Here is a 288,358-nt window from a genome sequence, read left to right on the forward strand (position 1 = left end):
ATCATGAATCATCAGCTATAATTCTATCACAGTCACCGCTCCCTCCACACTCCAGGCGATATGTACATCAGGGGATAAAATCTCAGAGGCCATCTCCTAATCCTTCCTATTCCAGCAACCTGGAGCATTTTGTGACTTGATGGAACTGTTTCAGGGGCTACTCTGAATTCACAGTTCTGAACCGGGAGGTGATGCCCAGGATGTTACATAATTACCTAGAGATGCCATTGTCAGCCCTGCACTGTTACTGACGTGTGGGAATTATATATTCAGCACTTTAGCATAACTATTCCTTCAGAGTAGGACAAAAAGAAACTGTTGCCATCCCTTTCTTCTGTGTACGTGCCACAGGCTGCGTGCACTTGGACTTGCTCTCCTGGGGCTGGCACAAGGCATTTTCTCCTCATCTATGGTGCTGCATGGGCAGGAGCTGGCAGCAATAGTGACAACTGTCTCATTAGGCTTGTTTTTCAGTGCAGCTCTGGGCTTTATTTATGAAAACTTAGCAGTTTCCTCTCGCCTTCTCAATTAGTCCATGAGCTCCCTAAGACCCTATTAAATCAATTTCAGCTGAAAGTAGGCTGAGTGAACTCTGTTATTTGCAAACAAGAACCTTAACCAACGTGGTAATTAATTGTAAAAGTGGTGGTGAGGAGCAGATCTTTCAAGAAATGCCTACCTGACTCAGCCAGGTGAAAGGCAGCAAGGATACAAACTCTGGCAGGAGGGGAGAGAGAGTTGCTCATTTACCACTTGGTCATATGGAAGGAGGATCCGATTGAAGGCAAGGCTTTCAGAGACCAAGTCCCTACAGTTACACAAGAGTAATTGAGCATGTAGGAGAAACGAGTGCAGATCAAGGTACATGCTACAGGTTATGATGCGAATGAAAAGACACTGTGCTGGTTAATTTCATGTGTCAACTTGGCTAAAGTACTTCAAAGTACTCAGATAGTTCATGAAATTCTAGTCTGGATGTTAATGTGAAGGTTTTTTTTTTTTTTTAAGTGAGATTATGGTTTAAATTGGTTGCTTTTGAATAAAACAGATTAATGTGCAAAACGTGACTGAGCCCTATCCAAGCAGCTGAGAGCCTCCTGGGAGAAGAATGGCTCCCCAGAGGAAGAGGGCACTCTGCCAGCAGGCGGCCTTCAGAGCGGCATCCTCTCCCCTGTGCTTCCAGCCTGTTGGTCAACCACAGATTCCAGACTAGCCAGTCCCCCACAGTTATGAGAGTCACTTCCTTAAAATGAAATGTCTCTTGAGACGGGCATGTGGTCTAATGATTAGTATTTAAAATACCCTTGTCCCAAATCAGAGCACTGGGTCTGACTCCCAGCTCCAGTTGATGTGGCTTCACTTGGCAGTTCAAGTTTAGTTGTACTGGAACTCCTCCATCGCTGCAACAGAATGCTGTCTCTTGAACAGTCGATTTGCTACACCCACCTTCCCTGGATGCACCTGTCACAACCACCTACTCCATTTGCATAACCCGTTGGGGTGCATCCCTTCCTCATAAAAGAGGGGGATGACAAGGAAAGGCTTCATTTCCAGTGCTGGGTATCACTTAGAGGGGCTACTCCCAGTTTTTACTCTCTACCTCACAGGCCACTCTCAGAGCTCTCCTAGTCTCCCAATCTCAGACAGCCCTTCCCAATGACAGGTACAACTTTGGATTTTTCTCTCTTTTCTCATTTACAAGCAACTCTTTGACCCACTCATGCTAAATAAATTCTATTTCTATTTGCACAAGATACCAGCCCCTGCTTAATATTTCCATCTCGATAGGAGGCAAGAACCGGGATTAAAAATTAGTATGTTTATTGCCCACATCACAGCCACCAATTCCAGCGACCTGCTAATGCAGACCCTCTTGTCTCCCTGCTTGAGCCTGGCCCAGTTCTAGCCGTTTCAGGTATTTGATAAGTAAACCCAGGAGCATGTTCTTGCTCCCTCTCTCCCCCACACATAACTGAATAATATAGACAGGCCTAAAGCTTGCCTGTGACCTTCATCAAGTCATTCACATGAAACTATGAACCATGCTCTAAATAGAATGCCTTACCTTATGTGGCCACAGGGCTGTTAAAACTAAAACTGTAGGAGCCAGTGCAATAGTTCAACAGGCTGCGGTACCCAGATCCCATATGGGCACTGGTTCTAGTCCCAGCTGTTCCACTTTTGATCCAGCTCCCTGCTTATGGCCTGAGAAAGCAACACAGGATGGTTCAAGTTGCACTCCTGTGAGAGACCTGGAAGAAGCTCCTGGCTTTGGATCGGCTCAGCACCAGCCATTGCAGCCACCTAAGGAATGAACCAGTGGATAGAAGATCTCTGTCTCTCCTCTCTGTAAATATGCCTTTCAAAAAAAATATAGATATAGGCATATGTAACTGAGATTGTAGCCTAGTGTTATCCTATGGACTATAGAGTTGCAACAGCTGATTTCACAGCTTATCATTTCTCTACTACAAAAATGGAGGTATTGTTAGGGATGAGCAACACTCCATTCCCATCTTGAACAATTAGGATGAGCCAGTTGGGAGGGTCTGATGACTCACCACACTCCCCTTTCCCAGGTGCCGGGAGCCTTCCCAGGCCACCTGCAGCAGGCCCTTCCCTGTCGATTTGACGGGCTGGCCTTGCTCTCTGGCATCCCATGTCGGGCCTAGAGAGAGATAGTCACCATGTAAGGGAATTACACTTTTCCTCATGCCCAGGGGCCTTCAATAAAGCCATACCACATGAGGAGGGCTTGCACAAACACACGTATAAGCAAGAATCCACACGCCGATGACATTCAAAGGGACTTATACAAAGTAAGATTGTCCCCCTTCCATTCCATACACTCACGGTCTTTCCATCAAGGGCTCGGGTCACTTGTCCCTTTCTTGGGAATCCTAGTGGGCTTATGACTGGCAGAAGTAAGATTATGTGACTTTGAAGCTAGGTTATAAAAGGCAGTGGTTCCCTCTGACTCTCTGTGGGATACGACGTCTGACATCCAAGGCCGTGCTATAAAGTCCAAGCAACCAGATGAAGAGACCTTGCGCCGTACTCACGGACTAAGCCCTCGGCTCCACTCCCAGGAAACAGTGCCAGTCTCAATAGATGAGCAAGCAGATTTTGCCCCAGCTTCTCAGCTGCTAGTTGAGGCCTCGGACATCACAAAGCAAACCTAAGCCATCTGCATTGTAGCCTCGCTAAAGCCCTAACTCTAAGACATCATAAGCTTAACATCTTTGTTACATTTTCTTTTGATGCACCAAGAGAGCCTTGTCTCTTTTTTAAAGATACTTGAAAGATGTATTTATCGGGCCTGGCGGCGTGGCCTAGCGGCTAAAGTCCTCGCCTTGAAAGCCCCGGGATCCCATATGGGCGCCGGTTCTGATCCCGGCAGCTCCACTTCCCATCCAGCTCCCTGCTTGTGGCCTGGGAAAGCAGTCGAGGACGGCCCAATGCATTGGGACCCTGCACCCGCGTGGGAGACCTGGAAGAGGTTCCTGGTTCCGGGCTTGGGATCGGCGCACTGGCCGTTGCGGCTCACTTGGGGAGTGAATCAATTGATGGAAGATCTTCCTCTCTGTCTCTCCTCCTCTCTGTACATCTGCCTTTCCAATAATAAAATAAATAAATCTTTAAAAAAAAGATTTATTTATCATTATTTGAAAGGTAGATTTAGAAAGAGAAGGAGAGACAGAAAGATCTTCCATCAGCTGGTTCACTCCCTAAATTGCCACAATGGCCACAGCTGAGCCGATCCAAAGACAAGACAGAATACTTTTCTGGGTCTCACAGGTGGGTGCAGGGTCCCAAGGTTCTGGGCCGTCCTCCACTGCTTTCCCAGGCCACAAGCATGGCGCAGACGGTGCTCAAATCAGTGCCAATGAGGGATGCTGGCACCACAGGCGAAGGCTCAACTTACTACGCAATGGTGCTGGCCCCAACTTTAAAATTTCTAGCTGACATAAAGATAGTACTTATTAATAGAGTAATACGGCATGTTTCAATGCAAGTATACCTTATGTAATGTCCAAACGAGATAAGCATTTTTATGTTTTTAAAAATTTAACATTTTTAAATATTAAAATACTTTAGAAAGAAATATACAGTAGGTTATCGAGGGTTACTTGTTTAACAGAATATCTAACTCCTCTCTAACCATAACTTAGCACCAGCACGCACACACACAATTTCAGGGGCTGGTGAGGTAACATAGCAGGCCTACTCTCCCTGATGGTACAGGCATTCCATACGGGTGCCAGTTCATATCCCGGGTGCTCCACCGTTAATCCAGCTCCCTCCTTAGAGCATGGAAAAGAACAGAAGATGGCTCAAATCCTTGGACCCCTGCACCCATATGTAAGCCCCCAAGAAGCTCCCGGCTTCAGATCAGCTCAACTCAGGCTGTTGTGGCCATCTGGGGAGTGAAGCAGCTTATGGAAGAGCTCTCTCTCTCACACTTCTCTCTCTGTAAAGTCTGCATTTCAAATAAAAATAAATAAGTCTTTAAAAAGTCTTTTTCTCAGTTTGGGGTAGCTTCTTTTAAAAAAAAAAAAAGATTTATTTATTTTATTACGAAGTCAGATATACAGAGAGGAGGAGAGAAAGAAAGGGTGATCCTCCGTCCAATGATTCATCCCCCCAAGTGAGCCACAACGGCCAGTGCGCGCCGATCCGAAGCCGGGAACCTAGAACCTCCTCCAGGTCTCCCACGCGGGTGCAGGGTCCCAATGCATTGGGCCGTCCTCGACTGCTTTCCCAGGCCACAAGCAGGGAGCTGGATGGGAAGTGGAGCAGCCGGGATTAGAACCGGCACCCATATGGGATCCCGGGGCGTTGAAGGCGAGGACTTAAGCCGCTAGGCCACGCCACCGGGCCCTTGGGGTAGCTTCTTAAGCAACATTAGGAGCAGAAACAATGTTTAGGGCAGTGAAAGAGGAGCATAAATTTAGGTTGGCCTATTTTTTTTAAAAAAAGATGTAGTTAGTTGAAAGGCAAAGTTGCAGAGACGAAAGAGAGATTTGGACTGCTGGCTTACTCCCCATATGACTGTGATGCCCAGGCCCGAGCCAAGAGGCCTCCTCTGGGTCTCCCACATGAGGCAGGGGCCCAAGCACTCGGGATATCCTTTGTTGCTTTTTTTTTTTTTAAAGATTTATTCATTTTATTACAGCCAGATATACACAGAGGAGGAGAGACAGAGAGGAAGATCTTCCATCAATTGATTCACTCCCCAAGTGAGCCGCAACAGGCCAGTGCGCGCCGATCCGAAGCCGGGAACCTGGAACCTCTTCCAGGTCTCCCACGCGGGTGCAGGGTCCCAATGCATTGGGCCGTCCTCGACTGCTTTCCCAGGCCACAAGCAGGGAGCTGGATGGGAAGTGGAGCAGCCGGGATTAGAACCGGCGCCCATATGGGATCCCAGGGCTTTCAAGGCGAGGACGTTAGCCGCTAGGCCACGCCGCCAGGCCCCCTTTGTTGCTTTTAACTGGGAGTTGGATCAGAAGTAGAGTAGCCAGGGTTTAAACCACAGCATATGGGATGCTGGCACTGCAGGCTGTGATTTAACCCACTGACACACAACCCTGACCCCGGGCCGGTGCATTACTGACAGGAGTACATTTATTAGAGATTCTGATTCAATCTGTTAGGTTGTGTGGCTATAATCTAGTTTCTCTCAATTAGTTCACAGAAATCTGTTTTTAGTTGTCTTCCCTAAATAATGATTATTTTAAAGTTGTTAGGTAGCAACACACAGGTTTTGGATAAAATAAAATGTTAATGAATATTTACCATTTGTAAACCATTCAAACACATACATCTACACACATGGGTGAGTAAAGAACTAACATATTTGAAATATGCCCTTGTGTGTAGGTAAGAGACTTGTACCAAATCTTGCTCTCTGACGAGTAAGTAGGCTTTTGCTTGGCAAAGGTGGAAGAACAGTTGTTAACTTCATGAGCCGAGAGGGTGTAAGTATGGCAATAGGCAAACACGGATCACATGATTTGTAAGAAAGAAATCTCTAACAGTAACAACCTATCAGGGAATTAGGAGTACAAAAATTGACAATCTGCATGTGAACTATAATAAAATAGTTAAAATAGCCAGTTATGAAGAGAACAAAGTTATGAAATGATCCTCCATGAAAGATGGCCACAGTCTTATCTTAAATGCCAGACCTGAGTCAGTTCATGGAGCAAGAAACCTGCTCTTCATGAAGAAGCAAACCCAGAAAGCCCTGGAGACAGGCTCTATGGGGACTTGATCTAGAAGTTAGGCGAAACCTTTCTTGTGACCTTCTCCAAGAGCCATTCTACAATGCTGAGTACTCACTATCACAGAAGGGTAAATATTTGGGGGGATAAGTAAGCATTGGCTCAAAGGTACCATTAGTTCGTGGCAAACAAGATTTCTGGCCAGAACGAACGAAAGCTAATGGGGGTGGGGGACAGATCATAAGGGTCTTGAAGACCTAGTTAGTGTCGGGGTAGATTTGACAGCTCTATAAAACCATCTTGTTGAGGCCAGCATTGTGGCTTAGTGAGTAAAGCAGCCACCCGAGATGCCAGCTTCTTAGAGGGATGCTGGTTTGAGTCCTGGAAGCTCTCCTTCCATTCCAGAGCCCTAACAATAGCCTGTGACGTGTTCAGCGCCCCCCTGCCCATATGGGAGACCTGGCTTAAGTTCCTGGTAACTTGAGGAGTGAACCAGCTGATGCAAAAATTGCTCTCTTTCTATATAAATCTGCATTTCCAAGTACATATAAATAATTTTTGTAATAAAAAAAAACCATTGTTTGACATTTTCCCCATTTTCCAAACGATTCAAATGGATGTGGAAGGGAGAAACTCAGCAACTGGCAAAATCCCTGATTGATCTCTGGCCTTTATGTTAAATGATGTTATGGTTTGGTAGGTAAGCAAGTAAAGCTGCTTGCGAGGTCAGCATGCCATAACAGAGGACAGGTTCAAATCCCAGTGGCTCTGCTTCTAATCCAGCCTCCTGCTAATGCATAAGGCAGCAAATGACAGCTCAACTGCTTGGTTCTTGGCCACCCATGTGAGAGGCTCAGATGGAACCAGATTCCCAGTTTCAGCCTGTCCCAGCTCCTCATTGCAGCCACTTGAGAAGTGAAGTAGCAGATGGGAGATATCTCTCTCTCTCTCTCTCTCTCACACACACACACACACACACACACTCACACATGCACATAAATAACAAATGTTGTTATGGTAAAAATGACCAGATGTGACAGGTACAGCAGTGTAGCAGGACAAGGCTTTGCCTACAGTGCCAGCATCTCATGTGGGTAATGGTTTGAGTGCTAGCTACTACCCTTCTGACCCAGCTCCCTCCTTGCAGCCTTGGAAAGCAACAGAGGACAACCCAAGTCCGTGGGCCTCTACACCCATGTAAGACACTTGGAAGAAGTTCCTAGCTCTGGGTCAGCTCAGCTCCAACTGTTGGGACCATTTGGGGAGGGAAGCAGCAGATGGAAGATCTCTCTCTCTGTCTCTCCTTCTCCTTTTCCAATAAAAATAAATAAAACTTTTTAAAAGAAGAAAAAATGGCCAAATGTAAGCTCTGAAGCTACCATCTCTCTCATCTTTTGATTTGTTAAATCTAAATCATGCACACTCAGAGTAATCAGAGCCTGCTGTCACAATTAAAGGCTCGGAACATGAATGGCTGAAAACTGCTGTCATATTCCCCTTGAATTGACCTTTCTGGTCTTCACATAAGAAAGATGGGTTTTACAGAAAGACAATGGATTACTTCACGTTAATCAGGTTGTCACATGCGTGTGCGAAATGCCACATCAGGAGAATGTTGTCATTTCCGTAGGGGAGAGCAGTCTAGCCCTGAAACAAGGATGAAGGTGTAGATTCAAACGAAGTTTTTTCCCTGTCCTAATGGAGACAGCCATGCTTTTACTGGCTTTACTGCCTAACAACAATATGGATCTCTAGCTCTGTGCCATAATTTGGTCCACAAAACACCATAGTGGTTTATAAACTGATGCTATTGTGCTGATACACATGTATACAAAGAGAATGTTTGTATGTTAGATAATTTCATCAAACACATACATCCTAAAGGATGGAATATATGAAAAACACTGAAGAGCAGGTGTTTAGCTTAACAGTAAGATAAGCTGCTCCTTGCAATGATGCCAGAATCGCATAGCAGAGTGCTGGTGGGAGTCCCAGCTGCTCGACTCCCGACCCTGCTAGTGCACCTGAGAGGCAGTAGGAGACGGCCCAGGTACGTGGGATGCTGTCACCCACGTGGGAGAGATCAAGATGGAGATCTGGGCTCCTGGTTTCACCCAACTCAGCCACAACTGCTGTGGACATTTAGAAAGCAAACAAGCAAAGACATCTCTCCCTCTATTTCTGTCACTCTGCCTTTGAAATAAACATTTCAAAGAAGGAACAAAAGAAAGAAACAGAGGCCTATCACTTCAGTGAAATTTCTAGAAGACCAGCAGGTTCAGGCTTCTCAAAACATTTCCTGCAATGATAGAAAAATAATGCACTGTGCACTTCAGGACACCAAAAGAGGAACCAGCACTCTCCCAGCATGTGTGTGATTTGGAGAAAACATATGACATTTGCCTGTGCCCCTCCAACAAGTTAACAAGTTATTTGAAAACCTTCCAGCTTTGTGTGTGGCACGAGCAACAGATGACTCTCTAACAGAATACGGCTGCAGGGCAGGCCCTTGAACTTCAAAGTCTTTTTTCAGTAAGTAACTACAGCATTCTCTATAGAGCTGGACCCTGGTAAAGTTTAAACAGTGCACCATGTAACATGAAAATTAATCTGCCCACCCAGAACTCTGTATTACTTAATGTACTGAGCTATATTATTATTTCTTAGAGCATCCTGTCACTCACTGGAAACTGTTTCTTTTAGAACTGGCTCAAGTAGGTTCCAAAAACTTAAGTTGCCAGAGCAGCAAGCTCCTACTTCTAGTGCATCAATTCCTCCATTGTGACCGGAGCCAGCACAATGGCTCAAGTGGTTAATCCTCCATCTCCAAGCACTGCATCCCATATGGGCACTGGTTTGTGTTCTGACCTCTCCACTTTCCATTCAGCTCCCTGCTTCTGGCCTGGGAAAGCAGTGAAGGATGACCCAAAGCCTTGGGACCCTGCTTCCTTGTGGGAGAGCCAGAACAGCTCCCACCATTGTAGCAGTTTGAGGAGTGAGCCAGCGGATGTAAAATCTTTCTCTCTCTCTCTCTCTGTAAATCTGCCTTTCCAGTGCAAATACATAAATTTCAAACAGAAAAAGGAAACGAGATCCCCATGACCAGCATCTGGCTTCATTTAGTACTGTCTCCATTGGACACAATAACACTAAGGAGTGTCCTACAGGATCCCCTGTGTTATAGAAGTAGTCTTCCATGCTCCTATTACATAACAGTACTTATCTCGGTTCCTCTAAAGCAGCTTGCAGTCACCCTCATGCAGAAGTGGAGTAGCTGGGGGCCAATGTAGTGGTACAGTATGTTAAGCTACCACTTGTGACAACTCGCATCTCGCATCAATGGACAGGTTGAAGGCCTGTCTTCTCTGCTTCTACTCCAGCTCCCAGTAGAAGGTAAAGGAAGATGGTCGAGGTGCCCGAGTTCCTGCTGCCTCTGCAGGAGACCTTGATGGGGTGCCAGGTTCCTGGTTTGGGCCAGGTCCAGTTCTGGCCATTGTGGCCATTTGGGAAGTGAACCACATGATAGATTTTATCTCTTTATTCCTTTTCCACCTTTTCCCCTTCCTCCCTCCCACTTTCTGTAGTTCTGCCTTTCAAATAAACACACAATCTTTCTTAAAGATCATATATTTGAAAGGCAGAATGACAGAGAGAAAAGGAAAGACAGAGCCTTTGCATTTTCTGCTTCCCCCAGGAGAAATGAACAGGGAGGTCATTCAGGAGCAGAGCGACCAGGGCTTGAATTAGTGCTGCCCGTATGGGATGTCACACTGCAAGCAATGCCTGAATCCACTACACCACAACACTGGCCCCAAAATAAATCTTACTCAAGAAAAAAGGAAGTGGAACTGCAGCATGACAACCCCACTCCTAGTGACCTGATGGTCGGTATAAAAATAACACACACTGGCTGGAAGCCCAGGTAGCATGCTTCACGGCCCACTTACTGGGGAAGAGAGGTGACCCATAGATTCATATTCATTTATGGGCAATTAGCTTAAGATACCTTTAGCTTGGAAGATTGGTAACAAAGAGAACTGGAGCAAAAACCTCTCGGCCTAAGGTGGGAACATTCGTGTTCTGTGTAAATTATCAAAAAAGACTGACAATGGAAGGTTTTCACTAACGATCAGACAAAGTGACCTGTCTCATGGATTTCTTCACTTCTCTCCATAGTCAGCCCAGTCACTATTGAATGATTTCATGGAAAAAGTGGCCATGGTTTCAGAAAGTTGCTGCATGGGCTTTTTGCTCATGTTTGCCAATTGCCCAGTTTTAAAAGCAGCAATGGACAGACAGGAACCCTGTCATGCAGTACCGCACCCCAAAAGAATAGCAAGCCACCTGATGGCAGGTTAATGATATAGGGCCTGTTCCAGCACACACGGGCTGGAATCAGTGGTTTCTAAAATGGATCAATTCTAGACATGGATTTGTGTTCTGGTCACCAGGCTTTTGTCAGCAATACCATCTTTGGACTTACCAAATACTTTGCTTGCTATAATTCCTATGATAATGCTTCTGCCCAGAGATCTGATTTTATAGCAGAGTGATTTGGACATTGCTCTGATGCATTTAGGATGCACTAAGATTTCTAACCAGAAGCAGTTGGCTTTACATGACTTGTTGAAAAGTTGGTTATTTTTTTTTTTTTGAAAGACAAATTACCCATCTACTGTTTCATTTCCCCAAATGATCTCAATGGCCCTCAGTTGGGGTGGAAGTCAGGAGCCAGGAGCTTAGTCCAAGTCTCCCACATGTATGGCAGGAACCCAATTATTTGAGCCATTAGTACTGTTTCCAAAGTGTGCATTAACAGAAAGTTGGATTCAGGAGCCAGAACCACACATTAGACCCAGGTACAATGATGTAGGGCATGCATGTCTTAACCGGTATCCTACAATCCTGCCCGGAAGACACCTGCTTTAGTGCCTGCTGGGAGCTATCTTACAAAATTGAGATGCTATCCTACAAGAAACAAAATACGCTATAAAACAGCAATAAAGACACAGTGCTTTTTTGCTCCCATGACCAGAAAACAAAAGCTAGAATTCAAGAAGTGAAAATAGGAGTGGCATTTCTCACTGTTTCCTCAAGGGCCCACTAAAAAATTTGACTTCACATCCTTTCACCCACAGACAATTTTTTTCTCTGACAACAGGGTTCTCCCAGTGTGGTTTTGTTTTTTAATTTTGCAAGCTCACTTGTAAGTGCTTTTGAGCTCCCACATCCAAGCAGAATTTTCAGAAGGTCAAATCACAAAGCGTGGGCCTTTGACTTACTCCACATTAGATAGTGAATCCCAGTGAACTGAGTCCATGTTGATCTGAAGATGAAATTAAAACAAAATGGTTAGCTGATGAAGAATGTTATAAACATCCGGTAAAGACCATTTGTAGAAAATACAACTATTTTGTCCTTGCTTTATAAACTAGGTGCTTATACTGTTGATAATTAAAGCCGCTTATTACAGAATATCAAAGTAGAATTGAGGAAACATAATCACAAACCCTCAAATTAGAAGTAAGGAAGAAATTTCTAAAAGTCTCCTTACTTAGAGAGAGGGAGAGGTGTTCTGGCTTGTTCTGTGTGTATTTGTTTTGGCTTTTATGAGAGATTTTTGCCTTATTCATTGGAAACCAAGCTTATAATCCTATTTTATTCTGACTTAAAATAGATTATATTCTGTTTTGCTATAGTAAACTTCTTTCTTTTGTGATTATGCAAAATCTATTTTAAAACTCCTGCAACATTCCATTTCTCTTATTTTGTTTTACTTTCCCTAGGTAGAATGCCAAAAACAACACATTTAGAGAGTTTTTATAAATACTACAGGTATGAGCCTGGCGCAGTGGCTCAGTTGGCTAATCCTTTCCCTCACAAACTCCAGCATCCCATAAGGGCACCAGTTTGTGCCCCAACTGCTCCACTTCCCATCCAGCTCCCTGCGTGTGGCCTGGGAAAGCAGTGCAAAGCCTTGGGATCCTGCAGCTTTCGGAGACACCCAGAAGAAGCCCAAGGCTCCTGGATTTAGATCGGTTCAGCTCTGGCTGTTGCAGCCATTTTGGCAAATAAACCACCAAATGGAAGATCTTTCTTTCTGTCTCTCTTTTCTGTAAATCTGCTTTTCCGATAAAAATTAATGAACCTTAAAAAAAAAATTTCTAGATGCTGGTGACGGGTGCCTTGTGGGGAGGTGTGTGGAGTGGACTGTGCTCCTTCCCTGGCACCTGGCGGCATGAGGAGAGGAGGCCGCGGGTTACAGCAGGTGCCCACGGGCGTCCACAGCCCCAGGAGGCCAGCTGGGCAGGTACCTGTGTCAGCACCAGCTCAAGGCCCTGAGGAGTTGCGTGGTGGCTGCAGCCGCAGGATACAGCCTGGAGGCTACTAGCTGCTCCCAAGCGCAGCAGAGCAGATGGACTACAGGGTTCCCACCCAGACCCGTGCTGTGCGTGGCGTTTAGTTTTATAAATAAATGACTGGAAAGCTCAAAAAAAAAAAAAAAGGAATTGCCAGTAGTTACCCGCTTTCTGCTCTGGGAAAAATTAGGGTCTACAGAGGGAATTAATATTCTAATGGGAATGTACCAAATGCAGCACCAGCTTCCCATAAGGGTACCGATTCTAGTCCCAATGGCCCCACTTCCCTGTTAATGACCTGGGAAAGCAGTCCAGGACGGCCCAAGGCCTTGGGACCCTGCACCCGCATGGGAGACCCAGAAAAAGCTCCTGATTGCAAGGTACAGATTGGTCCAGCTCTGGCCATTGCAGCCATTTAGGGAGTGAACGATAATCAGCTGGGAGACAACTCTCTGTGTGTGCTTCTCCTCTCTCCTTAACTCTGATTTTCAAACAAAATAAATATTTGTTTTAAGTGGTGTCAAAGATAGAGGCAATGCCACAGGCTTCTTTCTTCTTTTTTATTTCTTTAACATTTCTTAGACTGAGATAGATAAAGAGACCTTCCATCAACTTCAAAACAAAAGATTAGCAAATTGGCCCATTGCACCGGCCCCATGGAATTACTTGTTTTTAAATAAGAAAACCAATCAAAGTACCCTACAATTTATAGAATTGTAAAATTATTTAAAAACACAAGTGAACCTATGGACTATATTGTGTCTTTAACAAAAGAAAATGTTCTATGTATTTATGTTTAAAATGAGACAAATTCAATCTCATAGCCTATGACCGTACATCAATATTAGCTGGCTTAACATAGCCATATGCTTGTTATTCAAAGAACAATACTTAACTGTATTTGTATATTGTTAATGAAGATGGGAGATAGAAACAAAACATCTCATTCCCACATTTTATCAACAGTGACTGATTCACTGATATGTAGTTGAGTCAGGGTTAGGAAATAAAATACTACTCGAAAATAGTATATACTTCAAAAAATCTATATGTGAGACTCTATTATAATTGCCACAATCTACTTTTATGCTATCAGTGCAACTTATTATTCTATGCTGTAGATCTATAGCTGTATGTATATTGTTCTAAGCTGTAAAGGTGAGTAATTAATATCAGAAAACCAAGAAGTCAAGTATTAGCCTAATTCATCAAACCAATGTCTTCCTTCATCCATTAGGGAACTCCTGCTAGCAGGTGCCTCACTCATTCAGCAACTCACAGCGGTAGTATGCTGGTAGCCAAGACAAATTTGAGGAAAAGAATAACCAATATCCTTAGAATAGGATGGAGAGTTTGGAATTCTCAGAAAAGAAATGTCTTCATCAAATGTGATGCTAATAGCCATAACCATAAACTGTAATGGATGCCCTGAGGAAAAGGCAGTGATCGGCTGGGACTCGGCTGAGCAGATTCAGGCAGCTCTTTTTTGAGGAAGTGTCATTGAAGCTGAAACCTAAAAATGTCTCAGCAATAGCAAAGTGTGCGAGTTTGTGGACCTGCTACTCCAGCAGAAAAGCATGTAAAAACCTGCAAAGCAAAACTGGACATGAATGGCCGTTCCAACCACTGAATGGAGACTGTGCCATGGGAGCTGGCAGCCAGGGACAGCTGCCACCGGCACAGGACACTGTGGCTAGCACAGGAAGATGCCTCACCACAGTTGGCACTCCAATTTTGGAGACTGAGCAGGTCTGCCTGATTGATATTAAACACAATACCAGGAACACAATCAGGTTCTGGAAGGAGAATTGGCTTTGGACAACCACCTGCAGCAGTAAAAAGCAGGCAAAGACCAAGCAAAACCCTTGTGAGAAAGACAAAAATTGGGAGTTCGGACAGCAAAAGCATGAAAGAAAAAAAAAAACCACAGGGGCGGGGGGGGGGGGAGGCAGTAACTTAGTGGTTAAAGTGCTTGCCTTGCAAGCAACGGAATCCCACATGGGCACCAGTTCTAATCCCAGCAGCCCTCTTCCCATCCAGCTCCCTGCCTGTGGCCTGGGAAAGCATTCGAGGGAGGCCCAAAGCCTTTGGACCCTGCACCCATATGGGAGACCGGAAAGAGGCTCCAGGCTCCTGGCTTCAGATTGGCTCATCTCCAGCCGTTGTGGCCACTTAGGGAGTGAATCATCGGATGGAAGATCTTCCTCTCTTCCTCTCTACATATCTGCCTTTCCAATAGAAATTAAACACACACACGAAGGTGGGGTTTACTTGAAGAGGTTAGACTGGACACAGGCCTTTGTCCACTCATCCATTCTCTCCCACTTCCTTTGAACCATACAGAAAAATATATTTTTTAAATGTTCCCTTAAGATAATTGTGCCAAAAACCAAAAACTGCACTGTCATCTGACCAGAAATTTGAGGAAGAAGCAATGTGATACAAAATTAAAGGGAAATGGTGGGTAAACAAAAAAGAAACCAAAACAGCTCACCCAGTCTAAACTACAGAGGATCATTTCAATGAATTCTTATTTTCTAAGCAAAAAATTCTAATGAAAAATTACGCTTAAAATGGGCTTTATTTTCACTGCGCTCCTGTCAATTTAAAAGGGGGTACCCAATGTGTGTGTTACATTGAGAACAGCCCCAGGAGGCCTGGAGCTGCTAGGGGGTTCATACACCTGGAAAAACAGCCCCGGGCAATGAGCTCCAGTTCACCTCCACTTACAGTAAGCACTCGGGAATGTGCTGGGTGGTCACGAGTTGCTCTGCATCTGGTGAACATTAGAAACATAACCAACATCTCCAGAAGAGTTTCAAATGATCAAGGAGGAAACTCTTCTGAGAGAATTGTGGGTAGGGGGAAGAGAGGGAGGAGAGCTCTGAAATACTAACAGCTCTCTCCTACAGTGTGCCGCCACCAGCTTCAAGCCGCCCTTCACAGGAAATGACAGCCCCGGAATTGTCTACTCCAGTAGGGAGTTTGCTGCTGTGCTTGGTGCCCCATGCAACTGGATGAAACAAATGTCAGGATTTCCACTTGCATTCAAGGTGTCTGTGTTATTGCTAGAAACTTTGTTGTCTTCCAACCGATACAGAAATAGCAAGAAGGGCAAATTTTCCATTTGCCCATTCATTCTCTGAAGGCCTATGACAGCCAGGCTGAAGCCAGGATCTCAGAACCCAGCTCAGATCTCCCACATGGGCAGTGGAGAGCCAAGTGCTTACCCATCTCCTGCTGCCCCCGCCCCCCCTCCCAGGGATCATTAGCAGGAAGCCAGATGCATAAAAACAGCCAAAATTCAAACCCAGGCACTGGAAAACAGAATGTAGAGGTCTTCAATGTCCTCTTTCATTTTTAGACTTTACTTATTTTTTTACTTTTTTTTTTTTATTGGAAAGACAGATTTACTGAGAAGGAAAGACAACAGAGGATGATCTTCCACTCACTTGTTCAGTCTCCAAGTGGCCACAAAGGCTGCCAGAGCTGGGCCAATCCGAAGCCAGGAGCCAGGAGCTTCCTCCAGGTCTCCCATGTGGGTGCCAGGTCCCCAGGCTTTGGATCGTCCTCTTCCGCTTTCCCAGGCCACAAGCAGGGAGCTGGATGGGAAGTGAATTGCCAGGGCACAAATTGGCACCCATATGGGATACTGGGGCAGCCAGGACACAAACTGGTGCCCATATTGGATGCTAGGCATGTGAGGGGAGGATTAGGCTGTTGAGCCATCATTCCAGTCCCCTCACCAAGCAACTTGTTGAACATTGAGCCTATATCCACCATAATATAGGTACCTTTATGAAAAAGCACATGATTGTTTATTTTAAAAATAAATGAAAAGTTAAAATACTATTGAGAAGCTCTTGGAGAAAGGCCACATCGTACACAACTGAATAGCTCAAATATAACATAACTGATTTTTACCTCAATGTTAATACTGAATCACATTTGGGGATTTAATTTTTTTGAAAAATTTTAGATATTTTTTTTCCTTGATTTGCAAAACCATACAGAGAGAGAGAGACAGAGAAAACTTCCATCCATTTGTTCTCTCCCTAAATACCTAAAATAGTCAAGGCTGGGCCAGCCTGAAGGCAGTAACTCAAAACCCCAGGCACGCCCCCTACACAGGTGACGGAGCCCCAGCAGTTGACCTCTTCCCTGGTCTTTCCCAGGAGGCATTCGCAGGAAGCTGGACCCATAGCAGAGAGGTTGTAACCCAAACCTACACTCCAGTGTGGAATGCCAGTGTCCCAAGCAACAGCTTCGCTGGCTGGATCACAATGTCCACCTGTAGTTAAACTCTCCAGGAAGTGCTTAGTCTACATCTTGAAGTCTTACAGCTTTCTGTTTGTAATCATCACTGTCATACTAAATGTGATGACCACTTTTACTACAAAAAGGCACATGGAAATCAACCATGATTGAGAGAGCAGCAGGTTTTTATCTCACAGAAAGATCTGCACATTTAGGGACAAATAACATTGAGTAGAATAACAGGCAAAAAAAATGTCATGTGTCATATTTCAGCTTTTGTTTTTCTTTATTTTGACCCTACAGCTTAACTGAATCTTAGAGAATTAAATATGAATATCACTGCACTGAAAAATGAAAGCTATTACAGGTCTACTGTAAGCTTCAAGTCAACAAAAAGAAGAGTGGCCTGACACAAACATCAGAGTAACTCATTACACTGTGCTCTTTGGATGAGTCACCGGAGCCAGGAGCAGTCCTCATTCCCTGCCAGGAAGGAGAAAAGGGTAGTTAACTGCTGGTTTGCTGAAGTGCAAAACTGCCACAGTCAACAAACTGCCTGCAGCACCAGACCGTGAGTGTTAGAGCTGGAAAAAGAGGAGCTGTGTGATAACAAGAACAAGAGCTGGCAGAAGCAGAACGGGTAAAAGAGGCACAGAGCTCTTGGATAAAATATTAAGACATTGTTCCTAAACTGAGATTTCTGATGCTGAAGGGTCTAATTGGGGCCAGAGGAGCAACAATAAATGCCCACTAATTTTTTTTATTCGAAAGTCAGATTTACAGAGAGAAGGAGAGACAGAGAAAAAGATCTTCTGCCTGCTGGTTCACTCTTCAAGTGGCCACAATGGCTGGAGCTGAGCCAACTCAAAGCCAGGAGCCAGGAGCTTCCTCAGGGCCTCCCACACGGTGCAGGGTCCCAAAGCCTTGGAGTCATCCTCAACTGCTTTCCCAGGCCACAAGCAGATGGGATGTGGAGCAGCCGGGATATGAACCAGCACCGCTATGGCATCCCAGTGGATGCAAGGCAAGAACCTAACCAGCCACTAGGCTATCATGCCAGGCCAAGTGCCCAATAATTTAAGATACCACAGAAACAACAGGATCTCTTTCCTCATATCAATAACCAAAAAATGCACAGATCCTACTTACTCCTGTGGCCTTTGCAAATCCTCAAAAAAATTTTTGAGAAAAAAAACATAAAAACTCAACCTAAGGAAGCATTATGCTAACAAATAAAAAGTTTTTTAGGTCAAAAAATATGTCTGAGCATGCTCCATGTGTGGCCAGCTATCTCCCTGGTGACTGAACACAACCGTTTTCACATGTCTCACCATTTTGTGTATCAGGACATTGGGCACGTCTCACCTGAGTGATTTCTCTATTCTCTATGTAATCTAATGAGGTCATTTGATCATGCACACCTGACAGATGAGCTAGTCTGGAGGGTCCAGGACAGAGCAGTTCACTGTGCTTTTATCTTGATGGGGACAGCAGAAAGTACACACTCAGCTGAAGCTGCCAAGGAGAATACTTCTTAGCGCGATAGTTCCCGGACAGTCAAACCTCTTGTGTGGTAGCTGGTTCTCCTGGATCAAGGGTTTCAAGAAGTTTAGCAAGACTCCAAGGGGAAAAGTTGGAATTCACTTCCAAATGTTAGGAGCAGAAAAGAAACAAATGAGATGATGCCAACACATCCTATCATTTTCCACCTGGAGGTTCTTCCCAAAAAAACAGTTTACAGAAGGGGAACCCCAAAGGAATATAAGGGTGTTGACGAGCCAAGAGAGAGACTGGTTTTGGGAAGGTAGAGGTGGTTGCAAAGTGCAAGACAAATGCAAAAGAAAGAGGGAGAGAGTGCCGAGGTAGAGTCCCCCGTATGTATGTAAGGGCCCCCAAAACACTGGTGAGGAGGCCTTGTGGCAATCTGGGGAGCAAACTGGCAGTTGCCAGAACAATCTCTCCTCTCGCTCTCTCCTTCTCTCCAGATTTCTGCTTTTGAAATAGCATAAATAAGTCTTCAAAAAAATCGGCTGAACACTAAGCTTTGCAGGGAAGGACTCTACCACCCCAAGTAAGCTAAAACTGTAGGGAAAGGCTAACCAGGGAATTGTAGGATGAACAACCCCTAGAGCAAGCAGCTGCCAGAAACATGGGGGCAATTTTGCCTGCCTAAAGACATTAGTAACATAGTGAGAACTTTTGACTATTACAGCCGGTGTGAAAGGGAAGCAGGCGTGCTCTGGGCAACTCACAGGTAAAGATGATGGCTGAAAAAATAAATAAATAAATAAATAAAATCTTCCACTGCATAGCAGAGCTGTGTGTGGCTCCAGATGCAGATAGTCAAGGGGATGATAAATCCCTGCTAGAGTAGTAAAGCATCTTTAGATCTGACCTACCAAGCTTCAAGGTGATAGGAAAATAAATACAACGAAAAAAATCAACATTTTTAAGGGAAGCAACAAAGGAAAAGAGAAACAACAAAATTCAAATAATTTTTAGTTTTTAAAAAAATATTTACTTGGGACTGTCACTGTGGTGTAGCAAGTAAAGCTACCTCCTGTAATGGCAACATCTCGTACAGGCTCTGGTTAGAGTCCTGGCTGTTCCACTTGGATCCAGTTCCCTGTTAATGTGCTTGGGAAAGCAGCAGAGATGACCCAAGTGCTGGGTCCCTGCACTTGGACCCAAAGAAGCTCTCGGCTCAAAAATAATTATGCATTTGAAAGATGGAGTGAGACAGAAGAGATTCTCTGCTGATTCTCTCCCAAAATGATCACAGTGATGGAAGCTGGGCCAGCATTCCTTCCGGCCTCCCCAGCACCCATACCAGACATGGCTGAGTTAGAGCTCCAGCCCTATTGTCAGGTCTAGTTGCCTGCTAATATGCACCCACAGAGGTAGCATATGGTGGGTGACCAACATACCCCTTCCTACCATGGGATGCCAGGTTGAGTTACAGGTTTCTGCTGCCACCTGCTTTAACCCCAGCTGTTGCAGGCATTTACGGAGTGAACCAGCAGATGGAAGATCTTCACCTGGATCTATGTTTTATCTTTTCAATCACATAGACAATAAATAATAAGTAAAGTTTAGATTCTGACTTGAAAGCAGACGGAGAACAAATATTACCTGACATCATAGTTCATTATCAACCTGCAGTAATACTGTTTTATCATGTATAAAGAGAGATCAATAGATGACTAAAACAGAAGAGAATGTTTGAAAATAGGTCTGCACTTACATAGACAACCAATTTTTTAAACCTGAGGTACAAAGACAGCTTAAGATAGACAATACAGTCTTTTTAATAAATGCTATGAAAGCAAATGGATATCTATATGTAAACCAAGAAATGTTAATCCTTCCACACATCATCTACAAAACTTAATTCAAAATTGATTATAAACATAACTATGAAACCTAGAGCTACAAAACCTCTACAAAAAATACAAGAAAATATTTGGAAGCTTTTATAGCACATATATAGGTATGACAGTAAGAGTATAATTATAAAATTTTAAATTGATGTATTTTATTTTTAAGACCTTATTAAACTTTGAAGATACTCTTAATGAAAAGATAAGCCATGGATACAGAGAAGTAATTGCAAGTCAGGTGTCTGAAAAAAAGGTTCGAATTGAGAATACAGATGTATTAAACTTCAATAAAAAGAAAAGAAATGCCTAAATTAAAAATTGGATCCAATATGAACAGACTTCCCTAAAGAATACTCATGGAGGGGCTGGCACCATGGTGTTGGAGTTAAGGCTCCAACTGGGTGCTCCCTTCCCATCTGGGCACCACTTCAGTTCTTGGCTGCTCCACTTCTAATGCAGTTCCTTGCCAATGTGCCTCTCAGGGAAAGCTGTGGAGGATGGTTCAAGTCACTGGGCCCCTGCCTGACATGGGAGATCCAGAAGAAACTCCAGGCTCCTGTCTTCGGACTGGCACTGCTCCAGCCACTTTGGCAATTTGGGGCATGAACCAGAGGACAGAAAATCTTTCTGTCTCCCTCTCTCTGTAAATCTGCCTAAGAAAAATGAGTCTTATAAAAAAATCTGTTTCTAATATTTCCCAATCATCCAAATTTGAAAATGACTTTTTATTCCAATCAATAGAGTAGTTTCCAGCAAGAAACAGGAGTGAATGATTGATACATGGCTATGTAAAAGCATGAATGGATGACAAAAAAATAAAAGTTACGTTAGGTAGAGGAAGTTGGAGAAAAAAAGCAAATTTGTATGATTCTATTTTTATAAAGTTCTATAAAATATAAATATAACTGCAGTTGGGAAATACAAATTGGTGATTGTAAACTGTGGGTAGTAGGTAGAAAGGATTTTGAAGATATATAAGTAGTATTTTTTTTGCATGGTGAATAATTTTTTAAATTGTAGCTATGGATATATTCACATTTTAGAACTAATGATTATATATACATTTCAAAACTCATGCAGATAATGCATTTAAATGCATATAGTTTATGAAATGTTAATTATGCTTTGATAAAAATGATTAAAATAACAGAAATACTAGCCAAAGTAATTTTTCAAATCTGTTGAAAATTTATAAACATACATTTTTAAAGAAAGCTCAATAAACTCCAAAAGAATGCTGTATCAAACTGCACCAAGTGTTTCACATACATAAACACACTATTCAGATCCCTCATGGAAGAAAGATTTGTTGTCCCATCAATAAACAGTCTTTAGTTTTGAGACCTTCACAGATGGCTTCAGCAATAGAGTTGCCTCACCCAAGGTGATGGGATTCAGCAAGGGTCTCTTAGGATTCACCTACTATCTAGAGCCCCTTAGAGGCTCAGCTTCCCATCACAGCCTAGGGACTTATTCTGTCCAATTGCTACTTAGTTGCCTCTTTCATGGTGATAAGCTCAAGGCCACTCTGCATTAAACAGTCTGAACACTAACCTTTGTTTCTTCAAGAAGAACCTGTTATGTCATGGTATATGATCATCACACTGCAGTAATCCAGAGATAATGAGGAAAACTTCCAAAAACAGAGATGAAAAATACAGTACATCCATGAGTTTATTTTTTTAAGGATTTATTTTAATTTCATTGGGAAGGCAGATAGATATGCAGAGAGAAGGAGAGCCAGAGAGGAAGATCTTCCATGCAATAATTCACTCCCCAAGTGGCGGCAACAGCCAGAACTCAGCTGATCTGAAGCCAGGAGCCTGGAGACTCTTCCAGGTCTTCCACAAGGGTGCAGGGTCCCAAGGCTTTGGGTCATCCTTGACTACTTTCCCAGGCCACAATCAGGGAGTTGGATGGGAAGGAGGGCCACCTGGATTCGAATCAGCACCCATATGGGATCCCAGTGCATGCAGGGCAAGGACTTTAGTCACTAGGTGACCATGCTGGGCCCCATCCGTGAGTTTCAATCACCTAACTGCTCAGCATGAACATGCAAGCAGCTAGACAATGGAACAACATTTTCAATGTTTAAAGGAAAAAAGTGTCAAATGACCATTCAACAAAAATACCTTTCAGAGATGAAGGCAAAGTGGCAGGTGTTGTGCTATAGTAGGCTGAACCACCACTTGCTCCACTTGTATTACAAGCTGGAGATCCCTGGTGAAGTTTTGTCTCCATTCCAATCCAGCTTCCTGCTAATGAGCCTAGGAGGCACCAGGTGATAGCCTAGAACTTTATGTTCCAGTTCTCTATGTAGGAGATCCCTGTGGAGTTCCTGAATCCTAAATTCAGCCATTCGGGCAGCAAACCAGTGAATGGAAGAACTTTCTTTGTCTCCTTTTACTTTTCAAGCAATATTGATATTTCAAAAAACAAAGGTGGTGGTAAAACTTCATAAGTCAGAAGAAAGTAACATTTTCTACAAGTAGACCTATATTATGAGAAATGACAAAGGAAATTCATTAAGTGAAAAAAATATATAAAATGAAAAGTTATTCAGAGAGAAAGAAAGGTTATTTATCAAAGTCAATATAAAAATGGGTTTTTAATTCCTAAAGATGGTTATTAAATATTTAAAGCACAAATAATAATGATGTATTCCAGAATGTAAAACATATGTAACACATATGACTACCACAGGAACAAAGGTCAAGGAAAAAGTACTGAAGGTATATAGCTGGGTGCTTACAGCAGGCAGCAGCTGGCTTCTGAAACACCATGCCATTGTGCCATTGTGCGACTACCCCTCCCCAGGGAACCAGCTGCCTGCTCGTGATCACAGGGAATACATTCCAGGACCCCAACCCCAGAGGCCACAGCTCGCCCCGAATCCAATAGACATGATTTTCCCTACGCATATTTATACTTACAATAAAGTTTAATTTATACTTGGGCACAGTAAGATATGAAGAACCAAAACTAATAACAAAATAGAAAAACCATAACAATATACATAAGAGCCAAATTAAGTGAATTTGGTATCTCTCTTTTTCTGGCTCCAAATATCATACCATACTTGTAGATCTTAGCCAAATTAGTATACAATTATTTCTTCTATATTAATCTGAGAACTTTCATCTTTTCACTTAAAGACCTTTAAAAAAATTTTTTTTTATTATTTCAAGTCTGAGTTCACAAAGCAAGGAAGCAGCCAACGGAATGGGAGAAAATGTTTGCACACTACACGATAGTTAAGGAACTAATATTCAAGATCTACAAAGAACTTCAGAAACTCAACAATAACAAAACAGCCCTGTTAAGAAGTGGATGAAGGGGCCTGGCAGCGTGGCCTAGTGGCTAAGGTCCTCGCCAGGATCCCATATGGTCGCCGGCTCTAATCCCGGCAGCTCCACTTCCTCTCTGTCTCTCCTCCTCTCTGTATATCTGACTTTGTAATAAAAATGAAAATTAAAAAAAAAAAGATTCAACTGTTTAAAAAAAAAAGAAGTGGATGAAGGACATGAACAGATACTTTTTAGAAGATGAAATTCAAATGGCTAATAGTCACATGAAAAAAAATGCTCAGGTTCTCTAGCAATCCAGGAAATGCAAATAAAAACCACACTGAGAGTCCTCCTAACTCCAGCAAGGCTGACCTACATCCAGAAATCAACTAACAACACCTTGTGGATGTGGGGGAAAGGGTACCCTACCTACTGTTGGTGGAGATGTAAACTGATGTAAACAACCACTATGGAAGTCAGCATGGAGAGAGAGTGCTTAGCCAGCTGAGAATTCATCTACCATATGACCCATTTCATTCAAAGGAAATGAAATGCATTTGAGAGAGCCACCTGCAACCGTATATTTATAGCAGCAAAATTCACAAAAGTAAAGACATGGAATCAATCCAGATGCCCATCAACAGAGGAATGAATAAAGAAACTGTGGTACATCTACTCTGTGGAATATTTAATCAGCCATATGAAAGAATGAAATCCTATGGTTTGCAACAAAATGATCCTAACTGGGAACCATTATATTTAGTGAAGTAAGCCAAAAGGATAAAAAAGTCCCAAAGGATAAACATTACATGCTCTAAGACAGCCCTTATGCCAAGTACAAAATAAATAGATAGAGCTAAAGAAATGCATACATATATTCTCATAGATGACTAGTACAATGGAGACTAGCATACCAGCAAGTAAAGATACTTTGTAGTATGTATCTCCACTTCTGAATAAAAGTAGGACACCCAGTGAAACATTTAAATATAGCTTTACAGTACAACACTAGATTTTCTGCCTTTGCCAACAAGCCATAATACATTTAAATAGCAGAAAGTTAAACTTGTAATTGCCACGAAGGGATTATACTTACTATGATAATGTGGGAGGGGGGAGTTGAGGGAGGGGAAACAGAGAGAGGAAGTAGGGAGGAGGGGTAAACTCTTCTAACTACAAAACTGTACCATGGAAAACCATTTTTTTCAAAAGAGGTATAGAGAGAAGGAGAGACCGAGCGAGATGTTCTGTGCACTGATTCATCCCCCACAATGACTAGGCTGAGACAGGCCAGAGCTAGGAGCCAGGAGCTTCATCCTAGTTCTCCCACATGGGCACAGGGGCCCAAACACTTGGGCCATCCTCACCTGGTTTTTCAGGCCATGAGCAGTGAGCAGCATCAGAAGAGGAACATGCAGAACTTGAACCAGCATCCATATGGCACGCCAACATCACAGGCGTGTCTCTACCCACTCAACCCTGATGCCAACCCCTACAGGGAGGGCTTCACGGCTTCACTTTTACTAAATTTCTAGCATCACTATAATCACTAATGTGCAGTTTGGGACTCTTACTAAGCTAAATGAGGACTATTTGAATAGAAGCACTGTGATACAGCACTAGTTAATCTAATACCCTAGAGTGAGCTACTAACAGACCAGTAGACAAGTGGCATATATAGCACTAATGTACAGCACTCAGAAATAACTGATGTACTGTCACAACAAGGTAGAATGGCTTGAGATTTTATCACATCATGAAGAACAGCTTGCAGTTTAAATTTTATTATTTATTTCTGGAATTTCCCATTTAGTATTGTTGGGCTGCAAGTTCACCACAGCTAACTGAAACCACAGAAAGCAAAATCACAAATAAGAGAAATAAGAGTGGACTACTATTCTATATAAAAGATTTTATGCCACTTTACAAAGTTATTTGAAAGGTAGCGGGAGGTCCCATTTGCTGACCCACTCTCCAATGACTGCAACAATCAGGAAGGAACTGGGCCAAAGTTGAGCACTGGGAGCTGGATTCAGGTCACCTACATCCCTTGAGCCATCGCCCACTGCCTCCTGGGAGCTGTGTAATGGGGAGCCGAACTGGGACCTAGGGCCAAGAATTGAACCTAGGCACTCCAATATTCATGTGGTCATCTGAATGGTCACTTTCTTAAAAAGATTTATTTATTTATTTTTATTGGAAAATCAGTTATACAGGGAGGAGGAGAGACAGAGAGGAAGGTGTTCCATCCAATGATTCGCTCCCCAAGTAGCGGCAACAGCTAGAGCTGAGCTGATCCAAAGCCAGGAACGAGGAACCAGGAACCTTATCCAGCTCTCCCACATGTGTGCAGGGTTCTAAGGCTTTGGGCCATCCTCAACTGCTTTCCCAGGCCACAAGCAGGGAGCTGGATGGGAAGTGGAGCTGCCGGGATTAGAACAGAAGCCCATATGGGATCCCGGCTCATGCAAGGCGAGGACTCTAGCCACTGGGCTACTGTGCTGAGCCCTGAATGGTCAGTTTTGAAGTGAAATAATAGAAACTGTACATTTCCAGTGGGCTCTCTCTCTCAGTAATTGCTCCAAGGAAAGGCTCTCCGCAGAGCATGAAGGCAGTAAACTGTGCGAGGTAAACCCTAGGTGGAGGAAGTAAGGGCGCACAACAATACTGGCTCTGTCTTGCCAGCCATGTGCGTGAGGCACCCCAGATGCATTTCCTGTAGCCCTCATAAAGCCTTCAGATGACTGCAGCCCCAGATTATCTCTTAACCGCAACCTCACAACAGACCCCAAGGTGGAAATGCTCACCTAAGCCATTTGCAATTTCCTGACCCACAGAAACTGTTAGAACTATTTTAAAGATGTCCTCTGTTATTCTAAACTACTAGGCTTTGGTGTAATTTCTTCCACAGAAGTAGAGAGCTCCTACAGATTTTTTGAACCTACAATGTATTATAATGATGTCTACCTTTAGCACTACGAGCAGCTCGCTGAAGAATCCCTATAAGGCTATTGTTTTTGCATCTGGAGCTGGAACTTTAACTGTGCAGGAAGGCAATTGGGGCGGGGGGTGACACTAGGAGGAAATACGGACTAATCTAGCTCGAGCTGGATGAACTGGAAGCTGTGCCAGTCTCTGTGCACCGCCACAGGTAATGAACAGTGCTTTGCAAGCAGGCTGTCACCTCCTGTTAGGAAGCTCAGCACACAGCTGACCCAGTGTGAGTCAGAGAAGCTGAGGAAGGCAGGAGGCAGGGAAAGCAGAGCAGCCGCCTGCCTGCCCATTGCCCCGGCCCGAGAGTGTGAGCCACCAGATACGTGCCAACACCTGGGAACTGTGACGACTCCTGGCTGTCTCCCTGACAGCTGGAAAGAAAAGCAACATGCTTCACTTCCCGTGTCCAGGCCTCAGAATGTCTACAGTCCACTACAACTGGAACTCAGAAGGAAGGGAAGCCGGCCTGTTCCCTGCAGCCCCGTTGACAGATACCAAAACATGACATATAAAGCAAGAGGAATGCAATAGTACATAAATGTACACCAGAAAAGAGGTGTGTAAACCAACTTTATAAAAATGCACAGAACATATAAAATTAAAAAATAAAACAATTCACAAGAAGATAGAGGAAAAAGAATTTAAAAGTAAAGTACAAATAGAAAGTAATAAGGAAGTTGGTATTTTTTTTTCTACACAACCAAGCTTATCAACAACTGTATTATGTAAATATTTCACTACATCAGGTGCACAGATCAAAAGTACAGGAAAAGAATCAAGATGACAGAGGAAGATCCTCCATCAATCATCTCCTGACAGAAACACCAGTTTGGACAATGACCCAGCAGCCTACGTTGACAAGAGTGGGAGAAGCCGGGGCAGGAGTTCCATGCCTGGTTTTAAAACAATGATAAAACATACATTGAAGAAGCAGGAAGGAGTCGCTTGTGTCTTACCCTCCCCAACTCCAAGCATCACAACGTGGAGACACCTCCTGCTTGGGGGAAGAAGAGAGAATTAAGGACAGGCCTTGGGCTTGAAATCCATTTCCAGGCTGTATTAAAGGCTAAAGCTTGACAGTTGGGAGATTAGCAGAAGACTAACTGATTCCAGGAGGCAAGAAACTTTGGCGGTGATGAAATTTCCTAGATGGGAATAGAGTGGTGATTATACAGCTGTGCGTGTTGATTCACCCTCAATGCCTCTACATGTGAAAGAGCACTGTGTCATTCTGTGGGTGGCCAGCCTCTACAAAGTTGTATGAAACAAAACTTGGAGACAGCATTGTGGCACAGCAAGGTAAGCTGCCACCTATCATGTTGGCATCCCACATGGACAGCAATTCATGTCCCAGCTGCTCCACTTCTGATCCAACTCTCTGCTAATCCCCCTGTGAAAGCATCAGTGGATGGCTCAAGTGCTTCAGCCCCAACACCCACACAGGAGACCCAGATGAAACTTCTGGCTCCTGGCTTTGGCCAGATGAAGCCCTGATTGTTGCAGTCATTGGGGAGTCAACTAAAGGACAGACTCTCTCTCTCTCTCTCTCTCCCCATGTGTGTGTATGTGTGTGTGTATATATGTATAACTGCCTTCCAAACAACTAAACCTTTGAAAATTAAAATGAATGAATAAACAAATTAAACTTGGGGTCAGTATTGTGACACAGCGGGTTAAGCAGCTGTAGGCGATGGCTGTACCCCATACTAGTACTGGTACTGGTACTAGTCCTGGCTACTCCATTTCCTATGCAGCTGCCTACTAATACACCTGGGGAAAGTGCAGGAGATGCCCTGCCACCAAAGTGGGAGACTGAATGGAGGTCCCATCCTCTTGTTCCAGCCTGGCCCACTCACAGCTGTTGTGGTCATTCGTGGAGTGAACCAGGAGATGGACAACCTCTGACTGTCTGTCTCTCTCTAACTCTGCCATTCACATAAATACATTTTTAATTAACTATAACAAATAGAGATGAAACTAACCTCTTAAAAATATTTCTTTATTTATATACTTATTTGAAATTCAGAGCTACAGAGAGACAGATATTCTATCTGCTGATCCACTTCCCCAATGGCCAAAATGCCTAAAGCTGAGCCAGGCCAAATCCAGGAGACAGGATCTCCGTCCAGGTTTCCCATATGTGTGGCAAGAGCCAAACACTTGGTTCATCTTTTGTTGGTTTTTCCAAGCCTTTAGTTGGGAGCTGGACTGGGAGTTTGGCATGCAGTGCATGAATTAATAACACCCATATGGCTTCCAGTGTCGCAGGCAGTAGCTTTTCCTGGTACATCACAATGCTAGCCCCAAACTCTTATAAATGAAAACAGATGTGTCTCTAAAGTCCAATAGATGGGATAAATATAGAATTAGATTCAGCCACAGATTAAATCAGTGAACTGAAAAATGAACGATTTCTTATCCCAGAAACACATAGCACTGTCAAGTTGTATGATATTGTTGGATGTCTCAGATACTTACACAGATTAATGTTTGTTAGTTTAAGAAAGAGGAAAAATGGGGAACTTTTAGAAGTAAAAATGTAATTTTCCAGCCTTGAAGAAATTCAAGTTGCTTCAAACGGTAAGTGTCACTGTTTGCAGACAGAAAGGGACCAAAAAGGGGCCAGTTCAAGGCGCCTTGCAAACGCCGGAGCCCATAGGGACATCAGTTCAAATCCCAGCTGTTCCACTTCCCATCCAGCTCCCTGCTGATGGCCTGGGAAAGCAGTCCTTGGGATCCTGCACCCGCGTGGGAGACCTGGAGGAAACTCCTGGCTTCAGATTGGCTCAGTTCTGACCTTTGTGGCCACTTGGGAACCAGCAGACAGAAGATCTTTCTCTCTGTCTCTCTCTGCCTTTGTAAAGTTACCTTTCCAATAAAAATAAATCTAAAAAAAAAAAAAAGGAAGGATCTTAAAAAAGGAAGGAAAGAGGGATGGCAGACAGACAAAAAAAGTGAAATCAACACAAATATGTTTGAAATTCTATAATCTGGAGAAAAATAAGAAAAATCTGACATAAAAAGCAACAGATGAATAAGGGGTGATTGAATTCAGCATTTTCATCAAGACTGATAGTTAGAAGGCAGTTAAACACAGTTTTCTGTGACAAAACATGATTTGGAGTCCAAAAATTTTGGACCAAGTAAAGCCAGTATTTACTTACGAGGGAGGAATAAAGTATTTTCAGATCTACAATCACACCTCCTATGACTTCTTGAAACTGCCTTAGACCATCCCACCTTCTCTGAGTCTCCAGTTGGGTGATTACTACCTGGTCTCCTCCTGCCTGCTCACGGCCCAGTCATGCCTTCTGCACTTTGCAACTGGACAATCTCTTTTCCTGCGTGAACTGCACCAAGCACTCCTGCTGTCCAGGGCTCTCTCTCTGCCCTCCCCTCGTCATCTCCTTTCCCACTAGCTGTCCTGTTCTCCCATTCTCAATGGGCCATGGCCTCTGAGTCTCCAGAAGGTGCCATAGTCCCTCCTGAAGAATTCCATCCCTGCCAGAATGCTCTGCCCCCGCTACATTCTTCAGCTTCCTTCACGTCCAAGTCTTAACGCTAGAGCCTCAGGAAAATGTTGGAGGACGCCTACTCCTATTCCCATCCCCTCCTTCTGGTTAGGCTGACTTGTGCTACTGACCTTGATAACAGCTGTTCTTTCACTTATTGCATGATAGGGTTATAATGAAGTACATATTAACATAATTCATTATTTAATGTCTTTTTTTTTCCCCAGTAGACAATAAGCCCCATAAACGTAGTCTGGTTTTACCTGCAGCTCTGTATCAGTCTGTCCACAATGTTTGTTTGCCATTTCTTTAGTAACCGACTAGACTTTCCAGTCCCTCTTGGCTATGTGGCTAGTTCTGGCTAATGAGGTGTAAACAGAAAGTAGCATGTGCAGCTTGCGGGCTGCGCGTTCTTGTAGTAAGCAGTGTTGATCTCCACTTCCTGCTGGGGAGTAAACCATCGCAAGCTTTACTGTGGTGAGCTCTTTTTCTCTTTTTTTGTAAATGTCAGATTCTATCTTTTAGAAAAATGACTTACGTGAAAGGCAGAGTGACAGAGGAGAGCCATACACACACACCCTGGGAGAGAGCGAGAATTTTCAACACACCAGCTCATTCCCCAGATGCCTAAAGCAGCTGCTCTCGGGCCAAGTGAAGCGCCAGGAACTCCCTCCAGGTTTCACGCAAGGGTGACAGGAACCCAAGGACATTAACAGGAAGCTAATTTGGATACGGGGGTGGTACTCAAACCAGGTGCTCTGGCCTACCACGCAAGTGTTCCCTGCTGTGGTTTATCTGGCTGCACTTGGACAGCTTTTTCAAGCTGAAGAATTTACAGAGGCACAAGTATGCCTGACTCTGAAGGGCCACCTCAAACTCACCCTAGAGTTCAGCCCTGGATTACCCTCTTGAACTGTTACAGGCATGGAAAAAAAACTTCAAATTAGATTCGGGGCCGGCCTCTCTCATGAAAAATGCTCCCCTAGCCTCCACCGCCCAAGGAAAGAGCTCTGTAATTGTCTCTCCTTTCACTTATGGTTCCTCTGACGACTTTTCCTTTCACTCATGGCTACCATAAATATTTATTAGAGTCAATGATCTATTTATACAACCTTTCAATTTTTTAGTATCCAGTTATCTGGGTGCCCTCTGTAATACTCACTGCTTCCAAGTTGTTGATCTCAAATTACAATGGGGAAAGAGGACACAACTGCAAAAAATCCCTTCTCACAAGCTGTATCTGGAGTCTTAAAACATGTTCTCCCCTCGAGGGGAGATAGTATATACGTGCTGAAACAAGGGAAATTCAAGTCAGTCTTGCTACACCTTTTGGCAAGGACAACCTCCCATACAGCTGTGGCAGTCAGTTGTATAGAGGGAGGGACCTTTACAGTAAACTCTTTGCTGGCTGGCCTAGCTCCACTGGGAACCCCTTGGATCTGTCACCCAGAAATGTTTCTAAAATGCAAACGTTATCTATCGTATCCCTTCCCCTGCTTAAGCGCTTTCATTGGATTTCCATGAAGGACATCAAAGTCCTTCCTAAGTCCTGCAAGCTTTTTTGGAATGTGAGTGCCAGCCACACTGACCTTTCTTCTGCTTCCTCCCCACTGTCCTCCTCCAGTCCTCCCCACTGAGGAGCTCTTTGCTGGGAACCTTCGTCCCTCCTGCTGCCTCCTTCAGCCCATCTCAGTCCTGCTACTCTGTAGTGTTGTTAGCGCGGTGAGCCTTGTCTGCATCTTGACGCTCCCACTCCCATTACAGGCGGAGGACCACCTGCCAGACATGCTTGCGGCCACAAGTGTTCACATTCAAGATTTTTTTTCCCAGATTTTGGATTTTTTTGCATATACATATGTTATCTTGAGCACAGGACCCAATCTAAATACAAGAGTCACTTACACTACCTGTGCACTGTAAAAAATGCACATAGGGAACCTGAAGGAAATTTTATATGAAACTTGCTCACCATCATGTTTTGTGGTTTATGGGACCTCCACAGCTGTTGGATGAATAAAATGAAAGCAGGAGAGATCATTTGTCACAGGAGAGTAGAAGATGCCCCTTTCACCTCTTCCACCAGCCTATTCTTAGGTCCTAGAATTCTCTTCATTGATTTATTCTGATGAAGCAATAAGGGTTGAGACATTTATTATGGGTTTCTGCAATTTGATTGTTACACCTGAATTACATGTTTATCAGGCTCTGTTTCTATCCGTAACTGCCAACTGGAAACAATGTGCAGCAGGAATGCCCCAGTGGAAATTTGGGGCCAACTCCCCTGCTGTGTCTGTAATGTCCTGGGATGCTACCTCCAGTGTGAGTAGAAAGGGAGGGAGAGGCTCCCAGGAGAGGTGGTGCGGTGCAGTGGTCAGGAGCTCAAGTGCTGAGTTCTGACTGTTGGATTTGGAATCTCCACCCCATCATGCAAGAGCCATGACTCAGAGGAAACATTCTATCCTCTCTGTGTCTAGTTTTCTTAGCTGTGGCACGGAGCAGAGTAGGATGGGCTTATGTGCATTGAATCAGCCAGCACTAGCCAAGTTCCTAGATGCTTGCTCAACAGCGCAAGTGCTACATTTGTGTTTGTAAATAGATGAAGCATGCTTCCCAAAGGGCATAGTCTGCAGAGAGAGAAAAGGGTATTACCAGTCATAGCAGCCAACTACGTACAGGTGCAACGTCAAGGATATAGGACAGGCATTCAGGCTGCTCACTATCCTCGACATGTCATTTTGAGTTAAGCAGCCTCTTGTTACATACAGATGCCTTCCAAGAGCTGTAAAAAGGGAGCTAATTTACCACAGCTTTAGCGAGCTCCTAGTGCTGGGTCCATGACAACCCTGAGAGAAGCAGTTCCTTTGATCTAGCCAACATTTACCGAGAACATCAGAGACCAACTAGCTGTTCCCCACTACCCTACTTCTTGCTGTCCTTGGTACACTGTATTGTATGGGCTCCTGGCAGCTCGGAAGGCCATGTAAAGCGCCCTCTCCCATGTCCAGGGAACAGAGCAACCAGAGACCTTAGCCTGCAGTGGCACCTGGCAGGTGTGCCTTCTGGATGCTGGCTGTCCTTTGTCCTTCACCCCAGGCTCTGCTGGAAACTCTGACATTCTGGGGACAGAGTTGTTGCACAGAACAGCTGCACAGGGCGGAGTTTACACCTCCCTGGATTCCAAGCCGAGGATTCCCCTTGTTTCATGAGTTTCAGTACGGCTTCATTGTTGATAAATGTTTGTACGTTTAAAGCTAGATTTGCTATTCAAGCTATAGCTTTGTATTAGAAAGTTACATGGCAAGAAATAAGCCTAATTGTGTTGGACCACTGAGATCCAGGAGCCATTTGTCATAACAATTTAGACTATCCTGACTAACATGCTAAGTACCTACTACCCAAAGCCTGGGCCCAGGAACTCTGAATAATTTATGCAACCCAGTTCCCACTGGGGTTTCCATGACCATTTCCATCCCGATACACTGGTCAAGTCAAAATCCTTCCCCCAGGATTGTTGAAATATTTGTAAAATTACATTCTTTTAAAACATGTTTTTCTTTTAATATTTAATGGCAAGAGAGGACAGACACCAGAGAGACAGAGACACCTTCCATATACTAGACACCCCCAAATGCCCCTGGGCATCCAGGAATGGGCCGGTGGAAGCCACAAGCCTGGAAGGCAAATCAGGTTTCTCTCCGAGAGATAGGCACCTAAGCACTTGCAGCAGCACCTGCTACCTCCCAGGATGCACACTTGAAGGAAGCTAGAATCTGGAGCAAAACCTGGACTGGAACTCAGGCCGTTTGATATAGCGTATAGGTATCCCATATGGTGTCTACCGCTGTACTAAACACCTGCTCCTAAAACGTTCTCACACTCATCTTTGGCACAGTGATCTCTTGATTCTGCAGAATTAGAAGTTTATTCAAATCCATACCATTCCTTTCTATCTTATTTAAAAGTCAGAGCGAGAGCAAGTGAATGAGAAAGAGAGACTGAGAAACCTTCCATCATCTGCTTCTCTCTCCAAGGGCACACAACAGCCAGGGTGGACAGGTGGAAGTTAGGAACCTAGACCTTCATCTGAGTCTCCCTCACAGGTGGCAGTAAGCAAGTACTTGGGCCACCACCTGCTGCCTCCCAGAATGTAAAACAGGAGGCTGTTTCAGAAGGGGAAAAGCTGGGATCCCAACCAGCCAGTCTGTGGGATGTGACTTGCAAGAGACAAAGCTACCTGCTGCACATAATGCCCACTGCTTGCTGTTTCCGGAGAGCTCTCTTCACTCCCAGTAGCCTCAACCAAAAATGAAGTACAACCTCCACTCAGTTTTCCTCTTCCTTGCCCTGTAAAATGTCACAAGATATTTTTATCTGGTCCACTTTACTGTGCGAGTGTGGTGAGATTGTAAAGGCCAACCCAAGGAACTTAGAAAGAAAACCAGACACTTTTTGTTTTTCTGAAGAAGTCCTTGAATACTAACCTCCTCCCCCAACCCCATCCCAATGACACCAACCAGAGTGATGAAACTACCGGAGAAAATCCTCAGGTCACTAAAGTCAGGTTGTCTTTGAAGCCCCTGCCTTACATATCCCTCATCTGAAAACATCAAACCCTCTTTCCTGCGGATCATACTTCAGCAGTTTTAATTTGATCAAAGTCACTCTAAACCTAGTCCCATTTTGGCAGTATCAGCCCCAGTTAAGGTGATCTTCAATGTAAGAGGCTATTCGGGTTTCAGCATTTTTTTTTTTTTGCAAAGTCACAAAAACTACAACTGGCAGCAGGAAATTTATAGTCTAGTATAAAAGAATCAGATAAATATACAAAGAATTATAAACCACAGAGTATTAACAACACCTCATCAGCCAGGACACTCCTTTCACACCACCCAGCCAGAACTGGTATGGTTCCTCTGTACTCCATTCAGCCAAAAAGATCTCTGAGCTTTGAGGGGAAGCTGAAAGTCACTTTCCAAAGGCAGGCACTTGGTTATTAATGTGCCTGTCATTCACATCAGACTACCCAAGTTCGACTCCTGATACCGAAGATCCTGACTCCAGCTTTTCGGCAGATGCAGACACTGGTGGACAGGTAGGGTTCCTCCCACGCTGGAGACCTGCCCTGCATTCTCAGCTCCTGCCCGCAGCCCAGCCGAGCCTCCGTGCCTCGGGCATCTGGAGAATGAACCAGTGAAAAGAAATGTTCTTTCTCTCCATCCCCCTCAAACGAATAAATAAAACTGCTTTAAAACTGAAAAATCATTCCCCCTCATGAAGAGAGAAGGATGTTTGGCCTAAAGTTAGCTTCACTTGACAGTCTTTCCCTCTCTCTCCATGGAGAAGGGATTAAATGCCAACTATCCACTCCAACCCTTCAACTCATAAATTGAGGCTGTAAAGACAATTCCAATGCAAGGTTTCTTTTAGTTACAAAAGCTTAAATTGGAGCCCCGGAGCATAGTTTCTTGGCTGGGCAATGTTATAAGTGGTTTTGTATTTAACACTAGCTTTGTTATTGAAATGGGAGACAAATGACTCTGAGCAATGGTTTCCTGTGGTGCCTCAGTTCTGGGCTAGTACGTTTTAGCTAGAGTACAATGGAGAAAACAACTTGGGCGCCTCCATCTCACGGTCTAAGTAATTCTGGGCCAAACAGTTGATCATATCAGATGATCTAAATTAGAGTTAGAGTGCAAAAGAGAATAGTGTATAATTGTAATCATCCATTACGGGGCTGAAACTTGATAAAAGGCATTAATTCATTTTCATGGTTAAGTATCCACTAAAAATGCAGATAACATCATGCTAGTATGACTGTGAATCAAAGGCTCAGGATTTTATTAGAATCTTATGGTTAAGCATGTCTTAATTGATAAATTGGAATGATAAAGCTGTTTTCACTTAAGATGAACATTTTTGGTCTCAGAATCTGTTTTTAACTCTTGCCCTGTAAGTAGTAACAGGTATAATCTTCATTTTACTAGAATCATAAAGAAAAGGCAAATTTCACTACTATTTACTCTTAAAATAAACATGTTCCGAGTTTCTATTATGAATCACTGACTTTATTTTACTTTTATGGGCAAAGGAAAGCTTATTAAGAAATTGAGGTGAGTTAGAAGTCCATCTGCACTAATTTAAGAACAGATCCTATGCTTTCAAAGCCTTCTATATTAGCTCCAAATAACTGCTATTCCACAACAGCCGAAAAGATTTTAGATAAACCCTTTATTGCTTGTCTGACTGTCCCTCTGAACTGCTATATTTTGATTCACTCTCCCTGAAAGAGCTGAGTTTCAATCAACCTTTGATGTCAGCCTGTTCCCCACAGAGATGGAGCTGGCCCCGCAGTCATGCGTGTGTGTTTCTAGCATCTACAATTACGACTATCTTAATAAGTCATTGATTTTAGGAACTGCAAGGGGCTAAAGACTCCTCAATTGTGTTCTAGGCAGCTGACTTGCCATTTGTCAGATAGTATCTTGCTCAAATACCAAGAAAAATTTCAATCAGGCTTTGGAAAAGATTAAACTGTAATTTCAAAAGACCGAAATTTTAATGAATTGAACGACAGGTAAGCCAATAAGAAGTAGGCAATGTAAGATTATTCTGTTACTTTGGTTTTAAGTTGCTTTTTAAAAGTGATCCAAGAGTTTTGTATTTTAATTAATACACCATTCCATCATCTCTCTGTTCTTTCTGTCCCATCACACACACACATTAGCTGTACTGTAGGAAGGGGACAGTGTCTGGGGGCTGTGAAGGGGAGCAACAGGGAAGAATGGGCCCAGCAGGAGTAGGGCCTTGAGAGGCAGCTTAGTGCAGGTGTCAGCCTGCTACACTGTGGAGCCACCTGGTCAGGTGCTAGGAAGCAGATTCTGAGCATCTACCCTGGAAACTTGGGTCTGGTACTTGTAAAGATCCGGGATTTGGATATGAAATGTCTTCGCTGCGAGGCAAGCATTGTAGTACAGTGGGTTAAGTCACCACTTCCTGGCTGCCCATAGGAGTACCAGCCCAACTCCCTGCATTTCTACCTCCAGTTGTCTGTTATCTGTAGGAGAGACTGGATCGGAGCCCCAGGCTCCTGCCTTCAGCCTCACCTAGCCTCGAGCCTTCAGGAGATTTGGTATGTGAACCAGTAGATAAAAGATATCTCCCTCCTTCTCTCTCTGTAACACTACCTTTTAAATAAATAAATAAAGCTTTAAAAAGTAAATAAAATACTTGTAAATTGCTTCTATGATCTGATGATCCACTGACCCAGCATACCTCCATTGCAGTCAAGTTCCTATCTTTCACAGGGTCACAAGTAGTAGCTTTCACAAAATTAATTAGTAACCAGAATTGAGATTGAAATCCAACTATCCATATCCCTGAGACAGTTAGTCATTTTTCTACCTGGTAACCAGAGTGGAGATCAGAACCCAAGGACTCCCCCAACCATGCATACCCTTAGCTACATCCCTCAATGTTACCATACTGAGGAAAACACAACTGAAGGTACCAGAGACTGGATGCCAAGGCAAACAGACATGCGTGCTTTAGCCAAGGCAGGGCTTGCTAGGAAGAATTTGATTCATCAATGCCACCAAGATATTTACCATAATGAAAAATGGAGATAATTACATTCACTAACAATGGACTACTCAATGTATATAACAGAGTTCTGGTAAAAGGGTTAAATACCTGCCCATTAGCAGCAGTCGTGCCAAGGCGTACTTTCGGCAAGGGACTGCAGGCACAATCCAAGAAAAATCCTTCCGCAGGGTCTACAACAAAACATTGACAGTCGCGTTGCTCTGGATGGTACAACCACAGGATTTTTCTTTTCAGAAATTCACTAATCATGCTTCATGTATTTTATGAACAATTTCATATTGTCTGTAACCAACATATACACACACCACACTCACAAATCCCAAGGTTTTATAGTCCTGGGGGGCAACTTGCCACAGTTTGGTGATTCTCTGTTGAAGCAAACTTTAGTTTAAACAAAATTAAGACAATGAGAGGGTTGTGGGTCTTTTCCTTTTTGTATCTTTATGCAGGCTTGTGCATATGTAAAACTAAAATAAAATGACACACAACATGTATCTTTGGCCAAGTTGTGTGTCTGTTGAAGGTCTGTGTTTGTGTGAATAATCTTCCAAGGATATAAACGCACCACAGAAGTGTCAGGTTTGATTCAGGGTTTCCGGAGGACAGGCAAGGGGAGCTTTAGTAACCAAAACACACTGCATTTTAATAGAAGGAAAGGAATCAGAATTTTGTCATTGATCCAATATTACAACTACAGTCCAACCAAGGACCTTGCCTTCCTCTGCGCTTATTAATAATTTAACTATGGTGGTTCGCAAAGGAAGTGGTTTGTGTTTACAGAGAAAATATTGAAACCTCCTTTAAAAGATAAGGTTATACTGTCTAACAATAAACCTGTGTATGTGTGTAATATATTACTATCTTTTCCATGAAACTGCAAATCTGGTAACTCAAAGGTGATTATCTTTTTTAAGATTTGTTTATTTTTATTGCAAAGTCAGATATACAGAGATGAGGAGGGACAGAGAGGAAGATCTTCCATCCGATGATTTTACTCCCCAAGTGAGTGCAACGGCTGGTGCTGAGCCAATCTGAAGCTAGGACCAAGGAAACTCCTCCCGGTCTCCCATGTGGGTGCTGGGTCCCAAAGCTTTGGGCCATCCTGGACTGCTTTCCCAGGCCATAAGCAGGGAGCTGGATGGGAAGTGGAGCTGCCGGGATCAGAACCAGCGCCCATATGGGAAGCCCGGTGTGTTCAAGGCGAGGACTTTAGCCACCAGGCCACCACGCTGGGCCCTAATGATGATTATTTCTTCTACAAGACACAGTTGTGATGCAAGGAGCACTTGCTGATTTCGTGAGGCTCATCTTGTCTCTGCTACTGACTAGTTCTGCGGTCAGTCCCGGGTAAGAAAGTAATGTGAAGTTCAGGGTTGTGAACAAATCTGGCACCCTGCACAGAAAATGCCTCGCTTAGAATGGGCATGCTTACATGATGTTAAGCACTGTGTGATTTTATGTATGTGTGTGTATAATATTTATCCACAGATAAGTACATAAAGCTCTCATATTCCTAAACTAACAAGTTTTGACTCCACGAATCAGACATCATTTTTGCAGGCCATCTAAAAATAAATTAGCCTTTATTAAGTCAGATTCCCTGTATTGTTAAGGAATCAGCATTAGAAATATAGGGGTGGGCCCGGCGGCGTGGCCTAGCAGCTAAAATCCTCGCCTTGAACGCCCCGGGATCCCATATGGGCGCTGGGTTCTAGTCCCGGCAGCTCTACTTCCCATTCAGCTCCCTGCTTGTGGCCTGGGAAAGCAGTCCAGGATGGCCCAAAGCTTTGGGACCCTGCATCCGTGTGTGAGACCTGGAAGAGGTTCCTGGTTCCCGGCTTGGGATCGGCGCAGCACCAGCTGTTGAGGCCACTTGGGAAGTGAATCATCAGATAGAAGATCTTCCTCTCTGTCCCTCCTCCTCTCTGTAAATGTGACTTTGTAATAAAATGAATAAATCTTTAAAAAAAAAAAGAAAGAAAGAAAGAAAAAGAAATATGGGGTAACAGCATACCGGCTTCCTGTCTGAGAACTGTTTTGCTCGTCTTCTGGTGGTGAATTCACCACACTAAGGCATGAGGCATGCTGGGGGCTGGGGTGTGAGCTTGTGTTGTGGGCTTTCTGTTTGAGGAATATAACTATATACTCCTAACACATGCAGGTGTGTTCCAGGTCCATCGTCCCCATAGCGATGAGAACCAATATTTGTTGAGTGCATATTGTTTATCCAACCCTACGCTGAGTGTCTCACATGCACTAGCTCATTTATTCTTAATTGTACTGATAAGGAAATGAGGCACTGAGAAGTTAATTAACTTCCATGAGTGCACTCTGCTAGAAAGAGACAAAGCCAAGATTCAGATGTAGGGAATCTGGCTCCAAAGTCAAACCTTGCAGCTTTTCCGGAGCAGCTCCTGTGCCGGCCTGCTTCCATGTCTCCTGCAGAGAGTGACCCATTCTCTTGGACACATGTTTTTCTTTCCAGAGCTTGAGTCTGGGTCTGTACTTAGTAAAAGTCCTTAAATCATAGCAGGATGTCTCAAGGAGGTTACAAGTCCTCTTGCAAAAGGTTTTGTTTCATGTGATAACATATATCAAAATTCACAAATTGTCTCGGGGTGGGAGGGGACAGAATTAAAGTTAACTAGGAAATGACGTCATACCCCCCTTGTCTGATTTGCAGAGTGGCAGTAAGCAAGCCCAATGTCTCAGTCTTTCGCCTTAGAGAGCATATTTCTCCCTTACAGCAAGTCTTCTGAAGGCTGAGTGAGTCAGCAGCATGGACCGTGCTTCATTTCACACACGACACACTGCACTTCCACCTAAACGGACACGCAAGCACATCACTGCTAGCGAAGAACTGTTGGCCAGAACAAATGCCCTGGACACAAGGAGCTCCTGCAGCCTCAGAAGAGCAGCCCAGGCCAACTGGACAAGGACAGCTCTGGACACTGCTTCTACGGACAGAAAGCGGTGCTCTGGGGGAGGTGCTGGCATTCCTCAGCATGTTGGGCAGGCCAGTTGAAGGGATTCACACGCTCCTACCTTGCAGGGTAGGAGAGAAAGAAGTAAGAGCCTAATTTGACACGTGCAGGAAGTTGTTATAGAGGATGCCTTCTGCTCCAGAGTTGGAAATTCTTCAGTTTGTCAGATGCACAATAGGAATAAAAACAATTGCCACATCATGTAAAAACAATTCATCAGATGATACGAAGAATTAAATGTGAGCAGATATCTACAGAAGCATGGCAAACACTCCAGGGAGTCTGAGCAGTAGCTTAGACTAAGGAAGCCTATGCAAGATACAGTGCAAAGCCTTCAGAAGAGGAAGACAGATTCCTAGCTACACAGAAAGTAAAGCTGCTTTTCAACATATGACTCTGCAAGCTTAACGAGAATTGAAATATCAGGAGAGGCTGGTATCATGGTTCAACAGGCTAATCATCCACTTGCAGGTGCCGGCATCCCATATTGGCACTGGTTCAGGTCCCGGCTGCTCCATTTCCCATCCAGTTCCCTGCTGTGGCCTAAGGAAAGCAATAAAGGATGGCTCAGGGCGTTGGGACCCCGCACCCGTGTGGGAGATCCAGAAGAAGCTGTTGATCTTGGCTTCATATCGGCTCAGTTCTGGCAACTGCAGCCATCTGGGGAGTGAGCCAGCAGATAGAATGGCTTTCTCTCTGTGTTTCTCCTTTCTATAAATCTGCCTTTACAATAAAAATAAATAAATCTTTTCAAATAAAAGAAACCAGAAAAAGTTAATGTATTGGAGAGGAAATAGCAAGTGTTAATAAATACAACTAAAGATGTTTTACCTCAATTATAATCAAGGAAAAACAAATCAAGGCATCAATGAAATAGACGGCAAAATTCTAGCTAGTTAATAAGAAATGCCACACAGAATCATGCCTTTGTTTCAAGCATTGGTGAGAATGTGGAAGGCAATGCTTTCTTTTAAAAGTTCATTGGTCGGGCCCTGTGCGATAGCGTAGTAAAAGTCCTCGCCTTGAGCACCCAGGATCCCATATGGGCGCTGGTTCTGATCCCGGCGGCCCCACTTCCCGTCCAGCTCCCTGCTTGTGGACTGGGAAGGCAGTCAAGGACGGCCCAAGGCCTGAGGACCCTGCACTCACATGGGAGACCGGGAGGAGTTCCTGGCTCCTGGCTTTGGATTGGCACAGCACCAGCCGTTGAGCCACTTGGAGAGTGAATCATCGGATGGAAGATCTTTCTCTCTGTCTCTCCTCCTCTCTGTATATCCGCCATTCCAATGAAAATAAATAAATCTTTAAAAAAAATTTCATTGGTCACAATTATTAAAGTTCACATGTTTCAGTCCAGTATTGTGTTGGAGGGAGTTAAGGTACCACCTGCAATGTGGGCATCCCATTATGGTTCCCAGTGTTCTACTTCCTGTCCTGCTCCCTGGGAAAGCAGCAAAAGACAGCGTGCTTGGGCCCCTGCTACACACCCAGGAGATCTAGCCTATGGCTTCTGCCTGGCCCAGCCCTGACCACTGAGGCCATTTAAGGAATGAACCAGTGGATAGAAGATTTCTGCTTCTTTCCATCTTCCTCTAAAACTCTGCCTTCCAAATAAATAAATACATTTAAAAAAGGAAAAGTCACAACATTCTCTCCACAAACCCATGGAGGCAGCCAGCCATGGCTCGAGTGCTTGAGTTCCTGCCATGTAAGGCAGGAGACTTGGAAGGAGTTTCTGCCTCCTGGCTTGAGCCTGGCCCATCCCTGGCTGCTGCAGGTATGTGGGGAGTGAAGCAGCTGAAGGAATGACTGTCTCTTCCATCCGAACACAATGAAAATAAATCAAACTTATTAAATACTCATTCTCAACGCAGCAATTCCTCACTACATTCTTGTGTCGCACAAATTTGTGTGTACACGGAAATGTACAGAAAACAAGCTCGTGGAAGCACTATTCATGCAGAGTAGGAGTAAGAAGGAAAATAATTTAAATATACAACAATATCAGAGGGTGAAATCAAATACAGTTGTGACTGTGACATAGATTCATACACAGAGCTATAAAAAGAAAAATGAGGGCTCGGCGTGGTAGCCTAGCAGCTGAAGTCCTCGCCTTAAACGCTCCGGGATTCCCAAATGGGTGCTGATTCTAATCCCGAAAGCCCCGCTTCCCATCCAGCTCCTTGCTTGTGGCCTGGGAAAGCAGTTGAGGATGGCCCAAAGCCTTGGGACCCTGCACCTGAGTGGGAGACCTAGAAGAGGCTCCGGGCTCCCGGCTTTGGATCAACTCAGCTCCAACTGTTGCGGTCACTTAGGGAGTGAATCAGCAGATGGAAGATCTTCCTCTCTATCTCTCCTCTTCTCTGTATGTCTGATTTTCCAATAAAAATAAATAAAACTTTAAAAAATAAATAAACACTTCTATAATACATTTGTTGGCCATGATGGGAGTTGGGGTGTACAAGAAGTTACTTATATATTCCACCCTCAACCCAGTGACCATTTTCTCTTCCTCACAGCTCATGAAATCTCCACCAATCCAGTTGTCCACCAATCAGGCATTTCACCTGAAAATCCCACCCCCAGTCTCTCAGATACCAATCCCCTGGGGCCTGCCCTCCATCCCTCCCAATCCCTCCCCACACACACACACACTTTGTGGGCTCACCTGAATGGCATAAAGCCCCCAGGGGAGGCTCCGTCTCCTCCTTCTGGCTCCCTCCCTTCCTCCCCTTCCTCCTCACCTTCCTACCACCTCCATCCTGTTCCTGCCCTGCTGGAATAAACCTTCTAAAGTACCTCATTCCATCTGGTGCTTTCAACTCACAGTAAAAGAACCAGGCTGCAGGAATTAGCTGCTCCTAATAATGCAAGAACTAGAACTTTAAGTGTTTTAAATAAAATGAACAGAGTGGGAGTTTGTTGGAAAGCAAGATGGCAGGAAGGGTTCATGGGCTAAGACCTTCATCTTTCAGAAAGGAGAGCAAATATTCTCAGGGGGCTGTCACTAGATCTTAACTGTTACAAACTTAGCAATGTGAAGGCAGTCATGTATTTCTTACTTATGGGCTTAATCATGCATTTTAAAATTTCTTTTTTAAAATTTGTTTTATTTTTGTTTGAATGAATTGCACAGAGAGAAGAATAGACAGAGAGAAAGATCGTTCATCTGCTGGTTCACTCCTCCAACAACTGCAATGCCCAGAGCAGAAACAAAGCCAGGAACCAGGAGTCTCCCACATAGATGTAGGGGCCCAAGGACTTGAACCCTCCTCTTTTATTTTCCCGGGCCATAAGCAGGGAATTGGAACGGAAGTAGAACAGCTAGGACTTGAACTGGTGCCCAAATAAGATGCCAGCATGGCAGACAGAGACTTAATCTAGTATGCCACAGAGCCAGCTCCTAAATTTGTGGTATTTTTTTTTTTACTAAAATTAAGGCAAGATGTAAAAATAATATTTGAAGTTCCTGAAAAATGTAGACAGTATCTTGATATAACTATGAATGTGTGGAAAGTTCTTTTTATTTTCTACCTGAGGTGAATGGTGTAGAATCATTCCTGAAATGTAATGCTTTTTTAAATTGTTTCAAATATATACATACAATTTTGTAGTCTTTAGTTTTAAATTGACAGAAAAACTTCCGTTGACTCCCCTTCACTCCACACAGGCCAGCAATGGCTGGGGGTGCGCTGGAACTGGGGCCAGGAGCTCTGAGGATAACACGGGTAGATTTACTTTCAGGTGGCAGGAGCTCAGCTGCTTAAGTCATGTTGTATGGATGGAAAGCTGGAATGAGGAGCCGACACCAAAATTGAACTCAGGGGTCCTAACATGGAATTCTGGCATCTTAACCACTAGGCTACAGTCTGCTTTAATTACTGCACTCAAATCAATGTGTAGCAATATATCTGCAATTCTTATATTCAGTATGAGGCTACTTCAGAAAGTATATAGAATTGCATATTATGAAGAAACTGCATGGTCTCAATTTTTTTTTTTTGCACAAAATGAACTTTTTCATTCAGTATCAACTAATTTTTCAAGTACCACCTATGATACTGAATGAGAAAAACAGAAAACTTCCCATTAATGAATTTAAATATCATTAATGAGCCAATACAATTGTCTTATAAGTCTCAGTTATATTATTATTCCTAAAAAACAACCACCTGCCTTTCCTCATAGGCAAAAGTGAGAGCATTTTAGAAAGAGCTCTGGGGCCTAGGCAACGGGGCAATGGCCTAGTAGCTCAAGTCCTCATCTTTTATCTTCTGGGATTCCATATAGGCACCAGTTCACGTCCCGGCTGCTCCACTTCCCATCCAGCTCCCTACTTGTGGCCTGGGAAAGCCACAATCTGCCTTTCCAATAAAAATAAAACCTTAAAGAAAGAAAGAGTTCTGTTCGTTAACTACGAAGATACACACTTTTGTCTCCTCCAAGTTCCTGTGCTATGTTCCTTCCCATCTCATATTTTTTTAAAAGCGGGGAAAGTTGAGGCATCAAAAAATGTGTTAATGAGAGCTTATTTCTGCTGGGCTTTGTATTTGTTTCCTTGCATCCTTCCCGCTGAGCAGGATGGTGCCTGTCATATCCTTACACAAAGCATCAAAGCGCTTCTGCCTGCCAGCGTCTGAAGGCTGCTGGAAACCCTGCTGACTTCAAGGGCTGCCCAGAGTCACCAACGGAGGGAGAGCCTGGTTACCTCCTTTCCTCTCCTCCCAAATCTCTCACCAATAACTGCTGATCAGCAACCTAGACATCTTCTGCCAAGGGAATACGAGCTATGTTGTCCCACGGTTTCTTTCTTTAAAACAGGGCAAGATGGGCATGTAAAAGGTGCCAGGTACCTATAAGCAGTCTCTAAGGCACCTGTGGATGAATAAATCAATACATCTGACCCTGCTCAACTAGAATGCTTGTATAGGGAAAGCTGATAATTGGCTGGGCAGGTCTGGAGAGAAAAGCAAGGAGAGGAAGGGAAAGCAAGACCTGAGGATGGAATGAACTAAACTGACATTTACTAGAGATCTATCAGGTTCCTTAAACATCATGAAAACAGTCCTTTAGAAAAGTGACTGGATGGAGCTAGAAATGTGAAGTATAGACATTTAGAAACTCACCAGTGAGATTTTGGAAGCTAGGGAGTGTTGTGAGTGATAAGAATACAGACAGAGGGGCATGGTGTGAGATCCGCAGCCCCCAGCTCCAGGAGAGAACCTTATCTCAGAATGTGCCAGCAGCCATGCCACCCGGTGGACTCCAGCACCTGCTGATGCACCAGCCAAGCACAGGGGCAAATCACCTTTTGCTAGGAAAGCATCCTGGTCTGCCTAGACATCGCTAACTGCTTTCCAAACTTCTTTGGAGTAGTTACACCAAACGAAGATAAGGTGAGCCAAGGAATTCCGATCCGCTCACTCTTCATCCCGTTACCTCACGCCACTGTCAGAGCCAATATTTCATTTTATTTTCTAAGATTTATATATTTTTATTGGAAAGGCAGATCACATTTTCAGAGAGAAGGAGAAAAAGAGAGAAAAATCTTACATCTGCTGGTTCACTCTCCAAATGGCCAAAATGGCCAGAGCCAAGCCAATCTGAAGCCAGGAATCAGGGGCCTCTTCTGGGTCTCCCACGTGGGTGCAAGGTTTCAAGGTTTTGAGCCCTCAGTAGGGAGATGGATGGGAATTAGAGCAGCTGGGACATGAACCAGTGCTGATATGGGATCTTGGCACTTGCCAGGTGAGGATTTAGTCACTAAGCCACCATCGTAGCCTTTAGATCCAATGTTCTTATAACAGACTCTGCTTTCTAGTCCTGGAACGCTAGGACACCACTTCAGCCAGGCTGGTCCCACCACCGCCTTCACACTTCGTGCTTCTCAGTACCAAGTAGTATTCTCGGCCATGCCCTGCTGATCATTTAGAAGCTAAACAATAATAACAACAATTCTTGCAAAATAAACCTCAAATTAAAAAGAGAAAATGAAGGGCACTTGGCACAGTGCTTATATTTCCACTCGGAATGCCTTCACTCTGGACCAAAGTACATAGGTTTGGGCTCCAGCTCCGTCCCAGCTTCCTGTTAACATGAACCCTGGGAAGCAGCAGTGATGGCTCAACCCACATGGATAGACCTGAGTTCAGTTCCCAGCACCTGGCCATGGAGAGTGAAACAGAGGAGGAAGAGATGTGTCTCTCTCACTTTCAAGTAAAATGAAACTAATCTAATTTTGTTTCAGTTTTTAAACTTTGAAAGGAAAATCCCTGCATTATCATGGTTATAGTCTAGTGAGGAAATGGAAATATGTAAAATATGAAGAATATTAGAAGATAAGTAAGAGGCCAGTGCTGTGGCTCAAAGGACTAATCCTCCACCTGCTAGCTCCTGCATCCTATATGGGCACGTCCTGGCTGCTCCACCTCTGATTAAGCTCCCTGCTTCCGGCATGGGGAGACAGGAGTGGATGACTCAAGTTCTGAGTCCTGTACCCTTGTGGGAGACCTGGAAGAAGCTCCCAACTCCTCAGCTACAGCCATTGCACCCATTTGGGGAGAGAACCAGTAGTTGGAAGAACTCTGTATGTCTCTCCTTCTCTCTGTAAACCTGCCTTTCACATAAAAATAAATCTTAAAAGGAGGAGGATGGGGGCTGGGACTGAGCTCTGCTTCCCATTCAACTTTCCACCAATGCACCTGGGAGCCAAAAGATGATGGCTCAAGTGCTTGGGTTTCTGTACCCACAGGGAACATGCTGGAGTTCCTGCATCATGGGCTCAGGAATTCCTGCAGCCATTTGGGAAATGAAGCAGTTGATGGAAGAACTCTCTTTCTAACTGCTAATCTGTCTTTGAAATAAATAAACAAATAGGTCTTCAAACAAAAAACAAACACAAAAGTACAAGGAAGGAAAACAATGTAGCAGCCATCATCAAAGTCCCTATTCTCCCTCTCATCTTCCGTTTTCCTTCTTTCTCTTAGTGTTCTCTTTCCTTCCCTTCTTTCTCCCTTCCTTCTTTCTCTTAGTATTGCTTTCCCAGAGCCAACCTATTTCAAGATTCAGAACAAATTTTCTTTCTGTTCCATGCTTTGCTTAACCCCTTCTGCCCACAGCAACCTACCTTCTTCATTGTGTCTTACTGTCTGCCTTGTGGCTTTGTATACTACTATGCACACCATAATCCTTTTCCAAAACGGACTGCACCTCAACACAGGGCCCTTGAGAATTTTATATGTTAAATGTCTGGTGAGATCATATGATCTCTATAGCAAATGGTAGCATTATATGAGCCTAATGGATGTACCTGACATCATGAAGTTACATCGGGAGGAAAAGATGTAACTGCTAAATCGGAAATTGGAGGTTAGGAGGGTTAAAGGAGGGGTGACTCAGAGCTAAGTTGTGACCAAGTTAAAGGGAGAAAAAGCATTTTCCAGAAATCAGGGGCACGGAAGAAGAAAGTAGATCGAGGACCTTATCTGGAGTGTAACTTCCTGAGAGGAGCACTGAGAGGGAAGGACTGAGGAAGGCATGAGGACTTCAACCAGGGAGAGGGAGATGGCACCTGAATGGAAGGAATGTGCCGAGACGATTCTGTTCATGATCACGTCCCAAGGAGCTGTGTATTTGTAACCACAGCAAGGCTTATCAGAGACATCTTTGAGGCCAATAATTCTCAAATTTGGACAGTTAAGAAAAATCGTGATGTGTTTTTTAAAAATGTAAATTCCTGACACTACTTCTAGACCAAGTGAACAAGACTGTCATGAGGAAAATTCGAGGAGTCTGCATTTCTTATTAACATGTATCGTAAATGACTTTTGATTTGGCACATTTGACAAACGTGGCTCGGCAAGGCCTCGGGCAGTGGGCTCGGACTGCCCTGTCCCTAATGCTTCGTAGTGGTTGTTAGTTTTGAGACGAGCCCTGGGATAATACTGGCCAAATTATGTGCCAAATCACTGGCAGTTTATCTTGGGAAGTTGTGGGGATCCCTGAGGGTCAACTGACCCAAGAGTCCTTGCAGACTCCCTGGCCACATTTCTCCAGAGAAACGGAGAAGAGGAAATGTTTATTTTCCCAGATCCTCTTGCTGCTAGAAATGTCCATGTCACACAAGCTGGTCAACAAGAGGTAAGCTGAGGTACCCTAGAGGCTTCTTGGAATGTTCTTGTTTTCTTGGCATGAAAGACAGAAGTGCCTGGGACCATGTGAACTTCCTCCCAGCTCGAGCGAGGATACCGAACCTCTCCAAGCACAGCGGCCACCCCCAGCCTGAGGCCATGAGTACCCAGGAGAGGGCAGGAGCATCAGAGCGCAACTGTTGGGGACAGAGATCACTTGCTGTCATTGACAAAGAACTACTGTCTCAATGTTTACAGTCGCTTCAAAGGTGGCTTTCTGTTAATCTTACTCACAACTGAAAACATTCCTAACCAAACCCAAGGTGAAGTGAAAGAAGCCTCGGTGAGAAACGAGAAAAGAGTCATCATCCTGAGAAAGACATATGTGCAAAGAATTGGCTGGTGTCCCCATTAGGATCAGCTCAAGGCAAGGATGTAAGGATGAGTGAGCCCTAGAATGTAAGGATGAGTGAGAATTTAGAAAGGGAATGGAACAGATCAAGTTAATGCCTGACGCCTGAGCTATTCTAATAACAAAATATTTGCCTAGAATAAGACCAAACAAATTTGCCTTAACTGAATATATTTTATAACTTAACATACCCTCAAAAAAAAAAAAACCCACAAAATTAGCACAAGCAAGTTATAGCAGTGAAGAGGCCTTCAGGGATGGAGTCATCTGTTGGAAATATCATGGTGGTAAAAGCAAGTATGTTCTTAATTAGACATTTCTGGGGGACTGGTGCAGTAGCTCAATAAGCTAATACCACCTGCAGGTGCCAGAACCCATGAAGGGGTGATGGTTCATGTCCTGGATACTCCACTTCGAATCCAACTCCACTTCGAATCCAACTCCACGCTTATCACTTGGGGGAAGCAACAGAGGATGGCTCCCTGAAGAAGCTCCTGGCTCCTGGCTTCAGATCGGCTTAGCTCCAGACGTTGAGGCCATTTGAAAAATAAACCAGCAAATAAAGCTTTCTTTCTGTCTCTGGTCTCTGTAAATCTGTCTTTCCAATGAAAATAAATAAATCTTAAAGAGAGAGAGAGTAAAGAGAGAGAGACAGAGAGTACTGTGCCAGGGGAGCCTGGCACAATAGCATAGCAGCTAAAATCCTTGCCTTGCATGCACCAGGATCCCATATGGGCACCAGTTTGTCCCAGCAGCCCTGTTTCCATCCAGCTCCCTACCTGTGGCCTGGGAAAGCCTTGGGACCCTGTTACCCGCGTGGGAGACCCAGAAGAAGTTCCTGGCATTGGATTGGCTCAGTTCCAGTTCTTGTGGCCACTTGGGAAGTGAATCAGCAGATGGGAGATCTTCCTCTCTGTCTCTCCTCCTCTCTTTATATCTAACTTTCCAATAAAAAAATAAATATTAAAAAAAAAGTGAAATCCCAGGACCGGTAGTACAGTATAACATAAAGTAGCTGTCTGCACTGCTGCCATCCTATGTGGGCCCTGGTTCAAGTCCCAGCTGCTCCACTTCCAACCCTGTACCTCATAGGAGATCCAGAGGAAGCTGCTGGCTCCTGGCTTTGGGCCAGTCCAGCTCTGACCAGTCCTCTCAGGCAGTGAACCAGTGGATGAAAGATCTCTGCCTCTCCCTCTTTGTGTGTGTGCGTACCTCTCTAACACTGTCCTCCAAATGCATAAATAACATTTAAAAGAAAAGAAGTTGTTCAAGGGAGTCCCTTGTACCCTATTGCAACAGTCAGCTGTCCTGTCCACCATGTTGTTGCCTTGCAACATATTCAATCAATTGAGTTCTGCATATGCAAAAAAAAAAAGTTCTAAGGAAATTGAAGGGAAAGAGAAGTCATATATGAAGACCTAAAACAATATAGGAAGATTACTTCAATTTTGTTTTGAAAAGTGAAATTTTAAATTCAGCAACACCAGCAAGCTAGAACAATTTGTATCAAGGGTTAGAATTCCTTTTCTTTTTATTTATTTGAAAAGCAGAGAGAATGAGATAAACTTAGAGAGAATGCATCCATCTGTGGCTCATTCCTTAAATGCTCCCAACAGCCAGGGCTGGGCTAGACTGAATATTGGAGCCAGGAACCCCACAGGGGTCTCCCAACTGGTGAAGTTATCATTAGCCACCCACCTAGAAGCACATTAGCAAGAAGGTTCTGAGTGGAAATGGGACTTGATACCAGGCACACAGATATGAAATATGGGTGTTCCAAAAGGTAAGTTAGGGCCCAGTGCAATAGCCTAGTGGCTAAAGTCCTCGCCTTGCATGATCCAGGATCCCATATGGGCACCAGTTCCTGTTCTGGCTGCTCCATTTCCCTTCCAACTCCCTGCTTGTGGTCTGGGAATGCAGTCAAGGACGGTCCCAAAGCCTTGAGATCCTGCACCCGTTTGGGAGACCCAGAGGAAGCTCCTGGCTCCTGGCTCCTGGCTCCTGGCTTTGGATTGGCTCATCTCCAGCCTTTGCTGCCACTTGGGGAGTGAACCAGCAGGTAGAAGATCTTTCTCTCTGTAAATCTGACTTTCCCATAAAAATAAATAACAAATCTTAAGAAGAAAAACAGATAAGTTAACCCATTGTGCCACAATACCTATCCTGAGAGGTTATAATTCACAGTTTCAAGAAATTTATATTCTGTGAAGATTGGAAAATAAGACAAACATTCAGGTATCCTGCTACCATTCACTGAACATCTACCACGAAAAACAATGTCATAAATAATGCATATAAAATTTATATTATTTACAAATACTCTGGAAGGTAAATACTGTTGTCAGTTAACAAACAACGAGATTAGATGTTTAGACCAGTGAAGTAAAGTGCACACAGTCTCACAGTTCGTGAAGACATTGGAGATCCACCTCCTGTTCTCTTGCCTCTGAGTCGGCCTTGTGCCAGGGCCTGGCACTGGGAGAGGGAAGCTTTGTTTTGTTCTGCGCTTCTCATGGGCACTCAGGAGCACCAGGCGTACATGCATCTGCCCTAATGCTGGCCACTAGTAACAGACAGCTACAAAGAAACAAAATCAGTTCCATCTTTAAAATCGGAAATATCTACTAAACGGCTGGTGGCATAATCAATTCACTAAATAAAAGACGTCATTTTAATCATTCTATACTGAGAAGCTCTTCAACTGTCATGATCTCTGACAAATCATTGTTTCAAATAGAGTTGTTGAATGACAAGATGTGTAAAATTATTACCTTATTCTAAGACAGAAGCTATGTGGTTTTTAAATATATGAACTCTTTAATGTCAACAATAACTTCATTGAACAGAATGTTCAGTTAGCACCATACCAGGAAGTAAAGATACCTTGTGGTACACATCTCTGCTCCTGAGGAGCAGGACTTCCAAAGAAACAGTTTAATATACCCTGGCAGTATGATATACCTGCAACACCATGAAACACTTAAATAGCAGAAAGTTAAACTTGCACCTGTTACCAGAGGACTCTGATAGTGTGGTAACGTGAGGGAAAGCAGGGAAGGGAAAACAGCTCAGGCAGAAGGGGTAGGAAAAACAACAGTTTCACTGCAAATGTTTAATGGTTGACTTAGCAAAACTGAGGGCTTGGACAATGATGTACCGATGAATTTAGGCAAATATCCTATACAGGCACCAAAATACATATTGTATTATAAATCAATATATAGGTATTTGAGTGAAACAAGTTAAATATATACTTTCTTCTTAATCCTTGACTAAATTAGGACAATCCTTGACTAAATTAGGTCTTAATCCTTGACTAAATTCCTAAAAAACCAAACGTTCCCCATTTATTCATCTGTGCAAATTCAGCCTACATGTTTTAGATACAGTCAAGCACTGAGCTCACCAGATGGGAATGGTCTTGGGATTCAGCCTTCAGAAGCACACTGCCTGAGGACAGGAGTTGAGCTCAGTAGGTCATGCACCATGGTGCACCATTGTCCATGTCAGAGTTCTTGGCTTAGATCCCCAGTTCTGCACCCAACTCCAGTTTCCTCCTAATGTGAACCCTGGAAGGCCGTGATGATGGCTCACTGAACTGGATTCCTGCCACTAGACTGAGTCTTGTTCCCCAGATTTCGACATACCCCCCTCAGCCATTGCTGGTGTTTAAGGAGAGAATCTGCGGGTGACAGTTTTCTCCTCTCTCTCTCCCTCCTCTGTCTCTATCTTCCTCTCTCAAACAAATAAATTCTTTCAAATGTAAACAAAAATAGAAGCTTGCTGCCTTCAGTGCTTGGGATAGCAACAGCAGGAGACAGTTTAAGAAAAAGTTCCATTGCCTTGAAGGAGCTACATGACCAATTACATATTATTTTTTCTGTATATTCTTGAATGCTAAAAATATCCAAACATAAAGAGTAAACCAAACCTAAAGAGCACATTATACTAACTTATCGTGTGTACAACCTTGCCTTTCCTGAATGTGAAGGGGAGAGGCTTCCATGTGCTTTTTCTTGTAGCAAAAAGGATCATGTTTAGGGGTAAAGATAAAATGTGGTCCATTCACTTTATTTCTTGGAGAAATTAGAGCAGTTCATAAAACACATTTGTCAATTCTTTGTTTTGAATAGACATATGCACATACACAGTATTCTTCAAGATTGATCAGTGTCTATTAGCTTTCTTATTGTTAGATCGGGTCTGGTGCAAATGCTGTGATGCACACAGACACAGGGCTAGGAGGAAGCAGAGAAAGGCGTGCCTGATCTGCTGGTTCACACAGCATGTGCATGAAGGACTTAGCTGTACTGACCAAGGCCCTCCACGGCCTGACTCTCAGGAGTGAGGACAAAGACGGTTGCCTGGAAACATCCTTCCTATACTAATAAAAACATACATGCGGGCCTGGTGCTAAAGTCCTTGCCTTCCACGCACCAAAATCCTATATAGGCACTGGTTCTAATCCCGGCTACTCTACTTCCCACTCAGCTTCCTGCTTGTGGCCTGGGAAGGCTGTTGAGGATACCTCCAAAGCCTTGGGACCCTGCATATATGTGGGAGACCCAGAGGAAGCTCCAGGCTCCTGGCTTTGGATTGGCTCATCTCTGGCCATTGCAGCCACTTGGGGAGTAAACCAGCAGACGGAAGTTCTTTGTATCTCCCTCTCTCTGTATATCTGCCTTTCCAATACAGATAAATAAATCTTTTTTTTTTTTAAGGGGGGCCTGGCACGATAGCGTAATGGTTAAGATCCTCACCTTGATTGTGCCAGGATCCCATATGGACACTGATTCTAATCCCGGCAGCTCCACTTCCCATCCAGGTCCCTGCTTGTGGCCTGGGAAAGCAGCTGAGGATGGCCCAAGGCCTTGGGACCCTGCACCCACGTGGGAGACCCAGACAGAGATTCCTGACACCTGGCATCGTATTGGCTCAGCACCGGCCGTTGCGGCCACTTGGGAGTAAATCATTGGATGGAAGATCTTCCTCTCTGTCTCTCCTCCTCTCTGTACATCTGCCTTAAAAAAAAAAAAAAAAAAAAAAAAAGGAAATGCATGTTTCTTCTGCACTTTACAACAGACAGCACAGCTCTAGAGCAGAGTTCAGAGCCACCACAGCCATGCTTGGCTAGAGCAGGTGCGAGGCGGTGTGGTCTGGTCCTAGCTAAAGTCACTCAGAACAGCACACTTCACAGCTGTGACTCTGCTGGCAAGCCAAAAGCATCATCTGATTTGCCTACTGAACATCTGACCTCAGGTAGGCTCCTAGCCAATACTGGTTTATGACTCTAGTGGGAAAAGTATCCAATAATTTGCTGTCTCCTTACCTTCTAATAATTATGTTTCCCCTTCCCCCTAATTACTCCAGGACCTAGAATCTCAGGCTGTCAGAAACTGAAGGATCCTTTGAGATCAAACCCATCAACCTCTTGCTTTCAGCATGATAGAACTGAGGTCCCTCTGTGCTTCTTGCCCCATTTAATTCTTCTGATGTCTGCTCACACTTTTTTTTTGCATCATTCACACACTCCTGGAAAATATGAAATAGAAAAATCTGCTCATTGAAATCCAGCTTCCAATCAAAACTAAAGAGTAAGAGAAAAGAAACAAAGTGAAGAACATACATGCTTTGAGAACTTCAGGCACTGTTAATGTTCATTATTCATATGTCTTACAAATCTTTTATGTCATTTGGCTAAAATCTTTGTGAGTAGGATTTAAAATCTTTAAAATTCTCTTTGATATAAGTGAACTCTAGCACAGTGTCACGGATATCCAGGAGGTTAACAAATAGTATTTGAGGATGATGAACTGGTCTACACCTGGCTCACCAGCAGTATCCACAGAATCATCCTGGACAGATGAGAATCCATTCTACTTTTAGAGATGTCTAGAGAGAGACATTCTAAATCTTCTTCCATAATTCATCTCCATGCCTAATAAGCCTGAGTACCAGCTGCAAGAGTGTTCCCAAGAAGGTAATATCAGGAATGCTGCATGGAAAATGCTGGGCTCCCCCAGAGGCATTGGTACCGCAGTTGCCTGCATTACTTAGGAATAACCCTGATGTGGGGATGATACAGGAAGAGGCCAGGCTGGGTGATGAAGGGGTAGGCAGTCACTAGGGGCAGGAAAAGACAGAGAAGAGATATCTTTTCTGCTCAGGGGAAGTAGCACTGTACACACTTGCTGGCAGCACTGTCCAGGGCTAGTTGAGAAGGGCAGCAGTGGGCAGAGAGCTCTGTGACAGTGGAAGGCAAGTGTGCTGTTGGCTAGCCAGCTCTTCACATCCTTCCCTGGAGCAGGTCCTCTGGGAGGAGAAAATCGCAGCTTACTGTTCCCCATTCCTAGCAAAGGAACATCAGTTTTATTACAGCTGAAAAGAAAGGAATCTGTGTCCTGACCTGCAGTGTGTGTGTGTGTGTGTGTGTGTGTGTGTGTGTACACATGTGTGATGAGGCTTGGTGGGTGGAAGGCGCACAGTCAGAATGATGGGAGGTGGAGAAAGAAAGGGTTAACATAAAGCTAGCCAAATGCTTGAAGGGTCGGAACACAGAGATCACCAACACGGGATCTAGATTAAGCCTGAAAGGTGAAGCAGATGCCTGGAGGAGATGCCAAAGCAGTGAAAGCCCAATAGAGGAAGGAGGCAGGCCGAATTGGGGGGCAGGATGGGGGGAGCATGAGCACTTTAGGGTTAAGCACAGGTCAGAGAGAGCAGGTTTGTTGAGATACTTGCACTGCAGGGAGTGGAACAGAGTTTGGCTTACAGGAAAATGAGTCCACAGGATCCGTGTTGGGAGTGAGCCTCGTCCTCTGACTGGGATGTCCCAGGGTCCTGCCCTGGGCTTCAGGACGGGCAGCAGGAAATCTGGACAGGGCAGTCTTAGCAAAGGAAAGCACAGCTAGATGGCATGGCCTCCCTACTGAGGGCTTAGGAAGAGATGTAATCCAGTAGAGTCGGTATTCTTGGATAGGTCTGAGGGCATGCTCAAATTGGAAATAGCCAAGGCAAGCTTCTGGAGCCCTTGGGGTTGTCTAGAGAGAAAATGGCCTGCGTGATCATGGATTTTGCTTTGGGGAAGCTGGGAGCAGGAAAGGATGGGACACTCATGCCAATAGAACAGGCCTAGAACCTCCCTCATGACACAGTAGTCAATGAGATGAATGTCAGTGGCTTGTAATGCCCTGGTCCTCCATGTCTTAGCATCTCTTTCTCAAGGTGCCAACAAACAGAAGAGGCACTTGATTCAGAAGAGGTAGATTTATAGAGCTAGGAAGCCACAAGAAACCCAACTGGCATTATTAGCTGGGAGAGGAAGAGTGGGGAAAAGCAAGTGAATCATAAAAAGCTATCTGGGAGCCTTCTGAGTGTGTCCACTTCCTGGAATAGAAATAAAAAGAAAAAAAGAATCCATGTTCTTGTCCCATCCCTTGCTTGTATAAACCTCCACAAGTCACTTTCTATACCTTTGCGGGAATTTCTTGTTATTTGCCTGAAATGACTTATTTCATGAATGCTGACTCACAGGACAGTGGCAGAAAGAAATAATTTCCACATTAAAGAAATCAATCCTTCAACACTGTGTGTGTACGCATGCTCACATTCATCCTGCTTTAAATGTCTCTTCAAGATATAAGGAAGTGAAACTTTTAAAAATTCTATTCATTTGAGGGCCCGGCGGCATGGCCTAGCCGCTAAAGTCCTCGCCTTGAACACCCCGAGATCCCATATGGGCACCAGTTCTAATCCCAGCAGCTCCACTTCCCATCCAGCTCCCTGCTTGTGGCCTGGGAAAGCAGTCGAGGACAGCCCCAAGATTTGGGACCCTGCACCCGCGTGGGAGACCTGGAAGAGGTTCCAGGTTCCCATTTTCGGATCAGCGCATTTTCGGATCAGCGCATTTTCGGCCATTGCGGTCACTCCCCAAGTGAGCCGCAACGGGCCGGTGCGCGTCAATCCGAAGCCGGGAACCAGGAACCTCTTCCAGGTCTCCCACGCGGGTGCAGGGTCCCAAGGCATTGGGCCGTCCTGGACTGCTTTCCCAGGCCACAAGCAGGGAGCTGGATGGGAAATGGAGCTGCCAGGATTAGAACCAGTGCCCATATGGGATCCTGGGGCATTTAAGGTGAGGACTTTAGCCGCTAGGCCACTCCGCTGGGCCCAATAAATCTTTAAAAAATTTTTTTTATTCATTTGAGAGGCAGAGTGAGAGTTTATATTTGCTGCTTCATTCCCCAAATGCCTGTGATGGGCTGGGTCAAGGCAGAGGCCAGCAGCCAAGAACACAATCCAAGCCTCGCAATGAGTGACAGCAACAGTATCTCTTGAGTTAACACCACAAACTACCAAGGTCTGTATTAATAGGAAGTTTCAGCCAAAGACAGTTTCAAAAGCTGTGTGTGTGCGTATGTGTTCATGTGAAGCTTACCTGTCTAGGTAAATGCCTCTTCCCTCAGTATTTTGTTTAAAGCACAAGTTTTGAGGAACGTTCAAGTCAACACCTTCAATTCAAGCCCAAAGCTGGCCAGATTCCTAAATACCATTCCTGCTTTTCCTGGCATTTTTTTTTAAACTCCCCTAGCACATTGCTGTTGAAAGAAAGGAAAAGAGTGAAGGAAGGAAGGAAGGGGAGCAGGGGAGGAGGGAAGGAGAAGGGAGGGAGGGAGGAAGAAAAGAAGGAAAGAAAGAGAAAAAGAAAAAAAAAAGAAATGCTGTTTATTAAACCTGTGGTTAAAGTGTGCCTTGCGTAAACTTTCGTCCCCGTGTTATTATGTACCAATTTCTTACTAGCTCAAGCTGGGGCAGTTCATTTAAGGTGTTTACAAAATGCAAACTGAACTGTCTGTGGCAGTTCCAGGATTTCCTTAAGACTCTACTAGGCCAAATATTTCTTCTATAAATCAAAGGTATGTACTTTTCCTCCTAAAAGTGGGGGTGGGGAGAATCTTGTCTATTAACTTTGGAAAACAGTAGTTTTATCATGTGTTGATTTAGGCTTACGGAATTCCTAGAGTGTGGGGGTGGATCTTATTTATTACTAATATTCGAATTACCTGTTTTCAAAGATGAGAGTAGGATGTGTTTTATAATCTTTTAAAAGCACCACTTCACAGCTCTATCATGCTACAGTGAATAATGAAACCCGTGTACCCAGGGGCTGGCTGGAGTGAGGGTTGGGGAAGGAGTCTGAGATGCGTTCCCTAAATGTTCGCTAAATACTCAGCCCACTGTAACTGAAACTTCTTCCAAATTTTGCTTTCATCTTAAAATTCCAGAATTTATATATATATATATATATCCTTGTCATGGCATAAAGTTAGCTCCTTATCTCCCCACCACTGTTCACTAAATAAACAGGCTCTTCAAAACAACAGACTATATATTTAACCAAGTCTTTATTTCCCCCGACTATACCAACTTATCAGACTGGTAATAACATTTTATTTCTGTTAATTTTGGAAGTAGTAAACTTACATCTAGCATCCTGAAAGATTCAAGACAAGAAGGTGATCTGTTGCAGATGGATATTGTAGCCACAATAGCTCACCTTGGATACCTACTTTCTACCTTGTGCAAGTGAATAAAATAGCCACAATCTTTGCCATCAAGAAGATCATGGTCTAGCGAGTGAGACAGATGTAAATCAAGCAGCCAAACAAATACATGCCAAATAGCTGCTGGGCAGGACAGTGCTCCATACACAGGGCCAGGGTGCACATGGCATGAAAGCAGTAGAGAGAACTGACCTGCCCAGTAGACTGGAAAGTCTTCCCAAGGAAGTAAAGCTTGCACTAAGACCTGGAGCAGAAACAAGAATGTGGGGTTAACTAGGGGAAGGCAGAGTGTGAGAACTGAGGGCAGGTGTCCCTGGGAGTGGCTGCTGAAAACTGAAAGATCAGCATGGTTGGCCCTATAGAAGTGAGGGGCAGAGGGGACACATGATGAGATTACAGGCTAGGCACTCGGCAGCACTCCAGGGGGCTTTGGAGGAATTAAGGCAGGTCCTTAGGCCACTTTGGGTGAGTGTTGAGAGAAGTCAGGAGGGGAGCAGGGGGAGTAGCCAGGCACCTGATGCTGAAACTCACCGGCAAATGGTATAGGCATTTCAGAAGATGTGTTCTTTTAAAAACAAAAACTGTCTTTTTATGTATTTATTTTCATTTTATTTGAAAAGCAGAGTCAGCGGAAGCTCTCGCATCTGTTGGTTAACTTCTTACCAGTCTGTAAGAACTGGGCTGGGTTAGACCGTGGTCTCCCACATGGGGAGTGGTACTTGAGCCAAATACTTGTGCCATCATCAGCTGCCCCCCAGGGTGCATTAGGGAGACACTGGCATGGAACCCAAGCCCTGTAACATGGAACACAAGATCCCACGCGTCTTCAATGCTGCGCCAACTGCTTGCCCTCATTTGTTAGAATATAAAAAGGTAAACACTATTTCAAGTATAAATTTACCTACGTTGCTTGAAATAATTATTTATGCTTTACCATCCCCTCAGGCTGTCTCTTCTCTCTTTCAAACAGTTTTTAAAACGGGAAAGAATGCGAACCAGTCTTTTAACCTAGCAGGTTAAGTTGCTGGCTGCAGCACCAGCACCCTATTTGAATTCAGATTCAGTTCCCAGCTGCTCCACTTCCAATTCAGCTCCCTTCTCATCACTGTCTTTCAAATAAATAAATCAATCTTGACAAGGCCCACAGAACATAATTCTGAAATATATTGTGGGGCAATTCTCTTAGAGTTTGGGTTTTTGCGGGCACGGCTTTGATTGCTACAGAAGCCCTACCTGGGATATCCCTAGGCCACCAGTCAAGGGGCAGTGCAGCCAGTTCAGCAGGTGCCTGCCCAGCATGCCTTTAAGGAGACTCTAGGCGAGGGTTAGGACATCAGTGAAATTGTTTCGGAGACCTTGCTGCCCCAGCCAGCGGCGCATTCCAGACCTCAAAGTCTCTAATCCAAAACTTTAGCAGAGTGTCTCAATCCTTCCCTTGTTTTCTTCCCAAATTTCAATCACATGGAAAACTCTGTCTTTTGCCTCCTGCCAGTAACTTACCCTTGTGGACTGTTACAAGTAATCTCTCTCTCTTTAAAGGTTTTATTTATTTGAAAGTCAAAATTAGAGAGGAGGAAGAAAGAGAAAGATTTCATCTGCTGGTTCATTCCCCCAAATGGCCACAATAACCACCCACGACTCCCTCATGCGTCTCAGGGGCTGAAATCCTTGGGCCATCTCTGTTGTTTTTTCCAGGTCATTAGCAGGGAACTGGACAAGAAGTGGGATCCAAATGGGATGCCACATCACAGGCAGCAGCTCTACCCATTATGCTACAATTCCGGCTCCTGTAAGCAGTCTCTCTGACACATTAAATGTATTGGAGGGTTCTAACTTCCTGTTAAGTCTCAGGTTTAAAAAAATTAAGTCGTTTATAGGCTCTCTCTTTCCCCTGTCTCCCTGGCTTAAAGCCATGCCTTTGTACTGCTCGGAAACAGCTCTGCTGGCTAGCAGTTCCCATTCCAGTTGGTAGAGAAGACTGATAAGCAGGCCATGGGGTGGACAGTTTGGGGCAGACAGTGTACTTCTAATGACAAGGTGTATGAAATTGCTTGTTTTCACAGCTGTGCTTCTTCCTTGCAAAGCTGGATTCTTTAAAGCTGACACTATTAGTGAGATTCAAGTTTACTAACAAGTACAATCGCTTCTTGCTAAGGGCAAAGACCTTGAGATCTTCCAGTTGTGGGCACTGAGAGGGAAGGGCTGTGCCTCCATTTTCGCTGGAATAGAATACTGCAGAATTTCATTGCTTGGCAATAATGTCTTGGGCATCAGTTCCCAGATGGAATGTGTCATGAAACCTGATTCTTGCAGACTTGCTCATGTGTGCAACTGTGCATGGCACGAAAATCCCCAGAGCAAACCATCACACTGCCAAACAGAGTTAGTCCTAAGGTAGCTGCGTAGAACATACCTCAAAATTCATGAAGCATCGCTTCACCCCTTCCTTCTCTGAGCGCCTCCCTCCCTGCTAGGGAGGCGGTCATTGGAGGTAAGCCGCCAACCCTGGAGGGGAAAACCTGCTCAGACTCAGGCAAAATGGGAGGTTCACAGATGATGTCTGTAGATGCGGATTCGGCGAACTATCACCCAGAGGCCCAGCCTAGCTGCAGCCTGGTGCTCTCACAGGCTCCTGCATGGCAAGTGTGGGGGAGCAGGGGACGCTACCGAGAGCGTGGCCAGCAGTCAGCGAACTCCCGTCCCGCCCTGGCCAGTGAAAGTTCATTGACCTTTCTTCGGAGCCTTCCCGGTCTTTCTCTGCTTTTCTCTTTAACCCCTCTTTATCCTCTCCAGAAAGAAGCCCCGCCCCCACAACAACAACAACAAAAAAAACCGCGCAGGTTTATTTACTCAACAATTCAAGCTAATCCTCCCATCTAAAGGCAAACATTCTGAGCCGAGTGCTTTTTCCTAGCCGGTAGGACAGGCTGCTGTTCCAATTCTTCCTCTCACACGTTCACCTCCCCCCACCATCTATCCCCTTGCCCGTTACCCTCCAAACCCTCTTTCACTGTGGGGACAAGGCTAGAGGCCACCTCGCCCCAGGCTCTGAGCCTAACCCTATAAGGAAGAGAAATTGGGCCCAGCGCGTCAGTCTAGCGGCTAAAATCCTTGCCTTGCACAAGCGAGGATCCCATATGGGCTCCAGTTCGTGTCCTGGGCCCCCACTTCCCATCCAGCTCCCTGCTTGTGGCCTGGAAAGGCGGTTGAAGATACCCCAAAGCCTTGGGACCCTGCATCCGTGTGGGAGACCCAGAAAGAAGCTTCAAGCTCCTGGCTTCGGATTGGCGCAGCTCCGGCCATTGTGGCTACTCGGGGAGTAAATCATCAGATGGACGATCTTTCTTTTTTCTTTTGTTTTTTTTTCTTCATTTCTTTTTTTTTTTAAATGACATAATTTCATAGGCTCTGGGATTCCCCTAAACCCTCCCTCCTCGTTGGATTCCTCCACATTGTTGCTGTAGTACAGTTCATATTCAGTCATGATTCCTACATTGCGAGCATGTACCATGCTTAGAGTCCAGCCTCGTATTGACCAGATAAATTCAACAGTTTCCTTCGGGAGACCAACTCTGGTCTGAAAGCAGAGCTGGCAGAATATTATCCCCAAACAATGATGTTGTGTTGCCACAACACAACATCAACAATTCACAACATCATGGAGTTAATTGACATGGTATTGAGTGACCAATATGTTAGAAAACGCATGTTCTTAAACACGTAGATGGACGATCTTTCTCTCCTTCTCTTTGTATATCTGACTCTCCAATAAAAATAAAATAAACCTAAAAAAAATAAGAATGTTGACAATGTCAAAAATATGTAATTGATAAAAGTAATTGAAAATATTTTTAGCGTATTGTTTTGGAAGCTAAAAGTTCAAAATTGCGGGGCGAGGCTCATCAGTTCACCCCAATGAAGGCCTGTGTTAGTCATTTTTTGGTCCTTATAAAAGCATCTGAAAAAAGCTACTACTGAAGGAAAGAGGTTTGCATGGGCTCTCTGGGAGCTTCGCAGGCGCTCTTGGATTGGATGGCTGCTGCAGCTGGAGGGAGGCCACGGGGCAGCCTGTGCAGAGGAGCGATCACGCCAGGACACCAGAGGGAGAGCAACCCAAACAGTGCTATATGCCTCGAATTCTGGCTGCCCCATTGCTGGTCCAGCTCCCGGCTGATGCGACTGGGAAATCAATAGAGGATGACCCCAGTGCTTGGGCCCTTGTACCCATGTGGGAGACCCAGTGACCTACATCTTCTCACTTGAGCTCATCTTTTCAGAATGCCACAGCCTTGGGGCCCAGCATGGTAACCCAGTGGCTGAGGTCCTCACATTGCATTAGCCAGGATCCCATGTGGGTGGCAGTTCGTATCCTAGCTTCTCCGCTTCCCTTCCAGCTCACTGCTATGGCCTGAGAAAGTAGTAGATGACCAGGAAGGAGCTCCTGGCTCCTGGCTTTGGATCAGCCAGCTTGGGCCCTGGCGTACTTGAGAAGTGAATTGGGGAGTGAACCAGCAGATGGAAGATCTTTCTGTCTATACTTCTCTTTGTAAATTTGACTTTCCAGTAAAAATAAATAAATCTTTAGGGGAAAAAATTCCATAGCCTTTACCAACATCACTATGTTTAGGATCTTGAAGGTTGTAGCGGGGGGGAGGGGAGGTACACCAGGTCCACCCCATACCATGCACTCCCTGGAAGCCCAAAGGAGAAGTCTGCTGTTTGTTCCTAGAAACCCTCAGGGTAGGACACCTCTTCTCCAAGAGAGACCACAGGATCTCAGGATTCAGCTTTGACACCCCACAGTGCTCTCTAGCTGTTGGCCCCACACCATCTCTCTCCCCTTTGTCAGGCATGCTGTGTTGAACAGCGGTTAAAGGCAAGCATTCATACCAGGACAAAAATGCAGTTCTTTTTTTTTTTTAAGATTTATTTATTTTTATTACAAAATCAGATATACAGAGAGGAGAGACAGAGAGGAAGATCTTCTGTCCGATGATTCACTCCCCAAGTGAGCGCAACAGCCAGTGCTGTGCTGATCCAAAGCTGGGAACCAGGAACCTCTTCTAGGTCTCCTACGCGGGTGCAGGGTCCCAATGCATTGGGCCGTCCTCGACTGCTTTCCCAGGCCACAAGCAGGGAGCTGGATGGGAAGTGGAGCTGCCGGGATTAGAACCGGCACCCATATGGGATCCCGGGGCGTTCGAGGCAAATACTTTAGCTGCTAGGCCACGCCGCAGGGCCCAAAACTGCAGTTCTGGTGATGAAAAGCGAGGGCACTTTGGTCACTTCATCAGCCAATGGTTCAATTTTCTCTTCTGTGGAGAGGGGATAATAATAGGCCAGCTTCACTAGGCTGTAGTGAGGATTAAATGAGTTAATCTGCATAAAATTGTTTTGAACAGGGTCTAACACATGGTAAATAATCAAGTGCTAGCTGTCACTACTCTTTGACATTGTGAGGTGAAGCCATGTCAAGACTGGCGCGGCCCAGGTCTCCATTGGCCAAGCTGTTACGGCTCCAGGGGAAACTGACACTCACACACAAGCCAGACCAGCTCCACAGGGTGTGCAACACTGGAAACAGGTGAACTGTGCAGAAGAGGTGCCCGACTGTCCAAATTCTTTAGGTCTTTTGCTACACAAAACCATGTGACCCAAAGCGTCATGCATTTGTACGGAAGTTATGTTCTGCTTTCCAGATATTTAATGAGATGCATACACCAGCGCTGTGACATAACTAGTGCACAGTAATTACCCAGACATGTTGCATGAAGGAGGGCTGTGACCTGTGAAGTTGCCAGTTAGCAGAAACACCTAGCTTGATTTGTCTTCCATTCTTTATCCTGATTGATTGGTAGCCCTATAGGACTGGTAGATAAGCAAGTTGAACATCCACTCTGAAGCAATGTAGCTAATAGTTTATCAACCTGCAAACTGAGTTCTGAGCCACTGCAATCCTGTTTATACATGCAAAACAGTGAGGGTAGACCTGGTATCTAAAACTCAGCTTTCTGGTTTCTAATCAAACCCTAGAGCTGGAATCCTTATCGCAACATGGGTATAAAATCCAACTTGTGGGGTCCAGTGCAGCAGCCTAGTGGCTAAAGTTCTTGTCTTGCACGCACCAGGTTCCCACATGTGCATCAGTTCTAATTCTAGTGGCCCTGCTTCCCATCCAGCTTCCTGATTATGGGCTGGAAAGGCAGTAGGGACAGCCCAAAGCCTTGGCACCCTGCATCCATGTGAGAAACCCAGAAAAGGCTCCTGGCTCCTGGCTTCAGGTCGGTGCAGCTCTAGCCATTGCAGCCGCTTGAGGAGTGAATCATCAGATGGAAGATCTTCCTCTCTGTCTCTCCTCCTCTCTGTATATCTGACCTGCCAATAAAAATAACAAAATAAACCCTAAAAAATTCAACTTCTGGGTCCCAGCATGATAGCTCAGTTGTTTAATCCTTTGCCTTAGAGTGCCAGGATCCCACGTGGGCACCAGTTCATATCCTGGCTGCCCCACTTTCCATCCAGCTCCCTGCTTGTGGCCTGGGAAAGCAGTAGAGGACGGCCCAAAGCCTTGCGACATTGCACCTGCATGGGAGACCCAGAAGAAGCTCCTGGCTCCTGCTTTAGATCACCGCTGCTCCAGCTGTGTGAATATTTGGGGGAGTGAACCAGTGGATGGAAGATCTTTCTCTTTTCTTTTTTCTTTTCTTTTCTTTGCTTTTCTTTCTCTCTCTCTCTCCCCCTCTCTGTAAATCTGTCTTTTCAAATGAAAATACATCTTTTTTAAAATCAGATTTGCTGCATTTGGTTACAGGAGCCAGTTGCTGCTGCAGGCAGTCCCCCCGCAACCCCCCAGTTCCCAGAGCTGCGTGTAAAGGGGAGGCTCTCTCCACCCCCAGCCAGAAACCTCAGCAGACTTTGCCATGCTTCCTTTTCCTCAAAGAACAGGCGCTTCACAAGGCTGGAGGAGAGAGTGAGAGAGCCCGAGGTGCCCACCCACTTTCCTTCCCTTCCTGCTGGGGCCTAGCCACGTGACCCAGTTTTTCTGGCCATTTTCTCCTGCAGGAAAAGGCTGCGACTGTTCCTTTCTGCCCGTGCTGGTGGCAATGGGAGAGGGGCGGGGATATATTTAAGGGAAGGGAAATGTTTGACAGTTAATTTGGATGCACATCTCAGCCTTGCTATACAAAAAATTAATCAAGAAATGAAACAGAAGCATTTTAACAAAACGTACCAAACTACTCCACAGCACGCTGATTTTGCAAGAATATGAAAGGTATGTCTTTAAGGAAAGGGTTTCTGCGGCTGGTTTTACAGCACTGTGGGATAAACCGCTGCCTGCTCACGCCAGCATCCCATATGAGCTTTGAGCCTCTGCCTGCTCCACTTCTGACCCAGACGCCTGGCAGGGCAGTGGAAAATGGCTCCTGCTGCTCACATGGCCGACTGAGATAGAGTTCCAAGCTTCTGGTTTTAACTAGGCCCAGCCTCGGCCATTATGGACATCTGAGGAGTGAACCAGGGGATGGAAGTTCTCCCTCTAACTTTCAAATACATCAATAAGACTTTCAGAAAATTAAAAAAAAAAATGCATCTTTATGAGCTTTAAGATTTTCACAGAGCAAAGTTTTTCTCTGGGTTCAATATGCTAACAATAAGCACACATTTCGGGCCCAGCACAGTAGCCTAGCAGCTAAAATCCTCATTTTTCATGCGCCAGGATCCCATATGGGAAGCAGCCCTGCTTCCCATCAAGCTCACTGGTTGTGGCCTGGGAAAGCAGTCAAGGACAGCCCAAAGCCTTGGAACCCTGTAACTGCGTGGGAGACCTGGAGGAAGCTCCTAACTCCTGGCTTTGGATCGGCTCTGCTCTGGCCAATGTGACCACTTGGAGAGTGGATCTGCCAGTAGATCTTTCTCTGTGTCTCTCCTCCTCTCTGTATATCTAATTTTCCAATAAAAATAAATCAATCTTAAAAAGAAAAGCAATCACACATTTCTAAAAGGTGAGGTTAACATGGTACATTTCCCAAACTTCTCTAATGTGAGTCCCCTTTCAAAAGCACAAACTGTGTACCTAGTATGAGAGCAATGCAGTGGGGAAATGCTGACATAAAGAAATGAGAATGGTTATAATGGCTGTTACCTGGTTCAAAAGTGACCCTTGGGCCCAGCGCGGTGGCCTAGTGGCTAAAGTTGTAGCCTTGAACGCACCAGGATCCCATATGGGCACCGGTCCTGATCCCGGGCAGCTCCACTTCCCATCCAACTCTCTGCTTGTGGCCTGGGAAAGCAGTCGAGGACGGCCCAAAGCCCTGGGACCCAGCACCTGCGTGGGAGACCTGGAGGAAGTTCCTGGTTCCTGACTTTGGATTGGGTCAGCACCAGCCATTGCACTGACTTGGGGAGTGAATCATTGGACGGAAGATCTTCCTCTCTGTCTCTCCTCGTCTCTGTAAATCTGACTTTATAATAAAAAAAAGAAAACAAATCAAGGGGCTGTGGATCCTGGAGCCACACAGCCAGCCACAGAGCATGTGTAGTTTATCCCAGTAGTTACTGGAGCTCCATTAGGTAGGAAGAAAATTAAAACCATCTGGATAAAATGAACCAGAACATGAATCAGCTGAATTCAGTCACGTGCGTCAGCTGTCTTGTAGGAGGGGCACAGCTCAAATCATCCGAAAGAATGACTGCACCCAGAATCTGTGAGCGTGAACCACAGATAGAACACAAGCCCCTTTGAAGGTGGGAATTCCGCATTCCTGTTGGTTGCTGTTCTGGAGGACTCAGCTGCTGGAAGAAACCCTGCAGTGATGTGTGGGCTTGCTGCAGAAACCCTTCAAGATGATATGCCCCTTAGCCACTGGAAAGCATATGTCATGAATATATGTGGCTCCCCAAGACCTGTAGGCTGAAGTTCAAATCCAACATGTGACAATGTTACAAGGTGGGGCTCCTCTGTGAGCCCTCAGGAGTGGGATTAGTGCCCTCATTAAAGACGCCCAGGGCAGCATGTTTAACCTTTCTACCACAGGAGAACAGAGCAGGAGCCAGGAACTGGACCCTCACCAGACTGGGAGTCCGAGCCTATTGAACCAGGAGAAAGAGATTTGTTGTTTCCAAGTCATGCAATTTCTATATTTGTATCAGCACCCAAACTAAGTACCTCAGCTTGCCTGGGTCAGTAGGATTATTTATTTATGCTTCTTTTACTTCAGGAAAGCATAAAGTCAAAAATGTAAAAACAGAAGCCAGGGTTGTGCAATAGGGAGTTAAGAAGTTGCCTGCTCCATTTCCAATCCAACTCCCTGCACCCAGGTGGGCGACCCAGATGAAGCTCCTGGCTTCGGCCTGGTTCAGCGTCAGGTGTTCGAACCATTCGAGGAGTCAATCAGATGGGGGGGATTCTCTCACTCTTTTTTCTCTGCAGCTCTGCCCTTCAAATAAATGAATAAATGTTTTAAAAAGATAAGCAATTAAATCATAGTACTGCTTTTTTCTTAGGGAATATTTGTGCATATTTTGATTTGGAATTTTAATCATTTGCAAGTTTTAGGAAAGCCTAACAGGTTATCCTTGGGATATCTAAAACATCCATAAGAGAACTATAATCTATTTAGGTTTGTGACTTTAAGTGAAAAGGTATGAGACTATTATTAAATTTATAAACATTTTTGTAATGTTCAAGACAATTGAAGAGTCATTATATTTTATAAGTTTATTGTATTTGTGAAGATTATTAACTACTTGAGGTTCTTTTGTTTGAGCAAATGAAGTATTTTTAAGAAGCTTGAATATATTAAATGTATAAATGCAGTTTAATAATTCAAGAGAATTTAATTAACCAAATTGTAAACATTCTTTTAAGGGGAGAATTAGATTTGTGACTTGCAACTCAAAACTTAAAAAAGAGTTTTGCAAATATGTAATAAAATGAAATTGAATCACTGCACATTGTCTTCTCTGCTCACAAATCATGTCTTCAAGAATACACCATACCCAAATTATCACACGTTGGCATAAGGGGCGCTAAGAGGAAGGGACAGGGTGTGGCAAAAATCTCCCTGTTATCAGCGCATACGTGATCAGTATCAAGACAGGACGAGGAAGAATATGATTCATTGATTACAGCTGTGTCCGCATCCAATAAACGTGTGGAGACTCCAGTCTGGTCAGTGTGGGCCATAGATAGGTGTGTAGGGTGCTGTGACTTGCCTCGCATATCTCCCATCTTCGTTCACTGCGAATGTCTCTTTTCTTCTCAGTGAAACCACCTGCCCCCGGCATTGATTTTTAGCAAATACTTACACTTTCCCGCCTTGACCTGCTCAGTTTCAATTTTTGTTTTGCCACTTACAATGACATTAAGTGATTCAGTCTCATTATTTCAGTTCTTTCATAAATGAAGCTTGGATTATATTATTTACCTGTCATCAATGGCATGCTTGTGTTACGCTAAAATTCCTATGTTAAAATCCCTCCCCACCTACTTCCCAGCCTAGGGGTTAGGGCTTTAGGTGGTAGAGTCTGAGGAGATTAATCCACTCCTGAGGGAATGAGTTTGCCCTGACCTGGTGAGGCTGGAGGGAGCGTCTTCCCTCTCTCCTGGCTCACTGCCATATCAAGACACACCCAGGATGGGTCTGGGATGATAGAGTAGCAGCTAAAGTCCTCCTCTTGAAAGCGCCAAGATCCCATATGGGCACCAGTTCTAATCCCGGGCAGCTCCACTTCCCATCCAACTCTCTGCTTGTGGCCTGGGAAGGCAGTCGAGGACGGACCAAAGACTTGGGACCCTGCACCTGTGTGGAAGACCTGGAGAAAGTTCCTAACTCCTGGCTTTGGATAGGTGCTGCACCAGCCATTGTCACTTTGGGAGTGAGTCATCAGAGGGAAGATCTTCCTCTGTCTCTCCTCCTCTCTGTATATCTGACTTTGCGATAAAAATAAATAAATCTTTTTAAAAAGCTTAATTTATTTTTATTAGAAAGGTTGATTTACAGAGAGGAAGATTTTCCATCCACTGGTTCACTTCCCAAGTGGCCACAATGGCCAGAGCTGAGCTGATCTGAAGCCTGGAGCCAGGAGCTTCTTCCGGATCTCCCAGGTTGGTGCTAAGTCCCAAGGCTTTGGGCCATCCTTGACTGCTCTCCCAGCCCACAGGCAGGAAGCTGGATGGGTAGTGGAGCAGCCAATACACAAACTGCCAACCACATGGGATCCTGGTGCTTGAAGGGGGAGGATTAGCCAATTGAGCCACTGTGTGGCACATGTGACTCTTGATTTTTCCCTTGCAAACTTGCTGCTCTCCTAGTGTTTCCTATCTCAGTGTATGGCAACTCCATTCTGCCACTTGTTTGGTCTAAAACCTTGGAATAATCTTTGAATTTTTTTGTTTTCCTAGCGTGCCAGAAGATATATTCCAATACTCTCCTTTAAAATGTGCAGAATCTTTTTTTAACCAGCTCCTACTACCATTACTGAAGCCACTGTCCTTGTATTGGGATTTCAGCAAGAGCCCCTTACAAGTGATGGCCTTTCCCATCACGGACCTACTGTAGCTGGTCCTCTGCACAAAAGAGGTGTTAAAGCGGTAGGTAAGGAAGTCTCTTCTCAGAATCTTACAGTGGCTTTCTGTGTCACACAAGAGAAAAGCCTTGCACATCACAGGTCCCTTTCCCAACACTCCACCACCCACTTCAAAAGAAGATACCTGACAGCATTTTTATTCCACAGGTACAAAAATCCTGCGTTTCCTCCTGTTCCTTCTTTGTACTTAGTATTCCCTCCATCTGGAATATTCCTTTTTTTTTTTTTTTACATTTGCATACTCAATCCCACTTCATGGAGATTTTGCTCACACTTCCTCTTCACTTATTTCTTTTTTCTAAATTCCCTGTCTAAAACAACATACAAGATTATTTCAAAAAGTTCATGCAAAGTGAAATCAAAAGACGTGTTTATTCGGTGGTAGGCATTTGGACTCAGGGTGAAGTCACGAACAGAGTTGGGCCCCTGTGTGCCTTGTTGAAATGCCTGGGTTCCAGTGTTGGGTCTGTGTGTGTCCTGGACAGCAGCAGTAGCGGGTCACATAGCTGGATTATTGTCACCCTTAGTGAGACGAGATCTTGGCTCCCACCTTTGGTGTGCTGCCCTGTAGCATGGGCACGTAGGGGGTGACATGCGAACCTCCCAGATAAATTTAAAAAATGTTTTTTCTATTAGAGAGAAACTTTTTAACAATCATGTAGTTTTTTTATAGTAGACATTTACCATGAGTTTTGTGAAGCTGCCTTATGTAACTTGATCCGTCTCCCTGTCTTGCTTTATTGAAGCTTGATTATCATTTATACACTTACTGGCAGCCAGGTGTGGTCATGTGACCAACCTCTGGCTAACTGCATGTGAATGGAAGCCACAAATGTAATCGTCAAGTCATGGCCTAAACAAGAAGGCCATGTTTGTTTATCTTTTTTTCTGTCTCAATGGCTGAAGTTTGGGTGTGATGGCAGGAGCCAGGAAAGCCATCTTAGGCCACCAGATGGAAGTGTGGGTTGAGAAGGCAGCTCAATCTACGACTTTGACCCCTCACTCCAGAACACTTACATTTGAATGCCAGTGACACAGCAGAATAAATTTTCTCTTGTTTAAGCCATTTATACAATGCTTTTGTGATGGAAGTTATGCAGTCATAAAGTATTTGAACATGCATCTGTCTGCACTCCCAACCCTCCCAGTAGATATGAGACTGAAATTCAAATTTTCTGGAGAGTCTGGGCTGTGTTTACTGGCTCACTGGTAACAGCTTCCTAATAGTGCACAGTGTACTAAGCATTCAGTAAGTATTTGTTGGATTAATTAATAGTAAAACCGTCGACAGAACGCTGGGCCTTGCACTAAGCAAGAACATGGCTGGTCAGTATCAGCTGGTGTCTGATAGGGAAATATCCTGAGTGACTGATTGAGTTTTCTGTCCTCACAGAATCACGAATATGGGTTACAACCTGCTACTGCCATTATTTCAGAAGCATAACTACTTGTAGGAGAGTTGTGTGTTTCCTTTGGATTTAAACAGAGACTCCCAAGGAAAGCTCATTGTTGTAATGGAATCCCAGGTCACTGAGGCAGGGAACACTGGGACAAGGTTTACCAGAATGGCAAAAGGTCGCCAGCAGCATGCTAAGCACAGATGGAGTCCTGCAAGATGAGATCTCAAGCTGTGTGGCCGACGTGTGTCAGTTGGCGATGGCAGAAGCCGCTAGCTGAAAGAACCACAAAGAACTGTGCAAGTTAAGTTGAAATGAAACAGAAACATATCACAGGGTATCAGCAAGATGCCTGGGGGTAAATGTTTTAGACATAATACCACTGAGTTCAAGGCTGCATAAAGAATATAAAAGAAGTTATAGCACCAGGATAGTATTTTTTTTTGTATCAAATGTCTTTTTCCTGCTATGAAGTTTGTTTTGAGTACTTTACTTATGTAGATTTGCTAATGTCTACAACCTAAAACTTCATTTCTTTTTTTTTTTTCTTAATTATTTTGCATTATGTTACTGTTTCATAGGCTCTGGGAATCCCCCCTTCATTTCTTTTTGAAATGTATATAAAGTAATGAAATTCCATGGGCCTGGGATGAAATCACTGTAACTTTAAAATGTTCTATTGTTCGAGTGATGCAAGTGGCTAAGGTTAAAACTAGTGCCATACCATACTCCCTGGGTGTGAAGTTACTCAAATGAAACAAGTCAGGATTTGTTAAGTTATTTTACAATATTCTCTTAAATGTAACTTCTGGTAACGGTTACTGGTAGGAGGTTTCTCTTTGTTGAGTAATTAGCTAGAAAGTTCAAGAGAACTTTCTTAACAATGCATCCCTTTGCTTTAGAGTTTCTTAGTAACAGAGTAATTTCTTCTTTCTAGAAACATATTAACATTTATACTCAAAACAGAATGTCAGTTTTTAGGTCAGGACAAAGCACTAAAAATTAGTAACAATAGTTATTTCTTCGTCCTCACTTAACCTAGTGAGTCTAATTGTTGCTTTGGTTTCATGGCAGTCTCTGCTCCCTGTCTGCTGAGCAGGGTGGAAGAGCTACAGGCGGAAGCAGCACCAATACCCTCCTGGTGGTGGTCCTTCATCTTGCAGGTTAGAGTCAGCTCCCTCCGGATGGTGGCCCTTCATCTTTCCGCTTAGAGTCACACTGTTTCAGACAGGTTCCAGAATGTAGAAACCAGAGTGAGCAAAATGGGACCTATTTTTGAAATCCTCTTCTCTGGGGAATGAAGGCTTTCCCACCTTGAGGTGCCCATAGTCTCCTGTGTAAGAGTGTTGGGTCTCCCTTCAGTGTGTGTGATTTAATGGTGATGTATGAAGTGCACTTCCTTGGAACTAGTTTATGGTACCAGTCCCCAAAGTGTCTTTTTTTTTTTTTAACACAATACTAAAACAAAGTAACTTTTTCTTTCTCATGGAAATACTTTATAAACTGCAGGTCTGTAAACAAACGCATGAGCAATCATCATGATGAGGGTCGCTAATATGGAGCAACTGCAGGAGGCATCTTGGTATAGTAGTGCTAGAGTTTCATTGACCCCATGAACCTGAAAGAGACTGGGTCCAGCCCTGGGGTCAATAAGGAGACGTTTGGAGCTGATTCTACTGAGTGAGCACTGCCTTGGCTGGGAAGTCCTTCTTCACTAGCTGAATGGTTTGATTTTACAGTAGCTGCTGCCTGGCAGCATGAGACCCACCCATGACCACATAATGTGAAATGTAAGAAAATAACCTGAGCCTACCAACTTGTTTCATGGAGTGAGCCAGATAATGAATCTTAATTGTGATGAACTTGTTTATTTATGGAAGTGAAGATTAGCAACATATAAGGATACCTCAAAAAATGAGTGGAATAGTCTTCAGTTTATGCTGGGGCTAATTTTTTTTGAAGATTTATTTATTTTTATTGGAAAGGCAGATATACAGAGAGGAGAGACAGAGAGGAAGCTCTTCCATCCGATGATTCACTCCCCAAGTGACCACAAGTGCTGAGCCGATCCAAAGCCAGGAGTCAGGAGCTCTTCCGGGTCTCCCACGTGGGTGTAAGGTCCCAATGCATTGGGCCGTCCTCGACTGCTTTCCGAGGGCACAAGCAGGGAGCTGAACGGGAAGCGGAGCAGCCGGGATTAGAACTGGTGCCTATATGGGATTCCAGCGTGTTCAAGGCGAGGACTTTATCAGCTACGTTAGGCCACTGCAACGGGCCCAAGGCCAAATTTTTGAATTCTATACCCACAAAAGATCTTCAGGAAAGTTCATACGGAGTGCCTGGGCTCAAGTTTTGACTCTGCTTCCAACTCCAGTTCTCCACTCACACGTATCCTTGCAGGTAGCTGGTTTTGGTTCAAGTACCTGGGCCCCACCTGGAAGAACCAGCTTCCACCTGGCTCAGCGCTAGGGAGTGAGTGAGCCAGTGCACGGACATCTGCTTGCCTCTGTCTCACTGCCTTTCAAACACATTTTTTTTTAAAGATTATTTTTATTGGAAAGGCAGATTTACAAAAAGACAGAAAACTCTTCCATTTGCTGGTTCATTTCCCAAGTGGCTGCAATGGCCAGAGCTGAGCTGATTTGAAGCCAGGAGCCAGGAGCTTCTTCTGGGTCTCCCATGTGGGTGTGGGGTTGCAAGGACCCAGATCATCCTCGACTGCTTTCCCAGGTCATAGGCAGGGAGCTGGATGGGAAGTGGAGCAGCTGGGCACCAACTGGTATCTATATGGGATGCTTGAGCTTGCGAGAGAAGGATTAGCCAATTGAGCCATCTCGCCCTCCCTAGAAATAAAATTTTTAAGTTTGTGGCTAACGCATTTATTAAAAGCAATGGATTTCAAAATGTTTTACACTATACTAAACATACATTTTAAAAAAAGATTTATTTGAAAGCCGGAGTAACAAGACAGAAATTTCATTTATTGGCTCACTCCCCAAATGGCCACAAGCGCAGGACCAGAATTCTCAACTCCAGATCTCCCACATAGGATGCTGGGGACAACAAGACTTGAGCCTTCCTCTGTTACATTTCCAGGTACCTTACCGCAGAGCTGGCTCACAGGCAGAGCAGCCAGACTTGAAATAGCACCTCTGATGTGGGATGCTGGTGTAGCAGCAGCAGCCTAACTTGCTATGCCACATTGCTAGGCCTGAGCTTACCTTTTAATTCTAAACTTCTACAAATAACAATCCAATAATTTAATTTTTTTATTTAAAAAATTTTTAATTTTACTTGAAAGCTAGAGAGCCAGACACACAGATCTTCTATTCACTTAAGTGCCTTGGTAGCCAGGGTTGGGCCAGGCCAAAGCAGGAGCCAAGAACTCCAGCTGGTTCCCCCACGTGGGTGGCAGGGCTCCAACTGCCTGCAGGTGTGCAGCAGTAGGAAACTAGGATGGAAGTCAAGGAGTCACAACTCCTACCAGGCCCTCGGATGATGGAGATAGTCATGCCAAGCGACCCTTAACCTTGGTGCCAAATGCCCACCCTCCTGGGAACTGTTTGAGTTATCTGTCATTAACCAACCCTCAAAGTCTTTTTTTAAATCAGAAGATCACTACACTTTCATTGCTTCAGAAACAACTGTTGCAAAGGCGATGCAGTTCCCAGGTAAACAAACCTGAGTCGTAGGTAGGACCCTCATGAAACACCACGCTCACTTTGCCTTGTTTCCTGTACACTTAGCATAGTGTTTGGACACCAGCAGTTATCTACATTCCCGCCGGGTGACACGGTTTAATCTCCTAAGATTGCTCCAAGGACACACCACCAATACACTCTTGAATTCTCCTCTGGGTGGTTGCAAAGCAGCTTCCAATTCCACTCCCGCCACTGGCTGGCTGCCTGTGTCAGAAGGGAAAGGCCTGGGCTGCTGCCCACCCCCAGCAAGGGCTCACCAGGAGAATGAGACCTTGACCTTGGCCAGAAAAGCACCTGACTAACTGAGCCCATTAGGCCACTCAAAGTCCACATTAGTGAAAGTGACTTGAAACAATACCGTGTGTATGTTACAGAGCAGGGAGAGAACACTGAGCTCTATAATACAGAGAGGAAAAAGGCTGTTGCTTTCAAATGACTACATCTATTTCCAAATACTGAGATGAAATTATGAAAACAGATTCCCTTCCCCCCACAACCCAAAGCGGTTGCAAAAATACTATTTTACTTTGAAGGCAGTAACGCTTGAACATAACAAAAATTCTAACTTTTTTTTTTCAAAGCAGTACAAGGGTGGTTGCTTTTTATGTCTTGGGTTTAGGGAGAGGTCTAAGTGCACCTCCCAGCCCTGTTTCCTGGAATCTGTGAAAGACCAACACCACCTTAGCTTTAACGACGGTTCGGTCAGGTGCCTCCCGGTTGAAAAAGAGCCGGCTGCACGCCCTCCCTCCATCCCATTATCGCTTTATCAGTCACCTAAGTTACACTTTGAGCGCGGCCTTGATGTGCTACACGCAGGCGCCAAGCGCATGCACTCGCACCGTGACTGCGGCGGCGGTCTATGTGTAAGCGTGTATATATGTGTGTATGGTGTAAACAATTAGTGGCATTACTTTATTCTCATGAAACGAGGAAACTGATCGACCGAGCCTCTCCAACAGGCCCACCAGATGATAAATACCACCATATGCTTGACTCACAGTACATTTGGGCATAAACACTTCAATTACAGCTTTGTGTTTAGTATCAAAACCCCTTCCCGGGTGAGTGTGTGTTTTCTCTGCAGATTCCGTGCTCTGGATTACATTTGGGGGGTTGCGGGGTGGTGGTGGTGGGAAATACAACCGTTTTCTTTACAGATAAAGCCCGTTTCCAAGGGACGCCTCCCAGAAACATATGTATTTACGCACACAAAGGTGTGTACAGAGCTTCCCACAAACAAATGTCCAGACGATGCCAGCGCCGCGCGCTCCCGCACATGCCCACCGCGTGTCCGCCGCGGGGAAGCCACACCGCCTGCCCGGGAAAACTTGCCGGGCTCCGCAGCCTCGACCCCCGGGGTCCGCGGGGCCTACACCCCGGAGCGCGCGGTGGGGGCGGGGCGCGGCCGGGAGGCGCCTCGGAGCGCCCGCGGGGCCCGCTGCATTTTTTTTTTTTAAGAGCAAAAAAAAAAAAAAAAAAAAAGTGCGGCGCACACCCAGCCCCCCAGCCCCGCCGCCGCCCGCGTCCGCCCGCCCCTCCCCCGCCGGCCCCTCCCCCGGCGCAGGCCGCTCGGGTTTGTTTTGCTGCGCGGCCGCCGCCGCCGCCGCCGCGGGCCTCGCGAGCTCATTTGTGCCTGGCTGGTCCCCATTCCTCTCTCCCCAGTGTTGAGTGTCTGAGCCGTTGGCTGCTCCGAACCGTTTGGCTCTTTCCCTTAGTAACAGCTTTTACCTTCTGCCTCAATTCCTCTCCCCGCTCGCGCCCTCCCCCCGCCGCCGGCCGCGTGCGCCCCCGCCCCTCCCCCCGCGGCGGGAGCACCTCCGCTCGCCACCTGGGGACCCGCGCCGCGCTCCCCGCCCCCGCCCGCCGGCGCCCATCCCCCGCGCCCCGCGCTCGCCGGGGTTATAATTGCCTCTCACCCCCCGGAGGGGTTATTTTGGGGGTGGTTGGAGGCCGTGGTGGCGGCGGCGGCGGCGGCGGCGCCGACGAGGGGAGTTTCCTTGTGCCTCCATTCCCGGGAGGGGGGGAGCGGCGTTTGGAGGCCACCGTTTCCAGGTAAGCGCTGGGGGGCCGGACCCCGGGAGTTTGGGGGGCAGCCGCGGGGCTGGGGCCGGGGCGGGGGCCGCGGGCCTGAGGCGGCCAGGGCCGGGGAGGAGGAGGAGGAGGAGGAGGGGGCGCAGGGCCGCGCGCGCGTGTGTGTGGTGTGGTGTGTGTGGGGGGATGGGCGCGAGGGGGAAACATGCATTTTTCAACTTGGCCCTTGGGGGAGCTGGGGCTTGGGTGGGGGAGGGGAGGGAGGGCATGTAGGGTGCCCCCTCCCCTCCCCCTTTCCTCTCTGGCGCCTTTGAAATGCTCACGTGCTTGCCCACCCCCCTACCCTCTCCCGGTCTCGGGGTGGGGGGGATCCTCACCCTAATTATGTTGTTGGCCCCGAAAATGGGCACCTGGGCTTTCTGCCCCCTTCCCTCTGCGTGCACGGACCCCCCCCCCCCTTTTTGTGCGTGTGTGTGTGTTGTGTGTGTGCGCGCGCGCGCGCGGAGTGGTGGTGGTGGTGGGGGGCAGGTTTTGAGGAAAGAATTTGCAGCAAATTGAATCAAGGAGCCATCATGAGGCCGACTTCTTTATAGCCTATTTTTAGCCGAGGAGAAGGCTCCTGTGGGTGCACGCGATCCCGTGGCGGACGCTCGGGCTGCCATGGGCAGCGGCGCCCCCGGCCGGCGTGCGGGGGGCTGCGGGCGGTCGTTGGGGCCGCGCGCCCGGGGCGGGGGCGCCGGCGGGGGAGGGGCGGCCGGCCGCAGGGCCTCGCTCCGGGACGCGGTGGTTGGGAACTACTCGGCGGGAGCGATTTGGTAGAGCCCCTTTGAAGTTGGGTTCAGAAGTGTAGAATTGGCAAAGTTATTGCCAGCTTCCTGGTAAGTTTTGGGTGGCACGGAGTCACCGTCTTTTTCTGACAGTGGAAAGGCCACGTTGTGAGGAGGGTGGTTTCTTGGGAACTTCCTCTTTGCAGGCGATGGCGTCGTCTTTTTTTTTTTTTTTTGAACAGAAACAGACTTTTATTTAAGCGAAATATTAATTTTCAGCGGTAGCCCGAGGGGTGGGGGAGGCCATGCGTGTGGGAACGTGTTCAGTATTTCTGTAAGTTCCTAGTTTGCTGAAGCCGGCGTGGCTTTGCAGTGGCCAGCCGGATTACATTTAGGTTGTGGACAGGGTGTGCTTCATGGAAAACTTGGGTCTTAGTGGCTTAAAAAAAAAAAAAAAAGAGTTCTCTTTGTTAGGCTGTCCGGCGATTTGTAAAATAATGTGGTGATTGTAAGTGAGGTGTGGGAGCCCAGTTAAAAACTGGGTGTTCTCCACGCCTGGAGTTGAGGTCTTAGCTGGTGCAGGACCCAGAGGTTAAGAGTTTTAGTACCTATGTGATTTACAGTCGAGTTAGGGAAGTTTACTCTTGCCTTTCTTGTTTCCCAAACAAGAACCTTATGCTCATCTAAACATCTTGTTAATAAAATATGGTGGGTGAAATGATGGGTTATTTTTAGTCTGAATTTTTACACTGAAAGCTTTTTCCCATCCCCCTACATAATTAAGTAATCATCTTCCTCCTGTGTTTTTTTTTTTTTTTTTTTCCCTTCCCCTGAAGAGTCCTTCAGCAGTTTGGATAATCTCAGGCCCTCGTGGTGTGTGTATCCTTCCAGCCTACAAGAACTTGCAGTAAATAGGCTGATTACCCTGGGAAGACAGTGGAGTGACTTTTGAGGTGGGGGGAGCTTTGCAGTGTGATTCCTTTTTTCACATTTGTTGAGTCAGTCTTGCGTTACCTTGGTGTATTTTAGTAATCCTGACTTTCTGGGACTGCATGTTCTCACCGTTTTTAATAAGTTTATAGTCTGGAGAAGTAGGGCAGCCTTGTCTCCATGAAAACATCGTGAATGTTGGATTGTATCATGGGAGCTGATGGCAGGCTTCCCAAATTGTCATTGAGAGTTCTAGAAATAGTTAGCACTTACCTGTGGGGGAGGGGCAGCAGAAGGCACACAGGCTGCGGAGCCATTAGGCCTGTGATGTGGATTTAGGCTGTTTTTCTCATAAGTGGAGTTTCTCCTGCTGGTTTGGAGTTGTGATTTCTTTTTGTTTTCAGTTTTGTTGTCCTGTCCTGTGAGGTACGCAATTGCAATCGTTAGAAGTAGTTAGAAGCAGTGCTGTAGAGAAGGCACTGAGCTGTATGGGAGATGAAAGTACATGTGCGTGGGACAAAGTTTTTTCATGCTGTGGAGGAACTGAAGTGGCTCGTGGATGTTACAAAAATGATGGCCATGCTCTCGGGCGGTTGGTAAGATATTTTCGCTGACGGATGCCAGCTTTGGTTATTAACGTGGGAGACTCTGATGTAAATGGAGTGGCCCCTTGTGGGGATTGTATTTTCCCATCAGTTACATCAAGAAGGTGTTTAAAACATTTTCATCATTCTCTTTTTTTCTACGAACGTTCAGGGATGTTTTTGATACCTGTGTTCTCCACACCTGATTGAGATTTTGGGTGATTACCATGATCTTCTGCCAGGAGTGTGCGGAGCTGCTTCCTGTGCCTTGGGAGCCTTTCAAGCTTTGCTGAACATAAACATGGTGGTTCCTGATAAAAGGAAATGTAATTAATGCCCCTTCTGAATGTCAACCTGTTGAAATAAATACAGCAGTTCACGTATAGCGATGCAGCCTTGTCAGGAGCAGCTGACAAAGGAATCCTTCCACAACTTCTAGGAGTGTTACTACAAAGAATTTCTGACTCAACACATTTAGACGAAGTTAAGATAATTTGTGCTTGTTCAGTTTCAGAGTTATTTATGTAAACAGGGCAGAGAAGAATGTGAACTGGAGGCAAGCGAGAGCGGCGTGGCAGGATGCTGCCCTGCCTAGGACTGGCTGTGCTTTTATTTCACTTACAGCATTTACAGTGTAAAGTCACTGTAATGCAAACAGGGAAACAGCTACCTTGAGACTTTTTTTTTTTTTTAAAGATTTACTTATTTTTATTGGGAAGGCAGATTTACACAGAGGAGAGACAGAAAGATCTTCCATCTGCTGGTTCACTCCCCAGATGATCAGAGCTGAGCAAGTCTGAAGCCAGGAGTGGGGAGCTTGTTTGAGGCCTCTAAAGCTTTGGGCCATTCTCTGCTATTCTCCCAGGTCATTAGCAAGGAGCTGGATGGGTAATGAAGTAGCCAGGGCACAAACCGGTGCCCGTATAGGATGCCAGCACTTGGAGGTGGAGGATTAGCCAATTGAGCCATTGTATCAGTCTCTAGACAATTGTTTTCTGTACTTCAACATGCCTTTGGTAGGGAAGAGTTTGGGTCCTGGGGCTGTGGAGGTAAGAGAAATAACGAAGAATACTGTTCAATTCAGAGGCCACCCAAAAGGGCCATCTCCTGCCACGACATCAACAGAAACTGGAAATTAAAAAAAGAGGCACTGAGAGGTGCTGCTGGAGATGTGCTGTGCCCACTGCCGTTGGTCTGGGCTCTGCAAGGACCCCGCTGTTGGCCCTCCTGTCCCAGACGCCTAGGCAGGTCCTCTGGGAGCTGGCAGGTGCTTTCTGTCTTACATACTCCAGGCTGACCCTGTCAGGTAGGCAGTGGGGGCTGTCTTTGTGGGAGGTGTGCAAGGCAGTATAATTCACCACAAAATGTTCAGATGGTGTGGTTGGATTTAATCCTAGGGGTGGTTGACCCCCCAGTCCATGTTCTTGCAAGTTGGCTGTGTCTGCCAACTTTTTTCTACTGTTTCAATTTGTAGATCCCTTAGTGAAAACTTGTGCTTCTCATCAAATTAGGCATTTCTGCTAACTGGATCGAGTGATTACATGGGCAGATGAATTCATAGCTTGCGTATCGTTGTGCTCAACTTCCTAGCATTGTTGAGTAAGAGACAGTCTTGTCAATTGCTGTTAACTTCCTACTTTAAGATAGGCAGCATCCATTTGTGAAGAAGTCTCTCAAATTACTGCCAGCAGAAATTAGAAAATATTCACTGATTACAGTTAAGAAGGGAAAATAAATAAGAGTATACCCAGCTGACGTCAGTCTGTAACCTGGAAGCTTTCCTAAGAAATGTCACTGAATGTTGTTGTGGCTTCATGCCTTTCCTCGTTTGGGATGGATGGAAACTCCTGTGTTCAGTTTTTTTACTGTTCATTTCAGAGTTGACTTTAAGAGTGTAAAGTGTAAATGTTTGGACCCTGATGTGGTGAACATCATCATAGAAGTGCCTGCCTCTGTTTGCTGGCTTTGGTTTTGAAGCTCTCTCCCCCCCCCACCCCCATTAATGTGTTATTTGCTTGTTTATTTTAGTGGGAGCATAATGTCTTAGGGAAGCATTTGGCAGCTGTTTTTCCTGTTTTCCTGGGCAATGTAGTTGAAATAAACTTGGCTAAACAACGTATTTACTCTCAGAAGTTGTGACTTCAGGCTTACTTAGAGCAGGAAGAATTAGATTGAATTTTAACACTTAATGGGAGTGATATCAGATTTCGTGTTTGTTGTGGGCTCCGTGGTGGATCTTTGCTGTTCCTTTGCTGTGGTTCTCTGTCCCTTGGGCCTGGACCTTTAAAGTCTCCCGTGCCCTTTGCAGCGCTTCCCGACTCTGTAAATGAAAGGGGAAAGGGAGCTGGGGGAGGGGGCTGGCTGATTGCACCAAGTAGGTTACCTTTCTTTTTTTTTTTTTTTCCTCTGCCTTGCTGATTCACCTGAGATTTCCTTCTATTTTCAATTGCTGCCAAGATGGTTCTCCTTGGAAATTATGTTGCTCTGAAAATAATCTGTGAACCTTGTCCTAGTTTCATTTTCCATGTTTTAACCTCCTTTCATTCAGTAGTAATATTTGCTGTCAGTATAGTTGTGTGCGTGGGGGCCTTACTGGGGCCTTACTGGTGCCCACCTGGTGCTGAGTAGCCGAGAGCCTGGCTTTCAAAGTTGAGGTGGTGAAGGGGCAGAGCTCGTAGCATGTGGTCTGTTGTCTTCTCAGTGGTGAATGAGTGGTTTTTAGGTCAGGATTGTTAATTTTCTGGTTGGTTGCCGTGAGCACCCTTTGTCCTTACTATCTTCTGTAAGGACTGACTGTAATTTATTTAAAATACCGGTGTCGTCATGTCGGCCCCCCTGCTGGAGAGCCCATAATGGATTCCCTTTGCCAACTGGATTGAGTTCATACGTTTCGGCCTGGCTTTGAAGACTCCATTTTACACACTCAGCTTTCTTTCCCATTCTTCTCCAACTGGGATTCTTGTCTGTTCCCCAAATAAGTGCAGTTTTGCCCTACTCATTACCTGCATGCCTTTGCTCTTTCTTCCTTTTTTTTTTTTTTTTTTTTTGTGGCCTAGTTTCAGCTGCATCTCTGGACTGCCTTTTCTGGCCACCCTGAGTCAGGATTAATCCATATCACAACCCCCCATGGCTGTTCATCCTTTTGTGGGTATTGGCTGTATTTGTACCAATTTCTTGATAACATTTTGTAAAGGAAACAACTTCTTTCTTGTTAGGTTTGAAAAAGCTGGTGGTTTTGTATTAAGAGCTTGGATAATGACCATTCTTGTTGAAGTGGCCTGGGCTCATGTTATAATCAGATCAGTAACAGTCCTGTGCTGCTGTTGGGGGGGCCCTCAAGGCTTGGGTAGACTGTAGTTATATCTGATCGTTTAAATGCTGCCATTGAGGGTAAGGGAGTCATTTCTTAGAATTAAATGAAAATGGTTGATTTTGTCCTTTGAATTCTGGAGTAGTGACCACAGTATTGGGAGGAAACCCAGACTAGTTAAGAATCTTGTCTCAGTAATTTGACTTCTCTGGTTATAGAGATTGATTATTATATTATAGAGGTTGGATTGGAAGTTGTTTCCTAGTTTGGATTTTCTTTGCGTTAGCATTATTTGCGTTGTGTGCGTGATGATTCTATTTAGTATTATTTTAAGGATTTTTATTTACGAGTAGGGCACAGTGACAAATAAATGGAGAGACACAGGGCTTCCGTCTTGCAGTTCACCCTCCAGATGGCCGCAGTGACCAGGGTTGGCGGTAGAAGCCCGTGCTCATGAGCCTTATGGGTTGTGGCAGGAGTCCTCTGCTGTCCCCGATGCACTCCAGCAGGAAGCTGGATCAGAAATGGATTAGTTCTAACTTGGCACTAGTGGTCCTTGATATATAGGGGTGGCTTAACCTGATGTGCCACAATGCTGGGTTCTTTCACAGTGTTTTAAATGCATTTATGTTTGGCTGCAACTTGTCCTTGAATTCAGGTGTGGAATTTTCCATTTGTGGCCTTCTGTTGACGTCCAAAACATTTTGGATTTTGGAGAATGTCCGACTTGGGATCTTGGAGGTTGAAGATGTTCAACCTCCGTGTATGTGCCGGGTGTGATTGCTGAAGATTTTGGACTCAAAAGAAAAATCTCTGAAGGTTTTTTTTGTTGTTGTTGTTCATTATTTCCTTTAATAATATTTCAAAATAAGATTTTGCTTTTAGTTTTTATTGTGTTTAAATATTCTGACTTCATTGGAGTCACATTTGAGCTGTTGCTGTTATGTATTAGTGTAGAATATATATCTATCATTGATGTATTTGCACTTACTGTAGGAAATATATCTATTGTATAGTGTGAATAGATTTTTTAAAGGTCCTGCTCAGGCAGTTTTTTTTTTTAAGATGTATTTATTTTATTGGAAAGGCAGATGTACAGAGAGGAGGAGAGACAGAGGAAGATCTTCAGTCCAGTGGTTCACTCCCCAGGTGGCTGCAGCAGCCGGTGCTGTGCCAATCTGAAGCCAGGAGCCAGGAACTTCTTTCCGGGTCTCCCACACAGGTGCAGGGTCTCAAGGCTTTAGGCTGTCCTCGACTGCTTTCCCAGGCCACAAGTGGGGAGCTGGATGGGAAGTGGAGCAGCCAGGACCAGAACTGGTGCCCATATGGGATCCTGGCACATTCAAGCGGAGGACCTTAACTATTACGCTATCGTGCCGGGCCCATGTGAACGGATTTAATCTATTCTAAAAATGTCATTTCCCTTCACCAGTTTTTATAGTAAGGCTATGACATTTTTAATTCAGTCAAGCATGGCAACTGTTGAGGCAAATAGTTTTGTGTTACATTCTTTTGAAATTTTTAGTGTTTGGAAGATATAAACTTTTTAAAAAAAGATTTATTTATTTTTATTGGAAAGGTGTATATACAGAGGAGGAGAGACAGAGAGGAAGTTTTTCCGTCTGATGGTTCACTCCCCAAACGGCCGTAATGACTGGAGCTGAGCCAGTCTGAAGCCAGGAGCCAGGAGCTCTTCTGGGCCTCCCATGTGGGTGCAGGGTCCCAAGGCTTTGGGCTGTCCTCGACTGCTTCCCAGGCCACAAGCAGGGAGCTGGATGGGAAGCGGGGCCACCGGGATTAGAACCGGCGCCCATATGGGATCCCTGCGCATGCAAGGCGAGGACTTTAACTACTATGCCATCACACCGGCCTGGAAGATATAAACTTTTTTTTAGCATGGTTTTGAGTCAAACAAAATGAGTTGAATTGTTACCTTATTTCTAGGGGCTTGAGTTTGTCACAGTGTAATCAAGCTTGTAAGGGTCATGCTGAAAGGTCAGTAATTAAGCTTTAGGAGATGTGCAGAAAACACCCAGATGAATGGGGAAATTTCTGTGGAGTTGCACAGGTTTGATACATGGTTGAGGGAGAGTGCTTCCTCCAGGGCCTTTGCCTCCTGCCTCTTCCTTTATCCACTGAGGGTTTCTTTCAGGAAATGTAACAACAGAAGAGACCTTGGAGAGCAAGGGTGAGAGTTGCTCATTTCAGTATATGTATTTTTTTGTTTTGGTGAGTTCTAAAATTTATTGGGCAGAGACACAGAGAGGGAGAGAGGAAGGTAGAATGAGAGGGAGAAAGAGAGCGAGCTTCCTCTCACTGGTTTACTTTTTCAGATGGTTGCAGCAGCCAGGGCCAGGCCTGGCCAAAGCAGAGTGCCTGAATCTCCATCTGGGTGTCAAAGGCCCAGAAGCATCTTCCGTCTTCTAGAGGACTCTTTGGGTTCTGGGACCATCAGCTGGACCCTTCCCGAGTTCCATCCCGAAGATGGTGGTGTAGGGCATCCTCTGTCATCTACTGCATTCCCAGCACATTAGCACAGAGCTGGATCAGAAGCCATGTTGCTGGGCGCAGCGTGATAGTGTAGCGGTTAAGGTCCTCGCATTGAACGTGCCAAGATCCCATATGGTCGCTGGTTCTGATCCCAGCGTCCCTGCTTCCCATCCAGCTCCCTGCTTGTGGCCTGGGAAAGCAGTCGAGGACGGCCCCAAAGCCTTGGGACCCTGAACCCGTGTGGGAGATCTGGAAGAAGCTCCTGGCTCCTGGCTTCGGATTGGCTCAGCTCTGGCCGTTGGGAGTGAACTGGCAGACAGATCTTCCTCTCTGTCTCTACCTCTCTATATATCTGCCTTTCCAATAAAAATAAATACATCTTTAAAAAAAAGAAGCCATGTTGGCTGCTTTATGTGCTGTGACACAGTGTGGGCTCTTATTCCAGTAGCTTAACAAAATCCTCTTTTTAAAAAAAGGTTTATTAAAGATAGATTTATTTATGGAAAGGTAGATTTGCAGAGAAGAGACAAAGGATCTTCCATCCACTCACTGGTTTCTCTCGCCAAATGGCCACAAAGGCCGCAGCTGAGCCAATCTGAAATCAGAAGCCCTTTCCGGGTCTCCTATGGAGTTCTAGGGTCCCAAGGCTTTGGGCTGTCCTTTGCTGCCTTCCAGGCCACAAGCAGGGAGCTAGATGGGAAGAGTAGCACCCGGGACTTGAACCGGTGCCCCCATATGGGATCCCGGCGCTTAACGGTGGATTAGCCAGTTGAGCTGGCCCATTAACAAAATCCTCATAGGTGAAACTATGCTGGATTTGAATTTTTTTTCCAGATGTTTAGAATTCTAAACCCTGAGAAGATGAAATATTTAGAGATTTTTTTTAGGAACTATATGCCAATCTGTCTGCTTTTCCTGAGGTTAAATGTTTTAATTGGTTCTTTTTTCCCTTGTGTTCATTTCGGCACACTGGAAGGCAGTACATTGTAAAACAGTTTTCAAGTGATATTTATGTTTTCTTTACTGTGTACTTGTCTGCTTAAGAAACCTCGGCAGCGTTTTGGCATAGTCTTAACCTGCCGTAGGTTTGTTGTGAGCCATGGTCATATGGTGTAAGTTAGCATCCATAAGTGTGCACCGAGAGATGAAGTAAGCTGTTGTGTAAAGTTCATTCAGCCAGTACTTGAATGAGTGCACTCAGTACTTGAGTTCCTCTGCCAGAGTTCTAAGACTGTTGTCTAATTATATAACTTTTGATGGGATCTGCGTTAAAGATTTGATTAAGTTAAATAGTGACTTAAAAAAAATCTATAGCCTTAGCTAGAATAATGGTCTAGGAAGCAATTGAAATTAACATAAACAAACACCTTACCAGATACCTTATGATAATAGCATATTTTGATGATTTAACTGCAAATAGAACACATTTCAGGGTTAGAGGAGAGCTGTTTGTGCCTTTCCTTTGATTTTAACAGGCTAATTGGGTACAGTGTATACTAATCTTGTTCCATTTTAATTTAGTGGCTATCATGTGTCATCTCACAGCATAAGGCAATTGGGTCATCTGCTTTGGGTTTCTGAAATATGGTACTGGGAATAGATAATGAATTTCCTGTATCATTTTTTCCTTTTTTTTTCTGTATACTTATCCTTTTATGGAATAGAATTTGTTTAAATGTGAGGTTTAATACATTATTTGTGGCTGTTACTTTATTCTATAAAAAATGACATGTTGTAATTTTTTCCCCTTTCTTAAACTGATGGGTTTTCTTTAAGTCACACTTCCCTTTCATTCTAAGAAAATGGTGCACATTTTTAAGATCATAGACTTTGAGTGAGTCTGTTGCTGTATTGGAAGTAGAGTTTTCCTGTAATCCTACAGATAAATAAATAAATAAATAAACAAACAAACCTCTCCAAACACCAAGAAACAAACACAACAAAATCAGGCCTTTATTAGGATTACAACTTTGAAGCTTGGTTTTTCTGCCAGCAGAGGTCACCAGTTTTGACTGCTGGTGGGGTCGTTTCTGTGTGATTAGAGATTTGTTCAGTATTTGGTGTTTATGATTTTATTAATGTTTGAAAGCTGTTAGCAGTCTGTCTAAATGAGGAAACAAAATGGCAGAAAATCTTAAATGGTTTGTTGCCATTTTAACATTAGAAGTGAGAGAGGGATGAGGAGCCAAGATAGGATGTGCTTATGGTATGAGTGTATGTAACATGCTTGTTGGCATGGTTAGAAAGGTGCCCCAGAGAACTGCAACACTGCTGTTGGGCATGGGATTAGGGTGAACAGATTGTACCAGTACGTGTGGGGTAGCTTATTTGAAAACCCTTTGAATTTTGTCTGTTTATTATCATTTGAAAAGCGTGCCATCAATGCATATAGGTAGGAGTTATCAGTCTTTGTATTTCAGTTAAGAAATGTTAGGGAGAAAACCATGTTAATGCTTTTGAGTTAGCTCTTAAAGATCTGGAACTGTGTGTATTTTTGTTAATGCCTATTCACAAATTTATTTTTTTATTTGGAAAGAATAGTCCTATGATTAAGGAGTACCAAATATTTCATGATTGGATCATCAAATGATGAGCTGGTATTTTGCCTCTTGTCTAAGCATGCTGGTTAGAAATTCATTCATTACTGGGACCTGTGCAATGACTTAAGTAGGTAGGTCTCTGCCTGCAAGTGCCAACATCCCATATGGGCACAGTTCGTGTCCTGTCCTAGCTGCTCCACTTCCCATCCAGCTCCCTGCTTATGCCCTGGAAAAGCCTTTGGGACTCCTGGGAGGCTGGGAAGTGGCTCCTGCTGCCAGGTGCAGATAACTCAGTTCTGGCTGTTGTGGTTATTTGGGGAGTGAATTGTGGATGGGAAGATCTTTCTGTAAATCTTAAGTCAAAATCAACAAATCTTAAAAAATATTCCATTACTAACTTTAAAAGAAGGGTTTGGATTTCCATAAATATTGGAGTGTTGTGTTATTTCGAAAGTATAGTTTTTCCAGGTGTTTGGATAAAATGAGAAAATTGAAGTCTTCATAGTTTGACAGTTGATTGTAATAGTTGTGTAGTCTTTATTTGGGTAGGATATGTCAACTCTTGTAGTCTGCTATTGCAGATACTACCTTGACTTGTGAAGGTAGATGTTTGTATTACGACTACAAGGAGACAGATACATTTGTGTCTCTTATAATTCTTCTTTGGCTGTTCAGTTTTCTGCTAGAGAAACTTTTAGTTGTGGCCACTATTTTCAACATCTGCTGGAGCAGCCTCAGAGAAATGCAACACCTGTTTTTGTGCATTTAATTCTGCTGCAGAGCCACTTGATACTAAGCCTTTCCTGAGGGCAGTGGCCCTGCTCTGAGTGTAACAGGAGTGGGCTAGGGTTTCATCTGTCATTGAGCTCTGTGGGTGTTATTGTGGTGAGAAACCGGTACGCAGACATGCCTGGTATGACTCTGGCTTTATTACTGTATGTCTTTGGGAAATTGGATGACCGTTCCAGTTGACTTACATACCTGAAAAATGGGGATAAAGAATAATTGATGCTTTCTTCAGAGAGTAGCTGTAATCCATGTGAATCTGTTAGCCAACGGCCTGCAGGTAGTAAGTACTCAATGAATTCTGGCTTCTACCTGGCAAGAGTGAGAGAATATTAAAGTGACACTCCTGGACATCTTTTCTGTTCACTTGGTTCAGCTGCTGTGGCACGAGGAGAGGTAGAAGGGCTGCAGTCTCCTGATCAGAGGGGTGGGACTGCAGTGGGATGCAGGTTGATCGCTCACAGAAGAGGGTGGAGACCTCTGACCTGTGTGTTGTATGAGACCCTGCTGAGGCAGCTGGGGCCAGAAAGTCGGCAAGTCCACAGCAGGCTCATTTTTTAGGTTGATAATTTTCTTTCTTTCTTTCTTTTTTTTTTTTTTTAAGGATTTATTTATTTTTATTGCAAAATCAGATATACAGAGAGGAGGAGAGGCAGAGAGGAAAGCCCTTCTGTCCGATGATTCACTCCCCAAGTGAGCGCAACAGCCGGTGCTGTGCCAATCCGAAGCCAGGAACTAGGAGCCAGGAACTTCCTCCAGGTCTCCCACACGGGTGCAGGGTCCCAAGGCCTTGGGCCGTCCTCAACTGCTTTCCCAGGCCACAAGCAGGGAGCTGGATGGGAAAGTGGAGCAGCCGGGATTAGAACCGACGCGTTCAAGGCGAGGACTTTAGCCGCTAGGCCATGCCGCCGGGCCCCAGGTTGATAATATCCTGAGGCCTGTGAATGGTACTTTTAAATAACCAAATGACCCTTGGCCAAAAAAAAAGTTCCCCAGCCCTGCTCTAGACAGTGTGTGTGAGGAGCTTCGCTGTGTGTCTGGTCTAAATGCTCTAATACTTTATGTTGATCACATTACGATAAGATGTCTGTCTCAACAAAAACAAAGATTGCTGCCTTTCCTAGACATCTTTTTGTTCTGTGGAATGGAGTCTTCTTTTTTCCAGTCCATCGAAGGTGGAAGACTGCTGGTTGGAGCAGTCATTTCAGCTATACACAGGCAACTGGATACACATGCTCAGTTCTGCAGCCGGTCGGTGTGACCTCTCACTGGTGCACAGCACAAAACAGTATGTGTAATAGCAAAATAACCAACATTGGAGATCCAGGAACCAGCCCTTGCTGTGATATACACTCATTTTGTGTGTTTTCTTATATTAAAATTAAAAAACATGTTTTTATAAGTCTCTGAATTGATTTTGTTATTTAATGTAATGATTTCTTAGAAGATTTATTTATTTGAAGAACAGAGCACAAAGAGAAAATGAATTTCCCATTTGCTTGCTCACTCCCCAGGTGGCCACAACAGTTGGAGCTGAGCTGGTCCGAAGCCAAGATCTTCTTCCAGGTCTCCCCCATGGGTTCAGGGGCCCAAGGATTTGGGCCATTTTCCAGTGCTTACAAATGTGCGTTAGTTAGCAGGGAGCTAGATCAGTGGAACAGTTTGCTTTAGCTGCCGTGCCACAGTGTTTTCCCCATATGGTTTTATTTTTCAATAAGCTTAGAAAATAATGGATCAGAGAAATACAGAATTAATTTTCTACCTTATGGCTTTAGCATCAACTCAAACAAATGGACGTCCTGAATGACGACGCATTGGTAAGTCACATTTATTGGTGCTGTATGTCTTTAGGTAGTTTTCTGGTCTCATAATCCAGTTTTATAAAGTACATTTAAGTCAGACTTACAAATTGGCATGATAGTTCACCTAGCTCATCCTCAGCCTGCAAGTGCCAGTATCCTCTGTGGGCTCCAGTTTTTGTTCCGGCTGCCAATCCAGCTTCCTGCTTGTGACCTGGGAAAGCAGTGGAGAACAGCTTTCGGACTCTGCGTCCATGTTTGAGACCCGGAAGAAGCTCCTGGCTCTGGACTGTGCAGCTCCAGCTACTGTGGCCACTGGAGGAGTGAGCCAGTGGATGGAAAAGCTTTCTTCTATCCTTCTCTTTGTAAATCTGATGCCTTTCCAATAAAAATAAAATTTTTTAAAGACACAGATCATAATGAGTTTTGATTGTCAGTAATGTAAATTGGAGAGTTTTTGGTGGTATGGGCTGCAAACACTTCTCTCTCAACAACCTTCAGTGCTTCTCAGAAAGGGCAATAACAGTAAACGAGTGAGCATTAAAGTTATTTTACATAGAAACTAACATGTGGGCTGCATGGATTTGCCCTGTTGAAGATTAAACCTCTTTCCTATAGTGTTAGTCTTGAAATCCCTGACATTCTGGCCTAATTGATGGAATTATTTGTTGGCTCACATCTCCCTAGGTAGGGTTGTCTTAAGATGTATTTATTTTTATTACAAAGTCAGATATACAGAGAGGAGGAGAGACAGAGCAGAAGATATTCCGTCTGATGATTCACTCCCAAGTGATCGCAGTGGCCAGTTCTGTGCTGATCTGAAGCCAGGAGCCAGGAACTTTCTCCAGGTCTCACACATGGGTGCAGGGTCCCAAGGCTTTGGGCCGTCCTCTACTGCTTTCCCAAGCCACAGACAGTGAGGTGGATGGGAAGTGGAGCTGGTGAGATTAGAACCGGCGCCCATATGGGATCTTGGAGCTTTCAAGGCAAGGACTTTAACTGCTAGGCCACGCCGCTGGGCCTTAGTCAGGGTTGTCTTAATGCTTGTCTCTCACTGTCTGGTACAGTGCCTTGGCCTGTTGGATTGGATCCACAAGGCTCATTAATTGAGATGCAAGTAGACCCTGCTACTTCAGCGTGGTTCAGGTATCTAAACCTAGAAGAGAGGTGCATACAGCTTGCTTCTTGTATTCACTCTGCTCTTGCTTAAGAATTGTGAGAGTCTGAAAGATAACCTAATATTCTGTGCTGCAGCTTTTGGTATCTGTGGAATCTTTGTTTGGCCTGGAAACAGCACAGACTTGCTCGGAGACACAGGAATACACTCAAAACCTGGGCAAAAGAAACAAAGACCTTGGCGGACATGATCAGTTAGACCTGAGTTGGGGCTTGTGCATATGTGGACTTGTCCACTTGTCCCTGGTAACCTATGTAGTCTCTCTTAGTCTCCGTGCACTCTAAATCCTTCTCCAATATGATCCTGGCATGTCATTCTTGCTCAGCCTCGGCCTTTTTTTGTTGTTTCTTGGTGTTGCTATGCCTTCTGAGTCCCATACAATTGCTGAAAGCCTTTGCCCTGTGACTTTGCCTCGAGGCTCCATATCCTTGAGTCTCAGAAGAGCAGACATTGCTGTACAAGTGTTTCTGTGGCTCAGATTGGATCTCAGTTCTGACTTCCTCGTCTCCTGGTCTGCAATTCACAGTCTAGCCTGGGAACATCTTGTACTTTCTTCCTGTTTTTCTACTGTTGAGTGTAGGCTGGCAGTGGCATTAGTTTTCATTTAATGATGATAAGTGGGGACAGGGCAGGGTTGGAAGAGAGGAAGTAAGAATGAATGATGATGGTAACATTGAGGTTGCCTAGGTGAGCTGGTGCAGCATTCTCTACTTCCAGCTATTGGTGGAATACTCAGGATCTTCTGAGACAGTAGATGTTTGGAGTAGAGACGGGGGATAGCAGGTCTTGAGAGAGCGGGTTTTATTATTGTTTGGAGCCTTCTATAGACTTAACAACACCTCCACCTTAAAAACATTTTTGCTTACCTATCTACGAGGAGTGCTGTTGTTCAGGTAGATGACTTGATGTGTGGTTCTGGGCTCTCTGTGTATTGGTATGTTTTCTAATTTGTTGTCCTCCACTTGGTTTGTGTGCTTTTCTGGCGTGAGGTGCTGTTGGTGATCAGGTTGCCTTAACTCATCAGTGTCATTGCCTTTCTGATCATTTTCCTCGAGGTGACGGCTGTATGTTTTGCTAATACATATGTTGGTTGATTCAGTTGCCCATCTGACAAATCGATGTAGAAGTGATGTGAGACCTGCTAGTGGCAGGAGTGGCTTGGGAGAGGCGCCTGGGGTGTTTCTTGGTTTGTTTTTGGTGGGGGAGGATGCGTGACAGCGTATGAATGATTTTTTTTGATAAAGATTAAGTTGAATGCACATGGCATACAGTTAAGATCATAACTTGAAGCACTACCTTTAAAAAATAATTTTTGGAGCACTTTCAAGAGTATATTATCCATTTAGATAGTGGAGGTGTTGTTCTGGTTAGGTTTGGGAGTAAATTCTGCATCCTTCTCTGTATTTTCTGCATTTTACTTCTCAAAATGGCAGATAGGAAGATTTAGTTGGAATAAAATAACACATTAATTAGGAAAAAAAACCATATAAGTTGGAGTCCTGGCTGGTCTGTTGCTGTCATTTTCCTGCCAATGTTCCTGGAAAAGCAACCAAGGATGAAGTGTTTGAGAACCTGCCGCCCACATGTGCGAGTCCACAGGCAGCACTGCAGCCGTGGCCTGTCCTGACCCCTGCAGCTGTGGCCACTGGAGAATGAACCAGTGCGTGAAAGTCTCCCTCTCCCCCATCACCTTGCCTTTCAAATAAATAAATATAGAAATAAATAGTTGAATAAATGTTGTTAAAAAAAGCCTCGGCATGTTAAAAAATATACTACTTTATGTGCCAGGATGTGTGTGCAGACTGGGCTCTTATTTGATTAGTAAATGGCAGTGATGTCAATATGATAAAGGACATTGCTCTAGTTCATCCGCCATTTCCCCAGTAGAGTCATGTTTTGTAGTGTGTAAAGCAACGGAAAACAGCACGCCACTAACTTCCTCTCTTTGGCTTGGTATGGCTGGTAAAGAGGTAGGGATTCAGCAGAAGATTTTTTTTTTTTTTTTAAGACACTTATTTACCTATTTATTTGAAATGTGGAGTTAGAGTGCAGGAGAGAGAGATTTTCCATTTGCTGGTTCGTTCCCCAGATGGCTGGAGTGACTACTGGGGCAGTCTGAAGCCAGCAGCCAGGAACATTGGGTATCACACAGGGGCCCGAGCGCTGTGACCTGCTGCTTTCTCAGTGGCCTTCTCAGGGAGCTGGATTGGAAGTACAGCAGGCAGTCCTTAACCCGTATAACAGTATTTGCACAGTTAATTATTTCTGTTAATGTTTTGATTATTCAGTTTCATAGGTTTTGAATATCTACATCAACCCTGTTTTGTTTGTGTTCTTTTCCTGAGGAAGCTTTGATTTTTTTTTTTTTAAAGATTTACTTCTTTTTTATTACAAAGTCAGATATACAGAGAGGAGGAGAGACAGAGAGGAAGATCTTCCATCCGATGATTCACTCCCCAAGTGAGCGCAACGGCCGGTGCTGTGCCGAGCTGAGGCTGGGAACCAGAAACCTCTTCTGGGTCTCCCATGTGGGTGCAGGGTCCCAAGGCTTGGGGCCATCCTCGACTGCTCTCCCAGGCCACAAGCAGGGAGCTGGATGGGAAGTGGAGCTGCTGGGACTGGAACCGGCGCCCATATGGGATCCCGGTGTGTTCAAGGCGAGGACTTAAGCCACTAGGCCATGCCGCCAGGCCCAAGCTTTGATGTTTTAAACATGTTGCTTTGCTGAAAATTTTTCCACCAATGCATTTATTTTATAGAATGTATAGCAGAATGATTTAGGCTTGTTGTTTTGTCTGAAGCTACGTAAGATGCATTATGGATACCACTTTCCTGTTCTTTTCCTTTCTCAAAAGGATTTTCCATCACTTTGAGCATGAAATTGACAAGGTCCTTCCTTGGCCTGTGCAGCTGCCCTTGATCTGGTCCCCAGCCCCTCCCAGCCTTATCTGGTCTCCTCTCTTCACTGTGCCTAGTCGTACCAGCTCCACACCCGCTCGGCAAGCTTGTTCCTGTCTCACTTGCTTAATTGCTTCTTTCTTTGCCTAATGCTTTGCTCTGAGATTGTCCTGTATTTGCTGCTTTCATGTCATTCAGCTTTCATTTCCACCACCTCAGGTTACGCAAAACTAGCTCCCCACTTGAAGCCATTCTCAGGCCCCAAACCTGTTAGACTCTGTACTTACCAGCCTCGGAAATAGCCTTGTTTATTGATGAGGGCACCTCAGGAAAGGTTATGGAAAACATTTGTAGTATCTTGAGGATGTGGCAAGTGCGTGGCAATATTTTTTATTGTGTCAGGAATGTTTTCATGATTAGTTGGTAGTCTGCAGCTGGTTCATCCTTGTAACGTAGAATACCGATGGGAACGTAGTGGAGGATGGCTCCTGCCGCTCACATGGGAGGTTTGGAAGAAGCTGCTGGATTTGGTGAAGCCCAGCTCTGGCCTTTGAGGCCATTTGATGAATGAACCCAAAATTAAAGATCCCTCTTTCTGTCTGTCTCTCTGTCTCTTACTGTACCTCTTGGAAACCTTGGAATAAAGTAAACCTTGGAAAAAGAAAGTTTGCAGTAAGTGAGGTTTTGTTCAACTAGTAATTTATGTTTCGAAGGCCATGGATATATTATGTGAGTGTTTTTTGATTTTTATTTTTTCCTGAGGATTGTACCTAAGGATGGTATTTGAATTAATCTAGAAAAAGCAGGTAAATGAATCATTCATGCATCAAGCTGAAAAATTGCTGTATTTATACTAGTCATAAATGTCAGTCTTTAAGAAGTTAACATTTTTGGAGCGGCGTCTTGCTTGAACAAGTTGGGCTACCGCCTACACCGCCGGCAGCATCCCATGTAGTCATTCGGGGCTGCTCGCCTTCCAGTCCAGCTCCCTGCTAGTGTGCGCGGAAAAGCAGGCGCCCCTGGCCCGGGTGCCTTGGCCGTGGCCACCTCGCGGAGTCTTGGATGGAGTTCTAGGCTCCTGGCTCGCTTCCAGCTGCTTCGTCCATTTTGAGAATGAACCAGTGGGTTAACTAACTCTGCTTTTCAAATACATGAAATAGATCTTAAAGTTAGTGTTTTCCCTTTTTTTAGTTTTTATTTTTTAAAGAATTGTATTTCCTAATCAGATAATGTGGCTGGGCGTCGGCTAGAAGCTTTGTCTAAGTACCACTTCTGGAGATTTGTAGTTTGCTCTTAATTTTATATGTGTGTGTGTTTTATGTATGTGTGTATATATGTGTATATTTTAAAACTTTATTTTTATTGGAAGGGCAGATTTTACAGAGAGAAGGAGAATCAGAGAGGAAGTCTTCCATCTGCTGGTTCACTTTCCAAATAGCTGCAAGGGTCGGAACTGAATGGCTCTGAAGCCAGGAGCTTTCTGGGTTTCCCAGGCTGGTGCAGGGTCCCACGGCTTTGGACCATCCTCTCCTGCTTTGAAGGCCACAAGCAAGGAGCTGGATGGGAAATGGGGAGCCCCGACGTGACCTGGCGCCCGTGAGGGATCCTGCACATTCAAGGGGAGGATTTGCTGACTGAGCCATTGTGCTGGGCCTTTTTATATTTGTTGGTGATATGGTGTGGGTCACAGCACTATCATGGGAACCTAGTTCAAATTGCTGATAAGGAATGTTGACATGGAGTGAAACATGGAGTTTAATTCCTTAGCTATAGAAAGAGCATTAAGTCAGGTAAATTTAGGGAAAACAAGTGCCAGCAGATGCATTTAACTGCTTTTAGGAATCTGTCCATGGCTGCTGTGGATAGAGCATCAAGTGTAGGGAGAAGCTGTAGGTTGGTTTCATTGTCTTGTAGATTGGCATTCGTTAATGATGGAAACACGTCTTGACAGCTGATGATTTTTATGTTGTGTTAATTGAGACTACCTCTTTATTTCATTGGCAGTTTTTTTTTTTTTTTTTTAAATTTGGGGCCATGCATGTTGGCGTAGCGGCTAAAGTCCTTGCCTTACATGCACCAGGATCCCATATGGGTGCCGGTTCTAATCCCGGGCAGCTCCGCTTCCCATCCAGCTCCCTGCTTGTGGCCTGGGAAAGCAGTCGAGGATGGCCCAAGGCCTTGGGACCCTGCACCCACGTGGGAGACCTGGAAGAAGCTTCTGGCTTCAGATCAGGTCTGGCAGTTGCAACTACATGGGGAGTGAATCAGCGGGTAGAAGATCTTCCTCTGTTTCTTCTCTCTGTATATCTGATTTTCCAATGAAATAAATAAATAAATCTTTTAAAAAAGGTTGTTCGCAAAGGCAGAGTTAGGAAAGGAGATGGCTCGTCCATCTGCTGGCCACTTCCCCACGCCCAGCTGAGGCTGGGCTGGCTCAACCTGGGAGCCTGCAGCTGCACCTGCTTCTCCTGTGTGGGGAGGTGTCTCCTCGCTCCAGAGACGAGTGTCCACTTCGAGTTGGGAAGGTGAGGTGGCTGGCAGTGTCCCTTCAAGGGCTGTGTTAGCGAAAGTGATACTTTTTTCTTTTCTTTTTTTCTTAATATTTATTCATTTATTATTATTTTTTAACTGTAAAGCAGATTTACAGAGAGAGAGATATCTTCTGCCTGCTGATTCACTTCCCATTTAGCTACAGCAGCTGGAGCTGAGCCCGTCCAGAGCCAGGAGCTTCTTTCTGGGTCTTCCACATAGCCGCAGGTGCCATGTTCCTGTCCCTTCCCAGGTCATAAACATGGAGCTGGACAGGCAGTGCAGAACCCAGAAATAAACTGATGCACAGACGGAATGATGGAGCCGGAGGCAGAGGATTGGCGTGCTGTGCCACCACTCCCCTGCGGTGGGGCATCCGAACTGGAAATTTAAATGATTTTAGCTTGTAACACAATTCAGTTAAATATTAGAAACAGTTTATTACTTTAAACAAAACAACAAAAGCTGGCCAAAATGAAAAAAAAAAGCCGTGTGGAAGAAGTCCACGTGCCCTAAGAGTCTTGAGTCTGACATCTTGGACGAGGTGTGTGAGTGTCCTCTGGAGCTGCTGCTCTTGAACACTGGGACTCCATGCATAATTGAAAAGTCCAGTGTGACCAGTCCCTTCCACGGAAGACGTACAGTGCGCAGCTCTGCCCAGACTAGTTTTTCTTAAAAGTTTAAACTTGAACAAATTAGCTACAGAGAAAATATTCTTAAAACTTCCATTTTAGTAATCAATCTTGTGAGTTCAGTGGCTTACTGTTACCTTCCATTTCTCTGTAGAAAAAAATAAGGATTCATTTTGAGAATGATTTTTTTGTTTTTAGTTTCCTGGAATAATTTCTAAAAGAGCCAGTTTCTCAGTATTTAAGGTGTTTTTTGGTTGTATATAATGCATGTTGTAGGGATTGTAATCACCGGTTTATTAAGTACAAAGAGGACATGCTATTCACGTTTGTACTTTTTGCTAGTGGATGATTCTGCATGTGTAGTGACGTCAGTCATATCTCTGTGTTGACAGAGGGAGGATTTGGGTGTGAGCATCCGAGCCACTTGGCCTCTCCTGGCAAGCACTCTGATTTCTGTCTGCTGTGAGGATTGCAGATTGACAAGTGGCAAGAAAGAAGAAACATTGAGTGACTTTTTTTTTTTTTTTTTTACATTTGTTTTGTTTTGATTGGAAAATCAGATATACAGAGAGGAGAGACAGAAAGAAAGATCCATCCGTTGAATCACTCCCGAAGTGGCTGCAGTGGCTGAAGCTGCACTGATTCGAAGGCAGGAGCCCAGAGCCTCCTTTGGGTCTCCCATGTGGGTGCAGGGTCCCAAAGCCTTGGGCCATGTTTGACTGCTTTCCCAGGTCACAAACAGGGAGCTGGATAGGAAGCAGGGCCGCCAGGATTAGAACCAGTGCCCATATGGGATTCTGGCGTGTTCAAGGTGAGGACTTTAGCTGCTAGACTACTGCGCCAAAACCCTCAGTGACTTCTTTGGTGTGCTGGCGAATTTGCACATTTTCTGTGACAGGGCGCTACTGAAGGATTCTTAAGCAGAACTACAGGATTAGGTCAGCCCTGAGTGGCAGGGCCTGTAGGGTGACAGGAGAGTCTGGGAGCGGAAGTTATTATCTCTGGACAGAGGAAAATTGGAGCTCCAAGTGTAAAAGGTATGAATGATGTCAAATAATATTGTTAGTATTGCATACGTTTCCACATTTTGGATTTTGCATAAGAGCAATTGGAACTTCAGGAGGGAACGGTAACGGTGTTGAGAGAGCTCTGAGCGTCTGCATTCTCTGGGGAGTTTCCTTTCCCACTTCTGAAGAAGCAGCATTGGGAGCTGGTGGGGATGGAGTGGTAATCTCCCTGAATAGCGGGGGATTAGGAATGAGGAATTACTGCTTAGTCAGAATGAATGCTGCTCACTGCCTTGATACCTCACCCAGGAACATAACCGGAGTGGTTGCTCACTTGAGCATGATCACAAGAAGGTTAGATTTGGTGTGGTGTAACTAGTTCCTGAAGCTGGTAGTGTGTGAATTCTAGGTTAGTCACTTTACCAATCAAGTATTTTCAAGACTTTTCTAATGTAAAGATTTTTACATCAATACAAAAGGTTTTAGAATATCAGTTTGATAACAGTCTGAACTAAGTTTGATATAATTGAAGTATCTACATATTAGTTTTATAATTTGTTAGCTGTTAATAATTTTAGGCATACAGAAGGGTTGCAGAGGTAGACCAAGTTCTCATGTCTCCTCAACACAACTTCCTCATTGTTAAAATCTTACGCAACAATGGTGTCTTTGTCAGACCTGAGAAGCTGGCATTCATAACAGTAATGAGCTCTAGGACAGCGGCCCGTCTCTCTGTGTAAGGGTCCATCCAGGATCCCAGGTTGCGTTTAGTTCTCCAGTCTTACCGAGCCTTTTTCCGTTTTTTGTGACCATCACCGTTTGGAAGCATACCGCTTCTACTGGTATCTGGTGATGGGTCTGAGGTTGGCGTCGGGCAGAACGCTGCAGAGGGCTGTGGCTGTCTCCCAGCAATGCCAGTAGGAGGCATCACGGCAGGGCTCACCTGCTTGAGGACCGGTGGGCCACGTTTCTTCCCTGTGAAGTTCTGTGTCCCCCGTCCCATACTCAGTATATTACAAGTGAGTCCCCTGAGTCCAGTGTCATTCAGAGACTTTGTGGATTTCTGTTAAGATCATTTTCATTGTCTGAGGTATTTTGGGGATTTGTTCTGCAGCTCTGTGGGTAGCTTCTTGTTTCTTCACAGGTTTGCCCAGCAGGTTTTGTGCGGTCATGAGTGCCTTATCGACACTGGGAATCTCTTTCTAATGGAGATTTTTCTGGTTCTCTCATTAGTTTGACTCCATCATTGCCTTTCTGAGTACCAGCTGGATGTTAACTTTCCTGTGCTTTTCACCCATCCAGTCATTTATTTCTGTGTGGACTTGTGGATATTTACTTGTTCTTCGGTTTCATATTTTCTTTGCTTTGTTGCTCCTGTTGTCTCAGCGTTGGCCCCTGGGAGCTTTGTCAGGCTGGCTTTCAGTGCCTTTGCAGCCTGCTGTGCCCTTGGCTTTTCGTAAACACATTCTTGCTTTCGAACACAGCAGTATGTTCCAGACGAAAGCTGTATTTTCTTTTCCATTGCTCTAGAATCTGCCATTTCTACAAAATACCTTGTGCTCCTTTATTGGACTTAGAAGAAGAAACTTTCTGGGTTTTTCGAGCAGTGAAAGTGCTCTTTGTGGTAGTGCAGTGCTGGATGTGTCAGTATAAATGTGTTGTAAAGCGTAGACTGAGCTGCACCCTGGGCTTCCAGGCATCATGGCGTGTCAGGGCAGGTGCGCGTGTAGCAGTGTCTGCTCCAGTGGTGGGGTAAATAATGGGGAGTGCTGTGGGTGTGCAAGGCAGGAAGTGCATGGGAAATTTCAGTTATCTTCCTCTCAATTTTACTGTGAACTGAAAACTTATATGAAAAAAATAAAGCCTTCAATTTTTTTTCATTAAAACTATTGCAAGTTGTGTTGTTACTGAACAACTATGTTTTCAGTTAAGAATCTTGTATTTGATTTTAGTAACTGAAAAATGATATTAGCCCAGCTGACTCTTAAGGCATATAAAAAAAAGTGGGAAAATGCTTTTTCTGCAGTCAGGGTCTTGAGGGGGGCGGGAATTTACAGAAAACACGAACTAGTAAAACACATCTAGGAGCTGGTGTTAACAGAGCAGTGGTTTAAACCACCACCTGCAAGCTGGCATTCCGTATTTGAGCTAGTTCTGGTGGCTGCTTCAAGGCTGAAGCCAGGAGAGTCTCAACAGTCTTTCACATGTGTGACAGGGCCCAGGCACTTGGGTCATCTTCTACCATTTCCCAAAGGCATTGTAACAGGAAGCTGGATCCAGAGTAGAGCATCTGGAGTTTGCACATGAGCCCATATGGAAAGGCTGCATTGCAGGAGGCAGCTTAACCCATTTTATCACAATGCTAGCTCCTCAGATATGGCTAAAAAGGCTTCAGTTGGGCCCAGCAGCGTGGCCTAGCCACTAAAGTCCTCGCTTTGAACGCCCTGGGATCCCATATGGGCGCCGGTTCTAATCCCGGCAGCTCCACTTCCCATCCAGCTCCCTGCTTGTGGCCTGGGAAAGCAGTCGAGGACGGCCCAAAGCTTTGGGACCCTGCACCCGTGTGTGAGACCTGGAAGAGGTTCCTGGTTCCGGGCTTTGGATCAGCGCAGCACCGGCCGTTGCGGCTCACTTGGGGAGTGAATCATTGGATGGAAGATCTTGCTCTCTGTCTCTCCTCCTCTCTGTATATCCGGCTTTCCAATAATAATAATAAAAAAAATTCATTAAAAAAAAAAAGGCTTCAATTCTGGTGGTTGGTGCTGTGGTAGAGCACTGGCTTAGCTGCTCTCTGCTGCTCCACTTCCTGTGCGGCTGGCTCCCTGCTGTTGTGTGCGGGAGAGCAGTGAAGGATGGCTCAGGGACACCACTCCTGTGTCAGGCTCCTGGCTTCTGAATGAGCCAGTCGGGGAAGTTCTTTATATCTTTTGCTCTGTCTTGGTAACTCTGCCTTTCAAATCTTAAAAAAAGAAAAAAAGTAACAGGTCTTTAAATATCTAACAATTTTCTAAAGCTTACTTTGCTGTGTTTGAGTAAGAGAGAGGATCTCTCATCTGGTTCGTTGCCCAGATGTCTACAACAGTTGAGCTGAACCAGGCCAAAGCCTGCAGCCTGGGACTCTCGGTCTGTCTTCCGCACAGTGGCAGGGCTCCAGGTAGTGATGTGTCACCTGTTGCTTTCAGGAAGTGGAGCTGGGACTGTGCCCAGGGACTCTGCAGGGGATGACAGCGTCTCAGTGGTGTCTCTTGCTGTTAAGATTTATTTATTTATTTAGAAGGAGATAGATAGATAGATATATGGGTATCTTCCATATTCTGGTTCTTTCCCCAGATGGCTGCAGCGGCCAGTTGCTGAGCCAGGCCAAAGCCAGGGGTGAGAAGCTGGTCTCCTCTGTGGATGCTAGGTACTCAAACACTGGGGCATCTTCCACTAATTTTCCCATACCAATATCAGTGAGCCAGGTTGGATGTGGAACAGCAGGGACATGAACCAGCACCTGTGGGGGATGCATTACGTGCTGTGCCACAACACCACTCCCTTCAACTGGCATCTTAATTGCTATGCTAGAGCCCTTCAAATATGGTTTAGCATTTAGAAGTCTTGAGTATTAAATGACAAAATTGAAAGCGAGAGGAAAAGGAGCTTAATGTAAAATGTCTTCTGAACTATGGTGTAGGGATATATGCTGAAGTTGTGAACAGAATGGAGACCAGGGACTCGGGAAATGGTTTTTCTTTCACTCTGCAGGTTGAATACTGTGCTTACTTGTTTCACAAGGTAGCAGTGCATGTCTCACAGAAACTCTTCATTTTGCTTGCTATTTATCTAAGGTCCTAAAGAAATGTATCACTTATCTTAACTCATGTTTTTCCTTGTTGTATACTCCATGTCACGTGCAACTCTTACTCTCACATTGCTCCTAACCACTACTTCATGTGAATTTTAATTCAGTTTAAACCATGAGAGTAGACATATTAACATGCGAGTAGAGCTAGCTTAGATATATTAATAATGCTTTTAAAAATTGTAGTCAGATAAGCATGCTAACCTCTACTGAAATGAAGAAAGCGTAAACTGTACGAGAACGCGGGAGTAGTGTCTTGGAAGCAGTGGTTTCTTCCAGATGTGAATGGTCTCCGTTCATGAGTGGCAGCAGTCGCCTTCCTTTGGAGCTGCTGCTCGTCAACACTTAAGGTCACCTTACTTTCCTCCCTTTTCATTCACTTTTGAGTATAAAGGACTGATTTTAAGGGCAGGAAAGCAGGAGAGTGGATGTACGAACTTAGCAACTGAGAAGTTTTACATCTTTTTTTTCAAGTGGTTGTTCAGACTTACATTTATGTTTGTAAATCATATATTGACTCGATGTCATATACTTTTTTTTTTTTCAGTACATCATGTCCGTCTCATAAAACAGGTTTGAAATGTGCTCATTTATAAACAGTACTCTTGGGACCCGGCCCAGTAGCCTAGTGACTAAATCCTTGTCTTGCATTCACCAGGATCCCATATGGGCACAGGTTGATGTCCCAGTTGCTCCACTTCCCATCCAGCTCCCTGCTTGTGGCCTGGGAAAGCAGAAGAGGACAGCCCATAGCCTTGGGACCCTGCATCTGCATTGGAGAACCAAAGAATCTCCTGGCTTCGGATTGGCTCAGTCTGTGCTGTTGCAGTCACTTGGGGAGTAAACCAGCAGATAGAAGATCTTTCCCTTTGTCTCTCCTCTTTGTAAATCTGACTTTCCTATAAAAATAAATAAATGTTTAAAAAAAAAAAAAAACCAACGAACTCATGGGCCCTGTGTGGCTCGATTGCTTAGTAGCCTAAATCCTTGCCTTGAATCCGCCGGGACCCCATATGGGCACCTATTGGTATCCCAGGTGTTCCACTTCCCATCCAGCTCCCTGCTTATGGCATTGGAAGGCAGTAGAGGATGGCCCAAAGCCTTGGGATTCTGCAGCTGCATGGGAGACTGGAAAGAAGCTCTTGCTTTGGATCGGCTTAGCTCAGGCCATTGCAGCCACTTGGAGTGAACCAACAGATGGAAGATCTTTCTTTGTCTCCTCGTCTTTGTATATCTGCCTTACCAATAAGAAAATAAACAGATAGAAACAGCAATAACAAAAAGTTTCTTAAACAAACAAACAAACAAACAAAAAACCCAGTACTCATGTTGAAAATGTAGATTCCAAGTAGTCTTGTAAGTGGTTCTTTACTAAACATTTTTAAAGAAGATCGCTTTTAAAGATGTATTTATTATTGAAAGGGCAGATCTACAGAGAGAAAGAGATCAGAATAATCTTACATCCACTGGTTCACTTCCCAGATGGCCACAGCTGTCGGAGCTGACCCGAACTGAAGCCAGGAGCCAGGAGCTTCTTCCAGGTCTCTCACCACGGGTACAGGGTCCCAGGGCTTTGGGCTGTCCTCGACTGGGACAGGGAGCTGGATGGGAAGTGGAGCAGCTGGAACATGAACCAGTGCCCATATGGGATCCCGGTGCTTGCAAGAGGAGGATTAGCTAGCCGTTTGAACTATTGTATCAGGCTATGCTGTAGCACTGACCCCTACATACCATTTTTGAGGCAGTTTTTTTTTTAGCATTAGAGAACTAATAGCATTTCAAGAAACTTTTTTTGGAAGTCAGTATCAGGAATCAGGCTCAACTTTTTAAACTTTTAAAAAGATTTGTTTGTTTGAAAGCAGAGGGGCAGGCAAAGAGATGGGTCAGTCTTCTGTCTACTGATAGACTTTTTTTTTTAAGTTTTTTTTTTTATTATTATTTTTTCTCCATTAATTACAATGTATTACGTGACACAATTCATAGGTACTGGGATTCTCTTTAAGTGGCTGTAGCAGCCAAGGCTGGGCTACGAGGAAACCAGGAGACTGGAGCTCCATCCAGACCTTCCATATGTGTGTCGGGGGGCCAAGTACCTGCGGCATCGGCTCCCCTCCTCACCCCCCACATTTTGCAGACAGCTGGATTCCTTAAAAAGTTTTTTCTGCATTTTTTTTAATTCTTCCTCTTTTTATGTTTTAGAACAGGTGTAAACATCTTAACAGGTTCTCCCTATGTAGGGACTTTTTGGTGTTAGTTTTGGAGGTGGGGAGAGAATGTTTCTTCACATAAAGGACTCTGTCTGAGTGTGACTCATGGGACTGAGACTGAGTGGTTTGTGGAAGAGTGATATTTATTTCATGTTGCTTCAGATTGTTTCCTGGCTTTCTGTGACCTTGGGGTTGTTAGTGGTTGTCCAGTTTTCTTTCAGCTAGTTGTGTTCGCACAGGGCTCTAAGAGGACCACTGATGAGTTCTGTCCACATCCATCCAGAGGTCTGTGGCGTCCTGGCTGGTGGTTGCCCCGTCGCAACATTTGAGGAAGGTACATGATAATGAGTGATGACTTTGCTAGAGGTGTGGCCTTATTCTAAATTCACATGCATTTTCATAAAAATTTGTGTTATTTATTCATTCAACACTAAGAGAGATTGAGGTCTTTCATTCACTGGTTGACTCCCAAAAAGGGTTGGAGCAGTCTGGGGGCCAGCTTGGTCCAGGTATGAGTATGGATGGATGCTGCCTCTGAGTATGTGTGCTGGCAGGAAGCCTGAACTGAGGGTGGACCCGGCACTTGAACTCTGGCATTTTGACCTGCGGGGTGGAATATCAGTGACTTGACTGCTGTGCCCAATACTTAAACTTGCCTTTTAACATCATATTTTCCATGAACATTTTCAGGAGTTGTCATAAATGAAATTCTACATTTTCTTTTGTGTCTGGCCTATTTCACTTAGCGTATTTTCAGGGTTTCCTATAAATGTTGTATCATGTATCATGTTTCATGTTTTATTGGCTGAATAATCTGTTGTTTTTTATCTGCTGGTGCACAGTTTTGCCTGTTGTGACTAATGCTTCTGTGACCTAGGGTGTCCCTGCTTTCAGTCGCCCATGAGTACATGCGCAGAATCACTGGGAACCAGTGATAATTGTGTCTGATGTTTCGAGAATCGGCCGTGTTATTCTTCATGATCCCTGCACCTTATTTATGTCCCTCACACAAAAGAGTTCTGATTTATCTACATCTCGTCAGTTCTTTCATTGCTTTAAAATGTTTTGTGGTAAAATACACATACCAAAAATCATTGTCTTAAGCATTTCAGTAGTGTTTGGTCATGTAGTCGCGTAAACAACCTCCATAAATTTTTCCTATTGCAAAACCATCTTTGTACAATTACACACTTTCATTTCCCCCTTCTGCCAATCCCTGGAAATAATCCTTTTGGTTTTTTATTTTGTGTATTCAACTAATTGAGATACTTGATAACAGGTGACATCATCATGTCATCATCTGCTGTCGTGTTTTTTGATGACTGGCTTTTTTTTTAAACGCTTGATCTTAGCCAAAAAGCCGAGAAGTGATTTTCTTTCTTTCTTTCTTTCTTTCTTTCTTTCTTTCTTTCTTTCTTTCTTTCTTTCTTTCTTTCTTTCTTTCTTTCTTTCTTTTTCTTTCTTTTTCTTTCTTTTTCTTTCTTTCTTTCTTTCTTTCTTTCTTTCTTTCTTCCTTTCTTTCTCTCTCTCTCTCTCTCTCTCTCTCTCTCTTTCTTTCTCTCTTTCTTTCTCTTTCTTTCTTAAGATTTTTTTTTTCATCTCAAATGTGGGTTTACAGGAGAGAGGGGTGTAGAGAGAGCGAAGTTGATATTCTGCCTGCTGGCTCACACCCCAAATGGCCACAGTGGCTGGAGTTGAACCTGTCCGAAGCCAGGGTTCAGATGAGCCATCCTCTGCTGCTTTCCCAGGCTGTAAGCAGGGAGCTGGATTAGCAGTGGTGGTGTTGTTTTTCACTTAGCGTAGTATCCTCACAGCACACCCATATTGTGGTATGGCAGAATTTCCGTCCTGTGTGAGGTTGGATAATATTCCATTGTATTTATAGAGCAGATTTTGTCTGAATAGACACTTGCATTGCATCCATGTTTTGATTAATACTAATGCTGCAATAAACATGATGTGTGAATGGCCTCTTTGAGTTTCTGGTTGCAGTTCTTTTGGGTAGTTACTGGATCATGTGGTAATTTTATTTTTAAGTTAATTTAAAAATACTCATTTATTTGAACGAGAGGCACACACACACACAGAGACGGAGAGATTGACCTTTCATCTCTGGTTCACTTCCCAGATGGCTGCAGTGGCTGTCCTGGGCCAAGCTGGAAGCAGAAACTGGGAGCCAGGAACTTCTTCCAGCTCTCTCCTGTGCTGTCAGAGGCCAAATGCTTGAGCCATTTGCTGCCTCGCCCAAGCCTTTAGCAGGGAGCTGGATGGGAAGTAGAGCAGCCGGGACTTGAACCAGTGCCCATAGTGGATGGCTGCATTGCAGGCGATGGCTTTTCATGCTCTGCCACAGTGCTAGCCCAGTACCTTTATTTTCAAAATTTTGAGAAACGGATCCTGTGTGACATAGCGACTATACCATGTTACGTTTTCCCTGTAGAGCACAAAGGCTCCAGTTTTCTGTGCTTGCCAACACTTTTGTGTCTCTGTACTAGGTAGCCATCTTCATGAGTGTAAGTTGATATAACTTGTGGTTTTTAGTTGCATTTTCCTAATGATTGTGATATTGAGCATCTTTTCATGTGCATGTTGGTCACATGTACAGCTTCAGAGGAGTGCCAGGTTTTTTTTTTTTTGCCAGTTATATGGACTGTAAAAACTTTTCTTTGTCTAGTCTGGATATTAGTCCCTTAGATATCTGATTTACTAATACCTTTGTGTGCTTTGTTGGGCAGATTACAAAAAACACTAATAATAGCCACTGTGATGACGAGGGATGAAGTGCTGTTTTACACTGGTTTTGGTTGGTATTTCAACAGTCACATTTCTTCGTGGATTTCTTGGCCATCTGTACAGCTGCTCTGGGAATACAAGATTGCAGTGAGGATGTTCGTGTACTCGCTTGCTGTCCGCCTCTTGCTTGTGTTGTGCATTGGTTTCTATTCTCCCTTAAACACTTCTCCAAATTATTTCTGGAACAAGGGCTGACATAATTCTATTGAGGTGAATTCATGGTGAAGAACTGTTCTATAGTCTGGGGTCTGGGGTAGCGAGCCGTTTAGCTTGCTATTTATTTATTTATGTATTGTAAAAGGCAGCAGCGACACATCTCTTCAAGCAGTGTAGTTCTGTTGGATGGCATGAGTTAGACAGAAATATGCCAGGAGACCCAGAAGAAAAGTTGTGTGGAAACAGACCAGTGCAGAGGGAGGTGGAAGCAGTCAGGGCTGATGAAGGGCCAGCCGAGTGTAAGTCAGGGCGACCGGAAAATCCACAAAGGTGATGGGGAAGATGGGGAAGCCGGGCTCCAGGAAGCTGAAGGAAGCAGCTTTCTCAAAAACTTACAGTGGAATACTGCTGCAGGCAGTCAAGTGGGCGTCGTCAGGGAGACTGTCGGTGGCCTGGGAGTGTGGGGTGACATATGAAAACGCAGTTGAACACAGGAGGTTAAAGGAAGGGTCCTGTGCACGGAGGACGACAGCTGTGCCATCTTTGAAAGAAAAGGTTTTTAATACAGGTCAAATGAGTAGCTTTTGTTTGCCATAATTATATTCAATTTATTCTTGAAATGTCCTCACTACTGTTGAGCATTTGAATCAGTTTGAAATAAGTTGTTTAGCAGTATTTTTTTGTTTGTTTGTTTTTGAAGAAAACATACAGTCTCTTACGGAAAAGTTCCTTTTACCCCTCGGTAGTGAAAAATTACTGTGAGATGTCCCTCTGCTGAGATGGGATGTAACAGGTGTTCTGGAGTGCTGTTGAGTTCTCCTTCTGTTTGCTGCTTGAAACAGTCACCAACTAGTGAGTGAAAAGCTTAATGATCCTCTGAAGGCGGGCCTGGCATGGTAGCCTAGTGGCTAAAGTCCTCGCCTTGAACGCCCTGGGATCCCATATGGGTGCCGGTTCTAATCCCGGCAGCTCCATTTCCCATCCAGCTCCCTGCCTGTGGCCTGGGAAAGCAGTCGAGGACGGCCCAAAGCCTTGGGACCCTGCACACATGTGGGAGATCCGGAAGAGGTTCCAGGTTCCTGGCTCCGGATCGGCGCGCACCGGCCGTTGCACTCACTTGAGGAGTGAATCATCGGATGGAAGATCTCCCTCTCTGTCTCTCCTCCTCTCTGTATATCTGACTTTGTAATAAAAATAAATAAGCCTTTGGGAAAAATTTAAAAAGTCCTCGGACGGGAAGATCTTCCTCTGTCCTCCTCTTTCTATATCTGACTTTGCAACAAGCGTAAATAAATCTTTAAAAAAAAAAATGCTCTTGATGGCACTCGGTGAGGTCCAAGGCTTAAAAAATGCTTGTTCAGAAATGGAGGAATCAAAACATTAACCAAGAAAAGGTAGAAGATGGAGTAGATCAATCAACCACCTCAGCTATATGCTTGCAGCGAAAAAGTGGACAAGGGGAAACTCTAAGATGGACTATGTCAATCAGTGGACTCTGCACCGGTCTCATTGTACCTGGATTGTTGCTGATCTAATTGATCGAGGCGACGCTCTGCTGGCTCTGCCTTCAAACCTGAGAGGGCCTCCCTAAGAGGCCGTTGAACTTGACTGGACAGTGGGATGCTGGACTCTGTATGGTGTGAGCTTGTAATTAGGGAATCCCAACGGAACTTGAGCTGTGGTTATGCATCAAGGTGAAGGAACTCACCATGGTGGAAGGGTTTAGGGTAAAGGGGGGAGAATCCCAGTACCTATGAAAGTGTGTCATGTAATACAGTGTAATTAATGAATAAATGAATAGAAAAAAAACTGCTTGTTCAGTACAGATGGCTGGCTCTCTTTGACCCTCTTCCTGCCCTGGATATTCCATACTGTTGTGATTCTGGGTAAATGACCCAACTTTGTGCCATAGCCCTGTTATCTGCTGCTGCTTGTTACCCTCTCTGAGCTACCTGTTTTAGAAGCAGTTGTGTTGTATGTAACCTTATTTCGGGGAGAGAATGTATTTTGAATTCTGAGTGACCAATTCGTATTCTGATATAATAAGGTCAGAGCTTGTAGATTCTCACAAGTTGTTCCAATTTGTGCCTTAAATGAAGGTAAAGGAAAACACTTTTTTCGAGGGCTCTGTGTGGTGGCCTAGTGGCTAAAGTCTCTCTGTCTCTCCTCCTCTTTGTGTATCTGACTTTGCAATAAAAAGAAAACAAATCTTAAAAATTTTTTTGAGATCCTTCCTCGTTGTTACTAATTCCCTCCTGTTTGTAGCTTGCCTTGGCTGGGATTCAATCAGTGGCCTTAAATGATTCTTCCCCTTGCTGTCTTAGCTCCTTAGCTTAGTCCTTGAATAAAGGCTTATATGTGGCCTTTGTTTTCCCACATAGAAATTCCTTGGGGTTGGCTGTAGACAGGAAATGTTAGGGATGCTGCCAGGAAACGAGGAGCAAGGTTTATAAAGCAAGCAGTATGACAGCACGCCACAGAGGCTGATGCTCTGAGGACGTCAGAGAGCTGCGCGGTGCTTCTAAGTTTTGTTTGACTTTCTGCTGGGTGATTTACTGAATGAGGTGAAAAGGACCAGCATCGGACCACCTTTCAGTTTTGGTGACCTGGTAGCTCTTGGTCTCTTGAGTTTTGACATCTGTCAAAATGCTTTGATAGTCCTGAGTTCCTGCTTTGGCTCATTTTGGCTGTCTTTAGGAAATTGGGAGCTCCTTGTTCCTGTGCTAAAATGTCAGCCTCTTTGACACTGTACTGTTAGGCCCTCTTTGCTATGCTTGACCATTGTCCTCACATGCAGCTATTTAAAAAAAAAGCCCTGTGGCTGTTAGCCTTTTCCATTTCTGGTGAAGGTGCATAGGGGTACATTGGGTTTTGATTATCAGTATCTTGATTGTTCTGAAAATGACATTTTTTGAGATTAATGTGTCTGCCCTTGCTGTGGAAGCAGATAGATGAGAAAGAAAAATGGGACCTTCCAATGTAGTCTGTGAAATGAATAAATTTTGGAATGATACGAATATAGAGAAGAGGCTTTCACAAAGTTTGTGTGAAATGTGCATCTAATGACAAAAACTATGCATGTATTTAAAAATTTTGAACCCAAACATTTAATTTCTAATATTTTTTGGTACATCTTTATAATTGCTTATTTTATTTGGAAAGCAATGGTAAGCAGGAAGACAGCTGTTTCATCTGCTGGGCCCCTCACATGCTTGCAGCAGCTTGGTCTGGGTCCAGGCTGGCACTGGGAGCCGGGAGCTCCGTCATGCTCGGGTGTGGGATCACTGACTGACTGACTGACTGACTGAGTTCGCAGGAAGCTGGGCTGGGAAGCAGCTGCTCTCAAGGGATATTGGTTTCCCCATTACTGACCAAATATCTGCCCCAGTCAAGTTTTAATTTCATTTTTGCGTGAACTTTTTGAAGTATCTTTGTATGTATATCTTTTAAGATTTGCTTACATTGTAAGTTCCTCAGAATAATTTTAGGCAAGGTGTCAAGATGCTGTCTGTGTAAGTGGTAAGATAGTATAAATCACACCGAGGGCAGCTGAAGTTTGTTCTTGTAGTAGGGCACTAATATTCACATAGGTGAATGGATTTGGCTATATTTTGACGTTTTACTTATGGTGCGAACTGCAGTTGAAAGTTCATAGGATTTGTCACCATTTAAAAATGTTGTTACCTTTTTAGCTTGGTGGATATACAAATAGATTGGATTTTGTACGTGGGTGCTAATTGGTCAGTATATTTTGGGGCATTGTTGGTCAAGTTGTTTCATTTACTTTTCTAACCACTTTAAAATTTTTCTGGCTATTCGATTTATTAGAGAAGGACAGGTGGAGAGATGTCCTGTCTGTTATTAATCCTCCAAATGCCGGCAGTATTTGTGACCACGGAGCCAGGCCTGGGATAGCTGAGACCACGGTATCTCAGCCATTACCTGCCATCTCCTAGACGCTGGGAGCAGGAGCAGTGCTGGGACTGGAATCCAGACACAGAGAGATCTCCCATTCAATGGTTCACACCTCCTAACAGCCTCAGTGGCCAGAGCTGTGCTGATCTGAAGACAGGAGCTTCTTCCAGGTCTCCCACAGAGTTGCAGGGGCCCAAGGACTTGGGCCACCCTCTGCTGTTTCACCAAGGCCATAGGTAGGGAACTGGATTGGAATTGGAGCAGCTGGGAGTAGAACCAACATCCATATGGGATGCCAGAGATGCAGGTGGAAGATTACTTTGCTAAGCCACTCGACGGCCCCCAGAATGCAAGGATCTTATTTGTTAACAAATCCCCACTCCAACCTATTCATTCTAAGCCTCAGGTTTATAATTTATTATCTATGCAACTCACTCTACCTGTTGTAGTAAGACTAGCAAATTATTGAAGAATATCAGGTGGGTCAGAGCCGTTGGGTGGTAAAGATACTGGAGTCCAGCCTTCCAGGAACATGATTGAAATAATTGCAGAATGAAGGTTGAGAAAGGCAGTGATAGTACTGAAAACCAGGTTTTTGATTTGATGGCATAGCGTGTTGCTGTCACCTGTGCTGTGGGTTTAGTGACAAGTACTCTATATTGCTAGTTCTGGGAGATGGTTAGGATTGCTCTTACCAACATCACATGACAAGCATGAGCAAGGATGGAGGGTCTGCAGAGTGTTTATTTCAGATCAAGGTCTCCTGGAGCTTACTTTGGAGATGGAGTGATAATACTATGTCCCTAGCTGTTGCGAGACTGGGGTTTTAAGTTGTTGTTCACATGCTTGATGCTAGATCTCACAATGTGGAAATACAATTTAAGAACCTATTTGAGCTTTTAGTGGTGATGAATATGGTGCATGTTGACAAGATACCCAAGGGTCTCCCATTAACATGTGTATCTTAGCTCTTAAATTGCTAGATACTGCCCCTGAAAGACCTTTACAACTCAGGGATGGTCTGCTGTATGTTGGTATGTGATTTATTTGTGTAGAACTTAAAAACTCATTCTTCACTTAAAAAGGTGTTAAATAATGGACTTGTTTGTAAGATGACCTGCATAAGGTTGTTCACAAGAGAAATACCTTACAGATAAGAAGATTCAGGCTGTTTCCACTTTGTACCACGTGGCTGTTGGTCCTCTGAAAATGCTCCTGTTGGGGGGTTCTGACATACCACAGTGGATGCTCATCCCTACACTTCCATTAGTAGTACAAAGACCTCGTTTTTTTTTTTTTTTGATACTTATTTTTATATTTTCTTGTGTTGTGTGTCTTATCAAGGAGTCTAGATTACTGTTGCCCATCCTAAACACATAATGAAAAAAATGACCCAAAAGGTGATTTTGGCATGATGTCATCAGTGTTGTGGAACCATGTCATGTTTGACGTGTCGTGGAAGAATTTAAGATTCAGTAAAAGCTAGAAGGTTGATCTAACCTGAGGCAGTGTACTGAATATGAACACTGTCCAACCTAGGTGAAAAGCACAGTTGCTTCTGTTTGTGCACTAAACCACGTATCGGAACTGTAGCTGCATAACAGGTATGGCACTAAACATCAGATTTGAGCACCAGTTGCATGTGCGATGATACAGTACACCATTGTTCTTTAGGAACATTCATGTTCTGTGTTTATCAGATTAAGCCAGATACTGCTTGCAGCCCATGCAGTGTTGAGTTGTTTGGTAATCCCAACAGCACAGTGCACTCTGGAGGGAGAGCTGTTAGTGTGCCCTGACGTGGCACTGTGCTGTTCCACAGTCGTGGCTTCAGTGTGGGACTACCCTTCACAGAGACACAGTCAGTGCCTTGGGAAATGACGATAGGTTTGAGCCACTCTGTTCAGTGGACCCTGACCAACACTTTGTATGTTATGTGCCCACCTTGATTCTTTGTTCTGACGAAGGTATCACAGTTGTACTCTAGGCCTTCGTGTTAGGTTTTATAGTCCCACACAAGACTGCATCTTCCACTAAGTGCTTGGTAACCCTGTTAACAGATAACCTTGTTGGTCTTTGGTGGAAGCCAGGAGAAAAATAACAGCACTGGCGTAGAGCTTGTGTCAGATGGGAGTGGGGAACCCCCCCTCTTTTTCCCCTGCCTGGGGTCTTTAGTGTGTAACTTCAGTCGTTGGTCATACCATATGAAACTATCAACTTTGAAATCTTCCTGCAGTATGTGTATTGAATTTCAGATTTTTCTGTGGCTGCCTTAGCAGGGCCAGGGCAATGTGTTTTCCTGTGGGTCTTACTCTGCCTGCAGGCTGGATGCTCCCTGCTTCCTGAGGGTACTTTCCTCTCCCTTTGTTCTAGGGGTTCTGAAACTGGAGGTTTGTCTCCTCTGTGAGGTCTCTCTCTGTGTTATATAGATTTATTTGTATAGATGTTCAAGAAACCATTTCTGTAAATGGCTAAACACATAATCACTGATTATAAGACCCTGCCCAGTGTTGCTGTTGTAGTGCTAAAGTAGCTTAGAGAATACTTGGATAGTTCTGTATTCCAGTCAGTCTTTATCTACAAAAACAGTGGGTCAGAGTTGGACCTTAGGCTGTAGGTTTTATACCTGTGGTACAAGTCATATAAGGTTTAATGGAGTTTCTGTATGGTGTTACTGACTTTCCAAGTTTTCTGTATACAAACTAGTTTGATTACTGTTCTTGTTTTGTTAATCTTGCCTGACATTGCTTGATATGATTATTAAACAGTTGACAGCCTGTGATATCAGTAGAAGTTTTATCACTTTTTTTGAAAGGTTTGTTTATGTTTGAGAGGCAGAATTACAGAGAGGGAGTGGAGACAGGCATCTTCCATATACGGCATCACTCTGCAGATGGCCAAAGCCCCGGAACCTGGAACTCCCTCCTAGTGTCACATGTGGGTGCTCAGGCCATCTTCCATTGTTCTCCCAGGTGCCTTTCCAGGGAACTGGGTCAGAAGTGGACACTGGTACTGAAACCAGGGCTCATGTGTTGTAAGTGGCTTAACGTGCTGTCCCCTTGTTAACATGCTGTCCCCTGGTTTTAGAGCAGTGGTTTGTAGATTACAGCTTATATTCCAAAATGTGGAATACCATTGCTTCCAGAAGCCACAAATATTTTTACATTTAAAAAAAAAGTATTTTTATTGCAAAGTCAGACATACAGAGAGGAGAGGCAGAGAGGAAGATCGTCCTTCTGATGATTCAGTCCCCCAGTGACTGCAACAGCTGACGCTGCACCGATCCGAAGCCAGGAGCCAGAAACTTCCTCCAGGTCTCCCATGCGGATGCAGGGTCCCAAGGCTTTGGGACATCCTTGACTGCTCTCCCAGGCCACAGGCCGGGAACTGGATGGGAAGTGAGGCCACCAGGGTTAGAACCAGCGCCCATATGTGATCCTGGCACATGGTGCGTTCAAGGAGAGGACTTTGAAGGCCACTGCGCCGGGCCCTATTTTTACATTTTTAAATTACCAGGGAAAAAGAAAGAATGATAATGTTATGTGACAAGGGACAGTCTGTAGACACACTATGCAGTGCAAATTTTTTATATAGTATTATTGAAACAGATACATTATTTCAGTTATGGCTGCTTTCCCTTTTCACAACACTACCATTTGATGGTTGTGATAGAGACCTGTGTCACTCGCCACCCATCCTCCCCCAACCCCCTCAGATCATGATTTGCTTCTTTACAGAAGAAAAGTTTGCCGACCTCTGCCTTGGAGAATGGTTCTTTGATGTCGTGTTCAGTAATGGCCTCCTCCTTTGTTAGTGGCTGGAGTCAGGAGTTTACACTGTGAATGTCATTTTGTTTGAACTCTATCCAGTGTTTTAGAAACGTTTGTCCCTCTCCACTGTTGTGCTACGTCATGTCCTCCGGAGCTTTCTACTGAAGTCTCCACTTTATTTTAGGCATTCTAATCATAACAAAATTATCAGAGATGAGGCTTAATATTGGAATACTTCATGGAAAAATGGAATTAAAAAGGTCAGTTTATTTTGGTGCAGAAATTATGAAATCCTTGCACAGTAGTGTTCCGAATATGCATTTTAATGATCTCTTTGGAGACCATTTGTGTGCATTGATTTCAAGTCCAGTTTGGACCAAAATGGACTTAACTTTTTTTTTTTTAAAGGTTTATTCATTTTATTACAGCCAGATATACACAGAGGAGGAGAGACAGAGAGGAAGATCTTCCATGCGATGATTCACTCCCCAAGTGAGCCGCAACGGGCCGATGCGCGCCAATCCGAAGCAGGGAACCTGGAAGCTCCTCCGTGTCTCCCACACGGGTGCAGTGTGGGAGTGTCCCAATGCCCGGAAATACTGTCTTAAAAAGTTAAGTCCCCCTGGCTAGCGGCTAAAGTCCTCGCCTTGAAAGCCCCGGGATCCCATATGGGCGCCGGTTCTAATCCCGGCAGCTCCACTTCCCATCCAGCTCCCTGCTTGTGGCCTGAGAAGGCAGTTGAGGACGGCCCAATGCATTGGGACACTGCACCCGCTTGGGAGACCCGGAGGAGCTTCCAGGTTCCCGGCTTGGGATCGGCATGCATCGGCCCGTTGCGGCTCAGTTGGGGAGTGAATCATCGCATGGAAGATCTTCCTCTCTGTCTCTTCTCCTCTCTGTATATCTGACTTTGTAATGAAAATAAATAAAATCTTAAAAAAAAAAAAAGACAGTATTTCCGGGTACCGTGTAATGTACTCCCATGTAGGTTGTTGTATCATGAACAGTGTGTTCACAGGCAGCAGTACTGTGACTCATGCGTGACTGCAGCCTCTCTCCCCAGTAAGGCATGTCCCAGCCTTCCCCCACCCAGGAATACTAGATGGCTTCTCAGTACTAAACACAGTACAATCAATCAAGAGCAGAAAATGCACAGTTGTGGTGGCAAAGAGGGCAGACAAAGGGTGTTTGTTTCCAGTCTTGCTGTGAAACAAGATGAGTGCTGCCTTGCTTGAGTTTAGCTAGAAATGTGTGATGAGCAACTCAAAAGTTTTTCTACCCTCTGTGCATATCTGACTTCTAATGTGCCTCGTTTATTAACTTCAGAGTTGAATACGAAAATCTTGCAAGCAGTCTCAATTGTAAATATAAAATTTCTGAATTAATTTCTCCTGATTCCACTGATTTACTGTTTTCTGAATATCTTCTACTTATATTTTAAGTTGAAATGTCCAAATTTGGGGCCAGTGTTGTGGTGTATTGGTTTAGACCACTGCCTTTGATGCCAGCATTCCTTATCAGCACCAGTTCAAGCCCTAGCTGCTTTGTTTTTCATCCAGCACTTGGGTCCCTGCCATCCACATGAAATACTGGTGGAGATAGTCTCTTGGCTGTGCCGGTGGCCATAGGAGGGGTGAGCGGTGGGAGATTGATAACAGCTATCTCTTTCTCTTCCTCCATCCTGCCTCCCATCTGTCACTCTCCCCTAACTCATCCTTTCAAGTAAATAAGTCTTAAAAACACTGAAAATTTACTTTAATTGTAAAGTAGAAAAATCTTCAAAAACTTTCTCCTTAATGTACAGTTCAGTAGTTTGAAGTACATTGTTACCATTTTGCACTCTGTGTCCCCAACTCTTCCCATCTTGCAAAACTGAAACTGCCGATTAAATAACAACCTCCCGTTCCTCCCTTCAGGCGCTGGCAGCCACCTCTTCTGGTTTTTTTTTTTTTTTTTTTTTTTTTTAATCTATGAATTTGCTTGCTTCAGGTGTGGCGTGCAGTGTTTTTTTTTTTTTTTAATAAGTTAAAAGGAGAGTTAGAGATAGCTTCATGTACTGGTCCACTCCTGGAGCTTCAACACTGGTTTTCATGTGGGTGACAGAGACCCAAACATTTGGGCCATTTTCGGTGCTTTTCCCAGGCTGTTAACAGGGAGTTGGATCAGAAACGGATGGAGCAGCTGCCATGTAAACTGGTGCCCGTAGGGGATGCTGGCGTTACTGGTGGTGTGACCTGCTGCACCACGGTGCTGGCCCTAGTGCTTGTCTTTACTTAGCATGATGTCCTCAGAGCGTACTCGCACTGCCTTGTGTTGGAATGTCATTCTGTTGTGGACTGCATGTCAGCAGCTTCACTCTCAGTTGGCACTTAGGTTGGTTCTACCTTTTGACTATTGGCAATACTGCTGCTGTTATTGTGAGGCTTCTGAGATCTGCCCTTTATTCCCTACCCAAAAAGGTTTGTCTTCTGTTTGTTAGTGAAACGGCCAGATGATGCAAGTGTATGCTGTAAAGTGACGTATGAACGTTCTCAGCTTTAGCGTATTAAGTTCATCGTAGCTGGCTGACTGTGCTCAACTTTTCTGTGCTTTTATGTGTTTCACATGTATATGAAAATGTGAGGGGGCCGGCACGGTGTCGCTTTGTGGGTTAAGCTGCTACCTGCAGCTCCAATGGGTGCTGGTTTGAATCCTAGCTGCTCCACTTCTGATCCAGTTACCTGTTAGTGTGCCTGGGAAAGCAGTGGAGAATGTCCCAGGTCTTTGGGCATCCATGCGGGAGACCCCAAAGAAGCTCCTGGCTCCGATCTGGCTCCGATCTGGCTCCGGGCTGCTGTTGCAGTTATTTGGGGAGTGAACCAATGTGTGGAAGACGCCTTTCAGTGTCACTCCCTCTCTGTGGAACTCTGCTGTTCAAAGAAGTAAAATCACTTTTTTAAAAAAAAATGTTTTACATTTAGTCTAGTAGTTATGGGGATTGTGTGCATACTATTTGACAAGATTGTGGAAACTACATCATGTAAGTACATGGTAGTACAGAAAGTACATGGAAAATAGAGTCAAAAGATAAGTTTGTTTTGGTGCAGAAGATTTTTGATACTGATGCATATGAGTATATTTGATTTTTTTACTAGGTTTGTTTATTTTGTAGGAGCTACAGAGAGGATGTGTGTGGTGGGGCATGGGAGAGAGAGAGCAACCCTTCACGCGTTGATTCACCCCTAGATTGCTACAGCAAGCATTTCTTGGCCAGGCAGAATCTGGGCACGTCATTCCTGTCTCTGGATCACAAGGGCCCGTCATGCAGCTTTTGTGTATTTCCCCAGAAGTATGGTCAGGGAGCTGGGTTGGCAGTGGAACAGCCAGAATGTCAACGGGGGGGCGGGGGTGGCGCATGGAGATGCTGGCATTGCAGGCGGGGCAGGGGCTGCACCAACCGCACAACACCTGCTCAAGGATTTTTATTTTTTGAAGATATTTATTTTTATTGCAAAGTCAGATTTACAGAGAGAAGGAAAGAGAGAAAGGTCTTCCCCACACTGGTTCAGCCAGAACTGAGTCTGTTCGAAGCCGGGCGGAGGAATGTCCCCAGGTTTCTCGTGGGTGCAGGGTCCCAAGGCTTGAACCATTCTCCTCCACTGCTTTCCCAGGCCATAAGCAGGGAGCTGGATGGGAAGTGGAGCAGCTGGGACATGGCCCCAGTGCTCATGGGATGCCTCTGGGCAGGTGGGGGGTTAGCCTGTTAAATTACTGTGCTTGCCAGTCCAATATCTCTAATTTTGGTTTGGGAATGGAGGTGTGTGGTAGAAACAGCTCTGAACAGGAGAAGTTGACAGGGAGAGCATTTGTCTTTGCTCTTTTCTCTCACATCATGCTGGCTTAGAAGTTGTGTGTGTTCTTGCTTGTTTTGGTGACTTTAAATATTATTCTGTACCAAAGACTCCTGTTTCTGGATGTATTAATTTGTGAGACACATTTAATATGAAAGCTTTGTAGAATCTAATCAATTTATTGTATCTTCTTCCTCTTCTCAATTTTACTGTTAAAAGATTTGAGTTTGCAGTGGCTTAGCTTTATATAACTTTGTCCCCTCTAACTGGAATTGAAAGACATCAGTAGTAATTGCTGGGATTGTCATTTACCATGTAGTATTTATGAGGAAGAAAACTTGATGCTATGACGCTGACTTTGCGCCCAGTGTCTGCGACAGGTGCATCTGCTTTTTCCCCCACTTGTAACTTTTAGGTCATAACTCAGCTGTCAGTATTCTTTTATCTAGTGTTTTTTTTGGATTCCTGTTTTGTTCAGCTGATGTGTCTTTTGTTTTTTCATAGAAATTTCAGTTCTTGAATGCCTGGAAATGTGTTATTATTTTTTATTTTTTAGCTCTAGTTCTATAACTAGTTTATTCTCTTGCAGTTGGAAGTGTTTTTTATTGTTTTAAAACTTGGTGCTGTATCTAGTTTTAGAGTGAGCATTCTCCCACCGTTTCCAGGGTGTGCTGTGTACAGGAGAACTTGGTAGTGCTTCCAGTACTTGATGAGAAGTTTGATGTTAGAGTGATTCTGGTTTCTTTCTGGCAGTATTCTTGGCAGTCTGAAATTTTACTAGCATGAATTTAGCTGTAGATCTTTATTTTGTTTTCTTGTTTCTCTATTTTTTTTTCAAGATTTATTTATTTTTATTGGAAAGGCAAATTTAGAAAGATTTCCTATCCACTGGTTCACTCCCCAAATGACTGAAACGACCAGAACTTAGCTGATCTGAAGCCAGCAGCTTCTTCTGGGTCTCCCATGTGGGTGCAGGGGGGAGCCTTTTTTGGCTATTTTCTCATGAGATAAGGAGCTGGATTGGATTGGTGTGAAAGCGGAGCAGCCAGGACATGAACTGATGTGCCTATTGGGTGCCTGTGCTTGAAGGTGGAGGATTAGGCAGGTGAGCCATTGTGCTTGCCCTGAGTCTTTCCGATTGACAGCTAGCTCTCTTTGTTCAGCTCTTCACTTGATCCTAGCCAGAAGGCTAAAAAATGGTTTGTTGCTTCTTGGAAAACTTCCCTTGCTCCTTTTTTGGACTAGTTTCCTTCCATATTTATCTTCCCATATTTGAAATCTTACCCAAGGACTTCATACATTTCACTTCTCATTGCATTTTTAAAATTGTCATTTTCTGGGAAATTGCCTGAACTTTTATTATGGATATTATGGATAAATAATTTGCCATTTAGTCTTTTATGCTTTTGTAATCTTTAATAGCTCTTTTGCTCTCATACATGGTTTCTTTCATCTTGTAACGTTTTTGTCAGTCCCTCTGAGGGCATTAATGATCATTAAAATGCAGTTACCTATTTCCTGATTTCTGTTGTCTCTTTTTTTGAAATGATTGCATTTTCTTTATTTTTGTCTCATTCTGTGTTTCATAGAAATGCATAATTCTGGTCTTTTTTTTTTTTTAAGATTTATTTATTTTTATTGGAAAGGCAGATTTACAAAGGAGGAGAGACAGAGAGGAAGATCTTCCATCCACTGCTTCACTCCCCAAGTGAGCACAACGGTTGGAGCTGAGCCAATCCGGAGCCAGGAGCTCTTCTGGGTCTCCCATACGGGTGCAGGGTCCCAAGGCTTTGGGCCGTCCTCTACTGCTTTTCCAGGCCACAGGCAGGGAGCTGGATGGGAAGCAGGGCCGCCAGGATTAGAACTGGCGACCATATGGGATCCCGGCATGTGCAAGGTGAGACTTTAACCACTATTGCGCTGGGCCTGTCTTTGTGTCTTGATCCTTCTCTGTTATGTTGTGAGATTTTATCAAACGCTTGGTGGGTTTTGGCTAGTAGTAGCAGAGGTGCGATGCAGTGACCTCTGCTCTGTGTGGTGGTTCTGGGATTGGCTGTCAGGTGTAGGCCCCCAGTGCTCCTGGTTCACCAGTGGGAGCTGCCCCGTCTGGTTCCTTCTCTTTCCACCATTCCCCCTCTCATTGTTTTTACAGTTGAGGTGTGGTGTGCCTCCATCTTTACACTTCTCTCAGGTCTGACTCCTTTCAGCAGTACCTTAACTTTAGCATTAATGCCCACTTAAGACAGTGTTTATTTTTATTACAGAGAGCGACAGAGAGTGAGAGTTGAATTTAGGCTGGACCAGGCTGCAGCCTTCTTCCTTGTGGGTCGCAGTGACCCAGGGTGCTTGAACCAACACCTGCTGACTCTCTGGCTGCACATTGTCGGGCAGAGATGGGATTTGAACCTGGGGACCTTGATATAGGTTGTGGACTTTCACGTGGTGTCCTCGTCTCTGTGCTGGATGCATTCCCCTGCACACTCTGTAGAGACCATTTCTCTGGCTTTATGCCGGGTGGAAGCTGTTGCCACCAGCCTCTCTGATCACAAGGTCAGAGCAGAAGGCCTTCCCCAAAAACAGACAATTCAGGATGTTTTGAAGAGTTCTAATCACTGTCATTGTAGGTGTGATTAATTTGATTATAGCGTGTGAATTCTCTAATGTGGTCTGAAATTATATGGGGGTCCTTTTTTTCCTCTGTTTTTGTTTTTGTTTTTTTTATCTGCACAGAATTCTCTCGAACTTAGTCATCCACTGACACCTTTTCTTGTTTTTAAATGAAGCTACCCTTTCCTTTACCCTTTCCCTTTCATTTTTTGTTGTGATGCTCGGTAAGGTGTGCTTCAGCGCTGCTGCCTTGGAGTGTGTGTGTAAAGCTGAAACCGGAGTCGGGAAAAGCATTGACCTTTCGTGTGCAGTCAGGCAGTCATTGGGAAGGAAGGAGAGACAGGTGTAGTTATTTAGTCTGCTGCCCCCTTGTTAAAAAAAAAAAAAAAAAAAAACATTTGTTGTATTTATTTGAAAGGCATTAAAGGAAAGAGAGCGAGAGCACTATTTGTTCACTCTCCAAATGACCAGAACAGCCAGGGCCAGGCCAGACTGAAGCCAGGAGCCGGGAGCTTCCTCCCACCCTCCTGTTTTGGGGGAAGGGCCCAAAGACTTGGGCTGTGCTTTGCTGCTCTCGCAGGCACATTAGCAGGAGCTGGAATTGGAAGTAGAGCAGCCACAACTCAAACTTTTTTTTTAAATATTTATTTATTTTTTATTACAAAGTCAGATATACAGAGAGGAGGAGAGACAGAGAGGAAGATCTTCCGTCTGATGATGATTCACTCCCCAAGTGACCGCAACAGCCGGTGCTGCGCTGATCCGAAGCTGGGAACCTGGAACCTCCTCCAGGTCTCCCACGCGGGTGCTGGGTCCCAAAACATTGGGCCGTCCTCGACTGCTTTTCCAGGCCACAAGCAGGGAGCTGGATGGGAAGTGGAGCTGCTGGAATTAGAACCGGCGCCCATATGGGATCCCGGGGCTTTCAAGGCGAGGACTTTAGCTGCTAGGCCACGCCCCCGGGCTCCAGGACTCAAACTCTTAATGTATATATTTTCTGTTGTTGTGGTCCCTTGAAAGATTGAATAAATCGTCTGGCGTTTCCCCCCAGGAAGTAAAGAGCATTTTAGCTTTCATTCTGGTATTCTTTGCTCATTCGGCCTCTTGTTCAAAGAAACATTCCTGCCCATAGTCACTTTGTGTGCTGCCACATGTTGCGTATGCCTTACCCCTTTGGTTTGATTCACAGAAATTGTACATTTCTCTGGAGTACAGAGGGAGTTTTTAAAGAGATGCGTATTGGTGTATGTCATGACCAAATCAGTGTGGTTAGCATTTCTGTTACCTCAAACACTGATCATTCCATTCAGTTGAAAATTCTTTCCTCTGGCTATTTTGAAATGTATAATAAACTGGTGTGAACTGGGTGTTCTATTTTAAGTATGAGGTTGTACATAGAAGTGAGGTCATCTTTTTTTTGTTTTTAATTTTTTTTAAGATTTACTTATTTTTATTACAAAGTCAGATATACAGAGAGGAGGAGAGACAGAGAGGAAGATCTGCTGTCTGATGATTCACTCCCAAAGTGAGCGCAACGGCTGGAGCTGTGCCGATCCGAAGCCGGGAACCAGGAACCTCCTCCAGGTCTCCCACGTGGGTGCAGATTCCCAAAGCTTTGGGTCGTCCTCGGCTGCTTTTTTAGGCCACAGGCAGGGAGCTGAATGGGAAGCAGGGCTGCCGGGATTAGTACCTCATATGGGATCCCAGGGCGTTCAAGGCAAGAACTTAAACTGCTAAGCCACACCGCTGGGCCCCAAGGTCATTTTTTTTTTTAAGATAATGTCATCAATTCTCAAACTTTTAGGAAAGATCAAATGTAATAGTATGTATTGGAGAATATATAATCCACTTGCCCATCAGAATGGTCAGAAACTGATTTAATTTGGTTGTTACCTTTATTGAAGCACAGCAAACAGGAGACATTTTGCGAAGTGAGTTGGTAAGCTCTGGGGAAGACAGGAAAGGCACAGCAGTTAATCTAGTTCAGTTACTAGTCAAACTAGGTGTGTGCAGCATAGTTTCAGGATACCCTTTGCCGGTGAGGGAGAAATAAGGTACTTATGGCCCACGTGCCTTTCATTCACTTAACTTGTAACCTTGTTTAAGTTTTGGTGATGTATTTAGGACATACAGTGAAAGAGTTCAGTGCCCAAATGCTTTGTTTTTATTTTCTAAAAGATTTATTTTTATGTGAAAGACTTAACAAAGAGACAGAAAGAGGTTAATAGAGATCTTCCATCCACTGGCTTCACTCCTCCCCGATTGACTTCAGTGGCCAAAGCTGAGCTGATCCAAAGCTAGGAGCCGGGAGCTTCCCCCAGGTTTCCCATGTAGGTGCATGGAGCCTAGGCCTCGGGCTATCCTTCACTGCTTTTCCAGGTCATCGATTGGAAGCTGGATTGAAAGTGGAGCAGCCAGGACTAGGACTGGCATTTGTTTGGGATGCTGGCACCAGGGTAAGGATGCTATGCCACTAAAGGCTACATCAGTATATACAGCAGCAGTAAGTAGCAGTGCTTGTTTGTGTCCCTGGATTTCAGACTTCTTTGGCTAGATCTGTTATAAGATACTCATTTAATATTACTGCATTGTATGTATGTGTGTATAAAACTGAAATTAGTGTTTCATGGAATAGTACTTGCTAGTCATCTGATAAATTTGTCATTGATTCTTTAAATTTGTCTCTTGATCCACAAATGGGTTTTGAGAATTTTGAAGTAGTAACAAGTTGGAGAAATTCAGATTTAAGGGCCCGGCACAGTAGCCTAGTGACTAAATCCTCACAGCCACTGGGATCCCGTATGGGTACTGGTTCGTATCCTGGCTGTTCCAGTTCTCTTCCAGCTGTCTGCCTGTTGCCTGGAAAGCAGTAGAAGATTGCCCAAAGCCTTGGGACCCTCCACCTGCATAGGAGACCAGGAAGAAGCTGCTGGTTCCTGGCTTCAAATCAGCTCAGCTCTGGCCGTTGCGGTCACTTAGGGAGTAAACCAGCGGATGGAAGATATTTCTCTCTGTCTCTCCTTCTCTCTATACATCTGCCTTTCCAGTTTAAAACTAAAAAGGTTCAAATAGTTTTCCTTCTTTGCTTATCTTCTTTCTTAAATTAATTTGGAGGATTAAAAACACCAAGTGCATAGAAGCCCCAGGAATGATGTAGGTATTTAATCACTTGAAGGCATCTGTTACTGTCATAAAATTTTTTTTGATGTTCCAGCTACTGTGTTAAGTAGGCACTGATATTCAACCATTGGTGTTGCCTTTAGGGAAAATTAGATATATGTGTGTATGTACATGTGTGTATGTGTGTGGATATGTATGTATTGCCTGTGTGTATCTGTATTCTTTTTTTCTCTTGGAGGATTTATCTGTGTGGAAGTGTTAGAGAAATCTTCCATCTTCTGGCTTACTTCCAGATGGCTGAAATGGCTGGAGCTGGGGGAGGCTGGTGGTATGTGGATAACTCTGCTAGGCCTTTGGCAGGAAGCAGGATAGCAAGCGTTGCAGCCAGGGCATGAACTGGCAGCCGTAAGGGATGCCAGCATTGCGGGCACTGATTTTACCTGCCACCTCACAGTGCTAGCCCTGCAGATAACGTTTTACAACCAAAGAGGCACGTTGAAATCACAACTGGACAGGGCGAGAAGGATGTTGCCAGGGTAAGAGATGTAAGTAACATATTAGGAAATATCAGAGGGGACTAGAATTTCAGATATGTGCTTTTTTTTTTTTTGTTAGATTTATTTTTTATTACAAAGTCAGATATACAGAGAGGAGGAGAGACAGAGAGGAAGATCTTCCGTCCGATGATGATTCACTCCCCAAGTGAGCACAACGGCCGGTGCTGTGCCGATCCAAAGCCGGGAACCAGGAACCTTTTCCGGGTCTCCCACACAGGTGCAGGGTCCCAAAGCTTCTTCCCGGTCTCCAGCCACAGGCAGGGGGAGCTGGCTGGGAAGTGGAGCTGCCGGGATTAGAACCAGTGACCATATGGGATCCTGGCGCGTTCAAGGCGAGGACTTTAGCTGCTAGGCCACGTTGCTGGGCCCCAGATGTGTGCTTCTTAAAAAAGAGTTTTAAGGACTAAAGTTTTGTTAATCACCTCCACTGAAGTTGGGTTTTTACTTTAAGGAAACATAAGGGAGGTTAAGGAAAAACAGAAATCATGTTAATGCTGCAAAGCTGGGTGTTTGAGATAATTGTACTATTTTAGTAGTAACTAATACTTTTCAGTTTTTAGCTCTATGTATAACATTTTAAAATAGAACACGTTTTTAGGAACTGAATTCCCTTAGGGAACGGAAGTACCCTCCCTGTTTCCTTGTTTTTATTGTCATTTAGCTAGAGGAGAAAAGGAAGGACTAATTGAAAATCCCAAGACAGTGCATGGTTCTTAGGTAAATGACAGCTAAAACCAACAGACTCCAGTGTAGTATTGTGTGTATGTGTTTAATTCAGACTATAGATGGCTTTTAAATTGTTATCTAGCACAATGTGTGTTTATTGTGCATCTAGTATAAAAAGTGGGCTTTGTAACACTGTGAGGTTGCAGCTTAGGGTGTGTATATTGCACCTAACCTGAGGGAAAAGAGACGCAAGATAAGGTCAGTTGGATATATTCATTTTAAACTGTGGATCTACTTGTTCATATGTTTTTCCTAGAATGCTAGACATTATAAATGTTGGAGTTGAAGGCCAAGTGTTGCGTTAGCGGATAAAGGTAGTGAAGAACAACGAGAAACCCATTGGGTTTGTTGCCTCTGGATTTCTGAGGTCCTCTGTTGAGTGTCTTATGTCTGTTCCATGCTCGCTCTGCAAGCGTTCTCACCTTGGCTCCAAAGTTGCTCTGGCCTCATGGTCTGTACGCTTGCTGAGGCTTTCTCCGCTTGGAGCTTTCCGACGCCTGCTTGCCTCACACTCAGGTTGTTACTTGTGTCTCAGCCTTTGTGTTCCCTTCTTTCCTGGCCATGTTTCTTTCATCCCATTGCTTCTATGGCTTCACTGTTACATCTCTACACTAATGGTGGTCATCATAATAGATTGCTAAAAAGACTCACGTGGTCTAAAATGACAGTCTGGTCGATATGTGGTTTATTGCTGAAAAATGCTGCAGTGCAGCAAGGTCATACATCACAATCATTGGCAGTGAACTTGAAGAGCCTGGGTGTGAACATTCATTGTCCTCTCTGTAGGACCGTATGGATTTTCTTGTCTCTCAGCCTACCACCATGGGCAGTGTGTGAGAACTTTGGGACCAGGGGACCTGCAGTGCAGTCCTAGCAGGGCTTCTGGCACCCCGTTGGCTGTCAAGGCAGTTGGAATGAGACTCAATGGCAGAGCATACCAGTGTGTCTTAAAACCAGGTGCAAACCATCAGTCTCACCATTACCAAGAAGCAGCACTGCCAGGCTGATAACGGTGGCCAGAGTGTGTTCGACCTGTGGTTTCAAAGAAATATTACAGGTCGGTATGTTTTGTGCTTTGACAAGCTATCAGTCAGTCCCGTGGCAGCACTTCTCATTTTGGGGATATACTGAGCTCATGGTCCTCCTTACAAATAAGAACGGGAGTTTGGTCTGTATTAATAAGTGTCAGTGATTAATGATCATTAGTGTATTTAGGGTTTGGAAGTAGATATCCTCAATGGCTGAACGTGTCTTTTCCAAGTAGGGGATTTAATAACTTTTATTTGGGGGACCTGAATTTCTTGGAGACCAGGCACTTCACACCGTGCTGAGATCAGATGGCAGTGAGTGATGAGAAAAGGGGTCTAAAGGTTTGATTCTGTCACCCTTGATGCAGTTTCTTCATCTTTCCTTCCCTCTCCCTTCAGGGTCTTTATAACTGGGTAGTTTATAACTGACTAGTTTTCTTCTGTGCTGATGTGTCTTGGAGGAAGAGAATACAAGTGTCTCTGAAGTATCCTCCACAGAAGACTTGTGACATTGTTTTAGGCTGGTTCAGCAGGGACAGGTAGCAAACCCTCCTCCCCCCTTTTGGAATACCTTGTATTTGACAAACAACATGCAAATTCTTTTTTAATGTTTGTTGCCTTTCATTTTGGAGAGGACACCACAAAGTGGGTAGTAACATGTCCATATAAATGTCATCTGAGGCTCAAGCATTAAGTATTGGTGCAGGCGTTGAAGAGTTCAGCTGCTATCTGGGATGGCCACACTCCCTGTCGGAGTGCTGCTGTGGTCCTGGCTCAGCTTCCTGGAGGACGGATGCTGGCTGCAGTGTTTGAGTGCTGCTACCTACCAACCAGGAGACCCAAATCAGACTCCTGACTGGGTCTCAGCCTGAGTCAGCTCTCACTATTTGGGGGAGTGAACCAGCGCATGGATGATCTCTCTGTCTCTCTTTAAAAATTTATCTTTATTGGAAAGGTAGGTATATATAGAGGAGAGACACAGAGAAAGGTCTTCTGTCTGCTGGTTTACTCCCCAAGTGACCGCAACAGCTGTAACTAAGTTGATCCAAAGCCAGGAGCCAGGAGCTCCCTTTGGGTCTCCCATGAGGGTGCAGGGTCCGGTCCCAAGGCTTTGGATTGTCCTCTACTGCTTTCCCAGGCCACAAGCAGGAAGCAGCCGGGATACAAACGGGCGCCCATATGGGATCCTGATGGATGCAAGGTGAGGATTCACCTACTAGGCTATTGCACTGGCTCCTCTTTTTTTCTTTTAAAGATACATTAATTTGAAAGGCGGAGTTACACGGAGGAAAAAGACCGTTATGCACTCATTGTGAATGCTAGCCTACTGTAATCTTTGGATAAGAAGTTAGGCTCTTTAAAGCTTAATTTCAGAATAACAATAACTTCTAGAGATTCTGTTTTATCCAATTTTTTTTTCTTTTTATACTGATGGATTTAAGGTTTTTCAGTTACCTTATTGTTATTTTTAATGTGCTTATTTGAGAGGTAGGGTCAGAGAAGTCCTCTCTGCTGGCTCCCTAGGGTGGAGGGAGGCAGGCAGCTGGACTGTGTGTCCAGGTCTCACACAGTGGGCATGGGATTCTAGATGGCTCTTCCTGCAGAGTGTGCAGCAAGTTGTCTCAGCTCTGATCATCTCTTAATGGAGCTCTGTTTTTCCTTGTGTTTGAGTTTAAAAAAAAATTTCTCGAATATTTGAACATTTTATGTGATTCAGAATTTAAAATGTACAGAGGTGCATGTGACGGTCATGTGTCCACACCTCTTAACCATTTTCCCGTGAGCAGCAGTGTTACGTTTGTTACATGTCCTGGAGAAGATGTACCAGGATGGAGTAGGTTTCCTCCCATTCTCTTCCCTAAGATAGTATGCTAGGCACAGTTTGCCACCCCCACTGCTGCATTTAGTTGAACAGTGTGTTGTCATGATCCTACCCATGTCACTGGCCGAAGTGTATTCATTCTTCTTGCTGATGAGTCATACCGCCAAATGCCTATTGATAGATGGCGAGTTGGTTCGTTTGTTTTGCTAATGTTGCAGAGAATAACATTGTGGAATCATTCGTGTTCTTTCCGTGTGTAAGCCCGTCTTTACAGATAAATTCCCCACTGTGGAATTACAAGGTCATTTTACAGTTTTTAAATACATGCACTTTAAAATTTTACTGCTAACTCATGTATGGAAGTTGTGATCATTGATCTTCCTGTTAGAGAGTTGTTGTAGAACTTTTTGCCTTTACCATATTGCTGGCACAATTATATCTTGTAAGTTTTTTTAAAGATATGCTTTTCATTAGTATATAATATGTATAATACATAAAAACACAAGTTACAGCTTGATGAGTTTCACAGCCTGGACACACACCTGTATGCTAAACCGGTGTTTGCTCCATTCCAGTTCCGGGAAAGTAGCCATTTTCCTGACTTAAATCATCACTTTATTATTTTGGTATTTCAACTAAACATACAGTCTACCCTTATTTATGATTTATTTTGTTTAGTATTCTAAGATTTTTGTGATTGTGTTGGGATTTCTTACTGAAAACTTATTTGTTTTTGAATGAGCTTGAGCACCACTTAGTGGTTTAAGTTTCAAAATTAAAAAATTTTTATATCCAAAAATTCATCTATTTTTGTTGGGAAGGTAGAGTTGCATATAGAAGGAGAGACAGATCCTCCATCTGCTGGTTTACTCCCCCAAATGGCCACAACGACCAGAGCTGAGCCATTCCAAAGCCAGAAGCAAGAAACTTCTGGGTCTCACATGGGGTTAAGGGGCCACAGGACTTGGCCAGCCTCTGCTGCTTTTCCCAGGCCACAAGCAGTGAGCTGAGTGGGAAGTGGAGCAGCTGGGTGAACCGGCCCCCATATGAAATGCTGGTACTGCAGGCAAGGCTTAGCACGCTACACCACCATGCAAATCTCTATTTTATCTTTTTTTTTAAATGATTAATTTATTTTACTTGGAATTCAGAGAGAAATCTTTCATCCATGTGTTCAATTCTCAAATGGCTGTTTGGGAGGATATCTAGATAGGTGCCATGACATGAAAGATCTTAAATGTATACATTATAGCATGGAAAGGATTATTTAGGCATCAGGCCCTGTCCTGAATATAAAGCATATGGCAGATTAATCATAGATTGATTTTGTGTTGTGCATTTTGCATCTTGTGACTTTTTAAAGAGTCGTGGTCTAAGGAAGGTGGCTGGTTTGGATCTCCCAATGTTAGTGGTCTCATCCCTAACCCTGAGCATCTGACCAAGTGGACTGATGGTGGAAGGATTTGACTTCGTTGCCATTTCTGTGTAAAGGTTTGTAGTGCTTGTTTTCTTTTGGGAGGAAATCAAGGATACGTCAGTTTGGATTATTTACTAAGCACATATTTTTTCAGTGTTTGAGAGTACATGATAGGAATTCTGTGGAATATGAAATTGTTTGGCAAATAGGCTACCATGGAACTTCATATACATCTTAATTTTATTACATGCTCCATGTTTGGTAAATGATGTTTGATGATTGGGTCATTAATGCCATCATCTTGTTCTTAAAGAATGTTCTTAGATGATTGAAGACGTTATAGTAGTTCTTAAAGTGTGATTCTGCTGTTGACATCAAGGTGTCCTGGTGACTTGAAAATGTAAATTTGTGGCTGAATCCTAGATCCTGTAGTTGAGAGAGTCTGAGAGTGGGGCCAGCACTCTATGCTGTAACTGCTCTTTCCTTGGTTTGGGAGGAGCCTGTGTTTCTGGCTCTTTAGTATCTTTTAAAAATTTGTGCACCTGTATCAGCTTTATTAAGCTTTGTAATTAGTAGTCCATTCCATAATTTCATTAAAAGTCCTTGATCTCCAGTTTGGTATTTGAGTGTAAAATCCTGTGAAAGGGTAATGGTTTTATTTGAAAATCTAAAAATTTAGTAAGTTAGTGTTTTGTTCTAATTGTCTCGTCAGGATTAATTATAATGAAAGTTACCAGGACTTCTCTTTGGCATATCTGTTTATTGCCACCTGGAATTTGAAGATGAGTTATTTTCGTTGTTGGTAACATATATGAAAGGGAAACGTGTCTTAGTGAATGTGCTGTTTGGTTTATGTGCCTGTCAATTTGACGCTGTATTTTTGAAATTCTAATTATTATTTCTAATGAAGTATTAATAATTGAGGTACTGCTGGATTGGTGTCTGAAGCTCTGCATTGTTTTACATTTCTACCTGCGTATACCGTATGAGGGGTCCAACTTCTCACATACTCGCTAACGTTTACTCTTGTTTGTTGGTGATTGTCCTGGTGGAGGTGAAACGGTATCCCGTTATGATTTTGAGTTATGCTTCTCCTTGGCAAAATAATTTTCATGTGCTTATTGATCATCTTTTTAGTGTGTGGAATATCTGTTTAGATTTGGAAATCAGTATTTTCACTGTTGGGCTGTGGTTTTCATTTATTCCGATCCAGCTTCCTTACAGTATTATTTAGGAAAGTGTTCTCTAACTCTGTAGGTGATTTTTACTTTCCCAGGTTACAAAGTTGATAATTTTGATAGTATCAGTTTACTTTCTCTCTTGTTGCACGTGCTTTTGACTAAGAAACCATTGTCTTATCCAAGGTTATAAAATTTTAGATGTTCTCCTGCAGGAAATTTAGCAGTGTAAGCTTTTTCTGAGGTCATTGATGCAGTTAATGCTGATTTTCTTAATATGGTATGAAATGCAGCTCCAGCACGCTTGTGCATGTGGATATCCAGTTGTCCTTTTGCCATTTTTCAGTCTAAATTATAGTGAGAGGCCTTTAATGGGTTTTTAATGTTAGATATATTCTAGAACGTCTCAGTGGCTGAGTAGATTTTGAGTTTTTCTAACCTCACCCTATTGTCAAAAGTAAGTCTGGATTTAGAGAGTGTTAAAGGGATAAAATTCTATAAATAAAACTGTTCCATTTTAGGGAGACATTTTGTAAGACATTTAGGAGCAGATACTTTAAGAAGGACACAGTTAGGATCAGGCTTCTGTGATTTTGTTGCTGTTTTTCAAATGGGAACTCCAACCATTGAGAAAGGCCTTTTGATAGGCTGCGGTGGGGTCTCAGAGCATGTAAACTTGTTATGTGTAGCTCCAGAGCTTGCAAACAAGGTTAGGGAAGAAACAGCTATCTAATCATTTAGTAAAATGGGCACCTGCTCCTGGAAGCCATACTTACTGTAGAAGCTGTCAGATAGAGGTGTGGTGGGTTGTCTTCCTGAAAAGTCTAGCAAGAAGAAACTTAGGGTTCCGTTGAGAATGGTAGTTGTAATTCTTCTGTTCATGCATGGGGTTTTCTGTTCCGGCTTCCTTGGACTTGGGAGGATTTTGGCCTGTTCACTCTTTTCCGCACTGCTGTGCAGTTGTGAAATGAGAGCAGGGGAACCCAGATTACTGTTTTCAAGGATTAAATGGCGGAAGTATTGTAGAGATTTTGACTAGCTAGTATTATTATGCATTATTTTGAAAATTGGGTTTTTGCTTGAGCTAGGTCTTTTGTTTCTTAGGGTCGCCTAGTTCCACTAAGCCACACAGTTAACAGGGAACCATAACAACAATGAAAGTTGACGTGAGACCTAAAAACGCAGTTATTAGCTTGACACCAGGTTTGTAGATTGTGCGTTGAAGAAAACTCTGGGAAAATGTACATTGCAGTTGTGTAAAGGGAATTTTCTCCTCAATCTTTCAGGGAAAAAAAAATCACATTTTCTGACCCAGGAAATTATGCTTTTACTTTGTAAATGATCCATTAAAAGGGGTAGATACTTGGAAATGGGCTTGGGAGGCAGCGTGTCAACATGTGTTTGTACTTCCTGATGGGTATATTAGAGACATATGTATGAGGCTTGGCAAAACACCACGATTATATAATCTGATCGAGGCAAATGAATGATTTTAAGCACTTGACTTTAGTAGAATACTTTAAGGATCTTTTAGCTGTAAGGTTTTTAAACTTCAAAGTACTTTATTGCTTAAAATAGAATTGGTACCATGAAAAAATTCAAAGTTATTTTCTTTGAAGTGAGATTTCTCAAAAATGATCTTCTGAACGCGGACAAAGTTGACTTCAGCCAATCCGTGTTTTAGAATTTTGTCTGCTCATGTTTATGGGTTTTCACTTATTTTAAAGATTATTCTTAAATTTACCTGGAGCGTAACTTAAATCTTTCTGGTTAAGAACAATTGGCTTCAAACATTTTTTTTGTAATGTCGATAGTGGTATGCCTCATTGAGCAGTGAACGATGGTGTAAATTGGTGAAAGTGATGTTATAATTTTAACCTAAAGCCTTACATTTTGAGGTTTTGTTAATGTGCTTATTCCATTCTCATTACAAAATTATTCTCATTTTGATATACGTTCGCTCCTGAGGTTACTGTACTCTAAGATTCACTTCTGTTCAGAGATTAGTCTCCATGCTTTTTCCAGGAGATGGGTAAAAAGGGAACTTGTTTTCCCCTCCTCATATACAAGGTAGACACCTGTGCGGCCCAGAGCACGGTATCGGGGAAGTGCTGCACGTGCTGTGTTCCTGTGCCTTGTACTCAGGATGTTCTGCTTGAAGTGGGAGAGGCATTCATTGTGTTGAGTACCCTGTGTTTAACTAAAAGAAACTGTATTGTGATTTCTAAAATAATGTTGGAATTGGAAGATGCAGGCATTGTTGGTGTTAACTGTGTGGTATTTGTGGATGAACCTGAAGAAGTCTGATATGTATCTTCATATGTTCTTCTCATGAAAGAACCATTTGCTCTTTGAAAACTGCCATATTTAGCCTTGTCTGCCAGAACCCATTGATGCAGAAGCTCTGCCTTTCCTCACCCTTGACTGTAATAGCCATGTGAAAGCTGTCCTGGCAAAATCCAATCTCCAGCAGCGTGACTTCAGTGTTGGTAGACTTGATGTACTTCAGGTCAGAGATTGTGTCTTCCTCAAGGAGCTGGACGTTCAAGTTAGTGTGTTTACAATCACCAGCCACTTCAGGCAGGCCTGAGGATTCTGTTACGGCCTTACTTGGGGTCACTGCTTTGCGGTCGTCTTGACTGCTCTTTTTCAGTTCTATCATATTACCTCTTCTGTTACTCCAGACAGGAGTGTTATTCTTAGCTGTATTTATAAGTGTTATGACACAGACCTATAAACTTTACATCTGTCTTACTGTGGTTAATGCAATTTATATATGTCTGATTTTAGAGAGGAATGGAATGGGATATGTTAATTGTTAGGTCCTTGGAGCACCTAACAGGAAGCATTCCATTTAGTAAACACTGTATTATATGAAAAGGCTTGGTAGTCATGCTCAGAAGTACAATTTTGGTGCATTTAAAAATAGTGTATTTTATGTATATATATATACACACACACACACACACACAATTTTTTTGCTTGATACGTTAGATTTTTTTTTGCTTGACACTTTAAGATTTTCCTGCTGATATTTTTGCTTTTACATCCATTAATTTAAATGCTGGAATTATCTTAAACAACTTCTCTGGGAGTGAGGATGACTATTTGCCTATTGTAATTTCTTGTAGTAGTTCTGAGTAATTCTAAATCGCCAGTAATCATTGACTCTTTATTAGATACAACTTCCATGGATTTTAAAAGTATGTTCTAGTGACTTTAAAAATCTTAATGTGTTAGACCTGAAGATAATTGAAGAAAAACGGTCTTGCCTTCTTCCTTACACCTTTGAAGGAACGTAACGGCTCAGTGGGATTGTGAGTTTGAATTCTCATGTGCCAAAGAGAGCTATTTAGAGCCAAAGATAGGAAGGTGCTGCAAAATCTTGCTAGACCACAAAATTTTTATTGTTCACCAGATGAGATCCTTTACCTCAGGGAGTTTAGTGTCTAAAGAAAAAGTTAATGTACTTGCAGCTTTTAATCTATGTAAATTTAGTCTGGTAAAAAAAATCCGTTGTTTGGAAGGGAAGTTAATATTTGAAAGAAAAATGTGTGAAGTCAAATTGGAATGGGTTTCTGGAGGAAATAGGCTTTGAAAGCAAAGAGACTGATGAACATTCTTATAAAAGGTCTTGTTTCTAAGCTTTTATTGACAAAATTTGAAGCTGTGTGGGAATAACCATGACTTTTCCTGTTCCTGTTCCTTAGCTTCAGTAGTTACCAACACATGTTGAGTGAAGTTGTCATGTGGTTGAATGTAGTTGTCCTTAGCCTCCGATCTGGCAGTTTCTCAGCTGTCCGCTGGCTGCTGTGACAGAGTTGTGAAGAATGTGTCTCAGTTGCATGCTAGGTTACGTTCCAGTTACCTTAACTGTGGATTTAAAGAATGAAATCCATAGGTCGTAGTGAAAAGAATTCTAGACCAAGAATCAGGAGTTCTTGGTTACATATCTAAGCTCTTGGGAGTGGTTGTTGGGAATAAGTGCCGAAGCGTAGACAGCTTGCTCAACGTCTTGGGGCCATTAGCAAAATATGACTGACAAATTCCACCCTTTTAGGTTGAATTCAGGGAGAAAATGAGATGACACATGCAAAGTGCGAAGACGTCCCATTTTGTGATGTTGACTAATGTAAAATAAACTGGAAAAGAGGAAAATCAGTGCATGATAGACCTGCCAGAAGTTTGAGTGGAGAAGATTACTCCTGGTTGTAATTTGAGGAAAGGCTTACATTTGGAAAAACATACCTCAGTGTGGAGAATCCTCTGGAAAAGTCTGAGGATATATATGATCAAGATTTGTGTGGGAAATAATGTCCTAAGAGTTTGACTAGCATAAGGCTTGGAGTTGTAGTTTGTAGTGCAGCCTTTGCCAGTAGATAATTGTGTGACTTGGGCTAAGTTGATTAATCTGTCTGGATTTTGCTTCCCTGCACTGTTAAATGACTAGTGCATTTGAGTGAGACATTGCTGATGGAACTGTGGAGACAGATTTTAGAGGAATTTGCTGAAGGTCCAGGCTCTAGATAGGAGGAGAGGTTAAGTGAGAGTTAAATCCAGAGCCCTTAATTAAGGAAAACACCTGGAAATAAACCTATTGTGTCATCAGTTAGGGATATCAGCTTATAGAAAATTTAGCCAAGGAAATGAAAGGGCTTTTCTATTGAAGAGCCAAGTCTCTTTCTTTAAATTTGATGTAGCAAGTACCACGGCTTAGTAGTAGGAAGGGGCAGTGTCAGCTGAGGGAGGACTTGTTGCTGTGGCATATCATTGATTCTAAAACTTTTGGAGATCTGGCTAAGTGTGACGGTTAATCATGGAGAAGCAATAAGTAAATGGTCACAGAACGTTTTAGTAAATGATCTGCAGAGTTGCTAGCCAGTGCTCTTCCTGGACCAGGATCACAGTGTGCTGGCTGCTTGTTCTGAGTGGGCTTCAGCAGCTCCATCGTTTGGCAGTGTTATGAGTAACCATGCTGGACGTTTTTTCTATGAAAGTTGCTAACTTCTTTTTTCCCCATTCATTTGTGTCTGTCTACTTATCTGTGCATAACGCTTTTAATTTCAGATTTATGCATTTGAAAGGTAGAGTTGCAGAAAGAGAAAGGAAGAGACAGCTGTTTTCTACTTGCTGGTTCACTTCCCAAATGGCCATGGTGGGTGGAGCTGGGCTGGTCCTAACCAGGAGCCAGGGCCTTCTTCCAGGTGCCCCTGTGGGTGCAGGGGTCCAGTCTCACTAACAGGGAGCTGGATTGGAAGTGAAGCAGCTGGGACTCAAACTGGCACCCAAATAGGATGCCGTGGCCTAGGCTGTGTCTTTAATTACTAAGTCACAACGCCAGTCCTAGGATGGGTATACACTATACCAAGGTATTTTTACTGCTGTATTTTTATTGTTTGCAACGTGGCCTGGTATATGCTAGATAATAACTATCAAAGTCATGAACAACTGTTTTATTCCACAGTATTATTGCACGCAATTAAGCCTAGAAAAATGAGAGAATTCACGAATCAAATCCCCTTTTAAGAGTAGTTTTAAAAAATTATTAATTTTACTTGAGAGAGAGATTTAGAGAAATCTTGTGTCTACTGATTCACTCCCCACATGGCTGAAACAGCCAGAGCTGGGCTGGTCTGAAGCCTGAGCTGCTTCTGGGTCTCCCATGTGGGTGCAGGGGCCCAAGGAGTTTCTCAGGCCAAGAGGAGAAGCTAGGAGCGGCACAGCACCCACATGGGATGCAAGCTGTATAGGTGGCGAGAGCACTTACTATACCACAGCATTGGCCCCAGGGTTTTTTTTTTTTTTCCTTGATTCTGGGTGATTAAGAAAATCAGAGATTTCAATGTCTTGTTTATTTTTTATAATGGAAGTAGTGGCTATATAAAATGACAAGAATTAGAATCCTTTTTAAGTCTTGACTGCTTGTGAAGGACCAGCCAAAGTTAAAAACTTTTGTATTGTTCTTTTGGTGATTACCACTGTACAATTATGTTTTTCTGGTGTGCTAGCACTAGGCATGATTTTAAGGGAAGTGTATTTGATGCGTCGGTGAAATGTGTTCTTTGAATAATGTAAGGAACAAAACTGTAGACAAAAAAAAAAAGAGCTTGGATAAGAATTTTGTCATTTAAACTTATTTGCTTTTATTTTGGGGAGAGATTGATGAGAGATCCTCCACCCAGCTGATTTACTCCTCCGTATGTACACAGCAGCCATGGTTGGAGCGGACCAAAGCCAGGAGCCTGTGTATGACGGGGACTTGGGCCATCAGCTGCTCTCACATGTGCATTATTTACAGGAAGCTGGAATAGCTGGGACTCCAGTTGGGCACCTTGATAATGGGATACAGGAGTCCTAAGCCACCACTATGGTAAACATGTGTTAGGTAGGTGAAAAATTGGAAATAAGTGGGTAACCTACATAGACCATCTTACGAGTACACATTGAACAGAGCTGTGTTTATTTTCCTCTGTCCTCTTGCTTGGTTTTTCAACTCAGTCTATAAGATTGGACTACATTAAATTGTTTTTCCATTCAGATTATTCCCTGGAGGATTTAAGTTTGAAATAGTTTTGCATGTGTAATATGCAACAATCAAACTATTTTCTGTTCTCTTAGAAAGTGAAAATCAATGATAATTTTGGGTCTGGAAATAGGTTCTAATCAGGAACACTACAAGGACTTTGAGAACTTGCGGGATGTAGGCCTTCTGTCTTGTCCTGGAATGGAGCTAGTTCCCAAGAGTATGGGTTAGAGCAGTCATTGCTTGAGCATTGTGTAAAGAAGTCCATAATGTCTGACTCGGCAGAGTGTGCAGTGTCACTGAGGAAGGTAGAGAGTTACAGTTACATGTTGCTACGGTGAACAGTATATAACATAGCAAATCAATGTGGTGAGAACCTTGACTGGTCCTGTTGCTTTCTGTTGGACTCATTCTGCTTTCAGTGCTGCAGCTCTGTTCTTTGAAAGAGGAGCTAGTTTTAATTGAAATTGCTCCCAATCAGTGATCTGGAAATATTCATGCAATGTGCTGACTTCTTTCAAATTAGGAATTGGTCCTTGTCCTAGTGAAATTTGAAGTTAGACTGCATCAAACTTCATTTTTATTGCTGCACTAGAGAAGGTGCATATTAATAGAATTTATAAAGCATATTGAATTTCCCTGGGTTACAAGTATCTGGGAGAATGGAGTGCTTACACTATATGGAGCTACCTTGAATGGAAAACTCTAAGTTATTTCCTATGAACCTGTTAGAATTATTGTTGTGTTATCTTGAAGGAGAATAATTTTAGAATAGGTACATTTCAAAAATCTGCAAGACTGGAAGCCAAAATAAAGTGTACTACTTTAAAATACTGTATAATTGTGGTAAAGGCTTAATGAGAACTTTATCAAATATACCTACTATTTGCTATTCTGGAGAACACCTTTCCCAGGCATTCAGCGCTGCTGGTTTAGATAGCAGTGCCATTGCTTTGCATCTGCTGTTTGGGAGCCTGGGAGCATGAATAGTCCTGCTGTGGATGTTTGTTCCTAAGAAGCAGACATGGAAGATGATGGTTTGGGATGCTCACTGGGAATGAGTGACGTACTCTTAGCTGCCTCCTGCTTCCCATTCGGGTCACCTTCCTTTCCCTCTGCCTTGCTTTTATCCAGTATTTAATCCTGAAACAATACCATTTTTTAGAATGCTTACATTACAGTAACATGTAGAAAAGTCTTTTTTGCTTTTTGAAATAACAATTTTGATGAAGTAAGAACGTAATGATTATAAATAAACAGAATAAAGCATTGTTAACTCTCAAATTGGATCTACTGGTTGATAATTTCAGATAGCACATCTGTGAGTTTGGTAAGGGACAGCTCAGCTCAGCTTTGGTTTTTTTTGTTTGTTTAAGGGCAAAGTCTCAGGATAAGAGAAGGAGGGTGGGTGGAAGAGCTGGCTCTCTGCCCAGATGCCTGCAGAGGCCTGTATCAGGCAAGACCAGTGGTCAGGAGCTCTTTGGGGGTCTCCTGTGTGGGGCCCAGGGACCTGAGCTGTCCTGTGCTGCTCTCCCAGGCGGGTCAGCTGGGAGCTGGACCTCTTGAATGCCTGCATTGCAGTTGGCACCTCAACCCGCTCTGCCACAATGCTCAGTGCTGTTTATTACATGCTAAATTGAGGAAAAACATCATGGATTTCACTCATGTACTTGATATACGCTTTATTATTTACTTCTCAAAACAGTACCCTTCTGTGCTTGATTTGCATTGTATTATGTAGTTCTTAAAACTGTTCGTTTTTGAGAATAGATCTTATTACAGTCTTTGTTTCACCGATGAGTAAACTGAGGCTTAGGAAGAATAACTATCCAGCCTAATGTGTTCTTCTCAGCTTGTGAGTCATGGCGTTTTTGTTCAAGTTCTGCTACTGTATTTCCTAGAAAAATGGAAGGCACTATGAATCCTACTGAATAAGTGAATGTATTTATGTAATTTTAGAATTGTAAAGAGGTGAACACCTGTATGTGATAATTGAATTTTTCTAGGGTTTATAAAGAAATTGACTTGCACCTCAAATATGAACATGGGGAAGAGGGTCAGGCGGTTATTCTCTGCAGTGTTGGAATGGTGGTTGAACAGATTTGTCTGCTTGTCTTATCTGTCCAGCACCTTGCTGTCTGTCAGTGCTAATGAAGGGAATGGTTCCGGTTTCCCGGAGTAGCCTGTCCGTGAAGGGAAACTAGCAAACTAGATCCGTCACAGTGAAGGTCAGGCTGTTCGATGCCTGTTTTTTGTAGTTCTGCTGTGCTTTACTCCAAAGCAGATTATTAAGATCAAAATCAAATAAGGGACCCTAAAAGAGCAAATCTTAGGATGTGCCTTTTTAAATAGTTACACTTACTTAAGAAAATTTTTTCTTCTGTATTTGTTACAGTGGCAATGCATTAAAATGTCTTTCAAGTGTTTGACTAAGATGTGGAACTTATTCATCGTACTGCATTTAGGCAACAGTATTTGAGAGCTAAGTGTGATGGTTAAATAATTGATCTTTGTTCTCATTCTTTACTTGTACAAGTGCTCAAGCAACTTTCAGCTTTCAGGCATGGTTTGCATTAGGCTAACGTCTATTTTAATCCATCCGGAAAGATTTTTGTGAGGAAATTGACAGCAGTGCAGCAATTTTATTGTCGTTGGTTCTTGTACTGGAGGAAGGTCTTACTTGTTGACTGCCTTTGTAGGTGGGGTACTATGTTCTTCAGACATTGTTCTTGGCTTTAGAGTTAGCAAGCTGAATGAGCCTTGGGATGAGCACCTTCTGGAAGGAGACATTCCAGCTGAGATGGCATGTGGGCAGTCTCAGATTGAGTCTACCTCAGTCACTAAGGAGGAGGAGGTTAGCAGACTAAACACCTGTGGGAAGTCGCATGCTGGATGGAGAAAGGGTGGTGGGGGGTGAGAGAGTGCGCAGCTGTAGGAATAGGCAGGGTAGAGCTGTATTTCTAGTTTGGAGGCAGGATGGGGCCATGCCAGGTGAGGCAACTTGCAAGGAGGAAAAGTTGATGTAAATGTATTAGGGAATTTAACATGCTTTGGAGCATGCTTGCAGGAAGAAAGACTTCTAGTTACCTCCAAATAACCAAAACACAAATCCAAAGGTAGGTAAAAGGTGGCAATTTTAGATTCTGTTTAATTCCTTCAATGTAAGGAATTCCATTAAGTTTATTATTGTCTTTGTTGAGAAATGGCTACTACTGCTTGAGTGTGATATTTAAACAGGAAGAATGTTGCATTTATTCTGTCTTCAGAAAGCAAGAACTTCCCTCAGCTTATTTTCTTTGGACCTCTGCTGTGCTTGCCGTGGCCCAAACTGTAAATATATATGGCTTCCTGTAGTTGCAAGAAAGGCTCGAAAAGTATTTCAGGGCATGTTGCTGCCTTGAACAGAATTGGGATTATGTTCTCAAAGAGACAGTGAATCTAAACAGTTGCTATTTAAGGGAATAGCTAAGTAGTGTTCCAAAAAGGAAATTCACTATTGCCTTTTTTACTTCAAAATTTAAAAAAAGTAAAAGCTGTGAGCCAGTGTTGTCTTAGTGAGTTAAGCCCCTGCCTTGTGATACATGCCTCCTATATGGGTTGCTGCTCTGCTTCTGATCCAGCTCTCTGCTATTGGCCTATGAAAGCAGCAGCAGGTGGACCAGGCATTCTGGCCCTGGCACCCGAATCGGAGGTCTGGGTGAAGCTCTTGGCTGTGTGTTCAGCCTGGCCAAGCCGTGGCTGAGGAGTGAGCCAGTGGCTGGAGGTTCTCTTTATTTCCTGTGTCTTTTCTCTGTAATTCTGCCTTTCTAACAAATAATGCTTGCTCGCAGCAAGTGAAAGCTGCATTTTCAGATAACATGTCATGTACAGTAAGTTTTGCGATACATATTATTAAACAGAATTTGAAGTTTGTAATGAAGTGTGCTTCATTACAGATGAGGAAGGGGGAGGGAAGAGTGGGTTTTGTGACTGAAGGGGACAGTGGCCTGTTCCATGGAAGGATTGACTTGTCAACAAAGGAGACAGAGTCAGGAGTTACACCTGTCAGGCTTCTGGACTGAGTAATGAATATTAAGCAGTAGGTGGCAAAATATTTGGTACAGAAGTGATTGTACTGCTTTTATGGCATTCAAGACTTTTAGGCACATTTCCAAAAGGAACAGAATGTGCATTCTGAAATTCGAGTCTCTCACATGAGTGCTGATTTAAGTAAATTTAACTTCTCAGCAGATGAAGTCCTGATTTCTCTTTGTTTCAGTCTTTTTACAATAGTTTTTCATGTACTAATCAGCTGTGTGAAACAGTGCAGGTTTGAAGTGTTTGGGAGCCCTTGTAGGTGGCTGGTGAAGTAAGAAAATGGTAGTATTTGTTGACTGATAAACCTCAACTGTCCTCTGGTGGTGCCTAGGATGTTTACTGTATTGACCTTTAAGAGTATAGATCGGGCCCGGCATGATAGCCTGGCAGCTAAAGTCCTCCCTTTTTACGTGCCCCAGGATTCCATATGGGTGCCGGTTCTCATCCCGGCAACTCCACTTCCCATCCTGCTCCCTGCTTGTGGCCTGGGAAAACAGTTGAGGACTGTTCAAAACCTTGGGATCCTGCACCCATGTGGGATACATGGAGGAAGTTCCTGGCTCCTGGCTTCAGATTGGAGCAGCTCCAGCTGTGGCAGTCACTTTGGGGAGTGAATCATAGGATGGAGGATCTTTCTTTGTCTCTCCTCCTCTGCATATCTGACTTTGCAGTAGAAAAAATAAATCTTTAAAACAAAAGAATATGGATAGAACATCTTCCTGCTCAGTGAAGTAATAGTTTCATTATAAATTCTTGGTGATGTTGGAATAAGAAATCTTGAGGATGGGGAGATAAAACCTTTGGAAAAGATTCAGGAAACAGAAGAGAGTGGTTAAGTCAGACTTCTCATGTCGACTTGAATTCTGTCGTAACAGGAAGCTGACATTTGGAGCCAGCATTTAACCTGAGCATGCTGGTACAGGATATGGACCTCCGAAGCCCTGCACCGGTGTCCACCTTGAGGGCAGCCTGAAAGCTCTCAGGAGTCAGCGCATCACTGACAAAGCTTGTTACAGGCTGAGACAGGCAGAGGCAGATTCAGGTTTATCATGTGAAACTGTTCTCAAAACCCCTTGTTTCGTAGACATTTGACCTTGGTTTTATTTGTAGCTCTGATTCATTTAAAATACAAGGGTGAGTATTACCAGTGTTAGCTTTTTAAAATTTTATTTATTTTTTTAACTGGAAAGTCAGATATGCAGAGAGAAGTAGAGACAGAGAGGAAGATCTTTCGTTCACTGGTTCTCTCCCATAAGTGGACCACAATAGCTGGAACTGAGCCCATCAGGAGCCAGGAGCTTCTTCCAGGTCTCCCAGGTGGGCACAGAGTCCCAAGGCCCTGGGCCACCCTCTGCTGCTTTCCCAGTCCACAAGCAGGGAGCTGGATAGGAAGTGGAGCTGCCGGGACACAAACTGGCACCTGTATCGGATGCTGGCGTGTGCAAAGTGAGGATTTAGCCATTAGGCTACTGTGCTGGCTCCCGTAGTGTAAGCTTTTAATGTATGTTGAAGGGAGCCTTGTCAGGTAAACTGGAGAGGGAGGAGGCATGCTGCCTAAATAGCTGAGCATGCCTGTTAATGGGGTGCCCTCCTTGGAAGCTGTATTCAGAATGACTTTGTGTAAAGATGGCGGCAGTTCCTGGGTGCAGCTTGGGCGTTTCACACCAGGCTGGTCTCATACCCTCTGTGAGTTCTTGTTCTGTTGATATGAGGAGTCACATGGCGATGGTCAGGGTAGTACAAGAGATGCAAAGACAGTTGCTGTCCTTTCCCGTTGTAGACCCTTCGCAGTAAACCGGTGCGCATGTAACCTAGGTTTCATGAATTTCTCCAGTTAAGTCTGATTACTGGGAGTAATAGTTTTTTTCACATGACTCAGTAGCTTTTTTGGCAAGAGGTCAAGGAGTCAGTTGAACGTTCATGGCAGATTTTTATTTCCCTTGTGGGAAAGATACATCTCTGTCCTTCTGGAAGAAATATTCCTTATATTATTTCTAGCTTATTTCCCTTTATAGGACGGAGAGGTACAATTCTTTGGTGATACTTGCCTACTTAAAAAAAAGCAGTTCCTCTTCCGTTCCTCTTGACTGTCTTTCCCGTTCCTGAATCCGTAAGTATGTTTCAGGTATGAGTAAGCCCAAGTTATAAACTCATGTTCGTTCCTGGGAATTTCGAAGTAGAGGTGTTGGAAAAACTTCAGGCAGTGCTTTCTGTAATTCTTAAAGATGTTTAAAGCAGTGTTTGTTTGAAAGCCAGATGTGCTGAGAAAGAGAGGGAGAACACAGAGATCTTGAATCAGCTGGTTTACTCCCCAACTGTCTTTTTTTTTTTTTTTAAAGATTTATTTTATTTTTATTACAAAGTCAGATATACTGAGAGGAGGAGAGACAGAGAGGAAGTGGAGCTGCCAGGACCAGAACCAGTGGCCATATGGGATCAAGGCGAGGACCCCAGCCACTAGGCCACGCTGCCAAGCCCTCCCCAACTGTCTTAAATAGCTGGCACCAGCCAGTCCCATGGCAGGAGCCGGAAACTTCTTCCGGGTTTCTGATGTGAGTGCAGGGGTCCAAGGACTTGAGCTATTCCTTGTTGCTCTGTCAGGCCATAAGCAGGGAGCTGTGTTGGAACTGGAGCACTGGGATACAGAATGACACCCAAATATTACGCAGGCAGCTTACCTACTGTGTCACGCCTTTGACCTCAACAATCTTGTACTCTTCAACTAACTACATAAGCTGTTTTAATTAGCTAATATTTACTAAATAGTTTTGTGTTGAAATGCCTGCAGGAAGTTAATACAATTCTAACATACTGTGAATGTTGGTTATTTTTGCTGATAAATCGATTTTGTGTTTACTCTTCATCAGGCTAATGAATTTTGACAGAGAGTGGAACTATATAATCTCCCCATTTTCTAGACTAGGATGTTAGGAATGTGCTTATGGTTGTATAAATGTGATGTGAAAGCTGAAATTTTTCTTTAATAGAGCAGAAAACCCTCATTTCCCCCTCAAGTTTCTGAAGGTGGCATAATACTGAATTTTCTTTTCCTAAAGAATTATTACTTTCTGTTGGAAACTCAGACCTACAGAGAGGAGGACAGACAGAAAGATCTTCCATCCTCTGGTTCACTCCCCAAGTGACTGCAGTGGCCAGAGCCTGAACTGATCTGAAGCCAGGAGCCAAGTGCTGCTTCCTGGGTCTTCTGGGGTCTTCCAAGGGGATACAGTGTCCCAAGGCTTTGGGTTGTCCTCCACTGCTTTCCCAGGCCACAAGCAGAGAGCTTGATGGGAAGCGGAACAGCCAAGGACATGAACAGACACCCATATGGGATCCTGGAGGATGCAAGGCGAGGACTTTTAGCCACTATTTTTCTTACTGAAATTTAATGTTATGTAGAAGTTGTTACTGCTTGGTGTTGATTTTTAGAGAAACATGATACAAGATGTTAGACTTCTGCTGGTATAATGTAGGATCTTGTTTTTACAGTAAACTTTTTCTAATGATAAGTGGGTTATGCTCTGATCTAATTCAGTCAAACAATTGGATACAGTAATGTCCATTTATTTGTATGTTTCCTGCCATTGTTCTAAAGTAGCAGAATTGGATAAGTGTAATATTGTTTGTATGGCCTTCAAAACCAAATATACTTTCTGGCCATAGTTTTGCCAGCTGCTAAGACTGTGGAAAAGTGGGAAATTGCTCCAGAACATTTCGAAGAGCAAAAGTAGGGTTTACTGCGCAGGAAGCCCTGCACTGAGTCCATGCAGGTGGTGAAGCTTTATTTCACAGTTCCTGAGAAGTCTGACTAGAACGTGTCTGTGCTCATTGTTCACCTTGAGTCTATGTTTTGATTGTCTGTGATTGATTTCATATAGACTTTTTGTCTTTGTCAGTATTTCCAAAGTACTAGATTTTATGGCAACTGTCTACAGAACATTTGCATTGTATTAAGTATAAATATCTTCAATCTAGGATTGATTTACAGTCTAGGCGAGAATGTGCAGTTTCAGGCAAAGCTGTACTGCTTTGTGTGAGCTTTTTGGACACATCCCGCATTGAGGATGGAGGTGTCGGGCTAGCCAGTATTTGATTATGATAATTGTGGCCAGGGGGAGGAGTGAATAGATTTTAAAATTTAAAGGTGGTCTTTTCTTTCATGACCTGGGATGTGTATGTGTGGGTGTGGCCCTGTGTTAATATGGCCTGAATGGATCGGACAGCACAGTTTGTTTTTGCAAGTTTAAGTGTATCATTTAAATGTGCTGAGAAAGTTAAGTGGAAAGCAGTTTGCAAAATTAACAAGGTGAGAATTTGGCATTCTATAAAATCAAGACTGTGGTATTTATTTTATATACTTCTAGTGAATTATACTGAAGCATAGTCTTGGTGTCTAGGGTGTTTCTGACAGCTGTTTGATTGGAACCTGGCAGGTAATGAGCAGTTTGTCCTCATTGATTGCAGGTAGAGCACTTGGCAGTATTATCTGCATGTCACAGCAGCCCACATGATAGCATTTTTCATGTGAAAGTATGTAAGGAAATATTTTTGTTGTGCACTCTGACAAGGCCAGCGCCAAGGGGCTTGGTTTGGAAGTGTCGGGAGAGGCTCTCTGCTTGGGCAGCCTGGTGCAGTCCTCACCTGTTAGCACAGTCCCTGTCAAGTACTTGGGGTAATTGGAAGGTTTATCAGTACTCAGTTTTTTTTTCCCCAGTCGTACATCTGTTATATGTATTGATGCACAAGAGATGTGCTGTAACTGGACTCCATCCACTGTTGTCGTTCAGCAATATGAATGGCAGTTTTTGTACTGCACAGAAGCGCACGACCAAGGGGCTGTCTGGTTGCAGAAGTCCTGGCTGTACTCAGCCAAGCAGTTTTCCTTTTATGGGATGCTGTCTTCTCTGAGGAAGGGGCTGCTTTTAATTTATTTATTTTATTTAGCAAATAATTACACCTGAATCCTATGTTAGGCACTGTTTATCACTTTACACTTGGAAATGTTGTGATTCATCTCCCATAACTTACTTTACGGATGAAAAGTCCCAGGCAGAGTGCCAGAAGCAGGAATTCAATCCAAGCTGTGGGGTTCTGTAGTTCACGGCTCTCTAGCCTGCACTGAGCAAGGCTTCCTGTTTTCCTGATTTGTGCTGTGCTGGGCTGCTTTGCACAGAGGTGTTCTGCAGAGGCTGGTGCCGGCCTCAGAGCAGACTTGCCTGCTGAGTGGCTGGGGCTGGCGGCACACAGCCCCTCCATGTCTTGTTGCCTGTGTGCCTGTGCCTACTGCAACTTGCTCCATGAGTGGTTTATCCAGGGTTTTGTTTGAACATTGCATATGATTTGTGTGACTATATTCCATTGTAATGAGTAGGAAAAAAGCACCTTTCTTTGACTTTTGCTTACTACTTAAAGTTGTACCAGTCAGTGCTGCAGCTGACTGGGCTTACTCCTCATGTAAACAGCAGGTCTGTAGTATCCTGCCAGTCCCCTTGGTAAGCTACTGCTTTGTAGTCTTTCTTGCTCTGTATCTTTTCATGGGGTCTTCATTGTCTCTAGGTTCATTGTCTACTAGAGTTTGGGGGAGACGAAGTTGGTCATGTTAATCTTACATTATTAATAAATTATTTATTCTTGATGTAGTGTCTTTCTTCAGCACCACTCCATTTACTATTGGAAAGAAGCAATCCTTTGCATGGTCCCTGCCCCCCAGGTTAGACATTGGAATCTGACTAGTAAAATTCCATAGCCTGCCCTTGCCCTTCAAGAACATTAGAGCTTTTCAACCCCCATAGTGACCACCTCCGGAGCTTTTCAATGCAGCTGATAAGCAGGCTCTACCTAGATCAATTCAATTTGGAGGAGGGACACGTTCTGTCTCAGGTTCCAATCTGGAAAGGCATTTCTGTAGGCCGGAGTGAGAAAAGACCCTGCATCCTCAGCACAGCTCTTCCGTGTTCTGCAAGAAATGGAGTGTTCAGCTGAATGATGGGGTGTTGTGTAATTAGTTACTCAAATTCTCGACATTCAGTCACATGTGCAAGCAGCCCCTGGGGAGGAGTGAGAGAGCTAGTAAGATGCAGGAACTAGGCCAGTATTCCTTCCCATTTAAGTGGCAGTGCATCCACCTGTGTGGTCCTAGGCAGCCAAGGATGAATGTTTTTTAACCTGTTGTTTCTTAGATCCTTGGGGTATTACCTATTTACCCTTCTTGTTTGGCTCCCTCACTGCTTTTAACTTTCCCGAATTTATTTCCATGTTAAGATCACCACGAGGGCTGTGTCAGATTGCAGCCAAGGCCCCAGAACTGTCTGTGTCCATCTGATGGGTGAGTGGCAGGGGCCCAGTGGCCAGAGCCACCACCTGCTGTCTCCCCAGGGTGCTGGAGCAGAATGGGGGGATGAAGCCTTCAGAGTCCTAACTGCCTGCCCTGGATAATCCTTTCTTTAAAAAAAAAGGTTTAGTAGCTGTGAGCTTTGTGTTCATACAAGAAAAAGTATCAAATCTGCCCTATTTCTGAGGCATGAATTGTACCTTCAATTTAGTTACTTTGTCAAAAAAGTTACATTTACACATCAGTGTTTTACTCAGTTTTTTTTTTTAAGAATGTGTGTACTTGATAGCATTATTTGTTTATTTCTGAACTCCAGAAACCTGGCTTCGTTTTCCTTTTCCTTGTCTCTTCCTTTTCTTTGCTTCAAAAGTAGATTTTATATATAGAGAAGCAGAAGTAGAGAAGCACTTCCATCTACTGGTTCGCTCCCCCACTGGCCACAGTGTCTGGAGCTGGGCTCGTTCAAAGCCAGGAGATTCTTCTCCCTCTCCCACGGGGGCTCAGGGTCCTAAGCACTTGGGCCATCCTCCTCTGCTTTCCCAGGCCGTGAGCAGAGAGCTGGATAGTAAGGTGGAGCAGCCGGGATTCCGGATGGCATTCCAGCTACCCCTGGTGGAGAATAAGCCTGTGAGCCACTGCAGTGGTCCCTGTACTCAAACATTCTTGTTAAAAAAAGACAATGCACAGATTTTTCACAGATCATTTTGTATTATCCATTAATGTTTGTTGACATTCTCAGCCGTGAAGAGAGCTGGAGGCTGCTTTTGAGTAGATGATGGTGCCACAATAATAAATCTCACTGTTAACACCACGTGAAACCGCTCAGACTGAACTTGAATTGTAAAAAAGATGCACCAATGTGAGCTGGAGATTTTCTTTATTCGTGTTAACATTATTTACTCTGTGACAGGCAAATTTTGAAACGCTTGTTGGGATTTGCATGTTTGTGTCAGTTTCATACAGAATTTAACTACATGTGGAACTCACTACTCACCTATGTCGGTTGAAGCCGTAACTGTATGGTTAGACACCACAACATGTTTAGATTGGTCTTTATATGAGAGCACAGGCTGTAAACATTTTCTTTCTTTATTTGAAAGGCAGATTTGGAGAGGGAGAGAGACAGCTCTCTTCCATTCACTGCATCTCTTCCTTTCCCCTCCTGATTGTCACCGTGGCGGGAGTTGAGCCTGCTGTTCTAGGCCTTTCCGTGTTCCATCCACCTTGTTCTGCCGGGGAAATGAGGGTGAATGAGGAGGAAGGCGGGATGAGCATATACTTAACAGACTTGGAGACATTCCTTGTTGGTGGCGAGTGTTGCCATAGTGAGAAAGGTTACAGAGAGCTGCCTGTTTTATTTGTTTTGTTTTTCCTAGTCAGTGGATCCTGGTGAGCAAACTCAGAAGAATACTGTGGTTTCCAAGTACATTACCTTTTTTTTTTTTTTTTAGCAGTTTGATTTGCAGCTAATCACTTTTTTTCTCCCTAAGATTTACTTACTTTATTGGAAAGTCGGATTTACAGAGAGGAGGGACAAAGAGCTCACATCAGGTGGTTTTCCTCCCCAAGTAGCCTCAAGCGCTGGAGCTGAGCTGATCTGAAGACAGGAACCTAGAGCTTCTTCCAGGTCTCCCACGCGGGTGCAGGGTCCCAAGGCTTTGGGCCATCCTCTGCCGCTTTCCCAGGGCACAAGCAGGGAGCTGGATGGGAAAAGGAGCGGCCCGGATATGAACTGGCACCTTTTTGGGATCCCGGCGTGTGCATGACGATGACTTTAGCTGCTAAGCTACCGCACCAGGCCCAGTTGATTACTTTATTTTTTTAGCCTATGGTTTTGATTATGAACTAAGACATCTAATTTACAGCTGTATCTGTTACTTTCCCCCCAGGAGTGCTTGTACTGAAAATATGAGCAGAATAAATTTTGATAATTATTGAGCTTTTAATTCTTGATGTGATTGTCCTCAAATTCTTCATATTTAAGTTAATTTTTGTCTTCTGCTTTTTTTTTTTTTAACAATCTCAGGTTGTACTTCCTTTAGATTGTTATTTGCAGTCAGATTCTAGACTGAGTTGTGTCATTACCTTAAATGCTAAATAGATGTTTTTTGCATTTGTATCTTTTCCCTGGGAAGAGACCCATGGTATCCAATAACTTTTTTTTTCCCAAAGATTTATTTATTTTTATTACAAAGTCAGATATAGAGAGAGGAGGAGAGACAGAGAGGAAGATCTTCCGTTTGAGGATTCATTCTCTGAGTGAGTGCAACGGCTGATGCACGCCGATCTGAAGCCGGGAATCAGGAACCTCTTCTGGGTCTCCCACATGCGTGCAGGGTCCCAAGGCTTTGGGCCGTCTTGGACTGCTTTCCTAGGCCACAAGCAGGGAGCTGGATGGGAAGTGGAGCAGCCGGGATTAGAACTGGTGCCCATATGGGATCCCGGGGCTTTCAAGGCAAGGACTTTAGCCGCTAGGCCACTGCGCCGGGCCCGGTATCCAGTAACTTTTCAAAGGGATAAGTCACAAATGTTCATTTCTGTGGACTACAAAGCAGTATTTTTTTAAAAGATAAATAAATATTATTTGTCGCCACCCAGCAGCAACACTAAAATGACGAGGCATACTCTGAGGGTCTGGGAAAAGCCAAAACCACAACTGGACCCTTCACTGCCAAAAGTGGCTGCGTTTAAACCCTTCTCTCCTCTGCCCCGTTCCCCATTGGCCTTAGCTTCTGCAGCCTGCTCTCTGCAACCCTTCTTCCCGTACTTTCTGCTGCTTTTGTCCGTTCTTGTCCCCGTACATAGGTCTTACTGCTTCTGTACCGCTTTTGTATCCCTGTCTGCCGCTTTTCCAGCCTTCTCTGCACCACCCTTCTCCTCGTCCCGTCTTTCTCCATTGTCCCTCTCCTCTTGCTCCAACCCTCGTCCCAGTCTTTCTTGTCCTCACCTAGCTTTTACCAGCTACTTGTATATCGTTCTCCACCAATCACTTCTCCCCGTGGATCCACTTTGTGCTACGTGATAGGCCAGTAGCAATGACATAATCACACCGAGGGAATTAGCCTATCCCTGTGACTTCCTGTTTACCTGCAGGCAAGACCAACTCAGCTTCCTAGCCCTGGGCCTGCCTCCATCTTGCAACGGCACCTCCCAATCCCAGGAGCGGCTTTAGCCTCCCCCACTCCCCACACTTATTATTGCATCTTACAGTCTTCATAATCATGTGTAGGTGGTTAAGTTTTAAATGATATGTAATGAGTCAACAGTAACAGTGCCTTTCTAATCCAAAAACCTATTCTAAAATTCATATTTCTTTAAAAGTGTTGAAATACAGATTCCACCAACAAGGCTTTTTGTTTTGAGATAGAAAAGACGCCTACAAACAAGTGTTTATTTCATTACGAGAGTTAGAGCAAAATAGATATAGTTGTGCAAAATACTTGGCAGTTTTTATAATAATTTTAAAAAAGATTTATTTATTTTTATTACAAAGTCAGATATACAGAGAGGAGGAAAGACAGAAAGATCTTCTGCTGGTTACTCCTCCCTAGGTGCCTGCAATGGCCAGAGCTGAGCTGATCTAAAGCCAGGAGCCAGGAACCTCTTCTGGGTCTCCTAAGCAGGTGCAGGGTCCCAAGGCCATGGGCCATCCTCGACCACTTTCCAAGGCCACAATCGGGGAGCTACATGGAAAGCAGGGTCATCAGGATTAGAACTGGCACCCATATAGGATCTGGCGTGTTCAAGGTGAGGACTTTAGCCGTTATGCTATTGCTCCAGGCCAACATACGTATCTTAAGAGCTACCTTACACTGTCTAAAGCCCTGTTACTTCTGTAGTCGGAGAGTACAGTGTACATGGGAGGGGGGTCTCACAAAGTCTAAAAGGGGAAGCATGGGGCCCGGCGGCGTGGCCTAGCAGCTAAAGTCCTCGCCTTGAACGCCCTGGGATCCCATATGGGCGCTGGTTCTAATCCCAGCAGCTCCACTTCCCATCCAGCTCCCTGCTTGTGGCCTGGGAAAGCAGTCGAGGACGGCCCAAAGCCTTGGGACCCTGCACACATGTGGGAGATCCGGAAGAGGTTCCAGGTTCCTGGCTCCGGATCGGCGCGCACCGGCCGTTGCACTCACTTGAGGAGTGAATCATCGGATGGAAGATCTCCCTCTCTGTCTCTCCTCCTCTCTGTATATCTGACTTTGTAATAAAAATAAATAAGCCTTTGGGAAAAATTTAAAAAAAGGGGGAAGCGTGATCACAGAGCAGTGCTTTGTACTCTGGTGGGAAGCGAGGTGGGTAAAGGAGGCACACCTCACTTGTGGATGAAGGGATGGATGATGAGTAAGACAGCAAGCCAGTTTATGCTCATCCTTGAATAAAGGGTGGACGAAGTTTGTGGGCACAGAGGGTGACGGAACTGCAGTGGCCAAAGAATGCAGAGAATGTGTTATTTGTGATTTGAATAGATGTTGAAGAAGTGAGAATAGAACAGCACTTGGAAAAAGTATGCACCATTTTAGTGTTTTGTGGAATGTTTGAATTAGTTTCCCAGATTAGATGCAACCCACCTTAAAGTTTTTAAATTTCCTTAGTAATAATGAGGCTATCCTTAAAGTAGTAATTTTAATTATGTGGTAGGCTTTGTAAATGGACTATGCAATGGCTAGTGCATGGATTGAATAAATTGACAGGAAAAGATCTAAAATAAAGTTAAAAATAAGGTGCTGTATATGTTTCTAAAAGTCCCTCATTTTTTCAGATTGAATTATATGTGCATGTGGACATGCAGTTTTCACAGTTACTGACACTTCACAATGTAGAATCAAATATTTGTTACTATTGCAGTCTTTCCTCTTGAAGAGTTATGGCCTGGTGAAAATGATCAAAGAGTGAAGTAAAGGCTAAAAGAGAGGTGATTAGTGAAAACAGATTTCTGGAAGGATCTGTAAGGATAATGCATGTCTTTTCAGGGCACAGAAATGTCAGAAGAGAACCAAGTAAAGATGGAAAAGCTAGACAACTAGAATGATCTAATTTACATATGTGAATGACAGGTGTGCTGGTTCAGTGCTGTAGTTGTCTGCTTGTGTTGATTTTAGTTTTAAAAAATTGGGTCGTTCTGGTCCTTAATCCACAGATTCAGATTTGCATTCCGTCTGGCCACCTTGTCAGAAACCTGTGGTAATGCATAACGGAATTAGAGGAACAGGTGAAGACTGAACGCAGTGCTGTGCACCCTTCATTCTTGGTTCTGACCTCGCCTTATGATTTTAATTTAACTACCACTGCAAGGTAGTTGCGTTGTTTTCTTGTGTTTGATTATGTAGGGTTATGAGTTACTTAGTTTTAACCAGGTTTCACAAGAACAGTTTAAAGACTAAAAGATTCTTGCAGAGAAATTCCTTGCACAGAAAATGGGAATAAAAAGCAAGAAACTAGCAGAGCCAAAACCTAAGGTACTAGCATTAGCTCTTCAGCTGCTGTGATTCATTCAAATGTCCGAGAAAAGTCAGAGATTATTAAGAAAGATAGACACATATGCACGATTGATACTACTGAACATTTATCCTTAAAGTATTAGTTAATAGTGTACAAAGTCATAATGGTTAAGAACACACTTTAAGCTTCAGAATCTGCAGGGTTATGAACCAAGAAGTTGCTGTATCGTAAATGCTTCCTTTTAAAAAAGATGCTCTAGTGGCACATTTTGATAAACAGATACAATGCACATCTACCAAAGGCTTTTTTCTGATAAGGATGCTTTGCTGATTTTGATTAGCGAGCAGCTGTGTACAGCTTTAACTAAAATATTGGTGAAGTAGCTGATGTCATGTAACTCACAGTCCTGAGCGTAGCAGAGGCAGTGGTGTCTGGTTCTTGCCTGGATTGAGTCATGATGTCTATAAAACATTTCCTTAGTTAGCTGCTAGAATGGATTTGATCACAGGTGCGCAGATGTCTCATGCCCAAAGCTGTTAGGGTTTACTCCCATGGAGTATCTGGAAGCACCAAAAAGTGGATGAAATATTGTATGTTGGCATAGCCATCTATAGTTTTTAATAAGTGTATGGTGTTTTTAATAAATGTTATTTTAATTCCTAGATTCCTTACAGCATAGCTGCTTGAAAGTTGCATAGTACCACTGAAATTAGTTGGGATGGCCATGGGCTCAGCAACAAGGATGCTTGAGTTTGCTAGTCCAGTGAAGATAAAACTGGAGGGGAGTAGATGTCACGTCGTGAACATGCATCTGCATGGTTTTCCAGTAGTTAAGCTTTTAGTGTTTACTCACCCCGTTCTCTTCTGGTGTAGGGGACAAACTTCCTGCAAGTTTTCGTAGGCACCCGTTTCTATGGTACTCTTATTCCACTCAGATACTGGTGCAGCCTGCCCTGGTGGCTGGTGTTCTAACACGGTATGTGAGTGAAGCAGAGCTTATATATATCCAGGAAAGACTCATGGACAGCAGCATGCTCAAATTTAGTGATTGAGAAGATGGAGTAAACTCAATAAAGTATAAACCCCAAACAGTTGAAAGGATAATTAACTCTGATGGAAAGTTAGTTATTTAGATGTTCCTCTATTATTAGGATGTAAAATACATATTTTTATCTTACTTTTTTTCCCCAAAGATTTATCCGTTGTCTGTAAATATTCCTCTCCAATGAAAGGAGAGATAGAGAAAGATCTTTAATCTGTTGGTTCACTCTCCAAATGGATGCAAAGGTTGCAGCTGAGCTAATCTGGAGCCAGGTGCTTCATCCAGATCTCCCATGTAGGTTTGGGGTTCCAAGGCTTTGAGCCACCCTCCTCTGTATTCACAGGTCACAAGCAGGGAGCTGAATCAGAAATGAAGCAGTCAGGAGATGAACTGGCATCCATATGGGATGCTGGTGCTTGCAGGTGGCCATTTGAGCCATTGCATTGGCCCTCTGTATTATTCTTACAGCTAATGATCATGGAATATTAACATGCCATATTGGAACCTAACACAGCAATACTTACCTTGGGTGTCTTGAATACGGGTGAGAGTACTCTATGTGCATATTGATTTCTGCGTCTCATTCTGATCTCTGCATTAGCTGTTTGGAAATGGAACTTGGCTCATGTTCCATGTGCACTCCAAAGTTGCTGCTGCTTTCATGGTAGTACGTGCTTGGGGGAGAAAGATTTGCTGGTGGAGAGTATAAGCAAATAGACAGTGAAGAAAATATCAATTTGGTATGGAAAGTCTTGTAAATGAAATGTGTTTTAGGGCACACTGAATACTTTACTTTCCTTTTTCTCAGCATCAGCAGCAACAGCTTGTGGTTGGCGGTACCGGATATTCAGTTGCACATTCCCACATCAATGCACTGCCAATGGTAAGATTCCCTCTAACTCATGATGTCAGAGTGTTCTTAACCGCCCTGTTAGTATTCTCTTGTTTTGTAGAATTGCAAAGGTGTTCCACAATTTGACAAAATACATGTCTTTCCAAACTATTTGATAGAATATCTGTTTTCCTAAAGTAGTAGTCAAAATATAAATGTGTATAATTAATATCTTTAGCTACTTTTGGGGTATTTTATTAGACACTTTGACAATATCCACTCTTTGCAACTTTTAGCTGTAATTATCAAGGTAAAATACAGTGATCATCTTGTGTTTTGTCAAATGAACTGTGTTTGTGAAAGGCATCTTCTTCATCCAGCAGTGGCAGTAGTAGCTTTTTTGGTTTTGTCCATTGTGTTAGGAAAATAATGCTTTGTGGTATTGTGTTTATCCCAGTATTTCTAGTTAATGGACAGTTAAAGCGCTAAAATGAATCATTTTAAGGAGTACCATTTTTATCCATTTGCAAAGGTTTTCTTAGGTGCTGTTCCCTGTGTAATATATTGAGATATCAACTTTGTGGTATAATAGAAGGATGACTGAACTCTGTACAAAGTGGGATTTATACTATTTTCTGGATGTGGTAGGAGTGTTTGATTTCTGGCAAGTATGCTTGAAAATTAGATGGTGGATTTGGACTACATTTCTAAGGTTCACTCTAGTTGTGAGGTAATATTTTTACCTAATGCATTTTGTGGTTCCAGTAGCAGGAGAATTTTAATGTTTTAAGTGAATGACTTAGTTAAATAATAACTTAAAATTTTTTTTATAATGCATTACTAGGACTTTTATCTTCACTTATTTAAAATATAAACATTCAATGGGAACTATAGAATCAGGTAAAGGTTTATAGAATTTAGTGGGAATAATAGTTGTACCCGTCTGAACAAATACCATTGAAAGTTATAGGAACCAAAGTAAGGGATGTATTTGTGAAAAAGTCTCCACGAGACAACTTGTTTAAACCTGAATCTGTGAATTTGTTAAGAGGAGCTTTTCTTTCATCTAAACAATCTGAATCCTTGCTGGGGGGCTGGGGATGAATGTTTTACTTTGTGTACTTGTGTCTTCTGACCCCATTTCCTCATTCTTTCAGTTTATGCCATTGTTTGGTGGGGGGGGGGGGGTTAAATTTTTGCTGAACTTTACCTAGCACAAAGAGTGCCTTTTTCTTTCATTGAGTTACATGAGACATTCACCATTCACAGGTTTCTTTAGATTGCTGAAGTGACTCTTTAACCCTCGTGATATAGACATCTATTTCCCCTAGAGCACTATGGAGTTTCCTCTCCTAAGAAACAGCTCCATGGTAAATCAGTTCAGGCATCCAAAGTGTCCCTGCTGTGCTTGTTGTTTGAAGGTCTCCTGTGAAACTTGTTAGTTTTCTTGCTTGTTGGAGTCTTGATGCCACATCTGGCCTGGTGATCAGCTGTGCAGGCCTGGCCAGTGTCTGAGTTGCTGGTGCTATGAGCATCTCTCTTCTTAGATCCTACCCTTAAGTGATCTTTAATGTGACTAACGTAGACTGTTAGGTTTTGGTCTCAGCGGTGTATTGACTGGGTTTCAGATCATCTCAAACCCATTTGCCAGTTTTGTTAAATCCGTGAAATAATTTTTTTTTAATGTCGCAAAAATTTTTTGGAAGAAATATTTATTTGGAAGGCGAAGCAACTGAGAGAGAGAGAGAGAGAGAGAGAGAGAGAGAGGGAGAGGTCCTTCGATGGACTGACCCACCGTCTGGTGGCTCTCTCCTTAGATGGCCACAGTGTCAGGCTGGAGAGCCACAACTCCATCCTGGTCTCACATGTGGATTGCACGGCTCTGGCACCTCAACTTTTCTTCTGCTGCTTTCCTGGGCACATTAGTAAGGAACTGGAATGAAGTGGAACAGCTGGGACTCAAACCAGAACTCCACAGTGTGACACTGACTTTGCTTTAAAAAAGAGGCTTAATACAGTTTTATGTATATGAGTGCACATGTGTAGATTTTAGTGTCAGAGGTGAGGAAAGCAAATATTAAACTCAATAGAACATGAACTGTGCCTACATATTTGCCCAGTAAAGTTCTGTTGTGATTCAAAATGGTGGTTAACCCGTGAATCTTAGAAAATCATAAATATCTCTGGTTAAAACCTGTTCAGTGTACTATTAGTAGTTCCTGCCTGTGTATCCACAGTGTTGCTTTCTGTACTTTGAGTTATGTGGAGTTGATTGTTATCCAAAAATATTAGTATTGGACATTCTAAAAGAAATTTGTGTGTTTTAAATTGCTTGCTCTTCTGAATAGCATGATGGTATCTTGCGCCATTCTACTTAGTACTGCTACAGAGCTGAGTCATGCCTTTGTATGGAAAATTAATATTCATGAATCATGTGGTAGCTGGTGTCTGTGTATATGTGTTTCTGGTCAAATAATAACCTTAAAGACCTAGAGAGGCAGTGTGAAGGCAGCTCCAGAGCATAAAACTTGAAAGGATGGATTATTCTAATACTTTGTGACAACAATGCATGGCTTATGGGAAAAAGAAATGGTATATGCAAGTCTTGGGTTTCATTATGTACTGTGTTAGGCACCTTACTAAAGATTTAAGAATGAATTTTTTTTTTTGGAGAAGAGAATCTGCTATGTCGTACTTAATTTGATATAGATTCCATAGAAGAATGCTTTCTGAGAATATGTAACATCTACAGACACTGTACCCGTTGTCCTTGTTGTCAAAACGGTGAAGGGTTCATAACATTTCCTTCTGCTTTGATTCTTTACTTGAGATGAGTTAAGTCATGAATTACGGTTATAAATTTTTCAAAACTTTTATTTAATTTAGTCCATAATTTATTAATGAGATTCATTGGCCAATAAATCTGTATTGTTACTGTGACTTTTTGTTTTAAAATTCGAACATGGCAAACTAGCGAATTTATGTTCAGAATAATGTAATGAACACATTCAGATGTTCCCATGTTATTCATTCCCACATTATTTTGAAGTTCATAATTCATATCACATGATTTCATTAATATTTTGATGCTTATTTATTGAATGTATAGACTTGGAAATTGTTTAGTGACAATGCTGTTGTACTTTTTTGAATTTTTAAAAATTATTTTTCATGATATGATTCCATAGGCACAGGGCGTCCCTTCTGCTTTCACCCAGATTTCTCAAACAATGTAGTCCTTTAGCAACAGTCAGTCCAACATCCTGCTGTTTGAGTGCATTCTGAACATTTTAGCTATAGACAGTGGCAGGTAGTCTAGTGTCCTATTGTCAAGGTGTGTGTAACAGTTTAGTTGGGAGTCTTCCTTTCATTCAGTAGAGATTAATACTGCAAAGTATCTTCAAGTCCCAGTATGCTAATCTTCATTATACAGTTCATCTGTGAGAATACAGGCATATACATACTTACCTATACACCTATTTGTTTTGTATTTTGCATGGAGGTTGCATTATACCAGAGAAAACATTTGGTATGGTAGAATTTCTTTGTTTTTCATGGCAAAGTAGTATTACATGAATTAGGTGTACCATACTGTAAAATTGATGCTAATTTTATTTAAAAAGATAGTCAATTACATTTTAAAAAATTTGTAAAATACATGACTGAGTTTATCACCTCATCTTCCAGTGTACAGTTCACGTATGTTAACTATATTCACATTGTGTGACAGATCTCATTTTTGCATCTTGTGAAACCAAAACTTTCAGCTATTGAACCACAGCTATTTTCTCCAGAACTCAGTAATTAATAACCCCTTTCTTTTCTATTGGTTTGACCACTGTAGATACCTTATACAATGATGGCATACATATATTATCTTTATGTAATTGTTTTGTTTTAGCGTAATGTGCTGTAGGTTTATGTAACATTGTTTCTTTTGTTCTTACTTGAGGCAGAGCTCCCATCTGTTGGTTCAGTCCTTAAATTCCCGATATGGCCACGCTGGGCTAGCCGCAGTCAAGGAGCCAGGGCCTCAGTCTAGGTCTCCCAAGTGGGTGGCAAGAAACTGACTGCTTGGGCCATTGTCTACTGCCTCCTAGGGTCTACGTTGGTGAGAAGGTGCAGTGTAGGACCAGAGCTGGGCATGAGCTCAAGCATTCCAATCAGGACTTCTAGGCCTCTGCTTTGCTAAAGTGGAAATCTATTCTGTTGGAGATCCATATCGCTTTTTAAAATTTATTTGTGGACATTTTGATTGTTTCTGCTTTTGGGCTAATATGAATAGTGCTGCTTTGAACATAGATGTGCAGATTCCTCTAATATAGTTCCAGTTTGCATCTTTCCAAATGCTTTATAACTATTTTATGCCTTTTTTTCCCTTAGAACTATTCCCAAGATAAATTTTGATTTTCAAGAAAAATCTCAACCTGTTGCTCAGTCCTTTTTGTCCTTATATTGGCTGTTCTGATTGTATAGCCATCCCATAAACTTGCAAAAATTATTTTGGATTAACACTGAATTTTCATACTAAGAATAAAACATTTGTCTTGGTTTTGATTTCCATAGAATCCAACCCTTACTTTAAGTAGCCATTTTAATTAGAAGGTGAATCCAGGGAGTCCCTGTTGGGTGCATGGGAAAGTGGGACAGGGAAGGTAAAAAAAAAAAAAAAAAACAGAACCCAGTGCCTAAAAGAGCAGGCCGTTATGGACAGTGGCGGACAGCTGGATCTTCAGTCACATGGACACCGGGGCGGTGGACGGGGGGACAGGAAAGAACCTGAATTTTTGCGCAAAAGGTCAAGGGAATTGGGGTAATTTGTCACCAACACCTGTTCCTCACGGGTGAAGTTAATCTGGAAAGGATAGACCATATCTCAGGTGCTCAGCACTTCCTCCAGCTAGACCTGTGGCCAGAGAAAGGACCCATGTGTTGAAAATGATGTAGCTATATCCGCCCGCTTCGGAGCTGTGTGGTGACAGCATGGGCCCATGTATCATCAGCAAATATTCTAGTCCACTGGCAATTACATTTCCCAGAGGAAATGGGATTTGTTCTGGTGTATTTTATTAACACCTTTTCTCCAAGAACTTGCTTAAATACAAGTACTGATAAAATGTAAGTTTTGACCAATTACCAAACTGAGTGTAAAGAACCCAGAGAGTTACTGCCTTACTAAGAGCTAGCTGTCATGCAGTGTGGTGCATGTTGAATAGTTGGTGATCCATTCTGCAATTTACTTCATCACTGTAACAGCATTTGTCTATACACTATAGAAAAGTTGACTGTCATGTATGTTTTTTAAAAATCATTCATTATCCTGTGATATTCCAGTGATATTAACTAACGAATGTATAACGTTGCTATATAATCAGCATCGTGTGACATACACATCCATTTTGGATTGAGAATTTACACCTCCAGATAACTGGCTTCCAAATCTACAGTAAATGATTACATTAATTAAAAATTTTTAGTTTTGTTTCACACCCCCCCCCCCGAATGCTTGTTTGAAAGGCAGAGAAATAGAGATCTTTCACCTGCATGTTCACTCCCTAAGTGCTTGCCAGTAGCCGTTGTTAACTCAAGTTGGTCTCCTGTGTGGGTAGCAGAACTCTGAATCCTTGGACCATCATCCCATATGGGTGGTAGTTCGTGTCCTAGCTGCTGCACTTCTCACGTAGCCCCCTACTTGTGGCCTGGGAAACTAGCAGAAGATTACCCAAATGCTTGGGCCCTTGCACCCACATGGGAGACCAGGAGCTCCTGGTTTCTGGCTTCCGGTTGGCTCAGCTCTGGCTGTTGTGTCCATTGGGGAGTGAACCAGTGGATGGAAGCTCTTTCTCTGTAAATCTTTCCAATAAAAATAATTTTTTAAAAAGTTTTATTTGTTTGAAAAGCAGAAACATACTTAGATACACACAGAGAGATACACACACTGATTGAGATCCAAGTGCTGATTTCATTGCCCAAATGCCTGTGACAATAAGAGGACAAAGCCACCAGCACAAAGCTGCATCCAGGCCAGCCATGTAGGTGCCAGGGAACTAAGTACTTGAACCATCACCAGATGATGCTGCTGCCTCCCACGATGCCGTTAGCTGGGAGCTGGACCCTGGATGAGGTGGGATTCAAGTCCAGGCACTTTGATAGTAGCTGCAGGCATCCCAAATCACGCATCAAGTGCCTGTCCCCTTTAGGGCTTTTGTTTGATTTTGTTTGAGCAAACGAAAACAAGAAAGAAGCAAATGAGAATCATATTTTATGTTTCTCTTTTGTTATTAGCCTGTCCTGAAGTTACTGAGTGTATCTAAAATGGTATCTTAGACTTGGTGATATTACTTGAAAGGTTTGAATTCTTACATGGATATAATTTGTTTGTTAAACCTAGTAGTAGAAATTGTTACGATGTGCTACTGTTTTATTTAGAAATTCATTTTCATTCTTCAGATAATTTGGTGTTTGCTGTATAGGTACCAGATGGTTAGTATTAAACCAGAAATAAAATCAGGCTCTCCTCCAAAGGAGAGGGCATATACTCATGCTAAAGGGGTGGATATTGAAAGATTGATGTCATTGTGGAAGATGTTCTGTCATTGATTGTTTTTTGGCCTGTTTTTACGTGGCCTGGGAATGTAACAGAGGATATGCGAAGTCCTTAGACTCTGTCCAGGCTTTATTAAATGTAGTGTTATATAACCATTTAGGGTTGGATTTTATGGTCTAATCTTCACAATATAACCATAAAATTTGCAGCTGAAGATCATTGCTTATTCCAGGGGTGTATGGATGCTGCTGGGAGGCTTTTTCCCCCCCAATCTTCCGTTTCATCTTCTGTCTTTAGCGTATAATCATGCTTTTAAAAAATTTTGCTCTGAAGAGAGATTAAAATGAAATGCTAAGTGTGTGAATGGAATTTTCAGGTTTTTTGGTAATGACTCACTTTTATTGGGAAGGCAGATTAACACAGAGAAGGAGAGATCTTCATCCTCTGCCTCACTCCCCAGGTGGCTGCCATTCCGTAGGTGAACCAGTGCGAAGCCCGGAGCCAGGAGCTTCCGCCGGGTTTCCCTTGCAAGTGTAGAGCATCAAAGGCCTTGGGCCATCCTCCACTGCTTTCCGAGACCACAAGCAGGGAGTTGGAGCAGTTGGGACGTGAGCTGGTATCCATATGGGATCCTGGTGCGTATAGGTAGAGGGTTAGCCTGTTGAGCTACCATGTGGCCCCAGTTTTCAGTTTTATACTGGTGCTTTTGTTTGGTACTTCAGGTTGTGCTTTGTTGAAGGTAGCATTTCAGTTCTGGGTTTCATTCCTGGTTCATTGCAGTAGAGATCCTTCACTATGCCGCCTCTCTTCTCTCCTCCCTTCTCCGCTCGGTCTTGTTTTCTTTTCAGATTTATATGTTTTTTTGAAGGGAAGAGGTTTTTTCTCTCTCTCTTTTTTTTGTAGTGGAGAGAAAAGGAGAGGTGGATCTTCTATTCACTCTTCAAGACCATGATGGTCAGAGGTGAGCCAGGTTGAAGCTGGAGCTCCGTCTGGGTCTCCCACATGCGTGCAGGGTCTAAGGACTTCACACATCCTCTGTTACGTTCCCAGGCTACGAGTAGAGAGGTGGATCAGAAGTGGAGCTACAGGGGCACTAACTGATGCCCACATGCGATATTGGCTCCACAGGGTGGAGGATTAGCTTGAGGTGCTACCATGCCAGCTCTTTCCCCTCCACCCTAAGATACACTATCTTTTGTGAGGAGATAAAAAAAATTGTTAAGGGGAGAAAAAGATTCTTACTTCACTGTATTCTATAAGCATAAATTTCGTATCAAATGATTAATGGGATAATTTTGAGTCCATTAAAGCTGTTGTGATTTCCATTAAAAAATCACATCTACCAAGGAACACCCGGAGGGACTGGCATTGTAGAATAATGGGTTAGGTTGCTCTTGCAGTGCTGGCATTTAATATGGGTACCAGCTGCTCTATTTCCAGTCCAGTTCTCTGTTAGAGTGTGTGGAAAAGCAGCTGAAGAGGGACCCATGTAAAAGGCTGAGAGGAGGTTCCTGGCTGCTTGAGCCTGGCCCATTCCTGGTTGTTGTGGCCGTTTAGGGGAGTGAGCCAGCCGATGGAAGAGTCTTCTGTCTTTTTCTCTCTCCTTCCTTCCTTTGAATTTGAAATAGATAAATCTTAAATACCTGGAAAGTTAAGCATTTGCTAATTTAATTAAGCTTTTGATTCTTTTCATTCGAAGTAAAGATTTTTTTATTCAAGATGTGTTTATCCATTTGCAAGTCAGAGTTGCACAGAGATGTTCAATCTGCGGTTCTTTATCCAAATGTCCACAGCAAAAGGGGTGAGGTTGGGTCAGGCTGGAGTCAGGAGAGTTTCTTGGGTTTCCCACGTGGGGGCAGGAACACTAGCACTTGACCCATGCTTTTCTGGGGCATCAGCTGGGAGCTAGATTGAAAGTGAAGCAGCAAGGGGGGCTCAACTGGCAGATCTTCTGGCTGCAAGTGCCAGCATTTCATATAGTTACTAGTTTGTGTCGGCTGCTCCACTTCCCATCCAGCTCCCTGCTTGTGACCTGGGAACCAGCAGAGGATGGTCCAGGGCCATGGATCCCTGCACTTATGTGGGAGACCTGGAAGAAGCTTCTGGCTTCGAGTTGGTTCAGCTGTGGCAATCACCCATTTGGGGAATGAACCAGTAGATGGAAGACCAACTACACCTTTCCAATAAAAGTGAAACAAATCTTAAAGAAAGTGGAGCAGCCGGGCCTCAAACTCATGCCCATTTTGAATGCTTGTGTCACAGGTGACAGCTTTAGCTGCTATGCCTCAAGATTTCATGTTTTGACTATAATTTCATAAACTCTAAGCTGTAATAAAGCATGTTAATGTTGAGCTTTTGTTTTAAATTTTGTTGTTGGTTGCTGTTTTTCAAGTATATTTTGTTCCATAATGCCTTTTTATTTATTCCTTATGTGAAACTCCATTCAGTGACAGACATGTCACTGAATGGAGTTTCACAAAAATAAATTTCACAAAAATAAATGCTTACTAATTCACTTATTATGCATGATTTCTTTTAAATTATGGGCCTTGCTGTAGTATAGAAATGCAAATTTATTTCAAACATAAATGCTCTCTGTGACCTACCCGCATGCCACATAACAGGGCGCATGCCTGCTGCCCCACCAGTGTGAAGTCGTTGTGTTTGTGTGTATGTGAGGCCAGCAGCAGATGCTGAGCTGCTGGCTGAGTGTTGTGTTGCTGGCTCCCCTTCTCCAGCCAGTCACTCCCGTGTCGAGACCTTTGCTGCCAAGTGTGATCTCTGCAAGCTGTTGACGACTTGGAACTATGATTTCTCAGGCTTAACTTATGCTATACATGTAAAGTGCACATAGAGTTTTAGAGACTTTAAGAAGGTATAATATCTCAACTTAAAATCTGAATTTTAGTCATCACGCATTATCCTCAGAGGGTATTCATTCTGAGACATTTCATTATTACATGAAACTGGATAGTACCTGAATTGAATAGATTATTTTTTCTCCTTTGCAAACATACCGATGATTTATATTTAAAGATTTGTTTACTTGAAAAGCAAAGTTAGAGATTGGTTGATTGATTGATTGTTCTTCCTTCATTGGTTTGCTCATCAAATGGCTGCATAGGCTGGGACTGGGCTGAAATGAAACCAAAAGTCTGGAACCTCATCTGGGTCTCCCATGTAGGTGGTACGGGTCCAAGCATTCATGCCATCTTCCACTGCTTTCCTAGGCACATCAAAAGCGAGCGGTGTTAGAAGTGGAACAGCCAGGACTTGAACTGGCACTCCCCATATAGGATGATAGTGTGAGGTGGTGGCTTGACGTGCTATGCTGTGATGCTGAATCGCATTTATTTTTAAAGGTAAAACGATAGGAACTCCCCCCCCCCCCCCCCCGCCCCACTGCTGCCACAAACACAAATTGACTGACTGATTCGTGATCTGCTGGTTGACTCTGACTGCAATGACTGAGCCAGGCCTAAGACAGGACGCAGAAACTCCATCTTGATCTCCTGTATGGTTGTTGGCAGGGACCCAAGCTTTTGTGGTGTTTATTTGCTGCTGCTTTTACAGGTACATTAGCAGAAGCTGAAACTGGTGCTCCAGGATGGGATGCCTGCATTACAGACAGATGCTTAATGTGCAGCACTGGAGTGCTGGCCCTTTTTTAGCTTTAAGTTGTAAATTAAGCACAATAAGAGACTATAATAGCAGATAGCAAAATAGCTAATATACTTGATAGCAGTTATTTTAAAGGTGATGTAATTTTACCTCTAGAATTTTCTGTGTAATATTTTTGACTGTGGGTTGACTGCCAGTAACTGAAACCCCAAAAGGGAAACTGTGGGTTGAGGCTAGAGAACTTCTATACAAGAAAATGATAAAATCATAGATGCATTTGGTTTGTTAAAATATGTTGTTAGATAAATTCTCATGTTGAGTTTTCTATGTGAATGCTAAAATATCTGAAATCCACAAAAATGGTTTGCACTGTGGTGGTGTTCTAGACTTTGCTAGTCATAGCACCCAACCTATTAGCTCTGTCTGCCAAAAACCAGTAAGTAGAACGCTGAAGAACTTGGCTGATACTTACATCTGAGCAGACTGGAATGACCTTCTGAGACTTCCTAAAGTAGATCTTGCTAGTGAACTACAAGGCAAAGTATGTTCTCATTATTCATTGAGTCAGTCCTCAAATGAGGAACTGATTCTCAGAGAAATAAAAGCCATAATGTGTACTGTATTTGTCATACTTAGATCAGCTTTTGCTTACAGTCCAGCATTCTTTTAAATTCTGTGGAATATAGAATCCGAAGAAGCTGAATATCCATTAGAGGTGAATCGTGGGAGCGCTCACCAGATCCTAGGAGGCACAGAAAATAGAAACCAGACATCTTGGTATAACAGGTGTCCAGATTTTTTTTTTTTTAAACTTTTGCAGCTGAAGATATAAACTGTTTCAGGAAGATATTATTTTTATTGAAACTTAGAATTCTCATCTATATTCTCTTGTTCAGAAAAATTACTCTACATGTTTAATATTTTCCCACATTTTTAAATTGTAATATTTCCATTTTTTGAAATAGTTTGTGTTTCTGAAAATATCTTCCCTGTCATCTCAAGTGTACCTTCTGTGTTCACCTCTGGGTCATCTCAGAATTGGTATCTGTTTTCTCTTAGACTTGGGCCAGATGTTCCTGTTTTTTTGTTTGTTTTGTTTTGTTTTCTCCCAATGTTACGATTCATTTATTTTCATTGGAAGGACAGATTTACACAAAGACGGAGAGGCATAAAGACCTTCCATGTGCTGGTTCACTCCCTGGATGACCACAGCAGACGGAGCTGAGCCGATCCAAAGGCAGGAAATGGCCCTCTTCCGGGTCTGCTATGCCAGTGCAGGGTCCCAAGGCTCTGAAATATCCTCTGCTGCTTTCCCAGGCCACAGGCAGGGAGCTGGATGGGAAGTAGAGCAGCTGGGACATGGCACCAGTGCCCAAATGGCATGCTGGTGCTTGGAGCAGAGGATTAGCAGTGGAGCCAACAGGCCAGACCTTTTCCAGGTTCTCTGTATGCTAAGAAATTTTGGATTGTACATAGTGAGTTTTAAACTTCTAACAAATTGAAACATCAGTTTAATTGGACTTGGGCTACAGGTGTTTTGTCACTGGTGGGTTGTGATCCCTGTGGCAGTTCTGTTTTCAAAGCTTTTGCTGTGCTGCTTTGGTTCTTCTCCAGAATGCCACAAAGGAGTTGGCAGTGGTTGCCTTCGCTTCCCCAGGCTCTGCCTTTGTGGTGCACATGTGTGCCTTCAGGAGAATTCAAGGCCTAAGCTGGTTCATAGACACAAGTACAAACTAGTCTTCTCCAGCACTGTCCTCTGGAGTTTCTCATGCTGCTTATTTTTATTTATTTAAAAAAAAATTTTTTTTTTTACATGCTCTCTAGCTACAAAGGCTTCTTTGTAGAGAGAGATGTTTGAGTAGGGTCTTAATATGAAACAGGACTTGCTATGTGTTTAACGTTTGTGATGTTTGAGAAAAAACAAAAACCATAAATTATTGTGATTGTAATGTGGTCAGGGCACAAAAGTAATTGGCCAGGGATGGGAAAGGATATAAAGGGCAGGGATTAAGTGGGGTACTACACATAAGAGATTCTAGCGGGGTGATAATATTCAGTACTCTGAGATTGGTCGGACTCATTAGAGTGGTGAGAGTGGATTGTTAGCCTGGCAGTTCAGTTGTCTGAATCACATTGGAGGAGCACCAGGATTCAGTTCCTCGCTATGGCTCCTAACTCCAGATTCCTACTCATGAAGACTTTGGAATACAGTAATGATGTCTCAAGCAGTTAAGGCTCTCCACCCATGTAGGAGCTAGGGTTGAGTTCCTGGGTGCTGGCCCTGGCACCAACTACTGTGGACATTTGGAGAATCAATTTGCAGCCTGTCAAAGTTGATTATTGGTACAGCTAGCTAATACCAATCCTTTGTATTATGTGTAGATTCTCTCTCTTATCCCCCCAATCTAGAAAGGCTGACCAAGTTGGGGACGGGAGAGAGAGAAAAGAGAGACAGGTATCTTCTGTGTGCTAGTTGATGTTCTAGGTACCTGAAACTTGGGTGACAGAGGCCCAGGCACTCTGCTTCCTCCCGGGATGCATGAACAGAAGGCTGGATTGGTAAAAGGATACCAGGACTCAAGGCAGGTGTTTGGATATGGGGGCGGGGACATAAAACAGAAACAACCCGCAAAAGCCAGCATACTGAATGTTCCCTCCCTGGACCCGGCGCCATTTCTTCTTCCTCACAGCTCACGAAGTTCGTGCCAGTCTAGCCATCCACCAGTCAGATGTAACCCCGCATTCCACCTGAGACTCCCACCCCCAATCTTCCATCCCCTTCCCCAATCCCGCCCACTCACCAATCATCCCTAGGCATTCACCTGCAGTTGTCAATCCCCTGGGGCCTGCCCTCAAACCCTCCCTCCCAATCCCCACCCCCCACACCTGGCAGACAAAAAGGCCTCCAGGTGCGGCTGTCTCCTCTCTTCCTTGCTCTTCCTCTCTCTCTTCTTCCGGACTCCCTTCCCCTCCTCCCCTTCCACTTCCCCTCCACCCTGTTCCTGCTCTGCTGGAATAAACCTCCTAAGATACTTCGTTGCATCTGGTGTTTTCAGCTCACGGTAAACAACCAGGTTACAGGAATTAGCTGCGTGTAATAATATCATAATATCCTATGAACTAGAACTCTACCACTGTTTTAAATAGCTAACACTGGGGCCCAGTGGCGTGGCCTAGCGGTTAAAGTCCTTGCCTTCAACGCCCCGGGATCCCATATGGGCGCCGGTTCTAATCCCGGCAGTAGATGAATCAACCACCTCAGCTTTATGCTTGCAGCGGAAAACTGGACAAGGGGAAACCCTAAGACGGACTATGTCAATCAGTGGACTCTGCACCAGCCTCATCATACCTGGACTGTTGCTGATGATATGTTGGTGCTTCTAATTGATCGAGGTGACGCTCTGCTGGCTCTGCCTACAAACCTGAGAGGGCCTCCCTAAGAGGCCGTTGAACTTGAACTGGACAAGTGGGATGCTGGACTCTGTATGGTGTAAACTTTTAATTAGGGAATCTCAATGGAACTTGAGCTGTGGTTATGCATCAAGGTGAAGGAATTCATGATGGGGGAAGGGTTTGGGGTGAAGGGGGGGGAATCCCAGTACCTATGAAATTGTGTCATGTAATGCAATGTAATTAATGAATAAATGAGTATTTAAAAAAAAAAAAAAGAAAAGTTCAAGGACAAATAAAATAAGAAGATTCACTGTCAAAAAAAAAAAAAAAAAAAAAAAAACCAGTTTGTTGAGCCTATTCTGGGGCTGAGGGTTAAGCCTGCGTCTTAACTTGAGCACTGCTTTGGCTTTTCCACTTCTGGTTTCTCACCCTACTGATGTGCCTGGGAAAGGCAGCGTAAGATAGCCCAAGTTTTAAGGCCATTGCCACCCATTTGGGAGAGTCCAGTGAGGTTTTGTTTGGCCTGGCCCAGGCTGCTGCTATTGCAGCCATTTGTCGGCACATGAACTGTCTCCTCCTCCTCCTCTCACTCTCTCTACCTCTTTCCCTGCAGTACTTTCAAATGAATTGTTTTGCGTTTTTGTTTTTGTTTTTTTGTTTGTTTTGTTTTTTAAAGAATCCTGGGCTAACAGTAATATAGCTGAAGGATTTATGAGGGAGATAGACGGATGGCTGCAATTTCTTTAGTGGACATGTAGTAAAACAAATACAAGGAAGTATTAATTTTAAAGTGTAGATTACTGTATGTCTTTCTTCATTTTCTTTTGTGTATGTTGAAAATTTCTGTATGTTAAAGAAAAGTAAAGACTGGTAGGTAGTATTTTTGTAAGCCGATTCCTGTTGCATTATAATAGCACTTATTAAAACTTTTATTTATTTTTATTGGAAAGGCAGATTTCGCAGTAAGAGAAAGGTCTTACATTTTGTGTTTCACACCCCAGTGGCAGCCACTGCCAGAGCTGAGGTGATCGGAGCCAAGAACCTGAAACCTCTTCCTAGTGTACCATGTGAGTGCAGGTCCCAAGTCCTGGGGCCGTCCTTCCCTGCTTTCTCAGGCTGCAACCAGAGAGCTGGATGGGAAGTGGAGCAGCCTGGACACAAACTGGCACCCATATGTGATGCCAACTCCACAGGGCAGAGGATTAGCTTGCTATGCTACTGTGCTAACCCCCAAAATTGATGATTTTAAGTTTGAAAATTATAAAGTTAAAACTTTTTGAGTGACATTTTCTTCCAACACACTGAGATCTGAATTGCATAGGATGTAGAAAGATACAGAAATATAAATAAATGATGAAGTTTGAAGACCAGCGTATCAGCATAGTAATTTTGTTAGAGTAGGTCCTTCTCTGTAGTTTGACTTTCTGTCGTTTGAATTACCCATGGTCCATAAATATTAAATGGAAAATTTCAAAACTAATTTATTTTAGATTGTGTGCTATTCTTTGTAGTGTGATGAAATCTCCCGCCTTTCTGTTCCATCTTACTAGTCTGGTTCCGTTCTGGGCAAGTTTGTCCAGTGTGTTCATGTTGCATATGCTGCCCACCTTAGTCACACAGTAGCCATCTTGGTTATCAGATCGACTGCTGCTATATTACAGTACTCTTGTTAAAGTGACCTTTATTTAGCTTAATACCAGTCCACCTCCAGAGAGTAGTGACAGTGATGCTGGCAATTCCGACATGCCACTAAACACCTCCTGTAACTGAAAAGGTGAGAAGATCAATGTTTTTGGGGAGGGTGTAGAGTTGTTGATCATTCACTGTGCTTTGTTTATAAATTAAACCTTATCATGGGTGTGTCACATATAAAAACAAAATGTCTTTTTGGTTTTTACTGAAACAGCAGCTTTACAGAGAGAAGGAAAGTGGAGAGAAAGATGTTCTACTTGCTGCTTCGTTCTCCAAATGGCCACATTGGCTGGAGCTGGGCCTTTCAGGAGGCAGAAACTTCTTCAGGTTTCTCACATAGATGCAGGGTCCCAAGGCCTTGGGGTATCACTATTGCTTTTCCAGACCACAAGCAGGAAACTAGGTAGGAAGTGGAGCAGCTAGGACCTGAGCTGGTGGTGAGGTGGGATCCCGGTATTTGCATGTAGATAGCCAGTTGAACCACCATGCTGGCCCCTAAGATTTGTCATTTGTGATGAGGGAGAGAGACGGACAGAGATTTTTATCACAATGGCCAGGCTACAGTAGGAGGCAGGAACTACATTCAGGTCTCATGGGTGCATGGGCCCAGACGCTTGGTCCATCTTTGACTTTCGCAGACACTTCGGATTAGCAGGGAGTTGGATAGAATTTAGAGCATCCTGGACTTGAATTGGCCCTTCAATATGCTGGTGTTGTAGCCTGAAGGCAGTAAATTTACATCATTGGGCCAGGCAAGTGTCCAGGTAGGTCCGTTATGACACGCAGATTCAGAGAGGATGGATGTACATTCAGGGAATAACCTGATTCCAGTGTGATGAATGAAAGATTGATTCTCTACCGTTGCTTGCTTTGAGCAGGTCTTTGAAAGCACTGTTAGAGAAGTGATTGGATTCATCTGTTACTCTTTCAATTGACCAGTTGTCACTTTCAAAGCCTGGTTTAGGCTTTTTTAGTTTACTTAGCGTACTTTTCTGGAACACTTTAGAGGCAGACGTTCAGTTTGGTGAGTAAAGATGCCTGTGTCCCAACCTGAGTGTCCAGGTTGATTAAAGGCTCTGCTGGTTCTGGGAGGCAGCAGGTGGGCCCTGAGACCGCTACGGAGTCCAGCTCCCAGCTTGAACTGGGTTTTTGGAATAATTCATTTTTAAAAGAAAGTAATGCACAACTATGAAAACAGTTGTCAAAAGAACAGTGTTGTGTTGCTTCGTGAAATAGAACTTCAACATTCTGATGTGTGTATTTCTCCCTTTAATTGTTACCTGCTTTATAAAAAGTTTGCAGGATTGAATCACATCAGTTGAGGTTATAAATGAAATGCACAGTCATCTGAGAGCGAATTGAATCAGATCAGAATGCAAAATGGAAATTTTCTTTGGGAATATGGTGGCAGTTTATAAATGAGTCGTTGGTTTAAAAAAGCTGTTGTATTAACTCATTGTTTCAGGATTTTGTGGTAGGCTTGAAGTACAATGCTATTAAAATATACAGTATTTTATATAATTGTAAATATTGATTATTTTTCATCTGTTAATTTTTTTTTAGGAGGACTAATTTTTTAAAGTCAGATTTATAATGAGAAGGAGAGACAAAGATCTGTCTGCTGATTCACTCCCCAAGTAGACAAAATGGCTGGAGCTGAACTGAACCGGAGCCAGGAGCCAGGGGCTTCTTCTAGGTCTCCTGAGATGGTGCAGGGTCCCAAGGCTGTGGGTTCGCCTCTGCTGCTTTCCCAGACCACAGGCAGGGAGCGGGAAAGGAAATGGAGCAGCCGGGGTATGAACTGGTGCCCGTATGGGATCCTGGTGCATGCAAGGCAAGGTTGGTACATGTAGCCGCTAGGCTACAGTGCTGGACTCCAGGAATCTTATGGACTAGGTTTTTGAATGTATATGTGAGATACAAATTGTAAACATAGTTGAAAGACAGTATTAGTGTTAATATCATAATTTAAGAAATCTGGGGCCTGGCGGCGTGGCCTAGTGGCTAAAGTCCTCGCCTTGAATGCACCAGGATCCCATATGGACGCCAGATCTAATCCCAGCAGCCCCACTTCCCATCCAGCTCCCTGCTTGTGGTTTGGGAAGGCAGTCGAGGATGGCGCAATGCTTTTGGACCCTGCTGTGGGAGACCTGGAGGAAGTTCCTTGTTCCTGGCTCCAGATCGGCACAGCACCAGCCGTTGCAGTCACTTGGAGAGTGAGTCAGAGGACAGAAGATCTTCCTCTCTGTCTCTCCTCCTCTCTGTATATCTGACTTTGTAATAAAAGTAAATATATCATTAAAAATTATAATTTAAGAAATCTGAGATTAGTATTATTGATTTGGTTGTCTCAGTTTATATGTAAGCAGTTATTTCCTCCCGATTCTGAAATTTGGACTTTTCAAAAAAACCTTGAGCGGTTTTCAAATTTGTTTCAGGAAATAAAACAGAACAATGACATATTATTTTCTAATGACCTGTAATAGTTAGACTTGGATATCCTTTTTGTTTTTACTTGTTTCCAAATGTATCACAGTGTTTTGCAAAAGAAGTCAGTGATGTTCAGCATTACAACTTAACCAAAGGCAATGTGCAGCTGTGCGTGACCTGGCTCTGAGAGTTCTGTTCATGTATGGAGATAGGATAGTTTGCTGTGTCTTGCTTTGGAAGTGCTAGGAAGATTTGGAGACATGTGTTTTGTGTCCTGCATGAGGAATGTTATCAGGGGCACAATCAAATGGATTTGCAGCTACGTCTACCAACTAGTTATTCAGCAAACAGATTCTGTGTTGGAGGTTGAGCTTCATTCTAGCACTGTCCTGGAGAAGAACACTGTAACCAAGGTAGCAGTTCCACCTTAAATTTTTATTTAAGGCATGTTTATCAGTATAATACTGGCACAATATCATACAACTGATTGTAGCTTTTTTGTTTTTACAGTTTCTTTTAAAACACTTATTTATACTTATTTGAAAAATAGCGATTTTCCACCCACTAGTTCATTTCCACAAATTCCTGCAACAGGCTTTGCCGGGCACCGGGTTGATGCAGGCTCCCAAGTGGCAGCCACTGTGCCAACTGGCTGTCCTCAGGAGTTGGGTTATTATTAAGTATTGTGATGTTTCTGTGTAGCTGAGAAAGTGATGGAAGGAAGAGCTAAAGTAGATTGAAAAGTAGCTCATGATGAAAATCCAGGCATAAAGTATGGTTTCTAATATTTGCCAGTAAATACAATGTCATTTAATCAGTCGTTAGGATTGCAAATCTTAATGCCAGATTTAAAAGAGAAAATACACGCAATGCAAATGAAAGTTTTATTTTTGAGATTTCTGTCTCAGGGATACATGACTCTAATCATAGTTCTTCTAAGCTAGCTATAAACTAATTTATTTTCCATTATGGTTCCTTTATTTTTGTGATTGTTTCTACCAACCAGAAGAAGAAATTTTATTAGTGATTGTGAATATCATATTAGAAACTGTGTTGCCTAGGTGAAATGTTTAAATGACTAAGTAATGCAATTGTGCATGCCATACTATTTTACAGTCACTTTAGGTAATTTGTATTAAAACAAACTTTAAAAAACAAATTTTATTTTGCTGAATATTTCATTGCATGTTAGGTATGTTAAAAAGACTTTTTTTTTTCCTCAGTATAGTTTTGATAGACTGTCACTATGGAGGTAAATTCATTGGGGCTTGTGTTACTGTGGTTTTAAGTCTTCCAGGTAAGAAACTTAGCATGGGTAGTAAAGGAATATATTTAGTAGTATCAGTTGGTTCTGGTGTGATAGCCTAGTGGCTAAAGTCCTCACCTTGCATGCACTGGGATGCCATATGGGTTCCAATTCATATCCCGGCTGCTTCATTTCCCTGTTAGCTTTCTGCTTGTGGCCTGGGGAAGCAGCAGAGGATGGCTCAAGGTCTTGCACCGTGTACTTACGTGGGAGACCCAGAAGAAGCTCCAGGCTCCTAGCTTCTGATTGGCTTAGTTCTGGCAGTTGTTGGCATTTGGGGGAGTGAGCCAAAGGATGGAAGACCTTCTATCTCTTCTCTCTCTGTGAAATCTACCTTTCAAATAGAATTAATAATGCCAAAAAATAAATTAAGCCAGTTAGCCCTTGGGGGGGCCTCTAAATTTCAAAAGAGTCCTGCATCTTTCTTTTGAAGTCAAAGCCTATCTGTGATTAAGCTCAATGAGGAGGACTTGCTGAATGGCAGTAACAGTGAACACATGGAGTGGGAGAAAGAGTAACGTCTTACTGGTGTTGTGAAGAAAGTTGTAGGGTGAATAGAAGGTCGGGCCAGCCACAGCATCCCCTTTAAGGCAAAACCAAATTCAGAGCAGCAAGGTTTTCAAAATCTCTTCGGCTTCTGTTGTTCTTGTGTTAATCTTTTTTTTTCTTTTTGGAAAGAGTGATAGCTCTTCCATCTGTTGACACTTGCCAAGTGTCTGTAACAGCCAGGAACTCTGTTTAGGTTTCCTACTTGGGTGGCAGCAATCTGAACACGTGGACGTCATCTGCTGCCTCCCAGGCAGGTGAACAGGAAGCTGGCTGGGAAATGTAGTACCCAGTTCAGGTAAACTGGCGCTCTGACATGGAATGCTGGTGTTGCAAGTGTTACAGTGTTGCTGCGCCATGACGCTAACTATTATTCTACTCTTGACGGCCGGGACAGGTGAGATAACTGCAGAAGAAAAACCTGAAGGTAGCAGAGATCCGTTCATGAGGTTTAAGAGGCTGTTTGTGTAACAGAAGCACAGGCTGCGGCACCAGGTGCCGATGGAGAATTCACTGTGGACCTTCACTAAGATCCACGGTGAAGGTAGCCATGCCAACAATGGATTTTTCAGTATAAAGGAAAGCCTTGCAAGGACGAAGATGCCATTTAGGATTTCCATAGCTAAAGAAGAGACACCTCTGCCTGACTGCCGTGTTTCAGAGGGAGGGACTGGGTCTCTTGGAGGTTAATGCAGCTGGTGACCAGTGCTCACTGCTGACCATTTGGAGAATCGTAGGAGCCTCAGGAGCTAACAGTGCGTCAACTCTGCCTGTGCTGTGTGAATGGGGAAGGGGAGAACCAGAGCACACGCGTTTACAACGTGATTAAGTATGGTCAGATCCCTGTTGAGATCTGCTCAGGAGAACATGATTCATTCGAAAAGATTATTGTTTAGTGAAAGTGTTTCTAGTCACCAAGGTGCTGTCGTGGAGATAATGCAGTGAGATTAATGACAGAAGTTAATTTCTTTCAGCGTTCTCATGTCTGCTAACACAGTCTCCATTCTACATCTATATTCTACAATTCTATTTAAGAAATGTGGTTTTGTAAAAAGATTTTTATTTTTATTTACAAGTCAGATATACAGAGAGGAGGAAAGACAGAGGAAGATCTTCCAAAATCCTTTGATTTCACTTCCCAAGTGACTGCAACAGATGGAGCTGCACCAATCCAAAGCCAGGAGCATGGAGCCTTGTCTGGGTCTCCCATTGGTTGCACGGTCCCAAAGCTTTGGGCCATCCTTGACTGCTTTGCCAGGCAACAAACAGGGAGCTGGATGGAAAGTGGGACTGCCAGGATTGGAACCAGTGCCCATATAGGATCCCGGTGTGTGCAAGGCGAGGACTTGAGCTGCTAGACTACTGCGTTGGGCCCCAAGGAATGTGTTTTCTAAGGCTACAGATGCCGTTGATAGTAATTCTTCTGGTGGACTTTGGCCAAGCAAATTGAAAAACTTTTGGAAAGGACTTGCTGTTTCAGGTGCCGTTAAGAATATTTCTGATTCAGGGAAGGAGGTCAAAATGCCAGCATTATAGATATAGAAACTTGAAACAATTTGACTCCAATCATTGTTTCGAGTGGTTCAGGGCTCTAGTGGAGAAAGTAACTGCAGATGTGGTGGAAAGGAGAAAACCGACATCAAAAGTGGCTCCTGACATGACTTACACTGCTGTAGCCTTGTAAAATTTTAATGATCAAGAATTGCATACTAAAGATCATCAAAAATAATATTTTTTGAAATGCAATCTACGCCTCAGTGCTGTAAGCAATTTTAAAAAGGCAACAAAGTTTCACATGTCACTTAAATTTAGTTGGTGAAGCAGCAGCAAGGTTTCTGAGAATCGGCTGTAATTTCCAAAGAATTCTTAGTGTGCCATCAAACAGCCCTGCCTGCTAAGGAGCGCTCTTTCTGTTTTCCTTATGAAAGGAAGACGCCGTTGGCGAAGTCGGCTGCATTGAATTGTCAGGGTCCCATGCTTCACCCTCATCTAGCAGCAGCCATCAGTATCAAACCAAGGCTGCTGTTGCTGCCAAAAGGAATACACATTTTTTAAAAACCATGCTTTTGCACCCTTAAAGCACTATGCACAGAGGAACGTTAAATAGAAGGATATCAGATACGTTATATTTTTAGATTAAATAGTTACATTACTCATTAGTTTTCTTGTCATTTTATGCTTGGTTCAATTATTTGATTGAGAACAGCTCAGAGGCATTTGATTACTTAAAAGTAATTACTAGCCCAAAGGTCTGCCCTGTACTCTTTTGTAGGTTTATATGAGCAGTCTGGCCAAAGGTGAATAGGTCTTTCTAATTCATAACTTTGTTACCTGTTACCAATTCAACTTATGATAATGCTTCTAAGCTTGGGATATTCTGAAAACTTTTTTTTTTTCAATTAAAAGTTACAAAGCAGTTTGCTTTTTGCAGTTTTGTGTCCTTTTGATATATCTCAAGATTATTTTCATTTCTCCTTTTGTTTCCAGTATTAACAATTAAACTTGCAAAAATCCTCTATTTTACTGCTTCTTCCAACATTGATCCATAGCATCACTTAATGTTCAGGGCTAGTGGAGACAAGTTGTTAAAAACTTGATTATATTTCAGAGTAGTGTTGACACGTCATCATTGAAGCTGCCAGAAACAACCATGTATGGGCAGGCGTGCTGCTGACTTGCTTAATGTGCTCAGTTTAGAGAGATGAGGAAATTGAGACCCTGTTTCAGAGCAGAAAATCTCAAGTGTGGGACTCTATCTAAACATCATGTTACCCTGTCTTGGATATGTCCTCATCAGTGTCACATATAGGAAGAGCTGCCCTTTTAAGATTTATTATTTACATGAATAAAGTTGGAGCTGTGGATAAAGGGAGGAGGGAGGGAGAGGTTTACCCCCTCTATGGCCACAGTGCTCAGGTCAAAGCCAGGATCCAGGAACTCACAGGCCTCTTGCACGTAGGGGCAGAGGCCATACCTGTGCCACCTGCTGCTGCTGCTGTTTTTAGCCCTTAACAGGGGACCCGTAGGGGGTGCAAGCACCTTGGCCAGGGCCTTTCCCCCTTTCATCACAAAAAAGCTCTTATTCTTGTTTTTAAAGGTCTTATTACACAAAATGACTTTCTGCTCTCATCACCTGCTGTTTATCATTTCTGCCCCCAGTTGTCTGTTGTTACTCATGTCTGTGGTCTGATTACTTTTTTGACTTGAAACATTAAGAGTTTGAGTATTTTTGTTTTTTTTAATCCCAGTACTACCTTTTTTTGGCAGTTGACAATCATTTTTCAGGGCTAAAACCTTTGATGCTCTTTTAGGAGCGACTACTGACTGCATGCATCCTTACCTGGCACAGTAAATCAAAATTATGTTGGAAATAATTGGAGGAGTTTTGCATTTAGTTTTAGAAATAAACTACAAGTAAGTACTAGAGTGTGACTGAGAATTAATGAATGTGGTGTCTGATTCATAGCCATGTTTTGATGCAATACAAATACCGTGATGGATCAAGATGAGCGACCGTTGTGGCGTAATTGCAGTAAAAGGAGCTATTCCGTGCACTCATTGACTTAAGTGCATTTTCGGTTTTGGTGATTGAGTTGGTTGGCATTGGCTCGAGTTTTTCCTCCTATGTCCGTTTTTTAAAAAAAACTTCAATTTTTAATTTTTTAAAAAAGATTTTATTGGAAAGGCAGATGTACAGAGAAGAGGAGAGACAGAGAGGAAGATCCTCCGTCCAATGACTCACTCCGCAAGTGAGTGCAATGGCCGGTGCTGCGCCAATCCAAAGCCAGGAGCCAGGAACTTCTCTCCAGGTGTCCCACGCGGGTGCAGGGTCCCAAGGCTTTGGGCCGTCCTAGACTGCTTTCTCAGGCCACAAGCAGGGAGCTGGATGGGAAGTGGGGCTGCTGGGATTAGAACCAGCGCCCATATGGGATCCTGGCACGTTCAAGGCAAGGACTTTAAGCATTACGCTATCGCGCTGGGCCCTGAATTTTTAATTAAAAAAATTTTTTTATGACAGTGTTTACATAGTATGGTGGGAAAGGTTGAGGTTTAGGGAAAAGTGGATAAGACCATTGTTTTCGCATTTTCTTTTCCTTCCTCCTGTCTGGGAGAAGGGGGGAGATAGGAGGAGACATCACACCCAGCCTCCCAACCAGCTCAGCACCCAAAGATTGGGAACAGCCACCCCAGGGTCCCAGATGTGGAGCATGCTCCATGGATTCCTCAGAAGTGGTTTCGATAGCTCTGAAATGCTGTCCAAGAATGATGAAATACTTCCAAGGCCCATTGACTGACACAGTGCAGCTTGGGATCTCCATTTGTCACGATACAGTTGTTGGGGCTTGACTGGAGTAGTTGACAGATTTGTTCTATCTTCCTTCCTCTGCTATGGTACCAGATGTCCTCTGCAGGTCCCAGAGGGCTGCCTTATCCTCCAGGTGCATCTGGGTATGTCCTGCATTGCTCTCGCTTAGACACTGAGGAGGCCTGATTCTGACACATGCTTTCCATGGTCAGTCCACTGATCCTGCATTCTCCCTGTGGTTGTGGTTCTGAGTCCAGTGGTTCTGTTGGGGGATCCCCAAAGAAACCCTGCCTGAGGTGATGCCCGACTTGGCCTTTGTGTGTGCTTGCTGATACGGAGTTTGGCTCAGCCTGTCACCCACATCAGAATATGCACACACTAGTAGTTGGATTTACTGGCTCAGTTCTGTCTCCAGCCCAGTCTCTTCTGCGAATCAGTGGATGCTGTGGCCAAGCCCAGCCCTGCCCACCACTTACTTGGCCCTGACATACAGCAGCAGGAACTGCAGCCTAGTCAGAGGGACCACCCCAATCACCCCCACCAGGCCCACTTCAGCCCTGGTTCCTGTGCTTTGTAGTATGTATCCTTTTGACACCTTGCAGCAATTTTAAATAGCTGCTTCCTCTTCTTTTCTCCTGCTCACCTTCCCCCCTCCCTGCCTCCTTTCACCAACAGGATATTATAGGCCTTTGTAGGTTTCAAGGGTAACTCAAGGAGTTTTTTGTTTGTTTTAATTATACTAAATTCACATTTTACAGAATCCTTTAAGACTGAAGTACCGTTTTCATATGTGTGAGTTTATTCTTCAGAGAAAAAATTGTGTGAGAACACGGGGAAGCAGCTATGAGGTCATTGCAAAATGAGCGATGTTCTGTGAGGGTCTGTGAGGCGGTCAGTTTCATTGGCTCATTGTTTGCTAGAGAACCAGTTAATCCAGAGAAATTGATACCTGAAATTAACTAGCTATCACCAGCCTTGTCTTCCATGTTTGTTTTCCCATCAGTGAAACAATAGGGAAAAACAAAATCAGCATGGTGAACACTGTATTGTGTGCATTAGCTTAGAGACAAAGTTTTTCAATTGTTTGACCAGTTTCATGATTCCTGTGCTATTATGATGCAGTCATTAATGTAATAGGCTGGAGATCTAGAAAATGTGAGGATTATTCAGAAAGTGTGGCAGGAAGCAAAAAGTTTTGCATTCCATGTGTAATGTTTTTCAAAATAGGTGTTTTCCTCCAGCTTTTGGAAGACCTTTCCTGTAGCATGACTGCAGTTTTCTTGCAAAGATGGGGTGGAAACTTCTCCTGTGAGGAGGGTGTTCTAGCCATTTTTCCGTTTTTATCAAATCAAAATTGTGTATACATTGTGCTTGAATTACATTTGTTACACTAGAACATGAGGGTGATTATTTTATTGTTGAAGGTTTTTTTTTTTAAAAAGATTTTATTATTATTGGAAAGCCAGATATACAGAGAGGAGGAGAGACAGAGAGGAAGATCTTCCATCCGATGTTTCACTCCCCAAGTGAGCTGCAACGGGCCGGTACGCGCCAATCTAATGCCGGGACCAGGAACCTCTTCCGGGTCTCCCACGCGGGTGCAGGGTCCCAAAGCTTTGGGCCGTCCTCGACTGCTTTCCCAGGCCACAAGCAGGGAGCTGGATGGGAAGTGGAGCTGCCGGGATTAGAACCGGCGCCCATATGGGATCCCGGGGCTTTCAAGGCGAGGACTTAGCCACTAGGCCACGCCGCCGGGCCCTGTTGAAGGTTTTAAAATGCTTGGATAGCTAACTGTTCCTGTGGAAAAGGACGGACTGCTTTCTTTCTTTTTTTTTTTTTTTAAAGATTTGTTTTATTTTTATTACAAAGTCAGATATACTGAGAGGAGGAGAGATAGAGAAGAAGTGGAGCTGCCGGGATTAGAACCAGCGGCCATATGGGATCAAGGCGAGGACCTTAGCCACTAGGCCATGCTGCCTAGCCCCGGACTGCTTTCTTAAAGCCCGTAATTTGGTGGAGGTGGCTGGACACTCGTAGTCAAAGCTGCCATGGTACTTAGTAGATGATGCATTGCTCTGGCATGGATTCCTATCTGTAAGATGGATGGACAGACTCTGTGACTGTTTTCAGGTGCAAAAAGCAGACTCAGGGAAGTAAAAGTGACGTAATTTAGTGTCAAAAGCCAATGGTACTTCAAAGGAAATGCTGACGTTTAAAGAATGTGCCAATTGGGGTCTAATAATTTTGTTACTGTTGTTTAGTTTTGAGAAAATTAATAAAACTGTCATAACGATACAGGAAGAAAAATAGGTAGCATTATAGTAGATGTTTAAACAACATCATGAAGAGTGGACACTTGAAGGATAGGAGAACTCCAACTGTTATATTTGAAACAAAAGCTTAAAGTAGAGAAAGTGGAAATTTGAGTTGCTTCAGTTAAGACTAGAGCACCTCCAAGTGGGCGTGGACTGGGTTGGACCGTTGCACCTGCCTGTGCACACAGGAACCAGGTCTGGGGAATGGCCTAATGGGGTCCAAGGGGTTGCTGACTGTGCCACGGTACCTGCTGGTGCACATGAGCGCTGGGGTTTGGGCAGACCAGGTCAGACTGATGCACCTGTCCCTGCTTGCAGGAACAGGGGTTGGTTGACTAGAGAGGCCCTCAGCCAGGATGACATAAGCTCAGAAATTTACTAGGAAGAGGGCAGATAGCCATCAGGACCAGGCTATATCGAGAAATGGAACCAGGGTGGGCTGCATAGGGTGAGCTGGTTGGAATTGGGCTCCCTGAGTCACATGACTGCCTTAGACTGACTCCATGCTCCTGACTCCAGAGAAAGGATGCCGAGCATGCACGGGTGCATGTGAAAGAGAAGAGAACCACCTCCCCTAATTACTATAGGAGCTCAAATACCTCTTCAGTGGCACATTTCAGACCGAGTCCTGTGGAAAACACCTAGGCCTGTGGATGCTCTGAGGCAGACCTGGATGATCCGCAGGGCTTAAAACTTGCAGAGAGAGAGAGAACAAGGAAGATCCCTTGTGAAGACGGATGGATGTCACTTCTTACACGGCCCTCCATCCATCCCCCAGGCCCCAGGGGCAGTGTCAGTAGATCATTCCCCACCACTAATGTGGTCTTGTCAGCAACAAAGATGTGCATACTGTACCCTCTTCCTCTGTCCCTCCCTGACCTACTTCCTGTCAGAGACCTAGGTGGATCTGAAATCCCATCCCCTCACCTGTGTGCATAGAGCATATGCAGATACTATGTTGTATCTTTGGGGCAAGGAGTGTCCCCTGGAACCAGGCTGCAGAGAGCCTGAGGGCCTAGTGTGTACTCAGCTGCCAAGAATGGCAAGTTCTGCGTAGTGTAAGTGTGAAGTTTTGTTGAGTTTGTGGATAGTTAGGTGATAGGTAACCAAGTTGCTTAGCATTGGTGAAGAAAAAATAGATACCTTTTTTTAAAAAAATTTAACTGCACAAAGGCATTATATAATTGCAGTGTGCTTTTTTGTCTCCCTTGCCACATTAGCTTATCTTTAACTATTGTCTAATGTTACCTAGTATGGATGCAGTACAGTCTCGCTTTGCTGCCCCCTCTTTAATGGGCATTTGTTTTATTGCTCTTCCTTTTTTTTTCTGCCAGTGAAAAGCAATATTCCTAAAATAAACATTCTTACAAACTTCTATTTTTGTTTCTTGACATTATTGCTACTGAGTATAATAATTCTAATAGAGGTTGCCAGATTGTTTATAAAACGAATTCACATTTCCAATTAAGTCTAGAGGAGTAACCTTTTCGTCACATTCCTGATGAAAACAGGCATTGTAGATGTTTATACGTTTCTACTGGTTTTCTGGATGCAATTTTATTCCTTCTTAAACTGATCATCATTTCCCTGATAATTGGTTCATTAACCTTTACTTAAGCTTTATTGAGGAGGATTAAAGATTGATTTTATTTATTTGAAAAATAGAATTTTAGCTGGAGGGAGGGGGGAAGGGAGGTGAAGAGAATGAGAGAGGAAAAGAGAGAGATCAGTCTATACAATGGTTCACTCCCCAAAGAGTTGGAGCAGCAGGGCTGGGCCAGGCCAGATCCTTTCTGCCCTCCCCACGGGTAGCAGGAATCCAAGCACTAGAGTGATTTGCAGCTCCCAGGCTCGTGGGGCGTGGGGGTTGATGGAAGTGGAGCAGCCAGGACACACAGGGGATGAGGCCGCAGTGTACCTCACTGCCACATGCCGGCTTCCGCTTCGTCTGTATGTGCTCAGGTATCTTTCTGATGTAGTTTGAGTTTTCAGTGTTGAGTACAGAGGGTTTTTATGTTTATTCGTTTGTGGTGGGTTTTTTTTGTTTTGTTTTGTTTTTTTTTTTTCTTTTTTTTGCTGCCTAGATGGGACATGTACCCTCTGGTGTTTTGATAAGATAGACACACATTTATTTAACATATTTAAAAATTGAGTCCATCTGGGATTTATTTTGTCTCTGTAAACTGTGTGGGCCTGGTATTTTTCATGTCAGGTGGTTGGTCTTTTCATCCTGAATTCAGCCCTGATCTTGTCCATATTAGAGTAAGTCTCTTTTACTGTTTCTTAACACTCCTTGCCTGTTTGCATTCGTTTCTTTTTATATTTAGCTTCATTTTCAATTATGAATACTACTAAACTCCGAAGAATTATTTGTTTATGATCCCCATGTATTGGCTCATTCCTCAAAGTGTCTGCAGAGCCAGGAGCAGGTAACTCAATCTACGTGTCCTACATGACTAGCAGGATCCCAGCCACTTGTACCTCCTCACAGCATACATTAGCAAGCGGGAGACTGCAGTTGGGAGTGGACAAAGGTCTCAAATGGAAGGCATTCCAACGTGCGGTATGCAGTTGTCTTAAGAGTTACGCCAAGCGGTAGGAAATGCTCAAGTATTTAGGCCCTTGTTTACCCATGCAGAAGACAAGGATTAGGTTGGTCCCGATCCAACTTTGGGTGCTAAATGACGCCAGGTGTTCTCCTAGTCGTGGTTTGGAGTTCTTATTAGTAGAGTGCTTTAGTGGACAGTTGACAGGGCTGCTAGGCTGAACGTCAGGATCATAGCATCTGTTCTTGAGGTGTCAGATGACCGTAAGATGGGGGAGTGACTTGACATGATCCTGAACGTCTAGCTGTTCCATTAGGAACCGAGTGACAGATTTTGAGAAGTTTGTGTGAGGAGAGGTATTTTTGTTTCTTTTTTAAATACAAGATTTAAAGATAGAGAAGGCCTTTTTTTTTTTTCCAAAGTCTTGTGTTTTATTTGGAAGGCAGATTTTAGAGAGAAAGGAGAGACAGAGGTCTTCTGTGTACTAGTTTCCACTGGTTCACTCCCCGAATGGCTGCAGTGGCTGGAGCTGTACCTCCCCCAGGTCTTCCCTGGGGGTGCAGGGGCCCCAGGTTCTGGGCCTTTCTCTAATGCTTTCCCAGGCCACAAGCAGGGAACTGGATGGGAAGTGGAGCAGACAGAACATGAACTGGCAACCATATGGGATGCTGGTGCCACAGATTGAAGGATTGGCTGCACCACTGTGCCATCTCCAACAGAATAGCCTTTGAAACCTGAAGGAGTCCGTAATGTGCAGGTCAGAGGACCTTCTCAAAGTAGACAGCTGAAGTTGTACATCTGTTATGCTACAGTTTAATACTGGGTTTTCAGGGTTGTCTCAAACTTCTTGGCATTGCTTTGAAACCATTCTTCCAGATAATTTTGATATACCATAATAAGAAAGAACTGCTGGAGGGGAAGATTCTGGAGTGTATTCCTTTTTCTTCATATTTAATAATTGGTAAAAAAAAGATATGCAGATCAAAGTTGTCGAAATTGTATGGTAAAGGATGAGATACAGTTTGTCAGTGTTTTTTTTGTTGTTGTTGTTTAAAGATTTATTCATTTTATTACAGCCAGATATATACAGAGGAGGAGAGACAGAGAGGAAGATCTTCCATCCGATGATTCACTCCCCAAGTGAGCCGCAAAGGGCCAATGCGCACCGATCCGATGCCGGGAACCTGGAACCTCTTCCGGGTCTCCCACACGGGTGCAGGGTCCCAATGCATTGGGCCGTCCTCAACTGCTTTCCCAGGCCACAAGCAGGGAGCTGGATGGGAAGTGGAGCTGCCGGGACCAGAACCGGCGCCCATATGGGATCCCGGGGTGTTCAAGGCGAGGACTTAGGCGCTAGGCCACGCCGCCGGGCCCTGTCAGTGTTTTTTTCTTTAAAGATTTATGATTTTTTTTTTTTATTGCAAAGTCAGATATACAGAGAGGAGGAGAGACAGAGAGGAAGATCTTCCATCCGATGGTTCACGCCCCAAGTGAGCGCAACGGCTGATCCTGTGCCCATCCAAAGCAGGGAACCAGGAACTTCCTCCAGGTCTCCCACGTGGGTGCAGGGTCCCAAGGCTTTGGGCCGTTCTTGACTGCTTTCCCAGACCACAGGCAGGGAGTTGTATGGGAAGTGGAGCTGCCGGGATTAGAACCAGCACCCGGGCCCGGCGGCGTGGTCTAGCGGCTAAAGTCCTCGCCTTGAAAGCCCCGGGATCCGATATGGGCGCCGGTTCTAATCCCGGCAGCTCCACTTCCCATCCAGCTCCCTGCTTGTGGCCTGGGAAAGCAGTTGAGGATGGCCCAATGCATTGGGACCCTGCACCCGCGTGGGAGACCCGGAAGAGGTTCCTGGTTTCTGGCTTCGGATCAACACGCATCGGCCCGTTGTGGCTCACTTGGGGAGTGAAACATCGGATGGAAGATCTTCCTCTCTGTCTCTCCTCCTCTGTGTATATCTGGCTGTAATAAAAATGAATAAATCTTTAAAAAAAAAAAAAAAGAGAGAAACAGCACCCATATGGGATCCTGGCATGTTCAAGGCAAGGACCCCAGCCACTAGGCCACCGTGCCGGGCCCAAGTATTTTATTTATTTATTTATTTATTTATTTATTTATTTTTAATTGGAAAAAGGTTTACAGAGAGAAGCAGAGAGAGAGAGAGAGAGAAATCTTCCATCTGCTGGTACAATTCCCAAATGGCTGCATCAACAGAGCTGAGGAAATCTTAAAAGCAGGAGCTTCTTCTGGGTCTCCCATATAGGTTCAAGGTCCCAAGGTTTTGGGCCATGATCTGCTGCTTTTGTATCCCACAAGAAAGGAGCTGGCTGGGAAGTGGAGCAGCCAGAATACAAACTGGACCCCATATGGGATCCTGACATTTGCAGGTAGAGCATTAGCCATTGTACTGGCCCCCTCAGTGTTTTAAATAAACCTTGCTTGAAAGGCTAGGGGCAGCGGGTTAGGGAGGGGGCTAGAGATTGAAGTAATTCTGTCCATTTATTCCCTGAATGCCCACAACAGCCAGGGATTGTCCAAGTTGAAGCCAGGAGTTCTCAGGTTAGTCTTGATGTTTCATGTATGGGGTAAAGACCTAAGGACGTGAGCTCTACCTGCCGTCTGCTCGGATGCTTTAGCAGAAGCAGAGTCGTTGAGGCTTGAACCAGGTGTTCTGTAGTGGGATGTGTGTGTTCCAGGCGGTGGCCTACAGCCGCTCCAATGTGTGCACTGTTCACAGCAGTGCTGACTAGTGAAAGAGCAAGCTGTGTTCTTTTTTCTCCCGCGGTAGTAGTTGAATGCCCTCGGTGACTCAGGCTGACTATATGTCCAGGCAAGCTAAAGCAGCGAGCAAGAAAGATCCGGGCCTGCTCTGAGCAAGCTTGTGTTTTTAAGTGAATGTGTTGTCATTTCTCAAGCATTTGCTAGTCACAACAGTGTCTGGAAAATCCCACCTATCTAAGGGAATACAATCGATCATAATTTCCTGATGATAGTAGTCTGTATAATAAAAATTAATTTTGAAATGAATGCTTTCATATATTGAAACTATCTGACTGCTTTTTGTTGCCAGGAAGGACCAAAAAAAGTTTGTGTCTTTCCAGTTCGTGACAGTAAAGCAATAACATTGTTTTAGTTTTTCTTGAATTTCAATACAACATGCTTCAGCACAGCACCAGTGAATGTGAAATAATTATATATTCCTACTAACTGGTCATGATGAGATTGAAACTCCAGGAAAGTCCACTGGGATCAAACCAGGTAGCCAGAGACAAGCATGGAGGGCTGGACATCTTTCTTCATTTCATTTTCTTGTACCTCTTTGTCCAACCCAAATCTTTTTATCTATCTTGAACATATAGTGGATGCTTTGTACCTTCCTACTTCTTCTTTTTTTTTTTTTTTTTTTTTGGTCTCTTTCCTGGGTTCAGTTTTACACACCTAAGCTCTATAATCACTTTTGGTTTGAATTGAGTTTTTTAAAAAGCTGATTTCTCAAGTTTACATAGACGTGTTTAGAAGTCTCATTAACCTGGGCAGTTTGGGACAGAAGGCCAAAAGAAAAAAAAGCCCGCCCACTTCCCCCCTGTTGCAGTGGTCGGTGTTTCTGCATATTTTATCTCTGCAGACTGTAAACTAACATTTCTTTCTTTCTTATTAGTGGATCCAAAGAAAAGTGCTTTCCCCTGATTTGTATTATGTTTATTGTAAGTTATATTCAGAGCTCTTAGGAACTCTAGAAACGCTGTGAGGTGTCTTATAAGCAGAGGAAGATAGATGTAATTTGTATGAGTTGATATAAACACTTAGTGTTTCTAATACTCATAACATGATGACTTCTATTGGAGAGTAAATATTTTTGAGATGGGTAACCCAAACTCAATTTCATGGTTTCTGAAAGAATATTTCTCTTATTCAGAGTTTTATGCAAGAACACTATGCAAAAAGGATTTTTGCTTACTTAATTGATGCAAAAACTATCGATTATTATTATTGGTATTTGATGGCGGGGAGGTCCTTCATATTTTTGGAGTACATCCAGATTGATTGTGTGAGTGTGCATCTCCATTTGTGTTTATGCCAATTGAAGGAGACTGTTCTAATGACGGTCCCCGAGAAACAGTAATTTAATCAGTGATTGGATGGGGAGCGAGTGTCTGATAAAACCTGTGGAAAATGTAGATGAATTCAAAGATGATCATCATCTCTGGAATTGACTGTCTTCAAGAGAAGACAGAGCAAAGGTCAGAGTTTGGTTTGTATTCAAAGCAGGATTCTAACCCCTAGATAAAGGATAGATGATTAGTTTCTAATATGCCATGATAAGCGTCCATAGAAAAAGAACAGGAAGTTTGTACACAGACCCTGAAAAGAGTACAGGGTAAAGGGACATGGAAAGAAACAACCAAGATGGCCACAGTAGCTCATCCATGAGCTGCCTGTTGTCTTGAGGTGAAACCTAATTCCCACCACATTAAAAGATGGGCTTTTTATAAGAAGGATTTAGCCATGAGGACTCTGTCTCCTTAGGTGGACCTTGGTGGGAGCTGCTTGGCCCTTTGTGCTATGGGATAACCACAGGAAGATGCCATCTGTGAAGCAGACAGCTTTCTGCAAGATACCAGCTCTCCTAGCACCTCGTCTAAGAGGCTGTGTTACAGCAGTGTGCATGTTGTACCCAGGAAGCTGGAAGAGGGAATCGGAAACCTTCTTTCTGCTGACTTCTTCAGAGGGAGCTAGGCCCTTTTTTCAGCATCTTGATTTCAGATTATCTGACTTAAGCCACCTAGTTTCTAGTACCATGTTACAACTGTTCTGGGGGGCCCGACAGCGTGGCCTAGTGGCTAAAGTCCTTGTCTTGAATGTGCCAGGATCCCATATGGGCACTGGTTCTAATCCCGGCAGCTCCTCTTCCCATCCAGCTCCCTGCTTGTGGCCTGGGAAAGCAGTTGAGGACAGCCCAAAGCCTTGGGATCCTGCACTTGCATCGGAGGCCTGGAAGGGGATTGGGGTGTAGGAGACCTGGAGGAAGTTCCTGGCTCCTGGCTCTGGATCGGCACAGCACCAGCCAATCAGCATAGCACCAGCCGTTGCGCTCACTTGGGAGTGAGTCATTGGACGGAGGATCTTTCTGTCTCTCCTCCTCTCTGTATATCCGACTTTGTAATAAAAAATAAATAAATCTTTTTTAAAAAAAAGCTGTTCTGGGAAATTATTGGGACCTCACAGTGTGATAGTTGTGCTTGACTTGATAAGAGTAGTGAAGGAGGCTCTGACATTGTAGCCTAGTAGCTAAAATACTCACCGTGCACGCACCGGGATCCCATATGGGCTGGTTCTAATCCCTGTGGCCCTGCTTCCCATCCAGATCCCTGCTTCTTGTGGCCTGGAAAAACAGTCAAGGACAGCCCAAAGCCTTGGGACCCTGCACTTGCATGGGAGACCTGGAAGGGGCTTGGGGCTGGGCTCCTGGCTTCAGGTTGACTCAAGCTCTGGCCATTGCAGCCGCTTGGGGAGTGAATCAGCGGACAGAAGATCTTCCCCTCTGTTTCTTCTCTTTGTATTTCTGATTCTTCAATAAAAATAAACAAACATTAAACGAAAAAAGTAGTGGAGGGAATGTCAGTTACAGTATGGGTTGTTATGTTGAAGGGTTTTACTGCCAAGATTCAAAATAAGAATTTACTAGAGGAGTGCCTTGACAGCCAAGGCGAGAAGAAACCAGCTTGAAAGGTAGCTTGCCTTTTGTTTTTAAATACTATCTTTGTAGGATAGTAATGCTGGAGTCTACCTGCTGAGTGAGAAGATGTGTAAGAATAGGAGGTACACCTTTAACTCTGCAAAGGCTGCGTATACCTGAGTGGATTTTTCCTAACCTAGAAATCTGCATTAATTCACCTAACATTGAGTTTTACTGTATGTAGATTGGTCAGGGGGCGGTGTTTTGCTAATTTAAAGACTTCATGGATGGCATTATGTTCCTACCCCAAGAGCCTGAAGATCTATCCCACGGTAATGACAAATGTGACCTTAATTAGAATTAGAATCTCAGGGATTGTAATCAAGTTAAAACACAGTCATTAGGGTGGGCCCTATTACAGTGTGACCATTTCCTCTTGTGAATATATATGTAATTAACTTAAAGCCTAATGTTGCATTTATATTTATAAATTAATTCCAGTAAACATTGTTTCACTTAGTCTCATGTACCGAGTCACATGTTAAGCCATGTTGCTAGTTTTAAATCTCATTTACACTGTCTTTTTTCACTGTGATAATCTTATACATGTAAGAGTAGTATTGTGTACCCTGATGAAGATTTTAATCACTAATTTTTAGTGAGTTGGGAAATTTAAGGATGAACAATATTGGGGGTCTTGTGTCTGAGAGTCTTTTATTGAAGAAAGAAGGGAGTATCATGTTTATTTTGACATTTTTGGTAATTGCTGAAGCATAGAATAAGTTACCAGAGACAAATTCACAAAAAGTCAGCGCCTGGCATTTGTAAATGGCAATAAATTAAAAGGTTATCAAATTACTAATGAGATAATTTTAACGGTTTGTAATGATGATTGTAGCTTTGCTGGAGCTAGCATAACCAAATAAGCAGTAGAATTGTGTTTTCTCACAGTTCTGGATGCGAGAGGCCTAGGCTGCAGGAGCTGGCAGGCTTTCTTCCGAGGTCCCCATCCCCCACTGTCCCCATGGGTTTTTTTGCTTTGTGCATCCCTCACATTCTTAGGCGACCCCTTTTCTTTTCTTTACAAGCATTTTTTTTTTTAAAAATGATAGTTTCAGTTGGTAGCTGTAAGTCATAATAAAGCTACTTTGTTAAAAAAAAAATGGTTTTGCCTCAGTGTATGTGGCAGGATGGCAGCAGCAAACCCAAGAAACAGTGAATTTGTTGGTGATTCTGTGTCTACAGCTGTAAGTCAGTATTCTGGTACTCTGTGAGCAGTGGTAGCTTATGTCATCATGGTTCCTTTTATAGCACAATCCATGTAAACTGTGCAAGGATAGTCCTGTGCGAGGACATAGCAACAGGTGTAATGACTTTGAATAGGCAATAGGAGCTGTTAGTGCTGAAAATTTATTGTTTATACACATCCATACTTTTTCCAGCATGGGTGAAAGTCATGAAAGTCATCAATTTCACATTTCTGAGTACAAAGGTATTTCAAAAAGCTAATAGAAAAATGAAATAGAGAAATTTATTTTGATAGTAAAGTTTATTTGCATAATGTTTATGTAAAATTTTAAAAATTCCATGTAATTTTATTTTTAGTGTTGTTTGCATAGTTGGGGGATGCATGCCCATGTAGGCCTCTGTTTTGGGGTGGGGAGGACCAAGGTGTGGAGGAAGGCTAGTGACATCAGTGTTTCTCTTCTTTTTGGTTTGTTTTTTCTCCTGTATCTGCAGCAGCAGGGGTGAGGGGAAGGGGAGAGAGCTGCTCCTTGCTGTCCACACCTGAGGATGGAGAACTGTCTTTTGATGACACCTTAGAGCTCCCAGTGTGGGGGATAAGGTTTTGAGGGTGTTACTTGAGTAGTTTTGCTAGTTCTGAGACATTGTTGGCTTCGTTGCACTAGAGTTGAGAAAATCTTTCCAAGCTCTGTTGACTTAGAAGACCACCTGAGTGCATTCACACACCCAGACACTCGCTGTAAAGCTTGAGCAGGGAAGTTTTCCGGCCTGTTCTGTTCCCCATGCCCTGACAAAGCACTGGACATCTGCTGTCAAGGCCTGAGTGACTTGGCTGTCAGACCCCCCCAGGTGCATCTGGGCATGCTGTCCACTGTACAGGCCTCAGCAATGACAGGGCCCAGAATTTTCGAGACACATGCTTTTCTTATAATGCACCTTTTGTGTGAGCCCCTTGTAAATCTATGTCACATGAGGAAAATAACACTGAACAAGAATTATAGAATTATATAATTATTAGTATATATTCTGTAAATCATATGATTATTAGTAAGTAGGTAAGACTCAGTCCATATGTAACAGAAGGCAGGTGCTCAGGAAATGAGAATGTATCTTTGCTTGATTTTATTTAGCTTTGAAGTAATAAGAAACAGGATTACACAAGTAGCAGCAAAGATGTACTTTAGACATTTTGAGTTGAGAAAATTGGCTGCTCTGACATTGTGTCTTGGGGGAGCCTGTGAGCCACATGCATTTTCCATCATTAGCCTACTTGCACCGCCAGTGTGCGGGGGTGGGAGGTGGAGAAAGGGAAAATAGTGTTGCCATTGTCATTACTAATTCTGGGCCCACTGTAGTGCTTCCTTTTCAGCTGTTACCTAACAAACTAAAGCAGTCAGCATTGGTTTGTCCTGATTTAGAATTCTGAAGTGATACAAGTAACTGGAAATGAAACATTCCACTGAAAGGTGAACAGACTTAGTGATTCTTAACAATGAGCTGTGAGTGGTAACATTGTAACTCTGTTGGCTTTCTTCCTTCTGCCTATTGTCCTATGTCTCTGAAGCCATTAGCAAGATAGTCAGGGAAGGTTCACAAGGTTAGATACCTACAGTGTGTGGATCAAATCCAGCCATGCCAGCCACACTTTAGATAAGGTTCACCAGCAGAGGAAGCTGTTCCACCTTCAAGTATTTGGGGTAGGGAACAGGAAAAAGGGGTGGAATCAAAAGAATTCTAATATTTTGAAAGACAGACAGTAATGCCGTGCAGTTTATATCAGAACCTGACTGCATTCATTTGTTTACATGCTACATGTTCCTTTTGTAGTAGGTGGCATGGTTGAATAGTGACACGCTGGCAAAGCCTAACAATATTCCTGCTGTGACTTCCTCACAGGAAAGTCTGCTCATCTCCTTTAAATTGTCTCCGTGCAAAGAGATAGATAGATATAATTAGATAGACTTATGTTATGTCCTGGTGTCTTTCTCTTCTCAATGTTCAAGATTTAGGCTTGTCTGAGAGTACCATCAGACTTTGAGTTCTGTATTCCAGCCTTTCCATCTTACGCATACCTAGAGTGTTTGAGACTCGAATGGCGCCTATGTATGTTGAGAAGGCAGAGACCTTTCAGCTGCTTGGAGCCAGAGTAGACGACCCGTGGCTCTTTCCCTCCCCGAAGTCTAATCGGTATTCCTAAATAAATTACATTCTTGATTTCTGAAGTTTATTTTGACACTTAAGAAAAAGGAAGTAAGTTTCTGTTCTGTTTGGTGATAATGATAATAACTAAATACATTGCTGCAATCCTCCTTAAAAAATCTTGCTCGTTTTTGTTAACATGTTGCTTTGCAGAAAAATAGTACCAGCCATGTTTTGGTTGCAGTTACTTTACTTATCAGGGTTTGTTATTAGGCAATGTAGAACCTCATTTTATTTCACCTAATAAAAATCAAATGGTTTTTACAATATTGTTTACATTTTGTTTACTATTTTATTGATAAAATACTTAATTAACTTTGTTTTGTTTTTAGGGTTATATCCTGTGTTGTGACCTCATGGTTTAAGTGGGAATAAAGATGAGTATAAGCAGTGATGAGGTCAACTTCTTGGTATATAGATACTTGCAAGAGTCAGGTGAGTACTTCTGTAAAGTAAATAGACCTCAAATTATTTTAATATTCTGAAAATAATCTTTTATGCATTTGAAATTTGTATCAGTCCAAACTGTTGAACCTTGTATGTTTCCTTAATGTCTGGACTGCCATTTAAAGCTATGTTTTGATGCATGGTTTAACTCTCTGACTCTTTCAAATATGTTAGGAACAAGCAAATATCTTTAACAGTTTGGTTTTCACTGTTCAAGGATATTTTATGATTTATTATTAAGTGTGATTTTTTTGCATGTATTTTGTAGGAATACAAAAACTTTCAAGTGTCATCAGTTTGAAATGAATATCCATAATCTTTAGTTACATGTTCACGTAGCTAGCACTTCGAAAGCTAAGTTGACAATATTTCTCAGAATGCTTTCACAGATACTATCCAAGCTTGTCCTTTGACTTGAATTCTTATTGATGTATTTGAGGTAGTTATAAACCATTGACATCATTATTTGTATTTATTAAATTGATGATTAGCCACATTTTTTATATTAGAAGATAAAGTTGTCAGCAGAAGGACCAGTGCAGGGGAAAATGTGGCTGTGTTTTAAGTGACAAAGTGTAAAAGAATCAGAGCAGAAAGTGGTGGATATGATTGAAATATGGGAGAGGGAAAAAGGATTGATAGCAGTATTAAGTGTGGATTGTTAGCAAGAAGTAGAGTTATTTGTGAGAAAATGTCATGTAAAAGAGATTGAATTTTTGAAGTCACACCTTGAAGTGTCTGTGGTGTTTTGCCAGTAAAGTTAGGTGTTAGACCATCATTCAGGTGCGTTAGCAGGGAGCTGGATTGAAAGTGGAACAAACTGGTCCTGAACAGTTTCCATACGAGATGCTGGTGCCCCAGTGATGGCTTCACTGAGTTTGCCGTGGTGCTTGTCCCCCTCTTGTCATTTTTGACTTAGGAAATATAAACGTGACTTAGACCGTAGATGTTTTTGCTTGCTGAGATACTGTTAGTTGTACTCCAGTTCTGAGTCTTTCTGTTAGGTTTGTGTTTATCTATTTTAATTTTATTGGAAAGGCATATTTACACAGAGGACAGAGAGAAAGATCTGTTTACTGGTTCGCTGCCCAAGTTGCCGTGATGGCTAGAGCTGAGCCAGTCAGGAACGAGGAACAACTTCTAGGTCTCCCACACAATTGCAGGGTCCCAAGTCTTTGGGTTGTCCTCTCCTGCTTCCCCAGGCCACAAGCAGGGAGCTGGATGGGAAGTGGAGCTGCCAGAACACAAGTCGTCGCTCGGATGGGCTGCTGGCACTTGGAGGTGGAAGATGAAGCAGTTGGGCCATTGTGCCATGCCCTGCATGTTTTCCCCTCCTTTCTACTGAGTATATTTTAGTTCTTTTCAAAAACTTTTTGTTACTATAAGCAATTAAGTCATAGTATGAAGTACATTTCAATCAAATGAATTTAAGTTGTGTCCCTTTTATATTTTTATCATTCTGAACATACAAGTCTAAAATATAGTAATAAATTAACTTTTCAGTATTGGGAAGAATGTATTAAATGCATTCACACTTTGCTCTCTTGTTAACTGATCTGAGCTGAAACTTGCTGAAAAACACAGATAATAGCTTTCATCATTCATAAATTCTCTTACCAAGTGATGGTTAGTGTTATAACAATATTTTTTCGAAGACTTGGAGCTTTACATTTATCTACCCAGCGTGTTCTCCCTGACATGAGGAACTGTGGTCGAGCTGAGCAGCTGTGGTCAAGGGCATGGCAGAGGGAAGAGAGAGAAGGAAGCAGATGACTCACATGTCATAGCTTACTTACGTTGAACTCTTGAAATCAGTAGGCTTTGTTTCATTTGTGTATACTGTAAACTAGTATTTAAGGAGATCCTAGAGAGGACTTCTAAAGACGGTTCTGAATGAGGTGACCAAGAAATTTAAAAGTAGTCACCTGGTAATGGGGAGTTGTAGAATATTTTTGGTCAAAATGGAAGGAAATCATTGGATCAAAACAAATAGTGCAGCTTAAAGGTAATTACTTCTATAAGTATTTTAAGGGACAGAGAAACAGAGAGAGGCTGTCATCTGCTGGTTGACTTCTCGGACGCCTAAAACAGCCAAGGAAGAGCCAGGAACTCCATCCCAGCTGCCCATGTAGGTGACAGGAAGCCAGCTATGCTTGCATGCTGCCTTCCAGAGGGTGCAATTACTGTGAAGGGAATGACAAATATATTGTGAATGTGCACTGGCAAGTTCTAAGTTTTGTTAAATGTGTTTAGAGGTCCAAAAGTTGAAAAGCTCAGCAGCCTCCTGTTATTCAGCCAGGTTGAAGCTAAGCAGGATTTAAGGGGGTTAAGTAGGGTTAAGATGAAGTTTGAGGTGTTAATGAGTGTTCAGATTTTCCTGTTGGCAAAGAAAAGCCCACAAAATGATATTTTTAGCTGCTCCAAGAAAATCTGGTGAGTTTACCAAGGTAGTAAATAGTATTCTGGATTGATTTAAATATCATTGAGATTAAAGTTACTTGTATTCCATGTTTTAAGTTACAATAAAAGGAAGCAGGATTTGTATTTTGAAGAATGTTTTATGATAGACTCGTACATACCAAGTCTTGTGTAGCTGTTTGCTGCATTCTTGTTGTGCTGTTCAGTTTTATGCATCACACTGAGCTGATGACGCATGATGCTACCTCACATTTCGAACACTGAACAACGGTTCCTTGGTAACAAATGATAACTCCTATTTGCATTATAGGGGGAAAGTCAGGCTCCATTGCCAACATTTTGGCCTTAGGAATGTTGCTTGCCATAAAGAACTCCTACACCAGAGTGCCAAAGTTTTGATCCTCTGACTGCCTGTGTCCGAGTCACTTAACAGAGGGTAGCAAGGGGCCTAAGAATCTGCTGTTGCAAGTTCTCCAAGTGATTAAGTGTAAAAAGCTTGGAAGCCCTGCTTTGTTAGTTGTCTGACAATTAGAAGTCAATAAGTTGACAGCAGGTGTATTGCATGTTCACAGTGTCTTGAGCAATTATCAACTATGTAGGATAAAGTAAAAAGCAGGAACTACTTATGGCTACTAATGTGAGACTGTCATACTAAAGTGAAGCTGCTATTAAAAACCCTGTACTGCTCTCTCTGCACAAGGTTCACTAAGAATGTTGGGATGTGCGTATGTCATAAAAGTTGCTGTTAATTGTTTGAAGTTACTTGCAAAAATAGGAGATGGGAGGAAGTTTAAAGAATTTCACAGTTCTGTGAACTCTGCAACAGGGTCTCACATATAGCAAAGCCTTGGTGGCTTTACATTGCTCTTGCAGATCTCCCAAAAGCTCTTTCTTTGTTCTGATCGTCATGCGCGCATATTACTACCACCACCACCACCACCACAACTCCCTCCGTGTATGTCTGTGTGTGTGTGTCTGTGAGAGAGAGAGAGAGAGAGAGAGAGAGAGAGAGAGAGAGAGAGATTGTAATTTGAAATCACCTAGTCTAGAATTTTCTGGGTTGCTTTGGCAATTTAGTGTGTTGATAAATATAAATTTAACAAGGGATTGCTTTTCAGGATTTGCCCTTGGCTTGCCTAAGAAATAGGATATAAGTCGCTTTTAATAAGTGTCTCTCTTGAAAGATGTAATACCATGGGAAAGACACTGGAGTCGGTACAGCTGCTTTCCCTGTGCAGGAACACTGAGTTTGGTTTGGAGATGCACAGGACAGCGCAGACTTGGCATTGCAAAGGGTTTCACAATGCTGTCGAAGGCTCCTTCTTGTAATTTGAAAACACTCATGCAGAAAAACGCTCATTCAGAAAACCAAAAAAGCTGTTCATGAGCATTTGTTCATAACATTTATTACATAATATTACTTGTTAATATGTCAATAAGGATTTCTAGCATTTGTTCTCTGAAAATCATGTTCAGTGGCAGCTGGACTGTGGTGCTGTTTCCTGAGGAAGTAACAGCCCCTAGGTTCTGTTAGCACTCTAGTATTTCAGCACTATCGATACTAGAAGATGTTAACTGTTATAAGTCCCTCTTTTCTCACCAGATAAAAACAATCTCTCCAATTCATTTTTCTTAAATTTCTGTAACATTTTTGGCTTCTTGGCAAGGACCTTCTTTGTTTCAAATAGGCTGTCTCCTAACTTCTCAAACTAAGAGGAGAGTATATTTTCCTTAGGGTTTTCATGAAGAGTTGCTGCTTTCTCGGTTTGGTTTTTTGAAGAGTTCACCCCCAGATGATTACTTCACAACTCTACACCTTTGTGAAGTAGACTTCCATATTCAAAAAGTATTCCCTAGGTAGTAAAACAGTCATCTTTTTGAGACGACTTGAAAATTGAATGTATTTGACATAAAGGACTGTAAGTAATGATGACTTGATTCAGTATGTTCTCTTTAATTAGTGTTCACTCAAGGGCAGTGATTTGATTGTCTGAATACCTAACTTGGCAGCCATATGTGGATAAGTGAGTACTTAGTGGTCTGTACTAAGTTGTGTGTGGCAGAACCCGATGTGGTGCCACTTTGAGAGTTGAATGACTGAAAATTTTGATTCTGCTCTTCCCCCCTCCCGTCTCCATCAAAGGCTTCACCTTTGACTTTTGTATCTAATCACTATTATGATTTTTTTTTTCCTGAAGAGCTTGTTCTTGGCAGGTATTTTTGAACTCTGTCACCTAGTTTTCTTGTTGCCTTATATACTGAACTGTAATTTAATTTTGTTTTAAATTGGACGTAGTGTATTTTGGGGGAGAATCATTTTTATTTTACTGTTCATCTGTCACCTGTTTTGAGATCTCTAACTTCTCTTTCCTGTAATGAATTAGTGCAAGCTGTGACACAGTTGCATTTTGGGATTAGGTGACTGTAGACTGCAGGAGCAGGTGTTCTTACTCCCACAGTGAGTTGTTTCACTGACTGTGATTCTGAATACTTTGACTTTTTGAAAAGTACTCCTCATCTTTTGGGATAGTGAGGTTTATCTTGTGATCTTTTCTGCCTTACAGTGTTTGCTTTGGGAAAGATCATCTTGTCTTCCCTGTATCCCACTTCCTGCTACCTGCAGTGTAGATCAGAGCTCCCTGGACACAGGTCTACCACCACAGCACCTTGTCTAAGGTTGTGCTTATTGCAGATAGAACACATACGGAGCACCCCTTACCTGGAAATCCACAGTGCTTCAGAATTTGACACAGTGCAGACACGATGCCGCAAGTGGAATAGTCCATACTTCATGTTACTAGCTGCAGTTAAAGCACAGGTTCGCTGGGACTATTCTGTAACATTTCCATCATACTATGTCTAAACCATACATGTAACATGCATGAATTTTATGTTTAGACTTGGGTAATAGCCCCAAGAGATCTCATTGTGTGTATGCAGACATTCTAAAGCCTGAAATATGAGATCTAAGCATTTTGAATAAGAGATATTCAATCTGTGTTTGCTTGTGAGATTGTATATCAAAACCATTCATTATTACTTCAAAAATCTCAGAAAACATCGTAGGAGGCACAGACTAACCTAGGCATTTATGTGTATGATTAAGATTTTGACCTATTATATTGTTTAATTCATTCACCTCTTTTTAAAGAAGTCTTTCCATAGCCCGTATAATGGTTAATAAATTCTTGGTTTAATATATCACCAAATGAAAGTACAGTTTCAGAGACTTAGATAATGGTAGCTGACTTACATAGCCGTTCTTCCTGCATGCCTGATGCGCAGTGTTTTTGATGAACACTCTCAGTGGCTTGACTAGAGACAGGCTAAGCCTGGTTAGTAGTGGGCCTCTAGCCAGGAGAAGTGGAGGGCAGGCAGCCCAGCTGTGGAGATGTGCCCCTGCATTCTTCTTTTTCGTGTTCATCATAGATGACCAGTCAGAGAAGTGTGCATATTAGTATACAGTTTTGCTTTACAATCAGATGATCTAGGAAAAAACTTTGATGCGTATATAGTTGTGTTGATGTCTGCTTAACAGGAAGAACTTGTCATAAAATGCTTCAGTAATTTCCACTTAGTTGTTCCCTTTTTGAAAGCTGAGGTGCCACGTTTCACTGACATAGGAAATTCTTACTGTGCATTCTCACTCTTTATTTTTTGAAGATTTGTTTATTTGAAAGATAAGAGTGACATGTGTGCGCGCACACACACACACACACACACGGATACAGACCATCCACCCATGCATTCACTACCCAAAAGGCCATGACAGCCAGAGCAGAGCATATCTGAAGCCAGGAGCAGCTTCTGGGTCTCCCACGTGGGTGAAGGGGCCCAAGGACTTGGGCTGTCCCAGGAACATGAGCAGAGAGCTGGTTTGCAAGTGTGGCAACCAGGACTGGAACCAGTGCCCAAATGGGGTGCCAGATCACAAATGGTGCTTTACCTGCTGCACTGCATTGCTGGCCGCTGTGACACACTGCTTACAGGACAGGGGTCCTTTAATGGTTGTCAGAGAAGCTGTTTAATTTTAACTAATAATCTGTTATTTTAAGGATTGCCAGAATAGGGACTGTATAAGGAAATATAAATTTATTTTCTATTTTATTTTTAATGGAAAGTCAGATATACAGAGAGGAGGAAAGACAGAGAGGAAGATCTTCTACCCGCTGATTCACTCCCCAAGTGGCTACAATGGCCAGAGATGAGCTGATCTAAAGCCAGGAGCCTCCTCCAGGTCTCCCACGTGGGTGCAGGGTCCTAAAGCTTTGGGCTGTCCACAACTGATTTCCCAGGCCACAGGCAGGGAGCTGGATGGGAATTGGGGCCATTGGGATTAGAACCGGTGCCCATATGGGATCCCAGTACGTGCAAGGCAAGGACTTTAGCTGCTAGGCTACTGTGCTGGGCCTGGAAATATAAATTTCTTGTAGTATTCTAAATTTGCATGTGTGTGATTATTTTTTTTTGGAAAACACTTTGACAGTTCTGAAAAACTTCCTTTTAAAATAGTTATCCTCTTCAGTTTTTGAAGGAATCCATTTTGGGGAGGGAAAAATATAGAAATCAAAATGCTGTGTTTACAGATATTTGAGGTGAGAGTCCTTTAAAATAGTGACTGTTGGAAAAATCCAAGTATCCAGCTATAGTATTAAGAATTCACTGATTGAATGTATTTGTTGCCTAAATATGATATTATTGAAATTCACAAAATACAAAATCTGTAAAATATTTGTAGTTACTTATTTTTGAATGTGAAATTCGGGCACAAAATTGTGCAACTAATATACAAATGCTGGACCTAGCTTGCCAACAATCAAGATTTATTACAATGATCTTCCTCCCAGTTCTCCCACCTCTTTCCCCCGCTCCTTTAAACTTTTTCTGGGTCTGAACTCCTAGTTGGAAATGTGAAGAGAAGTATGACTTTCTGGACTTCACTGACCTCAAGTTTAAATGGGACCTTGGATGAGTCCACTTTCCTCTCTGGACCAAGAGCCTCATATTTGGAATTCTGTCTGTCTTTCTCATCTGTTTGTTTCATCCAGATGCCAGTACCAGAACTGTGATAGCCAAGGTCCATCCTGTTGTTCCTGCAGCCTCACTTTACACAGCAGGTGTGCTGTGGAGAACAAACTCCCCCAAGAAGACAATCTGTAGCCTCTTGAGATAGAGTTCTCCCTGCTACAAATGGTGTATGAAAAGTAGTTGGCTTTTGTGGTCGCTTATGTCACTGTGTACCTCCTACATCTTATTTATAATCCTGAGTATCTACAGGACTTGATGATAGAGGGTGCTGTTCATGTCACATTACCAGGTCATGCTGGGTTTTGCCATCACCTTACCAGATTTAGGTGACTCCTATACCTGTTACTAGTAAGTCAGATGCTGTCAGAGAAGTCCTTCATGCATGGGTATTTTCAGGGAATTTATGGCAATATTTTCTGGCATAAGCCTTGTGTAATTCTTAGATTATTTTTCAAAGGAAATTTAAATCAAGTTTTTCCTGGAGGCAGATTTTAAAATACGCCAAGACAGCATAGTAGAAAATAGCATTCTCATTTAACAAGTACTGAAGTCAGGTAACACGCTAACGTGCTAGTATCCCAGAATGAACATATTGCTAGAGCTTCCCTCGGGCACGCCAGTTTGGTGGTCAGCCATGCAGTTTGGCAGGTGGTCGGTGAATGGCCGGTTCGAGGAAATTACAGGAGCAGTCTCAGAGAGCCTAATTAACACGGGAGTGGGTTTCCACCCATTCAGAAAGAGCAAAAGAGCCTAAGTGCATGGAAAGCCCGAGGCATGACATGGCACTGCAGATTTACCATGAAGTTTATCCTCACTTGAAGTGAGTATGTGATTGTCATAAGGGAGGATGTGTGAAGTTGGGGAGATGAAAGTGGGTTGTTAGGACTGACTGCAACCACAGCTCCAATTTTTAGGCATGCTTAGTAGGTAAAGGCCTTTATTGTGAGGCTTGAAGAGATAATTAAAAGTGATCAGATAAGAAATAATAGGGCGGGCCCAGTGGCGTGGCCTAGCAGCTAAAGTCCTCGCCTTGAACACCCCGTATCCCATATGGGCGCCAGTTCTAATCCCGGCAGCTCCACTTCCCATCCAGCTCCCTGTTTGTGGCCTGGGAAAGCAGTCGAGGACGGCCCAATGCTTTGGGATCCTGCATCCGTGTGGGAGACCCGGAAGAGGTTCCTGGTTCCGGGCTTTGGATCGGCGCGCACCGGCCGTTGCGGCTCACTTGGGGAGTGAATCAGCGGGTAGAAGATCTTCCTCTCTGTCTCTCCTCCTCTCTGTATATCTGACTTTGTAATAAAATAAATAAATCTTTAAAAAAAAAAAGAAATAGGGCAGTTTTTGTTTTAAAAGTAGTCTTCTGCTAACTGCAGTGTGGCGAATGTGCGGGCAGGGAAGGGAATGATTTGGTCCTGGTGGAAGAGGCAGGTTGATGGCAGTCTAGAAGGCCGCTGGAAGAATTTGACTCCTGGAATGCCAAGGCCAAGGGAAAGGTGGGAGTTACTGTGACCAAGACTTTTCAGGTGTAATGACAGGAGACCAGAAGTTCCAGGGAAAGGAAGAAAAAAATCATTATGAACATTAGTTTAAGCAGCATGTAATGAAGTAAACTATTTAAATTTAGCATGATTTAAGCAGGACACTCAAGTGTAGAATTTGTCAGGTAGACATTAATGAGAAGTTTTGAACAAATGTAATGACTGTTGCCGTTTCAGAGCGTTCTCAGCACATCTGTGTATGTACCTGTGGTTACTTCTCAGCTGGTCTGACCCAGTAGATTCAGGACATTGGTAATGTTCCAGCCAGAAACTGGCGTGATTTTTGTCTTTGACTCCTGAACATGCTATTACTCTAAGCTTAAGCCATTTAAGCTAATTAAATAGATGTAAAGAGGACAGTTTGTACTGTGTGGTGCCCATGAATAGAAAATACAGAAGTCATGGATTCTCTGCACTCAAGTCACCTTATGTAAGTGAAAACGCCTTGAAAACTTTGGCACTAAATATGGCTGATAAGGTGTCTCCGGCTTTCATTCACTGTGCATACCACTTTGCAAGGCTTTGATGTGCAAACACGCATCCCTTTCTGTCAGGAGGCAGCAGCTCTGTCTGCTTAAGCTACCGTCCTGTAGCTTTTCGAGGGGAGCAGTACAGTGGAGCGAGTGAAATTTGCATCCTAACTCATACTTTAAGTGGCTGTGTTTTCAGATTATAAATTACTGAAATTGCATGTGTATGCATGATACTTAGCATGAGTTAGATCTTCCAGAAAGGATAGCACCTATCGTGAAGTCTACCTGTGCTGTTTGGCTTCCCCTGCCTTCACCCCCGTTTGTGGTTTTCAGAGGAATTTATTGAGGGAGGGACCTGTAAATGCAAACAGGAACCCACAAGCTCAAGGCTGTGGATTACCTCATCCTCCAATCTTCCTTGCTGCTGGCGATCTGGAATCCACTCATTCAGATAGGGTTTCCTGATAGGGACAACTCAGAATGCTGCTTCCCTGTACCCTTATAAACTAGAGACTGTAAATGGGTTTAAAGGTAACCTTGCTTGTGGGCAAAGATCAAGATTATAAAATCAAGGTCTCAAAAGTGCAATTTTTTCCCCTTTGCTTTCTCACATTAACGATGGCTTGGTGCCGTGAGAGGAAAGGGCAGTTGGTGAGGAAGATCAACCCGAGGACTTTGCCTCTCAAGCCATGCAAAGGTTTTCACTGTTTTAGTTTAGAATGCTGATAGATGTCGCAGGAAGCTGCAGAGTGCAAGAATGGAACCCCAAACACACACACCCTGAACCAGCTGAGCCCGTAGTTATTATGAAGATGCAACTTTCTGTATTTCAAATATACTTTGAATTGTTTGTTGTAGTATTTTTACTTAAGAACCTGTTTTACATCTATCAATGCACAGCACCTGAATTTAGATGAATTTGGGTAACAGGTTTTTGTGAGCATTCTGGTTTTAAGTATTTTAATTGAAATGCTAATAGAGAATTTTTTACTGGCAAAGTACAAGTTCTTTTTGTTTGAACAACATACATACATGGAATTTAAGCCTTGAAATTCCTTTTCATTCCCTTTTTTTAAAAAAGATTTATTTTATTTTTATTGCAAAGTCAGATATACAGAGGGGAGGAGAGACAGTCAGGAAGATTTTCCGTCTGTTGATTCACTCCCCAAGTTGCCACAATGGCTGTAGCTATGCCCATCTGGAGCCAGGAGGCAGGAGCTGCTTCCCACAAGGGTCTCCCGTGTGGGGCGGGTGCAAGGTCACAAGGCTTTGGCTTGTCCTGGACTGCTTTGCCAGGCCACGAGCCACTGGGATACGAGCCAGCGCCCATATGGGATCCGGTGCATGCAAGGTAAGGACTTGCTAGCCTACTGCACCGGACCCTCTTTTTATTCTTAAATTTCATTTCTCGTGTTTGCTTTCGTCAGTAGTTAGAAGATACTATGAAATTGAATTTTACATGGTATTTAAGAGTTTGTGGAAATTAAAATATATGACAAATATTTCAATGTCCCTTAATCTATCTTGGCCTTTTTCCTCTTGAGTGAAGCAAGAATTGAATTACATGATTTCCAGATCCTCTTTTTCAACCCTTAAGTTTGTTGTTGTTCATAAGGGGAATTACATATGACTGCTAAAAGTAGTATAATTAAGATACGTGCTTAGAAAATACAGAATACATTAATTAATTAATAAAAATGTGGATACTTCAGGAAGTTAATAGAAAGTTGGAATTAGACATTAAGCTTTTTTTGGGGTGCAAAAACTTTTGAAATCCATGCATAGTTTTTCCATCATACACCTTTTTGAGTGAACTTTCTGAAGATTTCAGAAGGCGAATCTTTACAGTTGGGTGTGGTTTTGAACGATTGTGGAGGTCCTTTTGTTTGTGTCTTTTAGCATATGGCTACTAAGAAAATAAACTTCCTTTTCTTTTGTTTTTAGGATTTTCTCATTCAGCATTTACCTTTGGTATAGAAAGCCATATTAGTCAGTCTAACATAAATGGTGCCCTTGTTCCCCCTGCTGCATTGATTTCGATCATCCAGAAAGGTCTACAGTATGTAGAGGCTGAAGTTAGTATTAATGAGGTAAGACTTATTTCAAATATTAATTCTTTCTCTTAAGTAGTTCTTTCATTGTCTGTCTCGCTAGCTTATTGTGTGTGTGAGTGTAGTTTCGCTGGAGAAGTGAAAATGGAGAGTGTGATCCCAGCAGACCAGTCTGATCACCCAGGCCTGGTGTGTTAGCTCCTAGTTGTGAGAGCATTGTTTGCATCCTGTTTCCCTTTACATACTTTTGTAAACAAGCACAAGAAATCATTATCTTTAACAAAAAGGCCTTGTGTTGTAGAATGCTGAAACTAAGTCAGTGGCCTATAAATCAGAAACCCTGAACATTATTTAGATGTATCCTGGGTTTTGGAACCGGTGTGTTGCTGTAAACAACTCGAGCCCTATTGCGTCAGCTTACAGGTAGTGTGCTTAGTTCAAGTGTCAGCTTATTGTGGTCCGCTCCCTGTTTTTGAAAGTAAAGTTGGAAACACAGCCGTACTCATTTACATATTGTCTGTGGCTGCTTACTGTGGAATTGAGTATTTGTGGTAGAGACCTTATTGGTGTAAGGCCTAAATGAATTAATGTCTTGGTGCTGGGTCTTCTTACAGAGGCTAGCAAATTCCTTGTTACCTTTAAACAAATGCTTTGTTTCCTGTATGGCCACAAGTCAGGACCAAGTGGTTTTCCCCTTATTATCATGTAAGAAAGTAGCATGCTCCCTTCTTGGGTGTGTATATTTTTAAGAGTGAAGCATCTTTAATTTTTGGGTTAACATTCATTACTATAGCCATATAGCCCACTAAATTGATTGGATTTTTAAATTTTTTATTTCTTATTTCTATGCTTGAAAAAGTCACAAATGTTAATGAAATATGTCCTGATAGCATTTTCCTGTCAAAAATATGCAGGCACTTCAGAATATTTATGGAAAGGTGGAATTACAAGAAAGTTGATTTTGGTGCAGACCTTTTTTCTAAGTCCATGCATCAGTTTTCTGTTAGACACGTTTCTCATGCAGTTTCTGGGGGCCTCTTTTATGCATAGATTCACTTTCTTTTAACCAAAGTAAAGTTATCTTTCAACTCCATTTGCTATAAACATTTGAAAGTGCCCTCATATGCCCTCATATGCTTTATTGTGAAGAGGAATAAGCAAGCAAGTTTCCTACTCAGCAGAGGTGAAGTCTCATTGTCCTTGAAGCGTAGTGTATAAGCTAGTACTCCACCGTGCACACGTGTGTGCTTAGTGGTCTGTAAGTTAAATCACATTTTCCCCATTTCTCAAGTATTCTGACAATTGTCGCTTCATAAGGATGTTCTGTGTTTTGTGATTCACTGTATCCCATTCACTCCACAAGATCATTGGTGGTACATGTCCCCTGGTTTAATTGAAGCAGGTTTCACATAGGTATGTTCTAGCCAATTTACATCGTTTCTGTTTCTGAGTTGTTCTGTGCTCACTGGATAATTTTATTAACTATGAACTTCCTGATACCAGTAAGTAAAGCTTTGGAAATTTGAGCTGTTCCATAAAATTAGATCACTAGCCTGTGTGATGCCTCTCACTTGTTAGTTTGGGGGAGACCTAGGCACAGTGCTTGTTAAACACTGTCCTGAGCCTTCCCTTAGATTCTGCTGCTGCAGGATTGGGTCTCATTCAGGAGACAGCAGTGCTGTTGGTCTTTGGATCATGGTCTAAATAGCATGTTGAAGAGGTCTGGTTTGCCTGTGACTAGCTGTGTAACCATTATAAGTTACAACAGTCTCAACAGTTGATGTATTTCAACATCAATAAAATGAAATATTTGAGCTGATATCTGCTTGAATATTTTAATCAAACCACAAGAAACTTTGGAATCCAACAAATAACTTTTTTGAGAAGTCATACCTTTATATACCCAAGGGATTGGTTTAGGGACCCGGTGCTCCCATATTAGAATTTACTGATGCTCAGAACTCTTAAAATGGCTTTAGTACTTGCATGTAACCCATGTGCGTCATCCAGCCTGCTTTAATTCACCTCTGGATGACTTTGAGAACCTAATACAGTAAATAGTGGTTACAGTATATTGCTTGGGAAATAATGGCCAGGATGTTCGATACTGACAAGCTTATTGTTTTTTCCCTCAAATACTTCCCTTCATTCCTGGTTGAAAGAGATGACTGGCTCTTTACCACCCTGTGACGCCATACGCTGCCTATTGCATGTTGGTCATTGTTTTTTTTCACTAACAGAATTTCAGAATATAATTAGCGTTTTCGTCCTCTGGCCTACATTTTATCATCCCTTCCAGTTTTTAGCAGTGGCTTCTATTACGTTACGATTATACCTCCAACACTCAGCAACATGAACTGAGTGAAAATGAAAATTTAAATAGCAGTTGCAGTTGCTTCTTGTGGTTCTTTTTTTCCCTCACAACTCTATTCCTTTTTAAATGCGTTCAGAGCGAATGTTTTTATTTCTGTTGTTGATTTATATGAATGGGAATAACTCTAATTGTTATCTTTGGCTTTTCTTTTCTTACGGTTTTCCAAATCCAGGATGGTACCTTGTTTGATGGTCGACCAATAGAGTCTCTGTCCCTGATAGATGCCGTAATGCCTGATGTAGTGCAAACGAGACAACAAGCTTATAGAGATAAGCTTGCACAGCAACAGGCCGCAGCTGCTGCAGCTGCCGCAGCTGCAACCAACCCACAGGGAACTGCAAAAAATGGAGAGAACACAGCAAATGGAGAGGAGAACGGAGCACATACCATAGCAAGTGAGCAGAGGAAATTTTAAAATTTCTTTTTCAGGGGAGATGCCTAACTTAACTGGGACCCTTCGTCTATTTGTTTATTTATTCTAAACCAACTTGTTTCTCACAGTTCAGATTTTCCCCTCTAAAGTTCCCCAAAGCTAGATTTACTTGAATCGACTTTGTATTCTTTTTAAAGTATGTAGGAACTTCTTTCCAATATGAAATGAGTTTTTACCTCTGCATTTGATTTCTGAGTAAAATTTGTAGTATTGGTTTTGACCAAATACCATGCAGTTGTGACATTCAGATAGAAAAAGCAACTCTGATGTTATATGCATGATATCAGCAACCCCTACTGGCAGAAACTCAGAATAGTATTGGTACGTGTGTAAATTCAAAGCATTCATCATCTCAGCCACGTTTATATCTAAGCTTTAGCAGTCATCCTCTCATACCAACCTCTGCCAGTCCTCCATAGACAAACTGACATGTGTATGTGTGTATAAATATATACACACACACATAAACTTTTAACAATAGTACAGTCCCAATATACAATGTAGGAGTTTGTTTTCCTTTTGGAAGACTATATAGTCAGGCTCAACTTAATCTAACATGGTGAAAAACAGTAACACTCTATTGTAAAGGAAAATATTTGCTTGTTTTGAATTTTTTCCTTACACTGCCCCGCACCCACTCCCCAAGGATGTTGTGCTGTTACTTAATGAATTTTCCATAATGCAGATAATCATACTGACATGATGGAAGTGGATGGAGACGTCGAAATCCCTCCTAATAAAGCAGTTGTGCTGCGGGGCCATGAGTCTGAAGTTTTCATCTGTGCCTGGAACCCTGTTAGTGATCTCCTGGCATCAGGGTATGTTTGTCAAAGTGAAAATAAACAAGCATTTTAGAATAATTTGCGTTAAGTGTTAACTCATTTTTAAGTATTCTATTTGCATTTTTTTTCATTTTTGGATTTTATTGTCCATTGTTGGTAGTCATAAGTAATTTTAGAAGTCATAGCTAAGTATTTTACTTGGAAGCCCCAAGATATATATAGAAGGGAAAAATACTGGGAATGGAAATCTATGGTGGCCTAGTTTATATTTGTTTTGTAAGTAATACATTGTAAACATGTTGTTATGACTCTGAAATACTTGAGCATGTTATGAGTATTTAAAATAAATTGTGTACTTCATAGGTCTGGAGACTCAACAGCAAGAATATGGAATCTTAGTGAAAATAGTACCAGTGGCTCCACACAGTTAGTACTTAGACATTGTATACGAGAAGGAGGGCAAGATGTTCCAAGCAACAAGGACGTCACTTCTCTAGATTGGAATGTGAGTATCACTCTGTCGTCTGTATTAGTTGTGGGTACTGGCATACTTAGCTTCTCAGACTTTTACACTGATTGTAGGGTTTTTCTCTTGTCAGATAGTACTGGGTTTTGTTAGCAACAACAAACTATGAGTTCCTATCCCCTACTTGTGATGTTAGAAATGGAGGTTTTCCAGTTAGTAATCCAGGTTCAACTTTCACCTCTTTAATTTACCCAGGAATTGTTACTGAACCACTGTGTACATTGTATAGCTGACATGCAAAATAAAAGTATGAAAATAACAGCTTAAGTTAGTGAAATAATACGTGAAAAGCTTTGGCACAGCAACATGCACCATAGTAAATCCTTAACAACTGACTCCTTTCTTGGGGAACAAAATAAATTTATGTAAAGCAGAAACATGTTATTGTTCTTATTATGCTTTGCACTGATAAAACTTTGTTGCCAGCTGCCTCTTAGGGCCGCTTACATAGGTTATTCTTATGATTGATTCAGCTGTGGGATTCTTAAGATGTTGCTTCTGCAGATGTTTCAATATCCCTGAGGATAGCTTGACCAGAGCTAGCTTTTTAAGTGTTTCTAAAATTGCCGACAGTGTACTCACCTTTCCCTCCTGTAAAGTACTTGTTGACAGTTCTCAAAGTGCAAAGAGCTTAGCACATCACAGTGTTATTTGATTATAGGACCTGGAGTCAGAATTATCTTATTGATGTGGGCCCGTACTGTAATCTTAGGTCAGAGTACAGGGTTTTTTTTTTTTTTTTTTTTGGCCAACTGCTCCACTAACCATGTTAACGCAGCTTACACTGAAAAAGGATGGTGATGAAGGTTGACTTGTGCTTCTACACCATGTTGCAATTTTGAAAAGTGTGGGCTTTTCAGTAAATATGTGATTTATTGTGAACTTGAATATTAAATGAGGAAGAACCTTCTTGGTTCCTAGCTCTTCTCTCTCTCTCTCTTTTTTTTTTGTTTTACGGTTTATTTATTTTTATTGGAAAGGTAGATTTACAGAGAAAAGGACAGAGAGAAAGCTTTTAAATTCACTGGTTCACTCCCCAAATGTCTGCAGTGGCCAAAACTGAGTCGATCTGAAGCCAAGAGCTTCTTGGCTTCAGGGTAGATTCAGGGTCCCAAGGCTTTGGGTTGTCCTCTCCTGCTTTCCCAGGTCACAAACAGTGAGCTGGAAGGGAAGTGGAACAGCTGGTGTATGAACCGGCACCCATATGGAATCCTGTTGGATGCAAGGCGAGGATTTAGCTACTGAGCTATGACGCCGGGCCTGGTTCCTAGGTCTTTACCATGGCTACAGCAAGAGCCTGTGAGATGTCAGATCTGAGAAGTGTTGTTTTCCTTGTTGTGTGGGCAATGGAGTAAAACAAGGGAAGGATTTGGAGGTAAATCTGGGCTGTTAGCTTCAGCTGGCCTTGTCCTTCTTAGATGGAGTCCTAATGGAGTTTCAGTCCCAGCAGGATTGAGTCTGTGTCCAGAACCACTGTTTGTGTTTCACTTAGCTGTACAGTAAATGGCCTGAGAAGTCTGACATAGGTGCTCCTGCATGCCACGTAGGGTAGGATTTCTCCAAGTATTCACTCCAGAAATACAGTAATCCATTTTAAGTTTTCCATCTGTGTAAATAAGTTATATTTGTTATACCATTCATACAAGGCAAGGATTTTTCCAGATAAAAAGTAGTCCTAGATAATTGCATTCATTTCATTAACCTTAGAGTCAACCATTAGTATTTTCTTCCGGGCCCTTTCCTTGTATTTCTGGTGGTGTGATGGTTAATCATCCACTTTCAAGTGCCAGAATTCCCGTATGGGTGCTGGTTCGTGTCCCAGCTGCTCCCAAAGCCTTGGGACCCTGCACCCATGTGGCCGACTCTGAAGAAGCTCCTGGCTTCAGATCGGCTCAGCTCCAGCTGTTGCAGCCATTTGAAGGAATGAACCAATGGATGGAATAGCTCTCTGTCCTGTTTGTAAATCTGCCTTTCAAGTAAGGATAAATAAATCTTAAAAAAAAAAAAAAACAAAAAAAGGCGGCATCTGATAATCTGAAATGGCGAATGTTGTATGGATCGTACATATGCCCTTTTGTTTAGTTATGTATAAAAAACTTGTAATAACATAATGAAGGAAGTTTATTTCTCTTCACAGAGTGAAGGCACACTTCTAGCAACTGGTTCATATGATGGATTTGCCAGAATATGGACAAAAGATGGTAAATGAAACATTTTCTGTTTTGTTTTGTTGGTAATTTAAACAAGTTTGAAATAATTTAATATATTTTTATTTTTAGGTAACCTTGCTAGCACCTTAGGACAACATAAAGGCCCTATATTTGCATTGAAATGGAATAAAAAAGGAAATTTCATCCTAAGTGCTGGAGTAGATAAGGTAAAAAGTTACTAAGCTAAATTCTATTAAAGTTAATGTGTTACTGTAATTTAAGTAGCATTTTCCCTTCTCTGTCAGTTATAAACAGGGTATTCATAATTGGGAAATTTGAGTATAAATAGAAATCCATTCTTTTTCGATTAATTTTTCGATTAGTTTACTTCTGATTCTACACTAAAAAACTGCCCTTTTCCTTTCTGTATGATTGGTCACTTTTTATTTTTGCTGGAGTTTTGAATCACAGTGAATGTGGAGTTCCATGACTGCTTGGGAAAAGCTAGAGCCTGTTGCTGGAACGTTGGTGCTTACTTGAAACCCCAAGCGATGCAGGCTTTCTGGCCATGTTCACTTAAGTAAACTGGTGAATGTGGATGGGTGAAGAAAAGAAAGAGGCCTCCTTCCTCTTTCTTTTCTGTAGATGATCTCACCTTAAAACACCTCCTCAAGGAAAAGTAAGGTTTTACGATTTTTAGTCTTTAGCTTAGGGGAGTTGATACTAATGAGTACGTGTGGGTCAGACAGGAAGGTGGAGAGAAGTTGGCTTCATGTTCAGTGAACAGTAAACAAGCAGAAAAGCTTAAACAAATGGAAAGAGAGAGAAAAGCCCTGTTAATTGTTACTGCCACACTAATACTTTAGGGCCCTGTTTTAAATACTGTCAAAAATCAAATTTCCCTGTTTTATAAATGTTAATTTCAACAATCAGTCAACATTGACAATTAGTTGATTCTAACATCATCCCACAATTTACCTTCTGTAGCTAAGTAGTTGTAAGGATTTTATTTTAGATATGTGATTTAAATGAAGCTTATCAAGCCTCCCTTTGCCTAGTTGTTCTTTGTTGACAACCAGGAAGTGTTCGTTTGAAACAGTTTGCTGGTGAGAAATCGCCAGGGAAAACTGCCTAATGGTCAACCTTCTCTTCTCTTCCCTCCAGTGACACAGAGCCTTGTAGTACTACCGGGGATAAGAAAATAAACATTTAAAATTAAATCTACTCTCACGTTTCTTACTGCTATAAATACAGCTAGGTATCTAGCTTATGCATCTATGATAAACTTCTAATTTCGCAATGACTTTTCTCTTTTATCTCAGACAACAATTATTTGGGATGCACATACTGGTGAAGCCAAGCAGCAGTTTCCTTTCCACTCAGGTAATTCTTCGTAGTTTACGTTAGAGCTGTAGTTTTCTTTCGTTTCTCTAATCCGACGTCTTGAATGATCGAGTATCAGTCTTAGTAGTTAGCCTTTCAGACGCTGGTGTTCCTGCCAATTCATGTGTTCCTTGTGTTTCCTGAGACGTGTACCATAGAGAAAGCATCTGTAGTCTTGATTCATTGATAAACAGTATTTATTTTAAAGAACATGGATTTTTTTTGAATCAGAAATTGTAAGTTTTAAAGTCAATTCATCCTCACTAAATAAGCTTTAAGAAATAGCAAGACACGGGCACGGCAGCGTGGCCTAGCGGCTAAAGTCCTCGCCTTGAATGCCCCGGGATCCCATATGGGTGCCGGTTCTAATCCAGGCAGCTCCACTTCCCATCCAGCTCCCTGCTTGTGGCCTGGGAAGGCAGTTGAGGACGGCCCAAAGCCTTGGGACCCTGCATCCGTGTGGGAGACCTGGAAGAGGTTCCTGGTTCCCAGCTTCGGTTCGGCGTGCACCGGCCCGTTGCGGCTCACTTGGGGAGTGAATCATCGGATGGAAGATCTTCCTCTCTGTATATCCGGCTTTCCAATAATAATAAAATCTTAAAAAAAGAAAGAAATAGCAAGACACGTCTGAGCCTTGCTTTCGCTCTTTGTTAATGAGATCTAAAACATTGCCTGTTTGTTCTTGAAACGTAAACAGTCTATTCAAACACTTCCTGACCCATAAATTTGCTCTTATTAATTTCTCAAGATGAATTGATGCATCACTGTCAGTCCTTGTGACATAAAATTTTAAAAAAAGGTTCACATAGTTTTGTTGGAACTGTGATGTTTTAACATGAGTTTGAGTTTCTCTTTTAAGAGATACTCAGTTTGATACTAAAGTTAATCAACTTGACTGCTAAAAGAGTGTACTTTTCTTCTGATAGTATGCAACTGATTTTCTTTTTGCCCATGAACAGTAGTTTCTAAGTATCTGTCAAATTTCCATTTAGCTTCCTAAAATTGATTTTTTAAATTCCATTGTCATTTAATTCAGCTTGGATTGTTATAACTTTGATGATGTTAGTTGTCTCTGCGATGATTCCATGAGGTTTTGAGCTAGGCATTGAAATCATTCATTTCTATTTTCTTTGAAGCTGTGTTTTTGTTGCATTGATTCTGAAACAATTTTATTTTATGGATTCACATTTACAAAAATACCATCCTTATGGCAAATTTATATTTATTACCATGTTAGTCCTCTTGTTGTTTCCCAGTTTATATTCTGTGCTTTGAAATCTGTGTCGCTTGACATTCATATACCCATTCCAGATTTCCCTGATTAGAATTGGCATGCTAAAAGTATTTTTCTATCACTATTTTGCCTCTGTTGACGTTTTATAAATGAAGTGTGTTTTACATAGGTGTATCTTCCAGTTCAGTCTTGTTTGTTCATTTAGTCTACATTCTCCAATCCAGATTAATCATTTTCCTCCTTTTGTGGACTATTAACAAATGTAATTTTTTTGATTTTAGTAGATTATGTCAGGATATGTTACCACTTAGTGTAATTTCTCAGCATCTACGTTGAAGTGATATTTTAAATGGATTAGCAGTACTCTGTGAGGCATCGTCTGATATTTTCATTTCCTTAGATAAGAAGTATTTCCTTGTGCTTGGTTTTTTTCTGCCCTGAAAGACTTTCTCTATGATTCCTTACAATGCAAGTTAACTGATTCTTGTTAGCTTTTATTAAACACAAAGTCGCTTTTTTTTCCGCTACGATTTATTTATTTTTATTAGAAAGGTAGCGTAACAGGAGAGGAGAAATAGAGAGAAAGATCTTTCATCTGCTGGCTCACTCCCCAAATGGCTGCAGTAGGTACAGCTGAGCCAATCCGTGCCAGGAGCCAGGAGCTTGTTCCAGGTCTCCCATGTGGGTGCAGGTTCCAAAGGCTTTGGGCCATCCTCTACTGCTTTTCCAGGCTGCAAGCAGAGAGCTGAATGACAAGTGGAGCAGCCGGGACTCAAACTGTTGCCATGTAGGATGCAGGTGCTTGAAGGTGGAGGATTAGCCAGTTGAGTTATTGTGCTGGTTCCCAAAATATCTTTATTTTGCTTTAATTTTTGAAAGATTTTTTTTTTAATCAGTGTAAGTAAGTTGCTGATCTACTATCCTGGGCATTGTTTCCAGTTTGTAATCGGCTACTGCTTTGTCTTATGTATGACTTTTCTTACTACTTTAAAGATTGTCTACTTGTCCAACAGTTTGAATATGTTTTGCTTTGGTTGTAGTTGTATTCCTGCTTCTTATCCTTGAAGATCATTTAGATTCATTGGTTTATAGTTTTCTGAAAAAAATTTTGGTCATCTTTTCTAATGTTTTTGTTTCACCCTCTGAGCTGTTTCACTTGATATTAGGCCACATGTGAGTAAGTCTGCTTGAAGGGGTCCCGCCACCGAGCCCTGCTCGTTGTGCTTTTGGTCTTTGCTGTCTGTGCCCTGCTCCTTTCCCTGATGGGGTGTGCTGTACTCAGTCTGTCTCACAAGGTTTTCTTAGGTGCCGCGTGTGTAGTTTTCTCCCATCCACTGGTTTTGTTTTGTTTTGTTTAAATCTCACGTGTTATGATTTTTATTTCTTGAGGTTTGATTGAATTATACTGTATGTTTATGCCTAACTTTTTGAGCATATAATATGTAGTTGCACGTTCTTTGCTGCTTCTGTCATTTCTAACATCTTTTTTCTGCGACAATCCAGTGATTTGAATTTTCTCCGGTTGTGTTTCCTATGTCTGTATGCCTGGTTCCATTTGATTGGAACTAAGACTGAATTTTATCCTTTTGGATTGCTTGATTCCTTTTTATTATAAATATTTATGAAATGTGCTCTGAGACTCAGTTACCACTTTGTAAATGGTTTGATAATATTGCATCTTGTTAAGTATCACAGAATAATGCTTAGTGTAGGGCTAAGATTACATCATGGCTAAGATCAGAACCTTGGACGTGTTCTGGTCTAGCATGTACATGTCAGCACTCTTCCCAGCTCTCAGGAACACACACCGTGCTTCTTCATCCTTCCCTCAGATGGCTTCTTTTACTGATTGTGCCGATTAGCGCTTAACCAAATGCGAGCAAAGGCCTATTCCAGATTTTTAGTTTTCAAGTCTGGTTTCTAGCTGCCTTTATCACCTCAGACTGTCACTTTGGTATCTTCCACTCAAAAATTCCATTGCTAAATAGCTTGGGAGACCCCTGTCATCTGTGCTAATATCTGGATGTTTTTCTTCGGATTGTAAGTTCTTCAATTACAAGGGCACGTTATTGGTTTTCCTTCTTTCTGTGACCCCATCTGTCTTGCCTGATGTCTAGTGTAGTGAATACTTAGTTCATGTGTCTGAAAGTTTTTTGTTTGTTTATCTTTGGACAGGAGATAATTCTGACCCCAGTTAGTCCATTTTAGCCAGAAATTGAAATGTCTGTGCATTTTATCATATTTGAAATTAACATACTATACTTTCTTGCCTAACATGAAAAGCAGGCAGTACATAATCATGAAAGAAAACCACACATTATAGCCCTGATAAACATAGGTATAAAAATTCTTGCAGTACCATACTGAATCAGTGAGCACATCTAACAAATTGCATACCATGATCAAGTGGTGCATCCAGGGATGCAAGGATGGCTTAGCATGTAGAAATCACCAAATGCAATTTCAATTTAGCAGGATAAAACACACAATAGCTTCTGTAAACATCCGTTAGAATTCCACACAGGGGCTGACTGTGGCGTATTAATGTGATGCTTGAAATGCCTATAATACTATCAGAGTACAAATTGTATTCCTGTCTCCTGACTTTGGCCCTCCCAACCCTAGCTACTGCACACCTTGAGGAGTGAAACAGCAGCCAGGAAAAGGTCTCCCCACCCCAGCCTCCTTTCAAATTTGTAAAGAACTAAAATACATAGGAGAATATTGTTTTACATGGTAAAGGCTATGTCTGACATATCCACGGTCAAGATCACACTGAACAGGAAAGCTAAAAGAGTCGTCTTTGGGAACTAGAGGAATGTAAGGGTATCCGCATTCGTACTTAATTCAATATGATGCTATATAGAGTGGGGGTAGACCAAAAATAAGTAAGTAAAAAGCATCCAAATAGCAAAACCTTAAGTTCAAGTTTCCCTGCTGCTGAATGTATAGGATATCCTTTTTTATTTTATTTTTTTTATTTTTTTTTTTTAAAGATTTATTCCTTTTATTACAGCCAGATATACACAGAGGAGGAGAGACAGAGAGGAAGATCTTCCATCCGATGATTCACTCCCCAAGTGAGCCGCAACGGGCCGATGCGCGCCGATCCAAAGCCGGGAACCAGGAACCTCTTCCGGGTCTCCCACGCGGGTGCAGGGTCCCAATGCATTGGGCCGTCCTCAACTGCTTTCCCAGGCCACAAGCAGGGAGCTGGATGGGAAGTGGAGCTGCCAGGACTAGAACCGGCGCCCATATGGGATCCCGGGGCTTTCAAGGGGAGGACTTTAGCCGCTAGGCCACGCCGCCGGGCCCAAGAATGTATAGGATATCCTAAGGGGTCTACCAAAAGTATGTTAGAACCGATGAATGAGTTCAGCACAATTACAGGATGCAAACTCAGTGCACAAAATTCAGTAGCATGTTTATACACTAATAATGAACTTGCTAAAAAATCAAGGAGATAATTTCATTCACAACAGCCTCATCAGATGTAATAAAATACCTACAAATAAGCTTACCCAGACAAGTGAATGATTTCTCCATTCAACAAGGAAATTGAAGTAGACATGTAAAATATGGAAAGATGTCCCATGTCTGTGGATTAGAAGCATTAATGGTGCTAAGAGGCCCCAGCTGTGCTAGGTGATTTATAGGTTGGTGCGTTCTCCCGAGAAAATAGTGATGGACGTCTTTGGAGAGATAGAAAAGCCTACCTCTGAAATTCACATGGAGCCACAAAAGATGGCAAAAAGTCTAAAGCTGGAGGTAGAATGGTGGTTGACCTCGACGTCCTAATAAGCAAAGCAGCATGGTAGTCATGTAAAGCCCAATGAATTCACCAGTGAGACAGCAGAGAAACTCAAAGTAAATACATTCATCTTCAAAGAATTATTGGCAGCAGTGCCAAAACCTACACTGATCTCTTCAGTAAATGGTTCTGAAAAATGTAGATGTTAATCTGCAAAAGACTGAAATCAGCTCAGAACTATATACTCAGTCTCATTAGTGGAAATTAGTAATCCCTCAAAAGGAGGAATTGGAAGGACCCAGCACAAAGAAGGGGGCAGTTATTTAAGGACTTGGAAATGCTGACTGCCATGACTTGCTCATTACATGTAGTATACATATATCAAATTATCAGGTTGTACGCCATAGATAATGTGCAGTTGTTAAGAATCAGTCAAATTTTTAGAAAGGCATATTAAGTTTTATCAATGGTGTCTATGAAGTTGATACATTCTTTAACAGCAGTAAAAATTGGATACATGCTAAATGAAGATCAGACATAAAAGGGCAGATAGTATGATTCTGCTTATGGAATATTTCAGTTAGTCAAATTCAGAGGTGTTTGTCGAGGCTGTCACTAGTTGGGGAGGAAGTTACGGCGTAATGTTAGGGTTTTGGAGTGTTTGGAATGAGGAAATTTTACATTGCATAAACTTGACCACCAACTTGAAAAAATGAATACTGAAAATCATTGTATTGTTTGCCTTAAGTAGGTAAATTGTGTGGTATTCAAGTTAAAATTCAGTAAGCTGTTTAAAGAAAACAGTGAGTAATAAATGGACCCACTTGTCTTCCCCTTAGGTTTATCCTGTTCCTATTTAAGAATAAGGGAGACAGAATTCAATCTTGGCTTCAAGATCTTTAAAAATTATGTAACCCTGGGGATGCTAATTAACTTTTCTAAACCTCTTTTATTATGTGTAAAATGAAACTTGCATAGGAACGCATTTTATACTAGAGATGTATTCCTAAATAACTTGTGTTATCCAGACTCATTTTATTTTAGGAATGAAGTTAGAAGGCTGATGCTGTAAAGTTCTGTCAATCCGTCACCATTGTGATGTTATGAGTCAGGCAAATCATGGAAGCATTAACCACTCAGTTCAAGTTGCAACTTCCAGTGATCTGTACTTGGCTATACAGTTGGGTTTTTATCTTCTGCTGAACCTTATGGCATATTTGTTATAGTGCTGGTTTTTATTTTCTTAGCCTCCTCATTTCAGGCAGCTGTGTATGAAGTCCACTCCCTTCACCTTCATGACAGTTACTTGGATGTTTTCGTTGAGTTGTTTTATTTTTAACTGTCTTCTAAATTGACTGCCCGTTCTCCCTTTTTACCACCACTTTAAAAATATTTTGTTAAAGAGGTTCAGAATGAGCATGTTGTTCACAAATTCACACCCAGAAGCCCACGAAAGCCACAGCTGAAGCCAAAGCCCCAAACTGTCCAGATTGCCAGTGTGGGTGGCAGGGTCGCTCGTCCTGGCACCTGGCGTCACACCCAGAGCACTCGGACACGGGTGTCTGTATCTTTATCATTAGGCTAAAGACCATCCTCTTCTTCCACCTTGTTACACGACAACAGTCACTTATTAAAGAAATATGTTGTAAATTTTTAAAGAGGAAACCTTACATATTGAAGTTTATTGTTAATATTTTTTAAGTGTTGTAAATACAGTTTCAGATTTCAAGGCAAAAAACAAAGGTAATTTAACAGAAGGAAACAGTTATTAGAATATTGAGAAGGACAGAAAACAGATAATCCAGACCAACAACTTCAGGATTTGTGAGATGGTGGAGAAGGCTGCGCAATGAGAACTGGAGCTTGGAGGGAAGGCTTCTTGGCTGTAGAAATGGAAGCCTCTGCCAGGACGGCCTGGGAGAGCGGAGACCCGTCGTTACCTGTCTCCTGCCCTGCTCCTGCCCTGCTCCTGCGCTGCTCCTGCCCTGCTCCTGCCCTGCCCTCTGATCGTGGCTCCCATTCTCTGCGCTCAGCTGCAAACCAGTAGGCACTGGAGCCTGGCAAGTAGTTTCTAAGCGTTCACACTCTGGGTTGCAGTGTATGTCAGGACAGAGTTTTGATGAGGAATGATTCGAAGAGTAGACTGATGAATAAATTGTACTCACACAGTGTGGAAGAACATAAAGAGCCAGAATTCACACAACGAGCTTGTAAAGTTGGCCCATCCTTTGGTTTACTGGCTGCTTTGGCTGGTGTTTCTGCAGAAGGGAGACCCTGATCCAAATATTTGATTGAAATGATTAGTTAGGGAAACCCTCCTAGGAATAATAAGAGAGAAGGAAGGGAAGCATGATGGGGCAGAGGGAAGAAGCCAAGAAAAAAATAATCCTCGTTAGGGAGTCCCAGTGTGTACTTGATCCAGATGGGGGCTTTGGAATATTTATTGCATCTCATTGTGAGGGTTTTTATTTTTTTTCTAAAGCAAAGAGAGCTAGGTTTTGAGATCTCTCTTGCCTGAAAAGGAACAGGCTTATTTTATGAAGAAAGTTTGCCTCTGGGAGCCCTTAGCAGAGCACTCAGCACTTGACAGTTTACAGCAGAGTAAGAAGAAACTAGGGTGAGGGGGGAACCACGTGCCAGCTGAAGTACTACTTGAAGGTTGTCAGAAGCAGCCAGGGCTGGCACCAGGGGCAAGTGCCAGCACCCCAGAGGAGCGCCAACCTGTGTCCCAGCGTCCGTGGATGGCTCAGTGCACCCACATGAGAGAACCAGAAGCTGCTCCAGGCATTTGGCTCTATAGTTTGAAATTTTTTATGAATGGTGAATTTGTGTTGATGTTTTTATGTACCACTGCATTTTTCATGAGGTTGCCTCAGAGGAGGCCTAAATTGTGTCTAAGTTGTCTTGGAAAGGTTCCTGGTGTTGGGGTGGGAATGTATTTTTCCGTAGCTTGAGTTGCAGGTCTGAGTATCTGTGTTTCTTGTCCACCCCAGGGTTTAAACTATAGCCTCCTACTAACGAGATCCAGGGTGACAGCAGTGAAACAAGACATTGGGGTTATGCCATGTTCAGGGCCTAGATTGCATTAAGCTAGCAGGCTAACCCCAGCCGTTGTGGCATTTGGGGAGGACATAGGGGTGTAGGACTGTGTTTGTTTCAAATGTATTTTTTAAACATTATTTTGTTTGTTTGAAGATTTATTTTTTACTGGAAAGGCAGACATACAGAGAGGAAGAGAGACAGAGGAAGATCTTCACTCCCCAAGCGCCTGCAATGGCTGGAGCTGAGCTAATCTGAACCCAGGAGCCTCTTCCGGGTCTCCCATGCGGGCGTAGGGTCCCAAAGCTTTGAGCCATCCTCAACTGCTTTCCCAGGCCACAAGCAGGGAGCTGGATGGGAGGCGGGGCTGCCTGGATTAGAACCGGCACCCATATGGGATCCCGGTGCATTCAACGTGAGGACTTTAGCCACTATGCTATCATGCCGGGCCCTCAAATATTTTTTTTAAGACATTTTTTTTCCTTAATAGTTACGTATTTTTGTTGGAAAGGCAGTTTTGCAGAGAGAAAGATCGTCCATCTGTTGGTTCAGTCCACAAGTGGCTCAGTGACTGGAGCTGAGACAATCAGAAGCCAGGAGCTTATTCCAGGTCTCCCACACGGGTGCAGGGTCCCAAGGCCCTGGGCCATCTTCCACTGCCTTCCCCATTCTACAAGCAGAGAGCTGGATGGAAGTGGAGCAGCTGGTACACAAACTGCTGCCTCTATGTGATACCGTGTTAGGAGTGGAAGATCAGCCAGTTGAGTTATTGGCTTGGTCCTGAATAGTTTTTTTGAAAGTTCACAGAAGCCTTGATGTGATGCTCAATGGCTAAATCCTCACCTGTTGTATGCACCAGGATCCGGTATGGACACCACTTTGTGGCCCTTCTGCTCTATGTCCCATCCAGCTCCTTGCTTATAGCCTGGGAAAACAGTAGATGATGGCCCAAACCTTTGGAAGCCTGCACTGTGTGGGAGAACATAAGAAGCCATTTGGAGAGTGAAGCAGTAGATGAAAGAGCTGCTCTGTCTCTTCCTCTGTGTGTAGTTCTGGTCTGCCTTTCCGTAGAAATAAATCTAAAAAGAAAAAGTTAGCAGGAAATGTGTATTATAAAAGTGATAGCATATAGTTCTCATTTCTCTTGTATGAAAATAAACTTATTTTCCATGGAATTTTTTATAAGTAGCTTTATATGTGCATATATGTGTGTATATAATCCAAATTACATATCTCTCCTTAGTAAAATTGATTTAAAATTTTTCCCCTTGATTTGTAAGTATTTCTGCGGGCTGACTTAATCCAAACAGAAACCCCGTATCTGATTTTGCATCAGAGAAATCCACCCCAGACTAGCTCATGGGATGTCTCGTCCTGTCATTGTTCTTACTGCTCTTGAGCTGTAGTTTAGATTTCAGTTTTCATCTGATTTTTAATAAATATATTTCACTTTTACCTCTTGCCCATTATCTTAATCTTGCTGTAATTCATAGAATCTTGTTTAGGTTTTCAAAACATGCATGATGTTAGAAATTTACATACACAACATATTCCGTCCCTATCTGTCTTACTTGGCAAATGCTGATTTCTGTGGGGTCATTGATAAGCTAACCTCTTACTGTTACATCTGGCTATCTGCAACGAGGGAGTGGCTTCGTTTCTGTTGCCCATACTTGTCAACTCTAATCTCTTGCTCCATTAAATGCCTACTAATGAGTGTCATATGCACAGCTTTGCTTTAAGCATCCTACTTTTCTTCATGTGTCTAAGTTCTCCTTGAAATTGGGTTGACGGATTTTTTTTTCTGCTTGTCAGAAAGAAAGCATTTTTTGTATTCTCTGGCATAGGATTTCTGTTGCAACTAGTCATTGCTGGCATCGCAGTGCCAAAGCAGCTGTGGGTAATACCTAAGCTAAAGGGCTTGGCTGCATTCCTGTGCAACATTGTACAGACACTAAAATTTAAATTTAATGCGATTTTTCTGGTTTTATGTGTCTTAAGAAACCATTCTTGCCTCATATACCACAGTTTGCTTTAACCTATGCCACAGTTAGCTTGGTATTTGCCTATTACTTAACCCAATTACTTGCTGTCATTATTTTAATTTGCATTGCTAATCTCAGAGCCTTTGTTCCTTGTATTAGGAGAAAGTATAGGGAAAAAGCATTAAACGATATCAAGCCAAATCCTGACTATGTATTAAATGCCAGCCAGCTCTTAGGCTTCTGAAGTTTAATAGACTGTCAGATATACACATCAGCATAAAAGATGTAGGAACACTTGTGTGCACATTTGACATGAAGATATATTTCCAGATTATATCCAGCATTCCAGTTACCAGGTGAGTAGTAGATAGTAATAGGAGTAATTTTTAGGTTCCATTTGTCTAGCACTTAGAATTTACACAGCATCTTCCACATGCCCCTTCCCACTTGTTCTTCATAGCATCCTGTTAGTATGCTTAGAAGAGGTGTGTTATGGGTCAGTGTGATAACTCAGCTGGCTAGTCCTCTGCCTGCAAGAGCCAGCATCCCATATGGGCACTGGTTCGTGTACTGATTGTCCCACTTCTGATGCAGCTCCCTGCTTTTGGCCTGGGGCAGCAGCAGTAGAGGCTGACCTGAAGCCTTGGGATGCTGTATCCTCATGAGAGACGCAGAAGAGGCTGCTGGCTCTTGGCTTTGGATTAGTTAAGCTCCAGCCATTGTGGCCATTTGGGGAGTGAACCACTGGATGAAAGATCTCTTTCTCTTCCTTCTCTCTGTAAATCTGCCTTTTCAGCAAAAATTAATAAATTTTTAAGTGTGTGTTTTTCCATTTATTAGATGATGAAATGTCATGAGAGTTTAGTGACTTGCTTGTGATTAGTTAGGCACTAGGAGAGTGAGTGTTTATGGAACACTCACAGGATTTTGGAAATAGATAATGTCACCATTTTAATGTTGCTGTTTTACAAAAGAGCACTGAGGCTTTGGTGCTAATAATTTAGAGCAAACACTCAGCAACCCTACTTAGGTCAGAGTATAAATTCCGTTAGGGTGTTTCTCAGATAGCTACGGAATAGAAAGTAATGCTTATGTGCTTTTCTTTTTGAAGTAAGTATTTTTGTAATACCTTTAAAAGTGTTAAGTAAAATAATGAAGCATCAGTTGGAAGCTTGCTGTCTAACCGTTGCTCAAAGCTGAAACTCGTGGATGTCATTCCTGTGGAGTAACTGCTCACCTCACCTCGGTTCCTTCCTAGCCCCAGCGTTGGATGTGGACTGGCAGAGCAACAACACCTTTGCTTCCTGTAGTACAGACATGTGCATTCATGTCTGTAAGTTAGGACAAGACCGACCTATTAAAACATTCCAGGGACATACGGTAAGGAACCTTTTTGCTACTTGCCATACAAGGATTGTGACAATATTTCAGAATAATTTTGAGATGTTTGTGTTGTATATCTAAACAGTAATACAATCTATCAAATGAAAACGTGATTATTTACTTTTAGAATGAAGTAAATGCTATCAAATGGGACCCAACTGGCAATCTCCTGGCCTCCTGTTCTGATGACATGACTTTGAAGGTAATTAATGCATACTAGGGAGAAATGGGATGGGAGTGTCATGAAGTATGTGGTGTTTGGCACCTTCATTGCTGTTTAGAATATTTTTCTTACATTGGATTTTTTAATGTTGATGAGAACTTGTCCTGCTTTCTAATGATTAATCATTGCTTTGTGTACTTTAATTTTCCTTCTTGCAATACATAATGTTACCTAAATATAGCAAATAAATTGTGTTAGTAGTGATACAATGGGAATTATGGTACTTTAGTTCATCAGCATTCTGCAGAGACAGAGAACCAGTAGAGGAGATGGACTGATCAATCTGTAAGAGAGTATGAGGAATTAGCTCTCTGGGCTATGGTGGCTGATAAATTGTAAGCTAAATAGTCTTCAGTTTGCAAACCAAAGACTCAAAGCTGCTGGTGAAACTCCAGCTGGAAGCCAAGGCCTACGTACCAGTAGTGTACCTCCCAGCTCCAGTGAAAGTAGTGTCCTCAGGGTGGTCAGACTGCCTCTTTGTCCTGTCCAGGACCTCACTGAATCAGATGATATGCACTTGCACTGGAGACAGTGGTCGGCTTTACTTAGTATACTCGTTGAAATCTAATCTTGTCCAGAAATAATGTCAAGTTAAACCCCTGGGTTCCCCATGACCTTCTCTAGTTGAGTCATAAAATAAACCATCTTGGATAGTGGGGAAGTGTGAAATTGCATATTATCTTAACTGTCAGGAAATTGTTGTCGCAATTAAAGTTGATTTTTCACATGTTTAAATCTGACAAATACTCAAGATCTTTGACATGTTTCTGAAATTTTGTAAGTAGTACTGATTTGCTTTTTCTGTGATTTTAGTGTGTATCATCCTTGCTAGGAAATAAATTCAAGTAAGTGGAGAATTTCTGAGTGCCTGAACAAGCAGACAGGCCAGTAGCCACATTTTAATATATATATATATATATATTTAAGTTAGATTTCCAGGGAAAGGAGAGGCAGATTTTCATCCACTTGTTCATTTAGTCAATGGCTGCAGTGGCTGGAACTGGGCTGGCTTGAAGCCAGGAATGAGGAGCTTGTTCAGGGTTTCGGATAAGGGTGCCAAATGTCCAGGGTTTGAGCCATTCTCTGCTATTTTCCCAGGCCATAAGCAGGAAGCTGGATCAGATATGGAGTCATGGATTGGTGCCCATATGGAATGCCGGTGTTGCAAGGCAGAAAATTAGTCTGTTGAGCCATTGCACCAACCCCAACATACATCTCCCTCTCTCTCTCCCTCCTTCCCCTCCTTACATCCATCCATCCTTTCCATCCTAACTAAAAGGAAGCTGTTGATACTTTTCTTCTAAGCATGTAACATTCCACAGTTAAGGGGAAAAGTGGACTTTGATATAAAAACAGCCATATCCTAATCTCCAAAATAAATGTAGTCTGGCGCTCTCCTCTGACAGACAGCCTTGAAAATAGTCTTGTCTTTGACAGATGAGATGACCTTTATAGATAGAATAATCTTGAGAAAAACTGGTTTTCCTCCTAGCATGAACTTGAGGACACTGTGGATTTTCCCCCCCCTAAGTACCTGCTGTTTTTTCAGTCAGATAGTTCTCAAGAGTGAGCTCCCTTATGAGCATTGGTACTGAAAATCCTTATCTTACTGCTTTAAGCCATGCTGATTCATGTATATACATTCATGTTTGTATAGTGAAAAGCTTTGTAGAAAAGCATAGAATGTTCAAGGAAATGAGAGGAGGGCAGTGTTCATAGAACTCTACGCTGTGGATTGAGTTGCAGCTACAGAGACGGAATGGAGCTTGACATTTTTAGAAAGCTTTTCTTCATCCTAAGAATAAATGAAGGTCACTTAGGATCTTCAAGCTGAGACTAGTTAGATGGATAAACTGTAATCGGAGTATTTTCTGAGCACAGGGAATACATGGAGTGAGGTGGTCATGGCTTTGAGAGCTACAGACAGAAATGCTTCCTGGGTCTGCTACTCATTTTTTAATGCAAGCTTGAGCCAGAAACAGCAACTGCAGTGGAAAAGGGAGAATGGGTATGGGAAGATGAGAGATGAGAGTAGCCAGCACTATCCCACGCCATAGGAAGTCTTGTGAAAGAAGTTCTTGCAAAACATTTGGATTGATTTACATGGGGCTTTAGATACCTGAATTACAGTGATGCTGTGGTATCAAACCGTTATTTTTTTTTGTAGTTTCATAATGAACAGTATGGTGTCCAGCTAATTTTTGTTGGCACCGTTAGATACAGTGTGTTTGTGTTGCTGAAATGTTGCATGCCTCTACTCCACTGTCCAATTCTTTCTTAAATGATTTTGCCAGAAATATTCTTGATGTATGTTTCTATTAATTTTTGCTCAGAGTTGATAACAGATTTTCAGTTTACACATAGCATTTTTCAACTTAGGAAAGGCTTATTCTCCACCGTCTTAACTTTATTGTATCTGTTTTCATTGGTTGTTCTGTTTGAATCATCACATAATTTTATAAGTAGATTACTTATCTTCTCCTCAGTGCAGTATTTTCCTGTTTCTTAATTCTAATAGAAGTTGACCGGACAACATAAAACTGTCCCTTTCACATTTTATTGTTGAACTTCCTGATGTTACGTCACTGATATATTGGACAGGCAAGATAGTGTTTGAAAAATAATTATATACGTTTTCTTTTTTTATTTAGATTTGGAGTATGAAACAAGACAATTGTGTCCATGATTTGCAAGCACATAATAAAGAAATTTATACTATCAAATGGAGTCCAACAGGACCAGGGACGAATAACCCAAATGCCAACCTTATGCTAGCGAGGTGATATGATGTTTCTGTTTTTAATCTTCTTTGTGAGTTTTCTCTAACTAGAACTTCTAATAAATTTGAATAAAGTTATGCAGGATTCTATGAAATGGAGTGTATCTGATACAGACAAATCAAGCTGCCTCCCTACTGAACCATCCCAGCTGCCACTGGATCTGCGTTAGTAAGGAGCTGGAGTCGGGAGCCAGCCCAAGGGATTAACCCAGGCATCCGTGGGGCGCAAGGCCTGCCCCAGGGAATGAAAACATATGTCATTCATTTTATTTCACATAGTGCTTGATTTTAAAAGTCAGATTATAAAGTAACACTGAATATGGAATGTGCTTGTATGCTAAGCATTTGTACCATCAGATTTTTAAAAATTAATTTATGATTCAGTGCCATAGCCTCAGTATATTTTTAATAGGGCCTTTAAATATGGGATCTATTGTTCTATTATTTTAAGATAGTGGAAGTCAAGTGATATCAAACATTGATTAAAACTTAAGCAGTTTACACATAACACATAGTAATGTTTATCACCTTTAAAAATATAAAATATGGTTAATACTGTGTTCAGGATCAGGAGTTCGTTAAGAAGGAATTATTTAAAGTGAAAACAGTGAATTGTCACTTATGTTTTCCAGTTTATTGGTTTAGAAATTGTCCATGGTTATTTTTTTCTCTTGCTTGTTTGTCTAGGTTCCACAATGCTTTCTCCCTAATACTCCACCCTTCTTCTCATGAAGAATTGGGGGCTGTTCACAGTAACAGCATATTGGCCTATTGGGTGCAAGACTAGAAAAGTCTTTCATTATCTTTACTTCCATTTTCTTCCCTTTTCAGTGCATCCTTCGATTCTACTGTTAGGTTATGGGATGTTGACCGAGGAATTTGCATACATACTTTGACAAAACACCAAGAGCCTGTGTACAGTGTAGCTTTCAGTCCTGATGGCAGATATCTGGCAAGTGGCTCTTTTGACAAATGTGTGCACATCTGGAACACACAGGTATGTCTGAGATGTTGATATTTAGTCGGACACATTTGCCTAAAGAGAATGTGTTCTTTGAGGGTGTCATTCCTCATGTGGCATCAACTGAATTCTTAGTTTCAAAGAGAAGATTTATGGATAGGTAATGATCAAAACTGATTGAAATTACGGTTTTCTAACATTTAGAAATGAATTTAGATGACCTGTTTTATTATAATTTGCTGTTTTATTCTTTTTGCTTCCCCAGAAGTTTCCTACAGGGAGAATGTAAGGGATTAAAATGTACTTATTTAGAACTATCTGAGGAAATTGTCTCCAGTGAGATTTTATAGTGTAGCAGGTTGATGCTTGAGGAAAAACTAACAGCCTTGTGACCTTGGCATGATTGCTTCTAGAGAGATTCCCCTCATAAAAGTAGAGAAGCCTTCTTTTGGTCTTAAGAGAGCAAGAGAATTTAAAGATTGTTTAGATGTTCAGTGACTTTTATAATTCACATAGGTTTTTGTTTTTCTTTGTTTGTTTTTTGAGTGTGTCTATTTGAAAGGCGTTGACAGGTAGGGAGAAGGGTGTAGAGCTCTGTTCACCGCCTCACTCCCCAGATGGGCATAACAGCCAGAGCCACCCCAGGCTGAAGCCCAGAGGCTGGACCTCCAGGCAGCTCTCCCAGCTACGTGTCAGGTGTCAAACACTGGAGCCATCTTCTGCTGCCTTGGAGGAAGCCGAGCTGCTGGGGCTCAGGGCAGGCACTGTGATGGCTGGCATTGCAAGCAGTGACTTAACCCGCTGTTCCACAGTGACAGCCCCAACTGTTTCTGTGATACCGGTCACGGGGGCCTCCGCTCAATGATCAGGTCCTTCCTGGTTATAGTACATACAGAAATCACTGTGGGATTTTTTTTCCCCCAAGTTTTAAACCAGTCATGGTTTAGGATTTTAAAAAAAAATTATGAAATTTTTTTACCTTCTGTTAAGTAAACATAACATTTTTGTTCTTTGTGAGGTCTTCTTATCAGTGTAAGTTTGTGATTCTTTTCATTTTATGCTCCCACTGGCAGTATGAAAAAAGTTATTTTATCACAGTCTTGTCTTTAGATGAAAATGGTATTTCAGCATTATTTCCAATATTCATTTAAGAGAATTGCCCTTTGTGTGTTTGATTCATATTCACTTCTGTGAACTGCCTTTTTCCAGCAGGGTTCATGGCTGCTTTGTTTCTTGCAGATCTTTCCTAGCCTTTGGTGGTGTGAATTGCAAAGTTCATAGTTGCATAGTTGTTAACCCAAAATTTTCTATTGCGTTTAGAATAAACTTTTAAAGTAACAGTGTTTTAGCCTAATATCTTATCATTACATACTTACCTGTACTATATTTTCTCCTCTACTAAATAGATGCTTGTGTAGAATATGTCATAGAATTGAGTATTTGAAAGAAAAAACTCAATCCTAAACTTTGTGTTTATGTGAAGGCATGAATTATTCTCCCAAATTAACTTTTTAAAATTCAACAACAGTTGAGTATTTTTTGAAAGTGATTTTAAATGTGTGAATCACAATGATACACTGTCAGCAAGAATCACTATCAGTGTGAAATAGAGTGTGCATGTGTAGACCAATGTTGTGTTCTTATGAAATGATCAGCTCATTTCATTTCTAATGTTTCAGAGTATGTGCTTATTCTAGAGTTTCAGTTTAGTCCCACTTCTCTGATTGTTGGAACTAAGGCCCTTCAATGTGTTTTTTTAATCTTGCTATTTGGACTTAGCAATACATACATGGTTTTTAAGATTCTGTTTCTCATTTTATAGACAGGTGCTCTAGTTCACAGCTATAGGGGAACAGGTGGGATTTTTGAAGTTTGTTGGAATGCAGCAGGAGACAAAGTTGGAGCCAGTGCATCAGATGGTTCAGTAAGTACAGTTAAATATTTACAGAAGGGGCTGCGTATACATCCACATTGGGTTGGGGCTTATTGTAGTGAATACAAAGATTATTTTAAGATAAGGTATTGCTCTTTATATATCTGAAGACTGTATACTTGTTCATTGTGTATAAATAAAACTAACAAAAAACAGTTTTGCCTGTCGTTGCCAAAAGATTATCAACATAATTAGAAAATGGGCAGTTTTTTTAAACATTCACTAGCGAAAATTTTTTTAAAATACTGTATTTTATTTATGTTTTAATTTTTATTGGAAAGTAAGAAACAGAGAAAAAGATCTTCAGTCCAATGATTAACTCCCCAAACAGCCACAATGGCCTGAGCTGAGCTGAGCTGAAGCCAGGAGCCTCTTCCAGGTCTCCCACATGGGAGCACTAGCAGGAAGCTGGCTGGGAAGCAGGGCCACTGGGATTAGAGCCAGTGCCCATATGGGATCCCAGCGCATGCAAGGCGAGGACTTTCACCGCCAGGCTACTGCACTGGGCCCTTTTAGTGAATTTTTTAATAGAGCATAATACCTTGATAGTGATTTGAACTTTTCTTTCTGTCTTCTCCTCAAAGAATGTTGATGGGCTAGAGGAGGGGAGATGAGAGAGAATTTATTCTTTTTTTAAATTTCAATTTCATTTAAAAGATAAATCTCCCCACAGAGGAGAGACAGGGAGAGAGCTTTTCCATCCGATACATCACTCAGATGGCCCCGGTGGCCAGGGTTGGGCAGGCTTTACTGTGTGGGTCTGGGGACCCAGCTGCTTTGGCCATTTTCCACTACTTTCCCTGACATGTCAGTCAGGAGATGAATGGGAAGTAGAGCAGCTGAGCTTTGAACCAGTGCCCAAATGGGATGCCAGCGGATGCCAGCATCACAGGCTGAGCCTGCCCATGGTGCCACAGTGCCAGCCCAATACAGTCGATTCCTCCATTAATGAAAGTTTTTTCATACTCAGTGACTTTCAGGTTATGATTGGCATACTTTTTGCAGAAGTACTAGTTAGGGCTTCTAAAATTCTAATGGCATAATGGAGATTGAACGCTTTGGTCATTAGTCACTTACCTAAGCTACAGCTTGATACAGTCTGTTATCTTTCATTAAGCGTCCAAGAGATAGGGAATAGTCCTTTGAGCTTTTTGCCCTATTATGTAATTAGCAGAAAGTAATTGCTAGAAATTGTAGCCATGCTTCTTTCTTTACACTACTGTTGTTATTGTGTTACCATTATTTTCAGGACTGTTTCCTCCATCTGCTTGATAATCTGATTTTATTGATTAAGTGCCTATTTCCATGATTACTCCCCTCGGTGGCTTTGTGAACTTACAATTAAGAAGCAGTTTCCAAATTGTATCATAGAATAGTTAAATAGTACAGTAAAATTCTGAACACTTTGGTTGATTATTTTACTTTCTTACAGGTTTGTGTATTAGACCTTCGGAAATAGCGCTACTAGTTGGAAGCCATGGACCGACTATGAATGTGTACATAGCCAAAATGACTGTCCCTGACCCATGTACTGCTATAGTCCCACTTGAACCATGGCCAGTCCACTACAGCCAAACCTAAAGGAAATATATACGTACAGTGTATATAAACAAAATTGCACCCTGAAGATGACAGAGTTTTGTCACAGCTTGTGAATTCTGTTCACCAAGTGCTGGAATCTAATCTGTGCCCCTAAAATAGCATTTAGAAGTTTTGGATATGAAAAACAGAAGAGAGAAATATACGTTATAAAAGCAGACCATACATGTACCAGTTTTGGATACTAATGACAGCCTTGTTTCCCCATGAATCAGCAGACACCATGGATTATATTCTTTTTCCCTTCAGTAGTGAGCAGTTTGTATGTACAGAGAAAATGGACTTAACAAAACCTTGCAGCAGTAGTTTGTTCTTGCTTTTACATTTTGTTTTTTTGGTTTAGATTATGGATGCATGAAGTAAGGGAGTGAATCAGTTTCTTGTTGATATTTTTTTCACCTTTAAACAACAAAAAATTCTTGAAAATATTTTAATGCATTCTTTTGAAAAGGTAAATGTTTGGTACATTTTATGGCTCCCAGAGCATATATTCAATTGGTGCATATTGTGGAAGGGGAAATTGGAAATCAAATGAAAACCTATACCTTTGGTCATGTTGATTTGTAAGACACATCAGTAAAAGGGTAATATGCTCTGTTTTTGTGGTGATGTGGCTTAAATATAATAGTTTCTTCTTTGGGACATAATTCTGCCAATTAAAAACTAGAAGGGCACAAAATTTTTTTTGATACCATAGAGAAGATACATTAAAAAATCTTCCAATGTCTTGTAGCCATACTAAATTATGGTTAAAATGTGCACTATTGTGAAAAGGAGCAAAGTAGTGTTGGGGTTTTTTGTTGTTGTTATTTGTTTCTTTGTTTGCTTTGGTTTTAAAGAGATTAAAATGTTTCTGGATAAGGATTAGCTTCTCAAAGTGTCCATCATTCTATGTAGAAGCTTAATGTAATGTAACCAAACTCCAGTATTAAGAAAATCTCTCCTATTGTTTTTCTTTATACAAAGCAAGATAACGGCATATAACACTGCCATTACATGGCAAAATGTTTGCTACCTTAGTTTAAAAAATAATCTTTAAAACAAAAGACTTGCTTCAAAGTGTTTTTAAATAAATAGCAGTAATTCAGAATTTTAAAAAAAAAGTATAATTGCACTAACTTCCCTGCTGCTCTAATTCTGCATTTGTGGTACGTGTGACTACATTTTTTCAAATATAGATAGATTTAAGCTGCTATTTTTGTTTTAAGAAGTCACTACCATATTATCATGTCTTTTACTCTGTTTATAACATCAGATATTCTTACAGATAATATGAAATCAAACCTCTCACACTGATGAAGCTAAAAGTGAAGTATACAGGCAAATGAAAGCATGGGGCAATGTTTAAATGTGTGATTAACAAGATTTGTCATGATTTCATGTAAGAATCCAAGAGTGTCAATTTTGAAGAGTTGTCAAATTTATATATCAAAGATTTTAATTAAGGAATTGCTTCTTGAGCTTAGCAAATTTATAACACTATTTCTGTCATTAATTATTTGGAGACCTTAACTACTAAAAATGTAACCTGTGTCCTTTAAGTAGAAACTGATTTAACCCAAGTAACGCAGCTTTGATTTTCAACATTTGTTTTGCTCTTTCTACATTGATTGATATTTCTGCATTGATTGAAGCAAGTCTTGGTTTTACTAAGGTAGAGTAGCATTTGCTAATGGTAAAGAGAATAAGTACACTTAATTTCACAATACATTGTTATATGTACCCCGTTGTTCTTAGTGGGGACTATGATACTGTAATAAATATTTTTTAAAATATACATGCAGAGAGGCAGTCATTCATGATGGTTTTGTGCCAGCTGTTTTTAGGGTTTTGGATCACATTAGAGATACTTAGAACTTATTACCCTGTGACTTATGTAGGAAACCTAATATGCTGAGTATCTGGCACTTGAAATCCTGCTTTTATTGCTGGAGGTCCGTATCTGTGGTTGACCTCTATTGTTGTTCTAAAAAAAAATAAAAATAAAAAAAATCTGTGCAATAATTTTTAAGTGTGCTCCCAGGAATAGACACAAATGTTTTGAGTATGTTTAAGCTGCATTTTCCTTTAGCGATGCATTTGTCAATTGCACTGAATTTAAATCTGAAAGTCAGAGGTGATTATTGATAGTACTTTTGTATTTTGATATGGACAATTCATTTGCATACAGTTATTGACTTTTTTCCCAGCTGATTAAAAGATAGTCAAATTCTGCAATATAGCTGCCAAAATAGACAGCTACATTTTTATGATATTGTCATCTTTTCTGTTTTCTTTTTTAATTTAGCTATTTTACTTAGGCATAATAGCCACAATAGGACATTTAAAAGATTATAAATGCAGAGCTTTATTATCCTGAAGTCTTGGGTCTTTTAAGTATAAACTTCTCTGAAAGGTATCCATTCTGTAGGCTTGGGTTTTTCATGAGCATACGATTGTTTTTTTGCTGCTGTTCTCAACATCATAATTGCCTGCTGATGTGCCACGATGCTGCTCCAATAAACAAACTGAAGATTGTCTCTGATTTGAGCAGTAGCATGATTTCAAGAGACCAAGGTTCACAGCCTGTAAAAGTTCTATGTTTGGGGTTCTTGCTCATTTTCCTCCTATTTTTTTCTGATAACTTGTTCCTGAAGATCAGTTGAATTCAGTAGTTTTTGTATGGTATTTGATTATATATCATTGGTGTATAAGCTACTGTAAGAAACTTATAAGAGAAAATAGAAAGGAAAGCATGAATGAATAGTCACTGATTAATATAGAAAAAAGAAAGAGCAGCTGCCACTCTTAAACGTCATCAAGGAATATTTTTTCTCCTCTGTGTAGGAAATCCCATTAGTGCTTATATTCATTCGTTACAATCCCTGTTTCCGATCATTGATCAGGAAACATCATTGACTTTCAAAATGACTTTTAGAAGAGAACGGTTAATTTCCTATTAGGTCTTAGAGTGTTTGCATTCTGTTTTAGTTATTCTCTAGTGAAAACATTTTAGGTTTAACACCTTTTACAGATACTGAAAGTGCCTCCTTTTGTGGTGTAAAAAAAAAACAAATTATGGTGCAAAAAGTAATCACTAGATTGAATTACATGAAGGTTTTTTTTTTTTTTTTTTGCTTTTTGACATGTGAAAATGTCAAGAGAAAGGCCAAAGATTTGTACTTTTTCACTTAACTTATAAAGCACTCCTTTTTTCCTTAAACTTCTTTCTGTCAAATTAGATTTAATGAGAGAGTACTATTTTTAAGGAGCTATCCGTTAATGTAGAATGATTTTGTTAAGAGTAATGTAAACTATTATTGAATAGAGGCCTAAAGAAGACTGTGCATTTTTGCTATTTAAAGGAATCACAAATGACCATACTTAACGTGAGCAAAAATGACAAGTTTTACTAGCTAAGTAGAAAACTCTCCAATGCAGTGCTATTTACTCTTTCATTTTCTTCAGCACATTGTACATTTTTACTGAACCTATGTTTATTCTCACATGCTAAGGATGGTACTTGCTTATGGCGGATATCTGTCGACAGTTTCTACAGAAATCCTTTTGTGGTGGACCAACATTGTGGCATGGCAGCAAATGCCAACATTTTGGGGAATAGCAGCAAATCTATAAGAGACCCTGGTTGTTTTATTTTTGTTGTTGTTTTCCCGCCTCCGCCTTCCCCTGGGTCAGCAGGGTTGGAAGGAAGGTAGGGATGTTATGAATTACTCCTTCCAGTAGTAGCTCTGAAGTGTCACATTTAATATCAACTTTTTTTTTTAAAGAAAAAACATGATTCTAGTTAAATGTAGAAAGAAAAAAGAGGAAGTGTTCACTTTTTTAACACACTGATTTAGAAATGTGATGTCTTGTATCAGTAGTTCTGAGGTATTGCTAGCATTCTTTAGTTCTGCCTTTACGTTGACAGGGTTGAAGCAGGGTGAATAACAAGGGCGTGTTTTTCTTTTCTGGTAAGCTGTTTCATGATGTTTTCTTTGGATTTTCTGGATAAGTTGAAGAAAACATTCTGCATGTTGTATCTAGTCTGACGTGCTTATCCATCTCATTACAAAACGACAGAATACCACGTAGACTGCATTCTGTAGCTCTGTAATTCTTTAATACAGAAGTAATTTCTTCTTTCCTGACTTTGACATTGTAGCTATAATGTTTTCCTTTTGATTTTTACAAATCTTTTGGGTCTAATTCTGTGAGCCTACCTATAGCACTGGATTAAAATGTCTGCATCATTTCTTTAGTTATCCAGTTAACTTTAAAACTGTTGTAAAAGTGTAAACCAGCCCATGACAGTTTTTTGTACATGTTAAAGAACTTTATTGTTCAGTTTTCATGATTATTGTGTAAGGAAGACTGATATAGATGTTCTATGCTGTCCTGGACCATGTTAATTACACTTACGATGTATTTTGGTTCCACATCACAATGATTTGTTCCCAATGACCTTTTCATCCTTTTTAGGCACATTTTTTTTTGTTGTTGTTGATGTTGTTGCAGTTTCCCTTTGCATTGTATTGCTTTGACAACTGTAATTTGAATCAGATCTGAAAGAGGTCCAGAATAAAATATATTTTGATATTATGTTGGCTGTGTACATATATAAAATCTTTGATATCTATGTAGTTTGTATAGACTGTTTCCTGGTCAAGTAAAGAGAAGGGATGCTATTTCTTGTTTACAATTTCTTGTCTACATTTTCATTGATCTTTTTCCTCCAATGTTCTATTGTAGAATAAATTTTTTGCGTTGAGTTATCCTTCATAACATAAAACATCTCTAATTCTCTCTCATAATGGTGTTACCAGTTAGAACTGCCCTCAGAACCCCAAACCACTGTTTTTCATAAACATTGTTCTCCAAGATAATATACTTTAAAGTAAGCCCATAGATAACATTACAAATTTTGCTATTTTATTACTTCCTGCAGGAGATAAGATTTTTTAAATGAAGGGATTGTTTACTATTTTTATTAAAGAAGAATAGAACACTAATCCATTAAGGGGATAGTAATTAGTTTTGGATTATGTTGAAAAATTAATATTGTATGTAAAGGACATTGTTTCATGTGTTCAAACTGAAAGAGACCTCAGAGGCATTTGTCTGTCACAGAGTTGAGCACAAAACGCAGTGTGTGTGTAGAGGATTGTTTACGACAGGAAGCTTGGCTTCCTTCGTGACACGTTTCCCCTTCATAGAAGTCAACTCTGAAGTTGATCATCTTCCTTAGCAGTTGCTTCTGTTACTACTATAGCCTTATGAGAAAAGGAACTGTTTTCCAAGTTAATTAACACTCCTTTATAATTACTTAGAGACTTTTAATAAATAATGAAGTGTATTTTTTGCTTTCCTTTGTCTTTCGAAAGCTTGTGTTCTGTGGAACTTCCACTGTGTTCATATTTCCTGAACAGAAACAATTTAGAGGTCGAGCCTTACCATGTCTTATTAGAGATGAGCCACTGCACTTGTTAGAACCGAAAGCCTTTCGTTTTCAAAGGGTTAACTTTCATTGCACAGTGTAGATGACTAACAACCTGCCTCTTGCACTTTTCCAATCAAGTGTTGGATTACTGAGAATTAGGATACATGTAAGTAGGAGGTGAGACTGATATTAATTGAAGAGGTTCTGGAATTGCTTTTAATTTTATATTTCTCATATTAAGCAATGGATTTGATTTCATATATGTTGCAGTACACAGGCAATCAGGTTAAAGTTACTGTTTTCCCAGTATACTTATTTAACATATGCAGTGGAGTAGAGCATACTTCATAACAGTGGTCGGAACGGTGTGGTTCTCTGCTGTACCGAGGCGCTCTGTCACCAGTGAAATGTTAACCCTGTGGTACTTTCTCTGCATGCTTATTAATTGTCATATCTCTATGCTTAATTGTCCTAACTTGTAATATTTTTGTATTAAATTTTTTAGGAGTTCCTTGTAATTTCTTTATAATTTAAAATATATTAAACACAAAGTGTTTAGTAAAGTACCGAAGACAATTACTAATGTTTCTTGGTCATTGGGTTTATATGATCGAATGGGGAGGCAACTCACATTTTAGGAGCTATTAGGATCAGTTGGGTGGGATTTATAAAGAGATACCATAAATCTGTTACATAGAACAAAACCTTTCTTAACCTACTAACCCAATGTCGTAATGGGTTGCTTTACTGTCAAAGGCATGGGTTGGATCGTCAGTGCTCTGGAGAAACTCAATTACTGTGTTTATTAAGTTCCTCCAATCATCAAGCTCTTGATTGAAAATCCAGTCACACTGAGGTTTGAGATATCAGACCTCTGAAAAATGTCATCTTTCAGAATGTCACATAGTAAGTTTAGGACAGTGTGAAAGATCTGCATATTGCTAGAACCTTTTCCACGTAAGCTTTAGTGTTACACACATAAACGCTGCTTGTCTGGGTTAGTGGTCTGACCTTTCAGCATGGGTTGTTGAGGAAGCATAAATCCAAGGAGAGAGTGAGCAACAGTTGAAACTGAGAACGATTGAAGAGCATCACACTGGACATCAGTATCATAATGCTGGCCTAGAGCTATCAGATAATTCAAATTAAGTTGTGACACAAAATTATCCCTTCAGAGTTAACAATATTTCCAACTTAACTGGTTGAAGTGTTATGGGAATCAACTTGAAGTTGGACATATGCAATTTTGAAGTAAATTAACTCTTCATGATAAATTAGTCAAGTTGAATTTAATTTTTAAAATGTTGGTTAAACTGGTGCATGCTTTAGAATCCTCTGTGAGGTAAAATCTCTGGCCAGCCCTTGATGGATAATATGGAAGCACTAGGTAAGTATGATTTCTGCTTGTTTCTATGCCAGATGTGACTCATTTGTGTGATATGTGTATTTGTAAAGCTAATGCATGTAAAGAAATAAAAGGTATAAATATTAAAATCTTACTTCCAAGCTCCCATTCAAGTCATTAGGAATATGTACTGTTAATATTTGGGTAGATGTTCTTCCTGTTTCAGTGCACACTTGTACAAAGGAAATTCAACTGAGAGTAATATTCATCGACCTCAGAAGCTGACAGCCACACTTGACGTCATCAGAACGCTTGCTCTGTCAGCATAGGTACTCTGTTCCATGCAGGTGGAATCCACTCTGGGGCAGAAGATGATGAATTCTGCTTGTCTGCCAGGGATGAATCCAAACTCGGTAGCTGCAACTTGAAGAATTACTATCATCTTTTCCCCTCTCTAAAATAGGGCTTGCATAAGCAATGAGGACTGAAATTCATACAGAAATGCAGTTCTTTTTTCCTTTTAAGATTTGAGAGGCATGCAGAGAGAACTCCTATCCACTTGTTTACTCCCCAAGTTCCCTGTGACAGCTGGACCAGACTGGTTGAGCCAAAGCAAGAACAAAATGTAGTCTACATGGGTGTGTTAGGGACCCGACTGCTGCTGCCTGTACAGCTGCACGCCAGGAAGCTGGACACACATGCCAGGGTCAAGAACGGAACCTAGCTACTCCAGTAGCAGATATCTGTAGCTTTAAGACTTGGGTTAAAATTTGGATGGGTCTAAATCCCTTTGAGAATTAGCCTAGCTGTAGAAAGTAGGCAAACTATTAGCATGTTATACTCAAAATTTAGCCCGCTGGAGCACACGTGTATACATACATATACTGTTGTAAAGATTGCACACATGTAAAGGGTGGTGCTTGACCAGGTCTTTGTGTTTCTATGGGACATAGGCAAAGTTGATTCTGACGCACAGCTCTGGTTAATAGCCAATTGAAATGAGATCATCCAACCATTTGCTGGCATTCACTCAATCTGTTTTTCCAAACACACCATTTATAAATTTGTAGAAAGGACATTTGAGGTGGGGAAAAATGGTTGAGTAATTCAGTGTAAATCAAGAGAGTAACGGACTAATAGAAATTGTGGAACAGGGATTAGCAGAAAAATAGTTTTTTAGCCCTATGAATTTTTCTTATTTAGTGATAAAACCCTGCAGATATGACTTTAAGATTTTGTTAGGTGCATAAGAAACATTGAGTCACAGGGCATAGTATATAGGTTAAATCTGATTGGCAACCTGGGCTGGGCTGTTAGTATACTCAAAGAGGAGGCCAAATCCTAGTCCTTGTATTCAGCAGATTCTTGGGTTTTTAAGGCTACCTTAACCCTATTGTTGCCATCCTGTATCCTGGCTCCATTTTTACTTAGCAAATACTTGTTCAATATCTGCTACATTTCAAAATGTAGGTGGGAGGGTGAGGATTTGAAATTGCTGTTAGTTCCTAAGTTAAATCCCAAACACCTGGCAGCTTCAAATAGTGGACCCTACTTGAGGTACTCTGTACAAGGCAGGCAGTAATAGGGTTAGGTTTTGCCATTTTTGGTAGGAAAATGACATGTTTATATTTGCATGTACTACTTTAAATAGTTTCCATTGATTCAATCTTGAAAGGCAAAAAAAAAAAAAATTGGACACTACTATTTACTTGCTTAAGGTGCTGGGCAGCAGTAGGGATAGTGAGCTTGATTGAAACCCCCAAACTCATGTTGGGATCTTGTGCCAATCACTGTTCATCTCCAAAGCCTCATTCCACCATGTTTCTAAAGGAAGCATTCTAGGAATCAATGGAGCTCTCCAGTAGTCTCTCCACAAACTAGTGATGTGTTTTAGGGCTTTGCCACTTAGAAGGGTAGCCCATAGTTACCTCAGGTTGCATGCTAGCCATCTGCTGAATCAGCTGTGACAGCTACCTCATGTCCACTGTACACTCATGCAAGTTGGAGATTCAGTTAAGGGTCCACCCCTCGGTGGAGGTTTATTGCTCCCCATCCACACAGGCCTTGAACTCCTTGATTCTGCCGTTAACAGTTGAGGACAGGAGAGGAAGGAGAGGTCCTTGCAGGAGAAATTCGAATACTGCTTACGATAAACCCTTCCCACACGGATCCACTGTCAGTGTCTCGGGCTCTAGGTGATCATGGGCGACAGCTCTCTGCCTGGGTCCTTGTCTGAGAAACAAGGAATATTAATGACTTGCCTCAGCTTGTGTGGATGATGCATTGATTTTTTTATTCACGCTGTGGTAAGGCATCAGAAGTTTAACTGTTCTTGTCCTCCTGGTGGTGATGCTAATGAAAGATGCTGCAATAAAACTTCCTATTATATTGAAATCTGTACCACACGTTGTGTTCTGTAGTCATTGGTTTGTTCATTTATTCAGTCAAGCTATTCAGTCAAGCTTTTTTCTTGCGTCATGCGTCAGTGTCCTCTCCCCCAACCCGTCCCCTACCCCTACCCCTGTTTGCCTAATTCCTGTTGAGTTGAGTCAGGCTGACCGCATCACTGCTCAGCGATCCAGACCTTGTCTTTTTCTCCACTCTAAGTGAGGTGCCCGTTTTTTCTCTTTCAGTTCATGTACTGAGTCACTCCTTATGCTCTTCTTAGACTGGGTTCCTGAGCTGAAGGAACCCACACACTCTTTGGATCTCTATACCCTAGCACAGTACACGAGAGGAAAGGTGAATAATAGGCATTCCTGAAGAGGAAGGTATTAAAAGGAGAGGGTGGCATTTAGTGGTGGAAAGAGTACTGCCCCTTTTCCTCTGCATGTCAGTTTGGACAAGTCACATGTAAACGATTTCTTGTTTTAGAGCAAGATGAGTTCCTTGCTTTCAGAGTGGTTTGAAGAAGCAGTAGTTGTGTCAGTGACTAGCACAGTGTCTGGCACTGGGTTTCATACATGGCTTATCATTGTTTACTCTTACTAACAGGCTAGGGAAAGCATTTAACCAAATGCTTTGTTGAAAATAATTTGGTACGGAATTTAGAAAGGGCTGCTATTAGAAATGTGAGTGGTTTATTGAACAGTTCTTTGAAATTATATGTACATGTAGGACAAGACTTTTAAGACCGGTAATTGTTTCTGCATCCAGAGTACTTAAGTGGTGGGCGAGGGACTGATGCTGATCTAGCTGCAGTTCCTTTGTCCTTTGTGTCTTCTACATCTTTTTGCACTGTCAAGAACTAGAAAATGTAATTTTGAAGTCAGTTCTGTGCCAAGCATCCACTTTGTAATCTATTATTTATAAAAATAATAATCAGAAACTCCAAGGTTCTGAAGCTTAGCATTTCGCATTTTCCTTTTTTTAGGTTTCTGTTTCAATCACCTCACTTGGGTTTCAGTTTTGAAACATTAATCAGGGTCAAAATAGCACTCTCCTTTCTCATTTGTTTAGTCGTCTTTGTCAGAAACCTTTTGTTCTATGTAATTTTGATTTCTTGAGGTAGAAATGCATGTTCATTAGAAAATGTCAAAGTAAAATGAGGGTGTGTATAAACAAAGAAAAATCAAAACAATGTTATCTGACTTTGAGCAAAGATTTCTTCAGGAGAACTAAAGAGAGGCAGGCAGCTGCTTATGTGTGGATTAGGCATCCTGCTGACCCGCGTGGGATGTGCATCCTGAGTGAGGAACTGTTGCTGCGTGAGGTCGCTGAGGCGGAGGAGCTGTTACTGAATCCTAGCTTAGCTAATACCCGCTGATGTCCTCATCTTCTGTCTCCCAGATAAGTAACTACTTAGTGTTCTAGATACTTTGTTACACATTTACAAAAGGAAGTTTTGCTAATGGGATAATACTGTACTTGTTTTTGTATGATTTGATTTTGTCTCACCTTACGTGAAAACACCTTCCCATATCATTGTTTAAATAACTTTGCAAAATGAATGTTCAGAAATTGTTCATTTTGGGTATCTGTGAAGCAGATACACTTAAGAAAAGGAACATCCCTGTCATGGTCTAGAGCTTCCCCTGACCTCCCTGGAATGCCTTCCTCAGCCCTTCCTCTCCAGCAATCTCAGGCAAACACTGGTTCGTTTTTTGTCACTCTAGATTGGCTCATGTAGTCCAAAGGTTTACAAAAATGGAATCATACTTTTGGCTGTCTTGGGAGGAGGCCATCCCATTTCTTTGATTCTGTAATTATTTGGAGATGCAGCTGTGTTTCATCAGGTGTGTTCTATCATGTAAATATGACAAATGTTTAAATTTAACCAATAACCACCTTGACATTTAGATTGTTTTCATTTCATTTATTTTGTTATCACTAATAATGTTGCTATGAAGCATACAAGAATTACCTATATTTTAATCATTCAGTTATCTTAGGTAAATAGCTAGGACTAGAGCAACTGGGAAATGCTGTTCATATGTATGTAGATTTTCCAGTGAAACTGCCAGGCTTATCAAAAGTGATTTTACACTGTAGTGCGTTACATTTCAGGGGCCACCAAGATCTGGCAGTTCTAGTTGCTCTGTAGCCTCAGCAACTTGTGCTCAATCTTGGGAAAGGAAGAAATGTGTGTCTCTTTTGAATAATTTTAGACTTATGGAAGAATTAGAGACTTGTACAGTAAGTTCCACTATGTCCTTCAGCTAGTTCCTGCTGGCAGTAACACATTTGGTGTACCTATTAAAACTAAGAAAGTAACATTGGCAAAAGTTTTTTTTTTTTTAACAGAAGTAGAATTTTGTCAGACTTTCCCGGTTTTTCCACAAATGTTCCTTTTCTGTTCTGGGATCGTATCTGGAACACCAGGTTGCATAGAATCGTTACATTTTCTCTATTTCCTTCAATCTGTGAGGCTTTGCCTGTCTTCCCTTTTTTTATGTCATTGCTATCTTCTAAGAAATGTGGTCAAGCCTTCTACAGAATGTCCCATGAGCTGCACTTCTCTCATGTTCAAACTGACACGTGCAGCTTTTGGGAAAGATTATAGCAGAATGTCAGTGCTTTTCACATCATTAGGGGGAGTATATGATATCAACATGGTTTATTCTTGGCAATGTTAACTCTGATCATTTGGAAAAGGGAGTGTGTGTAAGCCTTCTCTGCTGTAAAGCTGCTAGCTTTCCTTTTTCATCCTCTTTTCATTAGGAGTCCTTTATCAATCCCAGCTCATCTTGCAAGGGAAGGAAGTAAACCTGTCTCATAAGGGGAGTGCATCAGCAACTATGGGCATACCCATCATCTGCCCCAGAAGAGACACAGGGCACAGTCCAAGAACACTGAGTGCAGAGTTCCCCTTTAGCCTCTGCCCAAGGGCGTCCACTGGAGAGCACCACTCTTCCCAACCATACCCGGCAGCTCACAGGTTACACCTCCAATCAAGGAAGTTCTTCCTCAGTGTGGTTGTCCAAACTTCGGTGGAGTAGGGTCACGTATACGTGCTTTGCTACCCACATGGCTGAGAGGAATTTCCAGCCCTTTCTGAGGTTAAAGGTTGGGCTCAATGACCTGAGAGTCCCTACAGGGCCCAAGGTGCGCAGCTAACCAAAGGTGCTGATCACACACAACATCCAAGGCTCCCAGTTCCTCAATCTCTCTCCACAGCATCTTTTTTTCTTTCTTTAGATTGGGAAAGGTAGTTTTACGGAGAGAAGGAGAGACAAACTTTCCCTTCCACTGATTCAATTCCTATGGCCACAACGGCCAGAGCTGAGCCAATCAGCAGCCAGGAACCAAGAGCCTTTCTAGTTCTCTCACGCAGGTGCCGGGTCCCAATGCTTTGAGATATCCATTGCTTTCTCAGGCCACAAACGAGCTGGATGGGAAGTGGAACCACTGGGACACAAGCTGGTGCCCATATGGGATCGTGGTGCTTGCAGGAGGAGCCATCGCGTCAGCCACCGCAGTGTTAACGTTCTACTGCCCAAGCAGTATGGACTGGCAGTGATGGTTAGGTATTTTTAGGTTAGAATCCAACCCTGAGATTTGTTCCATTGCTCTCATGGCGTTGACGGCCTTTGATTGCTCCTTCAGATTAGCTCCTACATCCTGTTCACTTGTCACCACTGTGTTTTCAAAAGCCTTGTGCTTTCTAGTAGCTGTTTCAAGATGCCTCAAGCTATTATTTTCCATGCCCCAGCCTGCAATGAACCATTTCCTCAAGAATCTTACTTCTCTGTTGGAAAATGTTACTCAGAAGTAAGATTCTGGCCTTTAAGTGTATTCCTTGCCGCCAAGGTGGGACTGCTTGGCGACACTGTCGGTGGGAAAAACTAGCACATGGATATGTGAATGTGTATTTAATCTATTTTCACACTCAGCACTTCTTGTAGCCTGGCTGCCATGATGCTTTGTAATGGCTCGTTACTGGTATATATGTAAAGTAGTTTCAGAATTCTTAAATTGTACCCATGTGAAAGATTTACCAAGCGGAATGCAGTGTTTCTACGAAGTGCTTTTTGTCCTTACCCTTTTCAAATGGATCCTAGGCAGTGTTTGCCAAAGGTATTGGAGCAGTTCCTTTCCGTCCCATCCCCCCATCACTTCAGTGAGATTGTCATTTATTTCTAACATACTTAACCCATCAGTCCACATTTTATTCTGATATCATTGAATTCGTTCTTAATTTGCATTGATAAAATTCACCCCTTGTGTAGTTCTATAGGTTTTGATAAGTGTAGAGAATCATTCGCACCAACTACCAGGATATCATAAACAATTTCCCTGTCATAAAAATTCTTGATGTAGTCAGTTCCTCTCTCTTTATCATGGACCTGTTTCCCAGTTTTGCCTTTTATGGGCTTTCATTTATAAGTGAAATAATGTTCATATATGTGGCCTTTGAGTGTGACTTCTTCCCATTGCTGCCGTAGATTTATTTTTCAGCCACCTTAATGGATGACTGCTCCATTCCTCTCAGTTGCTCATTACTGTTCCATTGTGGAATGTACAGCCAGCATAGCCATTTGCCTGTGCAAGGACATTGTGGTGATTTCTGACATTTGGCAGTTTTGAATAAGGCTATAATATATACACATTTGTATGCAACCTTTTGTGTGATCATAATTTTCAGTTCTTTTGGGTAGGTGCTTTTAGGGGGTGCAGGGACAGAAGTCTGGACATGCTTAACTTCATAAAAACTGACCAAACTGTTTAGGCAAGGTGGCTGTACCGTTTGCCCCATCCCCACAACTGAATAAGAATCTTTGGCCCATATCTTTGTCACCATTTGAAATTTTCAGGTATTGTCATATTATCTTAGTGGTTAATTATATTAGTGGTAATGATTTTCCTAATGACAAATGATGTAGACTGTCTTCTCATGTTTTCTAAACATATAGATGTAACATTTTTATTTTCTTACAAATTTTACTTGGAAATAATGAGAATTTTCTAAACACTAGTTTTCTCCTTGAATACCAGCATCCAGGGCTGGGGCAGGCTGAACCTAGGAGCCTAGAACTCAGGGTCTCCCCTTGGGGGAGACATCAGTACTTGAACTCTTCTCTAGCCCATTGGGGGTGTACGATGGCAGGAAATTATTCTGGAAGCCGAGGAGCCAGGACTTGCACATGCTTCCTGATGTGGAATGTGTGCGTCCCAGATGGCAGCCTAACCATGGGGCCAAATGGCCGCAGCCCGCCGTATGTCCTTTGTGGTGCTGTCCTGGCTCAGAATTTTTGCCCAGTCTTTAAAAAATTGGAGTGTTTTTTTTTTCCTTTTTAATTGAAATGTGGTAGTTTTTGCATACATTTAAATATACCCTTTAATGCTTTGTTAACTAGAATATTTTAAAAATAGAAATATATGGTTTTGTTGAAGTCCAATTTAACAATTTTAAAGCAATCATCATTTTATATCATATCTAAGGAAGTGCCTCTTAGCCAAAGGTCAAAAAAAAATGTCTCATCCGTGTTCCTTCTGGATATTTTATAAGCTTCAGTTTTAAATTTAGGCCTGTGACTTGTTTTGAGCTAATTTTTGTTTTTGGGATAAGACTCAACCTTCATTTCTTTGCACATGAGTACACAGTTTTTCTAGCACTGTTTGTTGAAAAGACTGTTCGTTCTCCACTGATTTGCCTTGACATTTACTTAATCAGATGTATATGTAAATCTTTGTTATTTTTTGGCGTAGACATGCCATTGCTTTTAAATTCCAGTTTCTGACAGTTTGCTGCAGGTACAAAGAAATACAGTTGACTCTTGTGTATTAACCTCTTCCTTATCCTTACTAATTTGTCCAGTACTCTTTTTGGAGTTTTCTCTGAATCTCTGTAATCATGCCTTATACCCATAGACATGATTTCCTTCCCATTTAAAATGCACCTCTTATCACACTGATTAGGACCTCTGGTAGAACGTTAAATACAATCAGAGTGACACAGATAATTTTTAATGATTGTTCTGGGATTCGCATTCATTCTTTCACAAAATGTTGTGAAGTTTTTGTAGGTATCTTCTGAGGATGAGGAGATTCTATTCTGTTTCTAGGTTGTTGAAATATTTATTGTGTATAAATGAATTCTAAATGTTTTCTTCATATATGGAGATAGTCACATGATTTTCTTTCTTTAATCTGTTGATACAGTGAAGTACATTGATTGATTTTCTGAAAGCTGAACCAATCAATATTCCTGGTTTACACTCCAGCTGGTCACCTTGTGCCTCATTTGATGTGTTTCCAGATTGATTTGTTAATAGCATGCTGCGTCTTCCCGAGGTGTATTGTTCTCTGTTGGTTTTAGGTGTATCTTCGTTATCAGGAAAGCACCATAGGATGACTTAGGAAGGGGTCCCCCCTGCCCTTGTTCTCTGCACAAGTTTGTGTACAATTGCTCTTATCTCTTCCTTTAATGTTTAGTAAAAATAACCAGTAAAGCCATCTCAGCTTAGATCTTGTTCTCTCAGACAATTTTAAACTTTGAGTCTGTTACAAGGAAATACAGTTTACTCATGTTTCCCGTTCTTTGTGCTTTTGAAGGAATTTGTCACCTGTGTCTAAGTTTGGAACTTCTGCGCTAAAATTGTTCATAGTATCCCTATTACTTTAGTGTCTTTTGGGTTTAATATTTGCTTTTCCATTCTTAATAGTGGTAACATGTGCTTTTATTTTTTCAAATTTTGTCAGACTGCTAGAGATTACCCATGGTTTTGAGCCCAACTTTTAGCTTGATTTTTCTCTCCTGTTCTCTGAATTTCATTCCGTTTCTGCTCTGTATTATTTAGTCAGTTTACTGTGGGCTAAATTTGCACTTGTTTTTCTAGTTCCGCAGGCAGCAAGTTTGGATCCTTGACTTGAGACGGTTTTGTTGTTTTGTTTTTGCTGCCATACGTTCACGTCTCTAACCATATCCCACATGTATGGATAGCTTGTGTTTCCATTTGCATTCAGTTATATATTTTTAAAATTAATTTTATTTTATGAAATAGTTTAATGGACTTTGTGGTTTCCGCTGCTCCCCATCGTTCTCTCCAGTCTTTCACTAGGTGTCTTCAGTGCCCTCAGACGTCCATCATCCTGCCATTGAGGTGTCTCCCAACAATGTAGGGGCTTATTGAATCCATCCTTGTATTGCAAGTACAGGGATATACTTCTCTCTGTTTCTGCCTATGGACATTCATTCAGTTATATTTTGAAACTTTCCTTGTGACTTTCTCTTTGGAATATGGCTTCGAGTTCAGTTTTTTTGTTTGTTTTGTGTCATTTTTGGGGGCCAACGTGTTGCTCAATTTCCAGTGTTTGAATATTTTCCAGATCTCTTTCCATTTTTTTTTTAATTTTAAAGCAATTTTATTAAAGGAGCATGGTATGAGCTCAGGTTTGTTTTTTTTTTTTTAATTTATTTATTAACTACATTGTATTATGTGACACAGTTTTGTAGTTACTGGGATTTCCCCCCACCCCTCCCCCACCCCTCCCCCCATGGTGGGTTCCTCCACCTTGTTGCATAACCACAGTTCAAGTTCAGTTGAGATTCCTTCACTGCAAGCATATACCAAGCATAGAGTCCAGCATCTTATTGTCCAGTTAAGTTCAATGGATTCTTAGGGAGACCTTCTCTGGCCTGAAGGTAGAGCCAGCAGAGTATCATCCCGATCAATTAAAAGCTCCAACATACCATCAGCAACAATTTATAACGTTGTGGAATTAATTGACATAGTATTGAGTTAACCAATATGTTAAAAATAAATGCGAGTTCTTAACCACATCCTGTGACTACTTCATTGACATTTCAATTTTAGTTTATATACAACAGGTTCTATACATCTTAAAATAGCTATAGATTGCTATTCAGCTGTCTTGTGTCTATTTTCATTATAATATTTAGTCTTTTATAGCATTGAAGCATAATTTTGCTGGACCTGGCTTTTTTTTTTTTTCCAGGTAGTCTAGACTGGCTCATAACTCCAACAAGACATATGTCAACAGTTTAGGTGCAGAACAGTTTTAGGAGGGGTGTGCAGAGAAATCCTCAATACCCTAGTGAGGAGTAACTAATATTTCACATCTTCCTCACACCTTCTAGGGTGATGGAAGATTTCTCCGCTCTTCCCCCCTTACAGAATAACATAGGGTATTAAAAGTATATTAGGTTTTACAATTCTTCGATGTGGATCATAAGCAGTCTGACTCACATTGATTGTTGGTTCGTTGGTTGCTTCACAATATCTGATTGCATGTGAGATAGGCTGAGGTTGAGATAATACTACATTTTACAGGTACTATTTTTCATATTGACATCATTTCATCTTAAATTAAGGCAAATATGTGGTATCTAACCTTTTGGGATTGGCTCATTTCCCTTAGCATGATGGTTTCCAGTTTCAGGTTTGGTTTTATAGCCAGAAGTGAGTATGACTTGGTGAATGTTGCGCCTATGAACATGGGATCTGCTGTTACAATGTGCTCTAAGGCTCAGGTCAGATGACCAAGTGGTGCGCAGTATCTTTAAACCTTCATTGATTTTTCTGTTTACTTACTTATTGCTGCATCTGGGCATAGCACCGAAGTATTGGAGTAAAAAACTGGATTTGCCCATTTCTCCTTTCAATACTATAGTTTCTTTTTTTTTTTTTTTTAAGATTTATTCATTTTATTGCAGCCAGATATACACAGAGGAGGAGAGACAGAGAGGAAGATCTTCCGTCCGATGATTCACTCCCCAACTGAGCCGCAACGGGCCGATGCGCGCCGATCCAAAGCCGGGAACCAGGAACCTCTTCCAGGTCTCCCACACGGGTGCAGTGTCCCAATGCATTGGGCCGTCCTCAACTGCTTTCCCAGGCCACAAGCAGGGAGCTGGATGGGAAGTGGAGCTGCCGGGATTAGAACCGGCGCCCATATGGGATCCCGGGGCTTTCAAGGCGAGGACTTTAGCCGCTAGGCCACGTCGCCGGGACCTCAATACTATAGTTTCTATATCCTAAAGGCCTCACATTAGGCACATGCATATTTAAGATCTATAGGTCATATGCAAGAATTAAGTTTTTCTCAACCTTTCGTCTTCTATTGTCATCTTGGAGTCTAACCTGTGGTTAGAAAGCCATTGGTGAAGAAGGAGTGACATTCAGCTTGCCTAATCAGAAGTCTTGGCCATCCACTGCTTCTCTTCCTCTCGGTGCATAGTGAAGTCCTTGACCTTCTCACATTTTCCTCATCTGAAAAAAAAAAAGTTAAGATTATTCTTAAAGGATCCTTATTAGGATAAATCAGGAATTCATTGCAACAACAGCAGTCACAGAGAAACCACCGCAGAGTGCTGGTTGATGTGTGGGGCTGACCAGGTGTTGTCTGTGGCCGTCAGCCTCTTTCTTTGCCCTCAGAATCCTCCTCTCTTCAGGTGCATGGAACCTGCAAGTTGTTTTTCTCACCTTCTTTTGTCATCTGTGTTTCTGGAAAGTTCTGTGGGGAAGAGTGGAAGCCCCAGAAAATACAGAGCCAGTGTTTCCTCTGCAGTCTGGACTTCATCAGGCGGAAGTGCTGCCAACTGTTTCTATGGCAGTGTTGAGACGGGAGCCCAGGCACTGCTCCTGCAGGCCTGCCATATGTCCAGTGTTCCATGGCCCCAGATCCTGTGGCTGCTGCCACAAATGACCACCCACAGAGAAGCTGAAGATAGCTAATATTTGTTGCGTGACTGTTCAGAGACCTAGCGGATGGCACTGGTCATGGCAGACTTGGGTTGACGCCTGCTACCATGTGTTAAAAACAGCTTTTTCTCAACAGGTAAATTATTCTTGGACTTTTATTATAACCTGTAGCTGTAAAACCAAAACTGAGCTCAAGAAAGGAGCAAGGCTGCATTTCTTTTTTCCAGTCCCTAAGAAAGAATCCATTTCCTAGTCCTCTCCACTTCTCAAGGCTGCCCACAGGCCTTGGCCCACAGCCCCCTTGCTCTTGTTCAACATTAGCAATACTGAGCCCAGCACATTGCATGCAGCTGTCTCTCTTTCTCGCCTCTGTCTTCCTTCAGACCTCGCTATGTACATGCGGAGTGGCTGGATAGGACAGGGGAATCTTGCTATCTCAAAGCCAGCCGAGAAGCAGCTTTCATTCTGTTTGTAACCTTAATTCTCCTGTGCTATGCTAAAAAGATTCGCGGCTTAGGCTGTGAACCTCTGAGGGGAAGGGAACAGAGGGCCCTAATTCTCTCCGCACCCCATCATCTGTCTGTTTAAAGGAGCTGTTTTATAGGTTGCGTGATTGAGAAATCCAAGGTTACCAATCATTCCTGCTAAATTCTGGCTGAGCGGCGACCGTTCTGACCTGCCAGTAGGAACTGTGTCCATCCCTGCTTTCCGTTGCAGAACACTGAGCTCTGTGTGCACAGCCTCCAGGAAGGGCTGTGGCAGTCCCAGACAGGTGTTCTGCAAGTCCTTCTGGGCTCATGTTCTTAGCAGACTCTAGCTCAACATAGAGTACGAGTATTACAAATGAGACTTCTGAGAGAAACTGAAAGAGTGAAAGGTTGTGCGTGCCAAGGTCACGCAAGACACCGTTGCTTCGGGGCGCTGCCACATCATGGTCCAATGGTCCACAAGATCCCGAGGGAAAGAGCAGGAAAGTTGTACTTGGGTGAATGGGACCTGGCAGCCACACAATACATAGCCCAGTCTCTGGAAGGAGCAGAGAATCTCCTATCCTCATAGGAGATGAAGTGTTATGCTTTGAACCAAGAAAAGATTGTCTGAAAAACCCATCCCTCCCATGCTTTTGGACCTATCAACTGCATAAAGCACTTCAGCTTCTGTTCTCTGACCTAGTGGCATAGAATGGATTGAAGGTTGGTTCAGTGTCAGAAATGTTTGTAAGAAGATTGAATAAAAGCTAGAAGAAAGGATTTTTTCCAAAAAAAAAAAGGTGTATTTATTTTTATTGGAAGGTCAGATATACATTGAGGAGGAGAGATAGAGAGGAAGATCTTCTTTTGATAATTAACTCCCCAAGCAGCTGCAATAGCCAAAGCTGAATTGATCTGAAGCTAGGAGCCAAGAGCTTCTTCCGGGTCTCCGACGCAGGTGCAGGGTTCCAAGGCCTTGGTCAATCCTAGACTGCTTTCCCAGGCCACAAGCAGGGAGCTGGATGGGAAATGGGGCCACTGGAACACAACGGACACCCATATGGGATCGCGGTGTGTGCAATGTGAGGACTTTGGCCACTAGGCTGCCATGCCAGGGCCTGGAAAGGATTTTTAAATGTTTTTTGAGACGTGATAGAAATGATACTCCACCAAGCTCCTCCCAACCTGAGGTGTGTTTCCAACTCCAAAGCAATCAGGAGCAAGCAGTGGCCAGGTCCTAACCATCAGGTCCCCCTGCTGCCTTGGTAGGAGCTTGTCTGACCTACACTCATGTCCAGCTTAGCCAGTGTGCCTGGTAGGGGGTTTCCTGGGGGGTGGTAGCAGTAGTGAGCAACATAATTTTAACTGTGTAGTATGAAAAATGTTAAAAATAAAAACTAACAACAGGGACCCAGTGCAGTGGCCTAGTGGTTGGGGTCCCGTATGGGTGCCAGTTCTAATCCCACTTCCCATCCAGCTCCCTGCTTGTGACCTGGGAAAGGAGTTGAGGATGACACAAAGTCTTGGGACCCTGCACCTGCATGGGAGACCCAGAAGAGGCTCCTGACTCCTGGCTTTGGATCGGCTCAGCTCCAGCTGTTGTGGCTGCCTGCGGAGTGAATAAATGGATGGAAGATCTTCTCTGTCTCTCCTCATCTCTGTATATCTGACTTTCCAAAAAAAAAAAAAAAGAAAAAAAAAGAAAAAGAAGAAGAAAAAACCCCAAAACATCTGTCCAGAACATCAATCAAGATATCAAGATGCAAATCAAAGTGCTGTGTGCCAAAGGGGAGCTGCCATGCCTTCCCAAGCCCAGAAAAGCACCTGTTCAGGTCCTAACTAGGAGCCACTTTGCAGAACCTCCCCACTGTCTCAACCTTGTTTAGGCTGCATGTTGGACTCTGTTAATTTCTATCTGCAAATCAGTCAAGGAACCTGAGATCAGTTATTTTCACGGGGTAAAAATGATGAATGAGATTGAAAAATCAGGGTACTCTATAAACATTTATAATTTATGTACAACAGTTAAGTATATATAAAAGCAATGAATAGAGATTTCCATTTCCTTAACATTTACTTTAGTTTGTCAACTGGCATTCTTACCGAGTATTTCGTAGTTAATTTATCTAAAAAATCTTTTATTCTGCCGGGGTTCACAGGTAAACAGTGTGATGAAAAATAACATTGGTCATCTATGTTCATCACTCTTAGAAATTAAAAAAAAATTTTAAAGTTGTATTTATTTGCTTGAAAGGCAGAGTAACAGAAAAGAAAGTGACAGAGAGAGGTCTTCCATCTGGTTTAATCACCCAAATGTTCCAACAGCCACAACTGGGCCAGGCTGAAGCCAGGAGCCAGGAACGTTATCTGGGTCTCCCACATGGGTGCAGGGGCCCATCTGCTGTTGCTTTTTCCCAGGCACATTAGCAGGGACTGGACCAGAAGTAAAGTACCTGGACTATGGCATGCTGCCACACCCTCAATGTCATCCCCTTTTAAAGTAACTTTAAAAATTTTTGTCTACAGGATGTAAGCTCAGTGTAAATTACTCGCTGACAGTCAGGGACATAAACAGCTGTGGTCAGGAAGATCCAGGCAGGATTCAATCTAAGCTTGCTTCAATGTGTCACTCTCTAGAGTCTGATATTGTAACTTGAAACATTTTTTTTTCTTACGATCTCTTTGCTTCCTCTTCACGGAAATTTTTAAAAATTGCTTCTAGACAGGTAATGATGGCACATTAAACAGAGTGCAATGGTGTTGCCTCATTTTCAGCACTGTTCTAGAATGAAATCAGAGTTCTGTAGAGTGAAGATGATTTCTTGACACACAAAATTTAACTGAGGAAAAGCAGAAAACATCTTGGTAAATCTGAGCGGGATGATTTGAGAATGCTAACATTACCGTTCTGCTACAGAGGTAAGTTTGATGAAGTCCTGGCTGTAGGCAAGTGCTTCTAAATAGAACACCATGTTCATTGTAGATCTTAACCTGATAACTGTCAGAGCAGCTCTTATAAAACCACAAATTCATTTCTGCCAGGGACCGCTTCTTCCTCATTTTGTATTTCCCGAACCTGCCATGCTGTTTCACATCCTCTATACACTTAATATATTCTCTGAATAAATGTCTTCCTAAAAAACTGACTAACTGAATTAGAGTGATTTATTTAAAATATATATTTCTTTTGAAAATCAGAGTTACAGAGAGAGGGATAGAAAGGTCTTCCATCTACTGGTTCATTCCCCAAATAGCCACATGGCCAGCACTAGGGTGGACCAAAGTCAGGGGTTTCCTTCCTAGTTCCCATGTGGGTGGCAGGGACCCAAACTCTTGGGTCACCATCTACTGCTTTTCCAGGGACATTAGCAGGGAGTTGGATTGGAACTGGAGCAGCCAGGACTTGAACCGGTATCCACAGGGAATGCCAGTGTTACCAGGGGGAGGTTTAACCTGTTGAATTACAGCATAGACCAATGAAGTAATTTATTTTGTAACATATAACTGGAACATGATTTTTTTAAGATTTATTTCTTTTGTTTGGAAGACAAATTTACAGAAGAAGGCAAAAGAGAGAGAAGAGAAAGAGAGAGAGATCTTCCATCCTCTGGTTCACACTCCAATTGGCAGCAATGATTGGAGCTGAGCTGATCTAAAGCAGGAGCTTCTTCCAGGGTCCCAAGGACTTGAGCCGTTCTCCACTGCCTTGCCAGGTCATAAGCAGGGAGCTGGTTGGGAAGTGGAGCTACTAGGACACAAACCCCAGTGGGATACCAGCACTTTAGGGGCAGCATTAGCCTCCGATGCCACCACGCTAGTGTGTGATTGATTATTTAAAAGTTGTTTTATGTGTAAGGAAGGAAAGAGGAAACAAATGAAGACTCTAAAACCTGTGAATCATATCAATCAGTAAGGTGAAGACTAAATAGTTCTTCTATGCTCAGGATAGTTCTTCACATCTATGTGCATGATCTGGGTCTTTGCCTGGGCTTTGTGTGTGCTGGAATGGGGTGTGGGAGCAAATAGAGCAAATAGCACAGGGCTCTCCCATGTGCTGGTTGATTTTCAAAATGCCAGAAACAGTCAGACAAGGCCCAACTGAAGTTGGGAGCTAGAAACTCAAGCCAGGTCTCCTGAAGAATCAGGAGTTCCCGCTCGCTGAACCATCATCATTGCCTCCTGCGGTCTGCATTGGCAGTAAGCAGGTGTCAGGAGCCAGAGGCAGGAATCGAACTCGAGTACACAGTGTGGGTGGCAGACATCTTAGGCGTGAAGGCTGAATTCCTGCTCCTGGGCCAGCCCTTTACCACTGCATTGCACCACAGAGGCCACAGTCCCTGAATGGATAGCAGAAAAAGAAAGGAACGGCTGTGTTGGAGTTGAGTAACCTACTGCATTTCACCCAACTGCCCAGAAACTCTTCCTTGTTTGTGACGTAACAGCCGCGATGCTGACGTCACAGGGCTGCTTTGGAGATGAACCAGATTCACACACAGGCTGACGCTGGGCAGATGTTGAATGTCATTGTTGGGAAAATTCAAAAGTTTCGGGATGACGGCCATACTTACTTCTTCAGAAACAAACATTTGAAAACAGCTAATCATTTTGTTTTTGAAACTGATACTTAATTAATTTGGGTCATCTGATTGATTTACTGGGCTGTATCTTATAGGGAATAATGGCATGCAAATTTAATGTGCCTGTGTGTTCCAGTAAATCCCAACTATGTCATTCTCAATCTTCCTTTATTACCCAAGCCATCTCTTACTCAAAGTTGCTTAGCCAACTTCTTAAAAACTTTGCTAATAAAAAAAGGAAGTATCATAGCTATGATCAAGATAGGGTAAGCTAATTGCTGATGGGACTTCAAGCCTGTCTCCATTAGTAACTTCTCTGTGCATTTACTAACACATCGAGAACAGTAAATTACAAAATAATGACAATACATTAAGAATGAAATTAAAAATACATTTTGCCTAAATATTTGAGATTATGAACCTAAATGAAACATCATGAAAATGAGCTTGAAGACCTAAGAAGAGTTAGTAACACAAAATACGGAGTGCTTTTCTGACAGGCTAGAGACTGATGATCTTCAGCCATCGTGGCATGAGACTTTGAATTTGGAGAGGAACAGAAATAACCTGGAAACCCAACTGCAAGGGTTTCTTTTTTTAAAAGATTTATTTATTTTTTTATTACAAAGTCAGATATACAGAGAGGATGATCTTCCGTCCGCTGGTTCACTCCACAAGTGGGCGCAATGTCCAGTGCTGCACCGATCCAAAGCCAGGAGCCAGGAACTTTCTCTGGGTCTCTCACGAGGGTGCAGGGTCCCAAGGCTTTGGGCCGTCCTCAACTGCCCTCCCAGGCCACAAGCAGGGAGCTGGATGGGAAGCAGGGCCGCCGGGACCAGAACCTGCAACCACATGGGATCCCAGCACGTGCAAGGCAAGGACCCTAACTACTATGCTATCACGCCAGGCCCAGGGGTTTCTTTTTCATTTCTTTTTTGATGATTGGAAAGATCAAGGCTAAAGAGGTTAAATGACCTACTCAAACCTTTAAAGGCAGTAGTGCAGAACATGCACACCAGAGAGCAGGCGTTGTCTGGGGGTTATATCCTCGTGCCGGGTTACCAGCTACACTGCAAGAACAACGGGCACAGGTGCCAAGAGCCCATCCTGCTTGGTGTGTCTGGGTATCACTGAGAGGCAGTGACGTCATGGGAATCTGGCTCTGAAATCAAGCACTTGCATGACCTGGGGCAAATCTTTTTTTTTAATGTTTTTTTTTTTTTATTGGAAAGTGAGATCTGCCAGAGGAGGAGAGACAGAGACATAGGTCTGCCATCCACTGGCTCAGTCTCCAGATGACTGCAACAGCTGGGGCTCAGCCAGTCTGAAACCAGGAGCCTCTTCCGGGTCTCCCATGTGGGTGCAGGATCCCAAGGCTTTGGGCCATCCTCTGTATAGCTTTCTCAGGCCACAAGCAGGGACTGGATGGGAAGTGGAGCAGCTGGGACCTGAACTAGTGCCCATATAGGATTCAGAGTTACTGAGTGAGAGAAGGTGAGGGAAAGAATCTGCCATGTGCTGATCTACTTCCAAATGGCCACAATAGCTGGGGCTGGGCCAGCCCCAGGCCAGGAGCCAGGAGCTGCATCCAGGTCTCCCACATGGATGGCAAGTGCTCAAACACTTGGGCATCTTCTACTGCTTTCCCAGACCATCATCAGGAAGCTGGGCCTGAAATGAGGCATCCGTACTTGAACCAGCACCCACATAGGGTGCTAGTGTTACAGGCAGCAGCTTAACATACTATGCCGCAATGCAAGCCCCAGCCTTTTCTGTTAAGAGAATTCTTACCTGCACGACTGCTCAAGTGTCAGGACATGTTTTCATGATGTTAAGTGAACTGACACAAAGATGCAAGGTGCTGTCTTTTCTGGCTGTATGCTGAGTCAGTGTGGGGATGACATTGTAGAAGCTCTTTGAGGTCCTTCTTCCCATTGTTGGGATCCTACTGGCTTTTCCTCGCCATGGATTCTCCTCAGTGACCCTAAAAAGGCAGCCGGGGAAGTGCAAGTCGAGATCAGTCACTCTTGAGTGACGGAAGATCTGTTTTAAGAACAGAAGCTGGGACCCAGTGCAATGGCTCCATTGGCTAATCCTCCACCTTACAAGTGCCGTGATCCCATATGGGCAATGATTCATTTCCTGGTTGCCCCGTTTCCCATCCAGCTCCATGCTTGTGGCCTGAGAAAGCAGTCGAGGACGGCCCAAAGTCTTGGGACCCTGCACCCACGTGGGAGACCTGGAAGAAGCTCTGGTTCCTGACTCCGGCTCTGGCCATTGTGGCTACTTGGGGAGTGAATCAGTGGATGAAAGATCTTTCTCTGCCTCTCCTTCTCTCTAAATCTGTCTTTCCAATGAAAATAAATAGATCTTTAAAAAAAAATGAACAGAAGCTGATGTGATGGGTCACTACATCAGCAATAAACTTGTTTTTTTTTTAAATCTCTGTGTCTCTGTGTTGCTGCAGCACTGGAGGCCGTGGGGACAGTGTGGGGTGTTGTCCCAATGCTTCAGTGACATCGTGTGTGCTCAGTCAGGATCACCATGTTGCTGCATGCCAGCAAGTCTTAGCCAGGGAGGGTTTGCCCCTGTAGCAGAGTGGAGTAGAGGTGCTTTTGGTACATCTTTCCTTGAAGACGGGTGTTGCCATAGTCCATGACCAAAGGCCCAGGAACTGTGAGCTTTGCCAGACACAGCATTGCATAGCTTACACAGTTCGGCCTTCAAGTGACCAGCAATCTCTCCCCAGCCACACACCCTTTAACAAGTGATTTGCCTTTTATCAATGCTCTTTTTTTTTTTTTTTGCCATGTGTAAAATTGGGATAAAAATTGCAAGCTTTCCAGGGCTGTCTTAAGAATTAAATGGTATCACATAATATGAACACTTCAAGAAATTCATTAGAATGAAAGACACTTTTATTTTGGTATAAAAATTATGTTTTTTCATTGGAATGTTTTTATCCGTACATATGAGGTGTCTTTAAAGTTTCGCAAAAGGACAAATGTTTTGGTGCGACTGTGAAGCTGCCTCACGCAATGCTGGCATTCTGTGTCTGAGTGCTGGTTATGGTTCTGATCTGGCTCGCTACTAGGCACCCAGGAAGGCAAGGGAAGATGACCTTGGGCCATCTGTCACTCTGAATTTCAACTAAACAAAGTAAACCTTTAAAACAATTCATGAAAATACATGTGATGAACAAATTCATAGATTGAAAAAATCTTAACACCGAAACCAACTTATTTTTTAATCTCATTTTCCATGAATGTTTTGAAATTTGCTCATATATGGTGTGTAGTGCACACAGCAGCATTTTGCTTAATGTTCTCTCCATCCTACAAAGAGAGATACAGTGAGTTCCTTTGAATAGAGAAAGACTAGATCCAGCTGTTTATGCAAAATTACAGAGACACCGTGAGGGTTTCCACCGAGCAACTTTGGTTCTTCCTTTGCAGAGTCACTGGAACCCCATTGCTGTTTCAGGAAAGCAGGGTGGGATGAAATCTTCCTAGTTGAGACATTCCCCTGGCATGGATGTCAGCAGTTGGAAGGATCCCTCTCTCCAGCTTGTGGCACTGCGGTGCCAGGGCTTGCCCACTGAAGGATGCCCATGGCCAGTGTGCATCCAGGAACAGTGAGGGGAGAGATCGCAGTGAGCCAACAGAGTGTCCCCAGCTGCAAGAGAGCACACATGGTCGAGGACTTTCCCTTCAGAGCCAAATGGAGGAACAGGTGCATGTCCGGAAAGACTCTGGAAACCTGAGCTAGCAGAGGCCTGGCACAGAAGCAGAGCTCTCCATTGGCCTCAGTGTGGAGTCCAGATCCCTCACAGTGGCTTTGAGTTGACTTGTGGGGCCATGGCCGCAGTCCACAGCTCCAGAACCATCTTTTTCCTTCCCACGTAGATTGTTTCAACAACAGTGAAAGAATTTCTGTTCTTTCGTCTCGAGACATTTTGTTTGGTCCTTTGGTTTCAGTACTTGCCAGACAGGCCTCGTTTCTTCCCTCTAGGATGGAATTTCCTCCTGTGCTTTTACAACTGTTTTTCTGGCCACAGCTTGACATCCCCTCCTCAAAAAACCCACATTCCTCTCGGGGTGCTTCTCCTGTGTGTTTTCATTGTATTGAATAACTAATCCCAAAAAACCAAACCAAAATTGTTCAGCTCCTATTATGTTGTTTGAATATTAGTCTTCCAACTAAGGTACTTCACTTCCTAATAGTCAACTTCATATCTGACTTCAGACTCCAGTTCTACCAAGTAAGAGGGAAAATGTCTCCTAGGGACTTCCCTCGGGAACTCGTCCTCATCCCAGGGCACAGCTGTGGTTTCCAGGGCCCCCAGCATGGGGTGGAGATGAATACAGGCACTGAATTGGTCCCCCTGACCTTGACATTTCATGCCAAGAACTTCCTGCTAGCATTGCTGGAGAACACAGTGGGTATCTCTGAAGTATTCTAGAAGAATGCCTCCCTGTCTCATTTCCTCTCAAGCTCAGCAATCTATTATAGATCTGTGTCGGAAGAAGTCCTAACTCTCCTTTAGCCTTTTTCTCTTCCTCTGTTTTCCAGCAGGAGTCATTTTACACTAACCTTTCTTGTCTACCTTTTACTTGCCTAGTGCCTTCATCTGTTTTGTGCTGCTATAACAGAAAACCACACAGGGCTGTTGGTAACGGGTGGGGATGTATTGTTTCTGGAGGTTGGGAGGACCAAGAGTAATCTGCTTCCGGTGAACAAAGTCTTGCTGCTTCCTATTGTGACAGAAAATGTCACGTGGCCAAGAGGGAGCAAAGTGCTGGAATGCGCAGCCTGAGACCCCTTGGACATAACCAGTCAGCGAGAGCGGGGTCCTCATGGCCTAAACACCTCTCTGCAGACCCCCACCTTGTAGCACTGTTGCACTGGAGATGAACATTCCAACCCATGGTGGAGTGGGACACATTCCAACACAGACGTTCTAAATTGTTCCGGGGGGGCAGGGTTAAACCTTGTAAATAACAAAGAAAATGAATGCATTGTTGGCTCCTATTTGAAGGGTGAATGGAGAGACCATTAGAGGAGAAAAATGCCCCTTAAAGCTCAAAGAAATAACCACCTGTTGCTATGTGCCATTCACTCCCACATGGAGGGACCTGGGCATAAGGAAGCAAGCAATTGAGGCACCCTGGAATGTATCACATAGTAGTAGTATAGTTAATTATTCTGCTAATTTTACTCCAGTGTTTGTTTGGTCAGCTCTTGTTTTTTATAGCTTTCCTCAGGATCCTTTAAAAATGTCACGCCACCAAGTCAGACTTTGGGCCGTGGGTGTATCCATCACGAACAACTCAGCTGAGGAGAGACTCCTTCTCGTCGCCCAAAGAATACACAGTGATAGATTTACCTTTGCTACGAAACCACGTCCTTATTCACGATGGGAAAGCATACTAACCTGTATTTGGCAAAAACGTATGTTGTCCACACTTTCTTTTTTGATATTCTACTTGTACTGTTTTTCAGACAGGAGAAAACAGAGACAGTACTCACATGAATTTAAATGCAGATTTCACTTCTTTTTAAATGACACGTTTTGTTGTTTTTAATGATCAGGTTCAGTATTGAAGCACGAAAAGTTCTTAGGGCTTTTTCTTGCGCAGAAACTATCGCGATCACTTGCTGCACCTCATTCTGTTTGCTCAGGCAGTCTTGTGGCAGCTGCTGGAGGCAAAGCATTTCCTTGGGAGCCACTTGTGTCGCGCTTATGTGCATATTAATGAAACTCTACAACTTTCTTATTCTAACTGAAACACTTCACTGCTACTTCAGCTGATTATGGCCCTAGATAATTGCCACAATGACTCCATATTTAGTGGAAACAAACTGTAATGATGACAAACATGTTTCTTATCAAAAGCCAGAAAGATGGATCTGAATTCAGATGGTGCTGTTAAAACAACTGTGTCAACTAGTTAGAGAGGATTCCAGTGTGCTGAGGCTGGCGACAGCAACAGGAGGAGAGCTCCAAACCTGAGGCGCGTGATGGGGCTTGGATGCAAGAGAGGCTTTTCAGGACATGCTTGTGTGGGGTATTCCAGCAAACAGTGCCCTGGGAGGCGAGAGAGCAAATGGCAGAGCAGTCAATGGCTGGGAATCGTTGTGACCATGATTGCCGTTCCTCATTGTCTTGGCAGATTTGCCTAGACAGAGGATTAAAGCAAGAACTGTTTTAATCATCTCTAGATGTCTAGGTATCCTTAAAATCGCAAGATTCTGTCTGCACATGTTGGACATCTGACCTCAGTTAGGTGTTCTGCAAGTATAAGCTAGTCCAAATCGAAGCCCTAGGACCACATTCAGAGAGACAGAATGCACAGGTGAGCCCTCGACCCCTCTGTGAAGTTCCACCTGAAAAGAGACTCCTGTGGCAGGTGTGGAGTCATGTCTTTTCAAAAGGTACCCAAGTTCTGTGGCTGGCACTGTGGTGTAGCCGGTCAGGCTGCTGCCTACAGCCTTGGCATTTCATGTGGGTGTTGGTTCATGTTCTGGCTGCTCCACTTCTGATCCAGCTTCCTGCTAATGGCCTGGGAAAAACAACAGGAATGGCCTAAGTCCATGGGACCCTGCACCCATGTGGGCGAGCTGGGTGAAGCTCCTGTTTCCTGACTTGGCCCCGTCCTGCACTGGCCATGGCAGAGATCTGGGGAGTGAAGCTGTGGCTGGACTCTCTTTCTCTCTGTCTCCTGTCTTTGTAAGCTTTACTTTTCTAATAAATAAAAAAATATATATCAACAACAACAAAGAGGTTAGAACTGGTATTGTGGAATCCCTGTTAGAACTGTTGCCTGCAATACCAGCATCCCGTGTGGGTGCTGGTTGGAGTCCTGGCTGGTGCACTTGTGATCCAGTTTCCTGGTAATGGCTTGATTAAAGCAGCAGAAGATGGGAGTTCTATAAACGGTGAGTCCCTATTATTTTTGTAGTCTCTAATTTTGGGCTTGGCACAAGATATTGCTCATAAGTAACAGAAATTAAAATCTGACAAGGTATCATGCAAACTTCGAGAATTTAAGAATTGGCATCTTGGTTTTCTAGAAAGGTGTGTGTGTGATGTTTATTTAAAGGGACCAATTCTAGAGTCCTTAAAAACTAGTTAGAGCTTAGAACAAAAACCAAAAACCAAAACCTTTTGTTGGAAATTAACTGGTTTTAAAGAAGAACTGATGTTTGGGAAGTGATTTTATAGTGTAGGATTGTGCAGGTTACGGTAAGGAAGCCCTCCCTGTTTAAGCTGTAAAAGCACACATATGAGGGTGTCTCAAGGCGATTGTGGAAGGATGGAATTTAAAGATAAACTTGTTTTGGTGTATGATATTTTTGATATCCATGCAGTTGTTTCATGATATCCATTCTGCATGAACTTTTAGTAAACTTCCCATAGACTAATATTATTGAAATTTCTTGTCTTACATTTGGTTTTCTAATTGGCCTATTTCATTCTGCCTCCCATATCTCATCATCAAAAAGGTAAAATGTCAGCTGGACAGTCCTGATAATACAATCACTGCAACGTTCAACTCTGCCTGCCTTCCTGGCCTTGGCCCCACAGCTTGCTGGCACACACACCTTCGGGCTGTTCACCACAGCACTGACCAGCCTGTGGGCACAGAGTGGTCCGTTTGGTTGAGCGCCCATTTTTTGTATTGCTATTTTTGTCCACCACTAAGGCCTTGGCCTTCAAATGCTTGATCAAATGCCACATCTTTGAAGCTTTATTTTTTCCTGTAGCATATGACTTCTCAGAAATCTATTGTACTGAGCTGTACTATATATTTCTAAAAGTTCTTTATTTATTTGAAAGTTAAGATCTCTCTCTCTCACACACACACACATCTTCCATCTGCAGGTTCACTTCCCACGTGCCTACAGCAGTCAGGGCAGGGCTAGGTCAAAGTCAAGCTATGGGTACAATCCAGGTTTGTTGCCTCCATGTGTGTATGTGTGTGTATACCACATATACGCACGCGTGTGTTAGCAGAAAGCTGGCGTTAGGAGCTGAACCTGGACATTGAACACTTTCCCTCCAATGCAGGAAGTGAGCATTTCAAACACTGGTCAAACATGTATTTTTATTTCATCACATGTTGGGAAGATTTTCATGTGGACTCCATGTCTACTTATCTAGCATACCAATGGAAGTAGAAAGTTTGGTTTGGATCCTGGATGTAGGCAACTGCCTGGGTCACCTTGTACCTAGGCAATGTTACACTGCTAAGGGAAAATCAGCCAGTAGCTGGCAGGCATTCTGAGCCTGGTTAATGCCAAATGAGTGCTAATTATACCAGTATACCAGCCAGCGTAGTTGCTTATTCTTTTAATTTTTTCTTTCTTTCTTCCTTTCTTTCTTTCTTTCTTTCTTTCTTTCTTTCTTTCTTTCTTTCTTTCTTTCTTTCTTTCTTTCTTTCTTTTTTCTTTCTTTCTCTCTTTCTCTCTCTCTTTCTCTTTCTTTCTTTCTCTCTTTCTCTCTTTCATCTGTCTATCATCTATTCATCTTCCTATCTATCTATGTATTTCAGATAAGTGGGGGAAGGCAGGGAACCCTGGCCTGGACATGCCACCCCTGCCCCCAGGTGTAGGGGCTACAGATTGCCCAGTCAAAAAGTTCTGGCGATGCATTGGAGTAAGAGCAGCTGAGGGCATGTTTTTTTCAGGGCAGGAGTGATTTCTTCTACTGACTGGGCCACTGCATTCCCAGGTAGGTGAGGTAGCTGAGACGATGTGGTTTGGTGGGTGAAACCAGAGGGCATATCTGGGTCAGGCCAAGGTACCCACCTACACGTGTTGAGTTAAATAGCATTGACCCCACCCATTGGTACATGCAAAAGCTGGGGCTTGGGGGCATGCCTGGCCAGACTAGATCGTAGTACCCATACACAGCTGTAGAATCAGAGGGTGGGCCATGATATTCTATGCTACAGCACTTACCTGAACATGAGAGAACGGAATCTACGAGCAGATTCTGAAGGGAATTATGGGCTTGCCTCTGGGCTACTGCAGTACCTGCCAGTTTGCAGAGAGCTGGGGGTGGTAAGGGGCTGAACCAGGTTGGACCATGGAGTCCACCTAACAGGAACCCAACCTACACTCAGGAACCCAACTGCAACTTGTAAGAACTAGGGCTTGAAGAGAGCCAGGAGGGTCCAGGCTGCAGCACCCACCAGCACAAACAAAGGTCAGGACTGAAGGCACATTGTGCCAGGCAGGGCTGCTGCCTCCACTGGCAAGCATGAGATGTGAGGTTTGGAGCAGGCTTGGTAGGGGAACTTAGGGAACTCCCCTACTAGGCTGCAGCACCCTCTGGGTAGCACAATAGGCAGGGCTGGAGGCAGGATAGGCCAAGCAACTCTGCAGTACTTGTCAGGATTTGTGTGGGCTGGAGCTGGGGCCAGGCGAGGCTGGGCCAGGCTTCAGCATTTGCTGAATGCAGGAGAGCTTGTCTTGGCTAGAACACCTGCCAGCAAGAGCTGAGACTGTGAATGGGCCATGCCAGGCTGGGTTGAAGCACCTGCCAGTATGTGCAAGATCTGGGGCTAGGAGGGGGACCGGCAGGGGAATTCTTGGACCAGTCTTGCCTGGGTTGGAGCTCACACTGGTGAGTGTGAGAGCTAAGGCTATGGGCAGACCAGGCTGGGCAATGCTTATCACCAGTTGGTTTGTGTGTGGGCTGGGTCTGGGAGTGGGCCAGACAGGGCTAGACTCCAGCTCTCACTGGTGATAATGAAAGCCAGAATAAGTATGGTATAGGATGGGCAAGGTGTTGTCACATACAGGTTATATGAGAACTAGGTCTGGAAGTGACCCAGGCTGTAGCACCCATCAGGGAGAGTTGGAATGGGTACAGACCACTTGGGCTAGACAGCAGTACCCACCAGTGAGTTGCAGGACTGGGTGCTGGCCATGTCAGTCTGGGTAGCAGTACTTGCCAGCACACATGCGATCCATTGCTGGGAGTGAACTTGGTAAGAAAACTTGGGGAACTACCATGTTAGGCACAGCTTCTGCTGGTGAGCATGAGAGCTGGTGCTGGGAGCAGCTTGGCTATAGCACCTGTTTGCTTATGTGTGAACTGGATCTGGGGCAAGCCTGGGTAGGGCAGTCCACAGCACACACTGGCATGAGTCAAAACCAAGAAGGGATGCAGGCTGGGCTGGGTTAGACCATAACACCTGCCAGTTCACACGAGGGCTTGGATCAGTCAGGTTGGGCTAGGTTGTAGCACCTGCTGGTGAATGCCGAGACTGGGGGCAGGCCATCTCAGACTAGGCTGCAGCATCTGCTGACACATGACGTACCTGGGGTGGGGGAGCAGGCCTGAAAGGGGAACTTTGGTGACTGCCTTGCTGGGCTGCCCTTTCTACTGGTGAGTATGGGATCTGGGACTAGGGGCAGGCCAGCCTCATAGTTAGCCCAGGTGAACTTTCCTGGACTAGGCTGCCTCACCTGCTGGCACACACAAGAACCATAATGGGTGTGGGTTAGCTGGGCTAGAGCTCAGCACCAGATGGCAAGTTTTGGAACTAGGTGCAAATCATGTCAAGCAAGACCACATAACCCCAAGGCATGTGTAAGATCCAGGGCTGGAACTTACCTGGCGGGGAAACTGTGGGTGCTTCCCTGCTAGGCTGTACCTATCGCTGGTGAGCACAAGGATCAGGGCTGAGGTGGGAGTCAGGCTGGACAAGGTAGCAGCACCTGTCTGCATATGTAAGGGCTGGGTTTGGAGGTGAGTCAGTCTTAGCTAAACTGCAGCACCTATGACAGCAAGATGGGATATGGGATAGGCCAGGCTGGGTTACACAGAAGCTGCCACATTCAATAACTGGGACTTGGGGTGGGCTTGGTGAGGGTTGCTGGGGGCTGCTCTGATTAGACCACAGCACCCTCTGGTATATATGAGGGTTGGTCTGTGGTAGGATGGCTGGGCTGGGTCAAAGCACCCATCAGTTTGCATGAGAGGCAAGTCTGGGTCAGAACTGATCAGGCAGCTACATCCAACAGTATGTGCTTTGGCTGGTGCAGGTAACAGACTCTACTTGATCCTGCACTGGCTGGCGCACATAAGAGTCAAGTCTGAGGTCATGCCTGGTGAGGTTTCTTGGGGGACTTCCTGACTAGACTGCTGGACTCAGACTCTGGCCACAGGGAAAATCACAGGATGTGTGATCCCACCTTGGAGTGGACCTCCTCAGTTTCTGATCCCTGTGTAGTGGACAGCATGCCCAGATGCACGTGAGGGACATGATGGTCGGCTCATCCAGGCCAGCAGAGGCTATTGACTGCTTCATCAGAGGATGGAAATCGGAACAGGTTGGACAATTCTCCTGGCCAAGCTTTGCTGCATGTTTCTGGGTCTGTTGCTGCACTGAGGTGAACTTGGTCAACCAACAGACCTTAGAAAATTCTCAATCCTGGAGCAATGAAACCAGCAACTCCTCAGAGCTAACAAAATCAGTCAAATAACACCCTTGGAACACTCTTCCCCACATTGGGGTCTCTAACGCATCATTAAATGACTGTCTACCATCCCCAGGTGTTGATGTAATCTGACAACAAGAGCAGTCTCTCTCTCTCCTCTTCCGCAGACACAAGAGAAAAAAAAAAAAAAACTGAAAAATGCATCCTAGACACCTTCCTTGGTACCTGGACCTCCCCACCGTAATCAGAGTCCCACACAGGTATGCATCACTCTCAACTGTATAACACTAAGAATAATATTAATAAAAAATGCAATAAAAAATAGCTTGTTCTGGGGCCTGCACTGTGGGGTTCCTAAGAACTCTGGTGGGAATTCTGCTTCCAACCCAGCTCGCTGCTAAGGCTCCTGGGAAAGCAGTGGCTGATGCTGCAAGTATTTGGGCCTTGTCATTCATACTTGGCTGGAGTTCCAATCATTTTGGGAGTGATTTAGCAGATAGATTCTCTCCCTCCCTCTCTCTTTCTGTGTGTGTATGTGTCTCCTTTCTGTGTATTTCTGCCTTTTAAATAAGCAAAATAAATCTTTAAAAAGTTTGTTCTATTATGCTGCTTAAGAAAGATGTTCAGAAAATATTGTATGATAAATCAATAACACCTGCCAACTGTTTGAGCACTCCAGGATTATTTACTGAGAAACCCATAGATAAACAAAGCTTGTACTACAGTAGTATTGTTTGACTAAAATGTCAAGCCATTGTTCTGGGGATGTAGCATCTACAATCTGATTAAAGGGAATTTCCTGTGCTTTCAAGCTTTTTTTTTTTTTCTAATGAATTGAGGGTGAATTGAACTTACTTTAAAAATCGTTTCATAACAAAATGGCAGTATTATGAGACAAAACACAACTCAAGTTTGGGAAGGGTGCCAATGTCATTCGTTTTTTTGGGCTGGTTGGGGCTATGGGGTTCAAACATGATGGCATTGGAAGCATCACTGTCAATCACCACATATGGAAGTAAATCCCAGGTGGCCAGATATGGGTTGATGAAGGGCTTCCTTACTTCTGGAAAACAAAAGTGAACAGGACCCCCCATTTCCTGGCCTAGCAGAAGTCTGCCAAGTTGCTGGAATAGGCCTGAGCTGTCCCACTGTTTGCAAACAGCTTCAAGAATGTCTCTAAGACATCTCCCAGGTGTCTTGAAATTTCCACTGGGTGTGATCTGGGATGGGTTGCAGAATTGGGTCTTTAGAGGAGATTGTGTTTCATGTCAGAAGAAAGAAGGGTATGTACAGATGTTTGCTTGGTTGAAGGCTTTGTGAAGCTGCTGCTTTGTCCTAGCCTTCTTTGCCCCTTAAAGACAGGTCTCTTTCCCTGGGGCATGGCCATTTTTCTGTTGCCATAACCTGTGCTATGTGAATTGAGGCAACCTAGCTTTCATAAGGTGGTGGGGAACAGCAGCCTTGGAGTGGGGGAATGACAATTAGAAGCAACATCCCTGGCTGTGCATGTTTCTCCAGCTAATGCTGCACATATAATTCCTTGGGAGAGAACTTTCTGATTTAAGTGTTCATACTTTCAGGGCTGTTTGCCAGAGCAGCTTAATTTTTACCCCAGTTACTTATGCTTCCTATTGGCTTTCTGTATAAGTATTTATTCACAATGTATGAGGACGATGAGGACGATTATTCTTGGCTAGAGTTTTACTGAACTGGGTATTATGATTGCTTAAGGTGTGGTCTCTTTTCTCAGTGTCATTCCCGTGGCACTGGAGGAAATCGGTGCTGATTCTCAGACTTGATGATCACAGCCAGCTCATAAGGGTCTTGGGATGAAGCAAAATGTGGCTGAGGCGAAGGCTCAGTGGTTCTCGCACCTGCGTCAAGGCATGTCAGGCTGAATTCCCAGCCCTGTGGCCTCCACACTTTTTTTTTTTCTTCCAGAGAGAACTTAATTTTTCCAGTGATATCTTCAGCACAGCTAAATAATTTGCAGTCATTAGAGATCAGTGGGAGAGGCCCTGTGTTAAGGTGTTAAAACACTTGACACTAAAGATTGTTGAAAATAAAAGGATTTTGCGTACCTTTTACTATGCTAGCCAGAAAAGGGACCAGGTCCTGAGAGGAGATTCAAACAGTGTCAGCAGCATGGCTAGCTGTAAACACGTCCACGGGACAACAAAGTTAGACGAAACAACAAAGTTTATACGAACTTTGGGGAAGGAAAGTGCTGTTTGTATTGAACCATGTGCGCCATAGGTAGGAAGGTAAGGAGAATATGAAGGCGCTGCGTGCAAGGGGTTGGGCTTGGAGGTAGGCACAGCTTTTGGATAGGAGGGTGGTCCATGAGGCACAGTGTTCGTTGCTTCTGGATTGGTTGGGATTACTATGTTAAAAAGTTCGTCTGTAAACTCTTTGGAAGCCCTGCCGGTCAGCAAATGTTGGGATTTAAGTCAAAGTTTCAACATGAACAGGTATTTTTGATTGGTTCTCCCTGGAGCTGTTAACTGATTAACTCTCCTCATCTTTCTGCCCATCCACCTTTAGGCCTGTGTTATTCAATTTAAGACATCTTTGATTTTTTTTTTATTGTCTCTAAGCTCCTAAACCCTAAAAACACATCAAGTATTTAACGAGAACACCTGGTTTAAAGTTCTACTAATCCTATTTTCTCTCTGCTCAACATTTTCTCACAAACATCTTCTTGGGTTGAATTGTACACTTGGGCTCTGGCAATATCCGTAAAGACGACCACTAACAGAGAAATTCACAAGGCCGCAGTCTAAAAATATTTCCTTCTTTACCGTTCTGTACCCACCATACTGCCCTTATTTGCAATACGATTTCCTGACAACTGAAATCACAGGGAAGTAGGTGTGAGTGACGAAAACACATCCCAGTTTCGCTTCTGTTTTTCCCTTGGTGCTCAAGCACTTAATTCTTAGCTTGGAGCCTCAGCATGAGAACAGGAGCGTGGCTGTTCTCCATGTGCCAGCTTTCCTTCGAGTGAGTGATGAAAGAATTGCCCTTTTGTAGGGGATTACACTGAATAATCACCACCTTGATTGTCAAAGGAAACTGTTACTATCTGAAAGTTTTCATGTTTGTGGTTCTAATTTTCCAAACAATTTTTTTAGATTTATTTAATTTTTAATTGGAAATACAGAGTTACACAGAGAAGGAGAGACAGAAAGATCTTGTATTTGCTGGTTCATTTCCCAAATGGCCACAATTGTTGGAACTGAACTGATCCAAAGCCAGGAGCCAGGAGCTTCTTCCAGGTCTCCCACACGGGTGCAGGACCCCAAGGCCTTGGGCCGTCCTCCATTGCTTTCCCAGGTGATAAGCAGGTTGCTGGAAGGGAAGTGGAGCAATCAGGACACAAACTGGGATGCTGGTACTTGAAGGTGGAGAATCAGCCTTTTGAGCCACAGCACCCGTCCCTGTAGTTCTAATTTTCTAACAGTCCTGGGTGTTTTAACACCTTTGAGGAAGACTCCAAGGATAACATTTCAGAAGAATGGCTTAGAACTTGAGCTATTTCTATTAGCACATGGATGTTTAGCGTGGGCTATCTGTAATGGATCAGAGCAGATTCCTCCTCTGTTCTGGGGACTGGGTTTAGTTTTGTGTTTCACCCAGGTCGTCCCCGCATTGTGCTCCTCGCTCTTGCAGATTTTGTCTCTGTCACTTCTATTTTAACAACAGTTGTTTACGAAGGTCCCAATTTTTCAATATGTTTAAGACAACAACCCTTCCTACTTTTTTTTTGATTTTTGCAATAAAGCATAATCTTTAGGATCCTTTTGTATTATGTTACATATCCGTGAATTACATAGCTCAGTTTCTGTGCTCAAATGCAAATAAGTATTATTCAATAATAAAAAGTGGTAGATGTACTTGAATCAAAAACTCTGATAATTATACAATCTTTAAATTAATTAATGAGCCAAAGGCAGCTAAACATTAACATTTAGAAAGATCTCTACCACATTAGCTGCTAATGAGTTCATTGAGATCCATCATACAACCCGATTTGGAAAGCCTGGGCTGTATTTAATCATATTCAATCAAATCTAATATAGAGATTATGAACACAAGGCATTGTTGAGTGTGAAATTACCATAGAATTTTAATTGTTAAGTGCATTTCTTGTTGGTCCTGCTAGATGAATGATAATGTGGGGAACTAGATCATCTGTACACTGTGTAAGGAGCTGCCAGGTGTATTGACGATGGCTTGCTCACACATACAGTTCCAAATGCATTGTTCTCCACTGTTGCAGAGGACAGCTGTCCTCAGACCAGAATGGTGCATTTTATGATTTTGTTTCCCTTCTTTTCTATGATTTTTTTTATAAAGAACAGAAGCATTTAAGAGCATATTATTTGAATAATTTGTAGTGAATTTTGTAGTTGACACATGTTGAAGAGGTGGAAACACCTCTTGTGCTGCCTGGTTTTCTGTGAGTCGTTAGCCACGTTGCCAAGGCAACCACCATCCCGACTTGTAACAAGGGTAAGGGGGTTTGGAATAAGATGGCATATAACTTTTTGCTATCTTTTTTTTTTTTTCGTTTCCAATTTGTAAGATTTACTCATATTGTTGCATGTCATAGGGCATCTGATGCAATTGTGTAGTATTCCTCTGAGTGAACAGCCCATACTGTATCACTGCTGAAGAGGATTTGGTTGGTTGCTGGCTTTCTGGTTATTATGAATTGTCCTGCTCTAGAACATGTTTTTTATGCTTTTTATTTTTAAATCATGATAAAAATCACACAATAGAGACAGAGACAGGCAGAGAGATCACCCATCTGCTGGTTTACTTCCCAGATGGTTACAACAGCCAGAGCTGGGCTGGTCTGAAACCAGGAGCCAGGAGCTTCTTCTAGGTTTCCCACTTTGATGCAAGGACCCAAGACATGGGCCATCCTTCACTGCTTTTCCAGGCCATTAGCAGGGAGCTGGATCAGAAGTGGAGCAGCTGGAATGTGAGCTTGTGCCCATAGGGCATGACAGTGCTACAGGCGGAGGATTGGCCTGCATGCAACCATGTTAGCCCCAAAATTTACTGTCTTAATCACTTTTTTTAAAAAAAAAATTATTCATTTTATAGCTATGAAGAGACAGTTTCAGAAATAGACATAGAGAGATTGCGAGAGGTCTCTCTTTCCCTGGTTCATTCTCCAAATTCCTGCAATGACTGGCACTGATCTTGAACTGGCCCAGGGCAAAAGCTGGGAGCCAGGAAGTCACTCATATGGCTGGCAAGTACTTGGCAACATGAATCATCATTAGCTGCCTCTGATGGCTTGCACCGGTACTCAGACGTGTGGAGCTGGAGCCAGACCCTGAGCCAAGGTTCTCGGATGTGGGATATGGGCCTCCCGTCCTGCATCCCAGCTCCTGGGCCAGCTGCCCAGGGCCATTTCAACCACTTTTATACAGCTCAGTGGAGTTACCTGCTGTTAAGCTAAGTAAACAGAAAGTCATGGGCAGGAAGATGTGTGCTTTGAGTCCTTTCATTATAACTCAAAACCTAACTTAGTAGGTAACCAACCTGAAGTCCAATTAAGTAGCACTTTTTTTTTTAAATAAAATCTGGGTTTCAGCCAATTACAGACAGCTGAACTTCAGCAGATTACAGACAGCCCGCTGATCAGAACATACTCAAATAAGGAACATAAGTTACATGCCAGGCCAGAATAAAGCATGTCTACCTATAGCTGGCTAGATTACTTCTCTATTCTGCTTCCCTGTTTGGTCTACAAACACTTGCTCACACTGCTGCGTGAAGCTCTTGGAATCTTCTCCAGGTCTGAGTCCTGATTTGTAAATTTTTCTTTGTTTAAATAAACTGAAATTTGTGTGAAATTTTTAAACATATTATGTATTTATTTGAAGGTAGAGCTACATAGAGAAGGAGAGATAGAGGCAGAGAGCTGCTCTCTGTTGGCTACTCCCTAAAGAGCAAATCAGATGGGGTTGTGATGAGGCCCAGAGCCTGGAACTCCATCCGGGTCTCCCAGTGTGGATGGCAGGGGCCCACACTCTTGGGTCTTCTGCTGCTGCTTTCTCAGGCATGTTAACAGGAAGCTGGAATGCAAATACAGCATCTAGGTCTTGAATTGGTGCTTATATGGGATGCTGGCATTTCAGGGTGGCAGCTGTAATGTACTGTGCCACAACGTGGGTCCCCTGCAGTTTTGTTTTTATTTTAAACAATATGTTCATATGGTTATGCAACTTGTTCAAGACTCTGTCATGTTGCAAAGTTGAAAGTCTATGCCCATTAAACAACAGCTCCTTATTCCTCTCAGGGCTTGGCTCAAACATCGGCCTTCTCTGTGCGGCTGGCTTCCCTGGGTGCTTGCACCAGTGGGTCCATGGAGCATGTCTCTGCTCCGGATGAGTTACTGCACTCAGCATAATGTGTTCGAGGTTCATCCATAGTAGCTTATATCAGAACTTTCTTTTTTAAGGTGGAGTAATTTCCATTTTATGTATAATATATATATATTGTAATACTGTTTTGATGAACATATGAACACATTCAAATGGGTCATAGAGTATGTAAAGTTTGATCCTGGAAGATTTTAATTTTGTCAATTCATCTTCTGCAGCAGTGGTACAAAATTTATGTTCTTATCAGGTAACAGTGAATTGGTTATTTTTTTAAAAAAAGATTATTTCTACTGGAAAGCCAGATTTACATAGAGCAGAGACACAGAGAAAGATCTTCCATCTGCTGGTTCACTTCCCAGGTGGCTGTAACAGCTGAAGCTGAGTCAATCTGAAGCTAGGAGCCAGGAGCTTCTCTTTGGTCTCCTACATGGGTGCAGGCTCCCAAGGCTTTGGGCTGTCCTGGACTGACTGCTTTCCCAGGCCACAAGCAAGGACCTGGAAGGGAAGTGGGGCAGCCGGGATATGAACCAGAGCCCATGTGGAATCCTGGCACATGTAAGGCGAGGACTTTAGGCACCTAGGCTACTGCATCTGGCCTTTAGCTATGTTTTAATGTAATAAATTTGTTACTTCTTTTAAGTTACACATGTTATGACAGCCAGGTGCTAGTTATAAGAATGCGTTAATTTTTTAAATTTTGTATTTTTTTTATTGATGCTAAAGTATGTCCTACTTTTGGTTTTGAATAGCTCTTCTGATTAAACATGCAAACATGCCTGAATTTTTGAAATTGTAAGGATACTTTTACAAAGGAACTGTTTCAAACTTAGTAATTGAGCCTGGTGACGTGGCCTAACAGCTAAAGTGCTCACCTTGAATGTGCTGGGATCCCATATGGGAACGGGTTCTAATCCCAGCAGCTCCACTTCCCATTCAGCTCCCTGCTTGTGGCCTGGAAAATCAGTCAAGCACGGCCCAAAGCTTTGGGACCCTGCACCCACGTGGGAGACCTGGAGGAAGTTCCTGGTTCCCGGCTTTGGATCAGCGCAGCACCGACCGTTGTGCGGTCACTTGGGGAGTGAATCATCAGACGGAAGATCTTCCTCTGTGTCTCCTCCTCTCTGTATATCTGACTTTACAATAAAAAGAAAATAAATCTTTAAAGAAAACTTACTAATTAATGGAAAAGAACAAAGCATTAAATCCTGCTTTTCACATATGAATTGTACTACTGCATAACACATAGTAAACCAATGAATATTCTAGGCAAACACAGCATCATCACCAATCAGCTTCTATCCTGTTGGTTCCTAGTCAGAGCGTGACATTTTGAAAGGAAAATATTAAGAAGGCATGGTGGCTAGCAACAACACCTGTCCTGACTGTTAGTATTTCTCAGACTTTGTTAAGTCTAGTCTACGGAGCTGATTGGAGTCTCAGGAACTACTTTAGTCTGAAGGGAACCCACATTTTCTTGTTTTTTCAAATTGCCCAACAGCAAAATGCCATGGCCCTCTCTTTTTGACTTAAGGAACAACAAGCAACCCCACTCCTACCAGAAATCACAGCAAGGCTTCATAAGAATGGTGTGATATGATGGTTTTAATTGTTCTGTGACTATTTTAAAGTTTGTTTAATACAAAGGCGGTTGAACATATTTTCGCTAGACTATGGCTTACAGTTCTTGTTTGTTTTACTGCTAGACAGTTGTCCTTTTGTTTTTTTATTTGCTGAGCCAATACAGCTTTGACTATTATATGAATTTATAATATGTTACCTCAATGTAATAATAAATGAAATATTAAAATGAATTTGAAAGATCATTGTGATGAATATATCTATACAGATTAATGAAAAAAATGATAAACTTGAGCTTCAAAAAAACAAAAAAAGAATGCGTTAAATACCTAACTGGCTTCAGTACACACACTACTAGTCAAGGTAACAGCTTCTGCAGTAGGTGCAATCCTAGGCAGTTTCATGTGGATGGTTCCAGTAGGGCGGTCTGGAGTCTGAGTAATGATTGAAGGATTCTGAACACTTCCTCCATTTTGCGGTTCTATCCCTTTCAGCCTGTGATTAGCAATCGTACCCAGAAGAGAGTGCGGAGAAGGCGATGCCGTCTGTTTAACCATGTCAGTCAGCAAACAACACTTCCCTTTTCTGCTCATGTCTGCTTAGCCGAACAACCCCAAGACTGCCCAGGTGCATGGACTTGAGGAGGAGAAAGGCCTTCTGTGGCTGGATAGTTATTTCCAACAGCTTCTCTACACCTTGGAAAAGGAGAAGAAAGGCACGTTGGGCAGTGCTGTGGCTTGCATGTGTCCCTTCGAAGTCCACATGTTGAACCTTGCTCCTGAAGCAACAGTACAAAGAGGTCAGACCTTTAAAGAGATGCTGTTTGTACCCTATTATTTCATCCAGGATCTTGGTAGACAATTGATACCCTCCTGGCATTCATGATTGGGAAGTCCAGGTTTTGGAAAACTCCAGGCCATTAGAATGCAAGCTTTGGGGTCCGGCAGCGTGGCCTAGCAGCTAAAGTCCTCGCCTTGAAAGCCCCGGGATCACATATGGGCGCCGGTTCTAATCCCGGCAGCTCCACTTCCCATCCAGCTCCCTGCTTGTGGCCTGGGAAAGCAGTCGAGGACGGCCCAATGCTTTGGGACCCTGCACCCACGTGGGAGACCCGGAAGAGGTTCCTGGTTCCCGGCTTCGGATCGGCACAGCACCGGCCGTTACGGCTCACTTGGGGAGTGAATCATCAGACGGAAGACCTTCCTCTCTGTCTCTCCTCCTCTGTGTATATCTGGCTGTAATAAAAATGAATAAATCTTTAAAAAAAAAAAAGAATGCAAGCTCTGAATGATGACTGCATGTCAAACATTCAAATCCCATCAATCCGCGTCACAATGAGAAAGGTGGGAGACCCCGCATGAATTACCCATGGTGTGATCATCACGCATGTGTCTTGTAAGTTAAGGGGGGAATGCAGTTTATCACATAGAGCAGTAATGGAAGCAAGGAAAGTGGTAAGATTGGCAGCCAAGGCAGCCCAGAGAAGGCTGTCTGGCTTAGAGTTTGGAGTGTCTACTAATGTCCCACCTCTCTGTTTTGTAATGAGTGACCTGTGTAGCTACCTAGTACAGTGGCTTCCTTTTTATCTGATTGCTGAAAGGGGCCTATGTTTTTCAGCTGCGCTATGAAGCAGTTTTCAATGAATGACATTTGAGGCTTTAAAAAATGAAATGGGCCAGGGTTGCTGTGTGACCCTTAGAGCTGAGACAGAGGGGTGCTGTCAGGTGGGGGAGGATTGAAAACTCTCAGAAAATACAGAACAGCTTCATGCATTGAACGGAACCATGTGCGGTTCCTATGGGCTTCACGTGTCTGCACTCCGCCCTTTCATCCTTCCAGGGAAGGGGACACCTACTCCCAGTCACACGGCTGGCGGGAAGAGAAGCAGTCACACCATGAACAGGGTATGTCCGACTCCTAATCACGGGTTCCATAGTCAAGAGCAAAAAGGTCTTCCTAGAGGGACACGTCCAGAGAAAGCTGGGAGGACATCATGGAGCTGAGATCAGCCTCCATGCTGTGGCCTCGGCTTTAATTATAGCAGCAGCCTCTGCGTTGTGAGGGCTCACTGCTCTTCACAGCCACTGTCATGACCTTTCCTGGTGGTAGTGATGGCTAGTCTTTTTAAAAAATGACTGCAAGCTAAACAGCCATCAGTTTACTCATGCCTTCATATCTCAATGTACTTTTTATTTTCAACTTCTTCCCATCTGTGGAGCTGTGCAGGGAAGACAGCCAGACTTTCTTCAGCTTTCGCAGGTACAATGGTAATAATCAGTTAAGAGAGCATGCTCTAAGTTGTCTTAGAATAGTTACTAAACTCTACACCTTTAGCACAGACCCACTGCGAAGCTGGCACAGCTCTTGCAAGAGGAGAGGAACAATCCTGGTGTGCCTGGACTACTTTTTAAAAAAACTAATTTATTTTTTAATTTATTTTTTATTAATTACATTGCATTATGTGACACACTTTTATAGGTACTGGGATTTCCCCCCACCCCTCCCCAAGCCCTTCCCCCCCCATGGTGGATTCCTCCACCTTGTTGCATTACCACAGTTCAAGTTCAGTTGAGACTCTTTCATTGCAAGCATATACCAAGCATAGACGGACTACTTTTGTGAACTGCTTGTTTGGGAGCTGTGCAGGCTGCCAGTGTTCAGAATTTGCTGCAAGAATTGGTTATTGACAATGAATGTTGAGGAAATATGCAACTGTTTGGGGGTACTTGTGGCTTCTAGAGAAAGGTGGTGTTACATTAGTGTACTGCATGTGAGGTTGTGTCAGAATGATTTCTCATTTATCGGGGTGGAGGGAGTTCTATTTATAGTAAAAGGAAGTTTTGTTTATAAGTTAGTCAGAATAAAACTGATGGAGTCTCAAACAATAACCATGTTAAGAATTTCTGTGTCCTTGATATGCTTTATTTTGCTTCCTAGTGTATTGGCTACTATCTATCTCTGCCAAATAGTTCTAGCAATTTAGAGGAACATTTACATTTTCCATTCCTTTCCATCTGTTTTCAGTCACACCCAGACTACTCTATTTGGCCAATTCCACAACATGTATAAAGCAATTAGGATGATTTTCCTGGAGGTGTTAGTTAAAACAGGTTAATTGCAAAGCCAAATCAATCCTCTGACACCCCCAAATTATAAAAAATATGTGATAGAAAGAGTGTTCTCTCTCCTTTACATAATGATTTCAGGAACTCAGCTTTCATCTTGTGGCCTCACCAACTGCTAGGCTGCAGTGTCCAACATAATAGCTGCATTTAAATTTAAACCATATTAAAAATTAAATATTCAAGGTGCCAGCTGTACTTGCCCTATTTCCAGTGTTCACATGGGGCTAGTAGATACCGTGCGAGAGAGGGGAGATATGTGTCCATTATCACAGAAAGTTCACAGGCAGTCTTGTGTTTTTCGGTCTTCTAGACAATGGGAAAGAGAATAGGGGGCTGCAAGCTTTCCATGAGAATCTGGTGTGGGCAGGTGCACATCGCTTTTCCCAATTGGTCAACAGAAATAAGTCTAGCTTCCAGAACAGCCTCGGGTACTAATAACAGATCACATGTCACTGGCAAGAAAGTCCTTTTCACCCTTTGAAGTGTGTTCCTTCATCTATGGATTTATTCCATCCAGATTATCAGTCCTTAATCTCTTGGCTTATTGGAGAGAACATCATAAATCTAACCTGACTTCAGCTGGTCCTGATGTTGACTACAGAGGATCAAGGGAGGCACTCTGGCTAATGTTCTTGGCCCTTGGTGTGCAAGGCACTAACTGACTGACATGTAAATGCTCTGGTGTTGAAGGCACCACAGTTGCATGGAGCTCTCTGTGTACCAGTTGTCACTGAACTGCTGACAACTGTTGAAAATGGCTGGGGAGGTATTCGGGGGCTACTGGTAGCACAACCCTCCCCAGGCTGCCTGTCAGAGCCCAAGTTCCTTCCATTGTCCCCTTCCATTGCCCTTCCATGGTCTTCTGTTTGTCTGAAGGAGTCCCGATCTGCACCCTCACTCCTGCAATGTTTCTGTCTATGGTTCCTTGTTACTCAAGACTTTTTATATGAGGTGACTTCAGAGAGGTCACTGAAATGGAATTGACTCAATTTACTGCAAAAAGTTTTTGAAATCTGTGCATACAAGGAATCTTCAAAAACTTTATGAAAATATACATTATGAAAAAACCACGAATGGATTTTAAAAGTTTCTAGCACCAAAATAAGCATATTTTAAAGTCCATTTTCCATAAACTTTTGAAAAGTTTGATGTAAGTAGCTATCTTATGGTTTGGGTTATCCAATTACTACAGGTTCACTGCACAAATACTACAAATAAAGCGCTAACACTAATAACATGTAAAATGAGTAAAAACCTATAAAGATGATCTTTAACATACTGTGATCAACATGAATATGAATACCAAGGAAGAATATGAACAGATGTTACCCAAATGAAAAACTTACAATTTCTAAATAAATGTTTCCTGTCTTCTGCAAGGAGACTATGTAATTTCCGGCCCATCTAACTTAGCTGAGTTTCTTCTTTGGGGTCCCTGTGTCCTGAGGTACTTCAGGAGGAAGAGGCGAGTGGGTATTCCCACCAAAAGCAGAAATTTGAAAACAACAAAAGCCGCAGGTTTCTAGCCAGAGATTGGCCAGCGATGAAGAACCTTTGACTACAGGTTCATGTTTTTAAAAAAGGAAAGGTTAGTATTAAGTATAATAAAAGTCCAGAGAAATCAATTTCGGAGAGGAATTGTACTTATCAAATGGAGCGTTAACAGATTAAAGAATTCTCTGATAAACTATAGGAGGTGAGTGCTCTGCTTAGCCATTGGAGGAAATCACCACTGTGACCATTGTAGCAGTGGTAATAATTTTTTTTTTGCATGAAGGAAGAAATTATAAGTGAGATGATGAAGATTGTGTGCTCTGATGTCAGACAAGTGAGTTAAGTCCCTGCCTGATCACTTACCATTGTGGTATTGGGTAAGAATTTTAACCTCTCTAAACCTCAGGTTCCTCAATTGAAAAGAGGAAAAATAATAGTAGCTCTCTTGGGGGGGGGGGGGAGTTTCTGTGAATCTAAAATGAGGTCATCATTTTAAAGTGCTTAACATGCATAGCAAACAATTAATGTCAGTTATCATTTTTATTACCCATAATCCCACTAGAGTTCCTGTCATTAGCATTTTGATATATAAGAGGGTCCTAATTATCTTAATATTTATTATCAGATTCACCGTGATTACAAACTTGTTGGAAAACAGAAGCATGAAAGTATTCACATATTAACTGACCAAATACTCGGTCTGCTCCTAGATGTCCTCTCCCGCTCTTGCTCCCGTCCAGCCCACCACATGGATTCAATGTTTCAGTGCAAACACAAAGTAAACTGAAATGTGAAACTGCGAGTCTTTCAAAGCATGCAGGAGTTCACATCAGTGACGTTGGGGGACTCACGTCTAAGAAATAAGGATCAGACAGAGTTGCACCAGGTACACAGCTGATTTTAAGGACAGCCGCGTGGCACAGCTTGTTTAGAGTCTACTGTGTCATTTGCATCCTATACCACAGTACTGATTTGATTCTGACTGCTCTGTTTCTGATCTGGCTCTCTGCAAATGCCACATGGGAAACCCAGAGAGAATTTCAGGCTGTTGCTTTCAGCTTAGTCCAGTCCAACTGCTGCAGCCATTTGGGGACTGTACAGAGGATGGAAAATCTGTCTCTTGGTTTTTCCCTCTTGCTCTTTAAACCCACCTTTCAAATAAATTAAATATATGTTTAATTTATATCAGGAAGGATGAGTTTGGTATTAAAGGCATAAGGAAAGTCCTGAGAACTGATAAAGCTCTCTCATGTTTCTGCAAAAAGGACCTCTGTCGTGGAAGGTAGTTGTGCCAGATGTTTTTCCTAGACAGAGTACATTTGCTTCCTGCCATTGCATGTTGCTAGGCTGGAGACGTTCAAAATGTGAATATTAGGGAAGATGCTCTAATTTTATAAACAATAATCCTTGAAATATTGCTTTCAAAAACTTTGAGGTCTACAGTCATGCCTTAAATAACAGAAAATTATTGATGCTGCAGAAACATAACTTACTTATAAAAATGTCAGATGTCTTGAATTTGTGCAAACTTCAGTGGGGTTTTGGTAGTAGAACTCTGTTTCTTATAGCACAACCCATTAAGAAGCAGATGACAGTTCACTATATTCCTCCTTTGCAAATTAGTATTTTCTTAAAATTTGAAGGGAGACCCAGTAAACATTGCTTACAAACAGTCTCAGAGTTTGACAGGTGAGGAGACTTATTTTTTCAAGATTTAATTATTTATTTATTTTATTTATTTATTTTTTAAAGATTTATTATTATTGGAAAGCCGGATATACAGAGAGGAGGAGAGACAGAGAGGAAGATCTTCCATCCGATGTTTCACTCCCCAAGTGAGCCGCAATGGGCCGGTGCATGCCAATCCGAAGCCGGGAACCTCCTCCAGGTCTCCCACGTGGGTGCAGGGTCCCAAAGCTTTGGGCCGTTCTCAACTGCTTTCCCAGGCCACAAGCAAGGAGCTGGATGGCAAGTGGAGCTGCCGGGATTAGAACCGGCGCCCATATGGGATCCCGGGGCTTTCAAGGCGAGCACTTAAGCCGCTAGGCCATGCTGCCGGGCTCTTAATTATTTATTTTAAAGGCAGAGTTATGGAGACATGGAGAAATAGAGATAGGAAGGTCTTTCATCCTCTGGTTCACCAGCTCACTCCACAAAATGGCCTCCATGGCCAAGACTGGGCCAAGCTGAAGGCTGGAGCCAGAGGCTCCTTTCAGGTTATCTATGTGCACGTGGTGGCCCAAGCATTTAGACCATCCTCTGCTGCTTTGCCCAGGCTAAGGCATGATCTGGATAGGAAATGGCTAGTGGGACTCAAATCATCACCCATACGGGATGCCAACATAGTAGGAAGGGACCCACAGCTCCAACCCTAAGAAACTGTTCTAATTATTCTATTTCAATATCTGAAAATAACGATTTTCTAAACTTTAAATGGAGTGAATTTTAATTCAGTTAAGTACATATGGAATATTTGGCTTTTGCTGACTCCCACAAGACATGAAGGAAAACTATGGCTATAGCTTCTGGGTTTCAGCCAGATGAAGGGACTATCCAGAGGATGAGGAGAGGATGTGATGGTCTAACATGATCATGTCAGTTCATGTGGGCAGAGTTCCCCTAAATATCACCTACAGTAGCTGTTACTAATGAGCCTGTGACATGGGAAGGGTGTGTGGCGGCCCATAAAAATCCACATTCCTTAAGGTCACGATGTAGGGAGAGAGTGCAAGTAAGACCGGCTTTCCCAGGTGGCTGCTGAATGTGGTGGCCGGACATGGTGCCGCATGGCCATGGGCATCTGATCTCTGTTGGTCCAGCAGGTGCTGCTGGGTGGAAGGTGGTGGGGGTGCACTGAGAAGGTAGCAGCATATCTGGTAGTTTCCACAGAAAGAAATTCAAGTCCCTGGCCTTCCTTCTGAAGTGATGCACGCCATTTCCTCCTGGGACCCCTACCACTTTCACGTTCCCAGTCTCGGATTTTGACAAATTGTGTGAGGTATGTTGCTGCATAAGACCCGACGGGCCAGGCTGTCCTGATTGTCTCAAGATGTTTGATGGAATCCTGCCAGCCAACGACAAGAAACAGCAGTGAATGGTTTCTGCGGTGCTCCAGGCTGTTTGTCTAAAAGCCTGTGAGGAAGCTGACCTACCTGAATGCTCATCAAGTTGGCTGGAAGAACCAGGCAGTGACAGCCAAACTGGACGAAAAGAAGACTAAGATTCATTGCGAGAAGAAAAAGTAACTCACAAGGCCATGGAAACAGTTAAAAAAATAATGAATTTGCATAGATTCTCAAGATTCATGGACTCCTGGTCTGAGACCAATAAACATTTTATTCTTCATGCTTCATCTGGCCTGTCCTGACTCCATCACCACCACGGGGAGCCCGGGACACAGACATCTGAGGGCGCAAGAGGACCTCCATCACTGCTATTGTTGGAGGTCTTTCTGCCGGGCGTAGCCCTTGAAGATTGTGGAGACATGGTGGGTCTGTGGCCTGTTCATCATTTTAGAAAAGGTTTGCAGGGCTGAGCTGGAATATTCATCGAAGGGAAGCCTCCCCATTGTAAGTGGGCATGGCCTGTGGCTCAGCTTGCCACCTGGTCACCTACACTCCATAGCTGTTGAAAAGGTGTGGAGGCACTGTGAACCTGCTATTGTACAAAGGATATTAATAGCTGCACAAAGCGGGCAAATGGGCAGGTAGCAGATCCCAGACACTGGTATTATGACTTTCTATGTCTTGTGATCAGAAATAATTTTGAAAGAAAAAAGAAGAAGAAATAGAGCCTGGAGAAAATGGAGGTTAGAGCCTCTTCCACATTCTCATTTGAGGCCAGACTGGTTTCCTGGTTATAAAGAACTGTCCTTGTCCAGCATTTGCCTCATTGGTCAGTGTCCTCTAGACATCTGTCTGCTGAACTGCCATGGTCATGAGCAGTAGTCGCCTTGCTAAGCTCTCTTGAAGGAGCTAACTGTGTGGTGAGAATCACAACTGAGAATGAGAGCTATTTGCTTGAGGCAAAAGGTGAAGCCATTTATTAACAGGCTACCTACCCCGACATACGTGTTTCTGAGATTAAAAATCATTTACAGGTGAAACTCCTGGCTGGCCCTTGTCATGAAGTTCTCACTAGGGTACAGTGGAAGCCATCAGTCAGATGACATGACTTATTTCTGCAGAAGTGCTAGAAGGTCCAATTCTCCTTACTATAAATTTACTGAACAATATACCTACTCTAAAATGAATGTTCTGTCTTCTGGACAACAGGATCTCATGGTGTATTATGGCTGTGGGAGGAAAATGCATTGCTATCTAGGAGGATCTTCCATGAGAATTTATTTCTCTTTTTTTCATTTTATTCTACCTACCTTTTCTCTTTTCCACTGTAACAGCAAGAGTTAAAGGGATTCAGTTTGCTGTCTTGCCAACACTTCGCTGTTTACCTGTTTGATCTTCAGTACAAATGGATTCCACCTGCAGATGAGCACAGATCCACCTGGCTTGGTTGAATTAAACAAGGCGGAGAGGAGCTGAGAGACAAGACGAGCATACGATGAAAAGTCAACATGAGAGCCCGTGAGCAAGTGCTCAATTACGTGAGAAGTTCATATGAGCAGAGTTGTGCCAGAAGGCTTTGTAATGGAGAGAACTGAGCATTGTTTAGGAGTCTGGTGAGAATCACTAAGTCTGAAGAACAGGCTGAGTGGGTGGTGAGCAGGACAATGAGGGCTCTAGAGGGTGGACGATGTTCAAAGAGAAGGTATCAAACATTTCCTAGATAGTGTGATGTAGAGTACAGCGCATGGGGTTACCATCCATTTGATAAATACTGAGAACTGACTGGGTGCAGATGTTGCTCTAGGGTCCACACAGAGAGCAGTGAACCAAGGTCCCTTTCACGTGCTGGGATAAGGAGCCTGTCTGTACACATTATCATCTTGTTCTCATGGCACTTCCTCTTCAAGTCTCAGACTCCTGCCTACACCATTCAATTATACTGATTTCTGCATGGTCCCACTAGGAGTAGAATGTGCCAGATAACTGAATGATTTAGTCAGCTGTAAATCTGATACCAGTTTTAGCTACCATGCCAACTAGTAGAGTGGCAAAATGTTTAATTTTTAGTTTGAATGGAGAAGGGATTGCCTGGCCTTTTAAAATATAAATTCTTGGAGCCAAGAAAGTTGTTATCCTGGTGATGAAATCTAAGACACTGCGTTATCTGATCAGTCTCTACCCGACAGCTATAACCAGGGATACAGCCTTGGCCTGCAAAGCGGTAAAGGAGAGGAAACGGGTGGTCCAACACGTGGCACAAGATGATGACTGAAACATCACAGGAGGTAACTGGACCAGTAGATGTATGTGATATGCTGACTCAAGGGAAAGGCATCACTCAAGTTCAAGTGCTGTGCTGTGAGCTCCTGGGTGATGCTGCAGACATTTTTTACAAAGTTCATTATTAACAGCGCAATATTTCCTGAGGCCCACGGTGTTCAGATTTAGCACAAATACTATATTTCTTCTTTAGTGCTCAGGCTCAAAAAGGATGGATTTTTCTCCCTTGCTGTATTTAGAAAGTTTCTGTGTGGCTTATTGGTTGTAGTGACCTAAATGGCTTCATCAAACCACAATTAAGTCCTTGGGACTGAACCTCGTGCCTCCATAGGAGGTAATTATAAAAGCTGGATTAATTTGCCATTAAATTATGTATGTATGCATAAATGTTTCAGAAGCAATTAAACCTCAGGTATTTCTTAAGGCGTGGGTAAATCAATTTGCATTGTATGCTGCTCGTTCATTTCCGAGGAAATGTTTGACAGGAAACAGAAATCTTCATCAAAACGCAAAAATACTGTGAGAACCCTTCTCTGTTAATTTTCTTTGCTCTCTAAACATGTAAAGTAATTTTGTGTGTTATTGTAATTCTTTCCAACTGCCACACATAATAAATCCAAAGACATTGAGAGTTCTCTCTTGTCAATACCAGGAAGTCAATCTTCTGCCTATTCTGGTATAATTTAGCGCAGTGAGAATCAACTGATTTCACAGATATTAACTTTATCAAATATACAAACGGAAGTGTTACAGGGAAAATAATTTCTCGGTGAACAGCACAGATAACTTAGCAATCAGGAAATGCAATCTCCTTTTGGTCTCAAAACTTACACAAAGGCAGGCACTCGCTTGGAATCCACCCTCCTTCCCCCCCGACAAAGCAGTGATTTACAGAAATGAAACCTGCGGGATACATGTTATGCAAATGCTTTAGGGAAGTGAATCATAGCACTTCCAGACTCAAATGGATGGAGCTGCAGTGAAAATAAAGTTATTAAATTTGTGGTGAAGGGGAAAATGCAAGAGGTAACACTTTTAATTGGTTCTGATACATAAAACCAATTACTCCAGAGGTCCTCTCTGTATATGCGCTGCCGAAGCGAGCACCAGAGGTCCTTTCTGGATGCCATTGTATCTTCCGCCCCCTCTTGTCCCATCACATATCTTCAGCTTTTGTTTGATTTATTTTTAAAATTTCCTTCCAGAAATATTTTAATAAATATTGTCCTTTTCCAAGAAATACCCACTACATGCCCATCAATAAGAGAACCTTAACAAAATAGAAAATTTACCACATGGCTATGATTTCAGAAAAAAAATTGTAGACACTTGAATATATCAGTGAACTTCAACACTAAAGTCACATTCCTTCTTATGGGCTATGATTAAGAATCTGGTTAAATATCAAAATGAAACTTAATACAAATGCAGAACTATCTATGTCAAAGGACTCAGGAGAAACATTTGTCCCCAAAGTGTTCCACTTTGAGACTGTTTTAGAATAAGGCATAACAAATGTTAACAGAAGACATACATGGTGATGACAAAGGGATTCCATAATTCCCACGTACTCCGACCTGGTAAAAACCAATCTGGTGGTTTTTTTTTTTTTTTTTTTTTTTTAGTATGCTTTTTTGTATGTGTTTTTAATTTTTGCTTAAACAATTGTCAAGACTGCAATTAAAGAGAAGGCACAACACTTTTTCTCTGATTTTTTTGTTATTTGGATTTTAGGACTACTTTTTTTTTTTTTAACAAATACAAACTAAACATGAAAAAAATTCTACTTCAAAAAAAAAAAAAAGCAGTTCGAGAAAAAAACCTATCTCACAATTTAAGGTTCAGTGGTAGAAACTGTTTCACAATTGGTTGGTCATCACATATCAAAACAAAGTTACTGTTAACACCTTTTATTCAGTTATTAGCCATACTAGCAAAAATCAAACTCGTCAAATTTTCCAATGGCAATTTTTGTACACGGGAAGGTTATGAATCTCAAAGAAGAAACAATTTGGATTTTTCCTGCCTTCATAATGTTTAACAAATCCTGGATCTCAGGTTTTTGAAAACATGTAGAAAATGAGAAATATTCCAGTGAATGAAACATGCCAAATGTCAGTACTAAGAAAAACACATTCCTTTGGGGAAATGGCTATTTTTAAAAAGTCCAGTCTGTATATGCAAAGTATAAGCAAGGAAATTCAGTCTGTTTTCTTCTTTATAAATCCAATACTCCTAAAACACCATTTCACAAAATTGAAAGTGAAGGACTAAAGGGGGAAGAATGAAGGAAAGGGAGCACACACCATTAACGCACAAGTCAAGTTGTACAAACCTCAGCAGTTTACAACAGACTAGGTCATTCTCTAAGACTTGAAAGGCTGGTTGAAGAAATTCACCATTCTGCAGGCGCTAAGGGCTGCATGCTGCATGACGATCAGCGGAGGGCAATTCACTGCCTTGGAGCAAGGCCCCTGCCCCCCCTGCACCATGCCTCCCCGCGGAGGGCCTCTCACCCCACCGCCCAGCCCACCTCGAGGCCCTCCAGGTCGCCGCAGGTGGTTATCGCGATGGTCTCCGTCCCTAGCACCCTGAGCCTTCTTCTCTTCCACATTCCGTCGCACTTCACTCCTGAACATGACGAACCTGTGA

The 288,358-nt window shown here is 42.8% G+C and overlaps 1 protein-coding gene and 1 pseudogene across 6 annotated transcripts; one reads left to right on the top strand and one right to left on the bottom strand.

Moving 5' to 3' along the window:
- The first annotated feature begins 77,109 nt into the window (after positions 1-77,109).
- TBL1XR1 (TBL1X/Y related 1) lies at positions 77,110-236,972 on the top strand. 6 transcript variants are annotated; one of them, XM_058661075.1, is made up of 16 exons: positions 77,384-77,439; positions 156,055-156,129; positions 194,234-194,336; positions 205,750-205,895; positions 208,403-208,625; positions 209,349-209,481; positions 209,809-209,950; positions 212,109-212,172; positions 212,251-212,348; positions 213,444-213,504; positions 224,772-224,893; positions 225,024-225,098; positions 227,771-227,898; positions 228,730-228,895; positions 230,682-230,783; positions 232,225-236,972. In XM_058661075.1, exons 3-16 carry the CDS (start codon positions 194,279-194,281, stop codon positions 232,249-232,251), a joined length of 1,545 nt encoding a protein of 514 aa, XP_058517058.1. In that variant the 5' UTR covers positions 77,384-77,439; positions 156,055-156,129; positions 194,234-194,278; the 3' UTR covers positions 232,252-236,972. The 6 variants fall into 6 exon arrangements, with proteins under 6 accessions (XP_058517061.1, XP_058517059.1, XP_058517058.1 ...); XM_004591286.3 differs by lacking the exon at positions 77,384-77,439 and adding an exon at positions 78,147-78,296; XM_058661078.1 differs by lacking the exon at positions 194,234-194,336 and having other exon boundaries at positions 77,110-77,439.
- A 51,186-nt stretch (positions 236,973-288,158) lies between these two features.
- The window catches only part of LOC101522365 (ras GTPase-activating protein-binding protein 1-like), a 1,453-nt pseudogene continuing 1,253 nt past the window's right edge, over positions 288,159-288,358 (bottom strand).

The sequence above is a fragment of the Ochotona princeps genome, chromosome 3 (genome assembly GCF_030435755.1).
Source record: "Ochotona princeps isolate mOchPri1 chromosome 3, mOchPri1.hap1, whole genome shotgun sequence".
Lineage (NCBI taxonomy): Eukaryota > Metazoa > Chordata > Mammalia > Lagomorpha > Ochotonidae > Ochotona > Ochotona princeps.

Bases quoted from the DNA above. Each gene is read 5' to 3' on its own strand.
- TBL1XR1 (XM_058661076.1), top strand. From the start codon at position 194,279: ATGAGTATAAGCAGTGATGAGGTCAACTTCTTGGTATATAGATACTTG. The intron at 227,899-228,729 runs GTGATATGATGT...TTCCCTTTTCAG, and splicing joins GCCAACCTTATGCTAGCGAG to TGCATCCTTCGATTCTACTG. The intron at 230,784-232,224 runs GTAAGTACAGTT...ACTTTCTTACAG, and splicing joins CCAGTGCATCAGATGGTTCA to GTTTGTGTATTAGACCTTCG.